General features: G+C 42.5%; 39 protein-coding genes and 1 long non-coding RNA gene across 66 annotated transcripts; 23 read left to right on the top strand and 17 right to left on the bottom strand.

The window, feature by feature from the left end:
* Positions 1–3,234: 3,234 nt before the first annotated feature.
* On the top strand, positions 3,235–7,054 carry LOC125770724 (protein lethal(2)essential for life-like). Of its 5 annotated transcripts, none has more exons than XM_049440679.1 (5): positions 3,237–3,369; positions 3,517–3,691; positions 4,545–4,956; positions 5,731–5,830; positions 6,265–7,054. In XM_049440679.1, exons 3-5 carry the CDS (start codon positions 4,581–4,583, stop codon positions 6,293–6,295), a joined length of 507 nt encoding a protein of 168 aa, XP_049296636.1. In that variant the 5' UTR covers positions 3,237–3,369; positions 3,517–3,691; positions 4,545–4,580; the 3' UTR covers positions 6,296–7,054. The 5 variants fall into 5 exon arrangements, with proteins under 5 accessions (XP_049296634.1, XP_049296636.1, XP_049296632.1 ...); XM_049440675.1 differs by having other exon boundaries at positions 3,238–3,369; positions 5,731–5,878; XM_049440676.1 differs by having other exon boundaries at positions 3,239–3,373; positions 5,731–5,878.
* Positions 7,055–9,928: 2,874 nt separating this feature from the next.
* On the bottom strand, positions 9,929–10,709 carry LOC125770718 (protein lethal(2)essential for life-like). The gene has a single exon (XM_049440668.1). It carries the CDS (start codon positions 10,555–10,557, stop codon positions 9,943–9,945), a length of 615 nt encoding a protein of 204 aa, XP_049296625.1. The 5' UTR covers positions 10,558–10,709; the 3' UTR covers positions 9,929–9,942.
* A 495-nt stretch (positions 10,710–11,204) lies between these two features.
* Positions 11,205–11,830, top strand: LOC125770744 (40S ribosomal protein S27). The gene has a single exon (XM_049440700.1). It carries the CDS (start codon positions 11,346–11,348, stop codon positions 11,598–11,600), a length of 255 nt encoding a protein of 84 aa, XP_049296657.1. The 5' UTR covers positions 11,205–11,345; the 3' UTR covers positions 11,601–11,830.
* A 1,660-nt stretch (positions 11,831–13,490) lies between these two features.
* On the top strand, positions 13,491–14,069 carry LOC125770742 (RNA-binding protein 24-like). Its single transcript, XM_049440698.1, has 2 exons — positions 13,491–13,589; positions 13,660–14,069. Exons 1-2 carry the CDS (start codon positions 13,578–13,580, stop codon positions 13,954–13,956), a joined length of 309 nt encoding a protein of 102 aa, XP_049296655.1. The 5' UTR covers positions 13,491–13,577; the 3' UTR covers positions 13,957–14,069.
* An 8,036-nt stretch (positions 14,070–22,105) lies between these two features.
* Positions 22,106–22,710, bottom strand: LOC125770740 (cuticle protein 67-like). Its single transcript, XM_049440696.1, has 2 exons — positions 22,600–22,710; positions 22,106–22,521 (listed from the first exon to the last, which is right to left on the bottom strand). Exons 1-2 carry the CDS (start codon positions 22,612–22,614, stop codon positions 22,192–22,194), a joined length of 345 nt encoding a protein of 114 aa, XP_049296653.1. The 5' UTR covers positions 22,615–22,710; the 3' UTR covers positions 22,106–22,191.
* A 1,737-nt stretch (positions 22,711–24,447) lies between these two features.
* On the top strand, positions 24,448–30,744 carry LOC125772254 (calphotin-like). The gene is made up of 5 exons (XM_049443754.1): positions 24,448–24,555; positions 24,625–25,076; positions 27,633–27,865; positions 30,071–30,165; positions 30,242–30,744. The coding sequence occupies exons 1-5, from the start codon at positions 24,541–24,543 to the stop codon at positions 30,563–30,565; spliced, it is 1,119 nt and encodes a 372-aa protein (XP_049299711.1). The 5' UTR covers positions 24,448–24,540; the 3' UTR covers positions 30,566–30,744.
* Positions 26,243–26,755, top strand: LOC125770743 (uncharacterized). Its single transcript, XM_049440699.1, has 2 exons — positions 26,243–26,321; positions 26,393–26,755. Exons 1-2 carry the CDS (start codon positions 26,307–26,309, stop codon positions 26,630–26,632), a joined length of 255 nt encoding a protein of 84 aa, XP_049296656.1. The 5' UTR covers positions 26,243–26,306; the 3' UTR covers positions 26,633–26,755.
* LOC125770731 (calphotin-like) lies at positions 27,138–28,188 on the top strand. Its single transcript, XM_049440686.1, has 2 exons — positions 27,138–27,404; positions 27,482–28,188. Exons 1-2 carry the CDS (start codon positions 27,390–27,392, stop codon positions 27,917–27,919), a joined length of 453 nt encoding a protein of 150 aa, XP_049296643.1. The 5' UTR covers positions 27,138–27,389; the 3' UTR covers positions 27,920–28,188.
* LOC125770747 (uncharacterized) lies at positions 29,043–29,536 on the bottom strand. The gene is made up of 2 exons (XM_049440705.1): positions 29,462–29,536; positions 29,043–29,358 (listed from the first exon to the last, which is right to left on the bottom strand). Exons 1-2 carry the CDS (start codon positions 29,474–29,476, stop codon positions 29,131–29,133), a joined length of 243 nt encoding a protein of 80 aa, XP_049296662.1. The 5' UTR covers positions 29,477–29,536; the 3' UTR covers positions 29,043–29,130.
* A 14,062-nt stretch (positions 30,745–44,806) lies between the features above and the next one.
* Positions 44,807–45,987, top strand: LOC125770735 (cuticle protein 10.6-like). The gene is made up of 3 exons (XM_049440691.1): positions 44,807–44,924; positions 45,023–45,265; positions 45,399–45,987. The coding sequence occupies exons 1-3, from the start codon at positions 44,913–44,915 to the stop codon at positions 45,540–45,542; spliced, it is 399 nt and encodes a 132-aa protein (XP_049296648.1). The 5' UTR covers positions 44,807–44,912; the 3' UTR covers positions 45,543–45,987.
* An 11,097-nt stretch (positions 45,988–57,084) lies between these two features.
* On the top strand, positions 57,085–57,981 carry LOC125770737 (cuticle protein-like). Its single transcript, XM_049440693.1, has 2 exons — positions 57,085–57,203; positions 57,297–57,981. Exons 1-2 carry the CDS (start codon positions 57,192–57,194, stop codon positions 57,669–57,671), a joined length of 387 nt encoding a protein of 128 aa, XP_049296650.1. The 5' UTR covers positions 57,085–57,191; the 3' UTR covers positions 57,672–57,981.
* Positions 57,982–58,829: 848 nt separating this feature from the next.
* On the top strand, positions 58,830–61,099 carry LOC125770694 (uncharacterized). 3 transcript variants are annotated; one of them, XM_049440621.1, is made up of 3 exons: positions 58,830–59,024; positions 59,605–59,858; positions 59,969–61,099. In XM_049440621.1, the coding sequence occupies exons 2-3, from the start codon at positions 59,838–59,840 to the stop codon at positions 60,968–60,970; spliced, it is 1,023 nt and encodes a 340-aa protein (XP_049296578.1). In that variant the 5' UTR covers positions 58,830–59,024; positions 59,605–59,837; the 3' UTR covers positions 60,971–61,099. The 3 variants fall into 3 exon arrangements, with proteins under 3 accessions (XP_049296578.1, XP_049296577.1, XP_049296579.1); XM_049440620.1 differs by having other exon boundaries at positions 58,830–59,251; XM_049440622.1 differs by lacking the exon at positions 58,830–59,024 and adding an exon at positions 59,268–59,366.
* Positions 61,100–64,738: 3,639 nt separating this feature from the next.
* On the bottom strand, positions 64,739–65,722 carry LOC125770719 (cuticle protein-like). Its single transcript, XM_049440669.1, has 2 exons — positions 65,615–65,722; positions 64,739–65,477 (listed from the first exon to the last, which is right to left on the bottom strand). Exons 1-2 carry the CDS (start codon positions 65,624–65,626, stop codon positions 64,881–64,883), a joined length of 609 nt encoding a protein of 202 aa, XP_049296626.1. The 5' UTR covers positions 65,627–65,722; the 3' UTR covers positions 64,739–64,880.
* Positions 65,723–67,842: 2,120 nt separating this feature from the next.
* Positions 67,843–68,690, top strand: LOC125770721 (cuticle protein-like). Its single transcript, XM_049440671.1, has one exon. The coding sequence runs from the start codon at positions 67,955–67,957 to the stop codon at positions 68,558–68,560; it is 606 nt and encodes a 201-aa protein (XP_049296628.1). The 5' UTR covers positions 67,843–67,954; the 3' UTR covers positions 68,561–68,690.
* A 1,818-nt stretch (positions 68,691–70,508) lies between these two features.
* On the bottom strand, positions 70,509–73,477 carry LOC125770703 (hatching enzyme 1.2-like). The gene is made up of 3 exons (XM_049440636.1): positions 71,892–73,477; positions 71,296–71,732; positions 70,509–71,127 (listed from the first exon to the last, which is right to left on the bottom strand). Exons 1-3 carry the CDS (start codon positions 72,235–72,237, stop codon positions 71,041–71,043), a joined length of 870 nt encoding a protein of 289 aa, XP_049296593.1. The 5' UTR covers positions 72,238–73,477; the 3' UTR covers positions 70,509–71,040.
* Positions 73,478–78,162: 4,685 nt separating this feature from the next.
* LOC125772253 (uncharacterized) lies at positions 78,163–79,658 on the top strand. Its single transcript, XM_049443751.1, has 4 exons — positions 78,163–79,033; positions 79,135–79,202; positions 79,269–79,364; positions 79,441–79,658. Exons 1-4 carry the CDS (start codon positions 78,163–78,165, stop codon positions 79,507–79,509), a joined length of 1,104 nt encoding a protein of 367 aa, XP_049299708.1. The 3' UTR covers positions 79,510–79,658.
* Positions 79,659–79,729: 71 nt separating this feature from the next.
* Positions 79,730–108,418, bottom strand: LOC125770667 (lactosylceramide 1,3-N-acetyl-beta-D-glucosaminyltransferase). Its single transcript, XM_049440573.1, has 3 exons — positions 108,228–108,418; positions 105,320–106,214; positions 79,730–83,805 (listed from the first exon to the last, which is right to left on the bottom strand). The coding sequence occupies exon 3, from the start codon at positions 83,753–83,755 to the stop codon at positions 82,280–82,282; it is 1,476 nt and encodes a 491-aa protein (XP_049296530.1). The 5' UTR covers positions 83,756–83,805; positions 105,320–106,214; positions 108,228–108,418; the 3' UTR covers positions 79,730–82,279.
* A 698-nt stretch (positions 108,419–109,116) lies between these two features.
* Positions 109,117–116,487, top strand: LOC125770702 (F-actin-capping protein subunit alpha). 2 transcript variants are annotated; one of them, XM_049440635.1, is made up of 3 exons: positions 109,117–109,400; positions 109,916–110,230; positions 114,859–116,487. In XM_049440635.1, exons 2-3 carry the CDS (start codon positions 109,984–109,986, stop codon positions 115,479–115,481), a joined length of 870 nt encoding a protein of 289 aa, XP_049296592.1. In that variant the 5' UTR covers positions 109,117–109,400; positions 109,916–109,983; the 3' UTR covers positions 115,482–116,487. The 2 variants fall into 2 exon arrangements, with proteins under 2 accessions (XP_049296592.1, XP_049296591.1); XM_049440634.1 differs by having other exon boundaries at positions 109,118–109,301.
* Positions 116,488–117,666: 1,179 nt separating this feature from the next.
* Positions 117,667–118,673, bottom strand: LOC125770734 (uncharacterized). The gene is made up of 2 exons (XM_049440690.1): positions 118,268–118,673; positions 117,667–118,194 (listed from the first exon to the last, which is right to left on the bottom strand). Exons 1-2 carry the CDS (start codon positions 118,416–118,418, stop codon positions 117,944–117,946), a joined length of 402 nt encoding a protein of 133 aa, XP_049296647.1. The 5' UTR covers positions 118,419–118,673; the 3' UTR covers positions 117,667–117,943.
* A 174-nt stretch (positions 118,674–118,847) lies between these two features.
* LOC125770654 (vacuolar protein sorting-associated protein 26B-like) lies at positions 118,848–124,404 on the bottom strand. Its single transcript, XM_049440556.1, has 7 exons — positions 123,397–124,404; positions 123,094–123,304; positions 122,250–122,415; positions 122,003–122,167; positions 121,827–121,933; positions 121,169–121,726; positions 118,848–121,090 (listed from the first exon to the last, which is right to left on the bottom strand). Exons 1-7 carry the CDS (start codon positions 123,397–123,399, stop codon positions 120,465–120,467), a joined length of 1,836 nt encoding a protein of 611 aa, XP_049296513.1. The 5' UTR covers positions 123,400–124,404; the 3' UTR covers positions 118,848–120,464.
* Positions 124,405–124,515: 111 nt separating this feature from the next.
* LOC125770650 (ATP-dependent RNA helicase DHX33) lies at positions 124,516–126,931 on the bottom strand. The gene is made up of 3 exons (XM_049440550.1): positions 126,700–126,931; positions 125,941–126,628; positions 124,516–125,871 (listed from the first exon to the last, which is right to left on the bottom strand). Exons 1-3 carry the CDS (start codon positions 126,816–126,818, stop codon positions 124,660–124,662), a joined length of 2,019 nt encoding a protein of 672 aa, XP_049296507.1. The 5' UTR covers positions 126,819–126,931; the 3' UTR covers positions 124,516–124,659.
* Positions 126,932–127,059: 128 nt separating this feature from the next.
* On the bottom strand, positions 127,060–127,468 carry LOC125770755 (uncharacterized). Its single transcript, XR_007419237.1, has 2 exons — positions 127,378–127,468; positions 127,060–127,306 (listed from the first exon to the last, which is right to left on the bottom strand). It is a non-coding gene; the product is annotated as an uncharacterized LOC125770755 (long non-coding RNA).
* Positions 127,183–133,198, top strand: LOC125770689 (monocyte to macrophage differentiation factor). Of its 4 annotated transcripts, none has more exons than XM_049440612.1 (4): positions 127,183–127,297; positions 130,023–130,506; positions 130,851–131,210; positions 131,289–133,198. In XM_049440612.1, exons 2-4 carry the CDS (start codon positions 130,099–130,101, stop codon positions 131,592–131,594), a joined length of 1,074 nt encoding a protein of 357 aa, XP_049296569.1. In that variant the 5' UTR covers positions 127,183–127,297; positions 130,023–130,098; the 3' UTR covers positions 131,595–133,198. The 4 variants fall into 4 exon arrangements, with proteins under 4 accessions (XP_049296569.1, XP_049296567.1, XP_049296571.1 ...); XM_049440610.1 differs by lacking the exon at positions 127,183–127,297 and adding an exon at positions 127,416–127,946; XM_049440614.1 differs by lacking the exon at positions 127,183–127,297 and adding an exon at positions 128,919–129,015.
* Positions 133,199–133,288: 90 nt separating this feature from the next.
* LOC125770736 (uncharacterized) lies at positions 133,289–134,406 on the bottom strand. Its single transcript, XM_049440692.1, has 3 exons — positions 133,778–134,406; positions 133,591–133,713; positions 133,289–133,524 (listed from the first exon to the last, which is right to left on the bottom strand). The coding sequence occupies exons 1-3, from the start codon at positions 133,912–133,914 to the stop codon at positions 133,389–133,391; spliced, it is 396 nt and encodes a 131-aa protein (XP_049296649.1). The 5' UTR covers positions 133,915–134,406; the 3' UTR covers positions 133,289–133,388.
* Positions 134,407–134,602: 196 nt separating this feature from the next.
* On the top strand, positions 134,603–135,845 carry LOC125770713 (cilia- and flagella-associated protein 20-like). Its single transcript, XM_049440657.1, has 2 exons — positions 134,603–134,972; positions 135,043–135,845. The coding sequence occupies exons 1-2, from the start codon at positions 134,697–134,699 to the stop codon at positions 135,493–135,495; spliced, it is 729 nt and encodes a 242-aa protein (XP_049296614.1). The 5' UTR covers positions 134,603–134,696; the 3' UTR covers positions 135,496–135,845.
* Positions 135,846–135,870: 25 nt separating this feature from the next.
* Positions 135,871–156,415, top strand: LOC125770620 (nucleosome-remodeling factor subunit NURF301). 8 transcript variants are annotated; one of them, XM_049440452.1, is made up of 16 exons: positions 135,871–135,993; positions 137,522–138,087; positions 138,647–143,131; positions 143,221–143,613; positions 143,695–143,967; positions 144,040–144,281; positions 144,363–145,716; positions 145,924–146,099; positions 152,069–152,477; positions 152,559–153,178; positions 153,597–153,991; positions 154,065–154,286; positions 154,364–154,531; positions 154,617–154,812; positions 154,895–154,979; positions 155,057–156,415. In XM_049440452.1, the coding sequence occupies exons 2-16, from the start codon at positions 137,760–137,762 to the stop codon at positions 155,344–155,346; spliced, it is 9,636 nt and encodes a 3,211-aa protein (XP_049296409.1). In that variant the 5' UTR covers positions 135,871–135,993; positions 137,522–137,759; the 3' UTR covers positions 155,347–156,415. The 8 variants fall into 8 exon arrangements, with proteins under 8 accessions (XP_049296409.1, XP_049296413.1, XP_049296412.1 ...); XM_049440456.1 differs by having other exon boundaries at positions 135,985–136,035; XM_049440455.1 differs by lacking the exon at positions 135,871–135,993 and adding an exon at positions 135,996–136,093.
* Positions 156,416–156,474: 59 nt separating this feature from the next.
* LOC125770671 (acyl-coenzyme A diphosphatase FITM2) lies at positions 156,475–162,934 on the bottom strand. 5 transcript variants are annotated; one of them, XM_049440581.1, is made up of 3 exons: positions 162,526–162,829; positions 160,870–162,186; positions 156,475–156,661 (listed from the first exon to the last, which is right to left on the bottom strand). In XM_049440581.1, exons 2-3 carry the CDS (start codon positions 162,145–162,147, stop codon positions 156,602–156,604), a joined length of 1,338 nt encoding a protein of 445 aa, XP_049296538.1. In that variant the 5' UTR covers positions 162,148–162,186; positions 162,526–162,829; the 3' UTR covers positions 156,475–156,601. The 5 variants fall into 5 exon arrangements, with proteins under 5 accessions (XP_049296538.1, XP_049296539.1, XP_049296536.1 ...); XM_049440582.1 differs by lacking the exon at positions 156,475–156,661 and adding an exon at positions 159,838–160,360 and having other exon boundaries at positions 162,526–162,826; XM_049440579.1 differs by lacking the exon at positions 156,475–156,661 and having other exon boundaries at positions 159,838–162,186; positions 162,432–162,934.
* On the top strand, positions 157,166–159,845 carry LOC125770697 (ganglioside-induced differentiation-associated protein 1). The gene is made up of 3 exons (XM_049440628.1): positions 157,166–157,696; positions 158,409–158,601; positions 158,671–159,845. The coding sequence occupies exons 1-3, from the start codon at positions 157,607–157,609 to the stop codon at positions 159,330–159,332; spliced, it is 945 nt and encodes a 314-aa protein (XP_049296585.1). The 5' UTR covers positions 157,166–157,606; the 3' UTR covers positions 159,333–159,845.
* A 65-nt stretch (positions 162,935–162,999) lies between the features above and the next one.
* On the top strand, positions 163,000–165,102 carry LOC125770661 (eukaryotic translation initiation factor 3 subunit L). The gene is made up of 2 exons (XM_049440563.1): positions 163,000–163,146; positions 163,262–165,102. The coding sequence occupies exons 1-2, from the start codon at positions 163,117–163,119 to the stop codon at positions 164,849–164,851; spliced, it is 1,620 nt and encodes a 539-aa protein (XP_049296520.1). The 5' UTR covers positions 163,000–163,116; the 3' UTR covers positions 164,852–165,102.
* Positions 165,103–182,167: 17,065 nt separating this feature from the next.
* Positions 182,168–184,612, top strand: LOC125770656 (zinc finger and BTB domain-containing protein 41-like). The gene is made up of 6 exons (XM_049440557.1): positions 182,168–182,642; positions 182,704–183,287; positions 183,351–183,858; positions 183,917–184,086; positions 184,151–184,292; positions 184,360–184,612. The coding sequence occupies exons 1-6, from the start codon at positions 182,487–182,489 to the stop codon at positions 184,531–184,533; spliced, it is 1,734 nt and encodes a 577-aa protein (XP_049296514.1). The 5' UTR covers positions 182,168–182,486; the 3' UTR covers positions 184,534–184,612.
* Positions 184,613–184,693: 81 nt separating this feature from the next.
* On the bottom strand, positions 184,694–190,393 carry LOC125770625 (uncharacterized). The gene is made up of 5 exons (XM_049440476.1): positions 190,206–190,393; positions 187,501–190,138; positions 187,220–187,416; positions 187,008–187,145; positions 184,694–186,840 (listed from the first exon to the last, which is right to left on the bottom strand). The coding sequence occupies exons 1-5, from the start codon at positions 190,206–190,208 to the stop codon at positions 184,804–184,806; spliced, it is 5,013 nt and encodes a 1,670-aa protein (XP_049296433.1). The 5' UTR covers positions 190,209–190,393; the 3' UTR covers positions 184,694–184,803.
* A 304-nt stretch (positions 190,394–190,697) lies between these two features.
* On the bottom strand, positions 190,698–195,772 carry LOC125770688 (opsin, ultraviolet-sensitive). Its single transcript, XM_049440609.1, has 6 exons — positions 195,645–195,772; positions 195,179–195,506; positions 194,939–195,105; positions 194,832–194,874; positions 194,633–194,769; positions 190,698–191,460 (listed from the first exon to the last, which is right to left on the bottom strand). Exons 2-6 carry the CDS (start codon positions 195,421–195,423, stop codon positions 190,913–190,915), a joined length of 1,140 nt encoding a protein of 379 aa, XP_049296566.1. The 5' UTR covers positions 195,424–195,506; positions 195,645–195,772; the 3' UTR covers positions 190,698–190,912.
* On the top strand, positions 191,615–194,561 carry LOC125770700 (E3 ubiquitin-protein ligase sina). Its single transcript, XM_049440632.1, has one exon. The coding sequence runs from the start codon at positions 191,915–191,917 to the stop codon at positions 192,833–192,835; it is 921 nt and encodes a 306-aa protein (XP_049296589.1). The 5' UTR covers positions 191,615–191,914; the 3' UTR covers positions 192,836–194,561.
* A 1,018-nt stretch (positions 195,773–196,790) lies between the features above and the next one.
* LOC125770722 (density-regulated protein homolog) lies at positions 196,791–197,830 on the bottom strand. The gene is made up of 2 exons (XM_049440673.1): positions 197,700–197,830; positions 196,791–197,617 (listed from the first exon to the last, which is right to left on the bottom strand). Exon 2 carries the CDS (start codon positions 197,583–197,585, stop codon positions 196,986–196,988), a length of 600 nt encoding a protein of 199 aa, XP_049296630.1. The 5' UTR covers positions 197,586–197,617; positions 197,700–197,830; the 3' UTR covers positions 196,791–196,985.
* A 165-nt stretch (positions 197,831–197,995) lies between these two features.
* On the bottom strand, positions 197,996–200,025 carry LOC125770750 (tRNA (guanine(37)-N1)-methyltransferase). Its single transcript, XM_049440707.1, has 3 exons — positions 198,572–200,025; positions 198,300–198,421; positions 197,996–198,229 (listed from the first exon to the last, which is right to left on the bottom strand). The coding sequence occupies exons 1-3, from the start codon at positions 199,935–199,937 to the stop codon at positions 198,059–198,061; spliced, it is 1,659 nt and encodes a 552-aa protein (XP_049296664.1). The 5' UTR covers positions 199,938–200,025; the 3' UTR covers positions 197,996–198,058.
* A 259-nt stretch (positions 200,026–200,284) lies between these two features.
* Positions 200,285–203,496, bottom strand: LOC125770643 (protocadherin gamma-A4-like). The gene is made up of 4 exons (XM_049440541.1): positions 202,938–203,496; positions 200,976–202,866; positions 200,579–200,913; positions 200,285–200,514 (listed from the first exon to the last, which is right to left on the bottom strand). Exons 1-4 carry the CDS (start codon positions 202,990–202,992, stop codon positions 200,348–200,350), a joined length of 2,448 nt encoding a protein of 815 aa, XP_049296498.1. The 5' UTR covers positions 202,993–203,496; the 3' UTR covers positions 200,285–200,347.
* Positions 203,497–204,447: 951 nt separating this feature from the next.
* Positions 204,448–213,635, top strand: LOC125770665 (uncharacterized). Of its 6 annotated transcripts, XM_049440568.1 has the most exons (6): positions 204,450–204,581; positions 206,758–206,896; positions 209,593–209,934; positions 210,583–210,709; positions 210,781–211,110; positions 212,790–213,635. In XM_049440568.1, exons 3-6 carry the CDS (start codon positions 209,636–209,638, stop codon positions 213,513–213,515), a joined length of 1,482 nt encoding a protein of 493 aa, XP_049296525.1. In that variant the 5' UTR covers positions 204,450–204,581; positions 206,758–206,896; positions 209,593–209,635; the 3' UTR covers positions 213,516–213,635. The 6 variants fall into 6 exon arrangements, with proteins under 6 accessions (XP_049296527.1, XP_049296525.1, XP_049296526.1 ...); XM_049440570.1 differs by lacking the exon at positions 206,758–206,896 and having other exon boundaries at positions 204,448–204,581; XM_049440569.1 differs by lacking the exon at positions 204,450–204,581 and having other exon boundaries at positions 206,670–207,061.
* Positions 213,636–214,196: 561 nt separating this feature from the next.
* Positions 214,197–254,356, top strand: LOC125770641 (uncharacterized). The gene is made up of 6 exons (XM_049440534.1): positions 214,197–214,834; positions 225,326–225,792; positions 251,268–251,737; positions 251,842–252,828; positions 252,897–253,365; positions 253,440–254,356. The coding sequence occupies exons 2-6, from the start codon at positions 225,712–225,714 to the stop codon at positions 254,094–254,096; spliced, it is 2,664 nt and encodes an 887-aa protein (XP_049296491.1). The 5' UTR covers positions 214,197–214,834; positions 225,326–225,711; the 3' UTR covers positions 254,097–254,356.
* A 255-nt stretch (positions 254,357–254,611) lies between these two features.
* LOC125770679 (protein odr-4 homolog) lies at positions 254,612–256,343 on the top strand. The gene is made up of 2 exons (XM_049440592.1): positions 254,612–255,684; positions 255,753–256,343. The coding sequence occupies exons 1-2, from the start codon at positions 254,929–254,931 to the stop codon at positions 256,311–256,313; spliced, it is 1,317 nt and encodes a 438-aa protein (XP_049296549.1). The 5' UTR covers positions 254,612–254,928; the 3' UTR covers positions 256,314–256,343.
* Positions 256,344–256,565: 222 nt separating this feature from the next.
* On the top strand, positions 256,566–257,822 carry LOC125770691 (uncharacterized). Its single transcript, XM_049440616.1, has 2 exons — positions 256,566–257,337; positions 257,408–257,822. Exons 1-2 carry the CDS (start codon positions 256,632–256,634, stop codon positions 257,752–257,754), a joined length of 1,053 nt encoding a protein of 350 aa, XP_049296573.1. The 5' UTR covers positions 256,566–256,631; the 3' UTR covers positions 257,755–257,822.
* The last annotated feature ends 21,110 nt before the right edge of the window (positions 257,823–278,932 follow it).

Here is a 278,932-nt window from a genome sequence, read left to right as displayed (position 1 = left end):
TTTACATGAAAAAAAAATAAAATATAACAAAAAAATTAAAAAAAAAATTCCACTCGAAAATTTCACAAGGGGTACCCCTTGCAAAATTTGAGAAATTTTGGGAAATTAAATTTGTTTCTTTTTTAATGCGAAATTGTTGCAATAAGTTTCTTTTCACTCAAATAATGCTTTAAATTAAAAAAAGAGTAGAAAATAATAAAAAAATTAAAATTTTCTATAAATTTGCCACTCTCGTAAGGCTCATGTATGCACCAAGTTTTGCCTATAACTTGGTCGATATCCAATGAATCGCCAATTTTCAACTTGTGGTTGATAGATGACACCAATGGCTACATTTTCTTCTTGGACGGCCATTCCCTCAGATGTCTGTGTCGTAAGTTATTCGAGGAACCAAGTTCCATACCCTGTTTGTGAAAATGTAAAATTTTCCACATTTTTGCACCAAGTTTTGCCTATAACTCGGTCGGTATCCAACGGATCGCCAATCTTTGCCTGTGGTCGATAGATGGCATCAATGGCTACATTTTCTTCTTGGACGGCCATGCCCTCAGATGTCTGTGCCAGAAGTTATGCGAGGAACCAAGTTCCTTACCCTGTTTGAGAAAATGTAAAATTTTCCTCATTTTTGCACCAAGTTTTGCCTATAACTCGGTCGGTATCCAACGGATCGCCAATCTTCAACTTGTGGTCAATAGATGTCACCAATGGCTACATTTTCTTCTTGGACGGCCATGCCCTCAGATGTCTGTGCCAGAAGTTATACGAGAAACCAAGTTCCTTACCCTGTTTGAGAAAATGTAAAATGTTCCTCATTTTTCTGCAATTCAGCAAAATTTTTAAATGTGATATATTTGATTGGGAGTTTGTTGCAATAAGTTTCTTTTCACTCAAATAATGCTTTAAATTAAAAAAAGAATAAAAAATCAGAAAAAAATTTCAAAACAAATTTCCACTCGAAAATTTCGTAAGGGGTACCCCTTGCCATTTTTTGAGAAATTTAGCAAAATTTAAAAATTTGTTTTATTTTAATGCGAAATTGTTGCAATTAGTTCCTTTTCACTCAAACAATGCTTTAAATTAAAAAAAGGTAAAAAATATTGAAAAAAATTGAAAAAATCTATAAATTTGTCAATCCACTAAGGCTCATTTTCGCACCAAGTTTTGCCTATAACTCGGTCGGTATCCAACGGATCGCCAATCTTTGCCTGTGGTCGATAGATGGCATCAATGGCTACATTTTCTTCTTGGACGGCCATGCCCTCAGATGTCTGTATGTCTGTGTAGATGTCTTAGATGTTGCTATAAATATACCAATCTCGTAAGGCTATAGCCTTTTTTTTAAGTAATTTCGCAAAATTTAAAAAATTGATATATTTTAACGAAAATTTGTTGCAATAAGTTTCTCTTTACCTTAATAACGCTTTAAATTAAAAAAAGAATAAAATATATTAAAAAAATTTCAAAAAAATTTTCCACTCGAAAATTTCATAAGGGGTACCCCTTGCCATTTTTTTTTGAGAAATTTTGCAAAATTAAAAAAATTGTTTTATTTTAATGCGAAATTGTTGCAATTAGTTCCTTTTTACTCAAATAATGCTTTAAATTAAAAAAGAATAAAAAACAAACAAAGAAAATGAAAGAAATAGTTTCTTTTCACTTAAATAATTGCTGCATTGATAGTGAATTTATTACTGGTATGTTGAACTTGCTTCAATAATGTCGGTTCAAACAAACGCGACAATTGCTAAGCATGTAGTGACGGCGTAACGTAATAGTTTAATCATTGCTTAGCTAATAACAAATCAAAACACTTTATTTGTGGTTTCAAGTAACGTATTTGTAATATAAGTAGCTTGCCTTACGCTATAACTAGCAGTACGAATAACATCAATAAAATTCTACCCACACAGCTTCCTCTCGTAACCTTTTTTGTCTGCCTTTGTTGCCCTCACAAACCCGCACGGCCAAATACCGTTCCAGATTAAACCTAATCTGGCACCAAATCGAACAATTCACCAACTGTTTATTGAAGTCACATCGCCGATCGCAAAACGCACCACACCCCAACCAGAATAACCAGCTGACCACTAGACGCAGCCGATGCTCCCTTGTATGGTAATTATTACGCTACGCAGCATTCCCGTCCGACGCAGCCAACCCTCCAAGTTTGCTCCACATAATAGAAACCACGTGTCCGCAAGCTAATCAACTGACCGGCCCGGCCAAACCGAACGCATCCAACGCCCACACAGCCAGCGCCATTTGGTTGCACGCGCGAAATAACAATACCATACAAAGCGTTACCGCGGGGAACCAGCTTACCGATTGCGGAAGTGCGACACACAATTTGCGAAACTGTGGAGAGACCCTGGTGTTCCCGCGGTGCTCCCGGTGCTGCCCTTTATTGCGCCCTTTTTTTTGGTGTGCTCGCAACGCTCAGCCCCGGGTGCGTCGATGATCGTGTGATCGCGACCGGCCCTTCCAATCAGTGCGGATAACCTTGGCGTGGTACTCAATGTTTGGCAGTATCGGAAGTGTGTTTGTGTGTACAAATGTCAACTTCACGCTTGATTGAATTCTTCGGGGATAGAGGATGAACCATTGTTTCCGGTGTTTCGGTGTAACGCTTCGAGTGGGAACATTCCAATGCTTCCACCGCGGTGGTGGAAATAGTTGTAAAGTTTTCAATAAAATTAAGATTATCCTAAATATTTTCTAATTACTAAAAGATGGCACAATTATGAAGAATCTAGCACAATTACTTTCCAACAAATGGCGATGATTAATTCCTAATCAATTTCTAACAAACTCTCGTTTGTGAAAACTTCCAAATCGATCAATACCGATCAAATGGTCGTTCTAATTCTAACCCAGAACTCACCATATTGTGTACAACCGTACCATTTGCTTGTGGTGGTGGTGTTTTTTTTTATTTATACCTCCACCCTGGACACACCACCCAATGCGCGTCGCGAACCGCTGTAACGAAACGCTGCGAATCGCGAAAAAACCAGCGCCAAAGCTAAAAGTCGACCCGTTGCGACGATGAACATCAACAACAATCCATCCCATTTCCCTCTCCCCCCCCCCCCCCCCCCTCCCGGTTTTTCCCGCCATGTGACAACCATAAAGGGTGCGCACCCCTACACCCTTGGTAGCACGCGAGCACGTTACGGGTGGGAAATGGGAGGGCCGCGGTGGGTGCGCAAAATCAAAACAAAATTCAAATCCATCCGCCACGAGCCATAGTCTCGCAGACGCGTTCGTTGGAAGCGGTTCAACTTTTTCCGTTTGCCCGACAGTACTCAGCTTTTCTAGTCGTTGCACTTCGTCGCGGGTGGAAAAAAAACACTCATCATCCCTTTACAAGTTAGTAGGTACCGACAAGTCAAAGACCCGCCGGAAGGATTCACTTTCCTCATCATCATCATCACCATCATCACCATCAGCAGTCGTTCGTTCGATCGTGAGCATTCGTTTCCTCACTCACTTTCGATTTGTTTCACTGCCAAAAAGGCATCCACTAGAGTCTGGCCCCGAAGGTCGTGCTTTTGACGGAGGCGTGAAAGTGATTAGACGCAGAACTTTGCAGTCAGTGTCGATAGATACGCCTCACTGTAAAGGTGCTTCGCGCAGTGGTGTACACAAACCGAGCCGATCCAGCATTATCTTCCTTCCTTCACCGTTAAGGGTAAGGGTAGTGCGCATTAGACGTATTATTGGCGAAATCAAGGACGGTTTTGGAATTATTCCAAATAAAATTGACGCAGTATGTACAAACACGTGCATCTTCGTTGCGGTGAACGAATAACAGATGGTTGGAACGAAATCAAATAAAAGCCTTCGGTTATAGTTTTCCTCTACTTGTGAGGGAAATTTTGGGACGAGTAATAAAAAATCATTCCAAAAAGTGTCAAGAAATTAAAATACCAGTGAATTTTTCAAAGTTAAGGCAACATTGACACTTGCTCTTCATCGCTCTGGAAGAAGGTCAGATGGACCAGTCCGATCCGATATCAATGTCTTGTTATTTTTTCGCCCCCCCAAGAAAACCCTTAAGCCCCAACATTCAATCTAGCCAAGTCCAAGTCCAAGTGCGAGTTCGCGAATTTTCTCGCGCCTCCTGGTCCTGGACTGTCCTTCATCTAGTTATATTTTTATTAACCTCCAAAAATGTGACGCTTCTACGCGAATGTGCGAATCGAAGGGCGGCGGCGGCTGTCGTAAATAAAACCGAGGCAACAAGAACAACAGTGGAGCAAAAGTACAACAAAAAAAAACCGGAACGACTCGGTGGGACCTTTAGCTTCGAAGCTATGGAAGTGCTTCACATTTTTGCCGCTATTTATAATCGGCCTAATCCACCGTGACAGTGTTAAATCGATAAATTGCACTATCAGCTCTGGGCCATGAATAGTTTATTCGCTTGTTCTGTGCAAAAATGTGGCCATTCCATGACCTCATCCCCTGGCTATGTCTCTGTGTTATCTTGGTCCGCCTCAAAGTTTCTTTTATCATTTCTCTGTTTCTTGTGATTTCTGAAGGAACATTCTTAAGACTTCTAACCTCGACCTTAAACGATGTCGCTCGTTCCGGTGCAGTACCGTACGTGGTGGGACGATTGGGACCTACCGCTGTACACGCGCGTCCTCGAGAAGTCGATCACGCAGGAGGTGCTCGGCTCGGATGACTTCTGGCGCGTGCCACCGCTCGCTCCACTGCGCTGGTCCAGCCTGTACCGACCGTGGCGCTACTTCAGCCTGCGGGACGTCGGTGCCAAGGTGGACACGGATCGGGATCGCTTCCAGATCGAGCTCGATGTACATCAGTTTCTGCCGCACGAGGTCACGGTACGCCGCACGGACAAGTACGTCACCATCGAGGGCAAACACGAGGAAAAGCGGGACGAGCAGGGTTACGTGGCACGCCAGTTCTCGCGCCGTTACCTGGTACCGAGTAAGTTTCTTACCCATCGTTCCTTTTCCTTTTTCATTCCTGGCACCGATGTCCACTACTATTCTCATCCTCGCTCAGACTCGTTGCACCGCACATCATCATAACCCGCATCCCGAATTGGATCACCTGAGATGAAGATATTTCTGGCAACCGGGGAGTCAACTGCCATGAATCACTCTCAACCTGTCTGGCGTCTGTGTGTACAAACGATTCACCTTTGATTGCACAATCCCTTATGTGTCCCCAATGAGATGCACGATCCCTGTATTAGTCACACGCGAGCTTTATTGTCGTACCGAACCTGACAGCGTGTTGTGTGGTTAATTTCGGGACGGGGACATTGGTTTGAGTGTTTCGCTTTTCGTTCAGCACGTCACTAGGTAAATAGTTTTCATGCACGATTATTTGGTAAGTCATTGATTACGCTAACAAAAAGCAGGTTAGAATAGAACCGTGTCTCCTTGAAGCTATTATTAATCCTAGAACAAAGCTTTCTACCATTCTTCAACAACAAACAACATAAAAGGATTATTAATACACTTGAGTTAAGTCACACGATGGGAGCTTTTTTTGGATAACCTTTCCGATTTAAAACAACTCGAATTATAATAAACGCCTAGATGTATGCAATTAGCACAACATAACGCGCTTTATCACTGCTCAGTAAATGATATCAACTATTCCTACGATTTAATAAAACACTTTTTAAGTATTTTTCCGGCCAGGAATCTAGTCTAATTACCCCTTCTTCCTATGCTCTTCTGCTCCTTCCAGTTGGCTATGATGCAGGCTTGATCGTTTCTTCGCTCTCGTCCGACGGTGTACTGACCGTGACTGCCCCAAGGATCGGCCTGCCGGCGCCGAAAGTCGAAAAGTATGTCCCCATCTGGCACACCGGTAAACCGGCCATCGAGGACAAGAAGTAATTGCACCCTACGCGCACGCACACGCACACAAACAGACACATACGCGTACGAATCGGTCATTCGGGCGGATGGAATGAACGCTGCCGGAAGCACCTAGCACTCTTGCTCTTTCCACTATCTCCTCTATCTGTTTCGGTGTGGTAAACCAACTGCCCTTACTGCCAGCGTCAACGCTTCGTTCCACTGCCCGTTCTAGCACCGATCGCGAAACCATTTACGAAAACCACGAATGTTGATCGCTTTTCTGTTTCTGTTTCTGTTTCGTTCCATTTCTTTTCTCAACTGCTTCCGGGTGGTTTTTCTTTCTTTCTTTCTTTCTTTCTTTTTGTTTTCTTTTGTTTCTATTTTCTTTTCCATGTTGTTTTGTTTTTTTCCCTCCCAGTTCGCGGCGCTGTTTGACGTACTACAAGTAAATGACACGATCACATTTATTAAGCGAACAATCTCGCCTCTCCCTTCTTGCTCCGAATCGATGTGGCTTTAAAGCGATGCACGGAACTTCCAACAAAAAAAAAAACAAACACCTGCGAAAGTGTGCTGCACGTGGTATTTCAGTTTTCGAGTGAAGCAATCTCTGTTTGGAAAATATGTTAAAAGTGCCTGATTGATATCGTAATCAAACGAATTGTGTGACGTAGCTTGCCTACTTTTAGGCGCAAAAAGTGAATGCAGGATCACACGTGCTTTGGCACCATTTTAGCGGCCATTTTCACAGGGAAAGCTTCCAGTTCTGCACACACGCACACACACAAACATATCCATTGTTCAATGTTCGGAAAATGCATCACTAACCGATTAATTGTAAGCCCACGACGCATACCAACTAAAAATGTGATTCATTAGCGAAAGTGTTACGCGTTTGTTGTTCGTTAAGGCGAGAACCTTAATGGAGTAGTTTAATCTAAAATATTAAAAAAACATAAAACGACAACAAATACCCTTTTACTTAATAACGTACCTAATCGTGTGCGTAACATTATTTGAATTTGTTTCGATTGTGTAACCACGACACGATTTATAGGTGGAAGCGATCGATGTGTCCCCTTTTTCGCTCCAGTCTAGTCTAGATTTCTTGCAAAAACTATTTGCAAAATAACAACGTCCACATAATAAACTAATTCCAATAAACAAAAAATCGAACCGAATTGAATCTAATTTTGAACGCACTATAAGTTTGTTTATTATTCATTCCGTTTCCGTCCGAAATTGATGCTCATTGACGATCCGATCGATCTGTAGCAAATAGGGTGGACCGGGTTAGGGAAAGGGCCCGATTGACAGATTAATGTGAAACAGGTGCGGCACCATCGCGTGCTGTACGATGAAGTCAAGGGCTTTCCATGCAAATCGTACTCCGGCTGACTACCTTTGCAATGATGGATCGCCACGAGACGATATACCTAGTTTGGTTCGCTTCTATTTTAAACAATATTTTGGTAGCTTTAAGAGAGATAAAAGACATAAAATGAACATCAGTTTGTCAGCTAGCGTAACAGCGTTCAACGAATTACCTGACACAATTTCATATGCTTCCAATGTAAGCCAGCCGCAGCACAAAAGCTCCAGAAAAGCGTTTACTGCAACGCGTAAATCCTTAGCACTGTCGGCCACGACAGCTCATCAGCTGACAGGCTGGTCGAAGGTGAATCGTTGCAATAGCGTACGGGTGTCTTCCCCCAGGCCAACCAGCTTCAGTTTATTGCCGAGGTTATTGCCATGTCTAGTTGCCAAGTTGGACGACTGACGACTGTTTATTCAGCACCCTTGCTACACTTCCTGCTACGTACGGACGGACGTACGAACGTTCGTATCAAACAAACAAACTTTCTCCGCGAGCGAGCGAACTTTCCCGTGCAAGCATCAAACTATTTCTTTTGCATCCCTGAAGCCACAGTACGGCCAAAGCAAAAAAAAGAAAACCCTCTCCGCTAGACAGCTCACTCGGCGTCCTTGGGAAATCAATCAAAAAGACTGTTGCAGGCAACGTTCTCGTGCCGTTCGTCTCCGGTTGGTGCGGCAACTTTCTTCGGCGGTAGGACGCAAAGGGAAAACTTTTCTTCCCAAGTCACCGGTACAGGTCGGCCTACATCGAAAATAATACAGCTTGTGTCCGGATGTGTCATAAAAATGGAGCAAACGTGTTGTTGGAGGTGTTTTTGGTCTGGCAGGATAAAGTTACTTTCTCACTTCCGGATCGTTATTAGATTCCTGCGGGATTACCAATCATGGCAAAATTGTAATGTCACTCATGATGGACAAATTGATCGATTATTGATTGCAATCACAATTATGGGAAAATGTGTTTTTTTTCTCGTGTGAGAAAGTGTATTATTAAGGCCAAACAATTGCTTCTTTTGTGTGGCCGGTGTGGGTAATAATATTCATAATTTGTTTTAAAATGTTCGATTAAGTCTCATTCAACATTCCATAAAGGGTCTAAAAATATACGATTGCCCATGATCAACAACTTTGATTCATTCGCTCGTATTGTGGGCGGAAAACGCAACAAATCAGCTTCTGCGTGCGTTTGCCTTTCGTAGCGATGAGATGAATCATAATGAGCTCACTCGGCCGTTACGCTAGTGAGAAGGTTCTAGTATTTTCTGGCACTTCGTGTTCCTGAATATTCTATGAGAATCATGCAAAATAATTGATTCATCTTTATTTAAAATACAATACATGCTTAATTGTGAAAGCATTCAATTGAAATTGTAAACAACCCCGAAAGTATCGAAATTCTTCACACGGTGAGCTCTCTGAAACGGTTACTCACTTCTCGCGCGAGCTCACTCGACCCTTCGAGAATGCTCTCACTCGTTCACGTTTCGCGCGCTTTAATGTATATAAACGACCATGCTGCTTTTTCTCTGTGGAAACGATCTATAACGAACTTTTTGTGTAAATTTACAATAAATTTCATGGATATTGCTAACTAATTTCAGTGAAATAAATTTCGGAATCTATTTAAGTTACATATTGAAAAACTTGGGAGCTTTTTTTTACAAAATCATGAAAATTTTATTTTATTAAGCTTAAATCAAACATGAAGTGTATTACCCAGATAGCCAAAAACCGATATCCGACCGTTCGAAGACCTATATAAGACGGTCTGATATCGGTCTTAAAGCATCACTTACAGCAGTAATATTAAGACTTCGTGGATGACATAAAACGGGCCATAATTATATCAAATGTACCATAATAATGAAATATTTCGTTTGTGGTAGGAAAGCTTTTCTTTCGTCATTTTGAACTTTTTTATGAAATATTTCGAAACTAAAGCTTTTTATATTCATTGTCATTTCTTTATTTCATTCGTTCAATTTTTACAAAAATACACACACACGGGTAAATACACACACAATTGCTTTGAAGACGACGCGGACTTGGTTCCATGACGCTGTCACTATCCGGAACATTGATGGTCATATCTGCACGAAATGAGTTGATTCTGTAGTATGGAAAGATCAGATTATATGGATAAAAGGTTTTTAACCGATTGATTATAATAAAAATACCAACCATCACTACTGCGGCAAACGATGACGGCGTTGTCAAAGGACGCTGCGTTTTCTGAATGAAATATCCATCGCCTGGTAGTGTTGTTTAACAGTATTTCACTTTTTTCATGCACTATGAGTACTTTTCTTTGTAACATTTACATTTAAAGTACAAAAACTACCCTTTAACATTACACAAAATCAAAAATAAAACACACTGTAGCGCACCGCATCAAGCAGATGAATAAGAATGGAGTACATTAAAACGAAGCAAAGAAGACGCCTTCGATGTATTGCATTGACAGATGAACGAATATTGAAAATTTCAAACGATCATGAAACCCGATGAAAAGTTTCCTGAAACATTTCAAATTTTATGCTCCTCTTCCTGGCCTTACCCCAAGAGCACCCACAACTTTTTGGTATAAAATAGCGTGATTTCGAACCAATCCTCTATTAAGACCACAAAGTCGTAGTGTAGAGCAAATAAAAATGTTGCGACCCATATCAGACTTTGTGGTCGTAGTGTGGTTATCTGGGTTACTTATCGGTGGCATAGATTATGACTCCATGGTATCCCCTTCCTTCTTGCTCTGGCCATTTTGTTGGGCAGCATTTTCGGTGACTTGCTTCATGGGCTGTCCCGTGTGTGTGATGGGAATGCTGCGCTCTGTTGTTTTCTGCTCGATTTCCTTTTTGGGACAGGTGATGGTAAGGATACCGTCTGACGAGAGAGACGAAACGATGTCCGCTTCACTGTGGCCTTTGGGAAGCATGTAGCGACGCACGAAATGTCTCGAGATATAGCCTTGTTCGTCCTGTTTCTCCTCATGTTTGCCCTCCACCACGACCGAATTGTCCACGTACTTCACCGAGATCTCCTCCGGGGTGAACTGTTGCACATCCAGGTTGATCTGGAATTTATCCTTAGTGACGTCCACCGTTGATGCGCTGTCTCGCTTGCTGGCCACACAGGAGCTATGCCGACTGTAACGACACGGCTGTTGTTGGGCTTGTGGCTGAAGACGACGGTCGGTCACCGCTACCAGAGCGTTGAGAAGATCGTCTGCGGTCACACCACTGCCGAAATGCTGGTCCATCAAACGAGAACTCCACACCGGACGATCCCACTCGCTGTCCCACCAGTTACGGAAGAAAATCGGGATGATCGACATTTTCACTGTTTACTGAGAAAGTACGATTCTGATTCACTGTTCACTGTATTTCACACTGAATATATCCTTTAGGACGAGATTTGTTTGCGTTACTTCGCTTTCACCGTTTGATATCGCACTTTGTTGGATTCAACTGATGAGCTCACAGCGTTCTCACCCTGGCTTATATACATGAAAGCGCGAGCAACGCGAACAAGTGAGATTGTTCTCGAAAGGGTGAGTGAGCTCGATGGAACATTCGTGAGCATTCTCGAATATGTCACAGGGTAGATGTGATTTATTTTCAATTTAGTTAATATTCGTATGAATATTACCAGTTTTAGAAACGGTTTTATAATTTTCGTTTTTGTTTGATGTAAATTACAAATTTTGTTATTTATTTTGCTATTAAATATCAGTCGTCTTTTTGCTTTGATGCTACATTGTACGTTTCCGTTGGAAAGATACGTTATTGTAGAAATGTAAATAAAATCATAAAAAATTAAAAGATTCATTAAAATTGAGAATAAACGTAAATAAAAGTATATCAGTACCTATTTCAGAAAATAAATTGGATGATTTTTAAAGTTCCAAACGTCAACAGAGCGATGGAGCGGATAGAAACATCTCTCGGTTCGGAACCATCTGGAGTTATAGTACATGCGCCCATCACCATTCCTTCCTTCTTTTCGGTTTTGACGTCGTGCGAAGCTGCCGTGTTTTCCGTACATCTGAAGTGAAATTATTTCACTTTTACCCGCGAATAACACGTGTTTTACAGTAAAACTGAGCCAAATAAGCAAGTAACAATGCCGCTCGCGAAGGACTTCTTGCATCCGCTGCCCGCTGAGGAGAAGAGGAAGCACAAACTGAAGCGTTTGGTGCCCCATCCCAACTCGTACTTCATGGACGTGAAGTGCCCCGGCTGCTACAAGATCACCACCGTTTTCAGCCATGCCCAGAGCGTCGTGGTGTGTGCCGGTTGTTCGACGATCCTGTGCCAGCCGACCGGTGGCAAGGCCCGTCTGACCGAGGGCTGCTCGTTCCGCAGGAAGCCCTACTAAGAGAAATACCAGCTAGGAGTATCCCACTAAACCCGTGACGATCGAAAGGTGCCTTGCGTTGGACGGATGATACCGAGGTGGATTCATCGAAGAGTTGGCCGGTCAATATACAAACAGCACGTATGGAATTTGGGAGGGGAATTTCCACAGTGAAATCCCCAAACTATAAGTGAACATTGTATTCGTACCGAAAGGAGTGTAATAAAGGCATCATTTCGATCGTCTAATTATGTAGCAAGTGTGTGCGTTTCGTTTAGTGAGGTTAAGTTTCGTATCGGTGCTCCATTGCCTGCGTGTTTCATGATGTATGCGTGGTTGTGTGTGTTTGTGTGAATGCGACATTTGACAGCTTCGTGTTGTTGATTTTGTTCGGCGTATTGTTGTGCCTGTCCCTACGCCGTGGTTGCAAACTCTGGTGTAATTGCGAATTTTCCAGCTCTGCATGTGCACTACCTATACTCCATTTCACAACATTACGACAACATCTTGGAGCCGTAGTTGTATGTACACAAATGAGTCATGGAACAAAACAAGCAACTCATGCGCAAATTGATTGTTTTGATTCACGCGGCGAGTGCATAAGGAATGTAAAATATTTAACGCCTAGTTAGCTGTTTTATTCGAAAAGTTGTAAAACAAAATATTGTACAAGTTTCTTATGAAGTAGTCAATTGTGGTTCTATTGTTTTCCCACGTTTTTAATTGCTTCGTTTTGATCGTTCGTTCGTTCGTTCGTAGTAGTTACTTCCCTGTTATTCAATTATGTATTACACAAATCATTTCTTTAAATCTGCGGTCTATAGATCATTTGTCCTCCATCAACCCTCGAAACAATGTTTGTTAATTATGAAAGCCTCCTGGAAAATCCAACAACCAAAGTTAACTCTTATCTGAAAGAACATTGAAGGGTTTCGCGCTTCTTATATTTACGTTAAATTGCGCCTTTATACTGATTGTCGTTGTTTTACTCGCTTTTGATGCATAATTCGATTCATTTATTATGATCTCCATGAAAAAGTATATGGTAATTACTTTTGATTCGTTTTAGGAAACATTGATTACCCTCACAAGAGTTGCGAACTGGATATACACAACTGCTCCACTCATACAAGGAATGAAGAATAACTACACAAACTGCTAATAGAATACTTCGTGGCTGAAACATTCTTTTATAAAATGTATTGTATTTTTAGTTAAGAAAACATCTGTAAATATGATTTCCAAACAACTGTGTGATGTCATAAGATGCAAATTATTCAAAAAAAATTTCCATACCCGCCAACAGATGGCGCTATTCGTTCATTTTCTCTAAAATCATGTTTTATAGCTCATATCGAATGAAAATAGTTTGCTATAATTATGTAGCAGTTAAACAAATCGTGTATTCAATAACTATACTTTTTGGCGGTTTTTATGATTTACTTTTCATATTCCGATGGTATTCTAACTGTGTTTCCGTTAAGATAAATAAATTATTTCGATATTTTTACAAGAAATCAACTGTGGTACGTTAATACATATCTCCTCCGTTTCACAAATGTTTGGTTTAATTCCATTCAAATTATTACAATTCCCATTGTACGCTTGCTCGAAATTACCATATACTGTTGAAAGCACGCACTTAGGGCACCATTTTATTAGTATGCAGTATATGTGTCGTCAGCTGGTCTGCCAATGTCGCGCTTACAATATCGGCCTTTATTTCACCGCTTTGATCGAATTGGATACAGAAGGTGGTAGGGTTTGGCAAATGTCTTATGAGTCCACGCCACAGAAAGTCCTCCAAAAAAAGCACGTATTTTGTCTCATTATCTTACGGCCTAGTCTGCAACCAAAGAGTCCAAGGATTCTTACGTATGAATAGTTCAGTATATAAAGCTCATCGAAATCTTGGTAATTCATCAGTTCACTTGCTAACGCATCCTCAACAGCATTCGCTAACAATTCAACCAAAACAACCCAACAACATTATCCAAAATGTTCAAGATTGTAAGTATTGCTAAATGGCTCATTGTTCTTTACCATTCTAATTCTGATGAACTTTCTTTTCCGGAACTAGGTGTGCCTGTTCGCCATCATTGCCGTCGCTTCCGTTTCGGCCAAGGCTGATCCGAAACCGGGAGTACTTGCCTATGCTGCTGCTCCAGCTGCCGTTGTCGCTGCACCGGCCGCTTATGTTGCGGAGGGTGCCGCTGTGTACGAGCGCACTTTCCACGGAAATACTGCCCCGCTGGCCTACACCACCTACCCATATGCTGCCCCTTACGTTGCCGCCGCTCCTTATGTGGCTGGCGCTCCGCTCGCCTACTCGTCACCCTACGTTGCCGCTGCCCCTGCCCAGGTGCTGCTGAAGTAAATGGGTATCGATGCAAGAAATAAGGAAAATGATATTTGTTACCGCATGCAATAGTGAAGCTGTAAATACTCTCTTGTTGACTGAATAAATCTATTCATTTGCTGTATATAAAAGCGATTGTTTCTTTAGTGATCTTTGAACTATTTCCCCCTTCGCTACATGCTTAGCAATTGTCGTTTATTTATAATAGCATTTATTTTTTAATTTTTATTCTTTTCTTCTTTAAAAGCATTATTTGAGTGAAAAGAATCTTGTTGCAACAATTTCGCATTAAAATATATCAAATTTTTAAATTTTGCTAAATTGCTCAAAAAAATCGTAAGGGGTAAGCCTTATGAAATTTTCGAGTAGAAAATTTTTTTGAAATTTTTTTGTTATTTTTTATTCTTTCTTTATTTTAAAGCATTATTTGAGCGAAAAGAAACTTATTGTAACAAATTTGCAGTAAAATACATCAACTTATAAAAGAGGAAAAAAAATGAGAAAAATTTAACATTTTCTCAAACAGGGTATGGAACTTGCATCCTCGAATAACTTCTGACACAGACATCTGAGGGCATGGCCGTCCAAGAAGAAAATGTGGCCATTAATGCCATCTATCGACCACAAGTTAAAGATTGGCAATCCGTTGGATACCGACCGAGTTATAGGCAAAACTTGGTGCAAAAATGAGCCTTATGAAATTTTTAAATTTTTAGAATTTTTTTAATTTTCTTAAATTTTTTATTCTTTTTTTTATTTAAAACATTATTTGAGTGAAAAGAAACTTATTTCAACCGATTGGCATTAAAATAAATCAATTTTATTTTTTTTTGCAAAATTGCTCAAAAAATCGTAAGGGGTAAGCCTTATGAAATTTTCGAGTTGAAATTTTTTTTGAAATTTTTTTGTTAGTTTTTATTCTTTCTTTATTTTAAAGCATTATTTGAGCGAAAAGAAACTTATTGTAACAAATTTGCAGTAAAATACATCAACTTATAAATGAGGAAAAAAATGAGGAAAATTTAACATTTTCTTAAACAGGGTATGGAACTTACATCCTCGAATAACTTCCGACACAGACATCTGAGGGCATGGCCGTCCAAGAAGAAAATGTAGCCATTGATGTCATCTATCGACACGCAGTTAAAGATTGGCGATCCGTTGGATACCGACCAAGTTATAGGCAAAACTTGGTGTAAAAATGAGCCTTATGAAATTTTTAAATTTTTAGAATTTTTTTAATTTTCTTAAATTTTTTATTCTTTTTTTTATTTAAAACATTATTTGAGTGAGAAGGAACTTATTTCAACCGATTGGCATTAAAATAAATCAATTTAAATTTTTTTGCAAAATTTCCCAAAAAAATCATAAGGGGTAAGCCTTATGAAATTTTCGAGTTGAAATTTTTTTTGAAATTTTTTTGTTAGTTTTTATTCTTTCTTTATTTTAAAGCATTATTTGAGCGAAAAGAAACTTATTGTAACAAATTTGCAGTAAAATACATCAACTTATAAATGAGGAAAAAAATGAGGAAAATTTAACATTTTCTTAAACAGGGTATGGAACTTGCATCCTCGAATAACTTCTGACACAGACATCTGAGGGCATGGCCGTCCAAGAAGAAAATGTAGCCATTGATGTCATCTATCGACCACAAGTTAAAGATTGGCGATCCGTTGGATACCGACCGAGTTATAGACAAAACTTGGTGCAAAAATGAGGAAAATTTTATATTTTCACAAACAGGGTATGGAACTTGCATCCTCGAATAACTTCCGACACAGACATCTGAGGGCATGGCCGTCCAAGAAGAAAATGTAGCCATTGATGTCATCTATCGACCACAAGTTAAAGATTGGCGATCCGTTGGATACCGACCAAGTTATAGGCAAAACTTGGTGTAAAAATGAGCCTTATGAAATTTTTAAATTTTTAGAATTTTTTTAATTTTCTTAAATTTTTTATTCTTTTTTTTTATTTAAAACATTATTTGAGTGAAAAGGAACTTATTTGAACAGATTGGCATTAAAATAAATCAATTTAAATTTTTTTGCAAAATTTCCCAAAAAAATCATAAGGGGTAAGCCTTATGAAATTTTCGAGTTGAAATTTTTTTTGAAATTTTTTTGTTAATTTTTATTCTTTCTTTATTTTAAAGCATTATTTGAGCGAAAAGAAACTTATTGTAACAAATTTGCAGTAAAATACATCAACTTATAAATGAGGAAAAAAATGAGGAAAATTTAACATTTTCTTAAACAGGGTATGGAACTTGCATCCTCGAATAACTTCTGACACAGACATCTGAGGGCATGGCCGTCCAAGAAGAAAATGTAGCCATTGATGTCATCTATCGACCACAAGTTAAAGATTGGCGATCCGTTGGATACCGACCAAGTTATAGGCAAAACTTGGTGCAAAAATGAGCCTTATGAAATTTTTAAATTTTTAGAATTTTTTTAATTTTCTTAAATTTTTTATTCTTTTTTTTTATTTAAAACATTATTTGAATGAAAAGGAACTTATTTGAACAGATTGGCATTAAAATAAATCAATTTAAATTTTTTTGCAAAATTTCCCAAAAAAATCATAAGGGGTAAGCCTTATGAAATTTTCGAGTTGAAATTTTTTTTGAAATTTTTTTGTTAGTTTTTATTCTTTCTTTAATTTAAAGTATTATTTGAGTGAAAAGAAACTTATTGCAACAAATTTGCAGTAAAATACATCAACATATAAATGAGGAAAAAAATGAGGAAAATTTTACATTTTCTCAAACAGGGTATGGAACTTGCATCCTCGAATAACTTCCGACACAGACATCTGAGGGCATGGCCGTCCAAGAAAAAAATGTAGCCATTAATGCTGTCTATCGACCACAAGTTAAAGATTGGCAATCCGTTGGATACCGACCGAGTTATAGACAAAACTTGGTGCAAAAATGAGAAAAATTTTATATTTTCTCAAACAGGGTATGGAACTTGCATCCTCGAATAACTTCCGACACAGACATCTTAGGGCATGGCCGTCCAAGAAGAAAATGTAGCCATTGATGTCATCTATCGACCACAAGTTAAAGATTGGCGATCCGTTGGATACCGACCAAGTTATAGGCAAAACTTGGTGCAAAAATGAGCCTTATGAAATTTTTAAATTTTTAGAATTTTTTTAATTTTTTTAAATTTTTTATTCTTTTTTTTTATTTAAAACATTATTTGAGTGAAAAGGAACTTATTTGAACCGATTGGCATTAAAATAAATCAATTTAAATTTTTTTGCAAAATTTCCCAAAAAAATCATAAGGGGTAAGCCTTATGAAATTTTCGAGTTGAAATTTTTTTTGAAATTTTTTTGTTAGTTTTTATTCTTTCTTTATTTTAAAGCATTATTTGAGCGAAAAGAAACTTATTGTAACAAATTTGCAGTAAAATACATCAACTTATAAATGAGGAAAAAAATGAGGAAAATTTAACATTTTCTTAAACAGGGTATGGAACTTGCATCCTCGAATAACTTCTGACACAGACATCTGAGGGCATGGCCGTCCAAGAAGAAAATGTAGCCATTGATGTCATCTATCGACCACAAGTTAAAGATTGGCGATCCGTTAGATACTGACCGAGTTATAGGCAAAACTTGGTGCAAAAATGAGGAAAATTTTAAATTTTCTCAAACAGGGTAAGGAACTTGGTTTCTCGAATAACATCCGACACATACATCTGAGGGCATGGCTGTCCAAGAAGAAAATGTAGCCATTAATGCTGTCTATCGACCACAAGTTAAAGATTGGCGATCCGTTGGATACCGACCGAGTTATAGACAAAACTTGGTGCAAAAATGAGGGAAATTTTATATTTTCACAAACAGGGTATGGAACTTGCATCCTCGAATAACTTCCGACACAGACATCTGAGGGCATGGCCGTCCAAGAAGAAAATGTAGCCATTGATGTCATCTATCGACACGCAGTTAAAGATTGGCGATCCGTTGGATACCGACCAAGTTATAGGCAAAACTTGGTGTAAAAATGAGCCTTATGAAATTTTTAAATTTTTAGAATTTTTTTAATTTTCTTAAATTTTTTATTCTTTTTTTTTATTTAAAACATTATTTGAGTGAGAAGGAACTTATTTCAACCGATTGGCATTAAAATAAATCAATTTAAATTTTTTTGCAAAATTTCCCAAAAAAATCATAAGGGGTAAGCCTTATGAAATTTTCGAGTTGAAATTTTTTTTGAAATTTTTTTGTTAGTTTTTATTCTTTCTTTATTTTAAAGCATTATTTGAGCGAAAAGAATCTTATTGTAACAAATTTGCAGTAAAATACATCAACTTATAAATGAGGAAAAAAATGAGGAAAATTTAACATTTTCTTAAACAGGGTATGGAACTTGCATCCTCGAATAACTTCTGACACAGACATCTGAGGGCATGGCCGTCCAAGAAGAAAATGTAGCCATTGATGTCATCTATCGACCACAAGTTAAAGATTGGCGATCCGTTAGATACTGACCGAGTTATAGGCAAAACTTGGTGCAAAAATGAGGAAAATTTTATATTTTCACAAACAGGGTATGGAACTTGCATCCTCGAATAACTTCCGACACAGACATCTGAGGGCATGGCCGTCCAAGAAGAAAATGTAGCCATTGATGTCATCTATCGACCACAAGTTAAAGATTGGCGATTCGTTGGATACCGACCAAGTTATAGACAAAACTTGGTGCAAAAATGAGCCTTAGGAGATTAGCAAATTTATTAAAAAAATATATTTTTTTTATATTTTTCAGTCTTTTTTGATTTAAAGCATTATTTGAATGAAAAGAAACTTATTTGAACCAATCGGCATTAAAAAAAATCATTTTAATTTTTTTTGCAAAATTTCTCAAAAAAATCGTAAGGGGTAAGCCTTATGAAATTTTCGAGTTGTAAATTTTTTAAAAATTTTTTTCTGATTTTTTATCCTTTTCTTAATTTAAAGCATTATTTGAGTGAAAAGAAACTTATTGCAACAAATTCGCATTTAAATATATCACATTTATAGATTTTGCTAAATTGTTCAAAAATAAGGAAAATTTTACATTTTCTCAAACAGGGTAAGGAACTTGGTTCCTCGAATAACTTCCGACACAGACATCTCAGAGCATGGCCGTCCAAGAAGAAAATGTAGCCATTGGTGTCATCTATCGACCACAAGTTAAAGATTGGCGATCCGTTGGATAACGACCGAGTTATAGGCAAAACTTGGTGCAAAAATGAGGAAAATTTTACATTTTCTCAAACAGGGTAAGGAACTTGGTTCCTCGAATAACTTCCGACACAGACATCTGAGGGCATGGCCGTCCAAGAAGAAAATGTAGCCATTGGTGCCATCTATCGACCACAAGTTAAAGATTGGCGATCCGTTGGATACCGACCGAGTTATAGCCAAAACTTCGTGCAAAAATGAGGAAAATTTTACATTTTCTCAAACAGGGTAAGGAACTTGGTTCCTCGAATAACTTCCGACACAGACATCTCAGAGCATGGCCGTCCAAGAAGAAAATGTAGCCATTGGTGTCATCTATCGACCACAAGTTAAAGATTGGCGATCCGTTGAATAACGACCGAGTTATAGCCAAAACTTCGTGCAAAAATGAGGAAAATTTTACATTTTCTCAAACAGGGTATGGAACTTGGTTCCTCGAATAACTTCCGACACAGACATCTCAGAGCATGGCCGCCCAAGAAGAAAATGTAGCCATTGGTGCCATCTATCGACCACAAGTTAAAGATTGGCGATCCGTTGGATACCGACCGAGTTATAGCCAAAACTTCGTGCAAAAATGAGGAAAATTTTACATTTTCTCAAACAGGGTATGGAACTTGGTTCCTCGAATAACTTTCGACACAGACATCTCAGAGCATGGCCGCCCAAGAAGAAAATGTAGCCATTGGTGCCATCTATCGACCACAAGTTAAAGATTGGCGATCCGTTGGATACCGACCGAGTTATAGCCAAAACTTCGTGCAAAAATGAGGAAAATTTAACATTTTCTTAAACAGGGTATGGAACTTGCATCCTCGAATAACTTCCGACACAGACATCTGAGGGCATGGCCGTCCAAGAAGAAAATGTAGCAATTGATGTCATCTATCGACCTCAAGTTAAAGATTGGCGATCTGTTGGATACCGACCAAGTTATAGGCAAAACTTGGTGCAAAAATGAGCCTTATGAAATTTTTAAATTTTTAGAATTTTTTTAATTTTCTTAAATTTTTTATTCTTTTTTTTATTTAAAACATTATTTGAGTGAGAAGGAACTTATTTCAACCGATTGGCATTAAAATAAATCAGTTTAATTTTTTTGCAAAATTTCCCAAAAAAATCATAAGGGGTAAGCCTTATGAAATTTTCGAGTTGAAATTTTTTTTGAATTTTTTTTGTTATATTTTATTCTTTTTCTAATTTAAAGCGACATTTGAGTGAAGAGAAACATATTGCAACAAATTTGCATTAAAATAAATCATTTTTTTTAATATTTTAAATTGCTCAAAAAAAGCTAAGGCAATAGCCTTAAGAAGTTTTCCTTTTTTTTATTTTTTATTCTTTTTTATTTAAAGCATTATTTGAGTGAAAAGAAACCTTTTTCAACAATCCAAGGTCTTGGAGTTCCTGGCCAATCATTTCTGGCTTTCTCAGACTTTGTTTTCTCACAACTGGTTGGTCAGCCCGGAACAGTCAGGAAGAACAAAGCAACAGTCTGAATGAGATTTGATATTAGTTCCGTCTGTTGAGAAACCACCCGTAAGGACATTTTAGTTTCAATAAATAAAAAATAGTAAAACATTGAGTTATGGAAAAAGCGTAGTTTGTCTGAAAAACATTAAATATCCCCAGAAGGCTAAATTAAAAATTACCTCACAAAACAACCAGACAAAAGATAGTTCTTTGAAAAACACAAACAACTCCCGAGAAGAACCACAAATTAAAACCCACATACATTAAAACCACTATACGATGTATCGCCCAGAAGAGCTTATAATATTTCTAATTAGATTTTGATTTCTTTGCCTGTTTCTTCGTAGCTGTCAATCATCCACGACTCCCTCATCTTCCATCATCTGTATATGATTAGGATTATATATCATTCCCTCAAAGAAACTTGTTTTATTGTTGCCTGATCTTCTTCGAATCTTGAAACAAATTCTTCACATATTCTCCAATTCCTGGTAGTAGCTTCTCGATCGACAAGAACTCAGTATAAAAGGACCAACATTAAAGGTGTCTTCATCATACCACAATCGACAGGCATTGTTTTAACATACTCGGGAACACATTCTGTACAAACTAAGCAACAAAATGTTTGCCAAACTGGTAAGATATAGTGCTCTCAGTACGTTCGTCCAAGATGTCTAACGATCAGTACAATTTCTTTATTCCTCAAGTTCATTGTCGCCCTCGCTATTGTCTGTGCTTCGGCTTATCCTCCGTCGACGTATACGCAGCCGGTCGTATATCCGTTGGCCAAAAGTGCGGGAGTTGTGCCCACGTACAGCTACAACGCACCGGTGGCAGCGTACTCTATCTTCTCCGGAACTCCAGTTACCTACTCGACATACTCCAGCTGACCGTCCGTCTACAGCTATAGCGGTTCGCCAGCAGTGCGAACTTATTCCTATTACTAAGGACGTATCTCTGTTGTCTAGATCGTTCATGTCGAAATGGTAAAGATACTTGCCTATGCATCTGTTTATTTCTTTTAACAAACAATCAAACTGTACAATAAAGTAACTGCACATTCATTCAAACGCTTTCAAGCTCACAGTTCCTTTTTTTTTGTTTTTTCCAAAATGACGTTCCAAAGCGGAAGGTGCTCATTAAAGCTAAAAGACGTAATTTAAGTTGGCGCATTGAAAATTAAAAACCAAAAACAAAAGCCCTCATCCGTATGGCAATTGTTGGTGGACAACACGTTTGCAGTAGCGATGTCCGTCATGCGATTATGCGACCATGTTTAGCATAACCCTAGCGTTTCAATGCCAGCTCGCGATTATGTCACAATGGAGGTTTCGATTGGTTCGATCGGGTAGTGTTAGGATCGTGCCTGGATATGGGGCTGGCGTGGAATAGATTTGTTTTTGGTGCGTTTGTCGGCGAACAGGGTAAAATCGTGCCAACACGTGGGTTTTGGGGCGGTTCGACTTCCTCCAGTGCAAAAGCGTAGTTTGTCTTTATTCGTCTGACATATTATAACGCAAGTTGAGATCCTATCTACAGAACGTATTTAGCGGCAAGAGGTGCACTGTAGGCGAATGGAGAAGCCAGAGCAGGAGCGGCGGCATAAGCGGACACGTAAGGAGCGGCCGAATAGGCGGCATAGGCCGGATTGATAACCTGCGAGTTGTGCGATGTGACAACGGCCGAATCTCCCACATTAGCGTATCCGGCAGTGTAGGCGACGGCCGGAACAGCTGCTGGAGCGACGCCCAACGGTGCAGAGTAGGCGAGAGGAGCGGCAGTGTAGGCGAATGGAGCTGCTGGTAGAAGACCACCTGGCTTGGCACTTACGCTGGCAACCACAGCTAACAGGGCGACGATCATCTAAGCAAATGTAGAAAGAAACGGTTCCAGATAAGAAGGATGCTAGCAGGACATAGTAGAGATCGGAAAGAATATTACCACTTTGGAGAACATTTTTGGTTGTTTGGTTTGTTGTTTGTTTGGCTATAAAGCTTCGATGTATTCGATAAGATAGGAGATGTACTGACTGATGTCCACCTTCCAGCTGACATGTCTTTTATATACCTCCATCAAAGGCTCTACCCCTATCAGCTCTTTAAGAAAGAAATCCATTTGCCACCTCTGCCTCATGAAATATCCTCCATAAATCCTTCCTTTTTGTGTGGACTTTAGCATTTTTCTCTCTTCACTTTCCGAATGTTCAACGCCACCATCAACTCCATTGCTGCATTTCAACGAGATGCAAATCCACAGTTCACTTGTCCTTGCAATGTCGCGTACGAGCTTACCCCTCTGGAACTGTTTCCTTTTCACACTTTAAACCAGCGGCATTTGAAAACACCGAAGAAAGTATCGCAAAGCAACCAAGCTGCTGTTACCAAGGGTACCATCGGCTGTTGGAATACTAATCGTTTGAGCTACGTGGAAATGCTTCGATCAATTGCTGTAACTTGGTACAGATATGGATTATGGAGTGATTGCCATCAATGCATTTATTGATTAATTCTGATGCAGTTCCTTGATAGCTTAATTAAAACCCTATCTTTTGGCGGTATATTGCGCTTGAATAGGAGTACCCTAATGGTATATTTTTATTCAGAAAAAAGCGCATAAAGTGAAAGAAATAAGCGACACTGTTGATAAAGAAATGGTGTCATATTGTTGCTTGTTAAGCGTTGGCTATTCCCAAAATATTGAAACATAATGTGGGATTAAATGAAGAGAAAAGTCTACAAACCCCGTCATTTTCCTTTCGAAACAACCTTCCAGATACGACAAAGTTTCATCGTTTCGGACACCAAGAGAACATACAATAGAAAGAGGATACACTAATCGCTAGCTGCTATTCGTCATTCTAGTGTTTAATATAGCTGTCCCGTTTTGGCACATTATCCTTGTTTCTGATTGGAGATTTTCTATCACTACCACTTACTGGCACGATCGACCATACTCCTCTATTTGAAGCTCACGATCGGTACTAATATGAGTAAAAGGGACAACTATATGAATTACTAGAATGCCTAAATGGTCTAACGAGAATAAGCCTCCTCCATAGTATGTTCTATTGGTGTCAAAAATCGCAAAACTGCTCATATTTTCGACGATTTGTCGCAACCACCGATGGAGATTTGAACGAGTGAAAAGAGAGGTAACCAAAATTATAATTAAAAACAGTTTTGAAATATATGAACTTTGGGGTTTGTGAGTCAGCTCACTAACGTGAAAAAATGTGCTCGTTTTGCTCAACCCCCCGAGTGAGCCGCTTCCAAACAACACTAATCACAGCAATATAACGCCCTTGAACCAGTGCACTAAATAACGCCACCGATCGATGACACATTAAATCGTGCATATGCCCGGTGCAAACCCTCCGGGACCATAATTTACCGCTTGAGCGAACCAAAATCTATTTTGCACCTTACGCCACCCTCCCGACGAAATCAACCTTGCCAGAGTGCCGCCACCATCGTCGACCGTAATCCGATTTCTTGTACGGTGCTTGGTACGTGATCTGCATATTAACTACGCGCCAAAGTGCATCCATAAAGTGGCGCGCGTAATCAGCTGGTAGCGAGTGAACTAGTTACTATTTGGGTATTTTATTGCTCGCTCGGCAGGTGACAAAATGACTGATGAAGAAGAGCACCGAAGGGGACACGATGCGCTGTGCACTAGTTTCCGACGGGCGGGCAGGTCCTAGTAATATCCATCCTGCCATTAACTGCCGTAGTAGGAGGTGTCGCGATCGGTAAGCGATTTCAATCGAATATAAAAGATGAACCGATCGTTACAAGGATCATACAGCAAACAAGCTTCGATCAGTTAGCAACTCCAGTTCTTAAGCTCAGCTCAACAACATCTCCACCAACCAAACCGAAAATGTTCACCAAACTGGTACGTAAGCGTTTCCTTCAAGGATTAGTGAGGATACTGACATCTTTATCTTTCAATATCCCGCTTTAGATCTGCATCGCCGCTCTGGCCATCTCGTGCACTTCGGCCGAGCCAGGACTTTTGGCTCCAGTTGCTGCCCCGGTTGCTTATGCCGCAGGACCTGCCGTTGTCACTGCCCAGAGTTCGCAGGTTGTCGCTCGTAACTACAATGGAATTGCCCCGCTCGCCTACACCGCTCCGGCCGTAGCCTATGCTGCACCAGCCGTCGCTAAGGTTGCTGCTCCGGTGGCTTATGCTGCTCCGGCACCACTTGCTGCCACTTATGCTGCTGCTCCGCTGGCTGCACCATTTGCCGCTCCTTATGCCGCTCCTTATGCTGCTCCTTATGCTGCTCCTTATGCTGCTGGTTTTGCGACTCCCTACGCAGCACCGTTTGCTGCTGGATATGCTGCCCCCTATGCTGCACCGTATGCTAAGGCGTTCGCTAGTCCGCTGCTTGCCCGATCTCCTTACCAGCTGTGGTGAAGAGAAGGACATAGCCCCCGTTGTCGTTACAGCCACATCAACAGTTCCTTAAGAATGTCAGTCTGGTGAACGTTTTTATTTTGTTGTTGAGCAATAAAATATATTAGAATGTTTGAAACAATGTAACAAACGATCAGTGTATTGGACTTTATTCCTTTTCGTTCTCCACATTCAAGAAAGACAAGCAAAAACATTTTCAAAAACTAGGAAAATAACTTCAACTAAATTGTGACGATGTTCAACTGTCCCAAATCTCCTGCAATCCACTGTACCTTGAGATATTCGAAACATTATTATTCTCGTGCTTGTTGACTTCCCACCTTCAAATTGATGTCCGTGATTGATTTAAGAATATTCTTGAAATTTGATCAAACTCGTTCAAACTTCCAGTTACATAACGCCAGAAAACGAAAGCAAGTGATCGATTAAACTGGTTTTGCCATCTATGTGCATGACAATACGGTTTGTTTCTTCTTTTCTTATATACCTACCACTAACCGCTTCTAATACTGGTACTTGAGCTGGTTTCGTTTTCGCAAAACAACAACCAACACAAGCCTAATTAGAAGAACGAAAAGAAGGAAACAGAACCAACAATAGCAAATGTCAACAACAATCTAAAAATGGAACCAAATAATCCGCACAATTCGTGCTTCTTGCCTTGAAGTGTGTTTGTAAGTAAAAACGATTAATATTACTTCATTTTGTAGTTCAGTTTTGATGGGCTATTATTTTGTAACGCTGTAAAAAAATATTAAAAACATGAAATATCCACAGAAGGCTAAATTTAAAAATTACCTCACAAAACAACCAGACAAAAGATAGTTTTTTCAAAAACACAAACAACTCCCGAGAAGAACCACAAATTAAAACCCACATACATTAAAACCACTGTACGATGTATCGCCCAGAAGAGCTTATAATATTTCTAATTAGATTTTGATTTCTTTGCCTGTTACTTCGTAGCTGTCAATCATCCACGACTCCCTCATCTTCCATCATCTGTATGTATATGATTAGGATTATATATCATTCCCTCAAAGGAACTTGTTTTATTGTTGCCTGATCTTCTTCGAATCTTGAAACAAATTCTTCACATATTCTCCAATATTCTCCAAGAACTCAGTATAAAAGGACCAACATTAAAGGTGTCTTCATCATACCACAATTGACAGGCATCGTTTTAACATACTCGGGAACTCATTCTCTACAAACTAAGCAACAAAATGTTTGCCAAACTGGTAAGATATAGTGCTCTCAGTACTTTCGTCCAAGAATTCTAACGATCAGTACAATTTCTTTATTCCTCAAGTTCATTGTCGCCCTCGCTATTGTCTGTGCTTCGGCTTTTCCTGTGACGCCCTATACGCAGCCGGCCGTCTATCCGTTGGCCTACAGTGCGGGAGTTGTGCCCACCTACAGCTACAACGCCCCGGTGGCAGCGTACTCTACCTTCTCCGGAACTCCAGTTACCTACTCGACATACTCCAGCTTACCGTCCGTCTACAGCTATAGCGGTTCGCCAGCAGTGCGAACTTATTCCTATTACTAAGGACGTATCTCGGTAGTCTAGATCGTTCATGTCGAAATGGTAAAGATACTTGCCTATGCATCTGTTTATTTCTTTTAACAAACAATCAAACTGTACAATAAAGTAATTGCACATTCATTCAAACTCTTTGAAGCTCACAGTTCCATTTTTTCGAAAATGATGTTCCAAAGCGGAAGGTGCTCATTAAAACTAAAAGACGTAATTTAAGTTGGCGCATTGAAAATTAAAAACCAAAAACAAAAGCCCTCATCCGTATGGCAATTGTTGGTGGACAACACGTTTGCAGTAGCGATGTCCGTCATGCGATTATGCGACCATGTTTAGCATAACCCTAGCGTTTCAATGCCAGCTCGCGATTATGTCACAATGGAGGTTTCGATTGGTTCGATCGGGTAGTGTTAGGATCGTGCCTGGATATGGGGCCCGCGTGGAATAGATTTGTTTTTGGTGTGTTTGTCGGCGAACAGGGTAAAATCGTGCCAACACGTGGGTTTTGGGGCGGTTCGACTTCCTCCAGTGAGAATTCGAAGGGGAACTCGGGTTATCGGGGTTTTTTTTGGCAGATGGGTAACAGCTGATAGTTGTTACCGAGGTGGAACGCTTTTGGGGACGTTTCTGGTGGGAACGATCGCGCTGCCATATAAATACTCGATATGCGGGTATTATTGGCTCATTACACACTAATTGACCGTCCATCAAGCAGCAGTTGCCTCGAGGTAGTCCGACCAGTAGAAATAAAAGATTCACGCGCAAAACCATGTTTACTAAGGTGGTAAGTAAATCGTTAGCAGTGACTTCCGGAAGTAGTTCAAATCCGTAACAGATTCTGTTTGATATCGATCGTTACAGTCCATCGTTGCAGTCTGCAGCATGCTCGCTGTAGCTTCCGCCGAGCCACATGTCTTCACGCCCGTCGGTCCTGCCGTTGTTACTGCCCAAAGTTCCCAGGTGTTCGCCCGGACGTATAACGGTTTCGTGCCCTTCGCTGTGCCTGCTCCAGTACCCGCTCCAGTGCCCGCTCCGGCCTACCACTTCCATACACCTGCCTTCGTTCTACCTGCGCCTCCAGCTCCTGTCTTCTATCCGCAGCCCGTCGTCTACAACCCACCGACGGCAGTGCCAGTTCCGGTCCCGGTTCCGGCTGCTCCGGCTGCCATATTGCCGACGGTGGTGGCCGCTGCTCCCGCTGCGAAGCTGGTGACCGCTGCACCGGTGGCGAAGGTTGCAAAGCTCGTACGACCCGCTCCCTTCCATGCCACCTTCCGCTATCGGTCCGTCGTTGCCTAATCGGCCTAATGTGTGGATGTGCAAGCGATGCGTGTGGTGGTGGCCCCAGAGGCAAACATGTGATTAAGTAGTGCTTAAGCTGATCAGTGACATAGACTGCAATCGAATGGCACAACTTCCTTTGCCGGAGCGGCACGGCAAAGTGGTACGCTATTGCTGTAATAAATGTACAGTTCCATCTGTAACTGTCGAAACATATATGAGGTGTTTGTTTAATTATTTTAGTTTCAGCGTTGTATTACTGTCCATTACACATGCTCTTTATGAGTTGAGAGAACTCAAGAGGCGAAGATTAATTTCTGCTGCGTCTGACCTATAGTCACGCTACTATTCTCATGTGCTTGATAAGAATTTAAACAATTCTAAAATGGACGATGGTGATTTCGAAGAAATGAAAAAAGATGAAGAAATAAAGGAAGATGAAGGAACACCATCGATCATTCTCTTGGAAATTAGTTATAACAATAAAGAGCTGAATAATTAGCAACAATATAACAGTTGTTTTAACTGACATTCTACCCTCATCGAATGCATCCTAATGTATTGCGATTGTCTAAGTTGTATATGATTCTTTATGAAGAAATTCCTAAAACATAGAATAAAGAGCAACATAAACAGGCTGATACGAAGCATATCTTGACCATTTCGAACGTAATTGTATGATGATCCTAATGAAGTCATTGCCACTATGATAAATCGACTAAGATCAGAACCTTCTTAAAAATTGAAAAAAATTACCTAGAATTACAGATAGCAGATAAGTAATTTACAGTGAATTACTTTGCAACCATATCTCTATCTCTCTCTTCTCTCTCTTCTTGGCCTACTCTACTAGTGTTGAGCACGTCTTAAAGACATGGCCAAGTCTCCAATCCGTTTTCCAGGAAACTCGGGCTAGGGCTGTAGTCCTCCATCCACGAATGCATCCGATTTCCGACAAGTTTAACTCCACGTGATCCCGTGAACGGGCTTGAAGAGCTCCTCTATGTTTCGAGCCGTCTTTGCAACCTTATGTTTATGAATAAGTTCCTCACAAATATTTTTACCCTATGTCACCCTATAAAGGATTTCCTCCTTTTCCTGTATAGTATGCAATTTTTAGTACAGAGAATATCAACTATAATTTGTACTTGCAATAGTGATTTTATTTTCAAAACATAACCAAAATCAACCGATCACTCGGTGGTGTGTTCCCGGCAGAAAGATTCATTTTACAACAGCAACGACCCGTAGGTACCGTAAGGATACGCACTGTATGCGTATGGCGAAGCTGTGTAAGCCGCAGCATAGGGAGCAGCAGTGTAGGCAGCCGTGGCGAATGGAGTGGCCAGTGGAGAAGCAACCGCTACGGAGGGAGCGGCAACGAGAGGAGCCGAGTAGGCCAGCGGAAAGACGGGTTTGCTGTAGGCAGTAGCAACCAGCAGGCCGAAGAAGAAGATCTGCGAAAAACGAATTATTAGTCAAAGCCGTAGAAGATCCTGAGCTAAAGGACCAAAAACAGGTTCAATTCCTTCAAGATCCTTAATGGTTTTGTTCACTCACGATTTTGGCAAACATTGTTGAATGGATTTGGATTGTTTTCGGTTGGCAGAACAACTGTACCGACTGTCGAAGAATGGCCACCGTATTTATACTCTTCTAGGTCTGTCAGATTGGGTAGGAGTGTATCCAACAAAATCCTTGTCAACTGCTCCCAATTGCAAATATTTTAAAATGCTACCAACGATTACATCGAGAGCAGTCGGTAGCCTTCAAACATTCCACCCTTGTCAACCGCGCACCAACACGCATCGGAAGGACTCGTGTCGTCAAGGTCAGATTGCGGCTCTTCTTGAGCGGTTGCGTAACTTGTACGATCGCGCATGACACCGTTAGCATGATCACGTCCGAATCGTCGCGATTGGTCAACACACTATGGCGGAGTACCGTTTATTATGCGTTTTTGATACCGATGATGTTACCAATCGATGGCAACTTCCAACATTAATATTCCCATCGTATGACCAGGTGGATTTGCTGGAGTGGTGGACGATTCGCACTGTTCCCCGGGTGAAATTCAACAGTACTTGCGCATGCAAATGGAGTTTTGGGGACACACTGGTAGTCGTCGCCAGTATAAAAAGCATCCTCAACTGCAACAATGGCATCAGTAACCGCACTGCAATCTAACAAGCAAGCTTTCGCCTTTTGAACAGTTCAGTTCTCCTCAAACCCACCCAATAAGCATCATGTCTGCCAAAATTGTGGTAAGTGTGCTTCCTGGGGTTTGCAAGTGTTCTGAAATTCCCACTTAATTCTTGAGCGTATCTTCAACTTCCTCAGATCTGTCTGGCTGTGTGCGTGTTCGGTGCTGCTTCCGCCGGTGTTGTTCCTGTTGCGGCGCCACTAGCAGCGGCCGGAGTTGTTGCACCCTACGCCACCTCGTACAACGCACACACCGTGAATCATGCTGTGGCGGCTCCGGTCGTTGCTGCTGCTCCGGCCGTCGTTGCTGCTCCGGCTGCACGCTTCGTAGCTCCAGCGGCTCCAGCTCTGGCGTACACCGCTGCCGGACTGCCCGCTTACAGTGCATATACTGCCGGTGGTCTGCCGGCCCTCAGCCCATACACGGCTTACACCGGACTTCCAACACCGTACGTTTTCTAAGCTGACCTCTCAAGCTGCTAGAAAAACAGTCACAGTTTGGCTAGACTGAATGGGTTCTGACGAGATAAAGAGATTGTTCACACTATCATCTTCTTTCTGTTGAATTCTTTTGTACATACTTTGTTTCCTTCGTAACTCAATTTTTTATCAAAACAAAATACAACACTTCGTAGAAGAAACATTCTAAAATGGACATCCTTCCTTTCGATAATAATTCGCTAATATCCGAACACCATTTTTTGCAACTCGTAACATACTATTATCACATTTGTACCTTCCAATTCACCTCATTTAGAGTGCTCTAGCAAGTCCTCTCGATAGCATCTAAAGTAAACGATAATTGCTCAATCAAATTTCCACTAATCCTAATCGATGTAGAACATTGCAGCCTTCTAATCGATCACTTTAATGATCACTATTAAAATAATTAGCCTTACTTAAGTTCGCTCAACACTACCCAAGGCAGATCGATAAGAACCGAAACTTTAAAAAAATATGTACCGAATGTCACGTAAGTCCCTTTTTCTATACGTTAGCTACACGTGTCCGACCGTGTCCTATGACCCTGGTGGAAATTGAAAACTAATTCGAACGCAATCTCCAACTGTCATCTGAAGGTTGTCCAATAGTGACAACTCATCGTGTAACAATTAAACGATGCAAGAGATTACGTGACCACACAGCACACATGACACGCCGACGTTGTTACACCTTAAAGGGCTTTTCGAAAGCTTCTCATTTTAGGTTGATCGTTACAACGTGTTTAATTCCACAAAGATGCTTAATCAGTTCAGCAGATGATGAACGATGATCGTGATTGAAGATCATGTTCTACAGTTTTGCTCGCTGATACCTTTTCTGCTTAAGGATGGATCTGAAAGGTTTTTGGTACAATAAATTCATCACACACCAACACCATGGCCGCGTGGCGAAGGCAATAGGGCACGAAGTCATTTCTTCGCCGTACGGGTCAAGCCCTTACTGCGTTGACCGTGAGATATGTTGAAGAGGTCTACACACTGGCCAGCAATTGAACCGCGTACAAGAACACGTGCAACCGTACCAAGATGATCAATATTGTGCTACACATTTTGCCTCTCAACCTTTGTCGCTTTTCCGCCGTAACACCCTTGAGGAGTTTGCCCTTTCGAAGCACAATGTAGCCTCGATTCGGGTGATATGCGAACCAGCGGCGCTCGTAAACCTTTTGTAGGTCACCGAAATACACCCCCGATGTTTGTTCGATCTTGCAGCAGGACGGCATGAAATTGAGTTTTTCAATTTTCTCCAACACCGTCGCTTCCATTCGATTTCTGGCCAAACTCTGCTGGTGGCGATCCCTTTAGGGCCGGACGTTTGAACAAACCTTTGTCCTATCCGCACCAGCGCTAGCGTAACGATCTCCGGCAGCGACCGGTGTAACCTTCAGTCTCAAACTTAATTTCCTTCTCAAGTCACCTTCTCTCCCACGATGTGTGTGTGTGTTTTATGACGGGAATGGCGGAAGGGCGGATCATAAATGTAACAGAACGTGATCGTGCGTGGTGACGAGCTGGTGGAGATATTAATTATCGATAATTTGTTGAAACGACCGTAAGACACCGGACTTACTACCGGCTGACAGTCATTGATTCATTTTTTTAATATCCTGCTTCGATGAGTCACGGTCACTGCACGAATAGAACAGTTCCCGGTGCAGCGAAAATGGAACTGGAATTTATTAATTTCGCCTACCATAAATGATGTCAGTTCATGTCCTTTAACTTGTTCATTGTCGCGGAAAGTAAGGTCTACATTCTCTGTTGTGTAATATATTCCTTCACGTGGCTCGAACTGTTGGAATTCATCATCTCTGAGAGACTTCCAGACACCCTTTCAAAAGTACCTAAAGCCAGTGGCGGATCAAGCTTCTCAGAGGCCCTGAGCGGAATGGTAATTGGGGCCCCAAAATTAGAGAGAGTAGCACTGTCTTCTTCTTATTCTTATGCGGAATGTCTGTGACCTCCTATGTTCAGTGAAACAACTGTTTCCCTGTCCATGCCTATACTCCTATGTCTGCACCTTCTGTAGATTTCCTTCCATCAGTAAAAAATATTGGGTTTGTTTTAATATTTTGTTTGTTAAGCATTATTTGAGTGAAAAGAAGGATGTTTCTACAAATTCGCATGAACATACATCAATTTATAAATTTTACTAAATTACTCAAAAAAAGGATAACCCCTTATGAAATTTTTAAGTTGAATTTTTTTTAAATTTTTTTTATTATTTTTTATTCCTTTTTAATTAAAAGCATTATTTGAGTGAAGAGAAACTTATTATAACAATTTCGCATTAAAAAAAGAAAATTTTTAAATTTTGCAAAATTTCTCAAAAAATCGTAAGGGGTAAGCCTTATGAAATTTTCGAGTTGAAAAATGTTTTTGTTATTTTTTATCCTTTTCTCAATTTAAAGCATTATTTGAGTGAAGAGAAACTTATTGCACAAATTCCCATTAAAATTTATCGAGTTTAAAATTTTTGCTAAATTTCCCCAAAAAAATCGTAAGGGGTAAGCCTTATAAAATTTTCGAGTTGAAATTTTTTTTGAAATTTTTTGTTATTTTTTATCCTTTTCTCAATTTAAAGCATTATTTGAGTGAAGAGAAACTTATTGCACGAATTCCCATTAAAATTTATCGAGTTTAAAATTTTTGCTAAATTTCCCCAAAAAAATCGTAAGGGGTAAGCCTTATGAAATTTTCGAGTTGAAATTTTTTTTGAAACTTTTTTGGTATATTTTATTCTTTTTTTAATTTAAAGCGTTATTTGAGTGAAGAGAAACTTATTGCAACAAATTTGCATTAAAATATATCATTTTTTTAAATTTTGCGAAATTACTCAAAAAAGGCTAAGGCAGAAGCCTTAGAAGATTGGCAAATTTATAGATTAAAAAAAAATTATTATTTTTTATCCTCACAATGCAATCCCGGGGCCCCACAACCGACGCAAGAAAATAACTGAAGTGTTGCAATATTGTAAGACATGCATATTGAACTCTAAAAGCCCCAAAAATTTCGGGACCCCTTTAGCCTCGGAACTCGACTATATTGACAATGTACATAAATATATTGAGCACTCGACTTTGGTTTGGAAATTGTTAGACCTTATAGTTGTTACATGTGACAAAATGTGTATCACTTATATTCACAGATGACAGTTTAATTCTTAATCCTGTCCTTCGTTGGTAACAAGAAACGCTAAATGGCTTTCGTCGACCTCTGAAGTAAGACTCCAAGAACACGACGGCGCTCCAAGAGTGTACGGTTGAAAGGTGTTCATAAATTTTGCTCCTCTGATCGCCCCTGAACGCACGATCAGTTAGCTGCCCCGAGCAGTTCAAAGGGTCGTATAAATCGCCAGCGAGTACTAGCGCAACTCAACGTCCCTTCGAAGGTCTGCAAAGAACTGTCAATAACCTATTGGGAAGCATTATAAAAGTAGCTCCATTTTTATACCATTTTAAACGGCAAACGCCACAGTGAAAGAGAACCCAAACAGAAGGGTGGTGAACGCAATTGCATAGTCGTATCATGTATCGGTCCATGATAATGCAAATCGAGTGTAGCACGCGTTAGAAATTCCACGCGAATATTCAACATCCAATTGCCGTACCATGTTCCTCTCCTTGGCTTATGCCGAGGCAGGACGAATAGCCCGGGGGACTATTAATCAATTTTATAGCATTTCTCATAAATGTTATGAAACGTGGCGTCGTGGCGGCTGGTCGATTGTGATCTCACCGTCCGGTCTAGTCGGTGGACCAGTTTTCGGTACAGAATCGAACCACACATTGCCCGTAGCCGTCAGCACATTTGCAGAAAACTCACCTCACTCACCTAACCCACCATACACTCTTCACACTGCTGTTCCGCATCAAAAGAACGCCCGAGATCTAAGCTGAGAATATGATTTATCGAGTTCCACGTCCCACTTCCAGAATCTCGTTCCTTTTCCCAACCATTGCGTTTGCGTAATCGAACCGGACGGAGCGATTACTGTGTTCTCTGCGTCGCGCTTGTGCTTTGTTTCTAAAACCCATTCCATCTGTCACAATTTCCACGCGTCACGGCAAACCCCAGAATGGGACGACCTCAATGTGTGAGCGTTTTTAACGCTTGACTAGCTAGAACACTAACACCGCGATAAGCATCATGGCTATCGGGCCCTGTTTGATTTGACATTCCGCAGAGCAATTATTGAACGTCGCAAGAATTAGGAACAATTTATCATCCCTTTAATGGTAAATCCTTACTAGGGCGTGATATCGCACTTACCTCAGCGGGTGGTGCACTAGCTCAAAGTCATTGTCACCATCGAATGTTCATGAGGCTGGGCCACCACCATACGCGGCATGCCTATTTGTGGCAATCTGAGATGGGAGTTAATTGATAGTGACGTTCTACTTTGTCCCCTTGCTTCAATCACCATTGGTGGAGCATGATTCAACAAAATTGGAAGAACTTTAAGCTTTCTTCCTTAGGTGAAAAGCTGAACTTTTTGCTTCAACATTATTCTGTCCATATTCTAACTCTGAAAAGAACCTCCTCGAAGTGACATTCCAGATATTCATTTCTTCCCAAAAGACAGCCACTCTTCGATGGAAGAGAATGTCTCCATTCCCAGCAAACTTAGCAGCCGCGCCACATGAATTGCGTTGTTATAGCAAGCGATAATGTCACCGTAAAACAACATCAAGCGAGCAGGTTTATCTTTGACATGACACGGGTTTGCGGGTCGCTGTACTCTTTTGCTGTACAGACCGCCGAAGAGACCCTTGCGTACATTGAACTGACATCAAAGAACGAGAGCGAGATAGAAAAGAAGTACATAGCGCTCCACACCAGGATGGAAGTATGGCGCAAGGGAAGGTCGAACGAGCTGTCCACCATGGGTTACGCTCGATCGGTTCCAATGTTTGTCTCTCTGCGCTAGATGTAAAAGTACGCAGCGCTGGTACGACGCGGTCTGCATACGCGTTAGGAGACGTTTCGCTTTCAGGTGACCAGGCCCGGGACCAGCGTAACGCAGAAAAAGGGATCCGGTCAATTCAGTGCAATGTTGCAATTTACAGTGATTAAATTTATAATAAAGTCTGCCCGATCGGGCTACTCGCGCCATCGACGTCGGGGTCAGTTTGAGTGCCTTTCCGTGGGCTGCAGCACGGTGTGACAGTGTAGGGAACGTCGTACAACTGAAACAAAACGTTACCATTAGGATTTAATTTATCAACCAATCGGTACGTCCATTGAGCGGTGCTACAAATCTGTGTACGTACATGATTGGTGGGCAATCTGCAGAAATGTGACACTTTGGCAATTTGCATTCAGCTGTCACCCCGTCACTAAACGCTTAACAATTGTCGCGTGTGTGAAGGTGATTCAAAAAATTTTTTGTAAATTTTTTTTATAAATTTTGCTAAATTGCTCAAAAACAATCTAAGACTATAGCCTTAAGAAATTTTTAAATTTTTAGAATTTTTTATATTTTTTATTCTATTTTCAATTTAAAGTAATATTTGAGTGAAAAGAAACTTATTGCAACAATTTCGCATTAAAAAAAGAAAATTTTTAAATTTTGCAAAATTTCTCAAAAAAATCGTAAGGGGTAAGCCTTATGAAATTTTCGAGTTGAAAATTTTTTTTAAATTTTTTTGTTATTTTTTATCCTTTTCTGAATTTAAAGCATTATTTAAGTGAAGAGAAACTTATTGCACGAATTCGCATTAAAATTTATCGAGTTTAAAATTTTTGCTAAATTTCCTCAAAAAAATGGCAAGGGGTAAGCCTTATGAAATTTTCGAGTTGAAAAATGTTTTTAAATTTTTTTTGTTATTTTTTATTCTTTTTTAATTTAAAGCATTGTTTGAGTGAAAAGAAACTTATTACAACAAATTTGCATTAAAAAATATCAATTTATAAAATTTTACAAAATTACTCAAAAAAAAAGCTAACGCTATAGCTGTAATGGCGGGCAGGATAGCTCGATTTTGCTGTCAATAACAAGGTTCGCGTTCGCAAATGCGACAATTGCTAAGCATGTAGTGACGGGGTCACACTGGCAGCAACAGTTGGCCAAATGTGACCTTCGTTTATAATTAGTTACCATCGATCGTGACGTGTTTTTGGGGAGAGCTTTTTTTTGGTCTCTGTGTAAGGATAAAGGACGAGCGAAAAACGTGTATTAGGTTTTGTGAAATATTGGAATATTGGTAGTTAACTTTAAATATCATTCCTGTAGCTTATTTTGGACAATTCTCCACACACAAAAAAATCGTGTTGAAAGCATTAAAAAAACCTCATTCTACACCTTCCAAACACCTGATATTTATGCACACAATCGCTACGATTAATAAGGCACACACATACACATTTATCGAACAGCAAACGAGTGAACGCAAGCTTTCACGAATTTATTAGGTGCGTAAACGCGCAGACGCGACGCACTCGATCAGATTTATTTGCTGCAAAAAGGTGACATTCACTACGCACGCATCGTGCGGACAGGAAGTGGTAATAATTTGTGACCACTTGAGCTTGTGTGTCGTAATAAAGCTTTTTCTCACCTTACGCGACCCATAAAGCAGCTTTGGAATACTTTGTAACGATCGTTTTTTTTTTGTGTGAAGTGTAAAATATATATATTTCTGATAAGCTGCAAGCAGGTTGCCCCAGTGCAACGGGTTTCGTTGGGCACTAGATCATGATAGAGTCATGTGGCTGCACCATTCGGGCGAGATGCAATTAACCGGTACAGCCCCATGTATGAATCACCGAACGGCCGGGCAAAGATCGATCGGTCACGCGAAAGAACTTGCCACCCGACGGTTTGCCCTTTTCGATGGGTTAGGTTAAGCAGGACAGGTCCCACAACACAGGCCCGCGTTGCTGTGGGGCTTCTTGTTATTGCATGTGACGAGGTGTAAATAGTAAAGACCACAGGAAACACGACACCGATGTCGAGCGGTAGCATGGTTCCAATCCTGGCTCAGTTCCCGAACCCATAGCCAACCTTCTAAGCACCTTCTAGCAAAGCTAAACCACAGTAACGCTTCGCTGGAACGTGTAATTACTGAATCAGCATCAAAATAGGAAAATTGTCGATAATTGCTATACTGCCTGCTGGCAACGGATGGCAATGGTGGAGGTGTTCGTGCCTCCAACTTCTGGGTACCGAAAAAAACTAAATTCCATCGGAATGTCTAACGCGAAGAGAATGGAATACGTCTTCATATCTCTTCAGTTCGATAGCAATTTACGCACGTGCCTCTTTACGACAATCGTCCCAAAACGTTTGAGCGCAATTCAAACCATGCTCCCGCCTTCGTGGAATGGAATGAAAATAAAACTGTCTCAAGGCCAAACTCACATCGTGCAAGTGATTACCGAGGCGAGACGACACTTGACGCGCTCATGTCTTGAACGAAGTCGCATAAAATGGACGAAGGTTCCGGTGACGATGATTTCCATCCAACGGCAACGGTTTCTATTTTAAACTTTTGCAGATCCCTTTATGAAACAAACCAGCTCAGTTACTGTTAACCTTTTTTTTCTTGCTCTATAAGATGCGTTTTCGTAATCTTCGTCTCATTGTCGCCTTCGGACAATTGGATTTGAAGTTTGCAGGAGGCAAAGTTTGAGGTGAGGCTTGCCACTTGCCACACCGTTTTATCTGCTGCTGTGTGTTGCATTTGCAAAACTAGCTGCATTCGGTTAAGGTTCGGCTTATATCCTCAGCCATGGAAACGATAAAGGGAGGTGGAAAAATCGTTATTCATAAAATAGAGTACTAGTCGTGGCGTGAAAACTGTTTTAACCGCGCTGTCAACCGGCTTTCGGGGCTTCTCCCGAGCCGTACCATCCGTTGCATCAGGTCACGATTGTTTCAACCTGCCCTAGTACCTGTGTCGCTGCAGGGATGAAGTCATACTGCTTAGCCGAAAAGGGGGGTCCGCACAATGTGTCATTATTTTAAGTGAACTTATAGATGTGTTTATTACGTGCAATCTTGCAGGGTCGAAACATTCGATTGACTCGTGTAACGATGGTTCATTGTCGAAAAAACTAAGCGACGAAAATGTTGACACACGACGAAAAGGTTTGGAGTCGGGTCTGTCTAAAACCGGAGGACACTGTTTACTCCTTCTGCATGAATTGCCTTGAATTGTGCAACAGAAAGCAACTCTCTTATTGTTGCGTGCATCGAACAGGCTACTCTCTTTCCCTAACAATGTCTTCATTGATCGTGAAGTGTTATTTTGTTCCTTTACACAAAGGCCAGAATCATATACTCACTCACCACTCATCTGACATTTGATTGTGGCAATTTTTCATTTCTCGTTCACCAAAACCAAAATTGCATATTCCCGAGCATCCGTTACGGAACATTCATTACACCTCAGTGCAAGTGCCATTTACAACAAAAGCATTTCATTTCACATTAATATACACCTACATTTTATCAGATTAACAATTGCTGACATGCGCCGGCAAGGTTAGCGAGTGGAATCAAGGCACAGGACAAGAAAAAAGTGTCTCAAACCTGAAAGCAATCATTTCACCAGTTCAAAGATCACCTTATGTACCGTAGTAGAAAGAAGTAAAAAACATGTTCCTTTTGCTGACATTTTTCACTGTAAAGTACAAGGTTTTTGGTCATTTTTAATCCCTGTTCCGATTGTTCTACACAAAACCCGGCTTAAATCGTATACGTTTTTGCTCTATAAAAACTCCTTCAGATCGTTTACCATTCTCTGAGCGAGCGTAGAATAAAGTTCAGCATAATATATCCAGGTGCTTTGATTCGTCCGTTTTCGCATGCTGATTTATCGCTGTCGAATTGCTCCAGATTCGAATGTTTTGACATTTTGTGTACTACGTTTCAATGCGTTTTCGTCGCCTTATCGCTCGTTGAAGTCTTTCGTTGTAGTCGCTAGCGCTGAAGGAAAAAGGTTGCCGCAAAACAACGGACAAAATCACACTCGCTACCAGATCGACCTATTGCATCGGGTATCGGGCAACCTGATGGTAGCGTAAATCAACTTGACCCATATAGACACCACACAAATAATCCACTGCCACTCGTGTTCCCCCACCGTCCGCACACATGGCCACATCTCATCTGTATCAATTAAAGCCTGACTTATTTATCGCATTGTCAGCCCGGTAGGCCAACATTGTCCCCGTATAATTGCTTCCAGCTCACCTGGTTCACCTGAGAGCCACCGTCTGTCTAATGTATGTTGTTGCTACCATCACCCGCACCCCGCCTCCCATTCGTCAACCATTACGTAACAGGTCTCGGTGTTCATTCTAGTGCACGATCGGCCCGAAAGGGTTGGGTTGAAGCAAATGCATAGAAATGCCAACGTTTGCTTGCACCATTACCAGTGGTACCAGTCCAATGCTTGCAGCAACTCCAGCTGCTCTAGTTGATATTCTGCGTGAGAGTTCGTGATCCCCTGGGTCTGGTCAACCGCTTGCCAACTGTCTTCGTGGCATAGGCGTCTCCGATAACACATCATGTTCAAACACGCATTACGGGTGCACGATAAATAAGCCGCGAAAAGCGTTGGAGAAAAGTCAACCGCGTCGCGTACGCATTGACTCCCAAACACCTAGACCCAGATAAGCGGTGACTCTCTTGCTGATGGATTGATTTAACTCCACACAGACCACAGGCCGGCGTATTCGTTTCGAGCAGTTCACCGACTGCTCGACTGTGAATCAACTTTTCTTTCAACTCTGCAGGGACTGTCCCACTGACCGACAGAGACCTAACCAATCACACCAACCTGTCGCCTGCAAACGAATGTAGAGCCCTTTTGCTTTCATCGCATCGGACTCGTTTGCAAACCCGTCCCCCAACGTTCGGGATTGCATTACGATCCGGCTGCAGGGCTTCAGCCGACCACAACCAATCCAAAACTGTTGCTGCACTGCGTTGCTTTAAATTGTGGCATGACAACGAATTGATTAGTCATTGATGATGGTGGGAGATGCAAGAATCGTGGTGAATAGTTTTCACTTTATCACATTAATTATCGTTCACCATTTGTATGGGCAGCACAGGGAGGAATTGGTACGAGGTTTGCCCTTTTTTGGGGCAACAACTAGAGGCGAAACCAAACACCAACAGATGAGAGGAAAGTGCCGGCACTATGGCAGACAACCCTTCATTATCCAATCGTTTGACCATTGGTGTGATTACTTGGGCCGAGTTATTTCGATAATGCAACTGTTAGCCTTAATGATCGTGCTGCGGGTGCTCAGTTTATCGGGACGCATTGTGCCGTTGTATCATTCAAACTCTACCTCAAAGAGATCACACCAGAGTACACAGTTCTAGAAACCTTTATAGCAATCGGGCTAGAATTTCGCTCTGTTTCACGTGAGATCTTTGATGATCTTGAGACATTCCATCATCTTGAGCGCGAAAGTAAATAAAGGTGACGGTGTAATGCAACAATTTTTAAAAAAAGATTGTGACGCCATTCGCCATTTCCAGGCACGCGTGGCGATCGTTCGATCGAATATCGACAATTGAAGCGAGTAGAACAAGTCCCTGATCTGCCACTCTTTATCTCTTTTCCTATCTCTTCTCGTCTAGCGCAAACCGTCGATCATAATCACTCCAAAGTAGTGACTTGACTTTGATTCGACATGTTGTCATTTGATCAGTCATTTACAGCGATGGTGAATGGATGTAATTAATTCATTCGCTAAATAGCCCGCGATCGCACTGAAAGCGCACTGACAATGCGTTCTAGTTCGTAATGCTTGGTTCACACGCAGCTGCAACAAGTTTTATCTGATCATATGGTAGGGTTCGAAGGTTCTTGTCCCATAGCTGGAGAGAATTGTGTGGTTATTTAGTTTTAGTCTTTCAATTCTGTAGTTACAAATTTGAAGATACTAAATCCTCTCAGTAATTCCAACAATTAAGGAAATATATTTTCCAATTAAATGTACCAAACCAGAAATGTTCATATTCTACATCTAACCACCAAAAACTGGAAACAATGTACTCCCCTTGTAAAACTTCGATGTGGTAATAAAATTCTCAGCTTCAAAGACAACATACAGCATGAAGTTGTGTTACTGCATACGTCCGATCCAACCTGACAAGCTTATTACGCGAGACCGCAGCTTTCCATTCGAGGCGATTGGTAAATTTTTACGACCCTATAACAAGCACCCGCAGCACAGACGGCGATAATCAGGAACTAACATCTTACTCCGGCCAGCCAGTCATCCGGGTCTTGGTCCCGGACCTGCTGCTACTGCACAACACCTCTCTAGTGCTTCCAAGAATCGAAACTCCCAACCTCGCGGGAGATCTATTCCGCACATTGTGTACCATCCAACGACCGACTCGGACGACCTTCGCTGACATTGAAATCATAAATCAGAGCGCACGCGGTATAGACGAACCGTGAGCTTTATGGTTGTCCGGGTTGTACAGTCCCATTTGTTCACCCCGAAAGTCCAAGGATGACCGAACGAGCTAAACTTCATTGTCCGCGATCTGATTCCGTTTTTCAGGTGGAGATCGGCCGCATGCACCAGGTGCATAATTGTCGATGCAAATTGCAAACTCGCTCGCTCAATCGCACCACAACGGACAATCGGTCGCTTTCCGAGCGATTTGCTGTTCGCGTCGACAAACAACTTCGAGGTTAGGCCGCCGGGGAGGTCCCGGCTAGTGATCGGCTAAAGCTTAGAATACAACTGTTGCTTCCTTCAGCCGCGCGGTAGAAATCAATTCACACAGCACAGTTCGCTCGTCGGACGCAGCTCGCAAAGGGAGACACTTTCGGTTTCGATGGAGGAATTAATTACAGCCGCAACAATCATTCCTTCGTCCGCCTGGGTACCCCGAGCACCCGAGCAGATCGTACGGATAGGTTCAATCGTGCTTGATCTTCGTGTGAAAAATGCACTATTGACACACTGCGAAAGGCAGCCAGCGGGCTGCCACACTGCTCCTTGAACGCTCTTGCTTCAACCAAAAAGGCGAGCGCTTTGTGGCCGGAGGCCGTCCAACGGGTACGAGCCGAGACCGTCAGCTGCTACCATTTGCCCTTACCGTACCGCTGCAGGACAACAGCAAAATTACACAATCTCCGCTCGGGTCCATCTCCGAGCTCGATCGGGCAAGAATCATTCCACGAATTTTTCACCAACCTTTTAGCCGCGTACAAGGGAACAGCAACTGTTGCCCCGGATACTGTGCAGCCGGATTGAGCTGGGTGGTTCACAACATGCATCAGATGACGATTCGATACTGTGTGCGGTTTTTTATTTTATTTTGTTTCCCTTAAGTGAGTACTTAGAAAAAAAGACACTCACTCATAAGAGCAAAACCGAATCCGTCCCAACAGTTTATGGAATGTTTATTTCTTCGCATGGTGACCGAAGCATCCGTTTAAAGACATCCGTCTGCCGGTGCTGTGGGATGGCGCAATTTGCCCCAGCATTGGTTTGGCGCCCGGTCGATTAAACATTGCACATTTACGAGTGCGTGTACATTCTTCGGATGCATCTCGAGGCGATCAATCAAGTGCGCGAGTATGCCTGAGTGTATCATGAGTGCGGCGAAGTGTTATAGATTTATTTTAAACGTTTCTCTCTTAAGAATGCTAAAGTTGTGTAATAATATGCAATTTTTATGGATGTAGTGAGTAGTGAGAAACTGCTACTGAGAAAAGTCCGGATGGGATTTGGTATCCGGTCCTATCGTGAGCTCGTTTTATCTCCTTTAAAATATTTAATATAAAAGTCTTTTCCATGATAAAATTATGTAATTATTCCTAATTAATTGTCTCAGTTTTATATGATGTATGTCTAACCCTCTGTTAAGTGCAGAACCTTCCCTCCTGCAACGATTATTCCTTGTTAGCTCATACTCAATCTGTGCAACGAATCAAAACATCATTCGCTTCTCTCGTGCACCTTGCATATAAAACGAACCCAATATGAACAGCTTTATTGGAATCTAATGATGGTTAATATAGACGGTTAGCGCTCAACTTAATGCTAGCTGGAATGATCCATTCGCCCTGCCCAGCCTTGATTGCACTAACCGGCCCCTCTACCGTGGGAATCGAGTGCAAAAATGTCAACTTCATCACGACTTCCGCAAAAGCCATTACGAGCGAGAGCAGCTTCAGCAGCTACGTTTTACACATTTTTCTAAGCCACATACTACGTCCACCATGAACCAAAGTGACAAAGCATACGAATCCCTGCCGAGCATATTCATAAACTGTTCTTTAGGCACATTTTTTGTAAACAATTCTAAACTCGTTTGAAGCATTTCTACTGGATCGAACTAGCTTTACAAAACATACAACAGCCCCCAAAGACGCCCCGAAAGCACATGAATGATTCCACATTATGTCGTTACCGTCAATGAATGGATCGACTGCATAGGACTGCCCGTGTAGAACAGACGGCACCTCATCGATCGTACCGTAGCGAACCTTCCACGCCACTAACCGGGCGACACTAAGAGGTTAAATCAATGGCAATCTGCACAACGTCGGCCGTATCCTCTGCGTCGATCGGCGCACAGACAGCGTGTGAGAGAGGGGATCGACTTCTACCGGGCCACCGGGTTTCGTCGGTTTTCCATCGTGTCGTGCATGTTTACCGCTTTACATCGACTTTGATGATATCGCCCGCTTCTCGGTCCCTCGGACATTGAGGTACACCGCAGGAGAAGTGTGTGTGGGTATGTTTTTTCTTTCCACCTTCCTTCGATTCGGCTTCGACCAGAACTGGCACTGGCTTCGGGTCGGGTCACTATCAAATAATGCCCCTCCATCACTAGAAGCGAGAAGAAAACTAAACACACCAGCTCCAATCTTGGAGACAATCCCTTCAGAAATTCAGCCCGCGATGTATGATCACCTCAGCGGAAGGGAGGTACGCCGTGTGTAAATACAACAATCGAAAACAACCAAGACACACACGAGCGTGTGTGTGCGCACGCGAACGTTCGGAACTACTAATGCACTTAAAACGGTCGGCTGCGAAAGGCAGAGAGTCACCAAATGGGGTAAAAAAGATGGTGAGAACCCTCGGCAGGAGTGAGACGGCCAGTGTCGATGAGATATCAATTCTTGAGCGGCTTCGTATTCTGTAAGCCAATGCCGGCCAGTGCCCGAACGGTAAACGGTGCCAACTATAAATAGTGAGGATCGGCAGCCAGAAAAGCATTCCAGTTCCACGCCTCAAAGTGTAACAAAGCTTCTAAAGCCTTACGAACTTCTTACGTTCTAAACAAAACCAAAACCACCAAACTCAAAATGTTCAAGCTTGTAAGTGTCCTGCGAGTGTTCAGTGTGTGTCCCTTGGAGTGCTAGTGCAAGTGTCCTGCCGATGTGCTAATGTGTCCCATTTTCCTCTGTCACTTCAGCTGGTTCTGCCCCTGTTCTTCGCCGCCGTCTCGGCTGGATACCTCGGCGCCCCGCTGGCCTACTCTGCCCCGGCCTACGCTCATGCTCCGCTGGCCGCTGCCTACCACGCCCCGCTCGCCTACCACGCACCAGTCGTCAAGACCGTCGCTGCCCCAGTTGCCTACGCCGCCCCGGCCTACCATGCTGCCCCGTACGTTAAGGCTGTTGCCCCAGTTGCCACCAGCTACGCCAACACCTACAAGGTAAAGGAACACAGCATCCCAGCCTAAATAAAATCTCATCCGGGAGATTAACGGGGGTTCGTCGCTTGATTGCGAACCGTTGAAGTCTTTTGTATCCAAATGCATTATTCTGCTTTTGCTTTCTTTTGCCCAGGTCTCCGTGAAGGCCCCAGTTGCCTACGCTGCCCCAGCCGTCGTGTCGCACGCCCCGGTCGCTTATGCCGCCCCGGCCTACGCTGCCCCAGCTTACGCTCACCATGCCGCCCCTCTGGCCTACGCTCACGGATACTACCACTAAGCAGCTGGCAGTTCGGGAACGCTCCGGATGGACGCCCCACCCCGGGGAGGGGAATGGACCGTTTAGCAAAAACTGCATCACCGCCAGATCCAGCAGTGATTGAACGGCGGTCGGTGTTTGAGGTGCTAGCGGGCCAATACCTACGGTCCCATTCTCCACTTGCCATTAGGTTGTAAAAAAAACAAAACAAACATTCCGTTCCGGCGACAAACAACATCTATCAAGCGCAATAGCTGCAACAAATTTTGAAGCCAATCTGCAAACAACAAAAAAAACCGTTCGGACGCTGAATGAAACTTGCCACATTTCATCCTCATTCCTGGCAATGCAAAGACAAACCAACCTCCTTCCCCCAGCTAACCAGAACAAACTGAGTCGAACAACTGTGTACATACGATGTAAATTCACTGTATTTATTACGGAATAAAACTCGATAAAACCATAACCTCCTCCTTTTTTGTGTACCTTCATGCTCGTTTCTGGGATCATTCTTATTCTGCGCACCGTAACCAACAATTACGTCACATTTGCGCCTTGTCTTTTTACAATTCTCACACCACGATTCCGTTCTCGTAACCTTTGCAAAATTGCGAACCTTCAAATGTCATATCCCTCCCGGTTTTTTGGAGAAGCAAAATCAACACATCCAGTGCACACCATTACCGCCCTTTTCCGGCCACTGCCGGCCGGGGGGAGCTCAGGGTACACCAAGGGCAAGATATACATTTTAAGAATCCATTATGCAATAAATGCTGCACGGTTAGACGCGACACCAAACACCATAAACCGTTGCACACTCCGTTTTGCGGGGGTTGTGTAAATTTTTGTGACCGATATTTTCACCCCCCCACCACCCCTTTCTAAACCCATCCAAGTCCTAGGGTACCTGGGGTGCCCTTTTTCATGTGCGACCACTTCCCAAAGCCGGTGAGTTGAGAAAAATTCTAAGAAAATCATTGAGCCGCTGACGGTGGTGTGCCAAAGCGGAGGTTGCCTTGTCGGGTTTTCTCCGTACCGAACCGACCCAGCCCTTTTACGTTGAAGGTGGCTCTAATTATCGTCACCGAGTTTTTTTTTCTTCTCTTTTACTTTTGCTAGCAGCAATCGATACGAGAAGGTTTTGTGTCGAGATGCATCCGGCACAACCGGTGCCAATGGTACGCAAACGCAGCACAAAGACACGTCGGATCACCTCTGGCAGTGGCAAGGGGAACGAAAGAGCTCGCCGTACACGATTCGCCATACCGGTGGCTCTAATTTAATTGATTCTCCCCCAAAACCCCAACCCCATCGGTGGGCATGTGGCTATACCATATTTCCTAATACATCGTCATACCGTGCGTTTGACAACTTCTTCGATTTGCAGCTCGATTCTGATGCCGCTTCTAGCAGCAGTGGGTCATAGCTCCATTTGTGTGCACGGCAGGGGGCTAGGGGTCCGCCGTGGGCTTTGGGCGGGGGTAAAGCGAGCTGATTGCAGCTTGCTTGCAACTCCCGTGCTGATCGGTCGATGAGTTTGACATGCGATACTGCCGATCATCGACCGATCGGTGGTTTGATGGAGTGATTATGATCACCGCATGGAGGTGGTGATTCACTCGCTTTCGCACCGTCATGCTGATCAGCACAAGAATGCAGCACTGCAGTTAGTTCAATAAACTGCAACGCTGCAAACCATACGTGGCGTAAAGAGGGACAACAACAACTGTTGTGGACTCAAATTCGAGGTTCATTTAAAAGAAAAACTCCATCACAAAACATCCTCGATCTTGCACAACAATAACTGCAGTAAAAAAAAGCTTTTCTCAATGCTCACAAATCACAAATGCAACTCCTCTTAATATTCACCTCGTTCGGTTCAGAAGATGAATGAAGTGATGAATAAAACGTTAAAATACCAATCAATAAACACACACAAACGGTTAGATGTCGGTTTTTAGGTCATGCAGGAAAAACTCCAAACCTGCTCTGACGCCTTACGCTTACCACACCATTGATTGACATCGTTTTGCGTTATTGAAATGCATTTTTAAAAACGACCCTCACAAACAAAACCCAATCCTCACCCGAAAACTTCTATCGCTTTGCGTGGTTGTCTATCGAATTTTTGCTCATTAAATAGAAACTACCATGCGGCCAGTACCAATCACACCCGACCTGAGTCTGTGAGCCCTTTTCGGAGACCTTTAAATGGTACGCTGGGACCCGTGCACCACCCGTACGCAACATTGTAAACTGCTGTTAATTGAGCAAATCACTTCGATTGAATCGCGCTAGGGTTTGCGCACGTGTGGATTCAATTTTCATAAACCACCCAACCGTATGGCCATAAAAGTGTTTCCCCGCTCGTTATCGACCAGTTTTGCTAGAATTGATCGGTTTAACAAATTTCCTGCATTTTCAGATGTTTGATCTCTACCATTGGTTTTCTTTCCCTCCTTCGGTGTACGGTTTGCGAGATCTCATTATGATTACGAATGCGTGTCTTAAAAGGTTTGTGAGGGAATTTCAATTAGATTTTATTCGTGAGAAAGAAACTCCATAACAAACTTCTGTTCTTGTGGAAACGTGTTTGCTTTCAATCGTCATTTCCTGAAGAATTCTGAAATAATTTCTACTGAATAAGAGTTCGATAAGGACACACACGATCGATCGAATCAATACCGATTGTCTATACAAACCCCAACGAATCGATCTCGTAACTCTTTCCACAGCTCTACCCGAATGCATAAATCAATCCCGCCCGATCATCGGTTAACGAAGTGGAGACATTTTTTTATTCACATCACTGTACCGCGTGCACCACTTTTTTTGGGATATTTGCTGCGTGTGCCTTTATTTTACAAAAACACACCGTGACACGATTATGCCCGGTATTACGCGAACGAAAAACGAAAGTACGTCCACGGCGGTGGAGTTTTGTTTTTCCTGTTCGATTGATTCATCGATTTGTTGTCATCCACTTTTCGCGCTTCGTGTTCGTGAGTAGCCGATCGGTGTGCAGCCTGTGAAGAGAGGATCCTCGGTGCAAGCTAATTCGTCTGTCATTAAAAATGCACTACTTGGGGACGTGTTGTGAATGAGCTGTTTGCGTTGCTTACGTGTGCCGCTAGTGCCAGAGCGAGGGTGTTATAAATATTCAGCTTCCATTCAACACAATCGGTACAGTTTTTCGTGTCTTTGGGCCCCCCCCCCCCTTTTCAGCTCGTTGCTCCTTTGGAAAGATGCAGACAGCGACCACCGCAAGACGGCATCCCTATGCACGATCGGAATATGTGCCACTTGCTATGGCTCTATCAACACCGGCAACTTCATAAAGCTACACTCAACTCTCTTGGTCTCCCCCTGGTGTCGGCTTCAAGAAAACAATGTCGGACTGCCGTGACGCGGCGTCCTTGAAAAGGTGTCCGATTTTCTGGTATGCATACAAGAGAGTCAAAACTCAAATCCGACATTGTTTCCCGTACAAAACGGCGGCTCGCCGTCATCGGCTGCAGGCGCTCAATGCACTTATGCTACCGCATTGCGAAAGGTGATCATAACCGATCGGTATCACTTGCTGTTTGTTAGCCGAATAAAAAACGCACACACATACACCAAACTTCCAGTAGGCGTGTGAAAGTCTTCATGGGAAGTAACGGGAAGCAACAATCAAGTTTGTTGACGAGGCAAACGAAAAACGAAACTATTTGTTGATTAATCACCTCTTAACACTCCTCATTTGCATAGTTTAGGCCACAACGGCTTATCAAACAGCGGTTGATCTTATGTTGCACCCGTCTTTTATATGTTTATGTTTTGGGAGATGAATAATGAGCTAGGAGTTGGGTTAATGACAGCTTATGCTAGCTATTGTGCGTTAATTGTGTATACGGTACATCTTTTATTCATGTATGATTTAGAATTTTGCAGAAGAAAATTAGATAAATAAGTTTTTCTTTACATTATATTTCTTTAATCTCTTGATAATTAAGAAACTTCTATGTTTGATTCAATGTATCAATAAACTAAGCAATTTTCCTCCTCCACAAAACACTCAGGAAAATTGTTCACACGTTTAGAATGCTTCCAATGCGCGACAACAAAATGCCAACAACATTGCAATGTGTTGATTCTCTTGTCCTTCGTCGCGGAATGCAATCAAAACGATCGGCGAGCCACTATGACACAGCATAAAGTTATAATAAAATAACATAATCAACCCCGACCTACACCAACCAGCACCAAGTCGCTACAGCAACACACTGTTGCTTGCTATTCTTGGGCACCTGGCGGGAAAATATCATCATCAGTCTGCGGTTAATGGATTTCCGTTCCGACTTTCCGGTGGTAATTGAATATTCGCGTTGGTTTTCAAGTTTGAATATCAACTCGCACGATGACATTAGAGTGAGTTTAGTTTGAGAACGTCTCAAAGACAGATTTATTAATTACTTCAGGAATGACAATCAAAAAAGGTTTATCTTTCCAATCTTGAGCTTAATTTTGGACACAATCATTTCCTGTTTGACAAGCTTTGTGTCCAAATTATGTTCCCTTAATTATGTAAAAGCTATACACCGTTTGATAATCGAAACAATAAAACAAGTTATTGTACACGCATTGTGGCACCTAAATAGTTGAGAGCTGTCACTTCACGTCGTGATCTCGATTCAACTGTCATGAGCTTGATTATCTTGCCCACTTTAACCGATTATCATGTTACTACATAGTTGTAAGTACACCAATTCCTACCTTAGACCTGGAAATTGTAACCGAAAAACCAAAAAGATGGGATTTGGGTATCAAATGAGTGAATATATCGGGGGTGGTTCGGTGGTGTATACGATAAAGGGATCCGGTTATCTAATGCCATCTGGACCATCCCTCCGGGGAAAGGACTGACTATCCGACTACTTGGTAAAAATAAGTTTCTTAACCCAGAAATTACTGGCATGTGGTCATTAAGCCAATAAGTGAGACATTAATTCAAGAATACTGAGACCGAAAACCAAACGAAAATTAGTCTTTTGTACATTGAGAGAAAATTCAAATGATTTTCCGACAAATAATCCACTTCGGTGCGGTTAGTGTTAACGTTCAAACTACTTCGTGTAGTGTGTTTGCATACATGCAGGCGCCTTGAAAGTTTCTCGTCAGATGGCGCCCTGCACAACGCTGCATTAGCACGAATGCATCAAGCTCGTTGATCAAGAGAGATGATGGAAGAGAGCAACTACACCAGATGAAAACTGGTTCACTCTACCCTGCGATCTATCCAACCCCGGCTGATACAATCCGGTTCGCTACGTGTATGTGCATAATTCAATCAACCGGATCGTTTCCCTCTCGTTGTGACTCAACCGCGACGCAACAAAAGCGAACTACATACGAACCGAGCCCTTGCACACCGCAGATCACAGTATTGAACTTGACCCTGGCATCCTGCACTGTCCTCCAGCATTCAGCACTCTCCTTTTGCAGCACGTTCATTGCCTTCCGCAAGACCGGAGCGATGGCTTACGGATTGGATTGGCGTCGTGACTTTCCGTTTCGTTAGCGTGAGCATTTTATGAGCTTCCATCGGTGATGACGTTGATGGCGCATTTATAGCGCGTGTGTGCGCCATGACGTTAATTGCCCCATGCCCAACCCCAAGCATCAATGAATAGGCGTTATTTTCGGGGCGTAAGATTTTCCGCACCGTACCACCATTAGGCGAGGTGATTGAAACAATTGGATTTTCATTCCACCAGCTCAAAGGTTTTTTTTGCCAGGCGAAAATAAACACAACCCCTCTGACATTGTAGGATAAGAAAAATATTGCTCCCTCTCCCTACGCCTTCAATGTCAGTAAGGCAGGACGAACGATGGCTTTACCACCTTTAAGTTGATTGCGGGTTGGTTCTGTCAGTCGCTCATAAAAGCGTTTTCGCCCCGCCGGTTGGCGGCAATTCTTGGGCCGCGTCTAGATGAAAATGACACGTTACGATAAGGAAATCGGCGCAATGGAACCAACCGTCTGGCTGCAATTTAATCTCGCCTGATTGAATATAAACATCTTAATTTTATGAGCCATGTGTACGTTGCCACAAATGGGTATGTGATTAATAGAAGGCAGTTTTATGGTTGGTTTGATAAATAAGGTAAAAGTAAACGCTCTGTTTATCTAGTTTATCTGCCTTGATATCTTCATTCTTCTTGTAAGTTATACAAAAATTATAAATGTATTTATTTAAAAAAAATCTTACATTCCTTCACAATTTAATGGTTAAACATGATCAATCCTCCGTACTCGATTCCGTGTAATTGGGACAACATTTGAACGGATTACTTTCATGTCGGCGCCATCCATTTTCAACATGACATATTTAATGTGGCTAACAAAAGGCTATCCTTAAACACGCAGTCACTATTCTACGAAGCCCCTTTTTCTATAAGGTCGACATTTATACCCTTCATCGTTGGCTCAGTTACAAACATAATCCACACCAATGTTTTGCCTTCATTCTGTCTACACGACCGGAGCTTTACAACGTTTAATCAAGCGAGTAGTATTTTGATAATTGACCATTACATCACACCGCCGGTATGATATTAATTGGAAAAAACATTACCCAAAACAAACCCCCGGACAAGGAAGAGTGGGCAATGAAAACATGAACGCCCTACAGGGACTCAATAAAAAGTAAATATTTTCCAATTTATCTCCAATTGCGCTTTCTACCAATGAACCATGAAGGCGAAACCGTTTGTAGGAGTAAAACAATAAAATGATCCTTTCTAAAAGTTTCCTAATTCAAACGATTTGCGCCAAATGGGCTGTAGGGCGAGCTCATGTGCGCTCTCAGAACGGGCGGTCCTCGATCATGTGCGGCGATCGTTATGTAACTAATCTTAAGACTGTGTACAACAGCTGTGTGGATCGACGGACCTCATGTTTTCGCGACCTTACTACCTTGCTCCAGGCCTTTGTTTATGGTGCGAAAAGAACTCATAAAACTCGGTCCGCTGCTTGGTTTGCTGCAAATGAGGCTCGCACAAACCATACCCCAACGAGTGGCCGGAAAGTGCCAATAGGTCACCTAACAGCTTCGGGTTTTTTGGGGGACGAATATGTGGTAGCGGTGTGGGAAGCGAAAAAATAATAACAATTTCAACCGACAAGCGTTGAAGGAAGGCTTGTTCGGATGTGAAATTGATTATGATTTATACTGCGGCGTAGGAATGTAATTTCGCTGTCATCTCGGATGGACGTCTTTGATGGTCGGCACCGACCATCGAACCGACGGTGTCCGAGTGTTTTAAGCGAATGCAACCGTTTATTTACTGCTACCGGTAGTTAACCCGATCGCATACGGCTTCATAATCCAAAGCCATATCCACCTCGTTTGACGCTCGATCGATAGAGCGGTCGGGCATGTAAGTGCCATGATCTTGTAATTGCTCTCCACAAATCTTCACCCTTTCCGCTGCAAACACCCGCATGAAGTAGCACCCGGCCAAATGGATCAACAACAACGAAGGCAAAAAAAAAACAACAAGCATGCGGACACATACGTTAAACCTTGCGCACCGTTCTTTTGCAATCCTTCGCCGGTGAAGAAAATAATATAAGAAAAAAGCATCGTACCAGTTTTGCCATCCATATAATCAAACAGCGCGAGAACGTAGGAAGCACTGTGGCCTACCACGGTATGCGTGTATGCGATCCGATGGTAATATAAATTAACTTAATCGTCAAGCTCTTTAGTCGCCCCGATCGATGGACATTAATTATGGTGTGCGGGGATTTTGCTGGCGTCAAATCTGCAGCACCGCAGTACCGCTTAGCACGGTTCTAGCCTTAGAATGGTCAGTGTGCAACGGTTCACCGGGCACGTATCTCATCAGAAGTTTGCTCTATTTGTCTGAAAATATTTATTTTGCACTATTACGACCATTCCGACACAAACCGATTTCGAACAGTTTTGCTTTGGTAGCAGAAGGCGGCAGAAGCAACGGTTTCTGTTGTAGCGATTTCCAAATGTCAACCGGAAGTCCCAGTTCGATCGGTTGTGGTTGGTGTTTTTGATTTGGTTTTCTTTTTTTTTTCTTTCTTTTGAGTACCAAACAGTCAAGGATTTCATGGTACAAATGTAGTAGAAAAGAAGAATTCATTTTCCTTTACGATATCGAATTCTGTTGCGTTCGATGGAGTGAAGTGTTTCATATCCGGGTGTTTCAGGTCGTTTCAGTTTTGTTGTAGCGCACAGGCGCAACAAAGGAAAAGATATTGAAGAACAAGCAATAAGCAGTACGCTTGGATAAATCGTACAAAAATTTATACTTCACTTAAGGGTTTTCGAAAACTGTTCCAAATGATTGAACATACAGAGATGTAAGAAACGGAATAGATAATAATTTGAAAACTAAATACAGCGTAAAGTCTATTATCGGTACTTGTCGAGACTCGTCCCTGAACAGTTCCTCTATTTGCTATCACCAGGATTGCAGTTGATATGTCAATTCGCTTTTGGAAATGTCATTGGAGAGATACACGGGTAATCGGGATAACCCAGACAATCATCGCTCCACAATACCTTCATATTCTCCAGATTTCCGTGGAGTATCACTAAAATGGGTTGTGCAAGAATAAATCACCAATGAGAAGTTAGGCCACCAACAAGGACCATATCACATACACCCCCGACAATAATTGATGTCCACAGCTGAGGCCTTTCACTACACCAAGACTTAACAAAACCCACAATTGCAGAAGGGATTTTGAAAGGTACACTGATCCACTATCACTCGCACCGAAAATACATCAACCCGATCATATTATGTTGTCTTCTGTCACATTTGGTCACCAACGCGCGTGATCCAACGTCGTACAGGGTTTTGCAGAACAAACACTAGACATTGGCATTGCTTTAACGAGATCACTACCTCCGCCATGATCATGATCATCTATCTTCGCCGTGTAGTTAAGCAATCACATTCAGGTTGTCATCGTTGACGGCAAGTGCTTTCGCTCTTTCGGTGTATGAGATCTCTTGAGGTAATTTGTGGACTTCTGGTACGTGGACGTGACATCTGTCATGCGGCGTTACGCTAAGGCAATCGGCCAAATCGGCCTATTTTGTGCGGTTTCGTTATTGTTTCGCACCATCGGAAGAATGGACCATAAAGTATACAGGCACCAGTTAAATCCTGCCCTTCTGCTCAGGGCCATCAGAATCCTCCACCGGCGAGTTTGCGAGTCGATGTCCGGCTATCGCACCCCACAAAACCCGAACTGCAGCAGCGTAACAAATGCGTTTCTTTGTATTGACACCTTCCACAATGTGTGCTTCCGAAATTGGTCACCAGCAGCAAATCGATTGGAAACACATCTTAACCCGCTACGGTTCGAGTGACTAGCGCCGGATGACCTTCGGGCACCAGTCGATGTTTTGTTCTGTGCTTCATTCATTTATGCAATCGCGTGCCGGTGTCTAATCCGCTTCATTCACAACTTAATACCGCGATGCCGGTCGAGAATTGAGCTAGCAAAAAAAAGGGAAGTTGTCCCCGTTGTTAGTTGTTTGCTCTTATTTCATTCGCATGAGTGCAAAAGCACTAATGTACATAAAGATAAGACATTTTAGCACGCGACAGAAAACATTTGCTGTACGAGATTTAGAATTCGATCGAAATTTACGACAAATTCTTAGAATGTTAAGCATAAGCGACACAGCTAGATGTTGTTCTCTGACGAAAATGAAAGTGAAAAAAAACCCAAAGGTCAAGTTCACAAGACACCCTGTGACCAGGAAAGGTGAAATGATAAGTATTTTATAGACGAAATATATTATAACATGACATTTCTACATGTTGATATGTATTTTCTTTGCATTAGCAAGCCGTAAACAAGATTTTAAAAAAATACTTTAAATGAGAATGATCTCCTTAGGAAAGCTGACTAATATTCTTCATTGTGCGAGCTTCGAAAAGTATTTCTTTGTTCTCAGTCTTGAAGCTTGAACCTTCCTGAGGGACGGGTTTTATTTTTTAACAGAATGTAACAAACCTCTCGATCCTGCAGAAGCCGGTTAAACTGGATTTATGTTCTGTTGCCGTGAGAAACGTTGCAGAATTTTTCTTCTGCGTGTACCACACAACAAAAAAATAGAAACCATCCTTTAAACAAGAGCACACACACAACTAGCTCTCTACATGATTGGTTGATCAACCGCAAGTTTCTACTTTTATCGGTGTACGCAGAGTACGCAGCAATCTTCCTGACTGCAGTAGTATCGCGAACAAAATGAAAGCAAAAGCACATAATCTTCTAGAAGCAACGATATAGAAGACGCTCGCTTCACGGAAACCACCAATTGAAACGTTCCGATCAAAAGGAGAGCAGCAAGGGTTAAACAAATCATATAAAAAACCGCCTCGTACCTCGACCGCACAAGAAACGATTACAACTCCTTTTGCAGCATTTGCAAGTTTTTCTTGTTTTGTGCAACACGCAAAATGGAGATAGAGAGAAAGAGAGAGACACACACTCGGATCAACACGGAGCGTCCGGTTACTGTGTATTGTGAAACTAGATAAACATATTCAAAAGCCAGCACCACAATTGTGGCAATGGGGAACCTCTCTCCCCTACTCTGGTGGAGCATAATTATAAACGAAAAATTGACACTAAAAATAAAAAGCCCCAGCAAACTCTCGTTCGCCCGATTGTGCCGGGATCGTGACCGGTTCACCGTGTTTTCGGGTGACGAAAGCTGACTCAGTGCAATGTGGCCCGTGTTGCTCGTGGGCAGCCGTGATGTGAGGGAGATTTTTCGAGCGTTTTTTATTACACTGCTCTTGCAATTGCACTTTTGCGTTGCTTTTGTGTCGTACGAACCGCTGAGTGGGTGTTTGTACGGTGTTTGTCTACAGTCAAACTATTACCGAACAGCTTCCCGTAAGTTGGAGTCGAAAAGATCTCACTCGATTGGCTTCCTGGCCAAATCCGTTGGTCAAGAATAAGCAACCGAATAAGCGTACGAAAATGAACGACATCGAGTTGGGGCAAACAAGGGACACCCTGATGTAAATGAGTTCTATATGTTAACATAGCGAACACATGCGCATATAAGTACACGATCGTGGATAATGTACGCGCGAACATATAGATCGATTGAGATTGCACCCACCGTCCTACGCCTGGTGTGGTGCACCGGGCAAATAATGCACCACTCAGAACTGAGGGAGTTCGTTCGCTTCCCACCACGAGATGGTCATCGGCCGGCCTAGCCAGCCATGATCATGATGGACAGTACTTAGATATACAAATACACAAAAAATGCAGCTCACATACACATTCGCACACAAAAGCATTTACCGGGAAACTTGTCCGCTATGGGTCCGGCTTTATACAGCCGGTTCTCGTCAGAGGGCTCGTCACTTGTTGCCGCATAGAAGTTATGCGTTATTTTCCCTCCTTGCAGCAATATCTCGTTTGTTTGGTAGGTCGTTTTTCCTGGTTGGCTTTTGGTCTGTCCCGGGCTGGCAGAATGCCCGGGCGTACTATAAAAGCTACCGTGAGCGGTTCGGAAAAGCATAGTCAGAATCTAGCCGATCAACAGCACAGACCTTCTTCGACCCTTTTTAGCATCTCACAACAATCTACAAACCATACACATCAAAATGCTGAAGTTGGTAAGTTTGTTACGACGTTATGAAGCGTTATTATTAGGCAAAGCGTTATTAAAAACGGCATACTCACCTTCATTTCGTCATCACTTTCCTCAGGTGGTGCTGTCCGCTGTCCTGGCCGTCGTTGCCGCTCGTCCCGGTGCCCTCACGTACTCCGCCCCGTTTGCGTACGCTCCGGCTACCTACATCGCTAAGCCAGAGATCTACTACCAGAAGAGCATCATCGAGGAACCGACCGTGGCGCACGTTGGCAGCCTGGTTAAGACCATCCCGACCGCTGTGTCGCACCAGAGCTCCACCGTTGTGCACAACTCCGCCAAAATCACCGAACCGATCTATGCACCGGCGGTAAAGCAGACACTTGTGTCGACTCCGATCGCCAAGACGACCTACATTGCTGCACCGGCGGCCTATGCTTATGCTGCCCCCGCGTTGGCCTATCACGATGCTTACGCTTACCATCATCTGTAATCCTGCTGGGCCAGTCACGAAGGAAGCAATGAAGGAGCGTCGAAAAAGGATTTCGTGAACAAGGAGGTCAATAGTGCGTGCGCCAACCGTTTGCGCGAGTGATACACCAGTGAGATTCCTACCGGAAAAGGGCATGGGGAGGAAGCGGCAAAGGACATTTCGTTATTTTTTCGTTTCACTGTGGGTGAGAGGAGACTCGTGGGGAATAGTTTTTCATTGTTCATTTCGATTGTTGGTGAAAGATTGAAAGACACACAAAAGCCCCTCCGACGCTTGCTGTGAAATAAAACAAATGTCTCACAAAATGTAACGCTCAGTTGTGTACTTATTTGTGGTTGTAACACTTAAAGAAATTTTCTAATTGTTATCAGGCTTAACAGCTTATTATCGGTTACCTTAAAGGCCCGTAACTCCGTGGCATGGAGATTTGTCTCAAAACCGGGAGATTTCTTGTGTCGTGCTTAGTCAAAGCTCCCTATATCCCTCAATGTATGCAAAACGCATATTAAAACGCCTACAGTTATACATTTTCCATTACATTTTTTTCCTCTTATGACCTTGTAAAATACTTGTTTAACTCGATCTGCCAACTGCCAACCTTTTAAGAAAGGTTTCGTCAATAAAACGTTGCCTTCTTTAGCATTTCGATAGGGATCTTTCTTTTCTCTTCTGGTCTTATTCCTTGTAATAAAACATAATGGCACTTCAAAGTCATTCATCAATCACTCTTCACGAATGAACAGGTGCATGATAAAGGAAAGATATTTCTACCAGCTGGTAGTGTACCACAAAATTTAAATACAACTCTGTCTGTTTTCAACTTGCCATGCTTCCTCATTCCAACTAGAACTGCTTCATGTATGATGCATATTGGAGTTACCTGTTACACCTTCGATAGCATTAAAAAAACTGGTGCACTCGTTTTCTACATACGCCCCTAAAGCAGGTTTTTATTCTAAAGTAGCGCCATCATTTTGCTTAGCTCGCGCCCCCAGGCTAGCCGGCTTACGCATCTAATCAGTATTATAATTTTAACTCATTCTTCACTGGCAATCCCCGTTGCAACGACATTTTCAACACTTCAAAATGTCAACCAGAATCGACCATCAAACCAGATTTATATACAGCTTGCCCCTTTGAGGCTGATCTTCTACGTTCAGACACACTGGTTCCAAGTTTAGCCGACTTGACGGTGCTGCAGGATGTTTTAGTACGCTTTTGATCGCATTTCTACGACAACTGCCACTCTGGACGGACTCGATTTCGGTGCGGATTGTTTTGTTTGCCGTGATCTTCCGAGAAGTGCTGCGCCAAGGCCGGGTAACGGTGGTTCTTCGGGACCCATCAGCGAAGGTAGTTTCGGTGCTCTTTACGGGAGGGCACTAATTAGTTTTCATATATTTTACATACAACTTCGTGCGGTTTGTGTGTCCAGCTTTGTGACCTCTCCCCCGGGGAGAATTCCGCTCGGGTACTAGTCGTATTCGGTTGTGCACTAGTTGACAAGGGTCTACAAAATGTCGTAGCGATTTCGCGAAACCATGAACTTTAAGCGGTACACTGTTCGTAGTTGAAAACCGGTAAGAAATCGCTCCGTAATAGTAATGTAGGTCGGGTAAGCGCGTTCCTTAACCATAGTTCGGTGTCAAAAAGTAAAGCAACACGAAAACAAACCCCGGCTTGAAATGGTGCGCGGTGAGAGAATTTGCTCCAGCACCAAGGGAATCGACTCGCAGTGCGCTTCCTCGTTAAATGCCATCCCCGTGGTAGAACTACTTTCACACATCACACCCGGGGTATTCTGCGCCAAGGACACGGACACAATCCCCGATACAACGAGGAAGATCACGCGGCGTCCACTTTCCGGCCCGAAAGCTGAAGACCATGAGGTGGATCATGTCAGTGAACCAATTTTTTGTTCTTTTCTTCGCAGCTTGCACGATTCGGAAACGATCTATCCTCACAGATCTTCACTGACAGGAGCGGACGGACCGAGCTGGAGCACCGATCGTCAGTGAGCATCAACCACCGGGACAGTTAAGACCTGTTGTTTTATTTCGCAATCGATATAAAGTCGAGCGATCGTAGGAAGTGCATCGCAGTTCACGCGAACAGTGCCAGAAGAGTCTTGTAATCAAATTCATCAGTGTAACCTGTTCGAGTATAATGTCTCGATTCGTGCAAGTGGTATGTCTCGTTTCAAATGTCAGGAACGGGTTTGTGTGAAGCTCGCTCCAGTTTCCTTAAGTTCTCCATTCGCACTTTTGATCGGTTTCGAATTCTTGTCTGCGTTCTAGCTTGTTCTGGTGGCCTTCGTGTCGAGTGCGTTGGGACAGAGCACCTCCAACGACGCCAGTACGGTATCTCCTCAAGATATCTACGATCTTTCCGACGATGACTTCAAACTGTGGCTTTCCGGACGACAACCAAAGGCTTGGGACGCAGGATCTTCAAACAGTAATCCGTCAACTACCACGACTACTCCACGAACGACATCGTCCGCATCCGTTTTCCGAACAACCACTAGTGCGACGACACCAACTCCTCCCAGCTTCCTGACCACCAGCACTACCATTAGACCAACGGATGGAAAGTCTTGGTTCGAGGAGGAAGAAACAGTCACGTCCCAACCGGCAGCGCTCGGTGAACAGTTTAAACCGGCCGGTGAAGACTTTGCCCAATGGCTCGAACGTCAAATGCACCGCGTGCAGGAGGTAACGTTCGTTCCGCAGACGACCTTGACGGGAGATCAACTGGCGGGAGCGGGACTCGTCACTCGTTTGACAACGATTCGTAACCGAATCCCAGCAACTACCTTCCATCCGGCGCCAGAGTCAGATTTCACTCCAGTTACCACCCCAAATCCGCCGACCGCTGCTCCCGCCTACTTACCGACAGAGCAACCTGTTATTTCTCCCGCTGCTGCTCCAGGAACTGTCGATCTACAGCAATGGCTTCGCGATCAGCTACAAACCTCTCAACGTCTGGCTGATAATCTTCTTGCCCAGTGGGGAGCTAGTGGTTCGATCCTCCGTTCGGATGGCCAACATTACACACCAAATGCTGTATCCTACCAAACGTCTGCCCTTATTCATGGTCTTCAAGGTGTGTCCCACAGTGGTCAGGTTCGGAACGAACCCGTCCCTGTTGCTGTACAGCACGGCGCGTCACCCAGTGTTCCGACGATTCGACGCGTGTTCTATCCAGCCGGTAGTTTCTTCTACTCTCACCCTCAAGTGCCTCACTACGGTCCATTCGTGGGCAACTACAAAACACCACTCGTCATCAAATACCACTAAAGAAACTGTTGTGAATTTGTGGAACATGCACACGAATCTTAAATTACTAAACGATTGGTTATTGGTTTTTAACATGTTTTCTTTAACTTTAATGTAATGTTATACTGGTTTGAAATAAAAATTTGACAAAGTAATTCATCCAAAATAAAACGTACCTTGTTTTGTTTTTACCTTTTTGCGGGCGGCTCGGTGATGTACGCAATAAACGGCGCCAGTTCCACACTAGAGATGTGCAAAGTGAGTAAGAGTGAGATAGTGAGTTGAAGCGTTGTATTTGTAACGAGAAGTTTTAGCGACTCTTTTTTCACTTTTTTTTATTTTTTTATTATTTTTTACTCTTCTTTTTATTTAAAGCATTATTTGAGTAAAGAGAAACTTATTTCAACCGATTGGCATTAAAATAAATCAATTTAAAATTTTTTGCAAAATTTCCCCAAAAAATCGTAAGGGGTAAGCCTTATGAAAATTTCGAGCTTAAAATTTTTTTGAAATTTTTTTGTTATATTTTATTCTTTTCTCAATTTAAAGCATTATTTAAGTGAAGAGAAACTTATTGCACGAATTCGCATTAAAATTTATCGAGTTTAAAATTTTTGCTAAATTTCCCCAAAAAAATCGTAAGGGGTAAGCCTTATGAAATTTTCGAGTTGAAAATTTTTTTGAAATTTTTCTGTTATATTTTATTCTTTTTTTAATTTAAAGCGTTATTTGAGTAAAGAGAAACTTATTGCAACAAATTTTTGTTAAAATGTATCAATTTTTTAAATTTTGCGAAATTACTTTGAAAAAAAGGCTATAGCCTTAGGAGATTGGCATATTTAAAGCAACATCTAAGACATCTACACAGACATACAGACATCTGAGGGCATGGCCGTGTAAGAAGAAAATGTAGCCATTGGTGTCATCTATCGACCACAAGTTAAAGATTGGCGATCCGTTGGATATCGACCGAGTTATAGGCAAAAGTTGGTGCAAAAATGAGAAAATTTTACATTGTCACAAACAGGGTATGGAACTTGGTTCCTCGAATAACTTTCGGCAAAGACATCTGAGGGCATGGCCGTCCAAGAAGAAAATGTAGTCATTGGTGCCAACTATCAACCACAAGTTAAAGATTGGAGATCCGTTGAATACCGACCGAGTTATAGCCAAAACTTGGTGCAAAAATGAGGAAAATTTTACATTTTCACAAACAGGGTATGGAACTTGGTTCCTCGAATAACTTCCGACACGGACATCTGAGGGCATGGCCGTCCAAGTAGAAAATGTAGTCATTGATGCCATCTATCGACCACAAGTTAAAGATTGGCGATCCGTTGGATACCGACCGAGTTATAGGCAAAATTTGGTGCAAAAATGAGCCTTATAAAATTTTTAAATTTTTAGAATTTTTTTAATTTTCTTAAATTTTTTACTCTTTTTTTTATTTAAAACATTATTTGAGTGAAAAGAAACTTATTTCAACCGATTGGCATTAAAATAAATCAATTTAAATTTTTTTGCAAAATTTCCCAAAAAAATCGTAAGGGGTAAGCCTTATGAAATTTTCGACCTGAAATTTTTTTTGAAATTTTTTTTGTTATTTTTTGTTCTTTTTTAATTTAAAGCGTTATTTGAGTAAAGAGAAACTTATTGCACGAATTTGCATTACAATTTATCGAGTTTAAAATTTTTGCTAAATTTCCCCAAAAAAATCGTAAGGGGTAAACCTTATGAAATTTTCGAGTTGAAATTTTTTTTGTTATTTTTTATCCTTTTCTCAATATAAAGCATTATTTGAGTAAAGAGAAACTTATTGCACGAATATGCATTAAAATTTATCGAGTTTAAAATTTTTGCTAAATTTCCCCAAAAAAATCGTAAGGGGTAAGCCTTATAAAATTTTCGAGCTTAAAATTTTTTTGAAATTTTTTTGTTATTTTTTGTTCTTTTTTTAATTTAAAGCGTTATTTGAGTAAAGAGAAACTTATTGCACGAATTTGCATTAAAATTTATCGAGTTTAAAATTTTTGCTAAATTTCCCCAAAAAAATCGTAAGGGGTAAGCCTTATGAAATTTTCAAGCTTAAAATTTTTTTGAAATTTTTTTGTTATTTTTTGTTCTCTTTTTAATTTAAAGCGTTATTTGAGTAAAGAGAAACTTATTGCACGAATTTGCATTAAAATTTATCGAGTTTAAAATTTTTGCTAAATTTCCCCAAAAAAATCGTAAGGGGTAAGCCTTATGAAATTTTCGAGCTGAAAATTTTTTTGAGATTTTTTTGTTATTTTTTGTTCTTTTTTAATTTAAAGCGTTATTGGAGTAAAGAGAAACTTATTGCACGAATTTGCATTACAATTTATCGAGTTTAAAATTTTTGCTAAATTTCCCCAAAAAAATCGTAAGGGGTAAGCCTTATGAAATTTTCGAGTTGAAATTTTTTTTGAAATTTTTTTGTTATATTTTATTCGTTTTTTAATTTAAAGCGTTATTTGAGTAAAGAGAAACTTATTGCAACAAATTTTTATTAAAATATATCAATTTTTTAAATTTTGCGAAATTACTTTGAAAAAAAGGCTAGAACCTTAGGAGATTGGCATATTTAAAGCAACATCCTAGACATCTACACAGACATACAGACATCTGAGGGCATGGCCGTGTAAGAAGAAATTGTAGCCATTGGTGTCATCTATCGACCACAAGTTAAAGATTGGCGATCCGTTGGATATCGACCGAGTTATATCCAAAAGTTGGTGCAAAAATGAGCCTTATGAAATTTTTAAATTTTTAGAATTTTTTTAATTTTCTTAAATTTTTTACTCTTTTTTTTATTTAAAACATTATTTGAGTGAAAAGAAACTTATTTCAACCGATTGGCATTAAAATAAATCAATTTAAATTTTTTTGCTAAATTTCCCAAAAAAATCGTAAGGGGTAAGCCTTATAAAATTTTCGAGTGGAAATTTTTTTTCAAATTTTTTTGTTATATTTTTTTTTTATTTAAAGCATTATTTGAGTGAAAAGAAACTTATTCCAATCAATTCGCATTAAAATAAATCAATTTAGAAAATTTTGGTAAATTACTCAACATTTCAACTCACTCGCACATTTTCATTTCAACTCACGTATTTACTCTTTTTGCAACAACTTTATAAAATGATCGAACCTTAACTTATACGTTTATGCCAGGTTTTTTTTTATGACTCCGAAATGAGTCGTTAAACGAGCTGACTCCTAATAACGACTCATTCAGTCTGAGTTGACTCACTAAAAAGAGTTGTTATTCTCATCTCTATTCCACACGACAAGTAGGGGTATCAAAACCCATCCGAATCGTCCCCAGCAGCAAGGACTGACTATCCAGCTACACTACTTAAGAAGCTTTTTGCTTAAGAATTTTTTTGCTCAATATTCATATCAATTTTTGAGAAAATTAATACCGCAGAGTTTAAAATAAAACAAGGCAAACGTATTACCGCTTAGATAAAGAAGAGATTCAAAATGCAACAAAGCTCAAATTTGGTGTCTGTATAGTAGTAGACCACTCCAAAATGGTAATTTTAGTCTGTGTTGCATTAAAATTCATTGCTTTTAAGAAGGTAAGATATCTCGAGCGTAACGAACCTTAGCAGTATGAGGTTTTTATGATAAAAGACTTGTCGCGCATCATAAATAATTTTTAAATGATTTTGTTCGTTCGTCCATTTCTTCCTTGGTAGTCTAACATTCCAATGTTTAAACTTGATTAACAAATAAAAATTATAAATGAGCAATAAAAACACGGCAAGATTTAAAACATTCGAATCTCAATCATTTATTCTTCTCGCACGTAGCTGCTTCTCTCATCTTTCACCGAAACAATCAAAGGCGAACAAAAGAAAAACAACCGTCACCAAAGACGCTAGGAATCAGGAAGGGACAGTCATGGGGCTTAGTGATACTGGCTAGCATAGACGGCCGGAGCGGAGTACACCGACGGGTAGCTGCTGACGTAGGCAGTCTTGGCCAGAGGAGCAGCATAGGACACTGGGGCGGCCTCGTAAGCGACGGCAGCTGGAGCAGCCTGGACGTAGGTCTGGACAGCTGGTTCAGCATAAGCGTAGGTCTTGGCAACTGGGGCAGCATAAGCGTAAGTCTTCTCCACTGGAGCAGCATAAGCGTAAGTCTGGACCGGAGCGGCATAGACAGCTGGGGCGGCATGGACGACTGGGGTAGCAGCCTGGACGTAGGTCGTCTTCTCAACTGGAGTCGACACAACGGTCTTCTTCACGGTCGGGGCATACACATTCTCGTGGACCTTGGTGTCGTGCACCACAGCCGAGCTGGTGTGAGTCACTCCGGTCGGGACGGTCTTCAGGACGGTTCCAACATGCGCCACACTCGGCTCCTCGATGATGCTCTTCTGGTACGAAATCTCCTTCTGGGCGACGAGGGTCGGTGCAGCAGCAACAACGGTCGAGTAGGCGAGCGGGCTCGTTTGGAACCCTGGAGCAGCAGCGGCAACGGCGAGAAGAGCGGACAACACCACCTTCACGGGAAGGAAAAACAAACAAACAATTACACACCAATTTTCACACCTCCAAACTTCACTAGAAATGGTCCCCAAATGACCCCAAGAAACAAAACGCACAAACCCACCACCCCCCGTTTAGGATCGATATTTACCAATCGGAACATTTTGATTGATTGTTTGAGGATTGTTTTGTGAGAGGTCTGTGTTGATCACTGGAAAGAGCTTCGCGTTGACTGTACTGTTTCGAGCGACGGCAATGGCTTTTATAAGCGGATCGTGCTTAAAGTGTTCCGCTACCGATGCTTCAGCATATGTTGCGCATTCAACGAATCTTGCTCGGACACGCCACCGATCCGCCGACATTCGGATCTTGTTCGGAGGTTCTCGTTGTGGTTGTCATTTTTTGTTGTTGCTGTTGCCGAGGATCTCCTCACCACTCTATTCGGTCAACCCGTGAAGCGTACGCACACAACCGTCACTTACGGAGCGTTTTGAGATCGTTGTTTCCGTATCGTGTGTTTATTACTCTACCGGCTCCACCTTTGCTGCTGGGGGGCACGGCAACCAGCGGTGAACCGAAAGTCCGCAAAACTAACCGTCATTAAGATTATTTTTTGTCTTGCCGCTTCATAGGAGAAACAACGCAAAGTTCTATGCTTTTACTTCAGAGCTCTGACGATATACGCGTTTCATCTGAAACAGAACAAAAGTTCTCCGTGCGTTTCTTCGCGTTCGGCCATTTATCGCACACGCCCTAGAAGGACACACGCGTACATTGCTCTGCTCTACGGCGATCACTTCCCCCTGAAGACACGGTCACCGAATACTCCCGGATACTGGAACCACTGTAACTGTGTTGAGTGACGGCTCACTGTGGCAAGCTTCCTTTTCCAGGGGCTCGTACACGATAAGCGAACACGACCATACGTAAGAAAGGCCAAGAACACATGTATCCGGAACGTACCCCGGGAACGTGTGGGCCGATGTTTCTCCTGGCGTAAGAAATGTCAACGTCTTCTGGTGGCGTTTCGCATTCTGGCGTTCGCCTGCTAGGAATTATCTCATCGTAAATGTCAATCGGGCCCCACAGGAATGGTAGGCACAGGCAAAATTGAGTAGTGTTCCCTGATTTTGGAGGTACCGTCAGGGATAATCGGTTGCCGAAGAGGTTAACTTGCGATGAGTGGGGTTTTTAAAAGAAGAAATCTTAACAACATGTATCTTTTAACAATATCGAAAGAAATTAATTAAAGGTTCAGGTCAAAGCTATAAATTTAGTTTTAATTATGTCTTATAAGAACAAGCAATAAAATATCGAACATTCTTGTCCATAAACATTGCTGTTGTAAAACTGATTTTTGACATTTTCTTGAGGTAAAATCACAAAACTGTAAAAAATAAATCAAAGACCTGTAAAATTACACATGCCAAAGCGCACTAGAACACAACATGACCGTAGAACATGTCAGCTTACTGCAAGAAAACAAAATGATGCAAACCATTCCGTCGTAAAGTATGTCCACGTTACTAAACAGCATGGCTACAAACTCATGACATTTCGGAAAACGTCCCTCAAGTTCGCACAAAAGGTTCGCAGTTATGAATGATTTGTATTCTATAATATATTACCACTATGAAATACTACCAAACCGAGTACGACTTCAATTTCAACCTCATTGCCGTCCGTTGCCTGCTGATGGATAAGGCACCACCCGTCCCAGGTATAATGAGATTCGGAAAGTTAATCACCTTCTTCGTTAATAAGCAAATCACAAAACCACGAAACGCAATCACCCAGAACGGGAATAAAATTCCAGCAACCCGACAGCGTTACAGCTCCCGATTTGGAACTTTGCAATAAAAAAAATCCCTTCATATCGTTGAACCCCGTTGCATATCGTCGAGCTGCAAACAAAGAGATTTCAATTTCCTGCATCTCAAATTCATGCTCCGTTGTGGTGACTCCCTTCACGAAAATCAAGGACATCCGATGGTACATTTTCCCATCGCTCTACCCAAACTGCACCCGAACTGCAGAAGGAAACGCACCAAGAGCACATGTTGATGCAAACCGAGAGCCCGGTGTGGAGAGACCCCGAAAAGGACGCACGGAAGGTCACCTGCGGAGGAGGAACATAAGTCGCATAGATAGTCGCGTAGTCGCGACCGTGCGAAAGCAAAATAAAAAGTGTGAAACCGTAGCAAACATCGGAGACCCGATACGGAGACGCCGGTCGATGCGTTGGGTGGAGCAAGATGGCGAAGGATCCCAGCCAAAGCAGAAAGAGAGGACGCGCGAGTGAGCGGAACCGCCGAGCTTGGGAGGCCGCAACCGAGCGGATGATGTCGTACTTTTCGTGGTCACTATATAAGATTGGAACTGCCGATCCGAAAAGCACAGTCAGCGTTCAATCGTTCAAGCAAAAGCTCCAAAACAACACAGACCTTTCGTGTTTTTCTTAACAAGTAAAACAAAACAAAAACAATCCAATATGTTCCGATTGGTGGTGTTGTCCGTTGTTCTCGCCGTTGCCGCTGCTGCCCCAGGGTTCCAGTCGGCCCCACTCGCCTACTCGACCGTTGTTGCTGCTGCACCGACCCTCGTCGCCCAGAAGGAGATTTCGTACCAGAAGAGCATCGTCGAAGAACCGGCCATTGCGCACGTCGGTACGGTTGAGAAGTCCGTCCCGACTGGCTACTCTCACCAGAGCTTCACCCAGTACCACAACAAGCAGGTCGCTGAGCCAGTCTTTGCCCCGACCGTGAAGAAGACCGTTGTGTCGACGCCAGTTGAGAAGACGACCTACGTCCAGGCTGCTACCCCAGTGGTCCATGCTGCCCCAGCTGTCTATGCCGCTCCGGTCCAGACTTACGCTTATGCTGCTCCAGTGGAGAAGACTTACGCTTATGCTGCCCCAGTTGCCAAGACCTACGCTTATGCTGAACCAGCTGTCAAGACCTACGTCCAGGCTGCTCCAGCTGCCGTCGCTTACGAGGCCGCCCCAGTGTCCTATGTTGCTCCTCTGAAGACGTCGTACGTCAGCAGCTACCCGTCGGTGTACTCCGCCCCGGCTGTCTATGCTAACGAATTTCACTAAAAGAACCTGACTGTGCATTACGATCATTTTGGCGTTCGGCAAGCGAGAACCTTATTTTTCTCTTGTTCAACGTTTCGGATTTGTTTTATTGAAAGATGAGGAAAATAAATTAAATTTTTAAACTGTACAACTATCTTTTTTTTGTTTTCTTTTTTGGAAAGAACCGATCTCGAGTCACACCCGAAACCGAATCAAATCCTCCATTATGTCAAATTTCTTGTCAGCATTTAATAGCCTTGAAATACCAACAGTGACTCCCAAAATATGAAAATTAAATTAAGCAAAAAAATCATCTCACCGTCCCACTTCCGGCAAAACGTGTCTTATAGTTGCGAATAGTTTCGCTTTCATTCAACCGGCCGCCCTGGTTGGGAGGATCGTACAAAGACGACTACATAGAGTCTCCAACACGCATAGGACTCGCAAAGTAACAACAGCGATAGCAATTAATTCCTATGTTAACATTATACACCCCATTTTGAACTACTTCCTCATTCATTCCCGCTCGATCGGGCGTCGTTGGTAGCGGCCGCACAAAAAACGCTAATGTGCCGATTTTTCTGTATCTTTTTGTCTGCGGTTTCGTGATCTTTACGATCTTTAACCAACCCCACAAAATTTTGGGCAGTGTCCCACGGCAATGCCAAAACAGATCACTGCCACAGCATATCTGCGAATACACTTCCTTGCACACATCGCTTCAGGGCACAGACGCTAGTGCGAGTTACCTGTATCATTCCGGCTATTTGCCGCCCATTCGAACACCTACCCGGGGGGGTGGTGGCTAAAGACTCAAGAACCTACCACCCCTACCGCGAGGGGTAACTTTACTTTTGAGGGTGTTTCGGTTTTTTTTCTTTTGCAAGTAATAATAACAAATGGCATCGATCAGTTGTCAAATTGATTTTAGCGCTCAACAACTTCACCGTGGCACTTTTTTCTACGGCAATCGATTAGTTTGATCGAACGGTTTGCCTCCTACTGAGGGAGTGGAACGATCAATCAGTATTGCCAACACGTTTAAGTAGAGGAAATGATGTAAAGTAATAGCTAGCACAGATAGAAAACCCAATCGAAAGAAATCTTTGTTGATTGAGATTTTGTATAAAATTACCCACCTGTCAAACAGGGTTTTACAGGTATGCAAAATTAATGTTCATAAAAATAAATACTTAACGAAATCGGTAACTTTGCGGCCAACCCACCCTCTAACCACAAACGATGATGATGGCAGAAATCGCAGATCACTGCGAAAACACACTTCGTCATGCACTGGTAAACTTGAGCCGGAATTCCTTCTTTCGGCGTTTTAATGCGTTGGTGCCATAACGTACGCATTCTACTTCAGCTAGCCACAACCCAAAACAATTAAAACAAAATCATAAATGCTACCTCCACCGAGAGACAATTTAACAAATCCACGCAACAACGAAACTCCGCAAAAGGGAAACAACGCATACAGATGCAGCCCACCGATATTCGCGCGGACAACTGGTAGAACCTTGCAAATCACATTGGCCGTGTCTTGCGCTTTAAAGTTCAAGTGCAAGTTTACCGTCCCAAAAGTAAAAGTGTATCGCCACAGCAGCCGGTTGCGGTTGCGCCCGGTTTGCTACATTGTGTATTGCGTTGTTTTTTGGTTCACCAAAATAAACCAGAACTGTAGATAAAGCTGCAACCAGGATGTGGCCTTAACGTAACGGCATCGTTTGCACTTCAAGCAGGTTTATTCATGCCATGTCTTGACGATTAGATTGATTTAAGGTTGAAATTGGTCGCACAAAAACCATGACATGACGACTTGTGGAACTGAAAGCATTGCTACCATATGGTGATAAGCATTTCGACAGCTAACTGTGTCTAGTGAACGTATAAAGCCACCCGACGTAATAATTCCTATCAAAATTAAAGCATGCTCGTTGGGCTTTTAAACGTATTACCCCTCCATAGACTATTTTCAATTGTATGTGTCAATAAGCAATTTCTTAGCACTATAAAAGGTAGTAGCAAATCACTTTTGCATTTACAACCACCAATACTGTGTGTTTTCCTTCATGTTCCACTTCGAATCCAACTTCCAGTATAAATACAGCAATCACAAAGCAACTCCGCTGAAAACCCTGTACTCATAACGTAATTTACAATAAACGCCTAAAAGTATGCAAACGCGTGTTTCACGTTCAACGGAGTTTTTCATCGGAAATCGATTTCTTTCGTTGCACGGTTCAATCTGTTCCAGTTTTCGTTTCAGCTTATGTTTTCTTTTCAGTACGGTTCGGTAAAGCTATCACTAACAAAACTAACACTAGCCCACATGTACACGTGCTTCTTAACCATGGCTACGGTGTCAGAAGGCTTCCAGAGACGTAAGCATCTTTTTGGTTCGTTCATTCTTAGGTAAGACCTGGCCCGGTTGCACCAGCTCGTTCGCGCCGGGTTGTGCAATCGGGGCCTGTCGGTGGCTGCGGATCCCCTACCGCTCACCGATGACAGTAGAGCTTATTGATTTTCTGTACATCCTTCACCGAAAAGCCGACGCGCTGTCCAAGCTGCCCGCTGTACTTGATCTGTCGGAGAGAAGGAAAAATGCGTTAGCGCCATTATGTAACGCTCATGAGCTCATCAACACGCCTGGAACGCGCGCGCGCGCGAAGCGGACGGTGAAAAGGGAAAACGGTAAATCAATCAATTGGCTCGGCCTCCGATCGGTCAATTTTTTCCCCCGAAAACCCTACCTTCGGCTCCACCGTCGGTTTGCCGTTTTTGCTGAACGCCGTTCTGGAGTAGTGCATAACGCTGCCATAATCGTACGGCATACCGAGCGTGGTCGTTTGCGATTCACTCTCACGCCCAAAGTTGCTGACCAGATTCGGGCGCACATTTCGGAAGAAGATGTTCACGTACCGATCCCGATCGTGGCGCGTATGCTCGTGCAAAAAACCGAGTGCATGCATCAGCTCATGCACGATCGTACCCTCCATCTGAAGGCATCCGTTGCGCTGCAGGTTCAATACTTGCCGACCGCCCATCCGTCCTACTGCGGACCAGCATCCAGAGCTACGACCCTCGATTACTACGTAGTCACGTTCCTTGCTGCGCGGCACAAACCGGATGCAGGTTTTCTGATGAAACTGCTCAAACGCCGAAAACAGCTTGGCCAGATCGGCGATTGCTGAAAGACACACATACACAAATTCACACAGGCACACACACACACACAAACACACAATCACAATCAGCCACAAGAAAGTACGATATCAGCAAAGCTTGTACGTTAATTGGGCATACAATGAACTCCAATTCTTGCAGAAATTTCCTTGGGACTACTCACAAAACTCGTCACTCAACTCGTATGGCACTACGCCCTTCTTCCATTTGCTGCTGGTGAACTTAAGCGCGTTCCGTTCAATCAGCGGCTGATGGATGTCACCTTCCGCGTAAGTTCCCAGCTCCTCCGGATTGACACTGGTCGTATTGTGCGAGCGGGACCACGCACGGACCAGCTCTCCGATCGCTGCCGTATCATGGCTCCCGTACAACGCTTCGCCCAGATGCGAAAAGTCAAAATCATAGTCCCGATATCGACGACTGCTACCAAGAACTCGAGCATCAGCAAACGCTCCCAGAACCGCGATCACTAATGCCACCGAATGCAACCAACCCGTCAGGCCACCCATTATGCTGCAGGTGGATCTTGTAGAGCACAAAGCACACTCTACCCACCCGGCCGTACCGATCGAGACTGAACCGTTCCGTTACGAAAACGCCGGCTTTTAAGTATCTGGTCGTCTTCCTCGGAGTCTACTCCTACCTTTCCACAACCATACCAGCAGACCCTCATGCATGTTTTGTCGGTGAGATACGACGATAATGGGGTGATAGCATCACGGTAGATAATCAATCCGCTCCCACCCGACACAGGTACTGTTTTTGGGGTTTGGAAATGTTCATACTTCTGCTGCCAGTTTAGTGCAGCACGTGTGCGGGTCTCCGGGAGTAAAGGGGCCTCCGGTTCGAAGGCAAAACTGGGCGAAAGGTATGTTTGATTACGGTAACATCTTCTTCGTCCTCTTCTTGGCGGGAGAAGTAATACAACAGAAGTAACTCACCTCACATACAAGTACGAGCCGACAAAAAAAAATGTACCGAAACACACGCGCACACGTACACAAACTGTGCTTCTCTACTACCCCAGTGCGGCATATGCATCTCATCCACTGGTAAGGGGTAGTCCATGGCGGCTTGCAAGCGCCATCGTAGGGTGGGAAAAAAAAGCCAACCCCCTGGCCAACTGCCCAAACATGGGGCGCTCCTCGATGCGAGCATGCCGATGTAATAAGCCACAGCAGCCACACGGGTTTGGGTTGGCCGGGGCGATACGCCGCGCTTCTAAGCGCGGCCACCGCGCTATTGTGAGCGTTGCAAACCATCCGCACCGGTACTCTCTCTCCCGTGCGGTTGGAAGTTTTTGGCAAATGTGGAGCTGCTCGCACATTGCCAGATCGTAAGAGCGGATGATCATGTAACAGACCACCGGGCGGGTCATTATTTTGGAGCACTTCGACCCTCATTGCCCGCGGGCGGGTTCCTTCGCGCTAAAGGGTCTCTCTATTAGCACACTCATATACACGTTTTTGCTCCCATAATCAAACCTTTTACAAATCGTCAGCACCGACCGCTAGGTATTCCCTTTTGCACTCGTCCACTATCCTCGGACATCAAACAATCGACTATTTCAGACACTCATTAGGCGAATATTGTCGGACCACTTTTCACCCATTAGGAATGGTACATGCGCTGCTATGTCTTTGAGACGGGCGGGGTTTGTAAAACGCATAAAGACAAAGTGTACCTCCATCAAGCAATTGATATCCGTCTCAGCACGATGATGGCTTTACGCTCGCAACAAGCATGACTCCGAAACTAGAGCATGAGGTTTTTCCGTCATCTCCGTAACACACCCGTCCAGCGTCGATATATGCTCCTGGGATAGGTTGATTACGTCAGGGTCATGGAGGAGTGTACCACCTGTTGAATAATTAATTTAGTAAGTGATTAAAAAGTTCTTATCGTATCGCACCGGGAGGATGACACAAGGTTGACACGCGGCCCCTTAGTTACACCCATGGTGGAAAGTATGCAAGTGCTAAACATTTTTCATGCTCTGTTCATCAGCAATGTACGTGTGGTTCGGCAAAAGGGTCATACATTCGGCTACAAAATAGCTCGTGCTCATCTACAGCTACTGTTGCCGCTGGTTGCGGTTTTCACACTACTTTTCTTTACCCATAACACATGGTTAAAACGCGGCAAGCAGTGCATATACTGCCTCGACTGGTTCACCGTCATTGGCCGCATGATGACAACAATGGCCGTCGTGATACTTCTCATCATCGACAACTTCCGACAGCGCCACAAACTACTAACACTTCTGCAAAACATACCCACCGCGGAAAGTATCAAGATTACGCATAGAGGGCGCTATTCCGTCAAAGGCTTGCAGCTATCGATTTTACTACTATGCAACATTTTCTCGGTGATGGAGCTAATTAGTAACATGTACCGAAACCATCAAAACCGATACATGTGGGGCATTTTAAGTGGTGTACTAATTGAGCATTACATTCTACTAAACTCCTTGCTCTGCCAACTGCTTGCAGAAACTATTACCAAAGCGTATGAATCTTTGGAGTACGGGCTTCTCACCCGACCAATTACTACCGTCACAAATGAAATGAAAATCCTGGAACAATGCAAAGATCAACTCTCGAATGTGATTGGCATGAAGCTACTGTTAGTTCTGTTACATCTATTGTTCAATGTATCTTTCTGCACGTACGACATCCTGCAGAAAGTGCTCAATCAAGAACATGTGTACAGCATCATACGTTTGATGATCATCACAGTGCAGGAAACCGTTATGCTGTTTGGGCTATGCTTCTACTACAGCATGTTAGATCTTAAGGTAGGTTACGAATTGCACTAACTCATACATTATCCAACCAAACGAAACATGTTTGTGATAATTACTCAGCACATTTATTATTTAAACGCACTTCCAACATTCAGCATGTGGCCAAACTGGAGGTATCGTAGCGTTACATCAGTCAGTTGTCATCGTAATATCGCGTAACGCTGACCGTTATGAGTCAGTTGCCATCGAATCAAACGTGAGATCACAGCATGGACGAGCTTAAGATCTTAAACTGGTTCAACCATTTCCTCGTGTCACCCATCTATCTGTACCGCGAGATCGAAACTGACCGTTATATCTTCCGCACCAGAAATCTCTACTGGAACGCAGCCATTCTGATGACTTTAGTCATACTGAGCGGCCTATCAGCAGTATCGCTTGTGCTAAAAGACCTTCCAGACCTACTATCCAGTGTCATGGGATTTATCACGCTGGCTCTACACGGTATTCGCCTTTTGGTTTCAGTTCCGCTTGTTATCTGGACACTGGCAAACAACCGTGCATTAGTCGACATTTCCAACCACGCTCTACACATCGAACGTCAACTGTCATCTGATAAATCGAGGAACGCTAGAGGAGGAGTCCGTCTGCTGATACAAACTCAACTTTGTATCGGGTTTTCTGTGTTTTTCTTTATCTTTGGTGTGCAAATGTACTACGTGTACCTATTTCCAATCTATCGCCAATTTCTTCACATTGCGGTTCTGTTCGGGTTCATGGGTATCGAAAACATCATATTTGTACACCAAACATATGTCCAGTTTTGGCCAGCATTTCTTAGCAATCGATATGCCAAACTAATCAATCTTATCGACTATAAGGATCAGAAAACGATCGACACCGTTCTTGCGCTCAGTAGTGTGTTGGAAAACTTCAAACAACAATTTGCAGCCATTTTTGGACTGGTGCAGCTATGTCATTTGATGAACCTTTTTGTAACATGCTCAGTAGAGATGTACATCGTGCTTTTCGCAGTCGGTGAGGGTGAGACAATTTTAGCCGTTGCCATGAATCTCTACACTAGTGTTGCGTACGGATTATCATTTTTAATTTGCACATACGTTTACGACCTGATTAATGTGAAGGTAAGTCTACCAGCAAAACGATCGATTTGCGCTAGATATTAGAATCCTTGGAAATTAGTGGCGTCCTTTTAATGGTACTACCGACAGCTTCGATACGCAATCCATAGCCTTTACTGTAAATTAATTATTAAGAGTCTATTTATTATTAATGTAATCAACTTTGCTTGTTGAATATTTTGCCTTTAAGTATCTCAATGTGGCCGGTTTAGTCACGATCAAGGTGCACACGATAGCGGTATGAAAGAGCTACAGTTCTACAACGTTTTCAATTACTGTTTCGTATCGCCCACTTATCTGTGCTTCGATTCCAAGACCGGGCGTTACATTTTTCGCTCCAGAAATGTCTGTTGGAACGCAATGCTGCTAACCGTGATCACGGCGTGTAGTTGCGTTTCGACACTTTTATTAATTTTGGATCTTCTCCTAAACCAGCTAGTAAGCGTAATGGGTGCAACCACAATTATTCTCTACGCGATGCGACTATTAGTGATTGTACCGCTTATACTCTGGGCATTGTTTTACAATCGCAAGCTGGCGAACGATTGCAACTGTGCTTTGAACATTATTCAAGAAAAGTATAGTAACCTCATTCAAATAAGGAATGGGCGCAACATTTTACAATTGCTCTCAGCTCAGATTTCGATCATCATTATAGTACTTCTCTCTGTACTCGTTGGGCACTGTAACATAATGTGGAAATTCGAGCAGCTAAGAAATCTGCATTACGTTTTCAACGCATGTGCACTAACATTTTTTGAATTTATCACACTAATGCATCTTATGGTTGCACAATACTGGACGCTTTTTATTGGTCAACATATCCAAGAATTAGTGCGGTTCATAAAAGCAGAACAATCACCAACAGTCCTCCGCCAGATGATTACACTCTGGGATGAATTACAGTATTTCAAACAAAGAATTGCATCCACTTTCGGTGTTCTTAACGTTCTTCATACGTTGGATGCATTGGTAACGTGCGCCGTTGAGACCTACACCATATTCTATGTCTATGAATTAGGCTTAGGATTGGAAAGTGCATGCTCAAATATGGGAACATTGATTCTATACACCGGATCGTTTTACGCGTTTGCATACGCCCATGATCTTGTGGAGAATAAGGTAAGTACCCTCAATTAATTCCTTAAATTCGCCCTTTATCCGTCTATTAACGTTGATTAATTAATCTCCTGCTAATATACTATTCTTTGTTTTCATGGACCAACACCATGCTACATTAAATATAGTTTTTAATTTACCATTAAACATTCAAGCATAGTAATCAATCATTTCCTGCTTGTATTATTGAAACATAATTGCTTGTTTACCTCAACGTGATTACTCATGCTTATTAGTATCAGTGTAACATGGATCAGTTAAAGTTCTTAAATTGGTTCAACCACCTATTAATATCGCCCTTCTACCTATGCATCGACTCCCATACAAATCGTCTCAATTTCCTCAATAGAAATCTCTTTGGGAATGCTCTCATACTGGCAATCCCGTTAATAATTTGCACCGCGGCTTCATGCATGCTGCTGTTACGAGACTTGCATCTAATGTTTCAAAGTGTAGCCAGCGCTACCTCAATGATTCTTCACACGATACGCTTATTTGCCATAATGCTACTTCTAGTGTGGGCGTTGGTGCATAACAGTAAGCTAAAAGAGAATTGCAATCATGCTCTGCACATCGTTACCGAAATGTGTGATCGATTTAAATGCCGACTCGAACGTCGTAACAGTTTGTTGGTGTTAAAAGTACAAATCTACATGAACGTTGCCATTCTCGCAGTTGCTTTCTGGTTTCAGACTTTCAAAATGGTAACACAGGATCATCTTTACGAGCTTAATCACATAATCGTTGGGTATGGAGTTTCCTTAACGGAGTTCATTTTGTCAGTACATCGTGTGTACGTTCAGTTTTGGGCCACGTTTCTTCATCTCCAGTACGATGAGTTAGTACTGTGGATAACAACAAACCAATGCAAGCCCAACTTTTACGCAGTAATTGCTCTTGTTGAGGAATTGGAAAGTTTAAAACAATCATTATCGAACAATTTTGGTCCCATTCACATTCTGCACATTGCAAACATTTTCCTTACGTGCTCCATCAAGACATACATATGTTTCTATCTGATTACCAACGGATATGAATTAAAAAACTTTTTCTCCAATTGGTCTACGGTTATCATATATGGAAGTACATTTTTATCCTATGCGCTAGATTTTGATAAAGTTAATCAAAAGGTAAGTCACGGTAATGGGAAATTTAATTAAGGTTTATGTAAACTGAGCTATATATAAATTCGTCTGGTACTGTACATTCATCGTCAACGGTTCCTTTCTATAGAGTCATACATAACTAAAGAAGGATACTGTGTAATATTCATCCAATATTTTGATAGTGACCGTCATCTATTTAAAAAAGCATTACCTTTCGACAAAATTCCATTTGCTAGTAAAAACAGACCATCTCAGACAACTCGCTGCCAGTAGAAATCCAAGGATCGTGTAGAACAAACATTACTTACTGCTTGCCATTGAATGAGTCACCTAAGTGTACTGAACATATTCAACCATTTGTGTGTGTCCCTCATTTTCGTCGAACAATCGCCTAAAGGTGTGACTGTGCGACGCAAAAATGTGTTCCGAAACATATTACTTCTCACTGTTGCAGTGTCGATCGTTTGTTATCTCGGGTTGATGCGAACATTTAACCACTTTCGTGAGATGGTCGGTTCGGTGACGGAAATTGTACATCTACTGAAGTACAGCATCAATGGCCAGATCATTTGCACTATTCTGAGATGGATGTATCAGTACAGCGACACAGTAGTAGAAATATGCAATAAAACCATCGCAATAAACGATGCTGTTCGAAGACTGCACATAGTACGCGAACTTGTCGAGCGACATGCGCTGCTAAAGCTGCTAATCGCCGTCAGTATCCTGGTGCGATGTTCATTCTTAGGGATGCATATATACTTGCAGTTCAGATACGGTCTTTCCTACGAGACGTATTTAGTGCTGCACGGTAGTGTCCTGGTGGAGTTAACGATAGACCTGCAAAAGGTTTTTCTGCTATATTTCGCATGTTACCTAACCAAACGATATGAAATCGTGATGTTTTTATTGGGTAAAAGAGATGTGGTTGACGTGGTTGCTATTTATACCATATATGAGGATATAATCGCTTTAAAAAAGCATCTGTCACAAACGTTTGGAGTACTGCTGCTTGTCCTCATACTACAAACATTTTTAGCATGCTCTATTCATGCGTACCTCATTATCGTACAAACTGTCCATTCTTTTGAAGTATGTGCTAATGTCGCTCAGCTTTTAATAAATCTTCTGTTGTTCTACATGTTGACATATTCCTATGATTGTGTTGCAACGAAGGTGGGTTGTTGTGTCTGTCAGCATTTTTTATTCTGATGATTGGTTAAAGGTAGCTCTTACTTGCTTAAAGACCTCTAACTAATAGCAGTGTTATCTTTTCTTCTTCATTTCAGGAAGCAGAATTGAAAAACGCCTTGAAATCAATGCAATACACAAACATTAAAAAACAAACCAGAGATCAGAAGGTAATATGTCACACAAAAACCACTGCAACATACCGCTTTAAACAACATCCAACCCATTTTACGTAGGATTTCTATGATTTGGTTAACCTCAAGTTGATGATGGAATCACCAAAGATAACCGCTTGTGGACTTTTCGAAATAAATTTGCAAATATTCTACAACGTATGGTGACATAGAAGTACACATACATAAGATGACACTGATTAACTAAATACTTTTTTATCTTATCTCTTTGAAGGTTTTTGCAGCCATTATAACGTACATTGTAATTTTATTCCAGTTTCGTGGATTTGAAAAATCACCGTGAAGAAAACCACTTCTTGTAATTCAACTCACATGTAATAAAATAGTACAAATATTGAACAAAACAGTATCGTTATAGGTGTAATTCATTCCTACAAAATTGATCCAATCTTTGACTTTCGCCAAAACACGATAAGATATAGAATATTGTGATACATCACCCACTCGAGTAGTAGTTGAAGATGAATAATTCATAAAACAAACAAAAAGACGATAACAAAGCATTTACCTTTGCTCACGTGCACTTTTCTTTGTTTGTTTCTTTGCCGGCATACAAACTACATGTTTCGCAGTCGTTTCTTCGCAAGAAATTACAGTTCGAGGATTGCTATCGGTATCAACTTCTTTTGCCCAACATTTCCATTCCGAACCCTAACCTGCAATCACTTTTCCTCTGTTTCGCACAATAAACTTTTTAAAATATATCAATACATTCACATCAGTATCAATCGTCTAATTTTTGTTCATTCAATTTCAATATCATTTCGTTTACTATTCCTTCACTTTCGCCCGTACTTTATGCTACACTAACAAGAAATAGAGGTTTTTATCTAGCTACATTAACGGTTAGGTAAATTTCTTTCTTTATGTATGTTTGATCTTCATTTGAACGACGATTTTTTTTCCTTGCAGTATGACCCTAGTTGTATCGTATTGCTCCCAAAGATTGAATAATATTTTAACATGAGAAGAGATACTCGAACGTCAGGTTTTGCTACAGTATGTCAGAATTAGTACATTGTGCCCTACCAATCTCATTAGTTGATGGAGAAAAAAAATGTACCGAATAAAGTTCTTGATTATTCTCAATAGTCTCAACCGACACGGCAACGCCGGCTAGCCGAGATTTTAATACACGTTTGCGCTAGAATTGGAAATACTACGAAACGTTGGAAGATGTTAATGTTAATTTCTCCTACATTTGCTATCCCGCCCCGCACATTTCTTACAACTTCTTGCAGTTATATACTTTTGAATGACGAGTAAACGCGCTCATTTGTAGAATTTAGATTGTACTCAGTTCTCGCTGGAAAGAAGGAAATGGAATAGAAAACTTGGAAACCTATTCTGCTTATCTACATATATATTTTGTTTTCTTGACCACACTACTGTTTTGCCTCAATAACAAGCTACTGCAACGGTGCGTTTAAGAGCACGATCTATAAAATTACGCGTGAAGGAAAATGGATCTGAAGAACAAGATAATAAATGTTTGCTAACGTTTAGTGCATTTGATACTATTTATGCCTAGTGCGCAGCTGATTAGAGGGACCATTTGTTTAATTGTGTGCCATGAGTTAAAAAAAAATCTTCAACAACCAAAATCCAGCTTATATTGATAAAACTGACGCAACAAATCGGTCTCGGAATCCCATTAAACAAAACGAAAAAAATAGAAAAAATGTTAACTAACTTGCAACAAGCGGTAAACTTAAGCCATGACACAAATAAAATTCTAACTCCTCTTCTTAGTGAGCTTCTAAAACCATTGAACCATATACAGAAAACTCTCAGCATGCCGTTCTACACAATAAACCTAGCACATTTATCACAAAAATCACAAAATTTAACAAAATAGTTGTAAATCGATTCAAAGCTCTTAGGTTTGTTTCATTTATATACAGTACCCGTCCACGTGGACGCCGTGACTCACTGTAACGTTCGTAAATGTCAGTTTTTAATTCCACTTCTGTCCATTTTGTGATGGTCGCTTTATGTTAACGTTCATTTGTCCTTATTTTTCTATCGTATTCCTTTCATTTCCAACAACCTATGCATATTCCGTTCTATCTCTTGAAACATAGTTCTAAATAGTGCACATGATCGGTCGATTGAATCATAGCACAATTCGTTAATGCTACAAGCTAGCTTTTAAAACAGTCGACAAGTTCTTTTAAGTATTAGATTCCTAGTTGTGCACACGGATTTTTTGTTTTCTTCACACAGTCTGTTTTGCGCGCGCACCGATCCTATCCCGATCCTGAGCAGCAGTGCGAGTCCTACGGTTTATAAATATATGGCTTTCATTTATCGTTAACACAATACATACGACGGTTTATTTCACTATCTTTCCTATTAAGATCTTTGAGCGTTGGATTGCATTTTTCTAATTCCAAGACATTATGCCTATGCAAGTTTGTTCATTCTTCTGTTCGCCTTATAGTTAGTTTGTTTTGGTTTAGATGCTGTTTTTACTTTCTAGAATGCACAAGTTATTTATTACTTCCATCCGGGAGCTGCTCTATTGAATGCATACATGGGCAAATGAATGTTTTTGTTGCGTTAGAAAGATACAGTGCGAATATTAAGAAAGAAAACTAAACCCACGCGGGATACGGATCAGCTTTACCTTTGTGTAATAAACAGCCGAAAATGACATAACCATCACATTTGCGATATACATATTTTGGATGAAACACTGAGTGGCTTAAGGAACTTTTCTTCAATCATTTCAAGGACATATTAAAAGGAATTCATATTCAACACTATAAACTTGAATACTTTTCGATAGAAAATGAACATAAAGTGTACGAAAGAAGTAGATAACCTTAGTGGAGTTAAAAAAATAGTAATATAAACCATAAACGCGTGATAAGTAATAGAAAAAACATAACATATATAGCACTTTATCTCAATTCTGAGTGAACCAATCAAAATAACATAAAAAATGTGCATGTGTGAAAATAATTTTGCAAAAAAAACTCAATCCTTTGCCTCACGAGGTACTCTCAAACTCCTTATCACAAAACATTATGTAAGACGGTGTGCGCATGCTATCGACGAGGACGAACCGTTTCCCAGAGCCGTTGAATCTCATCCATCGAAAGGTTTGGGTTGGTAAAAAAGAACACCGTACGGCTAGCATCAACCCGGTTACCGAGAAGGTCGCTCTTCGCTTCGCTATCGAGATACAGACCGTCCATCGGCGTGATGGTAACGTTCACCTGCTGTGCCACCGTCCCAGTGATGTGCACATCGTCGATCCAGAAGAACGGTTGACGCTGCGCTTCGCGGTACAGCTGCCACGCCACGTCCGGTGAGTAAAGGATCGAATAGCCTGGACAGTGCGGTGGATAGTAGCGGGCCGGGTATTCGCGCCAGCTGACGAACCACTTCGACCGGTGCGTCCGCTTAACGCTCAGCTTCGTCACTAGCTGGCACAGCAGCAGGTTACGCTGCGGCACAACCCGCGCCAGCGCGTTGTACAGCACGGGCGTGTTGATGAACACGTCGTCGTCCGTCTTGAGCACGTAGTGCGCACCGGGGCAGTGATAGACGAACCATTTCAGTGCCATCACATGCTTGTACGTCATGTTGCGGTACGCATCGACGAAGCTTCCCTGCACAATATCGTCATGCAGGCGCGATTCACGCTCGATGGCACGCTGGCTAGCGCTGGAATTGACCGCGCCCATGAGAAAGATGAGACGAGCCCGGTCGTCCGGTTCGCCCCAGGTCGCACGGATCGTATTGCGCTTGGCCAGATTGGCGGGCGCCGAGTGGATTAGAACTAACACTAGCGGTGGCGACGCCGTCGCAGGTGACCGCGTGCCCCGTAAGGCATCTGCACGCTTAAGGCTACGTCTTCTGCTGTTTCCAACCGACCCCGTCCCGCAGTAATCATAGTTTATCGTGAACTTAAAGTCCTTCAGATCGATCAGACTAGTGTAGTCATCATTTGGCAACGAATCTATCCACGTACTAGCTACTGTTAACGATGCTGTCGACTGTGTACTACTGCTAATGCTACTGCTACTAGGGCTAGGAGCTTTGTAAGAGACCGGCTGCTCCTCCGCACCGTTGCTCTCCACCTCCTCTCTTCTTCGCACCCGTTCGATACCATTCCATCGGTAGCGGCCGGGTGTAATTGTGCGGATGCCGATAGGTGATGCAGCAACAGCAGCGGCTGCCGCGGCCACCAACCAACCCGGTGACGTTTGATTTATCAGATATGTACCGCTGGTTCCGCCACTGCTAAACTCTCTGCTGCTGTAGCCGAACGGTGGTAACACATCGACGAGCGATTTCCTGCCATCGATGGCATTGCTTTCATCGCTATCGTACGGGAGCTTTTGCTGTTCCACTTGCTTCCCGGAGGATACCGATGCGGTGAGAGGCGAATGACCGGATGGTAGGTATGGAGAGGTCGCCTCCCGGTAGATGGTTACATCGCGCGGTGAGATCTGCCATATCGTCAGCACGAGCGTCAGACAACCCAGCACACCCAGAACCGGCCGGCGCTCGAACATGATCGTGTGATCAACGCTGCTTTGCGACTGATCGCATTTTATTTAATTGCCTAAAACAGAAAAAAGAAAGAAAAAGCATCGAATTAACAACTATTCATTTGAAGTGAAATCTTGAGTTTACTGACTTCAACCTAAACTCTAGTGCGATAACATCGATACAGAATTTGATGTGTCATATATTTGATCGCATAGCTCTAAACATATATACGTGCTCAGCCAATTAGTGTTTACTTTTTAATGAGAGACATTTTTAAAAATAGAACTGATTGACACGGTAAAGTAAGTAATCCATCATCTAGCAGCAGTAGCAGCAGCCGGTAACATCGTCATCATCGGCATCGTCGGTGACACAGTTTGAAGAAAATCAATCATATGCAGCTATCGATTGCTGTGAGTGGGGTTTCCAGTCGCTTTTCACCGTTTCGTTTCGTCCAACACACACAAAAGGGAAAACTTTCAACCCTAGTTCAGTGGGCAAGAGCGTTAAGACAACTGCACTCTGCTGCTGACAGGACAAGGATATCCCGGATAGATGTATGTGTGCGTGTGTGTGTGTTATTACCCTCACAGTTATCCTTGCTGTAGCTGCATTCATTCGCCACAAGAACAATGGAGCAACACACACAAAAAGCATTGAAGATATGGTTGACTGTCGAACCTGTTCCTACCCTTCTTGCAGGCACCGTCTTTTATCAGCCGCAGGTTATGTTCTAGCCTCTTTACGCCCCTGCTACATAATATTCCAATGCTGACTTTTACCGACAGCAGGCCGCTGACACGCAAAAGTAAGGAGTGGAAATAGCCAACACGAGCTGCTGTTGGGGACCCTCTCTCCACAATTACTTAATTGAACCCGCAGCAATTACTCTGAACGCTGTGAGGGTGTACTTGAACAAAAAAGGGAGTGCCTGCAGGATACAGGCCGCCAAACGTGGCTGGCACCGATGGGTTCCCCCTCTTCGTATTGTGCGACACGCGCATACGCGCGCGCCTATGTTAATGAATGGCGGCCACGTATTCGGCTCGTCGACCGCATTTTGCATACGCTGGCAAAAAGTGCATACCAAGTGTGCATTTGGTGATGGCGAACAGGGAACCCATCCCCCCGTACTTATAATAAGCATTCGCTCCTACGGGCAAATCGTTCTATCAAATGGGGTTTTTGTTCTATCTGGTCGCTAGCTTTAGCCCGGTCAGAGAAACAAGTTGCTTTAACCTGGCAATCATTGCGTTTTAATAGAGAATAATTAGTCGACAATTAGTAACATTTGCAAAACCGACAAAACCTGCCAAACTTTGCGAGACTTCAAACAAAAAAGTAGTACTTAATTTTTAATAACACCAAACCGGTACATAACTCAATTTTAAGCACTATATTTTTCTTTTCTTTTTGTACGATCTACACTCCACGGTAGCGCCCTTATAAAGGGCACTTTTTTGTGCCTGTTCGTGTTTTGCATGCATATGTACGTGCCTAAGTAATGTTCCGCACATAATGTTTTGGCACGGCGTGTACATAAATAGGGTGCAAAAATGATTCTGAAACTGAAGAGAAAACACAACCGGTCAATTATGAAGCCCACAATTATAAGTTTTCGAATCCGCAAACGACTTAGTGGGCTGGCGAAGCTCGTCTAAACCGCATCAGCGTGGCTGTGTTTACGGTGACATAGGAAAACCCCACCCCAAAACGCGGGGAGACGCAGGGGGATGATTGGCGGAGAGATCTGTTTTCTCTACTCGACATGTCTCGCCAATGTCTGCCCGTGCCGGTTTCACCGACCACCGATGATGTCGCAACGATGATGACGATATGACGATGGTAGTGAACGGGGTGTGTATCCGGCGCCAATTCCAACCCATCCTATTCAATTGATTCTTCTCTTTTTATCGCTTTTACGGTCGCCGGATACGGTGCACGATAGCTATAATTTGGGCCCACATTCGTTAGCCCTCGGGGGTAACGGGCAGTCCATGAAGGACGACCCCACAAGGACGAAGGGAAACTGCTTAGCCTCCCACCCTCTTTCTGTGGACAAAAAAACACTTTGTATTGTGTGTCTCAGTAAAGTGAACCAGTCTTTTGATGGAAATATGATGCCACTGTCATTAGGGTTTTCCGAACTTTCAGTCAAAGTAAAAAAAACACAAAGAAAGGAAAGTAAAACACTTTAGCAAACAGAACGTCACTGTAATACAGCTACAGAGCGAAATAACTCTTTACCTTTTTTTTATTGAACTTAATGTCATAATGGATAGGAAACATAAATTGTTCAGAATATTTCTCGTTGAAATTTATACAAAATTTATAAAAGCAAATTCTACACACGTCTAGCAAAATGTGGTTGAATTAATAAAACCATCCCGATAATAACACACACACACACCGGAAGTCGATTTGAAAAAATATGAACCAATATACCCGGGACGACCTCCAACAACCACACGACGGACGAGTGGAGTTCTCGCACGATTGGTGGCGCTTCCGGTCGGCTTGGTCTCTCCGGTGCATATTCGCTTCCCCTCCTTGTTTCCCTTGCTCGGCAATCTCCCTTTTTTTATTATTGCTTTCCAACGATGCAACCAAACGAAACGTCAACGACAGCCGTCTGTCAGAAGGAAGAAGGAAAAAAACGAAAGAAGGAAATTGTGCTAAAGGACACAGCAAATAGGGGGAAAAAGGCAAACTAAAACAATAAACACGGCATAGTGCACCACAAAACGGGGAGGAGAAGAAAAAAACCAAACCCCAACAAGCCATATATTTCAAGGATTCGCAGTGATGATTTTTATTTAAAAAAAAATAAACAACTTTCATGAATAAATGCATGGATAATACACGAAAGTGACTAATAAAATGTTTACCATTATAAATCAAATAAAAATCATAAAAAAATATTCTCTGATTCTTATTACTCAGCGACAAAAACATTTATTTAACTTTTTTAACTTATTGTCAATTTAAATTTGTCATTAAATGGATACTCAACAACAAAAATGGACTCCCCGCGATGATTGGCATTGCTTTCTGTGGCGGGCGTTTTTTTCCTCCAAGAAACCGTTTATAAAATATAGAAAAAGGAATGTTGTTCCATTTTTCCCTCAACGTAAACGTTCCACTGCTGCATGAACATTTCAAGTCGCATTCCTTTTTCACAACATGATAGCTAAAAATGCAACTCTCCTAGGGGAGTTGTTTCTTTTCTCTTATTTGCATCCAGTCCAGAGGAACCTCATGTTGCGATATGCGATCCCCTTCCTTAGAAAGCTGAGTTCCACACCAAACCAGGACACAGGGAATGCGCTAATGGACCGCAAACAATGTACAATGTAACAAAAAAAAGAGAGGAAGAAAGCCTCAAGTATGCAACAATCTTGCCCTCGCGTCAGACGAGCGGTGTGTGTCCTGTCCCTGTTCGGACGGAGGCTAAATACATGAAAAACAATGTCGTCGGGGTGAATGTTGACCCCCGGAGGAAACTTTTCCGTATTTTAAACTCTGTCTCATGAATGTAATATGGGTGCTTTTGCTTCTTTTTTTCCTTCCCTCCCCCAACCAAGGATAAGACAAACAAAGCATTAAGCTATTGCTGGGCTTTTGAGAAGGTAATTGTGGTCATAACCTCACAAAGTGTGCTAAGGCTATAAGCTAAAAAAAGCACATTGCAATGTGGATTCGCATGTCGCTGAAACATTGATTAGCTTCGTAAGCAAACTTTTTTTTTATTCTCTCTCTCTCTCTCTCACAACCACTCTTAACCACGTGGTCAACGGCAATGCGAACACGTGATGAAGAGTAATCATCACGGAAGGATGCGTCCGCAAATGGGATGTAAAATTGCATTTCCTTTCAATATTGATTACCAGCCTTCGAAAAGCTTTCGCTATAAATGGGACGGTTTTACTGCAAAGTCAATTAGAGTGGCCCGGCAATCGATTACGATCGAAACCATTCGAATGTTATTCTTTTTATTTCCATTATGCGTAAAATAAATTCCCTTTTTTTTGTTGTCACTCGCCATTTCCATTAACTCGCGAAAAGTGCTCTGTGGGGATTGGATGTGATTTCGATAATTGGATTGCAATTACGGCCTATCGGGTCGTGGCACTGGGGGGCACGATGAGTGTATTGAAGTATGCAAAACAATAAAAATGAAATAAACAACATTTGTGCTATTAAATTGAAATTATATTTCTATATCTTTCATCTCAGATCGGAATACAAATAAATCAATGAGAAAATCTCACAATATGTTGACTGTAAATTTTCGGAGTTTTTCACCGAGACGAGAAATCCGTGATCTACGGTCGCCGTTTCGATTTATTCCTATGTTAAGTGAAGTTCATTATAATTCGTTTATTTAATTGTACGACTTCATTAACTGCAACTAACGTATTTATCCACGATTCTGTGAACTTTGAAAAGAAACCATTCTTGCCAATGGTAATTCTGCATAAAAGTGTTATATTAAGCAGAATTCAACATCGTGTGTTGAAAAAGCCGACACCAACCAAACAATCACTTCACTACGGTAATGCAGTTCCGGAAACTGTGTGCCCACTGTGCACTAACGCATTAATTGTCGGCACATTGCATCGTTCAGTCACGGGAACGTGCGTTTTCAACGAAAGCTACGAACGCGCGGAAAACTCGTACAGAGTAAGCAAAACCCTGTTTTCCGCGAGTAAAAGTATGCAAATGGAGAATGATTTGCAGAAGAAGAAAAAACACATGAAAACACTTCATCTATGAGTTCTAATATTCGCACGCAGCGTAAGCCCGATGATGGATGGATGGGATAGGAAAAATACTTACTACACATTAACGGAGGGCGGAAAACAAATAAAAAAAAGCCTTCTCCAGTGTTGACGATATTATCATGATCTTGAATGGCATAAAATTTGCATTTGATTAGTAGCCTAACGAGGTTGCACCGTGTGCATAAGCGGACAGGCAACATTGTTTACTCGACCAGCTCATCGATGGACACCACGAGAAGGGAAATCCCAACATTCTGCATAGCGAGAACTGCTGATGCAATAAGAAAAGAGCACGGAAAAACAAAGCGAAAGAAAATTCAACCCCCGCCCTATAACCCATACATGTGTTTTTCCGAAGGAACTCCCACATCGTCTCAGTTCTGTAATGCAACGTGTGTTTATTCTCTTCGGCTACGGTTTTGCATGCCATTTTGCTAGCTATGCACAAAAGAGCCCACATGGTGTGTCACCAACGTTGTAATTAGATCTCACGGGGCGCGGTTTTTTTTACTGCACCATCAACTGGCAGTTTCCTTTTTGTATAATTAAACTACAATACTTAGTACAAAATAGACCTCACCACGAGGAGTTTATCTTTGCTCAATTGATATGGAACAAAACAGCGATGAGTTCTGATACAGTTCGTAACATAACGTTAAGGTTACTGTGTTTTCCGTGGATTAAAGAAAAAGTCAAAACGATAGATAAAAGTTTTACAGAATGAAAAACATTTACACTCAGTTGAAAAGATACTTTTTCTGTTATTCTCCACAAAGAAAACAAGTGACCTTATAATTATGTAACGAACTGTAGTTGACAAAGCATATGGCAAGAATATGGAAAGCCTTTTATCGCGTGCATAATGCACCACTTTCGAACGGTGTAGGTGGTTGTAAATTGCATTTTTGCATGATAAATTGATAAATGTACAAACAGCTGCAAATTTAATTTTTCATGACATGTCTGTCATGGCTGTCCTTCCGATAAAGGTCCACCACACCGACCCATACTTATTGACCTATATGCCCGTGAGAAACTATCGAAATCTTTAATCATTTTCCATTAAAAACAATTGTATTGAATCCATCGGATTGATATGCACTTTATCATGTTTATCTGCTTACGTGCGAAACACATTGCACATTATGCGATGCAACTCAACGCCCTTAAACAGCACAAACAATCGCTAACTTTAGCCTCGTCTTTTACGACGTCAAACGATGAACTTTCCACCTTCCGGTTGAATTATGAAACATGCCACGCGGGAAAACTTCGCAACACGAATCACATGTTCATCCCTCTATTGCTCGCCCCTTCTTCCGCCTCCCTCTTTCCCCCTCAGTGGGGCTCTCTTCAAACAACCACCCGCGATATGCGTCGTCCTCTCGTTATCATTTTTTATTTCCTTTAATATCTACGATCCCATTGCATTGAACTTTGCCGGTTTTGTTAGTATTTCTATTACCAAGGTTTTTCCTCATTTTTATTTTACCCATCACACATCGCCGCCCTTTTGCACACCCTGCCTGCATTGAAGTATTGGCGGTTACCACCGTAAATCGATACTGGCGGTGGCGCGCAAATATAACCCACGCGCAACATATGCCATCCGCCCGCCGCCTCATACAAAACGAACGATCCTACCAAGTAGCGCGGGAGCAAAAATATTAATACGTAAAATCGTGAACTTTCATGGAGGCCATGCGAGAAATTTCCATTTATCACTCGTTAAATCTAGCCCTCGTTCGACCTTCGAACCATTTTTGACCTCCCACCTCATTTTTTACCTCCGTATTACGTTTCACTCTTTAACGATTTTTCCTCCAAAAAAAAGTCACGGTGGAAACAGGTGGAAACCTTCGAAGAAGAAGAGCGAGGCTTGCTGTGGTCGGTAGGCACCATCGAGAAAGGCCCGATCGAACACCTAATCGCACCACTGAAAAACCTTCCCCTCGAGGCTCGAACCGAGAGGTCAAGCCTTTATGCTAAGGTCAAAGAGTGAAGGCAAAGAAATTTCCCATCATTCTTTGGTACACACGCGTATATTCGGTTGTGTGCGGTATGGTATAGTTTATTGCCGTTTGAACGGGAAGCGGAAACGGAGCTTGGTACGGTTCTTCTTGGTTAAAAATGGACGCACGGATTTGCTACCCGAGATCGAGCGATATTTTGGCAAACGTCTCGCCAGTCGCAGACATTCTGGCCCCTACCAAGTACACGACCAAGGCCTTTTATCGGCGGTGTTTGGCCCACTTAACTCGGTTGCATGGGGCCACTTTTGCGAATGAAGATGTTGAACCTAGAGCAGCCCAACCAATAAAATTCCGAATAGACCAACAAAAAATAGAAGTAACGTCACGTCTCATTATTGATTAGTACTTCGGGAATGTAACAGAGACAGCAACGAATGTAGCGAATAAGTTTCTTAATAATGTTCAAAATGGGCTTTAAATTGAAAACTACTAACAGAGCTGTCAAATTATTTTACAAGAGATTTAATTGCTGGATTACGAAAATAAATAAACTTCGACGACGAGCTCCAGCAAATGGGCAGACTTCAGATTTAAATCAATCCCCCAAAGGGGGGTGTGGGTTGGAAGGCGTTTTTGTTTTCCAAAATAATAACCTCCTGTGTGGTACCGGAAAATTGGTGCTCACACACACACACACATACCCGCACATAAACATATTCCCACCGGAAACAAACACAACACAGCGTCAGCTGGTCATCAGGTTCGGCATTTGGTGACATTTTCCAATTAAATTCCGACATGCTGCTGCCCCACTGAAGGGACGAGTGATTTTAATTTATGCAAAACCAATCTCCACCAGTCCTGCCGAATGCAGCTGCCCCTCCTACCAGCATTTGCCAATTATGTGCAAAATTTATCAACAACTCGGTTGAGGAACCACACACACGCCCTCACAACAGGTTAGAGTTTCGGGTCACACATATCAGAGACTCCACTCGGGTGGTAGTGTCGCCATCACGCTTAGGCCGAGATTATAATTCACCGACGATGCGGGCAGGTTCATCTGTTTCGATTGCGAGCCGAGAGTTTACGAGTGTTTACGATCAATAGCCGGTCCCGGTGAAGTTAAAAACATCTCAAACAGGCGTGTTCAAATTTTATGCTAATTGTATGCGTAAAACAGAGCTTTCGACCGGTACCCGAGTCCTTTATACACGTCATCCTGTCATGTAGGGCGTATCCAACTAAGGACATTCCAAACATCGGTCAGAGGCTTGTGTTTGATAACGTATGGTAGTCCTCTGTATAACGCAACACACCCTCAAACAATCCAAACTTCCCAGCACCCCAACAAGAAGTTCCGAATATCCGAAGGCCGACCGGAAGCGACTTCGACCTGATCAGTATGCCGTTCACCAAACAATCACCCATTACCGAAATCAGACACCTTCCATTCGCTTTGTTTGTCCATTCCATGTCTGATTTGATAGCTCGCACACGCCTCTCTCTCGTACAACCATTTTGCTCCATTACTAATCATGAGGATTACACGACAACGATGAGCAAACGACAAACGATGGTTTTAGGACAACGATTTCACCGACAGCTTCACCCTACTGCACCGCATACTGCATAATGGTTTTATTTTATTTTTGACCGTGTGATTCCTTTGTATTCACACGTTTGGAGAGCGCACATATGGGCAGAAATATTTAAACATGTTTTTATGACTTATTAGCATTATGCCTTCAGACACGGTGACCCAGCAGCAACCGCAGTGTGAAGCTTCGGGTGTACCGACGCCAATTTCCTTTGAGAAAAAACGCTGCGGACGATGACACTCACGGCCTATCTGAGGTGAATATTGATAAGCAGGCGAAAGGAAATGGATCCCCATATGAGGTGACCGTTTTGGGTGCCACATTTTTCAAGTAGCGTTTTGTTTCTGTATCCGACGTGACTGTACTAGCTATGAAGATTTGGTTTAGCCTGCATCAACATTAATAGCATAATATATAATACTCTAATCCCATCCATGAGTAATTTCAAGGGGTTTGTTTTTCGTCGTCTATCTCGTCGTATTTTGAATTCTAATATGTCTTTAGGCAATAAAACAACATTTTCGTAAACTTCTAATTTAGGCGTCAACATAAAAACTAAAAAATAGATGACATTTTACACCCAGGTTTCATCAATGTCAAATTCTTCACTAGTGTCACACAGATGATATCACAAAAAAAGCTAATTATCTTGCGTGTGACAGTACAATACACAAACCACAATGCACATTAGTCATGATGCATTTTGTTTGCCATGTTCCAAATCTCATCGGAGGTCACACATTTGTTACTTCCCGAGATCACAATCATCCGTTGATTTCCCGAAGCCGACCCATAAAGCACAATGCAATCACGGTACTGCATTATGGATGTGACGGAAATTAGAGCCCAATGCATATTCCCCACCCGGGTAAAGTCTATTAAACGCCGGATGGAACAATTATGCATGACGATATGACATTTTGCTCTCCAAAGGCAATCGAAACCGTCATTAATCAGACACAGCTTTGTGGGCTTCACATGAAAGGGTTCACATTATCACGTGATATTTCGTAGTGTGGCAAAGCGAGCATTCGCGCCTCCATTCCCTGAGGAATCCCTGAGGAATGGACATGGGCAAATGAAATTGGATGAAAATTTCAATTCATCAATTGGAACCTTGTTAAAGATGAATTAGTATGCTACATGCGATGGGATTTCGTTTGAGGTTATGACCTCAGAAATTCCCAAGGAATTCCCAAGTTATTCGCCAACTGTTTTCCTTATCCCCTCATTTAGAGTTAGAAATTAATTCTGACTAATCCCAACAAATCTCGTCGATAACAACAAGTTGTAGTGGTCAGCAAACATACCCAACCAAAGATCCAACCGATGTACGAACCTCGTGACACAAAAAACCTCTAATCCAAAACATCGTCCAACAAGATCTGCTCCAATTACGAGCGTGTAGATTCGAAACACACAGAGGTGTAGAATAAAGCTGCAAAACGTGTGTTATGGCGAAGAACGAAAACATCCGGCAGGCTGTCAAAAGAGCCTTCGATACGGGTAGTCAAGTCCTAAATTTTAGACGATGACGTAAGTGAAACCCCATTTGGCATCCACGAACAAGCGTGAGCGTCGTCCAGGGGATATGATTTGCGACCTGCAGCATCCTTTGCTACACCGAACACGGCCACGGTTGGCATCGTACATCAGCACCACATTCCCATACGAAGGGTTTCCTCCTTTTTCCGGTTCTCGGGATGATGATGGGGAAAAATTCTCAACCCCAACTGAGAACCCAACTACTATCCACCATCAATTTAGAGAATGGTTTGAAGGTATCCCGTAAAGCGACAAAGTTGAAGCTGCTCATCAATATCTAATGTTGCCAACAGCGATAAAAGGCACCATAATCAGCCAACCGATCCTAGCGCACCGTTCTCGTTTGATTTCTGCTCGTGAGATACAATTTAATTACGCCACAGTGCATGTTGATACGCTCGGCAAACAAAGCAAGAGTACTAAAATGTACCGAAGAAGGCAAACGACGCTTGTATAACCCGACTTTTTATTCGATCAATCCTTCATCTGCCAACCAGAAAGCATGTCATTTCAATTCACACCATACGCAAGAGCGTCACAGTGGAGTGAAGTTTTCTGTTTTACCTCCAGAAGACTTTTTGTGGTCTTTTCTTGCGGGTAATTGGAGCAGATTGAAGACCAAATAAAAACCCCAAGCTATTGATTGTGGGTTTCCTTTGTGGTTCGTAACTTTGTAACAAACTTACACAATGTTTGAACGCGGAATGGCAATTGAGATGTATTGCTGTGTATGAGCGGTTAATATACACCAAAATAAACATAGCAAAATACATTGTTAAGTTCGAAAACAGAGGCATATAAGGTCTCTGCTGCATGAAGTTTCTGGTTAGATCAATCCTAGAGGTTGGAAGACATAAATATTCAAGGATGCTCTGTAACATACTAGCGACATTGTCTAAGATTGTTTACAGTTCAAGTAGCACACAGCCCCAACAAGTGCTTGCTTATGGTCCAAACATCCCGAATACGCCACTCCACGCTTGTTAGCGCAGAGATGACGACGTCCGTAATTAACGGCTCGCAAGGAAACCGTAGCATACCGAACCGACCAGCTCACCAAACCAATAAACACACACAATTTGTTTTTTTTTTCTCTTCAAAAACCCATCACAACTGGCCAACGATATGGCGCGATGAGGATGAGGATGAGGTGGAAAAACGGCACACGCAAAAAAAAGGAAAACTTACCAAACGGTGGAAACCATACGTCCGCGAACGAACGGAAACACATTCGGTTCGCTTTCGCACAAGAACAATGTATTTGATTATGTTGACCAGACTAGTAAAAACGCCAATAAAACACATACACAGATTCACTAGGGTCCGGACGAAAATCGTGTGTGGTGTGGGAAAACGTTGTTTGATTTTTCTCTCCACTTGCGCGAAGTAATTTCCCACCCCCGTTTTCCACATCCAAAATCGGGGTGGAGAGAAATTCCGACGGGCTGCAAATAACAACCCCAAAAAGCTTGGTACCAATCGTCGCTGTTGAGTCATTATCGATAGGAGTGGTGCATCCCCACTCACCCACTCCGTTTCTTACCACTTTTTGCCGCTTTTCCGCTTTTCCAGTGAAGGTTTTTCTTTTTTGGCCGTTGGCCGTAAACAACGCCCGGCGGGAATTAGCTACCCGAAATGATGATGTTCCGGGAAAATCTCAAAATAGTTTACCCGAATGCTCTTCTCCAGTGCTCGTTCTGCTGGTGTGAAGCAACCGGGCCCGAAAAATAATGAGCCAAACAAATAACAGACCAATCCCGTTTGGTCTAAGCGATTGGCAAGGTGAAAGCGCGTTGTGTGTGTTTACGGCTACTTTAACCCGTTTTGGCATGCGAATTTTTAAAAATAATCCATCGCGGTGAAGTGGCTGCTAATGCTAATGAAAACCAACGTCTGGATCGATTGTTGCCAAAATATTCCATTAACCAATAAAAGCTGATTTGGAAAGACAAATAAACTTCACTTTGCTGGTGCTTGATGGGAATATTATGAATATGGAATATGGTTTGTGTTCCTGGAACGCGAACGTTTGCTAACAATACAACGATTCGTCATACACATAGGTTCATGATTCTAGCAGACAACGCTGATCATTAATTAGCGTCGGCATCGCTTTATGTCGGTTTAGCGCAGTTTTCCACACGAGCGCATCTCGCACCACGGGTTTTGTGCTGTGTGCCTCTTCGTTTCCTGATCTCGCCATTTCACCAACTGCTGAAAACATGCGAAATACTCCATCTCGTGAGCTCGTGAAAATTCTCCACACCCTATTTTTCTCTCCTCCTCTCCTCCTCGCCCATCCTCTTTCCTCTCCACAAACGATCTTTTTATGCCTGGCCGTCGTGATCGTGAACGATTTTATTTACCACTTGAACCGCCGAAGGGACCACAGCAACGATAGGGCAAAACGGTGCGAGGAGAGTGAATTTTATTTTTAACCTTGAATTCAAATCAAACCATCCGACCGCGAAAAACTACACGCTAGCATCACCACTATCGCAGCGGACGGTAAAGTAGGTGCCAAAAACGGTACATTGCACCGGTCCCATCAACATTTGGTAAGGGTTTTGTGTGATTTTTTTTCTTCTCACAGCACCACCACTAATGCAGAGTACCTCTATCTCTTCTACCGACTTTTTAGTTATGGCTTTAAATTTTCTCTCAATTTCCCTATGACGCCACATCGCTCGGCGTGCTTTTGATTGTAGATTGTGGAAAGATTTATGTTTGCTGTTCCAGAATTTATTGCGCTCGCTGTGAGAGGATTGAGCATGTGCATTATCTTTACGCACTTTCGCTTCATTTCCGAAGCGTTAAAAAATTAATCACATCGAAGAAATGATGCTCGATTCGGTGGTGGAAAAATGTGAACGAGTAAAGCCCATCCCAACAGAAGCAGATCACGATCAAGGTTATCTTTGTCGTTTGCTAATCATTCCTTCACATTGATGTTTCGAGTCCGCGCTCAGAGTGACGCGACATTGCTTCATTTATCGACCATTAACTTTGGAACGTAATGTCTCATGAAATTCTGGATAACGTTAAAGATAAAGGTGACACTCCAAGGACATTTTCAAACAAACATTTTTTCTTTTAAATGCAGAATGTACTACTCCCTTAATTTTGTTAGTCTGCCATCTTGAACAAAACCTTCCAAACAAAGGACATCGCGATGCATCCACCAACTCCGCCCAAATGCATTGTTAGTGCGATGCAGCAAGAAAAAAGCAACGTTAGAACGAACGAAAAACAAACAATCTTCCCTGGCCGGCAGGATGAGTCAAACGATGAGCAAGCAAAACCGGGAAGCAAGAAGCGCATCCCCGACGCGCCACAGGTAAGGGATGCGGACAAGGGCGAAATCTATAATTAGTTGCCGTGGCACGAAAAACTCGTGCCTGCATTGAGTGAACATGCACCAGACCGTTAAGCCCTGCACCATTACGGCAGAACGCATTAGTTGCGATTGCATGCTGCGGTTTTGTGGAGGTAAAAAGTGTCAAACAAAATGGTATCCACTCCGGAGGGGAACTATGGAACCGGGCACATTTGCACTTCATTAGGCGATGATTAGGGCTATGAAGCGATTAAAATCAGAAATGCTGGTCCTCGTACGGGAGAAGGCATTTTTTATGAATGTTTTTAGAATTGTTCGAGACACTGTTAGAATCGCATGTAATTTCTTTATCATATCTTCTACATTAGCATGTGTTATGTGTGTTATTTTAATCAGGATGTTCCAATGTACTTATTGTATCTTCTTTTTTTATATTGATATTAATTTTAATGTACTTAATTATTTTGTTTGTAATTTATTTTATTTATGTTTTTGTATCTTTCACGTCTTTTCAATTTCGAACTTCTTTTTTTATTTCTTTTAATTACTTTCTCTTTCTTTTATGTTTCTTAATCTCTTTTTCTTCGATAACTCTAAAATTTTTTTTCACCAAATTTGTTGGTGCAACTCTCGTAATAAAACCATTCCAGACAATTAGCACAAAACCATTCCAGACGATTTATTCTGCGCGATTTTAACTTCACCATTCTAGATAAAGATTTAGATAATCCTTAACAAAGGAAGGCAAACTTGCTACCATCAGATCACATGAATCAGACATGGCGTGAGCTTAGTGCATAACGTAACCCTTAAATATATCACTGCTCACAATCTTTATACGTGCAATTCTTCTCCACTTCATTTCACTTCGTTCCTTTGTGCATATTTTAACTTCGTGTCTCCATATTTCTATCGCTTGGCTCGAGTACCACTCGTTTGGCATATGTTCCATAACGGCGGGTTCAAACCTCTTGGAACCCCAAAAATAACCAACCAACAGATGTGGATGGATAGGTACCAATTTTGCCATCCAAAAAACGGCATCGAGTATTAGGCGGCATGGTTTTAGCCACGGCACTCTTGTGGAATTTCATTTTTGTAATATTTTTTGCGTCCATGGTGAATCGCATACTTAAGTTTGTACTTGATGTGTTTCGGCATTTAAAACGTTTCATGTCGCACCAGCAACGACGCCGGAACGATATGAGTTAGTTTACATTTTCTTTTATTGCACTTTGTTTTTGCTGTTGTATCGCGTCTTTATTGTTAATGCGACTGGTGCGTGCAGTATGGTTCGAGAGGCGACACTTTTTTGCTATGGGTTGTTAGTGGTCGACCTACGATTACAATCTTAATTCGGCGAAACCGGTATGCACAATAAGTGGGTGAAGGCAGTTCGCATTGCTCGCCAAGAAATGGTGGGTTGGATGTAAGATGGAGATTATAGTTGGGAAAAACCTTTACATCAAGTGACATAAATTTTAATTCCGAAACAAGTGAGTCATGGGTAGTAGAGTAGAGATATTATTCTGTATTGTGCTATAAACTCCAGGAGAATTGCTTAAGGATATTGTTTCTTATCAAGAAGCCAACAAATATACAAAGTTAAATTGCTTTCATTCATTAAACACATCTCTTTGAACTATGCTCGGGAGATTGCCAAGTTCCTAAGTTGATTATAGCTTCTTCTGGCAATGTATCAACCAATTCAACTATCGCCTGACGATTTGTTTGCAATCACGCCATCACGCGGCAGTCACGATCTTTGTGGATGTAAGCAATTGACGTACCTATGCCGGTGACTTTGATTTTTTTTCGCAAAAAAAACAGGCCATACTTGTCTACCAGCATTGGGGTACACTTGAAAGCACACTTCAACCTGTGAAGCGAACACAAAAAGCGGTAACAATATTTCATTCACGGTCAAAAGAATCTCACAGCCGTCGTGTACGATATATCGTCCAAATGTACGATTCCAAGCAATTGGGACCAAGCCAGATATTCGCCAAGATCAAGCAAACCCACTTGTGAGCGAATAAAAATTTCGACTCCAAGCGGACATTAACCCAATCACAGTCTTCCGCTCCTGGATACCTCGGTGCAGAGTAACCAATGTTTAAGGAGAGTGGACAGAAGAAAGGAAGGGAGAGCCAAGCAAACGCCTACCACACCAACTACCAACGACAATCAAGACAGCACACAAGAACCAAGACGCATTGGAATGCGAAACATTAACGAGTACCTCCACGGTGCGACGGAGTCTTCTCCCCACAAGTTGTCCGAAATTGGTTACAACGCTGAGAAATGCACACACGATGCTTCCTCAAAATGTGAACACATCCGGGCAGTTTGCCGTTTCGCTTCTGCTTCCAGGCGAAACTTTAATGCCATAAAATCCACCAAAATGATGGTCACTGCAAGTTGTTCCGATCCCCAGAGCCAGAACAAGTTTGCCAGCCAGCTACCTTACCTGTTCTACCTAACCTGAATCTCCAGTGTTTGGGTTTTCGTTTCTTACCTTTCCCTTAGTGTTATCGTTGTCGCGAGATTAACGAAAATTGACACATTCCACACAGGGAGAATGGTTTTTGGTACTGTCTCTCACGCACTTACCACTGCCAAAGGGGGTTGCTCCACACAACCGTACACTGAGGTGTAGCAGTATGGTCAGTTGCCGGGGAGTTGTTATGGCGGTGCGTGTGAGAGTTAGTTGACGGAATAAATTATATCTTCACTAAAAGCGATGCCTATCGTCACGCTTTGTGCCGCGATCCGTGGTCACAACAACACGGCGTACTCACTTACCGATTGCTCAATGTTCAGGCAACTGTGACCGACATCACCACCAGAAGGCAAAAGTCACTCTCGACATGGTGCAACAACGAGTTCAAGCTTGTCGCTGTCAAGTAATACTAGTCAAACAAATTGATTCCATTGGAACTGTGTCTGATTGTACGACATGAAGTGCTGCAAGTTCCAGAGGTCTTCTTTTATACGTCTAGTTTCGCTTATGCAAAGAGACTAACCAAAAAGTCTTTTTAGGAAACATACTATCAATTCTTCAACTTACTTATTAAACTCTACAATCAACTGGTGACATCTGATGTCAACAGTTTAACGTAAGTCTTGATCATTCTCAAAAACCTTGAAAAATTAGCCAGAAATCCAAAACAGTATGTCCACATTAGCTTAATGCTTGTCATACTAGGTATATCTGAATGAAATAAAGATGATAAAAATGCAGCTACTGCTCCACCATCATCCTTATCAGAATGAGTTGCATTGAAAACCCTCAATAGTTCATTCATTCACGCAATGGCACTTGAAAACAGTCGCTTGGAACTTCAAATACTCCCGCGTGCGCCATCCATCCATCAAACATGCGAAAGCCGACGTGACGTAGATATTGAACCCATCCTTTTGCCAATGTTGCAACAAAGCTCATCAACTCACGTCAAGCGAAGCCACTCAATCGTGTCCACTCTTGCATCATCTGGCACCTATCATGTCAACTGATAACGTCACGTTAGGGACACCGACGACCACAGGTTGATGGTTCCCAGTGGTAGCATTTCCAATTGCAGGTAACACACACCGCCTTGCACCAGACATGCAATGTAGTCATTACGCTGAAAGTTTTTATTCTCACTCCATTCCAACCAACGTCAGCTGCACGGATGGAAGGAAGGATACTATCAATACATCATAGGACGGCGGTACAGAACACCCAATCAAAGGGTTTGCCGGATGGCGCTCTGGGTAGCGTTCGAAACAAAACCAGAAAACCAGTCTCCGGAAGTAGTGCCCTCAGTGTAGTGTCCAGCGAAAGGCCAGACTATAAATAAACACTGCCGTTGTTACACTCCCGGATGTATGGCTGATGATGCAAACAGAGGAAGGATTCTCACACCCGACGCTGCAATCACAGCCGTACCGACGTCCATAGGGCGCTTACACGTGGTGTGTCTAGTGTCGATTTCAATGTTGTTATGCTGTATTATGTACGACATTGTCGGTAGGGAGCGAAAAAGGGGGAGGAAAAATCATCTCTCCTTCCAATGTGGAACGTTGGATTGCAAAGGTCGATAGCGAAAAGGTCAATTCCTGGTATCAGACCTGAGTTGCACGAGCTACCATTAGTTTCCAACACCTTCAACTGCATCATATACCCAACACAGCAGAACTATAACCAGAATTTCAAAAAGAATACTCTCTTTGATGGTACAAAACAAACATATTCACTATATTGGACACATAACGAATGTTCTAACTGATGTGGTAACATCGAGCATTTACGATTCTTCAATGAATGTGAACTTTAATGAAAGAATTCTTTTAAAGATAACGTCTGATGACTATAATTTTCATAGAATGCGCCTTGATAAGTACGTGAATTATCTAATCATACAGAGACAATGGCCGTTCGGTTGGCAATTAACACATTCTTGAAGAGCAGCATGCATTATCTCATAACAATCAGAACTCTGTTGGTTCCGATTGACAACAAAAAGCCCTCTGTACAACCCAACTGACAGCGATAGGGATTGTTGACAAAAACAAACAAATTAACAGATTGTACCAAGTCAATCGAATGAAACCGATTCCATAGCTCACTTATCGCAGCACGCTAGCCGAATTCTTCTGAACCGACATATAATTGGGAGGAGATTGTTTCTACGAAACGCGCATAGAAGGCTTATCTTAATCAAAAACAAAATGCTTTAGCCCGCCCAATTTTGTTCAATCGCGATAAGCATGTCGAAGCGCAACCAATAGGAATTTGTGTTTTTGTCACTCTAGAATTATGATTACAACAATCAAACCCATGCACATTAGCGTTGATAAGAGAGGAGTAGAATGCCAGAACGATTTGATACGAAGTGGTCTAGCGCGGGACGGCATGTTCCACTATAAAGAAGCTAATCAATCATCGGTTTTGTTCCTAATCATGTACTACCTTATTATTGGATCTTGTCGTTCCAAAACACTGTCGATACCAACACTGATAACTCATATTATCGGACAGGAACACTTCGATTGCTCTTGTTGGTACTCCATTGACAACATCCGGCAAGGAATGCTAGAGTCTTGCCTTTACAGCCTGTTTGCGTTAGCTAGCTGCTAGTAACGAGATGTACACAGTGAGACATTTGCTGCTGATAACGATACGTGTGCGGGAATTTTACTCCTTTCTACCTACATTATTTGCACATACTACAAAGCTTCATTGTTGTCTTAGCGGGTCGCGTCTGTCGACGTGCCAGTCCACCAGCCTCGCTTGAAAATGATATTTAAATATGGTTGTTTTTTTTGTTACAAGCCCCGGACTCATTCAGCTATCTGCTAATGATGTCTCTCGTACGCTCATCTGAAGGGCATGATACCCCGCCGCTAGCAAACAGGAAAAGGAAAAAAAGGTAAACAACGCAAATGCACGTTTTTATCCGACAGTAAAATGCTTTTTAATTATCACGTTTTTTTTTAATTGACACGGGTTAGTGCAGTTCGTTTTAATAATTTTACGATAAAACGATACAAACTGTTTCTTTAACCAGAACTTGTTGTTATATTCGTAAAGAACTAAACTTAAACGAGACTTACACTAAAATTCAATTAACTTTGTCTTGAAGATATTTCCTTTTTTGCCAGCAACTATTGATCATGAAAATGGCACAAAATAAAGGCGAATTTTGAATCTCATTTAGGCTTCAAAAAGGCGTATTTTAGTGTTCAAATTCTAAGTTCAACAAAAATATTCCACAAAAGATATCCAACAATTATCCGTCAGTAAACGATAGGAATTTCTTTTACATCACGTTTAATGGTACCCAAAGCAAAATGATGCCGTAGTTTGCGGTTGTCTTAATAAACTATCGATCGGAAAGGGAAAACATTGCCCAACAGCCGAAGACATGACGTCCATCGTACGACCCATTTATGAGGGGTCTAAATTACGTTACTTTATTTTACCCTTCTGGCAAGGTTTCGGCAGTGGGTGAACACGTGTAACAAATTAAGCATTATTTGAGTGAAAAGAAACTTATTTCAACGAGTTCGTATTAAAATACATCAATTTATAAAATTTTGCTAAATTTCCCAAAAAAATGATAAGGGGTAAGCCTTATGAAATTTTCGAGTTGAAATTTTTTTGTTATTTTTTATTCTTTTTTAATTTAAAGCAATATTTGAGTGAAAATAAACTTATTGGGACAAATTTGCATTAAAAAATAGCAATTTTAAAATTTTGCAAAATTTCTCAAAAAAAATGGTAAGGGGTAAGCCTTATGAAATTTTCGAGTTGAAATTTTTTTTGAAATTTTTTTGTTATCTTTTATTCTTTCTTTATTTTAAAGCATTATTTGAGCGAAAAGAAACTTATTGTAACAAATTTGCAGTAAAATACATCAACTTATAAATGAGGAAAAAAATGAGGAAAATTTAACATTTTCTCAAACAGGGTATGGAACTTGCATCCTCGAATAAATTCTGACACAGACATCTGAGGGCATGGCCTTCCAAGAAGAAAATGTAGCCATTGAAGCCATCTATCGACCACAAGTTGAAGATTGGCGATCCGTTGGATACCGACCAAGTTATAGACAAAACTTGGTGCAAAAATGAGCCTTATGAAATTTTCAAATTTTTTGAATTTTTTTAATTTTCTTAAATTTTTTATTCTTTTTTTTTATTTAAAACATTATTTGAGTGAAAAGAAACTTATTTCAACCGATTGGCATTAAAATAAATCAATTTAATTTTTTTTGCAAAATTTCTCAAAAAAATCGTAAGGGGTAAGCCTTATGAAATTTTCGAGTTGAAAATTTTTTTGAATTTTTTTTGTTATTTTTTATTCTTTCTTTATTTTAAAGCATTATTTGAGCGAAAAGAAACTTATTGTAACAAATTTGCAGTAAAATACATCAACTTATAAATGAGGAAAAAAATGAGGAAAATTTAACATTTTCTCAAACAGGGTATGGAAATTGCATCCTCGAATAAATTCTGACACAGACGTCTGAAGGCATGGCCGTCGAAGAAGTAAATGTAGCCATTGGTGTCATCTATCGACCACAAGTTAAAGATTGGTGATCCGTTGGATACCGACCAAGTTATAGGCGCAACTTGGTGCAAAAATGAGCCTTAGGAAATTTTCAAATATTCGGATTTTTTTAAATTTTTTTATTATTTTTTATTCTTTTTTTATTTAAACCATTATTTGAGTGAAGAGAAACTTATTTCAACAAGTTCGCATTAAAATACATCAATTTATAAATTTAATTCATGATTTCGAATTCTTGCAAGTTTAAATAAAAGTTAATAATTACCCAAGGGGAAAGAAATTGATTCATAAAAAGCGTCGGCAAGCTGTGACCTGTGAAGAAAGCTGACACAAGTTGGCTTTCCAACACTCCTTTCGCTTGGCAACGGAAAACCACCACTCGATTCCATTCGATTTCACTTTCACCCCCTTTTTGTAAGCGCATGGGAAGGCGAAAGTGTAGTCGAATCAGGTAAGATACCATTCACCGACATTAAAGTCACCTGACAGAAGAAGATCATCGATGCATCATCATCGATCCAACGGTTTTCGAATCTGGGATACGAACAACACATTTCCTTTGACGACTTCGTTGATTGAACAACTTGTGAATCTTCAAAAACAGAAAATAATATGAGGCGCGATAAAAACAAAACCTAACCGCCTCTTTCGTAGATGTAACGGAATGGAGACATTTTTCTTAACGACACGTGGAACGGTAACCGGTTCTTCGGTCGGTGCGATGTAGCAGAGATCTGGAACAATTTTCTTATACAAACAACCCGACCTCATCGTGAGCCGGCCTTGATGGCGCAATAGAAGAAGCAAAACAGAATCACTGAACCAGACAGAATGGAAGCGACGAGGTGCCGTAAACGGAGATTTAACTTTTGCCAACTAGTTACAGAAGTAACCTGTTGCGCGTTGGAGCAGTGTTACATCTTACCAACACGGCTGGTGATGGTGTCAAATGACGCCGACGTGTTTTCCGGATAAGTTTTGGGTAGTAAAAACCAAGGTAAATATTTAATGTAAGCCTCTTGTAAAATTGTTTTCCCTAACATTTTTCACACAGTTTTTATTTGCTTCAGTAATATTTTGGTTCTAAATTTAGATGTCGTTGTTTTATAGGTAAAATAATGACTAATTTTCCCAAATCAGCTCCCAACAATGATCAATTTTTAAAAACTTCTGAGTGCATATATCCCCTTAATACTAAACCTGCCTGTGCACAATATATTTTTTCTCGCAATTTTTTGAAGAAAACGAAAACAAATTAAATAAAAAAAACTATTGCTGACCACTTACCTAACATGAGAGCTAAAGCCCCGGTTGATGCTTGTCCATTCGCTCGTTCAACTCACTCGGGAGGTGTTGTGCGCGCCTTTATGTGTGTGCGTGCGCGTGTGTGTGAATTTGATTTTCACCCCCCACCCCACCGGCCGTTCTTCAATGCTTTTTCACCGGTGTAATTGCCTCACGCCACACCAATATCGTTGAGGTGTCGACTATGATGATGATGACGCTGTTGATGATGATTACGGTGCCCGCCTGGCAGGGGGCCAGCAACGCAGCCGAGCGATAGACAATTTCCACCCCGGGCCCGAATCGTTCGGTGCCTGTCGATTTGGATGATTTTTGCTTCCTTTTACCGCTGCTGCCCCTGCCTGACCGGTTTATCGGTCACTCGGTCAGTGGGAACAGGCAAATATTCTGAAGCGCGCGTGATGTTGATGATTGACGTGGTTCTTATGCCGTTCGGAAGCTTACTGCGATTGCCACCGTGTCACCGCGACGCTCGTGACCGTTTGTTGCTGGAGCGGACAAAAATTGGTCGAATGCTAGAGGATGCGCAAACTTTGCTTGCGGTAATGGGCACAGTAAGCGGCACAGAAACACATTAACACACAGAACACAGAACGAGTGCTGTGAAGCTGCTTCTTATTTGCAAAACCGCGGCGCACGGGACGGTTATTAAACGAAACGAAAACTAACTAAACAACAAAACTAAATACACGCAACAAAACTTTTCAGCACCGGCAAAGAAGTTTAGCAATCGTTGGGTGCCGGAGGAACACAGGCACAGAGGGTGCGTGCGGTTTTTTGCTGTAAAACACTACATTAAAAATTCAACACTTTCACTGAACTCTTCTGCGGGGACGGTGTCGTGTCGATGGGTGCGACATTTGGAACACGCCTGTGCCTGTGGGAATAGAAGAACGGTTGGTGGTGCCGCGGTTAACGGTGGAATGCGCAGGCCGGGGGAACACTTAGACGAGAGTTGTAACGGCGCCCAACAGCTGTGCCAACATGCCATTTTCCATTTAGCATTCCATCCGGTGGAAGATGCTTCCCTCCCTCCTTAAGGAGTCTTCTTGTTAGATAATCTCTTCGCATATCATTCTCTTTCTCTCGACCATAAAGTTCCTCGTCTCTCGCATTTGCGAACGGGAGCATATTCTAAGCACGTCCAGAAAATGGGCCCTCTATTTTACCACCGCCTTGACCCCGATTCCTTTGCCTAACCTAATCCTTTCCTTGCCATAGACGCGGGTTTGAACCCTGTGGTGTTATTTCTAGCGCCGTCTTATGTTAATTGTCTGCCCCTTCTGCAAACCCCCTTCGGTTCCGCATCAAACATCAGGTGTGGAGCTAGCTAACCGAAGCAAAAAGGACTTAAACCTTTGCCCAAAAGTATCACTTTCTCCAGGACAAGTGGCTCGGGGCATAACTGATGGGGGATGGTATTGAACATCATCAACATTGATTGATGAGCTGGAACATTTACTAGATTGGACACAACACACAATTAGCCTTAAAAGCAATGGCTACCAGTGGCGAGGGTTTCGTCCAGCGCTACCTTCAGCCACCTGTCGTCTAATTGTCATGCGTTACCGTAAAAAGGAAGAAAATTGGTCAAGGTCTTCGTCGACATCAATTTCGCAACTGCACATAACACAGGCGAAGGATCGAAACCTAATCGATTTTCCTTTTTTTCCCTCGGGAAAACTGACCCGCCAGGATGTGATAACTATCCCCCCCGCCGACAAGGCCACCTCCTTTCCTACAGATTTTAGAACCCGTAATGCTAATGGAATGTGATTGCCAAATAGCACGGTCGCACAATTCTTGAACGACAAGAATGGTTCTGATGGACACACCAACAGCATTCGAACGAATCCGAGCCGGTTACTGATAAAATTTATCACATTCCGCAGCAAGCAGCATCATTTGAACGCATTTCCTTCGTTTACTCTTCGTTCGCTTCCATCGCCATCATCATCATCATCATCCCATCGATATTCCCGGCAGCCAGCATCAGGCGGTGTTTCGCTCTGTATGAAAAACCAACCCCATGGAAAATGAGCCCAGTTTTGGGCAAAAGAAGGGTGCGAAAGTAGGAAAGTGGTCGTGTTCGGTTTGCTTTGCTACAGCTTTCTTCCAACATTCACAGAGGTTGTGGTTGCTGCGTTACTCGGTTGCCTTCCTCTACACGCCGCTGTGGTGCTTTTGTGGGCATTTTTCTATATTTTTTCTTGATAATACACATCATGTCTGCACTTGAACATCTTAACAATAAGAGAAAAAAACTACACACTTCAAAACACTGGTACGAGCTCATTTCAGCGTAAAAAGCCGCACCGCAACTTTCCCAGATCGGTACCAATTTCTCTTGCCTTCTCTTGCTCTCCTATCGGCTGCTGCTTGCGAGCGAAAGAGCAAGCTAGAAAGTTGCCAACAATAAGGATCAAAGAAGGCTCCAGGGAGGCTGGGCTCATTCGAGAAGCAATCGTATTTGTCGTCGAATTAACCAACAATCAGCAACTTCAAGCAAAGCAGCATCTCTTAAAGATTGGAAGAACCACAGTGTAGGCAAAGAGGATATTTTTTTCCTATTTTCTTCTAGGCCGGTTGGCTCCGGAGGCTGCAGCTACTGAGCCCGGGGGATCAACATCTTCCTTCGCATTGGCATCTGTCAAAAAATGGTTCGCCAGGACGCGGGGTTTGTGCTGCATTTTCTTTCTCACTACCGCGTCTTTCAGCAAAATCCCATCCGGTAAGAAATATATTTCCACAAACTGGTTTCATGAAACTTTTATGTATCGCGCACTGTTTTATTTCATTCCGAAAAGCATAAATTTGCATTGCAAAAACCAAACACTTTTCTCGACACAACCAATTTTCACTATTGTTAGAGCGAAGCTTCGAGAATTACACTATTTACTGCTGTTTAATTTATGAAAATACACACTTCAAACCGAACAGCACTCGATTTCTAAACAGTTGCCAGCGACAAACGCTTATTTCTTAAAACTTTTGCAGCTTTTGCTATTGCAACGCACGCCACACGCCCTCACACTTCGGCTATACAAAAAGAACTGTTTTTAGCTTGAAAAGTAACGTACGTGTTGTGCTATGCCAGCCAGTGGTCGGCAAACTGATACAACGGACACTCCTAAATTGCATGTGCGTTTTCTGTCGAAAAGCCAAAACAGTTTGCTTACAAAAATGAGTTGAAATGTGTGGAAGTAGTAAAATGCTTTACTTTACGTAGTTCAAAATTCACGAAAGAAATATATTTCTATTTATCTTTGAATATGAATAACAACTTTTATGGTATGGAACTGCCGACCGCTGCCTTGGACATTTCTAGCATTTGACAGATTCAATTCGAAAATAAATGACAGTTGAAGTTCGTCGTAAACATTTGGTGTGATTTTTTTTTAACTTTTCACTCTTGTGTATTGATTATTTATTCAGAACAGTGCTGTTTCATTATTCTACGATGTCCAATTGCTGCCATTTCAATAATTTTATCAATCAAAAACCACATTCCTTATTATTCAGTTTGTACTAAAACCTTTTGTAGATCGAGCTAGAACGTGTATCAATGTTTTCAAATACACAAACGAAGCGAACGTTTGCCAAGAAAAAACTATTTATTTGAATAGTTGTTCAATGTGAACACAAATCTTAAATTTTCAGCACATTCGTTCCACAAATCTTGTTTTTGCACAATTGGATAATGTCCGTGGAATCGTTCCATTGTGATAACAGGGCCATTTTTACACTATCCTACACCCGAACTCTATTTTTGACAGCACATTTCACCTCGTCGTCATCGCAATCGCAGCAAAAGAAAAACTAGAAGAAACCGAACTGGAGTCAAAAAAGCTGCAGAAAAATTACACGCAGTGAGAAAGGAATTCAGCTACAGAGAAATTCGACGTAAGCAGCAAAACTCGGAGGAGTTGTGTGTTCGCCCATCATCTAGCAGAAAGTTGAATAGGTGTGTAAGCAAAGAGTGTTCGAAATAGTGCGAAAAATTGCTATCTGCTGTTGCTTCTTTTGGGTTGAAAGTGCTGCATTCGTCGCATCGCGGCTCAAGGTGTGTTTCGTACTTTGCTTTTCTGCGCGTGCTGTTTTTATTAGCGGAGCACAATTTTCCGTTCGGTGAATATCGCTCGATTCTTGGCAGGGAGAATTGCTTCGCTTTCGTGAAATGTGTTGCTATCAGATAAGAAAGGGCGATAGAAGATTTCGGGAGTGAAAAGTTTGTAGAAGAAATTACTCATCGCCCTCCGTGCGTCCGCTTCGTCCGTTGTCGCCGCGCCCAACCACACCGAAGAGAAGGAGTACTAGATCATCGTGACAGTTGTGAACACAGTGAACAAGTGTCAAAACCGTCGTCATCGTTTCGTTGCAATCTCGCTTAGTTTGTCCTAAAATTATTTGGTGGTGGATATTGTAATTGCGTGCTTAATATTGCGACCCTTCGTTCATATTGTAGCGCAAGTGGTTGCGAAGTTTCGTATCGTCGAGCTTCTTGAAACGTCACTAGCGCCGATTTCCGTCCGCACGGACATACTGATATCTGACCCATTCTCATCTTCTGCATCGCAGCAAGAGGGTTTCCTTGGAGCACCGAAGGTAGTAGCATCCAGACAACAAACCTCACCACAGGCAACACAATGGCGGATGTCGACGATGTGATAAGCGACCAGGACAAGATCCGAATCGCGTCCGACTTCCTGATGCATGCACCGCCCGGCGAGTTCAACGAAGTGTTCAACGATGTGCGCGAGCTGCTGAACGACGATCGGCTACTGAAGGAAGGTGCCAGTGCCGCCTGCGCCCAGTACAACAAGGACCAGCTCACTCCAGTTATTCTCGAGAACTCGGAACTGGCCGTGCTGATCACAGATTTTAACGATCTCGGTAAGTGAGCGCGAACTTGAATCCAACCTCTCGGTTAAGGATTTGCTACGCTGCTTTACATAGTAGTAGCCCCGTCCGCGTGACGTCTTGAAACGGTGGGATCCAACCTAACTGCCAGTGGGCGCCATTAATAGTTTTTGAATGAAAATGCGATCCAACATCCTACTACGCGTACGTAGGCTGTATATTTTTAGAAATCTTTGTCTCTCACTGCTACGTAGCAGTGGTATCAACGGAGATACACTTGCCCCGTCCCCGATACAAGGAAAAAACGGAACCAAATTGAAATTGGGATCAACGTCTCGACGAACACGCCCTGCCGTTGCTATCGTCTTTATCGTCGCTGTGAGAGGGAAGCAGTTTTCAATAGCGTTGACCAAAGTTAACACTAGAGGCATCTGGCAGCACAATGCATTGCGAAATACATGTACAAAAATTACTCCCAAAAACTCTGACTTCCAGCGTAAACTGTAATTTAAAATTCGTTTGGAATTGGGCAAGCTTTCGGTCGACAAAACGGCGATGTGTCACGACCATTATCTGAACGGTCTATCCCGCTCGGCATTTGCTTTGCAAATCAAACACACCCCTGATAAGGAATTGGAAACAGTGTGAAGTTACGATTAGATAATGGCCACAAACGCACGGTGTAGAGATTTATTTCCTATCAATAGGAACGACAAATGGACCCTTTTATTCTTTTTACTGCTATCTAGCAGTAAGTAGTGGCTTAATAAGTTCAAATCATCTGAATTTGTATGATCGGTTACCAGGAGAAGCAAAGGTAAACGATAATTAGTGGACAATTTGTGAGAAACGTTTCTATTTCGAATTTTTCATTAATATTAAACGTGACAAAAAAGACACCTTTAGCGATAGCTATCGAAATGTCTGTGCAAAACGTAAAAATTGTCTTTGGAAACGGTTGGCTGAATCTGCAATCCGTTTCCTTAGAGAAAACGTAACTCAATTTGCGTAAATTTACGAAGCAAAAGATAATATCGTTTACAACAAATCATTATCAATCGTTATCGGATGTGAGAGATGGATTTTTATTTGGCTTTAAAATCATTGTCCGCCGTTGGAGCTAGCCTAATCTTCTTTATCTGCAGTTTATCGGTAACTTGAATCAGCTATAACTGGTTCCTGCGTATGGCAAAACATGGTCCATTTGTAGCAAAATTAACAACAAACATTTAACCGCCATCGAGATACATTTGATATTTTAATAATGCACATATTACAACGTAAACAAATACTGATACACGATCGATCGTTGTGATGACTACATTTTTCAGTTCTCGTCCGCAAGTCACCGCCAGTATGCGTCGAACATGATTCATATTTGTTATATCCCCACCACGATAAACAAACCCCTGTTATGGATTTGCTATGAGCTCATAATATGCCCGACCCGTGGCATAGTTCCTTCTTTCTCTCTGCTCTCGGTTATCTTTACGTTAGGGGATGGTGGGAGTCTACACACACACACTCTCTCTTTCTCTCTCTCTATCTCTGTCTGGAGGGAGACCCATTTCCAATTGCGTGATCTTGGAATGGTGGAAACTCGAAGATTAGGTTGCCCACATGCCACATCCGGTATTCACAATCGGTTTATGGATTATTCGCACCGAAATGCTTCATTTTAGGGTGGATGGAGAGGAATGAATTATTTAATGAACTTGTTCGATTATTTCCTTCCCGTGTTGCCACAACCTAAATACATTACTTGATCTTCTAAATGCTAATTGTTTCCCTTCGATTATTTGTAGTGCTACGCTACCCTGCAAGGGTGTGCTCGCTGTGGTTGATAACAGCCTCGCATGCATAACGAGCGAGCAAGAAGAAAAGAACTCGTCCAGAAACGTGCTGGAATCGAGCCGCTTGTTGGGAGTTTTCGTATTGCTTAAGACACCGCGCGATAAGAAAAAAAGGCCGAGTCGGTGTGGTACTTAGAGTCGGTACTTGGTAGCGTGTCTGCATTCTTTATACAAATGCAACGATAAGAATGGTTACCGTTGTGTGTGGCCTGTTCCGGTAAGCATTCTGTTTTCCCTCAGCATGGTGAACGTTGCTAGTCATTCTCAACAAGCGTCATTTTGTGCTGTATCCGGACAGGATGTGGGCAGTTGATTTGGCACGTTGCCTCAAATATTCACCTTACCTATGCCACTTCCTAACTAATGCCACGAGGGAATGCTTTTCACTTTCACTTTCCTCACAAATATGCACCCGGTCGGGCGGATTATAATAGATTCAATGGGGAGGGGCTGTGCTCGAGCGCTAAACGCCTCGCGGTGGAAAATGCAACACCCGTGGCCAAAAACAATCCTCCCCGAATGTTCAACCGACGTTTTGTGCAGCGAAACGAAGCGAGATGGAAGTATAAAAATATGTGCATTACATGGCGCAAAAGGGAACCGTGGGCATTCCACGTGCGAAAATTAATTTTCATAAGCTGACTTCGGGCCCGATCGCCGAAAGCTGCGTTCCGTTACGATGCTAATCGAATATTATTGTAGGGCGGGGCAGGTTTAATTTCCACGTCAATCTAATCGCGTTGAAGTTAATTAATTTCTTCGTTAGTCAGCTGTAAAAAAGAGCATTATAGACAGAAGGAACTCTTTTTCCTAATAGTTGGTTGTTGGATCTATTTGAAGAGTTTTCCGATAGTATTTACACGATGTTTTTTATCAGCAACCACCCATTGGCAACGACGGTTGATGAATGTGCTGGCTCATATGGCACTTGAACAGCTCACCATGCAGTAAGTTGCAGCAATACCATAAAAGGCAACGTCGTGTCCGTGTATCATCCGTGTTGATCCGCGCTATAGAGGCTGCGTAAGCGAAGATCGCGCAAGGCCACGATGGAATCACTGACCCGTGGCACGCGTTTGGTAATGTTCGTGTGATTAGGATTCCTATTGCCATGTTTTTTTGTGTTGTAAGTTAACGTTTGTTAACGTAGGACTTCTTCAACTATTATGAAAGTAGCTCAACAAAAAGATATGAAAAAGGAATCATTTTATCTGATCGATTTACTGTAAGAACAAAGTTCTAACGTTAGCTGGTGGATGATTTTTTTTGGGCGATTGGAAACAAAGATGTGTATAGAAGATCCGGGATCAGCAAGCGTTTCAAATTCCGCGTTACGAATTCCGCTCGGTTATGCAACGGTACCGTGGTTTGTTGTTTGTATCGGTGATTATGCTTCACTTCGTTGCTGATACACGACGAAGTGCGTGATTTTTCTACCAATTAAAACCCCCCTATCCTATCGTCGAGAAAGATGAGCAAATGAAAAGTAGAAGCGTTGGTGCTGTGGCATTGGTAAAAGCAATCAAAGAAAAGCCTCCAGCGTAAACCGGACTCGGTTGAAAAATGTAACGCAGATAAATCAATCTAACCGATAAAACAACGCACGGCGAAAACCTGTACCGGCAGCGGCGTATTGGAAAACCTTAGAAATAAATTCACTTTTATTGGACGGACCTGTGTTTGTGAGGATATCGCATGTAGTGTAGTGCGGTAGCATCAGTTAGATTCTCGCTTTTTATTAGCCGTCTATCGAAAGCATATCAAATTACCCGATTGTCGATTGTTGGATATGATTGAAGGAAAAAACAGGAATATTGAAACTATACAAATGCTGAACCACCGGATGTGTACAAGCGCCTATAAATGGGTTTTATTTGATTTTCGCTTCCAACTTATTCAATCAATAATGCACAAAATAATCCAATTCCAATTTAAAAAACATGACAAAAATGATGTTTTTATGGAGTCATGTAACATTTTCCACTGGTTAATAATCAGGGAAAGTATTTCAATTAGCTAAGTAAACAAATTTTGCATTTCTAATTTAAGTTGGCGTTTAGTAAAACATCAGTAAAAGAACAAAACTAAGCACATAGTAAGGAAAAACATGCTTTGCCTTCATCACACACAGCTGTACGCTGAATTGTCTAGCCACAATACGGTAATCCGTTTTGTGGCGATTAGTTTAACAGCTTTCCGTGTGACACAGCAGGTCATAGGCCTCCTCTATTAGCGCCACGAATTGTACCATTAACGCAATCGCTCTTTGACACCTTCTTTATGGTGGCAATTTTATTGCGCAGGTTTGTCAGCATTGTCGGTCCATCCATCATGCAACCCTAGCTGTTGTGAATGATTTTATATTTAGCATTGGGCAAAGAAAATGGTAAATACTTTTATCCCATTACAGGGCATGGTCCGACGTTAGTCAATAGGGCGAAATGTGCCTTAAACGATATGTTGGGAGTAGCTTACGTTAAGATATCTCCGTGAAAAACCCGTCTGTAGCATAGTTCAGGGACAGTACAATTGTTATCACAATTGTATAATGGGTTTATCGTTCGTACTAATAGAGGAACCATTAAAGCGCATCTTCGTTGTAAGACGGGTACAGCGAAGCACAATGCCCAAGGTGTATTGTGTTGCTCTGGGAATTTCTGTGGCCTTTGTTTTCGCAAAAGCGTAGACATGACCATTTAACCAAGTGTTAACTAACTCATCACGGTTTTGTATCTTACCACGTTCCACCAACCATTGACACATTAATTAAATGTTGATCTCTATCGTTGATTTCCTTCTGTCCTGTAGGTGGTGGCCGTTTCTTCGATCCACGAACCAAGCAAAGCTTCAAGTTTGATCACCTGCGCAAGGAAGCTACCGATCTGCAGAACCACGATGGTGATCACACGTCGGAACAATGGCGCGCGATGCTGGACATCGAAACGCTCACATACTGCGCCAATCATTATCGCAACGGATCCTGCTCGGTGTACGGCCGAACGGTAAACGGACAAATTACGCTTAACGTCTGCATCGAGGATCACCAGTTCCAGCCGAAGAATTTCTGGAACGGCCGGTGGCGCTCCGTCTGGGTGATCACGTTCCCTGCGACCGGTGGCGGTACGGCCGAGCTGAAGGGATCCCTGAAGCTACAGGTGCACTACTACGAGGACGGTAACGTGCAGCTCGTCTCGGCAAAGGACTGTCGCGAGACGGTACCGATCACGAACGAGGCCAACACGGCAAAAGAGATCATACGACTGATCGAGGAGAGCGAGCACGACTACCAGACGGCAATATCGGAAAACTATCAGACAATGTCCGATACGACGTTCAAGGCGCTCCGGCGGCAACTGCCGGTAACGCGAACGAAAATCGACTGGAGTAAGATAGTATCCTATAGCATCGGTAAGGAACTGAAAACGCAGTAGAACGGTAAGGTGTGGTACAGCCCGGTACGACGACGAGCCCGGTGAGAGTGCACGATCGGATGTGCTGGCAGTCCGAAAGCAAGAAGCAAACATATAGGAGCTAAGGCATGTTAAAGGGCAAAAAAAGAACGCGACACAGCAGAGCGATAATGCAAGATAGAAAAATGGGAGGAAAGCTTTTTTTTTGTTAGTTTCATTCGTACAATATAGCAAAACCATGCTAATGGAGTATCGAGGAGGGAGGGATCAGGAAAAACAGAAACGTGGCGTTGGCGGACAGGTATGTGCATGCAAGCGATCCACACGAAAGGGCCAAAGTTCTTTTGCACCTTCCATCACTAGTATTTAAACGCGCGCCGTAAAATGGTTGGCAGGAACGATGTGGCACATTCGACCTTCCGGTGTTCCTCTCCTGCGTAGAGGATGATCTCTGTTAGTTGCTTGTTTTGCTGCTTTGGATCGTCGTTTATTGGAGCTTTGCTGGGACTGCGCCAGATCGACAGGTGTCTTTTTCACTTTTTTGATTTTTCACTTTATCCATTTTTTTATTTTAACAACTACGCAGTAGTGTAAGTAACACACTTCAGTGCATGAGAAATAGAACAGATTGAGGAAGGAAGGGTAAAGTTTTGAACGCATACTGCAGCAAAAGGATGAAAGCACATACACGAGGAAGATGTAGCGCCTGGTGAATGATGAAGCGAAAGGTTAAGCTAAACAAACATGGGAAATAAATATGTAAAGAAAACAAGAATAAAACTATTTAAATATTTCAACCCTTCCTTCCCATCCTTCACGAAAAGAAAGTGATGAACCAGGTAACTAACGCAAACGACATCGGAACAAACAGAAAAAAAACCTTTGGGTAATCATCCAAAAACCGGAGAATGTCTAAGCACGATCGTGATGGATAATGCATTTTTCTACCCAATGCACTTTGCAGTTACATTTGTTAACGGATGGATGGGAGTGGATTAATAAAGTGCAGGAAAAGATTTGTTTTTTTTTCCTAAACCATTAAAGTTGGTGTAGAAAGTGTTATAGAATGAATAGATGAGATTATGGTAGAAGAATTAAGCCAGAAGTTAGGACATTAAAGAAATGGTCGATTGCGCTGAACAGTTCATTTTATCCATTTACAAGAAGCAGTTTGAAGACTTCCTTCCTAGCAGAACCAAGCAGATAGTATTCATACAGTGTTCAGAGTCCGGTAAGCAGAACGAAGAATGCACACATTATTCACTTTCATATTAAGCCTTTTTCAACCTGTAAAGCGCCCACGTTCGCCGACAAAACACGCACATTTTCACGGTTTCTTGTTGCAGTTCCTAAAACGTTTTAGTTACACATGATTTTTTGTTTTACTTAACGACGTTATTAATTAGTTTCAAACGTTAAAAACAGACTTTCCCAGCAAATGAGGAAACCGATGTATGCAAAGAAGTGAAACCTTCGTAGTGGACACAGCTGTAGGAAGAAACAGTTGTTTGCTTACTTGTTTGGAACTGCATTTACAAACAAAATATCGTCGAAGCGCCGAGCAAGTGCTGAAATGGTCATAGACAAAATAAAATGTGAGCAGGGCATTGTGCGTTGGGAAGAATCGATGCCGCGTAATTTCGATACCACCGTTAGTGTGTTTTCATTTGCCACTTTGCGGAACTGGAACTTATTTGTGTAAAGCTTCCCCAGAAGGATTGCCGTTCTTTATGCGCTACATTATGATTGATTGATTAAGGGAGAGTGAGGAAGCAGTAGCTGTGCGCCAAACGTATGAAAATGGAAAGGCCAAAATGCAAAACGAAAAGCAAAACCCTCGGAGAATGGGAATTCGTGTTAGTAGAATAGCGAAAAGAACAGGTTAACATTGCGAATGATAAAGCACCAATTGTGCTAGTTATTACGATTGAAATAATGAAACGAGCTACAAGAAATAAGCACGAGCCGGCGATGAAAGTATAGTTAATACATAACACAGTGAAATGAAAGAACCGCCGCAAAAGTGAAAGGGCAAACTGCATCATATACGTTAGAAGAATCGAATTTCCTTTTGCGCGCCAACAGCAATGGAAATAGTGCAGTAATGTGCGCTGATGATACATAGGTGCAATTATAGAGTGATACAAAATCAAACAGCAGAAGCGGATTATTAAAAGCCAATAAAACGAAACAAAGCACCATTATGACGCCGCAGCACCACATAGTAAAACGCAAAGGACACACCCATAAACATAGACGCAAGGAGGATCAACGCTGCCTGATTGTTGCACACAGAAAGGGGAGAATAATTGTATATTTAATTACTATTACAAAATATATAAAAATTAAATAAAATTCATACAAAAAAAAACGCGTTTACTTTCCGTGTTGAGAGTTTGGTTTGGGTTTCCATTTTTATTTTCAAAGGAACGACATATTTGCTACTTACAAAACTACATACCACAATAAATAGTGTACGAACACTACTGCTCCGCTTGACTGTCTGCTTTAATAAGCAGACGGCGATCGGGTTCGTTTGCCAGTTCCAACTCGGCCCGTCTAATCACCCACCGATCGTCTTCCATTTCCGCCCAGAAGTAGTATTTGCCCCGGGTCTTTTGGCCCCGCACTGGCACGGCAAAACTGTCTATCTTTCCTCCACCAAACTTTTTGGTTTCTTCTCCAAGATCGAAGCTTAGATCCTTGATAGGTTCGCCCAGTAATTGTACAGCTCCTGGAAAGGGAATAGGCAAAAGGACACATTGTTGTTTTTCATACTTTACACGGAACATTCGCAAAATCATTACCCTGATGTGATCGGAGTAATTTTAACGATTCCTTGTAGTACGGTTGTCGGCGTATTTTATCCTCTAGCTTCACCTTCATAATCAATGCAGCCGTAATTCCACCAACGGCTATGTATGTGGCTGCTTTGGTAAGAGTTTTTAAGGACACCATTCTGTTACGGATGGCGTCAAATTAGGGTTTTATCAAACTTTCTTCACTGATACGAATGCAACACAATCATCGGCCGGCAAATAATGAAATAACCGTAATGTTATTGTTTACAATTGTTTATGTCAAATCCTGTTGCCAAACAATCAATCTGTTCAGAACACACGATCTAGTGCTTCAAGTCGCGTTCAGTAGATACCTCGAGCAAACAAACTTGAATTACCTACCAAAAAGCGCATTTTTGAACGTTTCCTACTGATTTTTATCTCCACCGGATGTAATAGAACCGTACCAATCAGCATCAGTTGTGTAAAAACTGCAGTAGTCTCCAATGTCCCGCTTGTCTTTCAAACTTCATAACATTTTGAAATATTACTTCCAGAGCTGTGCGTAGAAGCCGAGGTACGCAACGGACAATTAACAACAGCACTCTTTTTGATCTCATATACTTATCATGTTTATTTTCAATATATATATACTTTTCATAGTTCTTTTTTTGCTCTTCCTTCTCGCGCACATTCCTAGTGTTGTTTCCATTTATCTTTTTCGCATACAGCTAATTGTTGTCAAACTGGATTCGCTTTTATCCGTAATTCAGTATATAACCACGTGCAAGTGCTTATCATCCCGCTTGTTAATTTAAACGTGTTCGTTTTGTATAGGGCAAACCGCTTTGCAACAAAATGCATACGCGGCAGTCTACCCGTCTGGATAGTCCGGGCACATATAGCTTTACAACTGCTGTGCTGTACGACCATATCAAATTTGTTAATCATATGTTAATAGTGCCTCTCTGCTGTTTGAATTCGAAACACAGTTTACTATCCTCTGTTTTGTTTTTGCTTAAATGTAGTAACAAGTTTTTTTTCCAACAGTCCGTTACAAGGGTTTCGAGTTACGAAACATCGCGCTATTTTGCTTCGTTTGACTTTCCCTCCCTCACGTTGTGTTACTGAAAATGGAAAAAAAAACAAAGTCGAAAACAATACAACAGAAATATTTTGCTATCCCCAATGAAAGGCGGAACCCCCCGGGGAGCATATAGCCTTGCGGACAGGATTGCGAGCTTAAAACCTAGATTAGCAAAGCTTACAAAGTAATTATTAACGTGTTTCACCTTTGCTTATAATGCACAATCATAACTGCAAGTCTAACTTTATCTACGTTTCTTTTTCACAAAATTCTAGTTTTGCCCGTACAGCCAAAAATTGACTAAATAAAAAATCTGCCCCACTGACCCGTTTTCTTCCGACTTGCAACGTTCGAGTCAGTCGTGGAGCAATTGATAAATTTGGTGAATTGTGAGAACCGAAAGTGCGCATCAATAACCGTACCTGGAGCAGAACATTCGCAGCCACTCTCCTAATTATCGATGCAATTCCTATCAAACCACCTCTGGTGGATCTTTCATACAACAACGCACATTGTAACATCATTCGCATCTATAGCTCGAAAGTTATATGTTCATCTAGCTGTTCATCTACAATCTGTTATCGTTTTCCCTTTCTAGCGCTTTTTTTTCGGGACGATATTTTGTAGCCCCTGGAAAGGTTAACCATTCGTAGGCAAAATGTAATTTACCTTTCCGCAATGTTTCTTTGCATCGATTAATTGTATTTCTTCTATTGCCATCTTTTTGTTTTGCAGTCGGAATCGGATGTAATGCAAACTTGCTAGAGTTTTAAGTGTTTCACTGTTGACATAGGATCGTAGGAATCAAAAATTTGTTTTCTATAACAAAAAGAAACATTTTATAATATATGCTAATCCTCATTCGAACCTACCTCCTTAATGCTTCTTATCGTATCGTCCGAACGCTGCTCCAAGGCTACTTTCATGCCTTTAAAATGGTGCTCGAAATGTGTGTGTTTATGGGTTGTTTTCTTCTAACCTGCTTTATCACCTTATCACCCTTTCTGTTTCCTTCCTGTCTCCGCTCATACTAACACCATCCCGAAAAGAAGCCGAGTCTTCAATGAAAACGTACAATTACCGCAAGGTTGGAGAGCGCCAGACCGAGATAAAAGCCTAATCCAGACAGATTTCCCCTTATTCGAGCACGGGCTTCCGAGGTTTTGCCGGCTTTGCCGCCAAAGGGGGCGGTGAGGCTGAGCTCGTTACCACCGACACTACTGCCGGAACTGGGCTCGTCGTAGTGCTGCTTGCATCGTTTTCTTCCGTACTCGTAACTTCTGGCAGAGCATCATTTTCAGCTTCTTGTTCGCCTCTGCTCGCAGCAATCGTTTCATCGCCAGCGAGCTCCTCGGCCAGCATTGGTTTATTTATCGTGCTGCTAACCGTGGGCGAGGATGTTGGATCAGTAACGATCGTTGGCGGTGCAGGAACAACTGCCGCCGCCGTCGCCACCGACGGGTTGCTGCTACTGGCCGCATTAAAACTCAAATCGTTCGCATCGAACAGGGAGGATGTTTCTTCGTCAGTCGTTTGCGATATTGAGGCGGCACCGTCTCCTGCTTCCCGGTGAAGGTGCTGCTGTGCCGCCTGAGGCTGTGGTTGCTGCTGGGGTAGCGAATCTTCCTCCGGTTCGACGTGCAGTGGCATTTCGCCGGGCTTCAAATTGCTATTTACTGAGCGGGAACTATTCTCCTGCAGTACGCCAGCTGTTGCAAGTACATCATCGCTACGTTGTCGTACCGCCGGTTTAGGTCGTAGATCTACAAAAGCAAAATCGAAATGAGTGCTTAAAATTGGTCAAACGATCCAAAAACGAAGTTCCACCGTTGCCATCTTACCAGCTTGTGAATTGTCTTCCGTAAACAGTCCCATAATTGGATTGGAATCATCCGATCGTTTCATGCCGGTACTATCCTCATCGGCACTACCGTCCCCATGCAAAACGGGCCCACCAGCAGCTGCGGTGCTCGATGGTAGTTCCTTCGTACCGAGAGAACTTGTCGTACCCTGCCCAACCAGATGATGAGGTATGTGCGGATTATTGCTGGAACCTGTCACCGCGGCCAACTGCCCGGGCATCAGTCCAACACCGGCAGCTCCACCCTGGGCCGCCGCAATCGCGGCCGCTTGCGATGGTGTTAGCGATTTGCGCGTCTTTTCCGCCTTGCGCCAAAGCGTGATTTCTTGCTGTTTGAAGTACCGCCGGTCTTCGGTGTCAATTAGCACCAGGTTCAGGAAATAACGCACCGAGAACTTTTTGTTAATCTCGCGCATCGTTACGGTGAGATCGTAACCGGCGAGAAACACGCGTATCGGTATGCTTTCACCCTTCACCGGTGAGCCGTCCATGATTTCGTACTTGGCGATAATTTCATTCTCAGTGTACATGTTAGGTCCTACGATGGGGGTACACAGATGTTGGGTAGGAAGAAAAACGTGCAACATCGATTAGCGGGCTGCGATACACGCGCGTAGGCATGGTCAATCAAAACTCACCCGAACCAGTCTGTTCCCGCTTGATAATGGCTATTTCCATGTGTTTTATTTTGATGCGCACCAGTAGAAAATAGATTTTGCCCACAATCACATCCTTTAAGTGGTACCTATTTGAGAAAGACACGAGTCACGAATTAATAGCTGACATTGCTTGAGATCGGCAGGCAGACACTCACTTGCTCTTGTTGTACTCGAACTCAATGTGTAAGCAGTCCTCGATGCCCACTTCCATCTTGATCGGACTGTTCGTGTCCGGATAGCTCGAGAGCGTATGCACGGCTATGTCCACCTCCCGGATGATGTCACTCAGACGTCGGACAATTGTCACCCGCAAGAAATATCTGTTTGTGAAGACGGAAGAAGAAACACTAGCGGGTCAGTATCGAAGCACATGCCGTTGCCCGATCGCGTCAAATCGCGTACCGTAATCGCACGTTCGAACCGACGTACACTTCGTACGGTTTCTCTACATTCGCAAACTCGAACGGATATGACGTGTTCTGGATGAGATCGCCCGGCCGAGCTAGTTCACGGACGAGGCTCAGGAAATCATGGTGATTGCCTCTATCGTAATACAATTCAATTTGACCTGTAACGACCATAACGAAATGATTTAGTGGCAGAAACGAGCGCAACACACGAGCCGTACATAGCGCAATTCTATTTGATATTCTTTATCGATGAATGACCTTCCCATGAATTGGATAACTATTTAGTCGGCTCTTCCGATAGGGGACAACCACCACTTCCCACCCACGGAGTGGGAAACGCTGCGGTAGTTAATTTATGTGTATTAATATCCCACATTCTTGCCTAGTTTGTATGGCTGAAAAGTTTACAAATTGATAAAAGTGCCCGTTTGCTAGTAGTGCGCGTAACGTTCGGTGTTTGTAGTTTGTGATAAGAATTCTTCTCCGAATGAACCTTGCAGGAACAATATATCCGAATTCCTTTACTGCTATTGAACTAATATCAACATGCGAAATTTTACAGAAATTACACACAAGCCTACCACTACTACTACTACTACTAGGGGCAGATTGATTTATATCTTAATCCATGCTACTATCGCACCAAACCAGCATACAAGCAGCTATATCTCGCCTTCGAGCGAAATTGGCATGTACCAATTTACCAATTCACACATGAACACACATCCGCTACACTGTCATTCACCAAACCGGGGCAGTGATATGGCCGCGATTCGCCAAAAAAAAAAACCCACACGCGGAGGAACTTTGCGCATCCATACAAATAGCACACTTACCGATAAGCTCGATTTTGATACCCTGGTGTTCCAACTTGCTGCCCGGTTTTTTCAACGTTATGTTCACCTTTCCGCCCACAGTTTCGCCGTCATAGTACAGTAGGTACTTGTCCTTCTTGCCGTCCTCTGTTTTGATTTCTGCCTGCTGGCGGTTTTCGGCCCCGTCGAACAAAATATCGATGTCGGCCGACTGACCGAAACGGAGAAAATTCTACCAAAGGAAAAGTGAAACGTTTAGCTTCTTGCTGGTGAAGATCGTAGTAGCTTCGATGATCGCTTCGCAACCTGCAACTGATGGCTTACCATGATTGATGAAATAGGATGGTTTCCCTTGTGCCGTAAATGGGATCGTGTTCGTGTCAGTCTATCTGTCCGCCCCAATCACCAGTTAGTTGCTGCTTTATTCTCTTCAACTTCCGTTCGTTTTATCACTGCACCGATATGGGTAGTAACAAACAACGTTACGTTAGTTAACAGCCGGAACACAGTCGCTGCAATCGATTAATATTTGTCCGTCACTATTCACTTTAACTTAATGTTGCTGCTGCTGCTGGAGTTGCAAGCACAACAAACATACGAACATACACGCTTGCATACACACACACGCACACTAACGCAATGCACGCACACAAGCACCAGCATCAATCTGGCTCTGTGAAAGCTGTTCGTGCGGAACACTGCAAGGGCTTTACACTTTTGCTTCAATTAACGATGCACCGATGCGACAGGGGATGCTTCTTGCACACAAAACCAGAAAACAACTTCCGGCCAACTAGGGGTGGTTTGATGCGGCTTCCGTTCTTCCGCGCCCGCAGACAGAGAAAGAGAGACGGTCTGCGGTTTGCTGCCACTTCCGTCCCACAACTGGCTGTAATTCTGAACAGTGCTTATTAATGCAACCAATCGACACCAGTAATAACAATGAGAAACAATTTTCAACCTCTTCTTCACTCGGGAAGCACCGAAATGGAAAATATTGTGGTATGCAGCACCACCTCGCCCCACTAAGAACAGGCTGTGCAGCTCGAGACGACGACAACGACGACGGCGACGTTCTGTTAGTAGGACGGAGATTCGCACGACCAGATTGTATTATATAAGAATGAACTGCACACAGGACGCACAATGCATGGGCAAACGATGTTCCACGCACCGATTGAAAAGAACTTTCCCCGGTTTTGGTTGGTGAGAATATTTCTTTTTCGATACTTTTCCGCGCCGCTGGACCGTCGTTCGTCGTGTCTTTCTTCGTTTCGTTCGTGATTAATTTTTTTACCCAATTAGCCCAAATCGACGACGGCTGTCATTTTCCTCTTTGATATTTGCTGTCAAACTCACCGCAAAAGGGGGTAGGAAAGTTGTGCCTACATTTTCTTTCCATTTTTAACGGCGCCGTGCTTTGGGCAATTTCAACAAACAGAACACGGTTTCATAACGAATCTATTTTACAAAAAAAAAAACTCCAAAAGAGACCTAGTCGAACTAAGTAAAGAAGTTCACAAATGCACGATTCTACCTTGCTGGTAAATTGCTTAGCTAGTCTAAAGAATATTTCCGCAGTATTATTCACTTGTGTCCTTGACACGATCGAAACGTGTGCTCACTTAAATGTTTCGTCTGGCGTAAGTTAACATTTGGCACAACTTCATCGATCCACGCCGGATCGATTTCGGTAACGTTCCGTAGATAGTTTAGGCGCGTTGCTACCAGTTCCGTATAGATGACAACCGGGGGTCGCAGTTTGCCGGAGATAGAACTGGACGGATGTATGCGGGCCTTTAGCCCACTGGCCGAGGTCAGGTAGAGATGGTCCGGTTGCTTGGTGGCGATATTGGCGAACAGTCCGGTCAGCAAACATTTAGCCACCGGTGTCGTATCGTTGCCACACGTGCTGCTGGGAATGTCGAACGCTTTGCATATTTCGCTCAACTGTTCCCGGATTGAAGCCGCATGCGTTAGATTGCGTTCGTGCAGGAAATTGTCAAAGCACCACATTTTAGGCTTCGTTTTCGTCTTGAACTCGTTAAACACTTTCAGCAGTGTGATGTGATCGCCCGATTTGTCGTAAAACTTTGAATGTGCGATCAGCATCTGTTCGCGCTTTTGCGCACTATTGGTAAAGATGTTCTCTCCCGAGAGCATCGCAATGATTGTCAGCATCTCTTCTAGGCAACCGAATTTCGACGCCGAAAGCAACATTTTGGAGTATTTTGGATCGAGCGGAAAGCGAGCCATCCTGCCACCAAGCGCGGTGAGTATAGGATTCTCTACCGACGAGATCGCATTCAATGCCTTCAGCTCTAGCAGTGCTCCAACGATAGCTTCTTCCGGTGGTTTGTCGATAAAGTCAAAGTCCTTATAGTTAACCCCCATCACGAGCAGGTTAAGGATGGTGGCTGAAAGATTGCAGCGCAGAATTTCCGGTGCTGTCATTTTATCCAAATGCTCGTACGCTTCCTTGGAGTACGTTCGGAAGCAGATGCCATCACTGACACGACCCGCTCGTCCGGTGCGTTGGTGGGCCTGTGCTTGTGATATCCAGCATACTTTCAGCATATCCATACCGGTGATGGGATCGTACGAACGCACCTTAGCTCGCCCACAATCGACTACGTATCGGATGCCGTTAATGGTAATCGACGTTTCCGCGATATTGGTTGCAAATATAACCTTCCGAACGTTGGATGGTGCCGGATTGAACACGTCCAATTGTTGCGTTTGTGGCAGAGCTGCGTACATAGGATATACAGCCAGCTTTGGAAGATCCGACGGAAAGCTCTGCAATTTTAAAAATGAAGAGCACGTTAGATGAATTCCTGCAAAGCATCTACTACCCTGGTCAAGTACCTTTGCTAACCGACGCATTTTGTTGACGGTGGCATCGATTTCTTCCTGTCCAGTAAGGAACACCAGCACATCTCCAGCAGGCTGCGTTTGATGAATTTCCACCACCGTCTTCAAACACGCTTCAATGTAATGCATTTTCTCTACCATCTGGTAAACCTTGACCTGGTACGTACGTCCTTGCAGATACACGATCGGACAGTCAGAAAAGTAGTTTGCAAAGTGGTCGCAATCCATCGTGGCCGACATAATGATGACCTTTAGCGGAGGCATACGCTTGGAGGCTCGTATCTGTTGGGCCTTTTTCACCACTCCAAGCAGCACATCCGTTGCAACGGTACGTTCATGTACCTCGTCCAGTATAATCACATTGTAGTTGCGTAGCTGTCGATCGGAAAGTGCTTCACGGCACAGTATACCATCGGTCATGTATTTGATCTGTGTGTTTCCCGACGTCATATCCTCAAAGCGCACTGTATAACCCACCACATCTCCCAGATTGGTGCCCATCTCCATGGCAACCCACTTGGCTACTGTAATAGCGGCCACACGACGGGGTTGTGTTATGGCTATCGTCTTGTCTCCGTTAAGTCCGGCTTCGTAGATGAATTGTGGCATTTGCGTCGTTTTGCCACTTCCGGTTTCGCCGAGTACGATTATGGTAGTTGACTTTCGTACCATTTCCATCAACCTGTAACGACGTGAATCGCAATGAGATTAGACACACAGATTTGATCAAAACCGCGTGGGGGGAAGACTTACGATTTTCGCACCGAGTAGATTGGCAGCGAATGGCGTTGTTGTTTCGCATTTTCCTGCTTCATATACGAACGGTACTGATTGCCCACCGTGCTATTGCGACTCGAAAGTCCGGAATCCATAATTTCTAGTTGTTTTACTATTGCTAGAAGCTTTTCTATTGAACAACAACAAAAAAACTACAAACCGCGACGTAAACATTCAAACCGATTGCAAAACACGCCGCCGAAAATGACAGTTGCACGGTCAGCGTTGGTTTATAGCCCAGTGCAGAGAACTCATTTGAGTTTAGGTCGCATTGATTCATCATCAAAAGAGGTCTGCTTCAGCTAATAAACTAATACACAAATTGAAAACATTAAATAAATCGTTCCAGCACCTTTTATTGTTCAAGTTTATATTGCATCAAATTTAGCCGCCTAATCTACCGCACAAATTTAGCCGCTTTCCCTCGAGACGTCAGAAAACGTTTTAATTTTTTTAGCTACCACCTGTCAAAGGTTTCGCGCATAGACCACGCACTTTGCATTCATTCGTTCGTTGGTTGTTGACTTCTTCTCGTGGCGCACGCTTCGCTCCCGTTTCTGTTTCTACAAACAGTGTATGTGTTCTAAAAACTATTAAACAAAATGTTTATTGCACAGTTTGCAATATAAGCGGTCGTGTTGAATTTCAAAATACAAGATAGAACTGCAGAATGCACCATACGCTTGTGGTTTACTTTCCGATTGAAAAGCACACGAAGGTCTGCTTTCTTCTTTACATGGTGTAGCATGTTTTTGCTGCAAGAAGTCCATCTGTTTGTCCTACTTTTCCCAGCGCGAAGCATAATTCTGCACACATTCGAATGTGCTTATGGACCTTGGCGAAATGTGCATGTGCAGTGCCGTGCTGTGAAGCTGTTCATCGATAACTCAAACTTGTATTGCCAAAGTGTTGCTTAGACCTGATTTCGTAAAAACCCATTGCATGCTGTGCACGCCGAACCGAATGCAGTTTTACTTTCTGCGCTATGTGTGTGTTTTTGTGTACCATTGAATAATGTTGCAAGCAGTGCTCGAGGCAAGGTTGCATTAGCCAGCAGATAATTATCTCCTATCCAGTAGTGTGCCCCGTCCCGAAAGCTAGCCATGCGGAATTTGCACCATTCGTAGTTTCGTGTCGAAACGCTACAGAATCAACTTCTAGCCAATGCATTGGGAACCGAACGAACGAACGAACGAAACGTTCTCCCAATCATGTGGCAATGGGTAATTGAATAATCGGCTCAAGATAGCAAACTACGCTGGTTTCCAGCTTTAACGACACTAACTAATTCACAAAGGAACTGAAACAGGGCATTATGCATCACCACCAGTGCAGCACCAGAGAAGCATTGTTTGCTCATAGGGGTGTTTTCGTCTTTTCTGGATGATTTTCCTTCCTTCCGTGTAAAATGCACGTAGAGATAGAAGGAAACCCATGACCATGCATGAAGATCGATCGAACAAATTATTAATCTTCCGAACCGCTGTAATTGACTGACCATTAGCGCTTCTCACGTGGGCTGTCGTGTCGTTTGATTTTGCGTGTCTAAACGATATAGACAAATCCAGCATAATACATAAAGCCCGATATTACAGCTCTCAACTATTGTCCTCGCAACAAGCAGACTGATCGTCGTTATCTTTCACACCATTTGGTGAAACAAAGCGGAAAATCCTGTTACCACCTGTTAACTGTTGTACACTATCCAACACTAGAACGGGGGGCCGCCGCGCGTGCTGTAATCCAATTCCGCGACCGGTCGTTAAGTTATTTTTATCGTAAAACGGACGACACGGCGTGTTACGGAAGGACACAGTCCATTCATATGTGCTGGATATGGTTTCTTTGTTTCGCGCCTAAAACCCACCGGTTGGCCGAAACCGATTGGACCGCTTAAGGTTGATTGATTAGGTTTGTTCACACGATGGCACGGTGGCTATTTCGCCCATCACACACATGTTGCTGAAATTGAATGGTGTTACAGATTACCATAGTTACAAGTGCCATTGAACCTGGGACAGATGTATGTAAAAGTTAATTCTAAGTCCCAGCTGCAACAATGTAAGCGTATCGTATGCTTTCCGTAACCATGGTTACAACACACCCTGTGAGGTGGATCATTGAAAAGTGAAAAAAGCATGTAACCACTTGCCGGTCTAAGGGATTTGTTTTTTCTAAACCAAAAATAACCGGCCTGCAACATTCCCGGTTGTTTCGTCCCGAACATTGCTGGCCTGCGGTGTGATTGTGAAAGACGGCTTACAGAACAGGTGTTGCAACAAGAGTGTTGAGGTAGGTTTCGCAACATCCCGCAAACCATCCTGCAAACTAGCATACACCAACATTTTCAGTACACCGGTAATTGGCCTAATTGAATTTGAATGTCAAGCTACATGGCGGTGAATCGTGCAGGAATGTGCTTGATGCGATGTTTAAAATAGACGACCTATCATTTTTTTATGTCACCGAAAACAACTCTTTATTACTTTCCAAACGTGCAAAATTACTATCTTCCGTACAGTAAATCAATATCTTCAGATAACCTAATAGCTTCTCCTGGTGTTCCTGTGTAAATCATTCGAAAGATCATTTTCTTTTTTTTTTATTCTCAGTATACCTAGCAGATGGTTAATGGCTTTAAACACATCACGTACCCTTGCGCATGGAGCAACATTAAACGGAGAAGATTTCGTGCGTCATTTGCGGCTAATCAGTCTGAAGGCGCCTGAAAGTACCTCTTGCCGTCGGTTCATCATAGGTCACTTGAGTGGAACTTTTATTTTTTTGCATCTTTCTCTCTCACTTCGCGTTGCCTTTAAGCCATGCCGTTAAAGCATGGTCGATTAGTGTTTGACGCTTTTTGTCTGCAAATTCTCCTCGGACACGTATTCCCGTTCGTATATATGCTGCGAAGCGATCACAGCTACATTAAAATGATACGAAGATGAAGAAGAACGGCGACGATAACGTGCAGGAAATGCATTGAAATATAGCATTTAGCTTCGAACGTAACTCATACCGTCGAAGTGGTGAATGTTGATTGAAAGCGCGTTGTTTTTATTTGTAAACAAAGTTGTTGTTTATCGCACACGAAATTGATACGTACGCGCGTACGGATGGTATGGTTCACATAACACGCGTACCATGTATGTTCGACGAACAAGAATAGAGAGAATGGAAGGTTATCTCGCTTCGAAAGTCTTATCTCGTACCGATCCTCCTAACAGCCACAGGAAATGTATTATATGTTTGCCAAAAAAAAAAGATGTCTAACAATTAATTTTAAAATCTCTTTGCAGCTCGCGCTCTGTGCGAACCAGAGAAACGGTTTTCATTGCCACGACCTGAGTAACTAAATTCCAACGCACATCAAACATGCAAGATGGTCTCATTTCCCGCGCGGGTGCCACTATCTACAACGATGCCTTTTCGGGCAAAGGGCCCACCAACTACGACCCCGTGAACGGCACGGGTCAATACTCGCCAACGAAATCATCCTGCGCCCATCTGTCTCGTCCATCTCCTCCTTCACCCCAACACACACCAAACGGTGACTTCAAACTTTGCGGATACGAAGGCACGATGAACTCCTGCGGTCCGCTAGGTGATGAATGTGTACCAAATACCGCCGGTACAGGTGCCGGCAAAGCAGACATCTTTGGCGTGCTGGAATTTTGGTTAAGATTACGATACGACCTGACGACCGTACCGTGGGAACAGTTGAAAACGGTTCAGCTTAAGAACCCACGTGCTGCGCCCGGCTGTGCATACATTCCGACAAAGGTAAATCGTGCGCTGTTTGCTTTGTGCGATAACAAGCTGCTTTCTTATCGGCAAGTGATGAAGATCACCGACAGATGATTTATGGCGGAGATTCCGAGCTGGAATCTTGGAAGAAGATAATTTTACTTTCAACCCTCTTGATAAGCTGGCTAGCAGCGAAAGGGGAAGTGATTGATGTTTCGATGCCTTTTGAAAGTTTCCCCGATAAGATGCTTACCGGTGATCGTACAATAAATGTGCTCTGAATCATTTAGCGCACTTTGTCCCTTATGCTTATCATCGTCACCAAAAAAGATGCCTCCAGTCAATTAGCGACTAATACCGTTTGTTGCTTGTTTTTTCAGGTTGAACACATTGCGAACATAATCACGCACGGAACCTGGGTGCTACCTTCGATGTATGCTGGATTGCAGCTTTACGATCGAAGCCACACGCCTGCTCAAACGTTGGCGGCTGTTATCTACGGTGCCGCCCTATCGATGCTGTTCTTCGTGTCGACTTGCTTCCACTGTGTCTGCTACTGCAATCACAATCGTCCGCTAAAGGATGCGCTGCACCGATGCGATCGTGCCATGATTTACATCTTCATTGCCGGTTCGTACTATCCGTGGCTTAGCCTAGGTCACACGACCCATCCACAGATTGTGTCGGTGGTAAAGTGGAGCGTTTGGGTTATGGCGGTGCTGGGCATCGTCTATCAGCAGGTAAAGTATTATACGAGACAAAGCGTTCGATTAATGACCATTTTAACGATTCATTGCATTGTATGCTTCTTTCCACAGATGTACCACGAACGGTACAAGTGCTTGGAAACGTTCTTTTACGTTGTGATCGGGCTCGGTCCATCGGTTGTGATTATACTGTGGGGCCACGAATTTACCGGTATGTCCGAGCTAAAGTTTGGTGGCATTCTGTACATTATCGGTATCGTGTTCTTTAAATCGGACGGGCTTTTCCCGTTCGCCCATGCTATCTGGCATCTGTTCGTGGTGTTTGCTGCATCCGTTCATTACTTTGCCATCATGACACACCTGTTCCCGGACTCGAGCGCCATCGTTACGCCTGTGGTTGGATCCGTGGCTGGTTAAACTGGGTACAGAAGCTAGCAAGAAGCTGCAGAGAGGAAGGTGATATTTATATCTTTTTGTTTTCATCCATTCTCATATGCAAATGCGGGTTAGAAATCGATTGATTGAACGTTAACGTTTCTTTTTTTTGTGTTTTGTTCATACAACCTTGTGTTCATTGTTTTTAAATAGAGTTGGTTATTTTTGTATAGTGTAACATATAGGTACTTTGAGGCAGATACAGGAGATAAGCTAAAGAAAAACAATGTATACAAATAATGGCATACCCCACTTAGGAAGAAAGGAAAGTTTCTTAGAAACAAATAATATATTTCTATTGTAACATTTTCGTACCAGTGTGGTGGGTGATGTGGTGAACTAATTGCGGATGGACAAGACGTCCTTTCGGGTGTAGCAGCTAATGGATCGATTTGCCTAACACGTTTCAACCCTGCTCAATTTATTAGTAGATATATTATCTTTCCAATCTATAAGTTTTAGACATTTTTTGTCTATTGGTAATACTCAACAATGATGCTATATATTTTGTACTATTTTTCTCGAAGTCTTTTCTTAAGTTTGTACACCTCTACAAAACAAATTGCTCGAGGCAGATATCCTGCGCAACAGACAGGGATGGGGCTAGCATAGTTTTTTTTTGTCTTATTGTGATATGTAGCATGTTTAAGAAATGGTTTATAGTTAGTTAGAATTTTATTTTTCACCAGTACAAGCTGTGGTTTAAATTATCCATAGGCAAATGCAGTACATTAGCAGAAATGCACATACTTCATCAAACACAAAGAAACTGGATAATTATGGTACCAAAATACGCAAACAAGCATGTAGTGTAAGTGAAACCACCTAGAAAAAACAAATGTCGATAATCAGAAGGGAGCTCTCTATGTGTTGGGGTTTATTAGATGAAGTGTATTGATATTATTATTAAGGGTTTGAAGGGAAAATATAGTAGAGCCTTACCGAGCGGTTAACTCGACATTTGTCTAACCGGTAGTGGTTATACACCGGTTTAAAGTCTGAATATCGTTAGTGCGGGTCTATAAAGTAAACTGAATTCACCGACTACAATGTACCGGATGGGAAGGATGGGTCAACTCGTAGCCAAAACAATACACCGTAATCGCTAGATACTCGACTTTATCACAATCAATCGAATAGCGAAAGTCTCTCTTGAATATTTCACACCAACAAATGCTAAATACTCGAAAGATCACCAACCCACCTTTACAGTAGAATTAAATAGCATTGAAAATAGGTTTGAAAAACAACAAACAGTTTACTAGTTTTGCTCAGCTCGGAAACAGAAAATATACGACAAATATGCGCACTGGTGGTAGCAAAAAAAGAGGTTAACAACTATTAAACAAAAAAATAGTATTCATCAGTAACAAATGTGACCAAAGGAAATGTGTAGACGATTAGAAACCTCTATAAAATTTCAACCATTTGCAAAATATATCTTAAACAAAAGAGAAAAATAGTTAACCACCGCCTAGAGCAGATTCCCATCGATCGTGAGTTGTAATAAACAAAAAGTGTAACATTTCACATCGTAAATACTTCCTCCAAACCAGTTAATACAATTAAAATATTGAAAGTTCAAATAGCATAATTCTAAAAGCGTTTAATTACAGAAAGAAAAGCGTTTTTTTCGGAATGGGAAGAAAGTTTTATTAAAAATATGCTTTGAAATGACTTTTTTTTAACGATTCACCCTTTGATCACAAACTGATTTCAAACTGATTTTAAACACTATTGCAGTGTGCTAACAATTTTTCAGTGCTCAACATTTTATTAATGAACAGGACCTTTCATAATTTCGTGCAAACGACGTGTTTGACGCTCCGGATGACGGAAAAAATTATCCAACACATATTCAATCTCTTTGCGTGTGTGCAACGGTGGCCAAAGTGTAGTAAGGGCGAAATGGCTGCAAAAGAAGCAGAAGGTAAGAATCAATTAAACGGGAACAACTAGCTAGCTGGTCGCTATGTACCGGTGGAACCGCATCGAATCGTAGGCCGAATTTTGCATCAACTCAAGCATTTTCAATTCGTAATTAAACTGTTTCTCATACAGAACGTTGTTTGCGTGATACCGTTGGCGACAGATGGCCGAACTGAAAGTAAACCCGTGCAAACCATCAATGTGTAGGAAAAATACAAACTAACTCTCTATCTTACTATGGTGGCTGTAAATTGGTGTAGCTCGGATGTAGGCTCTCCTCGGATCGGTTCGATTTGGGTTTCTTTTTTTCACCCGACTTTCGTTTAGATTCACGGCGTTTTTTACGTTGCTGCTGGAAGTTACCTCTATCCATTATGACGAAGAATTTGATGTGAAGATTTCTTTGTTAACAAAATAAAACCCAACCAAAGACGGTTCGAAAGGAATTACTTTCCCACCGAAATCACAGTAGAGAAAGACTAAAATAATCCGGGTGCAAAACTGCACATTTTCCGTCGTTATCGTTTCCATAGCAACTGATACGGAATAGGAAAGCAATCGATTTGTTTGGTTAATGTAGGTCAGCGAAAAAGGGGAAAATTCAATCAGGTGGAACAACTTTTGCCCCAAACATTTTCTGATTGACGGAGGAATTTGCTTTCGTTTTCATAATATTTGTATCGGCCGGCTGTATGAGAGCATTTTGATTTTAAACGTTTATCGATTAGTTTTCAAAACCAATGACAGGAAACAAACAGGCCATATTAATTATGCATTGTCTGAAACGGTGACGGTCGTCCTTGAAAGGATCTCGAATTCAGTATTCAATATTAAAAATACACCGTCCGGCGCTTTGTCGTTAACAAATTGGTCGGCGCACATTAAGAATGTTCTATGAAAAGCAACATTTTACAGTATGTTTTAAAATACAACGCAACCCCCCAAAACTGAGACAACAGTCGTTATTATTAGAGCTATTCAGACATGGTTCATCGAAGTCATCGTATTATGTTATCGATTATGTAAAACAAAAATGTGTACTATTGCATCGTAGCAAACTTTGCCTGATAGTCGAATCAGGTTGTAAACGGCGTTATGTAGAGGAGTGTTTCAGTTCCTACCAAGTATTGTTTGATTTTTTTTTGTTCTGTGGCAATGTTCCGCAACGCTTTCCAGCATCGATTCGTTACGGTGTTCACTAGTGGTGGAAGCAAGCCGCTTGCCATCTGGGATGTGCATACGAAGAATGGCCACGCTAGACGTGTGACCGATGAGAATACTCGTTCACTTGCGTTCGAGCTGACCGGTGTAAACGTTGCCACCACCTTTATGGTAGCGCCATGTGCGCCGTGTCCCTCCCTCTCGATTAAACTTCCGTTCATTGTGATGCTGTTGAAAAACATGAAGAAATTCTTTTCTTTCGAAATTCAGGTGAGCTTTGCGATGTTCAACTACGATTCCGTGATCAACAATTCTTATGTCTATTGCGTTTTCTGAACAGATTCTGGACGATAGACAATCGCTGCGTCGTTTACGCTTCTCCAACTATCAAAGCGTAACACGTGTGGATAACTTCAGCGCCTTCATACCAATATCTTTGGCCCCGGGATGGGGTCAGGTACAGATTAACTTGGCGGACTTTACTCGAAAAGCATATGGCACGAACTATGTCGAGACAGTTCGATTGCAAATACATGCAAACGTGCGTATCAAGCGTATTTACTTTTGTGATCAACTTTACACGAACGACGAAACACCGCCCGATTTGAGACTGGTACAACCGATCCGACCAAATCGTATGATGCAGCTAAAGATGCAGCAGAAGCCACCGAAGATCCCACATGAGCCAATTGAAACGGTACGCCCACCGACACCGATAGATAATACTGATGTGACTAATCAGTTGGATAATGAGCTTGCACCAGCACAATGTGCCGTTGGAACAGAACTCTAAATGTTTGCTAAATAGTTAGATATTAGCTAGGACGGTTTATTTTATTACTCCCTGTAATTGTTTTTGATATTTTTTACAAACACGTGTTCATTACAACAAACACGTGTTTCATACAACTTTAGCAACTCCTATCGGCATTTTTAAACCGGCATGCTGACATTACAAAATTGACAGTTTGGCGCAAAATACCAAGCAGCATGCTGCAACACGACAGCCATTTGCAAAGGTCAAGTTCGTACAACACTTGTCAATTGGCACGGCAAAACGTATGTTTATTTTTGTTCCACAATATTCACTGCAAATTCTTAGTGATTCGCAAACAATAAATAATGTATTGTATGAAACCATAATTTACCTTATCCGTTCGTGTTGCAAAAGCTATGAAATGTAATTAATATCAGCTGTGAGCAAAGCCAAAATTACGCGCCTAGCAAAATGCTTTGACAATGCCTGTCAAAGCCGTACGCAACCAACACTATCATCAAAATGTACAAGCAGGTACGATAATTGCACCGAAGTTTTGTGTTTTCTACATTTTGTGTACGGTCACGAATGTAATTTAGTTCATTGCAAGCTAAAATGAATGAATAGGACTGAAGTATGTTTGCAAAAGTAGCATTTAAACACCCCGCAAAGTTGTAGAAATCGTATAATTGACGGAGGCTTTGTCGCTTGGCTGTGGATGTGTTGTGTTGTTGGAAAAGAAGTGAAGAAAATTTATGATAAGTTTTTGAAGCTAGACCGTGTTAAAGAATGTAATGTGCAATAGGAACAGTTAAAAATGTGTACAGTGTTTTCCATAGTTAAAGAACAGCGGACGGATTGGGAAAACTAATGTGAAAAAGACGCATCTTTATTTTAATGACGCTAGCGGAAAAGGGAAGACAGGTTGGGATGCAGAATATTGGATGCGTGGTCTGCGCGTTACCCAGAGATGGCGCTAGTGTAGCAGCCGAGCAATAGAAGCTGTACTGTGATTGGTCGGTTGGTAGCTAGAGTGAAAATTTGTGAAAATGTGATGTTTTGCTTACAATTGTGGACTGAAAAACTATCCATAGAACGGAAAATGCATCCGTGAGGTATTTGAAAACTGTTCCAGGAGGTAAAATTGCATAAGGTGCATGTGAGAGTAAAAATGAATGCATAGCATCGGCGCTTGGTGTTTGTCAAAATGGCGACCCAGCGCATCGACCAATCAGCGTCGAGCTTTGATAGGTGTCGTACATGATCGAAATTTTCAGTACAATCGAGGCCTTCGCGTCATGCTCTGCAGAAGTGCGTCTTCTGTGAGCAAAGTCGGGTCGAAAAGATAGCACAGCAAAGGAAGCAACGATTCGAGCCTCCGTTTGGCTGGGAAAAAGGAAGAAAATTGCCACTATTTTGACATGTGTCACGATAAAAATAAAGTGCAATAATATAGTGACAACAATTTAATAGTTTAGAAAGCGATTTTCGTGATACTGTCGCACGATACATGGGAAGGTAGGTTTTTCGCTCGCCATGGGTAATAATGCCCGTGTGGCATAAAGTGTGTGGTGCTGCTCATTGCTTTACCGTGTGGCGAAAGAGCGATAAGTAAAGCTGGTCGGAAAATGTGTTGTCCTGGTTGGAGTAGTGCGTTTGGAACTGCATCATGCGCTATGTTGGCCAGATGAAAATACATCAACAAATCAGTAATGCAGGTGTAGAAGTGTATGGAAATTACTACCATAGCTTGCAATGTGCAGTGAGAACGATCGGGCTCCGCTCCACGGGCTGTTAGATTAGAAAAAGCGAATTTGGGTTCAATAGTGACAAAGCATTCGAATATTTAAATTATTTTTTGATCACAGTATACCAAACCGTTTTTGCCAAAGGCTTGCAGATAGTAACAATGCTAGGCAACGATGCTCAGCATAACCTCTATTGTGGAAAAATATCTTTCCATCAAGACTTTTGGTTGATGCCAGGTTCTAACTGTTCCGTTCACATTATACATGGAAATTAATGTTTACTTTTTGTTTGTTTGATGCTTTCTTTCTTTCAGGCATACGTTTGAAGAAGTGGATTACAAATACTAGAACATAGAATTGATGTGTTTTTGAGCTTACCGTAACTCCAGTAGAGGCTTGCTTCCGCTATACAACGGGAAAGACGAGAAAGAATAGAACTACTACCGAGTGAGCAAGCCTGACTATGTACGATATACTGAGGCAGTTAACAGATTAATTGAAGGGCATACAGTTTACTTGTAAGATTGCATCTAACATAGTGAAGAACAGACAATGACAGGACGGCAATCCAATGGCCCAGGTGGCAGTGCATCCGTGGGCAAACGGAGGGGCCGCCCGCCAAAAACGGCCACAATGGATCGGCCGAAGAAGTTCCAGTATCATCTGATGAAGAAGCCCAAATATTTGTGCAAGGATACACAAGACGGCAGTACACCGTCGGCGTCACGCGCCTCATCGCCACATGGGAGTGAGGAAAGCCGTCCCTCTACCTCTCGGAGGACACCAGCAACGAAAGGTACGAGAGGCAGAAAATCAACGCCTCGCGGACGTCCAAGCGGTCGAGGTCGTGGAGGACACAATAATTCTTCCGCCCGAAAAGGTATGTTGAATGAAGCATTTTCATGTTCATCAAGAAAAACACATGACACATATATATTCCGGTTTTGCATCATACTCCTCCTTCCAAAACAACATACATACAGTGCGGTTCCTTCTTTACGCGCGACGCTGTTAGGCTGTGTGCGTGCGTGTGTTCATTTTCCCTCCATTTTTTCGCTCCCACGGTTGAACCTTCTTTTTGACAGTTAGTTGTTGGGATGGACGTATAAGGTGCTGCAAGGGGAAGGAAGGACGCACTGTCTCGTGCAGCGGAGGGAAACTTTGTTTTGATGAAATTCCCTTTTAGGTTACTTTTCTTTTTTGACGCCACTTGTCTGTATTTATGTTTTGATGTTGTTGTTTGTTAAAACGAAACAGATGATGTTGTAGAAAGAAACAAAGTTAATGTTTTCTAACAAATGCTATGTTTTATACCGTTGGAAAAGTAATGGTTCGAGAAGGGCCGAAATTAATGAAATTTAATTGAAATAAAATTAGACGTATCAAATATCCACCGATTGGATAGGTGAAACTGATGAAATTTGTTATATTTTTAACAGCTTATTCGTACCATGATTCGGAATATCATTACGGTTCCGACTTTGGAGACGACAGCGACAAAAGCGATCTCGACGATGACTATCTGCGTTCGCCCAGCGATTCGGACGAAAGTCTCGGACATGAATCTGACAGCGATTTCTCGATGACCAGCTCAAGTGGTGGACCCGGCATCAACGGGGCGATTTATCTGAAGGATCCAAGTCCGGATCCCGTTTGGCTGCAGGAGCGTGAAGTGCCGCCGCTCGAACTGCCCGAATCGTCGAAGGATCTGCTAGTGCCTACGGACATTGTGCTCAAGTGCACGTCCATCTATGAAATCATCCGACGCTTCCGTCACCAGGTTAGGCTGTCTCCGTTTCGGTTCGAGGACTTTTGCGCTGCCATCTGGAGCGAAGAGCAGAGCGCTTTGCTAACCGAGTTGCACATCATGCTGCTGAAGGGCATCCTGCGAGAAGAAGATTCGCAGCAAACGCACTTCGGGCCGCTCGATCAGAAGGACAGCGTAAACATTGCGCTGTACTTGATCGACTGCATTACCTGGCCGGAGGTGTTAAGAAGCTACATCGAAAGCGAGCCCAGCTTAGATCAGAGTGTGCTAAAGATACTAGCTACTACCGAGTATCCGTACGTTCCGGCCGAAGATCGTTTGTACGTGCTGCAGTTTCTAACCGATCAATTTTTGGTAACGACACAAGTGCGGGACGATGTGATGCAGGAAGCCATCCGGTACGATGATCACTGTCGTGTTTGCCATCGGGTGGGAGAATTGTTGTGCTGTGAAACCTGTCCAGCTGTTTTCCATCTGGAGTGTGTAGAACCACCACTGATAGACGTACCGAAAGGTGACTGGCAGTGCAATCTATGTAAATCGCACAAAGTATCCGGCGTTATAGACTGCATCTCGACGCAGGAAAAGCAGGGTATGCTATCGCGACAGGAAATGCTCGGATACGATCGACACGGTCGGAAGTATTGGTTCGTGGTGCGACGGATTTTCGTGGAAAATGAAGACTCGTCACAGGTATGGTACTACAGCACGGTGAAGCAGTTCGAGCTGTTGCTCTCGAAGCTCGATCCCGATGAGCTCGAGGCGGAACTTTATCAGGAGCTAGATCAGAAGTATCGCGATGATATCGTGCGGCAAATGACGCTGACTGAAACATTAACAAATCAACACAAGGGAGGAAAGAAATCGTACATCGAGGTTGACAATCAGCGCGTGGAAAAGCTGCTCGGTCCGTCGGAGATGGATGAACAAGGCAAAGAAAGTGCTAGTTCGGCTGATATGGAGGGTGAGGAAGATATCAAGGAGGGGGGCGAGGCAGGAACGGCTACAGAGAACGGTGGTGTCAACCAAGCCAAGGACAAAGAGTCATCATCCGATGAAACAATGGTGAAGGAAGAGGATGGCGCACAACAAGTGAATGGTGGGGGCAGTAAACATGTAACCCGATCGAAAACAGGATCACTAACACCGCGCACTTTTAATTTGGATGAGTTGAAGAAGAAAAATCCAAAGGAAGAGCCGGCAAATGTTGCTAGCGCTTCCAGTGCAAGCACGGCAACGGACGGTATCGATCGATTGACGCGCCAGAAAGTAACCCAACTGTCGAACGGGACGCTCTACTTCAAGCTGGGTATGGAAAATGGACACAAAAATTACGTCAACCAGTACGCCGTGCATCCGATCGCGTTGAACAAACCGCAGCGCAACGAGGAACGTGATAAGAAGAGACACCTTTCGCACAAATTCTCACTCACGCCGGTGTCGGAGTTCAAATGGCTAGGCGGTGGATTGTATGCGACTCAGCAGCAGATCATTACGACCATTCGCCAAACGTTGCTTGCACTAGAGCAAGCGATCGTAACGCCGTTCTTGCATCATAATTGGAACCGCCTTCGGAAGGTGTGGATCAATGCGATCGGTGTGTGCACCACCCCGAATGAGTTTGCACGGGCGATGTGTATGTTCCAGACCTGTCTGCGCGGTGTAGTATTTGCTAGCGTTTGGCACGAGCAGCTAGGGCACACAAAAATGTACCGGATAACGCTGGCCGAACGGGAGGAAAAGAAGAAGCTGGAAAAGCGCGAAAAGCGCGAACGTGACGACGAGGAGGAGCGGAACAGAACGGCGATTAATTTCGTAAAGTATTCGCTCGGCTTGAAGCATCAGGTATGGAAGCAAAAGGGAGAAGAGTACCGTATCCACGGACAGTGGGATTGGATCTGGATGGGAAATGGACGTCGAAGGAAGACAGTCCCCGGGCGAACAACGAACGAGGCGGCTCATGTGGTACTGCCGGTGCTGCTACCTGAAACGGGAGAGCGAAAGGTGCAGAAGCTGGATTGGCGATCTTACGAAGCCTTCGTCAATTGCAACGACAAAACGTCCGGAACTTTTCTGTTCCGGTCGGAACAGACGCCAGCGGCCGTGGATTTTCTCACCGACATAGGTTCGCTGAACGAAAAGTTGCTACAAAAGATTAATCAAATTGAAACGTTCGAGGTTCCGCAACAGTATAGCACCGAAATTGATGTTTCGCGTGCACTTTCCACACCGCAGGGCCGCATACTGTATCCGAAGGTGGGCCGAAAGTGTCCACTGCTGGAAGGGTTGCTACAGCGCCGTATCAACTTGCGCGACGCAGAGGAGCAGCGTATTAAGTTGGCCAAGGAACGCCAGGAAGAGGGTTTGGGTGAAGAGCCTGCTGTGGTTTCGAAGTCGGACACTACACCCAGCAATACGACCGTCATAACGGTGCGTGTGCTTCCACCCAGTGAGTGCATTGAGAAGCAGCTGCAGCGCATTATCAACAGCCATGGAACCGCGGGACAGGTTGGTACGGTTCCGATAAAGCCCCACGTAACCGCTTATCAGCAACATCTTCGCAACCGACACTATCGGGAAAAGTTACAGGCCTTGGTCAGTCAGACGCAAGAGTTGCGTGTGAAGTATCACTACGCGAATCGAATGTCCGCACAAAACAAGTGCTACTCGGTTTCCTGCAGCAGTGCCAGTAGCTCGTCGTGCTACTCTGCTTTGTGTCGCGAGAAGGTAGCTTTAAGGGCGAAACTATTCGCGGTGCTTAAGCAAATGCAGGTGTTGGAAATTCAGCACAACAGCTCCGTTCAAGCTACGGCCACAGCTGGTGGTGCGGCTGCAACAACTCCTGCAAAGTCCATACTGGAGCAGAAGCTGACGGAAGCGAGAAAGGAGAGCTTTGAAAATTTACTCACCAACTTCTCTGTAAATCTGTTCAAATCGCTAAATGATGATTTGGAGCGATCGAAGCGAACGCTGGTGGACTATGACGAAGGGCTGCTGGCCAAACTAACGGCCGACGTTTCACTGAAGCAGGAAATTCCCGACGATCAAGGTGTAGCGGTGAAGGAGGAACCCGATATGGTCACGGCACCATCCGTCATGGATTGTAATGATGTTGTCAAAGAGGAAGTTGTGTGCAGCAGTGAGGACAACGCAAGCGATAGTACCGCTGCAATGCTGGACGTAACAACGACACCGCTGATCGAAGATGTAAAACCGATGGATGTGGATGACGGTGCAGTTGCACCATTGAACGAGAATTCCAATTCCAACTCACTTTCTTCGGATGTTTCCCTCGGAGACGGAACGCGCGTTACACGCGGACGAGGACGATCTTCACGCTTAGCAACGAAGCTTAGCGACGAATCAGCTACCACCGCTAATGTGTCGAAGGAACATCCCAACACGTTTCCCTCCAAGCCAAAGGAAGAAGAAATGCCAGAGAAGAAGCCGGAGTTTATGATTCCGATGCGACCGAATCGTCGTTTTGCGCTTCCTTCGCGAAGTGCGAAAAAAGATGAGGTGGAAGTAAAGGAAGAAGCACCGGATGGCAGTGTGCGCGTGTATTCTGTGGCTAATACGAAGGGGAAAATTTATCTCAAGAAAACACTTCCACCGGTGGTGAAAGCGAACACCGGTTCAGGTGCGGCCGGCGATGGAACCAAACCCAAAACAGACGTCAGAATTCCCATTCTGGGTAACGGGAAACCGCGCTATCCCGTGGTCAATTACTTCCGCACGAAGAAGGCAGGCGTATCTTCGATCATGGTGTTGCCCCGTGGCGAACTGTTGAAGCTAGCCAAACATGGCGGACGTTTGCCGGTGTCGGGTTTTCACCATTTGGCAAAGGCAAACACTTCCGTGTGGCCCTATCCCTGCTCGCGCCCGTTATTTAAAACATGCTGGCTGTATCGTAGCGTAAATCTTTCATCGCTGGCATCGGTAGGATTGCAATTGCGCATTCTTTGGACTTGCCTGCGATGGGATGATATGGCCATGAAGCCGGTAACGGCCGATGGCAAACAACAGGTGACGACGGAGTCGGAAATCATGTCACTGGAATTGCTTCGTCACAGGCACGTAGGGATGTTTAACGAGCGGTTACAGTATCTGCGCCGGAAAGTGGTCATACCATTGGAGTTGCCGAAAACTGTACGAGGTAAGTGTAAGAAGAAGGGGACGAAGGTTTTTTTTTGGTTTGGTTTACCTTTTGAAGTTAATTAATAATATAATTGTTAACCATTATAGCAGAAGTTCAATCCATTCGTTCGGGATTGCGCAAACGGAAACGAGCCGAATCGCCCCAGCAAACCGAACCGCAAGTGTCGGAAGAATGGATCGACGAAGACAAGCTGGAGCTGTGGGAGATAAAGCTGTACGGTGAAAAGCAGGAAAAGCTGGTCGCAGCCTCAGCCCAACCAGTGACGCGAAACAGTACGGGCAAGCTACCGATGGGCAATCGACTAAACGATTCGTCTTCGACCGCTTCGCCTGGTGGTGGTGGTGGTACGATGGCTAACAAATCGTCTTCCTCCGTTACCAATAAAGTATCGCGCGATGAAATCAATGAAAAGATGGAACAACAATTACGTATACAGCGGGCAGCACACAATCAAAAACGAGCTTTGGAACTGAAGCAAGGTAAGTTACGATCGGCTTCGTTCGTATATCGGCTCATGAAACATAATACATTTAAATTGATTGGTTCCCTGTTTTTTGTAGAAGGTGGCACCACACCGAAAGGCACCGGTATAATTCAGCGCAAGATTTTGGTCAAGAATCCGGACGGTACAACAAAAATCATCCAACAGAATGTAGCGACCAACTCCAATGCCAGTCACCAGGCAGCTGGAACCTCGAAACCGGACGGTCCGCAAAAGGTGCAAATCATTCGTGGGCCAGACGGGAAAGTAAGCGTGCGTGGTTTGAACCCAGGCCAACAGTTGATTCAAACGCCGGATGGTAAATTGCACGTGCTAAGCAGTAATCCCAACTGTAAGTATTGTAACACTTGAGAGTTGAGTGGTTTTATGCAACGATTTAACACTTTTCTTCTTCTCCCTGTAGCACCCAAACAAATGATCACAAAGATCGGACAGAAGATTGTAAAGGTTGGTCAATCCGGGACGCCCAATTCCTCTGCGGGTGCCACATCGACAGTTACAAGCAGCGATACCAGTGCTCCAAACACGCCTACACAACACATACTAAACAAGGGAGTATTGATGCGCAGTGTCACATCGACTCCGACTGGCGCGGCATCGCCTCAACCGGTCAAACAGGTCGTACAGCGTCAGCTCTTGCAAAAGGTATGTACATTGTCTGGTAGCATTTACCTCGATGAAGAAGAAGCAAAATTAATTGTTTGTTTTCCCTCTTAAATCCCTAAGGTACAAACCACAAACTCAACAGCAAGTGTACAAAATGTACAGCAAATCGTATCGTCCTCTGCGGCACAGAAAATAGTGATCAACAACCAGGGCACGCTGCAGAAAGTCATTACAAGCAGTGGCCACCAATTGTTGGCAACAACGACACCAGTGCAGAAAGTAGTGACGCAGTCGAACTTGCAACAGCTACTCCAAGGTACACAGCATCAGGGCGGTCAGAAGGTGATCGTCGAACCGACGGCAGCAGCTGCAGCAGCTGCGGCCGCCGCCGCCGCATCGAGCACCGCTCAATCGCCGATGCCGACGCAAAAAGTGTTGCTCGCTACCACACCCGGTCAGCCGACCGTTACCAAACAAATATTGATACAAAACGCAACCAGTGTTGGAGGTACTCCGCAGCAAATCATCATCAACCATGGCGGTCAGAAAATGGTTCAGCAAATAGTGGCGTCTCCCGGCCAGCAGATAATGATCGGTGGTCAGAGAATCATTCTCAACAGTGGACAGAAGCTGGTGAACAACACTCCGCTGCAGATACAAACGCAGCCGACCGTTGTGTCGGTGGCCGGCGGTGCACAGCTAACGACGACCGGGACGATGCAACAAATTCAGAAAGTGCAACAAATCGTGACGGCGGCTCAACCGACTGTTGCTTCCGCTACTATACAACCACAGCAGCAGCAAACTCAGCAAATACAATTCCAGATTCAGCAGCAGCCCGCTACTATGCAGGCGGTGGCTACGACCTCTCAGCAACAGCAACAAACCGTTGCTATCAGTCAGGTGCAAAGCTTGGCCCAACAGCTCTCTAGCGGTAAATTGCAGTTGGCGAATGTTAACGGGCAACAGGTTCTGCTGCGACCAATAAGCAACAATCAGGCACAGGTTGTTGCACACATCAAGGCGCAACCCAACGGCACATCACAAATTATTCCTGTCGCTAACCTAGCCGACCCTGCCCAGGCACAGCAGCAGCAACTACAACAACAACTGCAACAGCAGCAGCAACAACAGCAACAACAACAACAGCAGCAGCAGCAACAGCAATTGTTACAACAGCAGCAGATTTTACAGCCTGCCGTACAACAGGTATTGCAAACAACAACAGACATTAATAATGTCGTGCTCCAGCAACAGCAGCAGCAGCAGCAACAGCAACAGCAAATCAGCAATTCGGTGGAACAGTCACTGTTACAAGGGCAGCCCCCCGGCACGGTTATTAAATGTGTTACGGCACAGGTAGTGCATACCGGTCAAGGACCCAGGATTGTTTTACAAGGACTGCAAGGCAGCGATTTTACACCTCAACAAACCGCACTGGTACAACAGCAAGTCAAACAGCAATTGCTAAGAGGTGAGCGTACGAAAAGAGTTATTTTTTTTTCATTTTTGATCGCCAGAAGCTGGTGTAGATAGGGAATTTGCAAAAGTATAATAATCCTTGGGAGCAAAAAACAATGATGTTTGTTCGGCGTTGCGTTTTGGAATAACTTTCATTTGTTATACTCTTTATCGTTAGCATTAATAAAAATGTTTTCTCTCTGCTTCTTATCTGTCCCAGTTCAAGAATCAAATGGTCGGCAAGGTAGTATGATTGGGCCAACGAAAATCTATCTGGCCATTCAACCAGCCCAGAACTCGGTAGCGACCACCGGTGCCGTTGCCAGCCAGCCTCCACCACTGACGCCGGTGCAAATAAAGCACGAGTCCGGAACACCGATACAGATACACCATCAAGTAAGTCGTTTTTAGGCTTCAAAGGCCCACTTCCTCCCATTTCATGCTCTCTCTAGCCTACCATGAACTATTCATACTTAATATTGGGGCTGGAATTCGTAAAGAAGTGACGATACAATGAGTTTAATCATAACCCCCCGCCCCCAAATCATCACCATGTACATTCCAAGGGAATCGTGTGTTTGTTTAATAGTACGCAAAACATTATTTTTAGGTAAGGTTTTTTCTTGTACGAGGATTTGTTTTTTTCTTTTTTTTTTTTGTTTTGATCTACATTTTACAATCTTGACAAAAGCCACGTTTTCGGTACGAATTTCCCCCCTGCCTGCCAACCCATCACGATGCGCAATCCGTGTTCTGACAAGCGATAAATAAGACCAAAAGCTGCTCGGTTGTTAACAATGGAGGTTTATATGTTTTCACAACGTTTATGTTTTACAGTGCGTTATTGTTTTTTGATGTTGCGCTATTAATAACCATTATAACCTGAGCGAGATTAATATATGATACATTTTGTACACGGCTATAGCTTTCTCTGTCCAGTAAGGACCAAACCTTCTCGAGACTTGAGACAAACTAAGTAAATGAACAAAAAGTAAACGATCAAAATGGAACAGACGATAGGGTATTGCTACAATTTATTATGTTATACATATTATGCTTTTCATATTTCACAAATGGACTTATAAAATTGACATGATTCTTTTCGCATATATAGGACTATTTTGTTTCGTTTAATTTGTATTCAGTGTTCAAAATGGCAAGGGCTAGCTGGCTCTGCATTTGAGAACACACTGAAGTATAGACTACGAACGTTGCGAAGTTTTGCAGCAAAGTGTTAGAAGTGCACAATATTTAATCGAAAACAGAGATTGTTAGTATGTAAAGAAGTATCTGCACTTTTTGGAGGTCAAGCACTTCCGATAGATAACTTGTTAAAAAAGTGTATTGAAAACGATTAGCGTCGCATTCAGCTCACAGCCCAACAGACCGCAATACGGGGATTTAAATTTGATTCGGACTGATGTTCCGTGGGACTGACTACTTGTTTACGTGGTATACATACACAATAAGCCTAGCATGCGATGTAGCCAGTCGTGATCGTAAGCGATCACATTGCGTTTAAAACATTCAGCATAACACTCCATTCCCTGCCTAACTTTGGACACATATTATCGGAGACTGCGTATGCAAAGCATATAGTGAAAAGTAAGAATTCAATTCCAAATGAACGGAGCAGCAGATCATTGTCTGTGTGGCCTGTGTGCAATCGTTACTTTGCTACGGATGTGTAGTCTAATCTGTCTACACGGAAAAAAGCTGAATAAACACAACCGTTAACTCTCATTGAATCACGAACGATCAAGACGAAAGACATAGATATGGTCTGGTAGCAGAGCCTGAGTATCAATGTATCAATAAGAGTACACTTATTGATTTAATTCGTTTCGCGTATTCCAATATTTACTGCAAATTTCGTTCACTGACCTCGATTGCTGTTCGTAGATTTCTATTATTAGTGGTCTACTTGTTGCTGTGCATGTTTTTGCTCCATCAAGCACAGCATGTTGTGGCTTCCATCGGAGGTGGCTCTCTTACAGGTGGCGGTGTTTATGTGATGCATTATTGCAACAACCAAAGTTTCAATTATATAAACAAGCAACGTTCCTTGTGAACCGACAGATCAATATAGCGAGATTCACCCGAATAGCGGGTCGAACTCACGCAACTGATAACCAGACAGAAGGCAGACTAAAAATGACAAACAGGTGTAGAACCTAAAAAGAAGGGCAACTGACCATTAAAAAAGAAGGAAAGATCTTTTGAACATAAAATTGCATTATTGTTGATATATCAAACTTCAGCTTAAGTACATTCCTTTCGGGCATTACACCCGTGACGACTCGTAAAAACTCGCGGGACGGACACCATTTCCTTACGTACATTCTAATACGTTTTTTTTCTGTTAGAACTAGACTGTTTTCCCATGACTTGTTATCACGTGCAAAATACACTCAAAGGGAGATCAGAGCTCAATGAGTTTCTAAATGCAGTTTTAGCAATAAAAGCACCAATAGATTGTGTGTTTATGTTAGTGAGTCCCCAGTAATTGTATGACATGTGAACATAATAATTAGGAACATATTTTCCATGATCCCCACCCGTATCTTTTATGACCTTTAAATAGCAATTATGCGACTGTCTTGCCTCTAGTTAAACCATAATACGAATGTCCGTTAAGATTTATTGCAATAAGTTTTGAAATCTTTTTCCCCTATTTGTTTTGTGTACCGATTCCGTATTAATGCGCTATTGTGGCGTGTAGTTTATTTATCCTTGTGTACTACTTATTCTATCTCATTCTTTATTGGAATGTACTCTACATGTGTAGTGAAGCGCTCTCAATATATTGTGTTTAAACTGCCGGTTGGGGCGGTTCGATGGTGTATGTGATAAACGGCGCCGGTTCCACACCACAGGACCGGGTATCATATCCCATCTGGACCTTCCCCCAGTAGCAAGGACTGTCTATTCAGCTACGTGGTAAAGTCTAGTAAGCCAGAAACGGCCAGAGAGAGAGAGAAACTGCCGGGAAATGAAAGTATTTCTCTCGACTATAGATTCACTAACCATCACGAAGTTGAAATATGTGCAGCATTAAAACCAATAGGCATTTTGTTTTATTATCCAAAAATGGGGTCTCTGTACGATAGACAAAGTATAACAGCCCTAAGCAAACAAACCAGTGTACATAACTACTATTAAGAATGAATGCGCTACTCATACTTTACAGCATGGTAACATTTCTAATACTATATATCAAAGGCGCATCTGTAATTAATCAACTGAAAACTTAAACTTGCAAAGAAAAAGTTGATAAGTTATCTAAAATAACACACCACTACACGCTTTAAGGCGTGCGTGCGTAGAGAAGGATTCATTGGAACGGCCAGTTGACTTCGGAACAGAGAGAACGATAAAAGAGAAAGAGAAACAGAAGAACGTTAAGAGGAATTTACATGACTTTTTTAAAAAAAAGGACTTGCTGTGTAAAAACAAAAGCAACAAAACACAAACATACAACATATTCTTCATGGATGTAAGAATAGTAGTAGGAAATGATTCATGAATTGATTACACGCATATGATATTAGGAGAGAATAATAATGAATTGACAAGCAAACGAGACAAAACAACAATGGTAATCAATAAAGAACAAAAATAAAACCACAATGTATCTGAGCAAGATTAACAGAAAACTGAATTTTACAAAAATAATTTACCCCGGTGTGTGTGTGCGTTTATTGTCTAATCCTAAATCACATGATGAAACTAATATCGTTTCTCTCTCTTATGTTGCGCAATTATTTATCGCTTAGATTGCGTTTGTGCTTCGTTAAACTTTGCAACATTTTTCTTTGTTGTTATGTAGTTGTTTTGTTTTCTTCTTTGATACTTAATCGTTTTTCCACCGCCGCACACCGGTCTCCGAGCCATACCATACTATCGTGTTGTACACAATTGATACCAACAAATAAAAGGACACAAGTTAGCAAACATGTCTTTACTAATAACTCTAAATATATATACGATATATTCACCTACCTACAAGCGGAAAGGGTCGAGAAAGTGAAGAAAGGAAGCCACATGCTGCGACATAATGCGGGAATGCAATTTCTTCTTTATCCTTGTCTCTAAGATTACGGACTTATTTGTACATACATATACTATATATAAACATAGGGATGACGGGATGCTGTTGTTCCTAAGAAGTGTGTGCGTGTGTCGGATGAGTTACAAAGGCTTTAAGTGAGTTAATATTTCAATAGAATTCGAAAATATGAAAACTAAACGTAGGGAAACAGAGCAACACAGATCAAGAGAAGTACAGCTAAAAATGTTGGCGGGCAGGGTTTTGTCGCAGATCTCTTCTGGCACACCGTTCCTGATAGTTTCATTTTCCTTCACTTATGTATGGCTTTGTCTTAAGTAGCGTTAATGCTTTAAATGGCATGAAATATGCAGTTGAAGTTTTTATTTAAAATTAACGAAGCAATAAGAACAACGTAAAACTAAACTAAGGCCATACACTTATCATACAGTTGAAACTAACTACAACCACATTTTCCCAGTTTTTTTTTCTTCCAGTGTTTGTTGATTTTGAACCATGGTGTTTTATACTTTACTACAATAAGTTGATGTTGTTTGAAACAGCTTTTATAATAACGCTTTTGTTTATTTTTCTGTTGTTTTTTTATATGATAATGCATACAGAGCTTTTTTGTTTTAAGTTTTTCTTGTTTCTTTTTGTTTTGTTTAATTTACAAAATGGTTGTTGTTTTTATTGGTTTTGTTTCAATTACCCTCGTAAGAGCTTAAGTTATAACTTTTTATGTTTTGATTTTGTTTCACTTTTGCGTTCTTTTAAATTTTTTACTCAATTTTTAAACATGTTTGAAAAACAAAAAAAACACACACAAGAGCTTCATTTCGTTTTTATAATCTCCTTCTCCACATATATCTTTCCTCTCTCTCTCTCTCCATCCTGTTTGTGTGCGTGTCCGTGTGCTCGCTTTTTTTGATCGCAAATGAGAATCAGTACAAAAAAAAAACGCCGGCAAATCGAATACAGAAAGTGAATTTTTATGATCCGAGGAAGAACCTGCATTCCATCGATCTCCGACCACTGATCATCAGTTTGTTTTGTTACGAAGAGGGATAAAGAATTTTTTTTTTGTTGGCTGGATTACGAACCTATTGAAGGAACAGAGAATTCATCATTGAGACAAAGGACTGGAACAGGATAGTAGCGATAATTGTCAAATTAACATTCTATCAACATGTAGACAAAGTTAAACCAAACTGTTAGCATTTTGTTAGGAGACGTAGTTTTTTTTGTTACAAAATTTCGAATAGCGAAGGAGTATCAAAGCCCCCCCTACCCTAGGGAAAGTGTTTCACATCCTGAATGTTGTATTCCTATTGCACATATATTTTGGGTTTTGTTTATTATTATTATTTTGTTGTTGATAAATTTAGTTTCTTTCTTCCCTAAATGATTTGTTAACACACTTGTTGCTCTCTCATACATGTTAAAAGCAAACAATTGTCCACACTGCACTAAGTCTGTTAAAGTGTTAAAACTTTTATTTACTTTCGTTTTATCTATAAAATAATATGGCTAAACTTATACTTTATTTTAAATGAATCAACGGCAAAGGAACGGAAGAAAAATAATTATGCTTTTTCTCACAGTAGATAGACGTTATTTGAAAGGTTAAAGTACGTAAAATTAAATTAAATGAAGCAGTTAGGGCGTACAGGAAAGCGATAGAGATTGTAAGGAACAGATCTAGGAAAGACATAACTAATTCCAATTGGCAAAGCTGTGGCTACCTTTCCGTAATTTGTACACTTATCAATTTCCGCACTTTGTCCTTTGTTTGGATGAATATCTTCACTCTCTCCTACAATCACGATACATGAATTGAATATGCATCAATCCAAAGGAAGTAAAACGATGGGCCAGATGTGTGTTGGCTAACGGAGAAACACACGTGTTGATCCGTTGTTGCGGCATCTTTGCATTGTTTTGCGTAGTACACTTTCCCCTAAGTATTGGTCGGAGATCGGTGGGCTTAACGGCATTTGAAAGAAAGTTCTTCCACTCTCGATATCAACGGTGAAATGGTGAAAACTCTGGCTTTTCATCGCTGTGTTCAAACGATGGCGCGGTTGTTTTGTTTGCTGGACAGTACCAAGGGTCTGGTTTGTACCTGATTGCAATCATTTGCGATGAAACGAGCGAGAAACGCGGGCACTCAATAGTGTCAAACATGCAGAACGTTTTACTAATATTGTCCATCCCGTGTGTGTGTCGTGGTCGTGTTCTACTTTGCCTCGACACCCGTGGTCGTACAATTGTGTTTGTTCTGTTTTTTTCTTTGGTATCGTTAATTCAAAAACAGGACAATACAACGGAAGCTGTTGCGGATATGGGTACGTCGGAGGATACTGCTAGCAATACTACGATACCTGCCGTTCCGATGATTGCCGGAACAAACAATAGTTCGATCGTTGATGACGGAAAGCCACGCATCCTTTCGAACATCATCATTAATGGTGCCAATAATAATGCGACTGGAATTAATCCGTTGGTGAAGAAGGAGTTGATCCAAAAAGTGAGTAACAATCTGAACAAGCAACAGCAGCAAAAGATGCAGCAACAGAATGTACAGCTAGCAGAGGCTGAGTCGTCCGATGATACGGCAGCGCGGCTCTTGAAGGATGTAGCAAACGATGCAAAGGAGCTGGAAGGAGAGGATGGTGCCGAAGGGAAGAATTCGTTCGTTGTAACACCGGATTATATTCAGCAATGTAAGTAATGACCTACAACCTATTCAGAAGAAGATGCTCATGCGGTTTTAAAAACGGTTTTTTGCTCGCTCTGTTTTGTAGTGATTAACAATGCCCGCAAACAAGGAAATACGCCTGAAATAGAGGAAAAACTGCTAAATTTGCAGCGCTATCATGAAAAGAACACTAAACCCGAGGATCGACCCGATCGTACGATTGCACTGCAGCACAACTACAGCAACATGACGGGGAACCGTAGCGAATCACACAGTAATAGTAGCCGTACCCGTAAACGTGTGAATCCGCGTGTGGACGATGATGATGATGAATGGCAGATGGACACCCCGAAGCGCTCGCGTCCTTCCAAAAGCACCTCATCCGCCACTGCAAGCGGTGGTAATGCATCGTTCAGTCCGGGAACAAGCAGCCGGGAACGAAAACTTTCCAACAACGAAAACCATGGCAGTTCTCCGAGCAAAAGACGAACAGCAGCACCAACAAACCGTCAGGCACACGAATCCCCAACCATGACGGCTGTGGCTGTGTCTGCGGATGGAAAATCCGATCCTCCCTCAGCTGCTCGGAACAGGAATGCGGACAAACGGAAGCAACATGCGGCCGGTGATGGTACTGCTTCGGGTGGCAATGTTGTTGTTAGCTCCTTGGCCACTGGTAACTCGCCGCAGCAACAGAGTCCACAGCAGAGGCAGAACAAATTGCAGGTATGTTGTTGTGCTTGCACGCACCGATCGTAAGAATCTTAATGTTTGCATTTGAAAACATTTCCCTAGAAGCTATTTTATCCTGCTTTTCCGCATATTCCCATATTCATCATTGCACCATTTTTAGCTATAATTTAATGAGATCAGCTCTGCAGCTTTATTGGGTTCTCTCCTTGTAATGTTGCAGACGAAATGTTTCGTTATCCACTTTCTTCTCATTTGTTTCTTCCACAATTAGATGTTGATTGATTTTTCCAACATGTTTTTTTCCTTATATTATTATTATATGTTTTTTTCTTATGATTACTAATTTGCTTCCGTGTTGTGCAAGTTGTCCCAACCTAGCATTCACAACCAACAGCAAAAAAAACCGAAAATAAAATCCTTATTTCTGTGTGTGATTGTTCTTTTGCGCTAGGCACAATTGAATCGTCACAAGGAACAGTTAAAGAAAGACATTCTCAAGAAACGATCTCATCTCGAAAAGGAATTGCAGGTACAGATACAAAAGGAACTCTCCGTCGAGCTGCAGTCGGCTTCTGGCACCACAAACGTCCGGGCGGCACCAGGTGGTGGAGGAGCTGTGGTGGTAGCGTCGGCGGCTGGTACGACAGCATCGTCCCTCCAACAGCAACAGCAGCAGCGGCAGGAGAACAGTTCGCTTCAAACACCACCAACGTTCGAGTCGATCGTGTCCAATGCGGACGCACATGGGGAGAATGAACAGCTGGTGCCGCCCGGTCGTGGTAGCTCGAAGCAAGCGACGGATAAGAGTTCCTCAACATCAACCACAGCCACCACAAGCAGAAGGAGGTTGGTGTTTTTCTTTTCGTTTTGCATTCGTTTCCAATGATATTGATTGTTTTTCTTTTACACTTCATTGTAGAACGACTGCGGGAGCAAATGCGGCAAAAGAACAAGCATCCAACACGCCGGCCGCTGCCGGTAGCAAACGAGGCCAAAAGCATGCCACGCCAGCAAGTTCGAAAGCTGGAAACACTCGATCGTCGGGTGGCCGTGGATCGGGGCAAACGAAACGAGGAGGTGCGAAAAAGAATAATAAAGCCCAAACGCATTGCATCTGTCAGACACCGTATGACGATTCGAAGTAAGTTCTTCAATCACGAATGGGAGTCGTTTTCCATTAAGGTATCTCACCTAATGAATCCTTTTTCTTCCTTTCAGATTCTATGTTGGTTGCGATCTGTGTAATAATTGGTTCCATGGCGATTGTGTTGGTATCAGCGAGGAAGAGTCGAAGAAGATCACAGAATACATCTGCAGCGAATGTAAGCATGCTCGGGACACACAGGAGCTGTACTGTCTCTGCCGACAGCCGTACGATGAATCTCAGTAAGTAACGCGCTCGTAACGCGCTTGTAACGCGCGTAACGCTTGCATCGTTTACTTAACGTGGTTCGTTGTTGTGATGTTCTAGGTTTTACATTTGCTGTGATAAGTGTCAGGATTGGTTCCATGGTCGTTGCGTTGGTATTTTGCAATGCGAGGCTAACAACATCGATGAGTACAGCTGCCCGAACTGTCAGATGAACAATGCAATTAATTTTGCCAACATGAAAACGCTTAGCATGAGGGAGTTTGAAAATCTTAAGAAACTGATCAAACAAATACAGGTAAATGGCGCATATTGTCTGTTTCTAGCTCTTTCACACTCCATGATTAATATTGTTCTGCTTCTTACATTTCTTTACTCAGCAACACAAAAGCGCCTGGCCGTTTATGGAACCGGTCGATCCAAACGAGGCACCGGATTATTATCGTGTAATAAAAGAACCAATGGGTAAGCATCTTTGTTCAGATGCAAAATTCGTATATCCAGGTTGATCTCACTCATTCTTGATTCGTGTTTCTTTACAGATCTGCAAAAGATCGAAACAAAAATCGACAACAAAATCTATCAAACACTGTCCGAGTTCATCGGCGATATGACGAAAATATTCGACAACTGTCGGTACTACAACCCGAAGGAATCGCCATTTTTCCGCTGTGCCGAAAGTCTCGAATCGTTCTTCGTGCAAAAGATCAAATACTTCCGCGAGCATCTCATCGATCGAAACGATGATTTGGTGGGGGTCGGTACTCTCTCCTCTACTACAGCAGCAGCAGCAGCAGCACCAGAGACATCTGCTGTGACCGCTACAGCGTAGTCTTGTAACTCCATTCTGTACAATTATCTACAGAATGGCTAGATGACGGTTAGCGCAGACGGGAGGGATATGTATGTTGTTAACATAATTTAAAACCCATTTTAAATTATTACCCCCGGGGGATTAGAACGTTACACACTGGTTCTTTTGTAACCCCTGATCCCTTGGACGACAAACGAATGAGTCATATTCATATTATGCAGCGTAGAATATATTTAATTTAAACAAGCCCCACGAGATTTTAAAAACAATAATATACGCCTGTTTAATAAGAGGAGAAGAGCAAAACGAGTTGGTGTAATTTGAGGTGCAGGGCATGGGCCGGTTCCCAAATAGTAGAGTCGTCGGTATAAAAGGTCTCCCCAACCTCCACCCTCCCAACCACAGCAAATTTCAATTGGTTCAAGCATACATCGTTTTACATGTGTATAGTTTTCCACCGATTTATCATTTTCACTGTATATATTTTTAAATAACGTACCTACGATGGCGATTTCGTGAGATAAGAAGAAAAAAAAGATCATGAGAAGGTTTGGCGTGTGTGTGTGTACAGGAAATACATTTTAAGAATTTTAAAGTAAGCGCACAGTTTACATAGGTATGGTGGTTCCATTCGATATTGATTAAATACAGTCAGCTACTACAAACTCATTAGTAGACGTTTACCTATATTTACTTTAGATTTACCTTTCCATATATGTTTAATCAATTGTAATCATAGAGAGAAATAGAGGGAAGTGAAGGATGTCCATTGCAAAGGAACACACATTTTTATTGTAGATATATCAACACACAAGCATCCCAAACACCCACACACTTGTTTATTGCTACTAATTGTGTGGGAAAACAAAAACTCGTGCACAAGTTAAATCTGTAAAGAACGGCGTTATAGTTACATAGTATTATTGCTTTCGTCACATTGTATCATTTACTGAAGAAACCGTGAGTTTTTTTTGTTGCATTAGGAATGGCAAATATAACGCCAAGATTAACCGGGTCGTGAAAAGAGGCCCCTTATTATACTGAACTTGCAATAAATGTAAGAATCTGGACAGAATTTTTAAAACAATACGATGCAATCGATTTGCTTTTCTCATTTGGTATAGAATTTTGCAGAAAGAAACGGTATGTACTATTCGAGAAATTTATTTAAAGAAGTTTTTTTTTATTAGAGAGTCACAAAAATATAATCATAGCTCTTTTTATTTTCTCCCAGCGTAGCAAACATCATTCACCGGATCATGGTAAAGCACTGTCAGCCAGAGGGATGGTGTCTGTTGTCCAGCATTTTCCGGCGCTTCGAAGCGGCGGTACCCTGTGGAAAAAAGCGTGATACGAATGGAAAGAAGGATGTTGGAAGGATCGCATTCGTGGAAATGATCGTTCATGCAGACATTCAAGCGGTAGTAATGGGTTCGATGATAAGTTAACCTATTTGTCCTTTTCAAGAGATAAAATCAGGTAAATTTCCCAATACGAATTCCTAAAGTTCAGTTTGATATGCTGAAGAGAACGTTCATAGATTCGTTCACTCACATACGATTGAGAGAATAGTACTTTTATTAGCTGTGTGTTAGTTTATCATAAACACATTATCGCTTCAGTGTACGTTGAATACTTCATTATGGCCAACGATAATGAAGCGAGAAATAAGATATCTAGCGTGGAATTGACCAAGCTGAGCAGAATGACATCCAATATTAAAATTATAAACTCACGCAAATCTTCCAAACGTAAAGAACATTTTTAAAACATCACCCTAGAGGGCCTTTAAAGCTCTGTCTAGTTTTATCCACATTCTAGATGCGGTGAAGCGTATGAGCAAATAAAAAAAATACTTTACGCATCGCGCATCATCGTGACGATCTAATGTGGTAGTGAAACGATGGCCACATCAGCTGGTCAGTAGGTGGTAAAAGCGCACAGTAATCAGATGGTAGTTAGCGCAAGCCCATACTCGCGCCACAGTTACTTATCGCGCTTGAAACGTGCCTGTGTATTCATCCGTTTATAGCCTCCTTCCCGACGAAGTCACTTCCCAATGTACGCGCGGAACGCATGACGATCAAGTGCGATCGACGGCGATAAAAAAGCATGTGATCTGAGGCAGGAAAAGTGTTCTCTGAGCCCAAGTGCATTTGTTGTGTTGAGTCAGCAGCGGCCACAAATCCTGTACCCTAAGTCCTACCGCTTATGTGAACATCTTCTTGTGCTGGAGTGGACAAAACGATACGGACGATTTTGGACGAGCGTAACAGAAATGTTTGAAAAACGATTTAAACGGCCAAGCGTAGCGAATGGAGACGGTTTAATATTGTACTGCAACCAATATAGTTACTACTGCCACAAGGTATGTTTGATATTTTTTCACAAAATATAAACCAGATATTAAGCCAACAAACTAATAGATCTGCATGAACTTGCCGATCTGTACCGGGCCGTATGATGGCACACTATTTATCTTTCATTTTATCTTCGTTAGACACATCAACTTTACTTCTACTCTATCATTATGTAATGTCTTTTTACACACGCTTTTGCAAACGATCTTGTTCTTCTATGACACGGTGTAGATTGTATAGCTGGAAGTGCAAAAAAAAATCAAGTATTCAATTTGTCACCAAATGGGCATGGGACTTAACCTTGGCGCTTGGCTTTTCATGCGCCCGCCAGCTAATATTTGTACGGGGCTTTTAAAACAGTCATGTGCTCCATATGCGTACACGATGAGCGCAAAGTAACCGGTCATGCATCACCGGATCGTATGGTTGCGTTTGGAATAGAGAGAGAGTATGTTTATCTTACTTCATCTGCCTTCCATAAGTTGATCGTTCCGTTTTTTTTTGTTGTTGTTGTGCAGTTTCCACACGCCTGTGGTATTAGTAAGAGTGCGTTACTCTATTAGCCTCTGCTATTGCCAGCTATCTGGGATTTATACTAAGAAGATAAGGTAATTCCAATTCACTACCGGCAGTCTGTTGTGAATGCGTTAGCGCGTCAAGATCATGTAATCAGAGTGTGAAATAATAATGATATTCACTGTTATAATGCTTTTTACATAGGTTCTGCAGGCACTGCACGAGAAAGGGATCCGGTTCACCAAGTATGATATCGATGTTACCAATGATGAACACTTTTCCGAATGGTTCCTGGAGCTGAATCCGCGTGCCGAGTTGCCGGTGCTGCAGAATGGATTATTAATCGTGCCTGGTTCAAGTCGCATACTGGACTATCTGGAGGAAAATTATCCTAAAAGTAAGTGTTGAAGAAAGTACCTTTCCTGCACAAAAAAACGTTTTACTAATGATCTTCTGGTTATTGCAGACAAAGCCCTCCGGATGCCAATCGGAACGGATAAACTGATTGTTGGCTTTCGGCAGACGATCGAAAGTTTACCGATCGGTGTTATAACGATCGGATCCTTTCTTCATCCCCAGCACGTGGGTAGTCCAAAGTTTCCGTTCGTATTGCCCGTGCGTCAAACGATTCTTGCCCGCGAGGAAACGCTTGCCCAGCGGTTACGGTCGTACGCAACCGAGTATCCTGCTTTTGCGGAGGTTCTGCTAAAGAAGGCTGATTTCCACGAACGCAAACGAAGCATCATTGCGAGCGAAGAATATTTCTGCAAGCTTTTGGTAGCGTTGGACGAATTTCTGACCAGTGTGGAACAATATCTAGCAACGATCGATATCGGCCAGTGTTGGCTAACTGGTGCGGACACGTTCACGATGGTTGATATCAGTCTCGGTACGCTGCTGCACCGATTGTACGTACTCGGGCTGGAGGATCGTTTTTGGGGCGCCGGAAAAAGACCCCACGTGGGGGAATACTTTGCTAAGGTCTGTCAACGGGAATCGTTTCAAAGTGTACTCCCGTCGAAGGTGTCGATTTTGCGCACGGTATGGATAAATACGCCACCGGTTTATAAGGCCGGACTAGCTGCCGTCTCATCCGTGCTAATCAGTTCCACTCTTTTGAAGCGATAATAGTTTCACCAGCGACTCGCTGATGTGGGGAGAGGTGAATTCACAGCCGCTAGCTAACACGATTTTGTGTTTTTGGTTATTCCTTAAAAAATAAGTTAAATCACTGTTACTATTTTTCGTGCATAACTAGTAACATGTATTAATGCCATCTCTTTCCATTCGTTCAAATTCTTGTCCCTTTTCCCGCTTGTTTTGGCTAATCATGATAAGCACTGTTCTACTATCGGCATAACATATGGAAAGAGATGAAAGTTATTTATCTCTTCATCCGACAGAGTAACGTCTCTCGCCAACCAAAAATTTAAATGAGATGTAAGCACGAGTCTTAATCTAGATCTTCGTTAGCTTTTTCAGCGATTTGACGCCTTAATGTTGCAACAAAAATGTTAGCAGAGCAAATGTAAAAAAAAATACAAACAGGCATACACATCAAATACATTCCGAACATAGTTTCACACGATTACTATACTACAGCAAGAGCAAGAAATAAATAGTAGACGTAGAGTTTAGCAAGTTTTTTACTTGTATTTAATCGTTCGACGAGTTTACAAACAAAATACAATGCGAAACAATAATATCAAAACGCAAAACGTAATGTTAACACAACATCAGCGAAGAAACAGAGAGGTGAAGAATCAACATAAATAATAACGTGTAAGTCTGCCTCATAAAGTAGGTTATAACTAAACAACAAACCACCAAAGACGCATTTAAACGAAAGAACACAATAAACCTAAACCTAACTAGGGGTGTCTAGCTTTTCTCGTGGTGGTTTCATTTTTGTCACCCTTACGCGGATATACGTCTGACACGCTTCTTTATAAAAGTAATTTCTTTTGGCAAATCTATCATGCTGTTAGAAGTAGGAAAACAATCATTATTGCTACATTCTGCTACAGGCACTTCTTTACACAGTTTCCCTTTCGAGGTCATTTTGATTTCGAGTTTTTTTTTCTGCTCGAAAGTTACCTACGTAAATGATTGCACTTGTTTTGTCGGTATCGCCATTTGGAACTGGCGAATTATACCTGCAAATAGGAAAGACACACACACAGTCGATTGGTAGAAAGTAAAGTAACAGAAATATTATCATGCTCGTTAATGTTACGCCACACGCAGGCCTATACAGGATAGAAATGCGATTTTTTTAAAAAATGCCTACTGCAATCGAAATATTCCCATCACCTTTACAACAGATTTTTTAAGTCCGCATTGCCTGTTGTCAATCATCAACACACGATGAACGATCGTGCATCTTGCAGCAGAAGCAGATTCCGATTCATAAACAGCAAAAAGTAACCCCAGCCAAAATCGTACGTATTACCTACAATTTACAATCACCTGATACCTTTTAAAAATAATAAACGTAATAGGATGGACACAGAAACAACACACACTACGACTCGAAGCGCTCAAAGCGACTACGGTAGCGAGCATACGAAGGATGGTTAAAGTCCGAGTTGCTATAGTTACTACCGGCGCTACTACTAATGCCACCACTGCTACCTACACGTGAACCATACAGGTGACTACTTACGAATGATCCTTGCACACCACTGCCCGATCCTTCCAGCGGGGATGCGTTTGAACCAACGTTTGCAGCACCCGCCGTCGTGGGGTTAAACGGTTGCCTAGCAGCGTACAGTGGCATTCCCATGAATTTGGGAATTTCTTTACTACCCGGCGTGCTGTTCGCATTTACACCAGCAGTCGTCGATGAAGAACCGCCGTGCTGCAGTAAACTGGCCCTTCGTCGAAGTCCAATTTCCGGCTTGCTGATGGATTGGTAGTTAAACATCCCCTTTCCAACGGGATCGGGCAAAACCGTCGGTATCGGGTACCAGGCACGGTACGTCACGAACCACGTTACCACGGCAATAATTCCACTGAGCACTTTCTCCACCATCCGATGGTGGTAGAGCATCGTACCGACGAGCATCAGATCCCAAAGCAGCTGTAACATAGTCATCCCGATGAAGAACAACCGAATGGTTGGCGTGAAGCGATTGTAGAAGTATTTCAGTGCCTTCAGATCTTCGTCCTTTAAGCTTTTGAGCGGGTTGGACGTTTGTGACGTATCGTTGTTGTTACGATTGTGCTCTTCGTTGCGCAGCAAATCCTTTATACTTTCCCACCCTATGATGGGACGTGCCTCCTCCATCAGCACCAGGCTGGAGTAGATCAGGATAAATGCGTGACCAGAGATGTCGAAACCATTCCACAGGTGGCCCGCCTTTAGACAGCCGGTTTTGGCATCGAATCCACGCACACTGCAACGACCGTAGCTTGATTCGATTATGTTGAACAGCTTCGTCCAAACAAACCAAAACACGGTCGCTATACCGAGTCGGGGCAGATGGTTCCTTAGTAGGCGCTGATTGTCTCCACAGCATATCGTGATCGATGTCATGGCCAGATAGGGAAAAGAGAACAGTAACGTCCATGCCCATCCTAGCTTAACGAAGTATACATTAAACAGATTGTCTGTGCGTGCCAGGTAAGTCTTTGGATATGGCAGAAAGTCGCCTATCAGCGACACGATGAACAATGAACCCAGATACAGCGGGACTTTCAGACTGGTATCGAAGAAAATGATCTTTTTGCACACGTGTAGCACCATCATTGTGAGTACCTCCCGAATCGAGGTCGGTGTGGCGGTTGGTCGGGTGCCCTTAGCTTCGCTTCGTGCGGTTGTATCGTTTAACCCCTGACGAAAGTTCATCTGCGGACGGGCAGCGTTTGGTCCTGCTGCTCCTACGCCACCTCCTGCACCGGTGGCCGATGGTGTGTGGATTGGTTTCCGCTTGTTTGCCATCTGTGCGTACTATTCCTGCGATTGTTCGTCGGTATCGTTCTGATTTTTATTGTGCACCAGGGACACGGAAAGAAGAAAGAATAAAGCCCTTTGTTGATTAGTTGCTTGATGACGATGATGGGAAATTTGTAACAGAAAAAAAAGAAAGTGCAAACATCATTGCCTCAGATACCGAATCTAGCGGTGCGCCATGCAAATTGGTTCGAACTTAAAAATAAACACAGCCACTTCATACGCACAGCAGTGCAGGTAGGGAAGGAAAAATGGGCAAAGGAAAGGCTCACCCGTCCAGTTTTCATACAGCCCCCTTTGCATTCCAAAAATAAAAAAGCCCACTCAATCAAACGACGTTTCCGCATGATGCGGGACGACACTTACATCACTTGTTTGTACCACGGCATTAACAGGAAACAAAATCGAATGGAGTTAATAAGCTTCTTGATGGCAGGAGGAGAAAATGAATTTGGCCAACAGCAGGAAACGTGTGTGTTTATCGTTGAATGATTTACGCACTTTTGAAACACTTCACGCAAAAACAGACGATCTGCGTGTAATTAACAACATCTGCAATTCAAATGACACTTGCACCTTCAGCTGATGTTTCAAAACGTATCGACGCAACAGCAAGACTGCGCGTAGTCCTGGCTTGTTGAATATTTTGGCAAACATATGGCCTCTTTTGTGGGAATCATGTTGTATAAATTCGAAATATTGCTTCTCCGCTTGCTTGATTTATACAAATTTATTGAAAAAGTTTCATTTTCTACATGTTGTTTTTCTGTTTGATTCAAGGTATATAGAGGTTCGTTTTGCTGTCATTGGGAGACCAATTGACAGCTGCCAGCGTATATATGTTTTCTACTTCTTCCTCTTCCCTCGAAGGAATCAAATCGGTTCGGTGTGTGAGCTGGTGTTTTGTGGAGAAAATCTTCAATTTCGCGTCGAAAACAATCGCCAACAGCATTAACTATGTATTCGAACGAAGAACCATGGGATGGCGTAAGTAAATCGCCGCAATGATTGCTGAAACATAAGCCATATTGCTTTTGCCAGTGCAAGCAAAAGCACTGTTGGCTAGACAATTTTCCTAACCTAACTTTGTTGTCTACCGTAGGGCTACGATGAGTACGGCTACGAGATGGGAATGCCGGATGATGGCATGTACGACCGAGGGTACTTTCCGATGCACGAGGATGTGAAAAAGTTTCTGGTGTACTTCTGTACGGTTATCAAGGACGGTGTAGTGTATGAGATTCAGAACTTGTACGAAAACACCTTCCCGAAGCTGAGCGAGCAGCACTTCGAGAAGAAAGCTTGGCCAAGCGAGGAAGAAGTGGCCCATCTGGTGGACAATGACAATTTGTTCCTGATCCTGTACAAGGAACTGTATTACCGTCACTTGCACGCACGCATCCAGGGTGGACCTTCGTTGGAGCAGCGACTGAACTCGTTCTACAATTACTGCAACTTTTTCAACTACATCCTTCCGTCGAAGGAACCGGTCCAGCTGGAGCTGCCCGACATCTGGTTGTGGGAGTTGATCGACGAGTTCGTGTATCAGTTCCAGAACTTTGCGCAGTATCGCGCCCGGCTTACGGACAAGACGGACGAAGAGATGGACATGCTGCTGAACAACAACAGCAAGGTGTGGAACATCCTATGCATCCTGAACGTGCTGCACTCGCTTGTATCGATGTCCAAGATTAAGGATCAGCTGGAGGCGGCAGCTGCTGGAAAGGATCCGGAAGCGGTGGCCGGTGAGTTCGGGCGTCATTCGTTCTACAAGATGCTGGGATACTTTAGCTTGGTGGGACTGCTGCGTGTGCACTCGCTGCTCGGCGATTATCATCAGGCAATCAAGGTGCTGGAACCGATCGAAATCCACAAGAAGAGCCAGTATTCGCACATTCCGTCGTGCCAGATCAGCACGTCGTACTATGTTGGTTTTGCGTACATGATGATGCGCCGCTACTCGGATGCGATCCGTACGTTCTCGTCGATCCTGCTGTACATCCAGCGCACCAAGCAGCTGTACAGCGCCCGTTCGTACCAGAACGACCAGATCAACAAGCAGACGGACCAGATGTACCATCTGCTCGCCATCTGCTTGGTGCTGCATCCGCAGTGCATCGACGAATCCATCCAGCAGGTGCTGCGCGAGAAGAACTATCACGACAACATGTACAAGATGCAGTGCGGAGATTTGGATGTGTTCCGAAATTTCTTCGTGTTCGCCTGTCCGAAGTTCGTGTCGCCCGTTCCACCACCGCCGGATGCGACGAACGATGACTACGTGAAGGAAGCGCTCGAGCATCAGATTAGCGTGTTCATGGACGAAGTAAAGCAGCAGCAGGAGCTGCCGACTATTCGCTCGTATCTGAAGCTTTACACGACTCTTCCGATCATGAAGCTGGCATCGTTCATGGATCGTCTGCCCCGGGATGATGTGGATAAGCAGAAGCTGGAGAATCTGTTGACCCGACTGTTGTGCTTCAAGCACAAGATGAAGAACATCGTGTGGACGAAGGGCGCCAGCGGTTTGGAAGGAAAGTTCCAGTCTGGCTCGGAGTTGGACTTTTACATTGACAAGGACATGATTCACATTGCCGATACCAAGGTGTCGCATCGTTATGGTGACTTTTTTATTCGTAAGGTAATGAAATTCGAGGATCTTAACCGCCGTCTTCACGCCATCAAGGGATAAACAGCAGTGGAACAGGTGAACACGTTATTCGTTTTTCCTACTATAGCTGGGGCTGGCATTAATCCAAACATACAATAGCCGAGTTCGTGTGGAGGGTGCAGTATACAGGACCGCAAACCGTATTCTCGCGTGAAGAGAGAAGGAATCGTAACATAAACATAGAGAAATAGGGAACCGTTGGTAGTAAATTATAGTGGTATAATAAACCATGCTGCCATCATTGAAGGTTCTCGCCAAAAAAATCGAGTGAGTAACTGTTTTGCTATGGTTGAGAAATTATGATTCGTGTAGATATTTATTATTTTGCTAGCTACCATCTACTGGTCGTCATTTGAAACATTTCGCTGTACTGCTTGTAGCGCCATCTATAGTCAGGTATTAATGATTATTGCGCAGTTCGTTTCGCTCCGAAAAGGTTATGCAATTCGCATTGCAGACAGTTTACGTTCTATCAGCCGATAGGTATGCAAACGGATGCGCACCAGGATTAGTGTTACCTCTTTAGTAGTATGTACTCTTAGTATCAAAATTCTAAAAAGCGTCCGTTTTCGCGATGATCGTTTGCGAGAATCGACGTGAAGGAATTAAATGAAATTTGGAGAAAGTTGGCATTATAAATTGATTTACTTTAACGGCAATTGGTTGCAATAAGTTTCTCTTCACTAAAATAACGCTTTAAATTAAAAAAAGAATAAAAAATTTAAGAAAAATAAAAAAATTCAAAACATTTGAAAATTTCATAAGGCTCATTTTTGCCCCAAGTTTCGCCTATAACTTGGTCGGTATCCAACGGATCGCCAATCTTTAACTTGTGGTCGATAGATGGCTTCAATGGCTACATTTTCTTCTTGGACGGCCGTGCCGTCAGATGTCTGTGTCGGAAGTTATTCGCGGATGCAAGTTCCATACCCTGTTTGAGAAAATGTTAAATTTTCCGCATTTTTGCACCAAGTTTCGCCTATAACTTGGTCGGTATCCAACGGATCGCCAATCTTTAACTTGTGGTCGATAGATGGCTTCAATGGCTACATTTTCTTCTTGGACGGCCATGCCCTAAGATGTCTGTGTCGGAAGTTATTCGCGGATGCAAGTTCCATACCCTGTTTGAGAAAATGTTAACTTTTCCTCATTTTTTCCTCATTTATAAGTTGATGTATTTTACTGCAAATTTGTTACAATAAGTTTCTTTTCACTCAAATAACGCTTTAAAATAAAGAAAGAATAAAAAATAACAAAAAAAATTCAAAACAATTTTCAACTCGAAAATTTCATAAGGCTTACCCCTTATGATTTTTTTGGGAAATTTTGCAAAAAAATTTAAATTGATTTATTTTAATGCCAATCGGTTGAAATAAGTTTCTTTTCACTCAAATAATGTTTTAAATAAAAAAAGAATAAAAAATTTAAGAAAATTAAAAAAATTCTAAAAATTTGAAAATTTCATAAGGTTCATTTTTGCACCAAGTTTTGGCTGTAACTCGGTCGGTATCCAACGGATCGCCAATCTTTAACTTGTGGTCGATAGATGGCACCAATGGCTACATTTTCTTCTCGGACGGCCATGCCCTCAGATGTCTGTGTCGGAAGTTATTCGAGGATGCAAGTTCCATACCCTGTTTGAGAAAATGTTAAATTTTCCTCATTTTTGTACCAACTTCTGCCTATAACTTGGTCGGTATCCAACGGATCGCCAATCTTTAACTTGTGGTCGATAGATGGCTTCAATGGCTACATTTTCTTCTTGGACGGCCATGCCCTCAGATGTCTGTGTCGGAAGTTATTCGCGGATGCAAGTTCCATACCCTGTTTGAGAAAAAATTAAATTTTCCTCATTTTTTTCCTCATTTATAAGTTGATGTATTATACTGCAAATTTGTTACAATAAGTTTCTTTTCACTCAAATAATGCTTTAAAATAAAGAAAGAATCAAAAATAACAAGAAAATTTCAAAAAAATTTTCAACTCGAAAATTTCATAAGGCTTACCCCTTATGATTTTTTTGGGAAATTTTGCAAAAAAATTTAAATTGATTTATTTTAATGCCAATCGGTTGAAATAAGTTTCTTTTCACTCAAATAATGTTTTAAATAAAAAAAGAATGAAAAATTTAAGAAAATTAAAAAAATTCTAAAAATTTGAAAATTTCATAAGGCTCATTTTTGCCCCAAGTTTCGCCTATAACTTGGTCGGTATCCAACGGATCGCCAATCTTTAACTTGTGGTCGATAGATGGCATCAATGGCTACATTTTCTTCTTGGACGGCCATGCCGTCAGATGTCTGTGTCGGAAGTTATTCGCGGATGCAAGTTCCATACCCTGTTTGAGAAAATGTTAAATTTTCCGCATTTTTGCACCAAGTTTCGCCTATAACTTGGTCGGTATCCAACGGATCGCCAATCTTTAACTTGTGGTCGATAGATGGCACCAATGGCTACATTTTCTTCTTGGACGGCCATGCCCTAAAATGTCTGTGTCGGAAGTTATTCGCGGATGCAAGTTCCATACCCTGTTTGAGAAAATGTTAACTTTTCCTCATTTTTTCCTCATTTATAAGTTGATGTATTTTACTGCAAATTTGTTACAATAAGTTTCTTTTCACTCAAATAACGCTTTAAAATAAAGAAAGAATAAAAAATAACAAAAAAAATTCAAAACAATTTTCAACTCGAAAATTTCATAAGGCTTACCCCTTATGATTTTTTTGGGAAATTTTGCAAAAAAATTTAAATTGATTTATTTTAATGCCAATCGGTTGAAATAAGTTTCTTTTCACTCAAATAATGTTTTAAATAAAAAAAGAATAAAAAATTTAAGAAAATTAAAAAAATTCTAAAAATTTGAAAATTTCATAAGGTTCATTTTTGCACCAAGTTTTGGCTGTAACTCGGTCGGTATCCAACGGATCGCCAATCTTTAACTTGTGGTCGATAGATGGCATCAATGGCTACATTTTCTTCTTGGACGGCCATGCCCTCAGATGTCTGTGTCGGAAGTTATTCGAGGATGCAAGTTCCATACCCTGTTTGAGAAAATGTTAAATTTTCCTCATTTTTGCACCAAGTTTCGCCTATAACTTGGTCGGTATCCAACGGATCGCCAATCTTTAACTTGTGGTCGATAGATGGCTTCAATGGCTACATTTTCTTCTTGGACGGCCATGCCCTAAGATGTCTGTGTCGGAAGTTATTCGCGGATGCAAGTTCCATACCCTGTTTGAGAAAATGTTAAATTTTCCTCATTTTTTTTCCTCATTTATAAGTTGATGTATTTTACTGCAAATTTGTTACAATAAGTTTCTTTTCACTCAAATAATGCTTTAAAATAAAGAAAGAATAAAAAATAACAAAAAAATTTCAAAACAATTTTCAACTCGAAAATTTCATAAGGCTTACCCCTTATGATTTTTTTGGGAAATTTTGCAAAAAAATTGAAATTGATTTATTTTAATGCCAATCGGTTGAAATAAGTTTCTTTTCACTCAAATAATGTTTTAAATAAAAAAAGAATAAAAAATTTAAGAAAATTAAAAAAATTCTAAAAATTTGAAAATTTCATAAGGCTCATTTTTGCACCAAGTTTTGGCTGTAACTCGGTCGGTATCAAACGGATCGCCAATCTTTAACTTGTGGTCGATAGATGGCATCAATGGCTACATTTTCTTTTTGGACGGCCATGCCCTCAGATGTCTGTGTCGGAAGTTATTCGAGGATGCAAGTTCCATACCCTGTTTGAGAAAATGTTAAATTTTCCTCATTTTTGCACCAAGTTTCGCCTATAACTTGATCGGTATCCAACGGATCGCCAATCTTTAACTTGTGGTCGATAGATGGCATCAATGGCTACATTCTCTTCTTGGACGGCCATGCCCTAAGATGTCTGTGTCGGAAGTTATTCGCGGATGCAAGTTCCATACCCTGTTTGAGAAAATGTTAAATTTTTCTCATTTTTGCACCAACTTTTGCCTATAACTCGGTCGGTATCCAACGGATCGCCAATCTTTAACCTGTGGTCGATAGATGGCTTCAATGGCTACATTTTCTTCTTGGACGGCCATGCCCTAAGATGTCTGTGTCGGAAGTTATTCGAGGATGCAAGTTCCATACCCTGTTTGAGAAAATGTTAAATTTTCCTCATTTTTGCACCAAGTTTCGCCTATAACTTGGTCGGTATCCAACGGATCGCCAATCTTTAACTTGTGGTCGATAGATGGCATCAATGGCTACATTTTCTTTTTGGACGGCCATGCCCTCAGATGTCTGTGTCGGAAGTTATTCGCGGATGCAAGTTCCATACCCTGTTTGAGAAAATGTTAAATTTTTCTCATTTTTGCACCAACTTTTGCCTATAACTCGGTCGGTATCCAACGGATCGCCAATCTTTAACCTGTGGTCGATAGATGGCTTCAATGGCTACATTTTCTTCTTGGACGGCCATGCCCTAAGATGTCTGTGTCGGAAGTTATTCGAGGATGCAAGTTCCATACCCTGTTTGAGAAAATGTTAAATTTTCCTCATTTTTGCACCAAGTTTCGCCTATAACTTGGTCGGTATCCAACGGATCGCCAATCTTTAACTTGTGGTCGATAGATGGCATCAATGGCTACATTTTCTTTTTGGACGGCCATGCCCTCAGATGTCTGTGTCGGAAGTTATTCGAGGATGCAAGTTCCATACCCTGTTTGAGAAAATGTTAAATTTTCCGCATTTTTGCACCAAGTTTCGCCTATAACTTGGTCGGTATCCAACGGATCGCCAATCTTTAACTTGTGGTCGATAGATGGCATCAATGGCTACATTTTCTTCTTGGACAGCCATGCCCTCAGATGTCTGTGCCAGAAGTTATTCGAGGAACCAAGTTCCTTACCCTATTTGAGAAAATGTTAAATTTTCCTCATTTTTGCACCAAGTTTTGCCTATAACTCGGTCGGTATCCAACGGATCGCCAATCTTTAACTTGTGGTCGATAGATGGCACCAATGGCTACATTTTCTTCTTGGACGGCCATGCCCTCAGATGTCTGTGTCGGAAGTTATTCGCGGATGCAAGTTCCATACCCTGTTTGAGAAAATGTTAAATTTTCCTCATTTTTTCCTCATTTATAAGTTGATGTATTATACTGCAAATTTGTTACAATAAGTTTCTTTTCACTCAAATAATACTTTAAATTAAAGAAAGAATAAAAACTAACAAAAAAATTTCAAAAAAATTTTCAACTCGAAAATTTCATAAGGCTTACCCCTTATGATTTTTTTGGGAAATTTTGCAAAAAAATTTAAATTGATTTATTTTAATGCCAATCGGTTGAAATAAGTTTCTTTTCACTCAAATAATGTTTTAAATAAAAAAAGAATAAAAAATTTAAGAAAATTAAAAAAATTCAAAAAATTTGAAAATTTCATAAGGCTCATTTTTGCACCAAGTTTCGCCTATAACTTGGTCGGTATCCAAGGGATCGCCAATCTTTAATTTGTGGTCGATAGATGGCATCAATGGCTACATTTTCTTCTTGAACGGCCATGCCCTAAGATGTCTGTGTCGGAAGTTATTCGAGGATGCAAGTTCCATACCCTGTTTGAGAAAATGTTAAATTTTCCTCATTTTTGCACCAAGTTTTGGCTATAACTCGGTCGGTCTCCAACGGATCGCCAATCTTTAACTTGTGGTCGATAGATGGCATCAATGGCTACATTTTCTTCTTGGACGGCCATGCCCTCAGATGTCTGTGTCGGAAGTTATTCGCGGATGCAAGTTCCATACCCTGTTTGAGAAAATGTTAAATTTTCCTCATTTTTGCACCAAGTTTCGCCTATAACTTGGTCGGTATCCAACGGATCGCCAATCTTTAACTTGTGGTCGATAGATGGCATCAATGGCTACATTTTCTTCTTGGACGGCCATGCCCTCAGATGTCTGTGTCGGAAGTTATTCGAGGATGCAAGTTCCATACCCTGTTTGAGAAAATGTTAAATTTTCCTCATTTTTTTCCTCATTTATAAGTTGATGTATTATACTGCAAATTTGTTACAATAAGTTTCTTTTCACTCAAATAATACTTTAAATTAAAGAAAGAATAAAAACTAACAAAAAAATTTCAAAAAAATTTTCAACTCGAAAATTTCATAAGGCTTACCCCTTATGATTTTTTTGGGAAATTTTGCAAAAAAATTTAAATTGATTTATTTTAATGCCAATCGGTTGAAATAAGTTTCTTTTCACTCAAATAATGTTTTAAATAAAAAAAGAATAAAAAATTTAAGAAAATTAAAAAAATTCAAAAAATTTGAAAATTTCATAAGGCTCATTTTTGCACCAAGTTTCGCCTATAACTTGGTCGGTCTCCAACGGATCGCCAATCTTTAATTTGTGGTCGATAGATGGCATCAATGGCTACATTTTCTTCTTGAACGGCCATGCCCTAAGATGTCTGTGTCGGAAGTTATTCGAGGATGCAAGTTCCATACCCTGTTTGAGAAAATGTTAAATTTTCCTCATTTTTGCACCAAGTTTTGGCTATAACTCGGTCGGTCTCCAACGGATCGCCAATCTTTAACTTGTGGTCGATATATGGCTTCAATGGCTACATTTTCTTCTTGGACGGCCATGTCCTCAGATGTCTGTGTCGGAAGTTATTCGAGGATGCAAGTTCCATACCCTGTTTAAGAAAATGTTAAATTTTCCTCATTTTTGCACCAAGTATCGCCTATAACTTGGTCGGTATCCAACGGATCGCCAATCTTTAACTTGTGGTCGATAGATGGCATCAATGGCTACATTTTCTTCTTGGACGGCCATGCCCTCAGATGTCTGTGTCGGAAGTTATTCGCGGATGCAAGTTCCATACCCTGTTTGAGAAAATGTTAAATTTTCCTCATTTTTTCCTCATTTATAAGTTGATGTATTTTACTGCAAATTTGTTACAATAAGTTTCTTTTCACTCAAATAATGCTTTAAAATAAAGAAAGAATAAAAAATAACAAAAAAATTTCAAAACAATTTTCAACTCGAAAATTTCATAAGGCTTACCCCTTACGATTTTTTTGTGAAATTTTGCAAAAAAATTGAAATTGATTTATTTTAATGCCAATCGGTTGAAATAAGTTTCTTTTCACTCAAATATTGTTTTAAATAAAAAAAAGAATAAAAAATTTAAGAAAATTAAAAAAAATTCTAAAAATTTGAAAATTTCATAAGGCTCATTTTTGCACCAAGTTTCGCCTATAACTTGGTCGGTATCCAAGGGATCGCCAATCTTTAATTTGTGTTCAATAGATGGCATCAATGGCTACATTTTCTTCTTGAACGGCCATGCCCTCAGATGTCTGTGTCGGAAGTTATTCGAGGATGCAAGTTCCATACCCTGTTTGAGAAAATATTAAATTTTCCTCATTTTTGCACCAAGTTTCGCCTATAACTTGGTCGGTATCCAACGGATCGCCAATCTTTAACTTGTGGTCGATAGATGGCTTCAATGGCTACATTTTCTTCTTGGACGGCCATGCCCTAAGATGTCTGTGTCGGAAGTTATTCGAGGATGCAAGTTCCATACCCTGTTTGAGAAAATGTTAAATTTTCCTCATTTTTGCACCAAGTTTCGCCTATAACTTGGTCGGTATCCAACGGATCGCCAATCTTTAACTTGTGGTCGATAGATGGCTTCAATGGCTACATTTTCTTCTTGGACGGCCATGCCCTCAGATGTCTGTGTCGGAAGTTATTCGCGGATGTAAGTTCCATACCCTGTTTGGGAAAATGTTAAATTTTCCTCATTTTTTTCCTCATTTATAAGTTGATGTATTTTACTGCAAATTTGTTACAATAAGTTTCATTTCACTCAAATAATGCTTTAAAATAAAGAAAAAGTAAAAAATAACAAAAAAATTTCAAAAAAAATTTCAACTCGAAAATTTCATAAGGCTTACCCCTTATGATTTTTTTGGGAAATTTTGCAAAAAAAATTAAATTGATTTATTTTAATGCCAATCGGTTGAAATAAGTTTCTTTTCACTCAAATAATGTTTTAAATAAAAAAAAAGAATAAAAAATTTAAGAAAATTAAAAAAAAATTAAAAATAAAAAATTTCATAAGGCTCATTTTTGCACCAAGTTTCGTCTATAACTTGGTCGGTATCCAACGGATCGCCAATCTTTAACTTGTGGTCGATAGATGGCTTCAATGGCTACATTTTCTTCTTGGACGGCCATGCCCTCAGATGTCTGTACCAGAAGTTATTCGAGGAACCAAGTTCCATACCCTGTTTGAGAAAATGTAAAATTTTCCACATTTTTGCACCAAGTTTTTCCTATAACTCGGTCGGTATCCAACGGATCGCCAATCTTTAACTTGTGGTCGATAGATGGCACCAATGGCTACATTTTCTTCTTGGACTCCCATGCTCTCAGATGTCTGTGTCAGAAGTTATTCGAGGAACCATGTTCCATACCCTGTTTGAGAAAATGTTAAATTTTCCACATTTTTGCACCAAGTTTCGCCTATAACTTGGTCGGTATCCAAGGGATCGCCAATCTTTAATTTGTGGTCGATAGATGGCATCAATGGCTACATTTTCTTCTTGGACGGCCATGCCCTCAGATGTCTGTGTCGGAAGTTATTCGCGGATGCAAATTCCATACCCTGTTTGAGAAAATGTTAAATTTTCCTCATTTTTTCCTCATTTATAAGTTGATGTATTTTACTGCAAATTTGTTACAATAAGTTTCATTTCACTCAAATAATGCTTTAAAATAAAGAAAGAATAAAAAATAACAAAAAAATTTCAAAACAATTTTCAACTCGAAAATTTCATAAGGCTTACCCCTTATGATTTTTTTGGGAAATTTTGCAAAAAAATTTAAATTGATTTATTTTAATGCCAATCGGTTGAAATAAGTTTCTTTTCACTCAAATAATGTTTTAAATAAAAAAAGAATAAAAAATTTAAGAAAATTAAAAAAATTCAAAAAATTTGAAAATTTCATAAGGCTCATTTTTGCCCCAAGTTTCGCCTATAACTTGGTCGGTATCCAACGGATCGCCAATCTTTAACTTGTGGTCGATAGATGGCTTCAATGGCTACATTTTCTTCTTGGACGGCCATGCCCTAAGATGTCTGTGTCGGAAGTTATTCGAGGATGCAAGTTCCATACCCTGTTTGAGAAAATGTTAAATTTTCCTCATTTTTGCACCAAGTTTCGCCTATAACTCGGTCGGTATCCAACGGATCGCCAATCTTTAACTTGTGGTCAATAGATGGCTTCAATGGCTACATTTTCTTCTTGGACGGCCATGCCCTCAGATGTCTGTGTCGGAAGTTATTCGAGGATGCAAGTTCCATACCCTGTTTGAGAAAATGTTAAATTTTCCTCATTTTTGCACCAAGTTTCGCCTATAACTTGGTCGGTATCCAACGGATCGCCAATCTTTAACTTGTGGTCGATAGATGGCTTCAATGGCTACATTTTCTTCTTGGACGGCCATGCCCTCAGATGTCTGTGTCGGAAGTTATTCGAGGATGCAAGTTCCATACCCTGTTTGTGAAAATGTTAAATTTTCCTCATTTTTGCACCAAGTTTCGCCTATAACTTGGTCGGTATCCAACGGATCGCCAATCTTTAACTTGTGGTCGATAGATGGCTTCAATGGCTACATTTTCTTCTTGGACGGCCATGCCCTCAGATGTCTGTGTCGGAAGTTATTCGCGGATGCAAGTTCCATACCCTGTTTGAGAAAATGTTAAATTTTCCTCATTTTTTTCCTCATTTATAAGTTGATGTATTTTACTGCAAATTTGTTACAATAAGTTTCTTTTCACTCAAATAATGCTTTAAATTAAAGAAAGAATAAAAACTAACAAAAAAATTTCAAAAAAATTTTCAACTCGAAAATTTCATAAGGCTTACCCCTTATGATTTTTTTGGGAAATTTTGCAAAAAAATTTAAATTGATTTATTTTAATGCCAATCGGTTGAAATAAGTTTCTTTTCACTCAAATAATGTTTTAAATAAAAAAAGAATAAAAAATTTAAGAAAATTAAAAAAATTCAAAAAATTTGAAAATTTCATAAGGCTCATTTTTGCACCAAGTTTCGCCTATAACTTGGTCGGTATCCAAGGGATCGCCAATCTTTAATTTGTGGTCGATAGATGGCATCAATGGCTACATTTTCTTCTTGAACGGCCATGCCCTAAGATGTCTGTGTCGGAAGTTATTCGAGGATGCAAGTTCCATACCCTGTTTGAGAAAATGTTAAATTTTCCTCATTTTTGCACCAAGTTTTGGCTATAACTCGGTCGGTCTCCAACGGATCGCCAATCTTTAACTTGTGGTCGATATATGGCTTCAATGGCTACATTTTCTTCTTGGACGGCCATGTCCTCAGATGTCTGTGTCGGAAGTTATTCGAGGATGCAAGTTCCATACCCTGTTTAAGAAAATGTTAAATTTTCCTCATTTTTGCACCAAGTATCGCCTATAACTTGGTCGGTATCCAACGGATCGCCAATCTTTAACTTGTGGTCGATAGATGGCATCAATGGCTACATTTTCTTCTTGGACGGCCATGCCCTCAGATGTCTGTGTCGGAAGTTATTCGCGGATGCAAGTTCCATACCCTGTTTGAGAAAATGTTAAATTTTCCTCATTTTTTCCTCATTTATAAGTTGATGTATTTTACTGCAAATTTGTTACAATAAGTTTCTTTTCACTCAAATAATGCTTTAAAATAAAGAAAGAATAAAAAATAACAAAAAAATTTCAAAACAATTTTCAACTCGAAAATTTCATAAGGCTTACCCCTTACGATTTTTTTGTGAAATTTTGCAAAAAAATTGAAATTGATTTATTTTAATGCCAATCGGTTGAAATAAGTTTCTTTTCACTCAAATATTGTTTTAAATAAAAAAAAGAATAAAAAATTTAAAAAAATTAAAAAAAATTCTAAAAATTTGAAAATTTCATAAGGCTCATTTTTGCACCAAGTTTCGCCTATAACTTGGTCGGTATCCAAGGGATCGCCAATCTTTAATTTGTGTTCAATAGATGGCATCAATGGCTACATTTTCTTCTTGAACGGCCATGCCCTCAGATGTCTGTGTCGGAAGTTATTCGAGGATGCAAGTTCCATACCCTGTTTGAGAAAATATTAAATTTTCCTCATTTTTGCACCAAGTTTCGCCTATAACTTGGTCGGTATCCAACGGATCGCCAATCTTTAACTTGTGGTCGATAGATGGCTTCAATGGCTACATTTTCTTCTTGGACGGCCATGCCCTAAGATGTCTGTGTCGGAAGTTATTCGAGGATGCAAGTTCCATACCCTGTTTGAGAAAATGTTAAATTTTCCTCATTTTTGCACCAAGTTTCGCCTATAACTTGGTCGGTATCCAACGGATCGCCAATCTTTAACTTGTGGTCGATAGATGGCTTTAATGGTTACATTTTCTTCTTGGACGGCCATGCCCTAAGATGTCTGTGTCGGAAGTTATTCGAGGATGCAAGTTCCATACCCTGTTTGAGAAAATGTTAAATTTTCCTCATTTTTGCACCAAGTTTCGCCTATAACTTGGTCGGTATCCAACGGATCGCCAATCTTTAACTTGTGGTCGATAGATGGCTTCAATGGCTACATTTTCTTCTTGGACGGCCATGCCCTCAGATGTCTGTGTCGGAAGTTATTCGCGGATGTAAGTTCCATACCCTGTTTGGGAAAATGTTAAATTTTCCTCATTTTTTTCCTCATTTATAAGTTGATGTATTTTACTGCAAATTTGTTACAATAAGTTTCATTTCACTCAAATAATGCTTTAAAATAAAGAAAGAGTAAAAAATAACAAAAAAATTTCAAAAAAAATTTCAACTCGAAAATTTCATAAGGCTTACCCCTTATGATTTTTTTGGGAAATTTTGCAAAAAAAATTAAATTGATTTATTTTAATGCCAATCGGTTGAAATAAGTTTCTTTTCACTCAAATAATGTTTTAAATAAAAAAAAAGAATAAAAAATTTAAGAAAATTAAAAAAAAATTAAAAATAAAAAATTTCATAAGGCTCATTTTTGCACCAAGTTTCGTCTATAACTTGGTCGGTATCCAACGGATCGCCAATCTTTAACTTGTGGTCGATAGATGGCTTCAATGGCTACATTTTCTTCTTGGACGGCCATGCCCTCAGATGTCTGTACCAGAAGTTATTCGAGGAACCAAGTTCCATACCCTGTTTGAGAAAATGTAAAATTTTCCACATTTTTGCACCAAGTTTTTCCTATAACTCGGTCGGTATCCAACGGATCGCCAATCTTTAACTTGTGGTCGATAGATGGCACCAATGGCTACATTTTCTTCTTGGACTCCCATGCTCTCAGATGTCTGTGTCAGAAGTTATTCGAGGAACCATGTTCCATACCCTGTTTGAGAAAATGTTAAATTTTCCACATTTTTGCACCAAGTTTCGCCTATAACTTGGTCGGTATCCAACGGATCGCCAATCTTTAATTTGTGGTCGATAGATGGCATCAATGGCTACATTTTCTTCTTGAACGGCCATGCCCTAAGATGTCTGTGTCGGAAGTTATTCGAGGATGCAAGTTCCATACCCTGTTTGAGAAAATGTTAAATTTTCCTCATTTTTGCACCAAGTTTTGGCTATAACTCGGTCGGTCTCCAACGGATCGCCAATCTTTAACTTGTGGTCGATATATGGCTTCAATGGCTACATTTTCTTCTTGGACGGCCATGTCCTCAGATGTCTGTGTCGGAAGTTATTCGAGGATGCAAGTTCCATACCCTGTTTAAGAAAATGTTAAATTTTCCTCATTTTTGCACCAAGTATCGCCTATAACTTGGTCGGTATCCAACGGATCGCCAATCTTTAACTTGTGGTCGATAGATGGCATCAATGGCTACATTTTCTTCTTGGACGGCCATGCCCTCAGATGTCTGTGTCGGAAGTTATTCGCGGATGCAAGTTCCATACCCTGTTTGAGAAAATGTTAAATTTTCCTCATTTTTTCCTCATTTATAAGTTGATGTATTTTACTGCAAATTTGTTACAATAAGTTTCATTTCACTCAAATAATGCTTTAAAATAAAGAAAGAATAAAAAATAACAAAAAAATTTCAAAACAATTTTCAACTCGAAAATTTCATAAGGCTTACCCCTTATGATTTTTTTGGGAAATTTTGCAAAAAAATTTAAATTGATTTATTTTAATGCCAATCGGTTGAAATAAGTTTCTTTTCACTCAAATAATGTTTTAAATAAAAAAAGAATAAAAAATTTAAGAAAATTAAAAAAATTCAAAAAATTTGAAAATTTCATAAGGCTCATTTTTGCCCCAAGTTTCGCCTATAACTTGGTCGGTATCCAACGGATCGCCAATCTTTAACTTGTGGTCGATAGATGGCTTCAATGGCTACATTTTCTTCTTGGACGGCCATGCCCTAAGATGTCTGTGTCGGAAGTTATTCGAGGATGCAAGTTCCATACCCTGTTTGAGAAAATGTTAAATTTTCCTCATTTTTGCACCAAGTTTCGCCTATAACTCGGTCGGTATCCAACGGATCGCCAATCTTTAACTTGTGGTCAATAGATGGCTTCAATGGCTACATTTTCTTCTTGGACGGCCATGCCCTCAGATGTCTGTGTCGGAAGTTATTCGAGGATGCAAGTTCCATACCCTGTTTGAGAAAATGTTAAATTTTCCTCATTTTTGCACCAAGTTTCGCCTATAACTTGGTCGGTATCCAACGGATCGCCAATCTTTAACTTGTGGTCGATAGATGGCTTCAATGGCTACATTTTCTTCTTGGACGGCCATGCCCTCAGATGTCTGTGTCGGAAGTTATTCGAGGATGCAAGTTCCATACCCTGTTTGTGAAAATGTTAAATTTTCCTCATTTTTGCACCAAGTTTCGCCTATAACTTGGTCGGTATCCAACGGATCGCCAATCTTTAACTTGTGGTCGATAGATGGCTTCAATGGCTACATTTTCTTCTTGGACGGCCATGCCCTCAGATGTCTGTGTCGGAAGTTATTCGCGGATGCAAGTTCCATACCCTGTTTGAGAAAATGTTAAATTTTCCTCATTTTTTTCCTCATTTATAAGTTGATGTATTTTACTGCAAATTTGTTACAATAAGTTTCTTTTCACTCAAATAATACTTTAAATTAAAGAAAGAATAAAAACTAACAAAAAAATTTCAAAAAAATTTTCAACTCGAAAATTTCATAAGGCTTACCCCTTATGATTTTTTTGGGAAATTTTGCAAAAAAATTTAAATTGATTTATTTTAATGCCAATCGGTTGAAATAAGTTTCTTTTCACTCAAATAATGTTTTAAATAAAAAAAGAATAAAAAATTTAAGAAAATTAAAAAAATTCAAAAAATTTGAAAATTTCATAAGGCTCATTTTTGCCCCAAGTTTCGCCTATAACTTGGTCGGTATCCAACGGATCGCCAATCTTTAACTTGTGGTCGATATATGGCTTCAATGGCTACATTTTCTTCTTGGACGGCCATGCCCTAAGATGTCTGTGTCGGAAGTTATTCGAGGATGCAAGTTCCATACCCTGTTTGAGAAAATGTTAAATTTTCCTCATTTTTGCACCAAGTTTCGCCTATAACTTGGTCGGTATCCAACGGATCGCCAATCTTTAACTTGTGGTCGATAGATGGCTTCAATGGCTACATTTTCTTCTTGGACGGCCATGCCCTCAGATGTCTGTGTCGGAAGTTATTCGAGGATGCAAGTTCCATACCCTGTTTGAGAAAATGTTAAATTTTCCTCATTTTTGCACCAAGTTTCGCCTATAACTTGGTCGGTATCCAACGGATCGCCAATCTTTAACTTGTGGTCGATAGATGGCTTCAATGGCTACATTTTCTTCTTGGACGGCCATGCCCTCAGATGTCTGTGTCGGAAGTTATTCGAGGATGCAAGTTCCATACCCTGTTTGAGAAAATGTTAAATTTTCCTCATTTTTGCACCAAGTTTCGCCTATAACTTGGTCGGTATCCAACGGATCGCCAATCTTTAACTTGTGGTCGATAGATGGCATCAATGGCTACATTTTCTTCTTGGACGGCCATGCCCTCAGATGTCTGTGTCGGAAGTTATTCGAGGATGCAAGTTCCATACCCTGTTTGAGAAAATGTTAAATTTTCCTCATTTTTGCACCAAGTTTCGCCTATAACTTGGTCGGTATCCAAGGGATCGCCAATCTTTAATTTGTGTTCAATAGATGGCATCAATGGCTACATTTTCTTCTTGAACGGCCATGCCCTCAGATGTCTGTGTCGGAAGTTATTCGAGGATGCAAGTTCCATACCCTGTTTGAGAAAATATTAAATTTTCCTCATTTTTGCACCAAGTTTCGCCTATAACTTGGTCGGTATCCAACGGATCGCCAATCTTTAACTTGTGGTCGATAGAAGGCTTCAATGGCTACATTTTCTTCTTGGACGGCCATGCCCTAAGATGTCTGTGTCGGAAGTTATTCGAGGATGCAAGTTCCATACCCTGTTTGAGAAAATGTTAAATTTTCCTCATTTTTGCACCAAGTTTCGCCTATAACTTGGTCGGTATCCAACGGATCGCCAATCTTTAACTTGTGGTCGATAGATGGCTTTAATGGTTACATTTTCTTCTTGGACGGCCATGCCCTAAGATGTCTGTGTCGGAAGTTATTCGAGGATGCAAGTTCCATACCCTGTTTGAGAAAATGTTAAATTTTCCTCATTTTTGCACCAAGTTTCGCCTATAACTTGGTCGGTATCCAACGGATCGCCAATCTTTAACTTGTGGTCGATAGATGGCTTCAATGGCTACATTTTCTTCTTGGACGGCCATGCCCTCAGATGTCTGTGTCGGAAGTTATTCGCGGATGTAAGTTCCATACCCTGTTTGGGAAAATGTTAAATTTTCCTCATTTTTTTCCTCATTTATAAGTTGATGTATTTTACTGCAAATTTGTTACAATAAGTTTCATTTCACTCAAATAATGCTTTAAAATAAAGAAAGAGTAAAAAATAACAAAAAAATTTCAAAAAAAATTTCAACTCGAAAATTTCATAAGGCTTACCCCTTATGATTTTTTTGGGAAATTTTGCAAAAAAAATTAAATTGATTTATTTTAATGCCAATCGGTTGAAATAAGTTTCTTTTCACTCAAATAATGTTTTAAATAAAAAAAAAGAATAAAAAATTTAAGAAAATTAAAAAAAAATTAAAAATAGAAAATTTCATAAGGCTCATTTTTGCACCAAGTTTCGTCTATAACTTGGTCGGTATCCAACGGATCGCCAATCTTTAACTTGTGGTCGATAGATGGCTTCAATGGCTACATTTTCTTCTTGGACGGCCATGCCCTCAGATGTCTGTACCAGAAGTTATTCGAGGAACCAAGTTCCATACCCTGTTTGAGAAAATGTAAAATTTTCCACATTTTTGCACCAAGTTTTTCCTATAACTCGGTCGGTATCCAACGGATCGCCAATCTTTAACTTGTGGTCGATAGATGGCACCAATGGCTACATTTTCTTCTTGGACTCCCATGCTCTCAGATGTCTGTGTCAGAAGTTATTCGAGGAACCATGTTCCATACCCTGTTTGAGAAAATGTTAAATTTTCCACATTTTTGCGGCAAGTTTTGGCTATAACTCGGTCGGTATCCAACGGATCGCCAATCTTTAACTTGTGGTCGATAGATGGCTTCAATGGCTACATTTTCTTCTTGGACGGCCATGCTCTCAGATGTCTGTGTCGGAAGTTATTTCAGGATGCAAGTTCCATACCCTGTTTGAGAAAATGTTAAATTTTCTCATTTTTGTACCAACTTCTGCCTATAACTCGGTCGATATCCAACGGATCGCCAATCTTTAACTTGTGGTCGATAGATGGCACCAATGGCTACATTTTCTTCTTAGATGGCCATGCCCTCAGATGTCTGTGTCGGAAGTTATTCGAGGAACCAAGTTCCATACCCTGTTGGAGAAAATGTTAAATTTTCCTCATTTTTTTCCTCATTTATAAGTTGATGTATTTTACTGCAAATTTGTTACAATAAGTTTCTTTTCACTCAAATAATGCTTTAAAATAAAGAAAGAATAAAAAATTACAAAAAAATTTCAAAAAAAATTTCAACTCGAAAATTTCATAAGGCTTACCCCTTATGATTTTTTTGGGAAATTTTGCAAAAAAATTTAAATTGATTTATTTTAATGCCAATCGGTTGAAATAAGTTTCTTTTCACTCAAATAATGTTTTAAATAAAAAAAAATAAAAAATTCCAAAAATTTTAAAATTTCCTAAGGCTGTAGCATTAGCTTTTTTTTTAATTTTACAATATTTAATGACACTCAACCGATTTCATTTTTTAATTTGTATCTGTTTACCTTTTTATTGTTATGTTTACCTTGTTATGGTGTCAAGTCGCGCTTCAAATAGCGATTTTTCGCAAAAATACACGTATAGCGACTTTTCGCATTTTTTCGCAAACGCGACAATTGCTAAGCGTTTAGCGACGGGGTAAGCGTGTAGTGACGGAGTAAACAGTAGCAACGGAGTGCCAAACATTAAATTGTAGAAACAAATCGTGCAACATTGTGCCGTGTTTAGCGGCAATCGATCCTCTTCCGGAATGGCTGGTTTTAGATTAGAACGCTTTCCAAAAGTGTGTCACATATGTTTACAGTATCAAGCGGAGGTTCCCTTCATTTCTTTGAATACAATTGATCGCATCCATGGAGTGCGACTGATGAATGTTTTATACGACTTGATGTTTCCGATTTCACCGGTGAGTACCAAACCATTTTGCTTACCAAAAACGCAAATAAATGAGTTAATTTTTACTTCAGGAACTGCAACATCGTGCACCGTGTGGTATTTGTGAATCGTGCTACAAAGAACTGAACGAATTTCTTGCCTACCGTAAACGGTTGAAACTTATCGGGAAGTTTGTATTCAGCCTGGCGCTATTGCAAAATGGTCAAGCAAACCATCTGGAAGAGCTGTTGCGCGACCATCAGACGGAACTGTTGACGGTACTGCGTGAGCTTAAAATTACTGACAAACACGAGCTTATCGTTCAAGATGTATTGGATGAATTTAATCAATATTACATTGATAGCAATGTGGAACAAGAGTCAAAGCATGATGATACTTACATAGCGGAAGATAGCGAGAAATTCGTGGATGGAGAGTTTTTTGCCTGCAAAACGGATGAAACTATGGAAGAGTTGGAAGAAACTGGATATGAGGTTGAATCTAATTTCGAAGAGATTGATATGACTTCCGTGGAACAGAATGGCCGGAAAAAAGCTGCAATGAAATCGGCGTTACGCTGCAGTCGACAGAAGCGAACAATATGCCAGTGTCAACAATGCCCATTTACAACGTCCTGTTCTAAAACATTCGTGCAGCACAAGAAAACCCATCAGAAGTAATAGCAGCATGAACAAATATCGAATGGCATCTTACATTCTATTTACTGTATTAATTTAAGGGAGCAACGTAATGGTCACATCTGTAAGCGATGCAATGATAAGTTCGACACAAAACGCGATCTGATGCAGCACAAACGAGCCACACATCGGGACCACATGTGCGATACCTGTGGGTTGGCATTCGATACAAAGTTCGTACTGGAAAACCATCGCAAGCGGCATGAACCGGTGCGCCAGCACAAGTGTGACTATTGTCCGCTGGAGTATTATACGAAGGCGGAAAAGCTTCTGCACGTTCGACGGCTGCACCTGAACGCGTTCGAGGTAAGCTGCCCGGAATGTGCACTAATGTTCCGGACAAAACAGACGCTGGCCCAGCACATGAAGACGCACACGAATCAACGCACCCATACCTGCAACACCTGTGGCTTTAGCTTTAAGTCCCACACGCATTTGAATCGGCACACCAAGGAACTGCATCAGGGTGTGCAGTTTCCGTGCGAACATTGTGATACGACGTACCGGCGTAAGGATAAGCTTCGTATGCATGTGGAGAAGATGCATAATGTGAGTAAACTGTTTCATATCTATAGTGCCATTTATTTTATAGCCATTATTCCTACAGATTCAAACGTACTTTGTCTGTGATATATGTTTGCAATCGTACGATACGAATGAAAAATTGCATGAACACGGAGCACGCCATCAAAATCCAAACGAGCTACAGTGTGGAGTGTGTCTAGGGGCGTACGTAACGAGAGAGGAATTTAACAACCATCTATGCATTACCTATCGGTTAGTATCTGACTCCAGTTCGGCCGGTTTTGGCGAATAATTTATTATTGCACTCCAATTGCAGAGAAAACTACATTTGCTGTAATCGTGACTTCAAGTATCACTACTTTTACAACAAACACATGTTTCTGGTACATGGTGAGCAGACAAATGTGCGTGTGAAACCGGTCGATGGCGTACTGCTGGGCCAGTATCGGGCGAAGCGGGTAAATTTAACTATTTGGAGTGTTTTATAGTCACCATCTTCCTTACCTTCTTTATTTTGTGTTTTAGAAACAAGCGGAACGATGTCCAAAATGTGAACAACAGTTTGCAACACGCCAACAGAAAAAGAATCACATGAAAACGTGTGGTCTGGTGCAGTACAATGACACTCCGACGAATCATGTTACAGAACATGCAGAAGAGCTGTTTCTTACGATTAATGCAGATAGTAGTGTGTTGTGAATTCCCTTGTACCCCCAGGTCAACGAAATGAGCGTAGCCTTTATGCCGAAAGTATGCCGGCAAGAAGTATGAAAACCTTTTGTCCCTCAGTCCCTTTCTTTACAGCCGAAATAACCATTTGTCATCAAGCTTTACTAAAATAAGCATCCTGCACTGTTCGTACGCTTAATGTAAATTTCCATGAGTGGTTGTATTTTGAACACTGCCCACGGAACGGATGCACTTTAGCTTCGCGAAACTAGCCAATCCACGAAAGCTGTACACCACTTCTCACCGCAACATGTCCTGCAGTCTTTGCAGCTGATTCAACTCCTGGTTGCGCAATGCATTAGCTCTATCGGCCAGCCGCGACACGTTGGACGTGCTTGGTTGCCCATGGTCCAGTGCTTCCGTCTTTCTGTACCAGTGATAACGTTCCCTGCTCGATGGAGACTCGTCACGATTCCATTCGCGATGGGTCCATTGCGAGTTGGCCATATTTTCCGTACCCTGAGTTTGTTGAATGTGGCGCGTCGAGTTGTCGACTTGATTGGGACGGTTCGTATCAATCGACCGATGGTTTGTGGCTCTTCTTAAGAAATTAGCATATGCTTTTTCTTCGGGTGAGGGCTTCTCCGGCACCTGTTTAGCTGCCTTCTCCTTCACTTTAGCTTTCCGTTTTTCCTTAGCTAGCTGTTTGTGCAGTTCATCTTGCAGTGTTTTCGGTCTCTTTATTATCGTGGGTATTCCTAAATCGTCGAATGTGAGCTTCTTCAGCTTGTTAGCCTGTTTCAGTTCATCGTACTCTTTCACAAACTGACCATAATGCTTATGATCGTATGCGGAGAAGATGTACCGAATGGCATGATCTATAATGGTTCGCCGATGCTGCGATAGTTCACTCTTCCATGGATTCGCTTTCATGCACAGTTCTAGCTGGTTGCGCAGCACGTTCAGATGCTTTCGGCCATCGCGCAATCCATACACACCAAACAGCTGTACGTTTAGCTTGCGACGATGTCTTTCCTTTGCTTCATCGCTTTTTGCATTTCTAAACTTCTTCAACAGCTCTTCCACACTATCTGCCTCACTTGCCAGCCCTTGCAGAAACATTGCAATGTAACGCGTCATTTTGTTCGAGAGCTTGGGTCCACACGCCAGGAAGTATTTCGCGTTCCTAGCGTGGTCCTCCGATTCTGTTAGGTAGCGTACCAACTCTTCGTGAAATTGTTCCTGCGCTTCCGGCGTGCCGGTAATAAGCAGCACATTACCGACCGCTTCGAACGTAATGCTTAGATGTAGGTTGTACTTCTTGCCGGACTCCTGAAGAAATTCAGTACCTTTCGCAGACAACAACATCGTGGCACGTTCCTTGGTGAGCAACACTTTCGCAATGTCACTCAATTGGCCTTCACTTTGGGGTTTCACTACAGAATCAGCAGCGCTACTTATGGCGGGGACCGTCATTGGTGCTTCTGGGGAAGGTGCTACTGGGGCAGATAGTGCCGGTGGTATTTGTGGCTCTGGCAATGGTAGCGTTAGCGGGGTCTTTACCGTATCATTAGTGAAAGGAATAAAATCAGAGAGCGTCACTTGTTCACTATTGTTTTCTGTCGGAACAAAGCTGTCCGATGTTGATGGTGGGTCCATGTTCACCATTACATCGTCCAGCTGCATTTCCTCGGTATGAAATTCGGAAAAACTATAGTTAGAGTTTTCCTCTACCACAGGTACTTCACTTGGTGCATTCATACTTATGGGTACTTCCTTGCACGGTTCGGTGGCACAAATCATTTCTTCCGCTATTTCCGGTTCTGGCTGTATGATTTCTTCTGCTTGCGAAACAGAAGGTGGACGTTCCGAAGGTGTAGATTCTATTGCCGGTGCTTCCGCGACCAACGGTTGCACGAGCACTTCTGGCTGTTCCACTACATTTTCCTCTACATCGTTGCTAGACTGCCGCTCATACTTTTCCCACAAGCCAGATGCTTTGAGAAAATTGAAATAGAACCCATTCTCGTTGCTGGCCAGCTCGTGCAAGTTGAACTCACAATCATTGGCATCGGTGCTGAATAAATTGTACCGCGCCGACGGATCCGTCGCAAGCCGTTTCTCTTGCTCGTCATTACGATGCTTACTGCATCGATTGTATTCCCTCCGATAGGCTGGCATGTACGAGCTCACGCGCATGTTTGGTATTGCGTGGCCAAAGATTCGTCGAGCATCGTTGCACATGTATGCCTGGTGGCCGGGTTTGCTACAGATGGAGCACCACCGGGCGTTTGGATTTATCTCGCATTCCGTCCGCAATGGTACATTATCCTCAATCTGCACATAAAACACACGATTTCGTACCGAATGTTACACATTGTCGTACGAGAACCGAGATGTAGAAAACCGAAAACATTTACATTGATAACACAACCAAAAACAGTTGTACTAAAATCATCCTTTTTTTGTCAATAAAACTAACTAACGAAACACGACATACTTACCGTACTGTGATATCGGCGCCACAGATCTGGACAGCTGCGCTGAGTATGGCCACGTAACCCGCAGGAGAAACATGTGATGTCAGCATCGCGTGCACACGATTTACATCCACGCACAAAACTACGCGTTTTGGCACCACACTTGAAAGCAATAAGAAAAGAAATTAAATACATGCTAAATACTGTCCACGGTTACGATGGAATCAGGATCTTACGTTTAAGCAGATGGTTTTTGGACAGCGTGGTTCCTTGTGTCCCTTTCCACCACACATAAAGCAAACCGGTTCTTTCGGTGTGTTGCGGCACTTGAATTTCATATGACCGCGATCACCGCAGTTGCAACAAATGAGCTCCTTCCTGGGTGGATCAGGAAAACGATCTTTGTGTACGATGGGCCAATGTCTGCTATCGTCTAAAATGGGACAAGAAGAAAGAGAAATTAAAGGGAACATCGTGCCACATTCACATTCTATCTAGGAAAGCTATTCCCACTTACACGGCATTCTTCTCAAAACCAAATCCATATTAAAGTCTTCGTCTGCCCACGAATTGTTGTAGAACTGTTTCATTTCCTCGTTCCACGCACAGTCAGGGCCAATCGGTTGAGTTTTTTGAGCGCTCTCACCGGTTGTACCTGTGACAACATGTAATTGAATGTTTTCAACTATTTCTACGTCCTCGTCGGTAGAATCCGAGATGATTTGCGGAAGTGGCTGTGGTGGTACAGTTGCTTCAGTAGTTGAAATTTCTGCACTCTTTATAACCTGAGTTTGTTCAACGGTATCAATAGGAGAGTGCGCTTTCTCTGACGGATCTGTTAGAATTTCTGGGGTGCTACCACTAGTACCCACAAGTGGCCTTACGCTTGGTTTAGGATCTTTCAATTTTTTCTTCTTCTTCACAACATGTTCGGGTTGTTGTTGTTGCTGCTGCTGCTGCGAGTCTCTGTTGTCGTTGACTGATTGCTGTTCCATTGGATCAACTGTACTGTCAGCAGGCGGAAATGCATCCTTAACTTTTCTTTTTTTCTTCGGATTACGATCCTGCTTAGAGGATGGTGTTGACGGTTCATTGACGCCATTTTCAATGTTCACCGGGTTTGCAGTTGAAGCTGCTCGCGCATTAGATTCCTTATTTACATTATCAGCAAGATCGTCGTCCTCTTCCTCTGTGTCTGATATCGCCCGTATAATATCCGTCAGCAGACAGGCAAAGTCTTCATCGGAGTAGGTTTCCGAATTGTATTGCTTCCGTTTGCGACCGATCCGTTTTTTCCGTTCCTTCTCTACCGTTGGCTTTTCTGTTGTTTTTTTCGGCTGCAAAAAGCTTTCATCGTAATCACTTTCGGACGATACGTCACCTATCTGGTCGAAGAAAGAGGCCGCCGATCGTCTCGATGATTTTTCCAACCCCTGAGGTGAACTGCTGTTGTTGATCGCGGGGAAAATATCGATATCGCTTTCCGAGGATACATTGTCATCGATGACTGGGATCTTCTTTGTCTTGGGTTTTGTTGCAGCAGTGCCATTTTTAATGCGTTCGGTTGATTTATCTGATGTAGTACCAGGGGCAACGGTCGCTTGCGTGATTGATTTCTGTATAGATCTGGTTTCTTTTGAAGAATCTGCATCCTTTTTAGCTTTCGCTTTTTTACCAGAAACCTCACGAGACTGTTGTGTTTCGAACTGCTTGCGAACTATTTCCATCGCTAGGGTTTCAGGAGACTTCGATCTAGCTTTCGATATACCCGGTGTCTTGGATATGTTCGAAGTGTCGTTCGACATCGTTCCCGTACTAGTTTTGTTGCCTGTACTGCGCTTCGAATTGCTTGGAGACATTACTTTGACATTGGGAGAGAATGTAGCCATTTTCGATAGCTTCTGCTTCGAAGGAGTCTTTTTAGTGGCAGCATTCTCCTTTTTACTTTTTGCACCCGGCGTACTACCGGAACTATTCACCTGTAGATGTGATTTGGATTTGTTGATTGCTTTCCCAGTCTTTTCGGATTGTTTTTCCTGATCGGTAGTATCGCCACTGGTACATACCGTATCTTCCGATGAGACAGAGGGAACCCTATCAGTTGCATCCTTCAACGTTTTACCGGACAATCCTTCTATCGCACGTTCCAGCTCATCGTCGCTCGGTATGCTTTCGGTAAAGCTATCATTCAAACGCAACCGATCGTGCTGACCGATAAAATCATCTGACATAATCGAACTGTTCGATGGACTGCCGCCGCGCGAGGAGTTGACGATAGCAAGCCTCCCCTTTGTCTTGCTTTTCGATTTCGATTTCGGTAACGCGAATTGTGTGCTTTGGGTGTCCTCTTCGTCACTGCAGTCAATACAAATTTTTGGCGGCGGTGGCGTTGGTACGATAATTACTTCATCTCCTTCTCCATCTGATAACGAAACGGCGGTGGATTCATATTTTTTTGCCGGCTGTGAATCTTCGTCCGATGAATTGAGGATTATTTCAGCCACTACGACTTGAGACTGTTTGCGTTGCCGCACTTTGCTTGCTTTTGCTTTCTTCGAATCGATCGTTTGCTTGGCATTTTGCTTCCTATCCCTGTGAATTAGCTTCAATAAGCTTTCCAATTTTTTTTCTACATAATGCGCATTCTGTTTGGTTTGCTTCTTCTTTTTCAGCTGCAATGTTGGTACATTCGGAGTGTCCTTTGGCACCGATGCGCGGTCTGGTACAGTGCTTCTTTCGCTGGTCACCTCTAGCATCGACGGTTCGTTTTCACTAACATTTCTGTCCATATTTCCAAGCAATGATTGATACGGTGCCAAAAACATTCTTTTTGGCTCGTTGCTTCCTCCATTTTTACTGCTTTCCGAACTATTAGTCTCGGGTACGGTAAGTTTCGGATCTGTACCGGCTGGTGTAGTTTTAGGGTACGGTGCGCGTTCTCCAGCGCTGGAAAACGAAGAATCAACCCAATACCGTTTCATGTTAGCTGGTAGTGTCCCCTGGCCATTGTTGATAACCGACGTGCGTGAAACAATGCGCAACGCCGGTGAGGGTACTGGTGCTACATCTGGAATCTTTGGCGCATCTTCGTACGAATGATGGATCGAAGAGTATAAGCGTTCCTCTAGCACTGCCAGTTCCCGATCTTCTAAATCCTGAAGTGCAATGCCTGACGTTAAGTATGCTTCAAAAGTAGCGATGTAAATTGATCTACGAACTTACCATGATGAAACACAACAACGAACCTAACACGATTAATGCAAAAATTATAACAAAAGACCGAAATATCAGCTAATAATAACCTAAATTATAATTTTACGTGTTCACCACATTTTATGTTTTTCTACACATGCGGAAAATGAATGGCCAAATAACTGTCACAGTGACATCTTGACAATAACAATCACCAAGGTATCTACAACTAAGCTGGCTGATGTGAAACTTACGCACCATGTACACGTCAATAACTTCAAATGCTCCTCCGTAGCACGGAGTACTATCACCAAAATGGTATGATTTCGATCTTTTGTGCGATTTTGACCTGGAATTTAAGCATCAATTGGATTACAATTGCAACACAACCAATTCCGTTAGATAAGCTTGTTTTTTAAAGAAATGAACGGAAAAGACAACCCTAGCGGTTGTGAACCAGGACCGTAATTTCAGATAAATTGCCATGCCACCGAAAAACAAATAAAGTTGTACCTCATCAAATTTGTAGATTGCATTTAAAATTCTTTATTGAAAGTTTTGGTATGATTTCGACAAATAATGATTTTAAACAATTAGAAATCACTTCAAACAGAAGTTTCCGTGCTCGGGTCCATTAGACGTGGCTTATGTTAGTATCGTATTTATCATGGACAGTGCCTGCTAGTATCTACCCAGAGCGATGCGCTTTATGCTTGTTATGGTGGTTGCACCCGGCCTTATGACTGTGCTGCAACGGTTGTTTCCTGTTGCTCCGTGCATGTCGAGGCGGCCTCTGCGGGCAACGTTTCGGTAATAGCCAACCAAGGCAGACGCTTCTGAAGCTCCATACGGTATCTCGGGTGGCTAATAGCGTACACGTAGGGGTCTAAACAGGCTACAAACTTGCAAGCGCATGCCGGAAACATTGTTACGCCCGGTGTCAGTAGGCTTTTGTCGCCGAACGCGCCAATCAGTGCCAGCACAGCGTACGGTGTCCACGAGGCAACGAACAGGAAGCAAACGGTGATAGCTGCCTTAGCAATCCGGATCTCGACGGATGCATCGTTTTTGTTTTGATTCGATCGCAGCGATTCCACGTTCATCTTCTTGGCCTGTTCGCGGAGCGACTTTTCGTGGTTGACGACATGGCTCACGATCTGGCTGTAGTAGTAAATGATAAGACTCATCGGTAGTACATAACTGAAGGTGAAAATTGTTCCCACAAACAGCCGAGTGTCGAACGAGTTGGACAGATAATCGAAGCTGCAGGACGTGAGGAATCCCTCTGAAATGAAACCGAAAAGAGTGTTCGTAAATGGAGGGAATGTTTTCATCGTAGGTAAAATTGTGAAAATTGCAAGCGTTTTGTGCAACCTGTTTCGCAGCACATGCATGACTGGTGCTATACACCTTGTGCATCGTCGCAAACGTCAAACGAATGGAATCGCTGGGAATAGCAAATGATAATCGATTGACAATTTGTGCACGGATCTTTGTGCTCGGAAGAGTGTTGTTTATAATTACGTGGTACGTAAATAAAAATTTATCCAGATTGCGAAGTGGTTGAACGTGCGTAGGTGTGGCCCAAAGATCGGGGAAGTGTATCCATCAATGTACGCCTGACCAACCAATCCACCAACCAACAAACGTAGCAGAAAATCCGATCCCATCGTTCGACTGTTTGTGAAGGAGTTGGCTTGATTCAGAGGCACCACAGTGAATACTCTGGGCCGCAGTGCATGCTGACGGTGACGACCACTCCAACGCATCCGCCTCACACGGAAAACGCAGACGAAGCACACATCATGTCGAACAAACTGAACAATCCGAAGCGTCGTGAGGTTACGGGTTCGTCATCGTCGAACTCCTCCATATCGTCGGTCGGTGCTGGGGACAATGGCATATCAGCCGACCTGGCCTCACTGTTCGAGTGTCCCGTGTGCTTCGATTATGTGCTGCCCCCGATACTGCAGTGCCAGAGCGGCCATCTCGTATGCACCAGCTGCCGTTCGAAGCTGACGTGCTGTCCCACCTGTCGCGGTTCGCTCGGTAACATTCGCAACCTGGCGATGGAGAAAGTGGCCTCGAATGTGAAATTTCCCTGCAAACACTCCAACCACGGCTGTACCATTTCGCTCGTGTACACCGAGAAGGCGGAACACGAGGAAGCGTGCGAGTTTCGACCGTATCTGTGTCCCTGTCCCGGTGCATCCTGCAAGTGGCAGGGTTCGCTTGACTACGTAATGCCCCACCTGATGATGTCGCACAAGAGCATCACCACACTGCAGGGAGAGGACATCGTGTTTCTGGCCACCGATATCAACCTACCGGGCGCAGTCGATTGGGTGATGATGCAGTCCTGCTTCGGTCACCACTTTATGTTGGTGCTGGAGAAGCAAGAAAAGTACGATGGCCACCAGCAGTTCTACGCCATCGTACAGCTGATCGGTTCGCGGAAAGAGGCTGAGAACTTTGCCTACCGGTTGGAGCTGAACGGCAATCGGCGTCGCCTGACGTGGGAAGCTATGCCACGGTCCATCCACGAAGGAGTTGCCAGCGCGATTCTCAACTCCGACTGTCTAGTGTTCGACACGTCGATCGCTCAGCTGTTTGCCGACAATGGTAATCTGGGTATCAATGTTACTATTTCCGTTGTTTAAACAATATACACCGTAAGCGACTGAGGGAAGGGGACCAGACTACGATAGACAGCCCCGTGTCTAGACAATTCTTACCTAATTTTATGGTAGTGTACGTTTGTAATTTACTTTAATTAGTTTCCTTCTTGTTTTGGGCTTTCTTTTCGTATGCCGTTTCTGGGGGGATCACTGTTCGTCACTAAGGGCGTAACGGCACGGTTTGCTTTTGCTAATGTGATGCGGGGTTTATGTTTAAAAAGACCCCGCGACAGCGAACAAAGTAGATCGTTAAAATATACCTGACGTTTACTGAACTAAAGGGATCGCGTATATAAGCTCGATCGATCGTTGATTATCCAGCGGTGGTAATGATAAGGAAAGTCTCAGCTTTTATTAATGCTTTTAATAATTAATTCATCCACCTAACTTCATATAATTAAAGAAGAAAGGCATGGCTCAAACCGAGATCTACTACGGTATGATAAATTCGAATTGTTTTGTAAGATCAACTCTCGATTAACAAACGATTCGTTGAGCCTAGTGTCGTGGTATGATAATAGCCGATAACAAATGCCTGTGTATGTTTGTATGTTACAAAAAACACCGATTTGTATGTACGACAAAAGGACGAATGAATGGATGAATGTGATATTAATAAATGGTATGAATTATAGCGACTGTGACCGCGTGAATGCTGTGTGTTTGCGTGCGTTTTACGTGTGGGAATTTGCTGTTAAGGGAATTCAGATGAATTACTATCGAACAAACAAAAAAAAAAAAACGATCAGATAGTTTGTAAATTAAACCACAAAACGTAATGTAATATCGAATGGGCAGGCGCACAAAAGGGGGTGTGGTGCGACCTTGCTGCGAGGCGGCATCTTGCCACTCTTTGACACTCACCAATTCACACTCCTTTAAATTTAGCGTATGTTAAACACGTTTCTACATATAATAAAATAATAGCGAAATATGAGGTAGATGAGGCTGTACGTGAGGATCGATCCGGGAGGATCAGACCCAGCAGGCAAACTTTACATGCGGATGAATGAATGAAAGTAGCAGAGTTTTAAAACAGCTAACACTCAAAGAAAGTTTAGGTGCGGATTACGGAGGGCTCGAGTGGATTGGATTGTTTGCAGGATGGCCACAGGAGATAGAATTACGAACCGGTACAGCTACGATGTATCCACACAGTTGCCGCTAAATGCAAGAGCTTTCGTACACCGAAGCGTACACGCGTGTTCATAGTTCGAGAATCGATTTGCTGTTTAGCTTTAAACATCTGCATCATCGAGTACCAGTTTTAAGGCAATTAGGATTGCTCAGGATTCGCGAGCGAAAAGAATGAAACGAAACTACAAACTGCCAGAATAACCAGAAGATGTATGCGGGCGATTCATTTTGCGATGGTAAACCTTTCAATGATCGATAAGTTGTACAGTGGAGCATTAGATCTGATCACCGTTTGTGGGGCACTCAGGTGTTAAGCGAACATGTGGCATGATCAATCTCTCAACGAGGAGGGTTTGTCTTATTTCGGGTGAAATTAATTCGTGTTATAATGCTGTTTGTTTCGTAGTCTTACAATTCCGGCACCAGACGAAAAATTGCGATCACGGAATCAAATTTCCCGTCGAAAAGCAGGATACAGTGAGAGGACAGATAATTAACTATAGACTACATCCAGTTGGACGAACACACGTGTGCTGCAAATAAAGTACTCTGATTTCTATTAATCAAATAACCGATGTTGTACCAGTTGCTTCCCAGGGAAATAGTGCGAACGTGGTGCGAACTGCAAAAAAAAACACTTACCGGGTACGAAACGTCCCCAGATTTCCAACAACGGAAGTACTCCCCACGGAATGGTGTAGGCCCAAATGAGAACGATGAAGATGAGTGCTTTCGTTTGGGTAAGTCTTCCCTCAAAAGGACGGGTAATGGTATTGTAGCTGAAAGAGTTTTCAAAGGAAATTTATTAAAAAAAAACTCCGACCCTTTCGTATTAACATACCGATCGTATGCAATGAGCGCATTAGTAGCACCAGCCCCAATTCCTGCAACAAAACATTGAAAGCTCAACAAACATTCTTCGTACTCACTGATATTCAGTGATCTTACCGGAAAGAGATCCTATGAATGCGAAAATTTGACATCCTAAGTTCCCTAGTGTGAATCCCTTTGTGAAGGAGTTGTAGATGAAGATCGGTGTCTTGGCCATCATGAAGAAATCACAGATGGCAAGATTGATCACGAATACGTTCGAGGGTGTCCGTAAGGATTTAGCGCTACCAAAGGTGACGGAGAAACAATCGATTGGATGCAGTCCGATTTTAGGACTTTCGAGGGCCGTATACTTACGCCATGAAAATCCAAATGACCAACCCATTGCCAATGAGTGCGAAGATAGTGAAAGCGATGTATAGCAGTCCAAGCAGGTAGTGCAGGGATGCTTCCGGTTCGGGATATTGAAACCAGTGCTCGGGAATGTGCACCAGATCCTCCGGTGGTACGTTCCAGCCGAGATACCGTAGGCCCGACTGGTCCGCACCAATCAGTGCTTCCGGTCGGTAGGCGGTCTGATTGTCAAGCTGGACAAGACCCATGACGATGACGGTGGTGGCGCTGCTTTACTGCGTTACGATGGTTTAGAAACGGTTGAATTTAAATTCCACCACTGGTTATTCACCTTTAGGACGTGGAAAAGCAAACAGACACTGATTATTCTGGGGTTCCGATTCCAATATATGGATGGTCACTTTTTGATTTAAACTAAACTGAGCACACTCACAAACACACACGGTACGTGGCTAACGGATAGGTTTACCTTTTGTCTTCAATCGGGAACTGGGTTGACCGATTTTCAGATCCTAAATCTGGCACACCGCCCTAGACACGTTCGCTGTGCCTACTGACGGGGTTCACGACCGTGGGCAAAGATTTTATAGCCCTGTCTGTTGGACTGGAGGCCGGACCAGGACAAGAAAAAATCCGGTGGTATATTTGTGGCCATTACCACCTGCCTGGCAAATTCTTACCAACAGCAGTAGCAAATAATTTAATCAACGATGGATCAAAACCAGCCCCCGAAACCGTCAGCGAGACGACGAGTGACGGGGCGCCTCTGGGCCCTTGGAGGATTACCGGACCGATTATTGACTGCTAGGGACGATTAAGTCGGGAAATAAGTATTTGATTAAGTGGCGTACTGGCCCGGGCCGGAGAAACTTTTGTGTTTGCGTGTCTTTTTAATTTAATTACAAGCCCCCAAAAACATCCCTTGGCTATTATTGGGGGCAGCAATCGCTTTTGATAACACTTTTATACCCATTGGATGTGGTGTGTACGTAGTATGTGAGGTCTTATTTTTAAACAAACTGCAAATAAGTCTGTATCTGAGGGGCTCCAATATTAGCTATTTGCTTGGCGAATAGTTCCGGTAAGACCGTTGCAAGGTGTTGCAGTTAAGCATGTACACGATGGGGGGATTTGTGTTAGTTTTCGCTTAGTTTCGAGCGGAACCGCATCGTGCCGCAGCCATAGAAGTGAAATTCGCGTGATTTTAAATCCGATAGTGTTGCAATTGTAGTCTCAATTAATGGCAAGTATCGGATTTCGGATCGGAACAATAGACGATAACACTATGCAATGAATTGTCTGTGTTTTGGTGTTCTTGATGGTGTTTCCCTTTTCCGTTCGATCATTTAGTTGTAACTACTTGCAGAAAGCACATGTGCTGATTTGTTTAATCGGCCCGAAGGTCGAACATTGTGTCGTAACATCCTTGCTCTGTTAGTGATAGAAGATGAAGGACTTACACAATTCGTTGCGTGTCAAGAACTTGCAGCTAGCCAATCCCAGGGGAAAGCGTAGGGCTACGTTCGTTACCTGATTATCATATCGTTATGGACAGACGTGGACTACCGCCATTTCGGAATTGTCCTTTTAAATTTCTACTGTTAAACGCTAAACGTATGCATTGTAAAAGCACACGATAATGCTTTGTTTATTTTACAATCCTGTTGTTATATATTAACGCCCTTTCTTCTCCTTCGGTTCTGCCACGCGTGATTTAAAGCAGCTCAAAGATTCAACCTTTATCACCATCCTCAACAGCCATGTTTGTTGCGCGAACTGTACCAGAAGGTTATTTACTAAGTAGCCTGTTTTAACGCTTCTGATCGCCGAGATCGTCGATGAAATCCTCATCGATTTCGGGCCACTTTTCCGGGATGATATCAAACAGTTCATCCTTAACGTCACCCTGAATCACAATCTCGTCATCGCCGGTGACGGATGAACCGCACGCAAACTTCGTACCGAAGAACTTGGCCGCGAGCTTTAGATCGATATCGAACGTCGCCAAACCGGTGACCACGGTGACGGACTTTCGTTTACCTCTCGCCGATCGCGATAGGCACACCTTCTTCGGTACGTCATCCTTTGCCTTTTTGGTCTTCATAATACCTTTACCGCCCCGTTTCTGTGGTTTCTTCCCTTCATCAGCATCTGCCGATTCGCTTGCGGGTTTGGAAGCGGATCCACTTCCGGCGCTGCCTCCATCTCCGCTACCAGCCATACCCATCTTCATGCGTTCGAACTCGTCCGGCAGATTCTTTTCGAGCCACTGTTTGCATTTTTCATAGTCCGGATAGTATTCGCAATACTCGAGTGGCATGGAGCAGTTGCCGCAGTAAGCCACCGTTAGCGGATAGGTTACACCTTCCTTCGGGCCAATAATTAGCCGCTCTGGAACTTCCGTTGTCATGACTGTTGGTGTTCGGCTTAGGATAAAGGAACCTAAAATCGTCATTTTCAAGAATACTCATTAATTCCACATTTCTTTGTTAAAATAAAGGAAAAGAAGAACTATTCACACTACCTTCTGCTTGTTTAAACCACGAATACGCGAAACGAGGAGCAATACGTATTGTTTACTGTGAACTGTCACAGCTGTCACGCAATCGTGCAAATTACAGTAGAGTACAGTAGACAGCTTTGGAAATCGACCAAAAAAATTTGAACAAAACGTTATATCAAAAAGTAAATTAAAAATTTATCAAAATTACCTTTTTTCTCCATAAAAATAACAAAAATATTCTCCAGTGTTCGGTTAGTTGATCTTTTAGTAACCTACAATTTGTCGTTTGGTTTGGGAAATCAAGAGTCTGGAAACTGTTGTAAATTCACCCGGTTCTTACATTTATTATTTGGGGTTTATACGCTACAGCTGGTGTATTTTTACATCTGCATTTCGTTAAGATCTACTTCAATCTTTTTTGTGTCTGCTTTGCCTTTATTCTTCGCCGGTAGTGGCTTAGGAGCTGGTTTGGGAGCCTTCTTTGCAACTATTTGTGCGTGCAGGTCTTGAAATTTCTGGTCCACCTTTTCGCGTTTGTCCTGTACCTTGATCTAAAACATAAGCACAAAAACAGTACAGTTCGACAATATGTTAATCATTCATCCCACTTCCAATTCCTACATTTTTCAGGCTGCTTGAAACTTCCTTCGTTTTTTTCATGTTTTTCTTTTTGCCTTGCGATACTGTGAATACAGTTTTTGCCTTCTTCGCCAACTGCTTTCGCTGATCTTTCATCTTGTTTGCTTTCTTGGCCATAGGGAAGCTTGTTCGATAGATTGTTTGCCTTCGGATGTGATCGATATGAAACGAAAAGAGAAAATATAAATTCATGAAATTAGAGATTTCGCAAAGCGATATTCAGCTGCTCGTTTTATTGTTGTCATTTAAATTACAGGGTCGTTTGGATTCATCCGATAGCGTTTGGTCTTCGTCTAGCTGGCGCTTTTTATTAATGGTACGACCAAGCAGTACATCTTCCGTTAGATAGAAACTAACACGCATCATATCCTTGTTAGGTGCCACGTTGCGTACGAAAGCTATTTCTTTTAGCATGCCCCGTACATCCATACCAAGCCATTGTTCGACCAAATCTCGAGCAATCTGCTTCTTATCATCAACGCCTTTCGCAAAACAGTATACGTGCACCAACGGCTTTTTGTGCAAGACAAAATCCGCACCTTTCAATAAACCGGGAAAATGTACCAAATGTTCCACTGCCATCGCTGGTAAGTTCATGGTGATGTGAATTTCGCCATCAAAGCTCTTGTCGGCACATTTTTCAAGTAAAGCTTGCTTCAATTCTTCCCTAATAAAATCCACCGCATCCTTGTTGTGGCATGTTACGTTTTTCGACACCTTGTTCAATGTACAATTGGCCACCAATGCTTGGTACGAGTCGGGGTTGAGATCGTTCGCCTGAACCGCACAACCTTTGCGTGCTGCCGGTACAGTGAATGGTCCGACACCGGCGTACAAATCGTACAGCACATCATGCTTCTTGAGCATTTTCACTATTTTCTCATGCTCGGTAGACAGCCGCGGATTCCAGTATACCTTGGAAAAGTCAAACTGAAACAGACATCCATTCTCCTTCACCGATACTTGGTAGTGGGGATCGCCGCAGAGCAACTCCATCTGAAAGTTCCGGTAGGTGTTATCGATTGAAATCGACTTGTTCACCACTGTCCGGCAATCCGCTATTTTGTCGCATATTACTTCTCCAATCAGCTGTTTATATGGCAGCAAGTGGTCTTTCAGATTGAGATGTACTATATGGCCAATTTTACTAAATGATGACAGGGTTTCCTTATCTGCCGGTAGGACGGCCTTGAAAATTTCATCATACTTCCAGTTTTCGTAGTTTAGCTGAATTTCCTGCCAAACTAACGCTTCGCTACCGATGTCTAACTGTTCCAGATTAACCTCTGCTAAATCTTCCCACTTCTGTACGGCCATCGGATGAAGGGTGATTTTGTACTCTTCCGTTATCACCGGTTTGTAACGTTCCATCTTAAGCAGATATTTCTTTATCGATCGACAAACTTCGTTTAAGTTTTTGTCCTTCGGTACAAGAAGATGAGGCACTTTGATCGTTTTGGAGAAAGCGGCACGGTCGAGCTGCTTCATGCCCCGAACCGTCGCCGGTGGGTGTAAATCCGCACAGAGCATATTCTTGAAGTAATGTCTGAGGCGCACAACAAACCGATACGTTCGTGTCAAGTGTGGCAAGTGCGTTAAAGCCTCCGTTGAACAAATCATCCGCACTCGTCAATCAGTGTGTTGTTCACTTATTCCGTATGCTTATAAATCAACTCGTTTTGAACTTTTAATCACGAAAGGTTGAAATAATTACCTTTTGATTTACTTTCGCTCAGCGAGCAGAACACAACCACGCTGCTTTTGTTTACGTTTTTATGCTTTGACGTTTCTGTGACGTTCAAGGCAACATTATTGTGCTTGTTTTACCGAACACTAGGTGGCGGTAATGTGCACAGATATTTGAAAACAGTGATCACGTTTTTTCTAACTTCAGTTGGTAAATGGAAATAAATGTGGCTTTTCTCATACATATAATTTTATCGAACTAATAAATATAAACTTCGGTATGCATTTTACGATAATGATGTTATATTCAAATCAACAATAATATCTAAATTACAGATTACGAATCATCGATCATCGAACACTTCAATTCGCTCAACATTTTCATTAAACTTTATGCTCTTTTTACGTTCCTGTTGGATCGGTGGCGTCGGCTCTGTCTTGTCATCTTCATTTTCCGTATCTTCAGAGATCGCCAATAAATCACTAAGTGAACGCGGATTATCAACAGATTCTGTAAATGGAAAATGTAAATTAAAGTTTAGTTAGGTCTAGCGAAAATGTTGCTCTATGCTGACCTGTTAAGATGACTCCGGATATTTTATGATCTTCCATTGGAGGTGTACTCGATGAAACATTATGATCATTTTCCACGATAATTGCATCAGAAACGTCTGAGGATCGTGATGGGAAAGTTGACGAATCGTCTGATACAATTGAGTGACGGGTTTTGGCTCGATAGTAAAATGCTGCCGCTGCCATGGCGACAGCAAGTGTACCGAAAAATGCAGTTATTATGATATAAGGATAGATCTCGGTTTTATCGGAAATGATAATCGTCAGTGATCCATCGTAGAGCTCGTTCATTTTTGATACCTTAACCGTGTGGTTTGTTTCCAGGAGTTCCAAAACTCTACAATGTAAAAAAGGGTAAATTAGAGCTTTTATGAAATTAAACTCTACTGCTTTTCTTACCCTTTCAATTCATCGTGGGAAAGAAGTCGATCCTCCTTAAAAGCATATGCTACAGCTGTGGTTGTGTATCGCGTTGCTGTTGCTGAACGACTGTAAAGAGTGGATGATTCTCCATCAACAGAAAACACGCTTCTAACAGTTTCCATTTGAATGCCTTCCTTGACGCTAATCTCCTGAAGTGTTCTTCCCAATGTGTCCGGATCCATATCGCTTACAGTCAACGCCACCAGTTGCTCATCTGTTACTTTATGAACGTGAAGCTTCATTGTTGATGTATTTCCATCCTCAGCGCCATCGCGATCGGTAGCAAATATCTCGAGCGTAACACTTTCTTCGTGCACAAACGCCGACTTTAGTGGAATAATAACTCCCGTGTGAGGATCGATATCGAAATGATCATTCATTGCTAACGAATACCGAATTACGGCATTGATTCCCTCGTCAAGATCACTCGCTTCAACTGTGAGCAATCGCTCTGGAAGAAGCTTTCGTGCAAGTTGAGGCGAGGGAAACGCAAACGATGCATTATTTGTTGGGAACGTGAATACCGGACTGTTATCATTTACATCATCGACGATTATGTTGAGATGAGTAAGATCGGTTGAAAATTCGATGTCCTTAATGGGACCTAACCGGTTAGAAACGTTGTACGATTCCGCTACTATCGTTGATCGAATTGGACAAGCTAGCTTAAGAACAATCCAAAATTGAGGAAAATCTAGACCAGAAAACAAATCTGCATCTTCACGATCAAATGCTTTCGCGGATAGGGACGTGTCTTCTATGAAGAAATATTCACCAGGTGTTTGAGATTGTATGCTATACGTGCAGCTGTCTAACACAAGAGGAAAGATGTCGCGATGTGTGGACATTTCCTTCAAATGTAGCACGCTCAAAACTTTCTCCACAGTAGTACTGGGAGGTTCTGGAAGGCTGTCCGGCGGGATATTAAGCAATATTACGCAGGATGTCTTTTGTAGTTGACTGCGTCTTGCCACCACAACTACATTGAGAAAGGTTTTCGCCTCAGGAAGAGTGTGCAGGTTGGTTAGTCTTAAATCAATTCCAGTGTTGTTAGTCCAAACCGTTTGTGTGAAGAATTTGGCATCCATTCCTTCAACACTGTACTCCACATCGTTCGTTTCAGTACCGGGAATCAGTTCCAGCTGTACGAGAAGATCTTCTTCAATAGTTCTGTTTATGAAAGTTTCTTTAAACTCCGGTGGATCGTCATACACGATGGACAGATCAGGTTCGATGATAACACTAGCTTTACTCGACTTGGGAGGTACACCTGCATCGACAGCCGTAACTGTGAGTTCCAGCTTATTCGGCATTTTCAGTACTTGCTCCTTGAGACGAAGAATAGCCTTAAACTGCTTAACATCGTCCTTCACAGCATGACTTTCAATGAGCATGTAATCGTTCGTGGATACGCTGAACGTAACCGTATTGTTTATCAAATCAATATCCCGCGCCATTATTCCATCGCCATTTGCAAGGAACGGTGAAAGATCAAAGTGTTTGGGCAGTGGTAAGGGTACTAGCGCTTCATATGAGTCCTGCAGAAAGCGTGGCGCATGGTTGTTAGCCAACTTCAAAAACTGTCGATAGAGACCTTCCTTCGAGCCTGAGGTACACTGATAGAACACTTCAATGATAATGATTTGTTGTATTTCGCGTTCTTCATACTGCGTGAATGCTTCCGTTGTGAAAAACTGCAGTTCCGTCCCGTTGATCCTGGACCCGATGTAGTTGGGTTGCGATTGAACCGTAGCCGATTGTACGTATTCTACCGAGAAGCTAGCAATCACGGTGTTGGGCAGTGTTGTAAGATCCAACAATTCTGGATTCAAATATGACTTAAAGTCGAACGTTGGTGAGGAACATTCTGTAGTAATAAAGCCATTCTGCGTTAGGTTGCAATCTATGTGTCACTTTTTACCAACAACCAGAACTTACCTTGCGATGCGTATAAACGAAAGCAAATGGCTACCACTGATAGTAACAGTAACATCTTCGTTCAAGTGCTCCGTCCAGAGCCGGAAGGCGAGAATAGTGTGTCAAACCTACATCGGTATTAAACTGACACAGGTGTTGCACCGTACCGTCTCTGAATGCTGTGATCGAAGAACAAAAGCATCCATTCCTTCGCTGTTCGAGTGGCACTATCTTATCGTGAATTATCAAGTGGTTGTTGGTGATTTTTTTAATAAGGTGAAAGCATCATTCGTAGTGGAAGATGACACATTCTGATTTGCTTAACTGGGAAGTAACAGGCAGCAGGTCCTGTTGTTCTTTGATAATTGAATTACCTTGTTAAGTGGGCAAGTTGATTAAAACGATGAGTTAATACTTTCATTCTTCTAGAACTATAGAGTGACTAAATATATAGGTCTTACAAATACTTAAAAATATTCCTACAACATAGACATATACGTTTGTCGTAGAGTTGTAAATTCTTAGACATTTAATTGTTATCTTGGAACTTCTAATCATTCTATTATTATTATTCTTAGCTTAGTGATTTGATCACACGCAACCGTGAGAAGGCACAACAGCTGACTTTATTAGCCATTTATTTCTGACTGGTATGTTATTTTCTTTCCATCTCCTGCTGACCCTTAACTTGCTCGATGCTTGACGTAAGTTTATAAAATTATTGTTGAATTTAAGTAAAACAATAAATGTTTAAAACACCAATAACAAGATCATATTTAAGCTTTGTTTATTCAAATATCTTGCGAAAGAGTAACAAGAAATGAGATAAAACAGAATCAACAAAACACAAGAGAAGCTTTGTTATTCGTGTTTCACGAGGCGTGTAAAAAAATTGGGTAAATTGTAAAAACTTATTTAAAAAAAAACCAACTGTTGAATTGCCATATTCTATACACACACACACACACACACACACACGTATGGTAATTTGGTACGACAGGGTTGTTGGCTAAATATATATCTTTTTCAACCATTTATGTAAAGATTTATTTTTGTTTATGATATATTGTTGAAGAACAAACTGAAGCTTTATTTTCAAGAATATGTTAGTACAACACATTTCGAAATTATTCCACCAATTAAGGTTGAACAGATAAGACAAACACACCAACAGTACCTCTGCACAAATCATACGCCGCCAAACATATCATGCGAACGAAATGGTATGCCTGAGTGTGTGATAATTGATATCGTCCACACAAGCAAATAATACACTATGTAACGACGGTGGCCATATGTTTATATTTATTTGTAAAATGTTAAGCATAAAGTGTTCACAAAAACAAAAAAGCACAAAACTGTCCGATATGTTTGTCCACTTTGTTTGTTGTCAAAGTTGTACTACTTTAACTTCAAGAAAAAATCAAAGATGTACTCATAAATAGTTATAATAGAGCGTCTTATGTTTAGTAGAAATCCTTTTTAAATTTATAAAATTAAATAATATCTTTTAGAAAAATACTATACGACCGTAGCATGTTCCAGAACGCCCCATAGTGAGGGCAGAAGCATCAGCATTTGGCAGCGATTTGTATTTTGTCGTGTGCCGGCTATCAAAACGAGCGGGCCTGTTTTCATCAGTGTAACGTTTCCAGAGTGTGCAAGGTAATCGAAAGTGCTTTTAAGCGATTGATGTGCGTACTATTTGAGTGTCTGAATGTGATTTGAATTTTCACCGTTAAAACAATAATCTCGGGCACAAATGATGTTAACCGGGTATGGGCGAATTTAAAATGGTTGCGTTCGAAAAATATTCCAAAGATGCTGAAATCTTGCAAATGCTCTTTATCACACGATCGATAAACCGATGAGTAAACATCCGGCGTGTTGATTGCTACGAGGGAGAACCGTTTCATCACCGGTGATTGCGACCACAGCCCAAGGTGTGCTACGTGTGTGAAGTTTTACCACGGTTTTACGTTATCAGCCGTAAACGAAAACAGCAGGCGGATGCGCCTGAACGTTGCCTGAGGAGTGATAAAAAAGCGGTACACCCCATGTTAAGCTACAGTGTCCGGGGATTCCAAATGAAGTGCGAGTATGTGTGCGGTCATACTGACATGGTTTTTGGTGGCCATTCGTGCAGTTTACATCTTCCTGTAGCTGGTGTTCCCCTGACCATGTTCCTGAAGGTTGCTCTTAAAAATAGAAGCCTACCGTGTCCATGGGGCCTGACGTTTCGACGAGCATCATGTGGCTTGTCGTGCACTGTCAACAAACCCCGCCACACTGAGCCCGCCTCAAGAACTATCGTAACGGCGTGTGAAATGAAACGATGGAGGCGCATATGGAGACCATTTATTTTTCATCAACCGGCGGCGACATGTCGTATATGTTTGGTGGGGTAATTTACAGACTGTTACTTTGTTGGATCAACGCTGGAAGCAATTTCTGCCGAATGAAGAATTTAAAACTGATAAAAACTTTTGATCGTTACAGTCGCATGTCACGAGAATGAGACGTTAAAGGTTCAGTACGAAATCGAATCGTTAAATATGAATTGTGTATACATGTTTGTAAAATATCAATGCTCTTCATCAAGTTTTATATTCTGTTTGATTTATGACTCAATACGCTGGATGTGTGTCATCCTATTGGACCATCGGTGCCGACGACGTTTATCAAGTGCGTCAATGTTGCATCATTGCAGTTACTGTAGTTGAAGGGCAGTTTCATCTGGATACGAATAACATGAGTTCCTTTCCCCGCTATCACTCTCACTTGTTGTGACCTTAACCCTAACCTGCTGATTGCTCTATCCAAGGAAAGGATTTTAATCCTTCAAACGATCGGCTGAGAGCGGAGTTTGCAAGTAAAGGAAAGGGAGTTGGGCCATCCTAAGGGAGACCCTCTCCCAGCCATGGTTTGATGAACGCAGATGAAAAACGCACTGTACGTCATAACGTTGCTCTATCGATGCCATCGATATGGCAGGCGCCCATAGGCGATAGTTTATTTTTAACATTCCCCATTTGTGCCTCTCCCGAGCAGGAACAGCATCAAACGAATGGAAGAAAGTATTTGCGGATGTTTTATGGCTAGTCGTCCGGTTCAGGATAGCTGATGTGATCAGGAGGGGCCAACACGTCCGCCAATACACAGTACCAAGGATGGTCAACAGACTGTTTATTCGTTTCGAAATATCGATACAAACACTTTCGCTCCTTTGCGAGCAAAATGGTATCGTTCGTCGTGGACTTGTTCAATGAAGTGGGGGTTTTTTGTGGTTGCTGCTGTTGCTTGCTTAAAGCTCTTCTACCAAAGCAAACACATTAGACAATCAGTGGGCAAACTGTTGCAGATGATAAGGAACGATAAGAAACATTCTCCGACGTATTAGCAACGCCCCAGGCGGGAAATCATTGATGGAATACAAGATTGATGATAAGTAAAAGATGGCAACAAACTGCACGCCATGACATCATCGAGAACAGGTTTGATGCTATTTAAGAGGAGATTGAAACTAGCTGGCTAGTTAGACATTAAATAAACAGTATTGTAAGTTTTGTACAATAAACTTAAAATGTTGCTGAAATTTAGAAAATTTCGAAAGTGTCGAAAAAAATCCAGTTAAGAACTTCTATTTAACAAAAGCAAATAAGAATGTCTATTACAAAGGACTTTGGTTGAAATGAGCTACGTTCACACATGAAGGAAAAGTGAAACATCGTCAGGCAAAACAAATAACCCCAACATGGATTCAGTTCTCACGTAACTTCCTCTCCAGATATGGCAGGCGATTCTCTCGCTAATTCACATTCTCTCCGTAACGCTCTTTCAGCACAATTCCCGACCGAAGCGTGACTGACTTCTACTAAACGACGACGCTCAGTATCAGTTAGCTAGTACGCGAAAAGACTGGCGGAGTTCGTCTGCGGTTCACGCACTCCGTCTATACACCTTGCGTGGACACAATCGTGGTGAGTGTTTCGCCCTTCCATCCGTCTAACGCATTTAGCTTAAGGCTGGAACGAGCGAATGTTAATCCTGAGGCCTCTGTCGTCAATTGGATAATGGTTCCAATTCCTACTCGTGAAGTGGATAGGCTGTTGCCATCTTTTTGGATTTGGCAAAGTAGTTTGAAGGTAGAGCAAAAGCGGCGACGCGGTTTGTTTCCTATGCAAAGTGCAACGTTCTGACCATGTTTCCACATTACAACCGACAATTGATCATCACATATTTGAAGGATATGTATGCGGTATTCAGTGGGTGTTATGTGAGTGTGAAAGTCAGCTGTCTTCGCTGAGTGTTACAAATTTAAATATTAAATTTACCACGCCTGGTATGAGGCAAGGTGTGTGCCATGGGTGGTATAACAAAGGCACTGGAAGTATGTGAAATGATAAGCAACGTCGAGTGCACTCCACGGTGGATCCAGCCGGTGCTCAAGGCCAACACCTTTGCTGAAGTATGGTGTGATAGAAAAGTGTACTAAACAGTAATCAACGGCAATTGGAGAGAGCCAAGAAATAGTGGCCCAGTGTCAAAATCGGCGCTGACCTCTTTTATCGTGTGGTATGCAAAAAAATAATAAAAATGGTCTGTGTCTGTGATGCATTTGCGTTTGACGTACTGGTTCGTACCGAGCGTCAATGAATGTGAGCATGTGTGCAAATCGTTTACTCGCATCATTGGTGCTGATAGGTATCTGACGCAGTAAACGTTTCGTTCTTAAATGGAGTCAATTAATTATTCAAACAACGGTTACAACGGGCATCGAAAATGGTTGAACTCATCTTGGTAGGTGCTGCGATCATACAAAACAGGGAAGTGACAAACGAGTTTGAGTGGATCGTGCTTCAAGTTTCTAACGCTTAAGCGTTAGATTACGTCACGCACAAGAATTCAACATTCAGCTACGAACATTTTACAAACAATATAGAAATTACTGAATGTAGAGTTTGTGGCAGAGCAGTGGTTCGATTGAAACGTGATCATTTGCCACCGATTTTTGCATCGTGACTACAGGAGATGGGTTACGATATATCGAGCAGTTTGCTCGCTGACAAAGTGCAACACACTCATCGTGCTCTAAAGCCAGACAAGGCTCAGTTGTACATTTGAATCAGACAATCCTTGAACGACGGGCGCACGATCATTCTCACACGATACACGCTCAGTTGATGAAGAAAAAACTGATGCTAGAATTGCACGGACAAAAGGCGAGGGAAAAAGACAGTGCGAGAAAAGTGTATAAAAAAACGCATCAACACGACTTCCATGCAATGATGATCAATTGTTTTGTGTGCTTGCTAAGTGTACTCGGCTCAATTGAACCGCATCTCCAGGTTTTAGTCTCCGTTGTTCTTTATCTCTAGTGATGATCTTCCTATCATTTAGAACAGAGTTGTCGAAGTGTTCTCCAATGGAATAAGTTGACATTTTTTTTCTACTCCTTTTGCAATTATAATACAATCTCCTTTTAGTATTTAATCTAGTTACAATCTTATTTTATTATAGTGGAAACTTTACCCTTCGAGTAAAATCGATTGGACAACCCTGCCTCGCTTACTCCAGCTACTCAAGCGCTCCGTGAAATGCGATCCGATTTAGCTCAAGTACATCACACTAGTTCACCGTCGTCTAGGTAGATCACCGTGCGGATTGGTAGCTGTCACATGCAAAAATTAGCAACGATCGACTGTTCTCCTGCTTTGATCTGAGCGGGAAGCAAAATAGTAGCGTTACCGCAACATTCTCCGGTCGGATCAACCGGCGCGAGATTCGCAATGCCATGTCAGATTCTCAGTGTGAGATACACAGGGCCCAACCGGTGATACGGTTATTCCACTTATCGGGTGACCGAAAGGCGCACGCATTCGTATGATGAATTGTGTAACATTGCGGAGAAACGCGCCTTAAAGCGGTGTCTCCGTGTTGAGCGAATGATTAGATACCTAACCGTGACGTAGAAAGCGTACCTTCGCCCCCAGACGTAGCAACTTACCGTCGTTATTAGCGGTTTGTTTGTTTTTACGCGCTTGCTCCGTGGTGCTATTATTGATACAGCAGTGTCAATGTGAAAAAGGTTGAAGAAACTTTGTACGGCCAAGATTAGGCTAGCTGCTGATAGTGATCGTTGGTGTTAAACGTAGATTGATGACTCGTACTTTTTGAAGCAAGCGTTACAGGTGAAAGTAAAAGGACGTTATAATGTGAGAAGCGAGCGTGGTTTGGATGTTAAAAAGCAATTTTGGCATTCGCGCCAAATGTGTAAACCCGGCCAAAGTTGGTATGCAAAAAGTTGCTTTGCGTGTAATGTAGCTTAGTGACTGTGATCCTACATACTGCTTAAGGAATGTTACCAAATGACCTCACCTGGTAGTGACACATCTTCGGGCGGGAAGTATAGTGAAGATCGTTTAATGAATTTATAATCAGTGTTCGAACCTTGACTACCGGTTGCAAGGTGTTAGAAAAATATCCATATGAGTCATAGTAGATTTTTTTCCTGAGTACATCAGACATGAGTTCATCAGACGATCGACCTCAGATCCTGGTTAACATTCGCACGTATTGTTTGCGCAACTTCACCTCGCAACGATAGCGATTGTCATATTTATTTCTTTATGCAATATTTGTTAGTTTTCTCATGAATTGTATTGTATCTTTGCAGAATCGATCGTATCGCAACATTGGATATATATGAATGGTGAAAAATGAGCCGGTTAAACAACAATGGGCCGGTTGAGCCGGTTGTCGGATTCAAGCTAATGCTGCATCCCAACAGTTCCAATGGTAATGAAACAACCGATTCCACCACGTCCAATCCGGAGCTTCATGTCCATCTGATCGGGGCGCGTCATTTGCCATCCAACTTTGGGCTGAAAAGCGTCGAAGGTTTCATGGTGAAGGTGAAACTGTTTCCCGGTGCAATCAAATTTGATTCCATTATCCAGAGCAATTCGTGGCCGGAATTCAATGAAACATTCCGATTTCCGCTGGTAACCACACACAAGTAAGTGTATTTCATTTTACTAGGTAGCTTACAGCTGAAACTTTACTTATTTATTGCATCTATCCATTTATGAAAGGAGATTTCAACAATACTTTGGCGGACGCTAATCGATAAAATTTGCTTTAAAGAAAAGATCATAATATTTACCTAATATATTATTGACATTCCACTAATAATTAACAGCAACATTAAAACGAAAAAAAAAATTGTAGATGTTTATTACTGCACGCGAACTACGCCTCTGTTAGTGTTAATAAAAAAAAGATTAAGCCGGGAAACTGGTTTATTTGTACAGCGGTGTTTTTTTTACGGCGGTTGCATCGTCTACTTCAGTAAGGGGTGAGCAATCTATAAAGCTTTTTATCCAATAAAGCTTTCGCAAGCTTTTGCGATTTAGCTTTTCAATTTCTGGAACGAATTGATGATGTAAAAATGATAAAAAAAATGTAGTTTCATGTAGTAAAATTGTGAGAATATTAACATTATTTAAAAAGTAAATGCCAAACAAAACATTAAAAACACACATCTTAACAATCAAACACCAAAGTTTTGTTTTCCATTTATTAACGTTTTTCATGATTTTTTTACCATTAATATTTTTCATTGGTTGTATATTATTTTGTCCTTTTATTATCATCCCCATCGTAGGTCCTCTTTTCGCGTGAAAAAGAACGATAAACAGAAGGACAATTCGACCCAATCACTTCCGGAGAAGATTTTCAACGGGAACTTTGTCGTGTTTACCGTGTTCGCTCTACTGGAGCTTCCGCCCGGTGTAAGTGAGCCCGGACATGCTAACCTGAAGCTAATTTGTTGATAATACGTTCCTTGCCTTGCAATCTACAGTACACGTCGACGCTCAAAAGCAAAACGATGACCTTCATCCGGCAGGGTAGCCAACGGTTGAAGGATAAGCCAGTGATCGGCAAGCTGGTCAAGGATATCGAGCCAGCCACGGAGAAGAATGCAAACTTCGACCAGAAGCAAAACCTCAAACGGCTTACGACGAGCGAAAGCCAGCGCAATATCGGTTCGGTGACGTACTTTCTCGATCCGAAGTGTTTCATTGCAGGCGAAACGGGCAGCCGGAAGCATCCGCTCGTCTTCACCACCGAAGAGCTGTGGCTTCCGATCAAAGACATTACCATCACACCGTCGGCAGAATCGCGTATCACAGTAAGTAGTCAAATTTCGGTATGGTTTTGCGATATAGTTACGCATATCGAACATATTTTACGCTTGTTACAACGCACCAGCGTGTATTAGATTTTATTTAACACCGGCAACTCTCACTCTTCACGCGTAATAGTAAGCGGCATTAGTTAGGCATTTTGTTTAACCCGGCCAAGATTAGTTCCCACTGCTGTGGGGCGAAATACCGAAACCGTTGTGGACGGAAATGGAAAGTGTGTCCAAATTAATGGTTCCATGCGGAACCGTTGGGTTTGGGCAGAGTGACTTGAGCAGTGCAAATCACAATCATCCCATCCAAAGCCCATAGGCTTCAGTAATAAGCCTCGTGTTAAACGCTTGGCATGGAGCAGTGCTTGTATGCTTTTGGGGGATCGATAACAAATCGTTACAGTTTACGTTGTTCACAACAATGCCTGCAAGTCTTAGCAGGAAGCTACCACTTAAGGAAGAAAAAACGATTACTTCACAACTGTTTCCTTTGGAGAGCACATTTTATCACTTTTTTTCTTAAAACCTTCGAAGTATCGAATGCAAATAAGCTCGTTAAAAGCAACAGGCAGCAGGTCAACAAAAAAAAACCCTTTCAACTATACTCGTAATTTTATGTTTTGCTACGTGAGACGCTACTAATAATTAGGTGTGAAGAAATTTTGCATAACCAAGGATCACAATTAAGGGTGCGTTTACCGATCCAACCGAGCGCCCTTTGGCGGGAAAAGTGAAGCTTGGGAAAATTGCCCAAAATGGCAACGAGCTATGAAGGTGTTAAATTGATTCGTTGCTATCGGTGGTAACGAATTTCGCTAATGCCTAAGAGCCAGTAAGCAAGCTTGCGATTTAATCTGTTTTATCTTTGCTTTGAATTTGCAACGTTTCTTTTTGCAACTCGAAACTTTGATCATCGTTAATAAAGATTTAGATTAAAAATTTGTCTAATCTATTTCTACTTATGTATCTTTAGATAAGTTCACAAGTGAGTAGTCGCTGTAATTCCGTTTAATCTTTGAATGAATATCTTTCATTTTCTCGCATTGTGAATGGTGTGCACCAAACAAAAAAAGCGAGAAAAACGTGCTTTTCTCTATTGAAATCTATTATATTTCCAAAACACTTATCCTATTAGGCAGGGACAAGCAAGGGAGGAATCGAAACTCAGTAGAAAGTACGGCATCAATGCGATCAAGCTACATACGATTTTTTTTTGTTATTCAAAATTTTAAAAGCTACACGTGAAACACTAAACGAAGCTGTAATGTGCAAACCTGGTACGAGCGTTCACCAAACTCGATCGTAATTAAATCTTAAACTGGCGCACTTTCAAATCGGTCGCTTTGCGAGGGAAGATTTTTGAAGCTGATTAATTAAATTAACAAAGGGTAAAATATAATGAAGCTTAAACGATGCACGTTTGTGGTATAGGAAGCAAATGATTAAAAAGAAGAAAAAAACACATACAATAATTAAATCGTGCATGGTTAACCTTAATGTTGTGGAGGGGAAAAAAACGAAACGAACCTTATTTTAATATATTACAACAATGCAAAAGTTTAGCCTGTTTAGTGAATGGAACCGTTTTGTTGTGGTTTGTGAGGTTGCTCTAGTAAGTGAAACCAATCTCAGTGCCTCGTTAAAACCCTATTTCTTTCTACTTCCTTCTTCAGATTCAAAGTAGTCCCCGAGGTCAGGTGGAGGTGACATTGCAGCTGTGCGATTACACCGAGGTGCACATCGACACGAAGACTTCATCGCGCGAGGACTGCAGCTTCAACATTGACGGTCCGTACTCGTCACCACCGACTTCGCCGCTGTCCTTCTCTTCCGCCAGCTCGGATGGACCAAAGGTGACACCGTTTGAGACGCGGCGCGGATACTCCAACGGTTCACCGGTTCCCACCACGAACTCGCACAAAAACCGTTTCAGCTTCGATGTGCGAAAGATTGTCCGAAGTGTTAAGAACAAGGACAAAAACCACAAGGGCCTGTGTTTGAAGATCTCGGTTGCGAAGATGCGCTGCGGCATCAAGGTGAAGGAAGAGTTCGAATCCATCGCGGAAAAGGTGTACCTCAAGACGACCGTACTGGAGCATCAGATACTGGCGGCCAGCTGGAAATCGGATCCATTCCGACCGGCCCTATCGAGTCGGTGGAATGTGGACGACTGTACCGTGGTGGTTCCGCTGTGCGGTGAGGCTGGACTGGAGAACCTTTCGATCAAAGTTGCAATTGCCGCCAAAAACAAGGTTGGGAAGAAAACGCGCCTTGGGACGGTATTCTTGGGACCGAAGTCACGTCAGTCCAATCCGGCCATGGAGGACCAGTGGCGGAAAATGATCATGTACAAGGGATCGCCGATCTCTGTTTGGCACAGCTTCGAACAGGACACTTGAACTAGTTATGCCTTGGTTTCCAGGGATGTTGTGTAAATATCGAATTAAATAATGAGTATTTTACATCTGTGACTTATTAATTTGAAATAAATATTTATTACGTGTGTTTAACATAAATAATGCATTTATTTGCAAGAGAAAAAGAAGACAAAATATTTTTTTTAGAGTTAGTGCTATTTAAAACTATTACAAAAAAAACTTTTTGGTTTGTAAATGCGATTTGTTATATCAAAATTTGTATGATTGCAAGATAGTTTCTTGAAAGAAATACAACGGCGTTTCGCATTTATTTAACCTCACAGCATCCCACTGTTCGTAGCTGTTTTCTTCTCACGCATAATTTCTCACTCTCGCTCTCTGGTTATGCAAAGGGCTAAGTAGCCCGAGAGAAAATTCATGTCAATTAACCTTTATGTTTCCATTCTACATGACCCTCATAATTTGCATCAAAATTGGGTATAGTTTAAGTGAATTTATAAAATTTCGTGAAACATATTCCAAAACTTTACAATTGTTGTGATACTTATAGTAAAATATAACTATTTATGAATACGATTCCTCTATAAATTTAGCACTGTACACACAAGGGTTAAAAGCTCGTTCTCACGATCAACGTTTGATTCACATCCCCTCCTGCTCGCGGCACACGGCGCACGGTATCTCGCGATGGTTCGTTTTCGGCTCATCTCATTCCGGCGCTATCATCAACACGAGCAGGTTGTGCGTACGAGCGCCTGTGCGTATACACCTTCAGACGAAATCTGTGGTCCGGAAGTGTCGGTTCGCGATCGTTTAGTAGAAGCATATCTGCAGTGTGCTTCGCGGTACTAAACCAGGAGAAAAATTGATGTGCTCCGTAGGTTGTTTGGTTTAACAGTGTGTTACGAAACGAATCCGCAGAAGAAGCTGAGTGAAGTGTTTCAGAGCTCTACCAGGTTTGGGAACCGGTAGTTTCTGCCGGATTGATAACGGTTGGGAAATTGTGTACTATTGTGAGAAGCGGTTGATTGAATGTGATAGTGTTTTTGATAGTGTCCCAAAACCCCTAATTTGGGATCCCGATCGGCCGGAAGAGAAACAGAGGGCTTGAAGAGTTGACGGCATTTTTCGGTGTGTTATAGCATGCGAACCCGGCACTGATAGAGCGCAGTCTTGCATGATTATCAATGATAAGTGTACTGCAAGCGTTGGATAATCTTACAAAAACCGACTGTTGTGTAAGAGCCCCCATGGTTATGATTTATTACCTTGAGTTCTAAGAATTCACCTGTTACGGCATATCGATTATCGGAAACAGTGTTCTCCATCAAGCAAACTAGGTAAGTATCCACAGGAACTGAATTTAGAGATATAAAAGTCCAAGATATAAGAACCAAGGTAGCGGTAGTATCGCGATGTCCAAAGTGCAAGTTTCTTCGCCCACATTGGTTGCGAGGTTTTTGGGGGACTTTGGCCTCTGCCTGTGACAAATCGTGCGGATGATAGTGAGGATAGCGAGGGAGAGCATAAACGTTACCACAAGTAATTTCTCAACCGAGTAATGAACAGACACACTTGGTAGTTGCGTGAGTGTGCATCGTTCGGGAAGATTTACATCTTCCCAGGTTTGCGAGCGGGAGATGCATGCACTGCTGACAGCGAAAATTGGCACTGCCAATTAGACACCCAAATTAATTTCGGTCAACTGTCGTACAACTTGTCCCGCTGTCTTTCTGCCAAAGTGTAGCCGGTTCGCTTGATGACCAGCAAGGCAAGGCAAGCACTCACAGTGATGGTGTGGAGAGTCCGAGAACATAAGTGATCGCAGCTTGGCTGCAGTCGATTTATGTTCCGCTACAGTTGCAGCTCGTTTCCTGGTTCCTTGCATCTTTCACTCTCGTTGGGTGGACTTTCAAAGATGGTTGAAAGTAAATGCAGAATATGCTTTACTTCTTCGAAAAGAAATGTTTTTCTTCATGAAAATTTAGGTTTTCAGAGAAGGCATTCAGCAAACTCATTCAACTCATATATGGGTTGCACGTTGACGCATCCTTTTGCCAATTTCCCTACGGCTAATTGAGATCTTTGGTTTGCTATAAAAATCTACCAAAAACCAACGCTGAACCCATTAACAACATTTTATTGGTGAAACTGCGCACACTGGTGCGCTGATGGTTTTACGCCCGTGACGTTACCGCGTCTGTGACGCAGGGACGATGCGCAACAGCATATGATCGAAACGATTCCCTTGCCTTTGCTTGGTTTATGCAACCGAATGGCATTCCGGTGGCATTCATTGAAGCGTGCTAGAGTTATTTATTCTCCGAGCATCCGTACGAGCAATCGGCAACATATTGGAAACACATGTACCACACTCCAGAAGTGCAGGAAACAAGACCACGAGATAACCAGCAGAGGCGGGATGATCTGCCGGGAATGCGGGAGTTCGCGAGTTTGAGTGTTTTACGATGGTTTTCCACTTGATGCCTGAACCATGTGATCTGTTCGCACGCCTGCTCGCGCGATCGTCTGCTGTGTGCTGTAGCCCTATTTATTGGGCAAACAAATCAAGCACATGCTAACCAGCAGTATGTTAAACACGGCCCGTAATGGATTCGCAAAATAGCACATCAAATAAAATCAATGCGAAGTCCGGTTTGTAAATGGGAAGGGGAAGAAAGAAAAAATCTGGATCTCTGTTTAACAAATTTGTCCGGGTGACACAACCTCAACGCTGTAGGGGAAGAAATAAACAAAAAAAATGGAGCATCATAAGTGAGCAGCACACAAAAAAAAACAAAATCTCATCTCCATTTCAGTCAGTGGAATAAAATGTTTAAAAAAAACCAACTGTCAACTAGAAATCCGTATGATCGCGATCATTGAACCGCGATTGGCGGTATTCGCGTGGTTGTGGTTAAATTCTATCCAAGTTTGTCGCAAACTGGCAAGCGAGTTGTGTCATCGCATTTGTGCACGTCTGCGTCCCACCATCCATTGTGGTTGACGAAGAATCAGAATTAGACCCTGACGGCTAGACGATACATATTTTGGGGCCTTGCATCGGCCGTATTTACTACCAATGCGGGAGCGACATTTGTTGCTGTCATGCGGATGCTGCCATAAAGATTGCCAGTCGGGTTTAGTGCAGTTCTGTGTATCTCTTTCTGTATCTCCTATCTCCTTTACGTAAATTATGTTATTAGGTGCGGGCAAGATTCGCTTGCACGCACACTGGTAAGTGTAGTAAGGCATGCAACTATAAAATGGAGGTCAATGTCTAATGTTTAAAACAAAACAATAGACGAAAGAATGAACCACCATATTGTGCATTTCTGACGAGAATTATGTCAAAATAAACCAGTCTCCACACTAGCAGTTGGATGTTTCCGAAACAGAAGAGTTGACTGATCATGATCTGCTAGTGGTTCATCAAGACTGTCATATGGATCTTCACTGTTGGCAAATATATCAATATAAATACCATCGAAAGACACACTCTTTCCGTTCCGTTTGCTTACATTACCCGATAAAAGCCGCTCGTCTACTTAGACGTAGAAGTGGAACGGCGTTTGGAAAGTGCAGCAAAACCTTTTAACCATCTCGTAAGGGCTTTCGATTGCTCGACCTCTCGACGTAGTGGTGCGTACGTGTAGTGACCATGGACTTAAATCCATATCCCAACAAACCATTTCCCTTGACACGCTCCTCGCGACTGATAATCGAAAATGGAGAGGTTCTTCTGGAGGTGAAGCAAAAAAAAAGACACACACTTAAAGTGCATCTTTCTCTCCCATTGCAATGGGACTTTCCTGGGTTTGCTGAGGTAAACATGGAATGATCAGAGTCTGGGTAGGAGAGCGGGCACCACCAACACGGCGCGATGGCTAACGAAAATACCAATCAGGGAGAAACGGTAGAAGCCGATGTAGGAATATTGAAGGAAATGCATCATACACGCGAACAAACAGAAGACTTCCAATCGCTTCTTTCGTTGGGGACGCGCTAAAACCGGCACCGAGCCGGGTTCCGAGCCAGTGTGCGCATCTCTTGAATGAAACGAATCGAAATACGTTGATGAATGAATGAATCAACTGCAAGCGTTTGTTGGAGGTTTCCCTTAAGATCTCGGGAAGATTGAAGTCCCTCTGTAGAAGGAGGAACAATACACAACAAAAAAAAAATAGTGGCCAAACCGGAAAAGTGACACCTTCGTATGCGGTGAGTGCGTTTGCTTTTTATGGTCAAACGACAGCGACGATGACGATGACTTGAACGGTGTACAGGGAGGACTACATTTGTGTTACATTGATTCCTGGCTGTCAAACAGTTATTGTAGTTTAGACATCGACGAGTGTTTGTATCTTTAGATGCATCTGGTCATAGCTAATGGAACGAGAACGGTCTGTTTGCTGTGAAGTGGCGACACGGTTATGCATAAACTAAAAACAAACAATTCAAAGTTTTAAGTGCAACTTGGGTGAATAAACAATAAAAATTACTTTAAAAGTATGTCTAGAAATTACGCTAGAAATTCAAAACTACATATTCTGTCTAATACTCAATATTGTTTCCAACAAATGAGTGATTGGTCCAATTTAATCCGCAAACAAACCCACATTTGCTGTGGTTATTAGAAACGTACTAGTTACTTCCTTTACTTGACCTATTTCCATTGCGAAGCGGATTAGTAATTAAGAGCGGAGTAGTGGCCGCGCGCTTCCAAACATTTCTCTTGTTCCATTCATTTACATCTGTTTGATCAGTCAATTAGGAAGCATCTTGTAACGATGCAATGTTGCAATAGTGCATATGACTGTCCGTGTCTCTGCGGCAAAGACTCTCTACCAATAGGTCAAACCTGTGAACCGTGAAGGGGACACATCATCGTCCTGAGGAAGTGCTGACGTACTTACCGCTAGTGTCCATAGAAGACAAAACAGCCAGAGTGCCCTTCGAGCGGCTGGATGGTTGTGGTGCGTGCAAAAGGTGTGTACCGTGTGACACACAGCACCTTCTGGAGACGTTCGTTAAACAACCGTAAATCCGTTTACACCGTACCGAAACCCGAACGAAAGTGATCATTGGGCTGCTGGAAACTGTGTGTAAGTCTGCATAATAATTCCACCACGCTCATTATTACGGACAAATGCAATTATTCTAGCGTCATGTAAACGCAAAGTGTCATGATGTGGGTGTCGAAGTTTGCTGAATCGGTCGGTGCGCGCCCGAACCGCGTGTAGTACGGTCGTTTTGCAAAACGATCGGAGGCTTATTAAACTTTGACAGATCACTTGTTTGACGGGTCGTTTGACAGGTCGTGCAAAACTGCACAATTGCATAAATTAGCCATACGTACGGCGTTTGGTACGGCGAACCCATTTTGCTGTGTGTGTGTGTTGTTTTACACACAGATGAATGGCAGTGACAGTAGGGGAGAAACAAATATTAAATCCCAAACAGTGATGGTGATGAAGATAATCGAACGGTGGATAGATTTCAATCGACTTTAAATTCATTCCCGGTTGCATAATACTTTCAGAGGAACCGTGCGGACAACAGACGGTTTCGTATGCCTACCGTAAGCAGCGTATTGTCGCTTGCTGACGACATAAATGGCCTATTAAAGTAGCAGAGTTGCGTTAGTTCTAAATATACTGGAACAATTTTGCTACTGAGTAGAATACAAACAAATGCTAGAATCACTAGCGATAACCCTTCAACTTCAAGTTAGCAGAAGCAGATGATTAGCATAAAGTGAGTGATAATCAATCGCAAATATTTTGTGCACTTTGCTGCATACGAGTTGAGTTGCAAAATCTCTCTTGCCTTACGAAACCCATTAAAAAAACAAACAACAGAAAATACAAAAGTAGCAAATGAAAACAATTTACAGCACAAAAATCAATCATTTCATCAAATAAGCAGCTAACAAAGCTAATCTTTACAATGAAAAATTGCAAAAATAATCAACCATCAAGAAAAAAAAGGCGCTAAACGTATAAAGAGACGTTTAATAAGGGCTAGTGAATTGATTTCGCGTTACGAGTTCATGGCATGTGTCAAGCGTAATTGCTGATAAGATCATCGAACAAATCGGTTTTACAGTTGCCAGAACAGTGACTTTGTAGAGATTATTTTGTTATTGCTGCTTCCCCGAAATGTGCCGATCGCGGCTCTGTTTGGACATTAATCACTCAAACGCGGATGGATGGAGTGATGATTTATGTATGTCGTCCTTCGTCGGTATCGCAAAGTTAAAACGCTACGATTATGGCAATTTGTTCATGGAACAAATTGAATATCAATCGTACGCCTTTACGCATTTGGCCAGGTGGCTCTAGAAGGAATGGAAGTTATTTTTACAAGTTGTTTCTCACGCTTGTCGATCGCTGCTGTTTGGTTGGAATGCACAAGGCTGAAGTTGAAGTGTATGTAGAAGGAAATGTGACAAACAACTGCCACATGGTATACAAACTACTGCATCCCTTACTTTAGTAAAAGATAAGCCAAAAGGTGATAGTAACGTTAATTAAAAATCAACTCAACACGATAAAATCATAGATTTTTTTCCGACGATATGTAACTTAAATATATTCGATTAACTGATAAAAAAACTAAACGGGACATAATTTATGGGTTAAAAGCTCCCTTTTCAAAGCTCGATCAATTCCTGGCGCGTACTGCCTGCGAGCAAATAAATCAATAAATTGAAATCGAAAGGCAGGTTTGTCGGGGTTGGGTTCGATCGTTTGGAATGCATCGCGCCTTGACTGCAGATCGGCGAAGCTGAGGTGCGTCCATCAGACTTGGAACGGGGAAGATTTATTGATTTCGCCTTCCGGTTTGTAGCACAAAGTGGCACACACATACACGGGGGCAACACGAAATATGGTGCCCTAAGGGCACGTGCCACCCCAGCATGTCCAACTTTTAATGCCGATCAACACTCGATCTCGATCAGGACGTGCCGATGTTCTATCGTATTAAGAGTCAAAGTTGAGATAGGAAAAAAAAATCACTTATCGGTTGCATTCGATGCATTTGCAAGGGATGGAAGTAAAGGGGTGAGAGCTAATGCATTCCAGTTCACTAACCCAAGCTCCCCCCACCCCTCATTTGCTCACAATCGATAGGATCATAATTTCGGAAAATAGATTGAAACGCTCAATCGCGATCGAGGGCAGTAAATTAATCGCTTTAATGATTTAATGGCCCCCGGCCGGTGAACGGTATCTTTACATTTTTGGGCCCGTAGTAGTGCCGTAAGCAAGCCGTATAGCAGAAATCACTCACTCACAAGTGGACTCCAATTCTGAAAGGCACGCGTTTAGGAGTGCAAAACCACCAAGAAAGGTCCACGATTTGGCGTGACAGCAAAAAACAAAAAAAGCTACTAAAGCTCGCATAATGGCGCTACATCGGTTGCACCCTGCGCCAAGAGGCCAATTGGTACCTTCCAAAAATGGTACTCATAATTGATTTTAGCCCATTTTGCAAACTGCTAGTTTGCGGTGATAATACGGCACGCAACTTCACTCTCTATTAGAGTACAAACAGTACGATAATAGTGCTCAACCAAGTCTTTTGTTGGGAGTTCTTGTTTTTTCTTCTTCAAGATCAAATTTCTGATCGTTCATGAAGTTGGGATTGCGTTCTATGAGCGCATAGACGGAATAAAATCCGCCTGTCTCCCGGATCGCCGATGGAGCAAATGGCGTATTGCGCCGTTTTTCCTCGATCGCCTTTATGTCGCAGCTGTTGCGTCATTAGCCTGTTCTTTGGGGGTAATTATATGAATTATTAATACTATCGATGATGACGGGTGACGACCGGCTAAGGACGGGATGGACTGCTGTGGAACTGGAAACGCACAAGCGATGGTGAAACACGCCGACGGAAAAGAATTCCGACGAGAAGTTTCAAGGAAATTGATTGCTTTCGGAATGCTATCTGACGGTTCGGTGTGCCCTTTGGAGTTGAATGTGGAATGGCCCGCAAGGACAACATTTTTTTTTGTTCAATCCTCATGATAGATCATGACGTGTTACAAACACATACCATGTGTGTCATATTTGTTTCAATTAAAACGGTGTGGAAATGAATAAAAATGCAGCCGAGTGGAACATTGGAACGCTTAATTTGGTAATATTCTTTTAAAATAGTAATTGTTATTTTCTTCAATTGTTTTCCTAAATTCATTTAGGAACACATTTATGACATCATTTATTCCTGCTAGCGTAAAAAGCACGTGAATGTGAAAACAATATTTGACAACATCTCGTCAACGCTTTCACTCGCTGGCATTTCGCATAATTGCCGGAGACAGGTTAAATGAGAAACGATTCCACATTTTTGTTTTTCCTTGTTTTTTTTGGTTAATTGAACTACACATTCCTGCTGCTTGCCTGTCCGTTTAATAAGCTTCATCAGCTGTACGGTGATACCATATCAATGTCCATAATCGCAACTGGGCAACGGTAGCTGCTACGGGCGGGCACTTGTAATATGATCATTTGACAGGTTTGCTCCTGATTAAACTCCAAACCTGTCAAACTGCACAACCATCATCAACTCCCTACGGTTTTTTTGCTACTCGGAGCGTGGACTCGACTACCCAACATCGTCTACTCACTCGCTCGAAGTGTTGGTTCAATGGCGGCAAAACATTCCACTCCCAACTACCTACCGTGTGTGATCCAGCCGGGTAGAGATTAAAGGCTTTCTACTAACCGCTGTTTAGCCGACTCATTACAACCAGCAGTTTGTAGCAACATATGCAGGCGGCTGCGTGTCCGGCGACTGCTTCGCGCGACCAGAAGCGAAGAAGTCACCGGACACACGGAGGTGAATAACGCACCATTCGGGGTGCAGGAGTTTATGCGCTTGCTATGTAATTTCACTTTATCGCGCTTTATTTGTCATTTCAATTAATCGCCCGCTTGATTCGCACCCGAGCATACATGGCCGAACCGTTGCGGTCGTTTAAAAGCCAGCCCGGCGAACGTTCAAACCTTCACTCGTAAAACTAAGTACGAGTAGTAAGTGTCGCGAGGAAGGTTGGGATTATTTTCCTCTCACCGGCTTCTTAACCAATTGGCGAATGTACGCGATCAGCTCGAAGAAGGAAGCGAAGAAGATTTGCTTATTAATTTAAATTATCATTGGGCCCGGTACGGTATGGCAGTGAAATATGAGCCAGCCCGCAGGCATTGCCGGCACGATCGAGGAGAGATTCAATTTTACCGACCAGTTAACGAAGAAGCGAGTGAGTGAGATTTGTTTGAAGTCCGAACTCCGCGAGTGGAAATCGAGAACCACACGAACATCACCAATGAGCATTAAATTGACGGTTCGGTTTGGTAGCATAAGTGATCGCTCGACAGGGGGTGGTCTTCTTGTGCCTGTGTTCCGAAGGCGGTTGTACGAGGAAGTACCGTATCAGCCACGGTTCATCTGTACGTGTTTACCCTTACCACCCACGTGGCATGGCGAAATGATTCGATTCGTGTTTCGACTACTATCGAGCAGCATTTCCTAAAAAGAAAACCAAAAACAAAAAAAACAATTCCCAACAGAAGGTTTATTGATTGAGATGCTTTGATAGGAGTTGAAGGTTAACTTTCGTGGGTAGTTTTACCTTCAGTGGGCCATTTTGGGCAATATCTTATTTTCCTGATCGTATCAGTAGCTGCGCGGGTTTGGGAAATATGAAAATATTAAAAACAAATATTTACGAATGTTTAAGGTTGAAGAAGATTGAGGATAAGCACCAGAACAGACAAGCTAACCAGGTGCCAGGTAAGCAAATTTCCCTCAACGCCTCCAAAGTAGGATTCGCTCGAATCAAATCAAACTAATTTACTTGCAAGAGATCCTCTTCGAAGCTAATGTGTGTTATGACGTGATCGGTACGACTCCTACTCCCAGCTCGCCATTCAAGAAACGCGTGGCGTAGATTAAGATATAACGGGTCAGTAGCAGCAAAAGTGCATTAGTGACCGCGTCTGTCAGTTTTTCCAGCTTCAATGCACTCCCGGGAAGATGCATAATTTAGCTATTTTCTTCATCGTGTTCACTTCCTTACCTCGGCGCCATAATGACTCGGTCATTTCAGTGTAGATTATGTAGAACGAACGCGTCTCTATTCGAAGATCAATCCCCCCGTGCCGGAGTGGGGGTAAAATAAATACAATTTATTGAAATGATCTTTCCTTCTCCTCCCTGCTAGAGAGGTTTGTGAAAGTATCACATTAAAATGAATTAGTACGGCACGGGTGGAAATGGAACGATAATTAGCAGCAGCGGTCAGATCATGCCGATAACGCACCGAAATCACCGTTAGGACGGTGGGATGAATGTTTAATGGAAATTATTAGATACTTCAAAAATTGGATAGCATTCTAAATAGTTAAACGTTGCGAGAAATGAACAGCGTGGAATTGAAAATAGTTTTCCACTACTACTGCGCGCTAAGTATCGCGTACTAGTTGCGTTTTATAGCACGCTATAAATTGGAAGGTTATGGTATAAATAAATCATGCAGAGTTTGAAAGAATTCGAATCTGGGCGTATTTCCCTTGCAAGTCGATGAATAGTGGTGAGTGATCTTTATGAAGGTTATAACCATGTTTTATGCTGCTCAATGACACTGCGTAATGGCACCATATGGGCGGACCCGATATCATCCCCAAGTGCGACGCATACCAAAAAGCATCTCGATTCCATGTGCTCCACATAATGTCCTAAATTACATGCGTGGAAAAGCTGCAGTTTACAAACGTGACGATTTATTATTTTAATTTCTTTCCCCCATTTGGAGATTTGCTTGTTGAAGAAGTTGGGATGCATTTGCTTCCGATGCTATAACAGTGACAAAGGATTTATAATTGGTGCAAACACAGCTCGCGGCTGATGTCGTCGGCTGTTTTCCGCGCGGAACCGTATAAAGAGATGTTGCTAAAAATAATATCCAAAGCGCACATGCAACAAGATCGAGCACAAGAGCACTGGGTATTTCCAGTTTTAGCAAACGTCACACTAACTACTCTTCTGGGGTTTTCTCGTTTGAAGATCCCTCTCCAGTGCCACTAAAGTTGGTTCTGTTAAGTTGCGGGTGTAGTCGGGAAAAACACTTACTTGGCTTTTCAAAGGAAACACTATCGCTCCCGGAGAATTCGCATGATGTAAACGATCTTCTGAAGAGAGTAGGAAATAGCTTTAGCTTGTAATGTTTAAAAATAACGAACAAGGGAACGGATACCACCAGTCGGCTGGAAAAATGCACCGCAGGTTTACGAGTTCCCTCGGCGGGTGGTTAATTATGTTACATCAAGTACATTTAACGGCGTTTCTTCCTTTGAGCTATGGAGGACGATTGTTCATTCCTATTTGGAATCGTTCAAGGTGAACTCGATACGTCAATGCGGAAATCAATCGATTAGTGAACTTGGTTGGAAATGTTTGTTTCCGCCTGCGATAGTTAAAGGTACCGTAGGTAGCTTACGGTTTTATCCGTTGGCAGTAGTAAAGCGACACTTACTATAAACACATCAATCATGGACGCACTTTTCCTGGTAAAATCTTATCATTACAATGTTGCGACATTGTAACATCTATAACCCAAGGTGTTTTATGAAGAAACAAAAAAAGGCTTAAAAGCTTCATTCCGATAACGGGAGCTAGCGCCAGATTTCCAAGGATTACTGCTATTAATCCCAAATCGGACAGTATTCGCATTTATTTTATTATCTTATCGATAAGCAACTGGTTGATAAAAACGACAAATGATATAATACGATTTTGTTTCTATATCTTTCCTTTCCTTATAGGCGCTCTGTTAGTCGACCCGGGACTGTGTGGTTAGTGCCAGCCGACAGTTCGTGCGGGGAATTTAAACGAAAAAATCTCTGTGCTGTGCGCGTGTGCTTTTAGTTTTCCTTCCGTTGTGGTGTAAACAAATTACATGCACCCGCTCATCACACCTTCCATTAAGTTCTGGTAAATCATAGAAAAGCAGTCAGCGGGTTGATAACGCGTAAGATATAGTTCCCGTGCCCGTGACAAGCGGTTTCTCAATGTGTAATTGCGCTGCTCACCGATTGCATGGTGTCCTGGCCGTCAGTCTGTGTTGGTGAAACGTTAAAGATTTATGCAATCGTAAGATCGGAAGCTGCGCGTGTGAAGCTGTACGAGTGTACGAGCAGCTGGCTGTAAGATGAGTTATGTGCGCCACACCGCCGTAGTCGCCGTCTGCCTGCCAGTGCTTGTGATCGTTCTAGGGGTGCCAGCATTAGAGGTAAGTTGGTACACACGCCCATCTCATTCTGTACGCATGTTGGTTTTTGGAGTATTTTTTTTTCGGTTGTTGTTGCTTTGTTTTGAGGTTATGCTCCGTTTGCATTCGGTTTTTCGTCGGTTGTTTACACTAGCGGTGGTAAGCGGAGGAGGAGGGCGTCGAGTGAGGGCGAAGAAGTTGCAACGGTGCCAGATAAGAGCATCATCATGTTAAATGGTACACAAGACGGTATCCAGTTTACGATATTGGATCGTGGATTACTGCGATCCACGCTTTCAACACCACGGCAGCCTAGACTGGCAGATAAATGATCTTTAATCCTTTATCCCCTCATTGCTGGAAGAGTGCATCTGAAAACGTACACAAATGTTGTTCTAATGCAAATAGTAGTTGTAGCAGTAGTAGCGACAGCATTACTCCAGGCTTTTCCTGCTGTTGTGTTCTTCTCAACCAGAACTCAACCAGAACGCCATTTTCCACTTCGGTAATGGACTCAGCAGTACACCTTTAAATGGGTCAATAAATTTATGCACCTAATCATGTCCATTTGAGGTGCACGCGAAGCAGCATCCAGGCACGGCCCATGTTCTCACGGCCCCTATATAAATCAGCCATTGGGCCCGGGGATCATTTCGTGTTAAACATGATTGTTTTCGCGAGATTATCTCACCCGGTCGGTTTGCTGTTTCATTTCTCTTTAAATGTTTCGTGACAAGAGGAAATTAATTGTCACACGTTTTTTGTCTTTCTTTGCTTTCCTGTCCGTACAATAAAAAAGGAAACGCAGTTCGTGATGCGAGTTGAAATACAGAATTGCGGACTTGGGCAATGAATCTTGGCACCAACATCGCAGGACTGACGGCTCTGGCTGATGGTTGCCAGATGAACTTTTTTAATTATTCTTCATATCGAGCCGGAAAGCAAAAATGCGGCCAACCAATCGATTGGGGGGTGAAATGCTTTGCAACTGGGGAGAGGAGTTGGACGAATGGATCGCTTGCTTTCAATAAAGCCCACCATTGAAAGCAATGCATTGATGCAGCCGTGTGTAACGTAAATGTATTAGGCGAGCCGTTAGATACAAAAGGTCGGATGCACTCTGAGGTGGAAGTTCGTTGAACTTTACCGGAACACAACAGAACGTTGGTAAAGGTTATGACAACTAAAGCGCACCCCCTGTGTGTATCACTTTAATGTACGCACATGAAAAAGGGCGAAAGACTCATTAAAGACCCTGGCATTTTGTGGTTTTTACGTTTCTCGACTCCGATCCGAAGAAGATCGTTTGCCAAAAAAAAAAATAAAATAAACGGACCGCTCATTACTCAACGCAAAACTTTCTCTCGGTTGCTTTAATTACTGTTTTCAACAAGAAAATAATATAATGAATTGCACCTTTTTGTCCCAGACAGGAGAGATGGCGCACCTAGTGTGAAGGGAAGTACGGCCATAAGTCACGCCCGTGCTCAGACGGAAGCAACCATAAAGCTTGCAGCAACCCAGAGCCGACGTGTCGTCTAGAAACATGATATGCTACATTTAACCTGTCCCCATCAGGGCGCTTTTCCGACCGTCGTTTTCGTTTGATTGCATCAAATAGGTTTCCCATCCCTTTGGGGTGTGCGTTCAAAACGTTTTTTTCTCCCAAAAAGCCAGCTGTGACCACGATCGGTGACATCGGTCTCGTCTGTTGAGGATTCGTGTTAAGCGTAGTTTAGTGTCGCTTTTCCGGGTTTTGTTATTGTTATACTTCGTTGGGTTGTTTTTCCGTTAAGACCTCCGAAACATGCGGGTGTTTGTCATCGGTCTTGAGGAAAATGTGTCTATCTGTCAGCCGCCCGTCACAACAAGATTCAGCTGGAATTAGTGTGAGGTTTTTACATGTTCCCTCTGTTTCTAGCTCGAGTGTATGATCGTTTCCAGACGGTGGCGTTAAACGCCCCATTAAAAAGGGGACTGATTTGTGTTGGAAAAGTTGAACAAATTCTTCCTAAGCCTGTTCTGGTCTGGTGGCATAATGCACCGCTTTAACATGCTGTAACAAACGGGAGTTACAACGGTGATCATTAAGGAAGGGAATCGATCGATCAATCTGACTGGTACATGCAACAAGAAAAAAATCGATCACAATAGCTCCTAAGAGGACTTTTGATATTTTCCACATGAAGTGTTAAGCGGGCAGAAAACTTTATGACAAATGGGGTGACCTTAACCGGAACCGCATTTACCTCTCCGCCCAAAGGTCCACGAGTTCGCTTTTTATGATCCGATCCAATTAACATCACCGTAAGGCAAGATGTTCAGGCTGTTCAAACGATTGCGCGAGTCGATCGGGTTGTTTATATTGGTACGTTGCTTCAAGGAAAGGAACCTACTTTTTATGAAGATGTTGCAATGGCAGAACAATCAACAACCGTACCGCAGCACACGATCTATCTCCAAAGGTGCTTCAGTATCGTGTGGCGGGATTGTGCTTAAATCCTACTCTCGTTGAGGCAGATAAAGTGCCTGAAAGTCCATGAAGGTATATGACGGATTGATGGGCTTTTATGTCCGTGAACGCGTGTGATATTATAAGGGACGAATTACAACGCGGGTTACAAACAAGAACTTATATTTTACTTAAAACGTGGATAAAACTTGCGTACACGACCGATCGCTTGGGCTCCGATTGCGCCATCCCGAATTCTCCCTTCGACGCCGAAGGACCGTTGACCTGCCGAGCCCTCCTTGCACGACTACATCGACACGTTGACAGCTTAGCTGTCAACGGCGAGCAACTGGTATAATAAGGCTCGGCCAGGCTGGATCACAACATCTCCCCCTCTTTAATAAAGCCGATACGCGTCGAACCTACGCGGGAATCTTCTAAGCCTAGAAGATCGGCGTGGTGAATGAATCGGCGGTCGATCACGGATGGTCCGGGATGAGGTTGGCTCCGGACTGACAATGGAGTGAGGCTGCGACGATATCAGCGGTTCTGCCGAAGGCACCTCGTCAGGCGATGCCCGTTGATGATCAGGAGAGGAATTTACGTCGTGTGAACTGCCTACTAGGAAGTCCAACGGTAGATGGTTATCAGCCGAATAGGTATCGAGACGTTGGCCACTAATTAAACGTTTGCGAAGCTGGTTAATGTGCCGTCTATGCATTTGCCCGTTTTCACTCTCGATCTCGTACATAACGTTGCCGATTCTTCTAGCAATCTTACCGGCAATCCACTTCCATCGATTCCGGCAGAACATTTTGGCGAAAACAGGATCACCGCGTGTAAATTTTCTTCCGTAGTATGGCTCTTTCACGTCTGACGATGACGGCGGTCTTAGCAACTCTAAAGTTGTTCTGATGTTTCGACCAAGCAGTATGTCGGCCGGCGTACGCCCGTCAAGGCCAGGATGCGGTGTCGATCGATATGATAGAAGAAAGATTTCCTGTGCTTCGTCAAGAGAAATCGTATCTGTTCTAATTTTCCGTAGGGCACGCTTAAAGGTATCCACGAATCTCTCTGCTTGCCCGTTCGACTGTGGATGAAATGGGGCCGTAGTAACATGCTCTATGCCGCTGTGTATGCAAAATTCACTAAACGCTTCGCTAGTGAATTGCGTCCCATTATCGCTGATTAACTTGTGCGGCATACCGAAACGTGCGAAAATGTTTCTCAGGATCGAAATGGTAGCAGTTGCGGTAGTAGATGACGTCTTCACGATTTCCGGCCACTTAGAGAATGCATCGACAACGATTAGAAAATAGTAACCGTCCAGTGGTCCGGCGTAGTCGATATGTACACGCTCCCATGCTTTTGACGGTTTCGGCCATGGCTGTGACTCGACGAGGGGAGGTGATTTAGCAGCTGCCATACAGGACGAGCAGGTGGCTACGCGGTCTGCTATATCGCTATCCAACGCAGGCCAATATATATAGCTGCGTGCTAACGATTTCATACGCTGGATTCCTGGATGCCCTTGGTGGAGTTGGTTTAGACATCGCAAGCGTAGCTTCTCAGGGATGACCACTCTCTCCCTAAAAAGAATACAGCCTCCTACACTAGACAAAGCTTCTTTTCTGTTGTAGAAACCCGATAGGTCTGTTCCGTATGACTCATTGCGCGGCCAGCCTTCACGAATATATTTTTGTACCTTGCGCAGTAAGGGATCAGTCTGTGTGTGTTGCTCGACATCTCTGAAAGTAAGAGGAAATGAGTAAATAGCATTCACCACAACAGATCTTACATCATTTTCCAATTCGAGGCTGGCTATGACATATTCGGGTTCAGGCTTTGCATGATTCCTGATCAGCCTGGACAGTATGTCAGCATTCCCAAAATCGCCGGTGGGTACATATTCGATGGTGAAATCGTACAACTGCAGCGTCAGCGCGAAGCGTTGCAGCCGATTTGCGGTGTACACTGGAATGCCTTTCTTGGAACCGAAAATTCGTAGCAGCGGTCGGTGATCGGTTTGAAGGCGAAACGGTCGACCGTACAGCATCTTGTGGAACTTCGTTACGGCAAAGATGATGGCTAACCCTTCTCGATCTATCTGACTGTATTTTTCTTCGGCTTTGGTTAGCGCTCGTGAAGCATGCTGTACGACTTTAGTTGTGCCATCCGGAAATCTGTGCGAAATGGTGGCACCCAATCCGATCGATGAAGCGTCGGCTGCTACGATGATATCCGCATTAGGATCATAATGCGTGAGAAGAAGATCCGATGACAAAATTCTCTTAAACGCTTGGAAAGCCTTTGCGCACTGCTGATTCCAATCAAACTTGTTTCCGTCTTTTAACAAGTTATCCAGCGGATATCTTAGTTCTCGCATTTTAGGGACAAACTTGCCATAATAATTTATAGCACCCAAGAAGGATCGCACGCCGCTTATATCGGTGGGAGGAGGAAGATTGGTTATAGCCTCTATTTTAGCAGGGTTTGGCCTAAGACCATTACCATCAATTACGTGTCCGAGGTAATTTATTTCCTTCATCTTTAATGAGCATTTATCAGCTCGGATGGTAAACCCATACTCCTGAAGGCGGCGGAATAGTTTGTCCAAATTGTCATCGTGTTCTTCTTCCGTTTTGCCTCCGACCACGACGTCGTCCATGTAGCCCGAGGTTCCTTGAAGTCCTGAAAGCATCGCGTCCATTATCTGCTGGAACGCGGCTGGGGCTACTTTGATGCCGGGAGGAAGGCGGTTGTAGTAATACAACCCACGATGCGTGTTTATGGTTAACAAAGGTCGATACTGTTCGTCGATCTCGACCTGCAGGAAGGCATCGGAAAGGTCTATTTTGCTAAACCATTTACATTGCGCCAACTTAGCGAAAATGTCATCGGGCAATGGGAGTGGATACTCATGCGATTGGAGCGCGGAATTCAAACCTGTCGAATAATCTCCGCAGATTCGAATTTTTCCATTGGCCTTCCGGACAACCACGATAGGTGCTGCCCATTCCGCATGATCAACAGGGGTGATGACATTCATTTTCTCCAGCCTATCTAGTTCCTCGTTGACCGTACCAATCATTGCATACGCGACTGGTCGTTTATTGCAAAATACCGGACGAACGCCTTCCTTCAGCTGCAGTTTAACTCGTGTCTTGGTGCAGCGCCCGGCACCTTTGAAAACCGCTGGGAATTTTGCTTCAAGATCCTTTACGAAAGGACTGGATCCTAGCATGTTGCAAAAAACATCCATAGGGATAGAACCGAGATCGAAAAGTTCGATCATATCAGCGCCAAAAAGCTTGAGATCGGCTGGTGTCACCCGAACGGTAGCATTCAAGCTTTTCCCTGCAACCATGATTTCTGTTTCAAATTCCCCATCCAGCTGAAGCGCATCACCGGACGCTGTTTTTGCGGAAACACTCGCTGGAGCTAATGAAGGCTGACCTAAAAGTTGCCATAACGGGCGACTTATAACGGTGATATCGGATGCCGTATCTAGCTGCAAACGCACATCCTTTCCGCAAATCCTTATGCCGATGAATTTTCGCCATTGGTTGACCTTGCAAACATTAACCGTCACAAAACGTGTAGCTACCGAAGTGCGCTTTTTAAAATTACCGAACCTTTTTCTGCGTCTTGAGGTATTGCAGTAACCTTCGCGATGCCCACATTTTCCACAATCGTTACATTTGTGAGAGCCGTATGAGCACTCTCTCACCCAGTGTGGTTCACCGCATAACCAACAGGGCCTTGTTGGCTTAGCAGATGACGTTGATTCATTTGGCTTGTATTGCGAAGGTTTGTGTTGGTGCGTAGCGGTTCGGTCAGTTCGAGGCAACGCACTTGGCTTCGTTTTCATGCTACCTTTGTGTACTGCTAGGACCTGTTCGTTTGTTTTCGTACCGATCATCACGCTATCCCCTTTTACATGCTTTAGGCGGCGGCATACGGCTGCCAAATCATCTAGCGTGACGTCATTTCGCTCCTCGACACGTGCGAGCAGTCTTGTTCGGATTTCGGCATCAGCTTCGTCTTTCAACCCACACACCAATATCAGGCATTTAAATTGATGCTCGGTCATCGCTGAAAAATTAAAATCAACACATGAACGGTTCACGCGACAGATGAATGCAAGGATGTCTTCTGAGCGCGTTTTAGTCAATTGCATACAATTGTATCGCTTGCTCACGGTTGATTCCTCGCTGCCGAAAAGTGATTTTAAAATATCTACGGTCTCCTCGAACGGTACATCTCGCGGACAACGAGGCAATATGTAGTTAGAGTATCGTAAATGCTCCACTGTGCCCAGCTTCCGGAGTAACAGCCGAACCTTAGCCGCATCGTCGAGTCGGGAGGCGTCCTGTTTGAATAAATCCTCGTGACGTGCATACCACGTTTCAAACGTTGCGCTGGATTCAACCTCGTACCGAAACTCCGTCAAACTACGCGCCAAGGATTCCATAATAAGCTCGGGCTGTTGCGGGGTAAAAGGCTGCTGTTGATGCGAGGATTCCGGATTACACTGCGTCGGCCGTATTTGCATCATCTGCGACATCATTTGCTGCTGCTGGGACATCTGTTGTTGCATTAACTGCAACATCTGATACAACACTGCACTTTCCGGGTTTTGGGTTAACGATCCCGGCTGCTGAAACGATGACGCTCCGCTATACTGCGATGGCGGCGGTGGGCCTTGCGTCGGAGGAACGAAAAGATGAGATGGACCAAAGGGGCCGGTGCGCGTCAATGATGATCTCCGCGCATCGTCTTCGCTCGCATCAGATGCACCGTTATCGTTGGTGCTCATCTTTCGCTTTTTGGTCGGTGGGCGCGGAATTTTCGTTTAACAAACACGATGGACGTTCACGAGATAAAATATGCACATTAAAATGTTTATCACAAAATAGTTCGGTTTTTTTTTTCTCGTCGCCAGTTTTATGTCCGTGAACGCGTGTGATATTATAAGGGACGAATTACAACGCGGGTTACAAACAAGAACTTATATTTTACTTAAAACGTGGATAAAACTTGCGTACACGACCGATCGCTTGGGCTCCGATTGCGCCATCCCGAATTCTCCCTTCGACGCCGAAGGACCGTTGACCTGCCGAGCCCTCCTTGCACGACTACATCGACACGTTGACAGCTTAGCTGTCAACGGCGAGCAACTGGTATAATAAGGCTCGGCCAGGCTGGATCACAACATGGGCTGTGGCCTATTGCCATCTTTGGTTTGGTAGTGCACCGGCATAAGGCGATGGAAAGTGACCTCGGGGGACAAGAATGATTGAGCTCGGCAACAGAAACTGAGCCGTTCTGAAGATATTCCAATTTGGGAGTGTAGGAGATATATTTCACCCACTATGGATCGGTTTGGAGCAAAAGGCATTGAAGAGAATCAAAAGCTTCTTATATATTTCTGAGGTATTTACACTATATTTTATATTATCCGTAAAGTAGGTACCTTTAGTAATATAAAACGTGCGAGAATTTCTTGATGATCTTTTACGTCAAACCAATGCGGATTCCGTGGTTAATTTTTCTTTAACCTTACCATCATCACTTTTCCACCAAAAACCTGTTTTTGTTCCGTGTGGAACTTTTGAGGTCGTGCTGCGAATGTTTCAGTTTCGGTCCATTAATGAATAACAGTTGCGTATTAGTGATGGGAAAGTTTCCCGTTTGACTTTTCTTACTCTTCGCGAATTGAATTCGTTACCATTTTCCGTAGTGTGAATTGTTTTTCTTTTTTTTTGAAATCATATTCAGGCCAATGTCCTTAACAGCGGAACAGTGGAAAACCATCTGTTAAGAACAACAATTTGACTAATTGTCCACTGGCGAGTTGTATTTCTGCAAACGATCACTCGTTTTGGCCCAGCGTGCATTGCGATGCCATGGGAAAAATGGGAAACATTTTCTGGCTGGGCGCAATTTAAATTGAGCATGATTAACGTACCATGCGCAAATGCGGACGGGAATAATTGTGGTTAGACGCAACACGTCAAAAACAGTTTTAGCCAATCATCATAAATAAAAAGCAAAACAGAAACGTGTTGGAAGATTAATTTCTCGATATTCCTGGGTGCCTATAATATCGTCCTAAAGAGAAATTTATTTACCACTGCAGGTTGTAACATTAGGCGTACTTTCCCTTTTGTGTAAAGTTTAATGAGATGAATGTTAAACATTTTCTAAAACTTTAACGTACGAAAAAAAAATGAACTACAACACGATCGCAGGTGTATTTTGTCTTTCACCACCGTAAGAATAGTTTCCATTTCACCTTGCGCTAAAAACAAATCACACAAAACTTGTCTAAATTATCGAAAGTAGCGTGAAATTCGACACATCACGGGACACCAATTAGGGATTTTGTTGTCTTTCACTCCAGCTCATCTCTGTCTCTCCCGTTGTTTGATTTATCTGCCATACGCAAGCGATCGCCGTGAATTATGGGATCAAAAATCAGAGGCCAACATGATGCCGTTACACCGGGCCAGAGGTTTTAATTTAAAGCCCCCAGCACGTTGTCTAAGAACGATTGGGGGAAGAGATTTATTTAGTTGCGCCAGACAAATACTCCTCCATAATTAAGTTTATTCGAATGTTTAACAACACACGGCCCCCGGATGCATTTTCGGATGTTTATCAGCCGTTTACTAGCCTTGATTGACAGGAGACTTTCCGTTCGGGGCCCATGTCTGTTTATAGGTTTTAGTAGTTCTGTTCGCCTTCCGTAAACTATCTTTAATTATTTTCTTACCACGACACATCGACATGTGCCTTTGGAACAGCAGGGTGTGTTTTAAGAATAAACAAAGAAACATTGTACCTTAATGGCGGCGCTAATTTGTTGTAGGATTTGTTGGGTTTTTGGTAAAATTTCATAAAAACAAGATGCTACTTTTAAAAAAAAAAACATTTATTTACGATGATTTATCTCTACGGTTAAGCGGTATTTAACCTTTTCCAGGTATTGTTGATTTAAGATTTCCCAAAGCAAAGGATAAGCACACAATTTATCACTTTTTAAACGAATGCCCAGCGAATAAATCTGTCTCTGAAGTTCGTTTTAATTATACGATCGTGCAAATTATTGACAGCGTTCGGCAACGTTTCGTTTTCGGCGTGCCATCATTTAGTGGCAAAGATGGAAAAATTGTCCACGCATTAAGCAAAAAGGCCCGGCGCAACTGTGTTTTTCAATAAATTTTAATGCTAACCACAGTGCGGAGAAATGGTTCCATAAAATCGATCGTTTTGCCCGTTGAATGTTGGGGTAGGTTTTGGAAGATATTCGCGCAAGGATGCCATTTTTCATGATCTTCGTGCTGTTGTTTGAGTGTTTTGTCTCGTTTCAATTGCTTTATCTTTATCGTGTGCGTGCTTTTTTGGAATATGTGAGTTTTCAAGAATGTTAAATACCTGCTGACTTATCGTTTTGCGGTGGTGCCGCGTTTTTTTCTCCAATCCATACTCGAGAAAATGATTTATCAAAAGAAGGCGACTGTTTTTCTTCACGTCTGTCTTTTTTTTGCTGCCCGGTACAGAAGGGAAAAAAAGATTTTGTTGAACTCGCGCGCGCAAAAAAAAAAATCTTAATTTATCGTCAATGAATTCCCTTGACGGTTGCTTACACGTAGAACGTGGTGAAAAGTACGTGCGAAAAAAGCACCACAAAGCAATAGGTAATGATGTTGGGCAATAAATACAAATAAATAAATACAGCTCGCAAAATGTACGGAAACGGTTACTTTATGACGTTTTCATTTCGGATTCGTTCCACTCGATGTTGTAATGTGTGATGGGTAAAGTGGAACTCTTGCCGAGCAATACCAATTTGTCTTCCACATTGTGTGGAGTTCTTTTTTTTGTTGGTGCTTTAAGCAGATGATGTTTACAACTCGGTGCGCATTGAAAACGGGCCAATTGAACACTAAATTATGGTTTAAAAAAAAAAGTTAAACTCGTTGTTTGTGTCCAGTACCTTTCCAATCGATTTTTATCATGAATTATCCGCCAAAGGGTTGTAGAATTAAATTGCGAACCCGTTTCGTAACCTACTTTATGTTGTGGACGTACTGGGGAATCTGAGGACAATAGAAAGATAGTGTTTTTGGGGTTGGAAATAACGGTGATAAAATTAAATTAAATACTGTTCTTTCGTTACGGTTTGATAAGCAATCCAGATGCTCACCTACGAAGCAGATTAGACGAAGATGAGGTGCATTTAAAAAAAAAGGTTTAGTATTTAAATTAAACAACCAAATGTTTATATTACCTTACAATCAAAACCCTTCAAATAAGCTTCATAATAATTGCACAGACACGAAACAGGAAAAGATCACTCTCGTCAAGTGACTTGACGTGGAAAATCCCAGACACCCGCCGGCAGATCCCGAGTGTTGGAACCAATTTTAAGCTCGATTTGATTAACAAACCATCCAAGTCACGGGCAAGCTCGTACAGCCGTGTGTTCAACCACTTCGACAAGAGATCTAGCCCGCTCGTTTACATAGAGCACCCTCTCTGATGCGCATTCGAACATGGAGGAGGGTGATTTGAATTTTTGCGCGTCGCATTTCCGCCACTTACCAATCCACTTGCCACTCACAAACAATGAGCGCTTGTTGTTGTTGTAAGCGCCCGCCGGCATGGAAACTGCAAGCAAATGGGTGAAAAACAACGCGTTACACCCTAAAAAAAAGGTTGCAATATTTTAACGATGGTAAGGTACGGGCATACGGGTGCGAACTTCGGGTTTTTGCCATTTTTTCCTGCTCCACTTCCATTTTTTCTCCCCTCCCCCCCCCCTTCTCAGGTATTCCTGATCGGGAGGGTGGATTGCTGTCAACCATTCCCGGGAAAGGTAGTTCCCGAATGGTTCGGTTTCTATTACAATAATCGCAAATCGGCGAGATCCGCACGAACGTCACCCGTGTTGAGGTACGGTGGAACTGAAAGTTCATTATATTCTCCAATACCTTTCCAAAGCCCTGCCAACCGGCAAATGCAGTCTGGCAGTCGTGGAGCACGACGACGGAGGCGAAAACAACCACCCAACATTCCATGGGCCCTTTACCGACTGCCAGTCACGATCGTCGACAAGTCTCGCGCGCCCGACGGAGGCGATTGGTGGTGGTTCCGATCCATGAATCTCTCACATCAGTTCCGTAGGTTCACATTCCGCACGTTTTGCATATTGCATCCACGCGCGTTGAGACACTTTTCACACAAGGCATTTTTACTAAAAGGCGCAGGGGAAAAAAGTGGCCGCATACTAATCGATTTTCACGCGCACGCGGCGGTGGGCACGACGACGACGACGTGCCGGAATTTTTGTAAGATTCCACCCCAATGATTAGTGAATATTTGCCGAGCAGAAGCACACTACAGTGGGAAGAACGTTTACTATGCATGACACAGTGGGTGCCCTGCGCAACGAGAGATGATTTACGCTTCCGATAACGTGACGGACCACCCTTAGAGGTTGATGATTGTGTTAAAATGTCTACAAAAAAAACGTGAATAGTTTACTAAAGAAGCTTTATGCAATAGCTATATACTAAAGAAGCTATACTTCGAACCCGAGAAAATCAAACTCGTAAGCCACATTTCATTTTAATGACCGGAAACTCTTGTCCGCAACTCTTGTCTTGTATCGTTTTATGAGCATCCGGACGTATGCAATTTTTTTTAATCTAAAGAGGATTATAACTACTCTCGTTTTATCACCAACTCCCTCTGGAGACAACAATTTATGACCGTTTTCTGCTCTTGAAAAACTGTCCAAAGGCAAAGTATGTTTAACACATTAAGGCGTGACCATCATGACAACAAATGGCAGAGAATAGAAGTATCTCGATGTGCAGAAACATTCCCACCTACGATGGATGACGTTCACTTCGCAGGGATCTCTCATTTGGGGAAGGGAAAACATGGAAGTACCACGTGCGTAACGAAAGCAATTCCGCATGATTGATCTCCACTTCGTTGCACCAATGTTGCATATTGCACGAGCAAGCAAGAGCAAAAAAAAGGGAAACGGAATTTCCCACCGAAGTTCCAGCATTGGATCTGGAGTTACACCGTACTTTTGTGTACCTAATGCGGTTTTCTTTGACACTTTCTGCGACACGCTTGTTGAATTGTTTATGAACCTTGGCGCCCTGGTTTGTGGCTGGTGCGGACACAGTAGGGCTATGCCAACTTTCGAAGAAAGTGGCTGTGAAATCGATTACGGACCACCCCCGAACAGAAGTGATGTTTGGTTTTGCTGATGAGCTCGTACTCTTCCAAACAGGCACAGAGATGTCTATCTGATGGCGATCGGCAATTGCTCGGTCGCGACTCTTCAAGTCTTGTACATGGCCTTGGAGCGGCGGAAGACTTTGGATACTACAATGCTTGCCTATAAATATCACCACCACCAACACTGTTGTGTGCACGCGTTGCACACGGCTAAAGCGGTATGTTCCAAGAAAATGCGACCGACCGTTCAAGCCCAAGATGATCTTGAAGTAGTTCGGTCTGATGGGTGTGTGTTGGAGAGGACCACACAGCAAGCACAGCGGTCCGGTATCGATCGATCAAAAGTAAGTTCGAGTTCTTCAAAACACGATCATATATCATATTTGTTAAAGGGTGACGGATACAGCGGAAGGGCCACTCTTTCTGCGTAGGGCGGCATTAATATCTTCAGACATTCAGCGCAGTTGTTGATAGCACGGCATTGAGTAGCTACTAGAAGTAAAACCGTGAAACGAAACGAACCAAGTTTGACGATCGCGTTCCCCATTTCTAGTGGAGCCGGTTTTCGTTCACATTCTTGTCCGCCCAGAATTGTCCGCTGTCGTCGAGTTTGCGTCCAAGCGAAGACACGACGATGGTAAGATCTTGTCTGGAGGACATGTGCATCTGCAGCAAAAAGGGATTATCTCCATTCTTTCTCTTCCCGGCACTCACCAGCTCCGGCACTGATCGGAGTCTGGGATAAACATTCTATCATCATCGATGACCTCTAAATCATAGACACTGTGGAGAAGGTTGTGTGTGTTCCTGTTATTCCACCCATGTCCACAGTGTTTCCATTCACATCCCATCATGTACAGCCACATCACATGGCCCCGGGGGGATGAGTTGCCGATAGAAAACGAATATAAACCTATTAGAGTATCATTTGATTTTTAGTTTCCACCATTTTCCACGAAGAAAAAGGGCTACCACGCCATCGCTCGAACGCATCAATTAATCTGCCGCTGGTTGAGGGCGGTGTACACCGATGGCCTCTATGAATTATGATGTCAGTAGGAGGAGAACGAAGAATACGTCGGCTGGGAATTGTTTAGACCAGCAAACATTAAGATATCAATAAATCTGTTCCAATAGGTGCAGGGCAAGATACTCGTAACGGGGTGGAAAACTAGTCAGTTGGAAATTGGTTGAAGAACCCCAAAGCGGACAGATGGAATTGGTGGATAATGGTTCGGGATGGCTCGACTGGTAGCAGTTCTGAGGGTTGGATACCAATTATTTATTCTACTCTGTTAGGTTTTAGGGTTCCGAGGTTCCGATTAGCCGGTGAAGTGGCATAAGAAGTTGTTAGATTTGTTGGATTATCGTTACAAAACGTTTAAGGGTAGACACATGTGAAATGCGTTTTGGACCATGAAGGTACAGAGTGGGTTTCAAATTCGTTTCCCAAAGTGGGTACGGATGTGTGTGTCTCACAGTCTACTTCTTTAGTTTCCAAACATTCCAATGGAGTGATCATAATATTCAATAATTCGGTTTCAATTTTTAATTTCAAAAAATTATAATGCAAAATATCAGAACCAGATTCGTTCTCCGCTTCAAAAGCGTCTACACGATGAAACGATAAACTATTCACAGTAACTTTTCTTGACACATTGACCAATAGCACCGAAAATTAGGTTCCGAAAAATTATCATTTGATTACGGCTATAAGCATAAATTTGCCATAAAAAGTCGCATGTTAATTGTTGTTGCTCTCGTTCTCGCTGGACTTGCACAAAATTTGGAATCCCCGAACTGGTGCACCATAAAACTCTCACCAAGATACAACCTAGTCCGAAATAAAATAACAAAAAAAAATCAAACCTGTTCGCTTAATATGCATCATGTAGCACACTGCCTGGGTTCAGTCATTCCGCACAGAATACAACCGGAAATGTCTCGCTGCCTTTGCCTTGCATCGTGTACCGTAGATCCAAAAACCAAGCAACTCCACCTTTGATCACAGGATATCAAATTTCTTTCAGTGCAAAACAAATTTCGATGCCCTGCTTCAACATTTGCACGTCTGTAAGATCTTTGTCCGGCGATAGGCGATCAAATGTTCGCGTTTCGCCCAGATTGTGCGCAAGATGTCTGGCTGCGACGGTGTCCACTAATGCTGAAATATCTTCCAAGCTAAGCAGTGTGGATGGTCACCGGTTTCATGATCATGATCGGGCGAAGATCTTGATTGGTAGTTGTGCAAATCGAAATGTTAAACTTTAATCTGGTAGATGATGAAGGGTTCGTTGCTTTGGTGGCCGTGTGGAAGGCGGAAAACAAACAAATAAATGGTCCTTCTTCTTCCGCATTTCTTCACATTGCGAGCTCGTGCTGTGATGATCTTTCGATTTTGTATGTGTAGATAAAAAATGAGATTACAAAGCCGAAAGCATAGAAAATGGCAGGAAATGTTGCAAAACTCAAACATCCACCCGTCGGGGATTTGCGTTGTGTTTATGTGCGCATGAAGCTGCATTCTACGACAAGTGGAAAAGAAAAGAAAAACAGACGAGCGTACAGAATAAGCGAGTAAGCATTTTGAAGCGTTTGAGTTCATAAATTTATGTAACACCTACGTACGTTACGTTTTCAGACGCATCCGTTGAACTCATCCCCATAACCTTGCCGTTTTCACGCGAGCGTCTTCCGTTGCCGTACGGATTGGACACTGAACCAAAGCGGTGTGTTTTGTTTGAAATAAATGCAGCTGTCAAATTAATTTATCAGTGACAACGTAAATTTGCGTGTTGCGAACCAAATTTGCCAACAATGACGCGACTCCTGCGTCTGTGCTGGGTCTGGTTAAGTGGTTGCCAGTTGTGTCTGTGGCGCCAACCCAATGCCATTCTTCCTCGTTCGAGCAGAGGCAAACCTCGATAAAAAGGACAGCTGATACAATCGGACACATCCCTACCGGCGGCTACCGGGCAGCTTTGCGGACGACAATCGATCGAGTCTGCTTAAGGGGACCATGCACATTTACATAAATCATTTGGCTTTTCCCCGGCCGATGAGCTACGGATTGATTGAATTCCGTACCTTTTGCTTTGTCTCCCCCCCCTACTCTGGCGTCAGCGGCACTGATTGGATTCGTGCTGATTTATGTTCTATGCGGCGAGCATACAAAAAGGGCACGATGAGCACGTGATCGTCGATCGCGGGAATGTGATCTGGCGAGCAATGATCGATGGATGATGATCGTGAGAGCGCACTCGAGACATAACTTGGCAGCAGAGTGTCGAATGCACAAATGTTCCATACCCCAAAAAAAAACATAAAACCTTGCATGAAGAATGGATGGCGACACGCTGCGCATTGATTAGATTGGGTGGCGATGATCGGAGTTCGAGGCCCGGACAGGTGCGCACGTATCATCGTTAGCAGTAATTGATGGTGGCTGTTGATAAGCGTTTGAAGAACAGCAAAAAAAAAGTCTAAAAGCTGCTGAGAGAACGGTTATTCATTTAAATATCTTGTAGGAAATTAATATTAATGGAAAACTATCTTTACCGTACGATCTCTAACAAATTTTAACTAAATAAAAGGCTTACACAATTTAAATTATATTTTTTTTAGCTAATAGAAAAGATCAGTCTTTTTGAAAATGGAAACAAACGGAATCAGTGGTCTACCGTAGCCACTTATATCGCATTTTATTAAGTGACTTCTGAAGCGTGCAGAATTTATTCCTATCTCATACATTCCAGCATTTCGTATCCTGGTTCGCCGTAAAGCGACCCAGTCGTCTAACTGTGTATTTAGCAGCAGGAGGAAATAGACAAAAACACACACACACATACTCCAACACATAGGCCGTCAGTGGTTGGTGTGATCGTAAAACCAGGGCACATCAAAATTAACACCATTTTCCCATTAAAGCGGATGCGCGCCGTGAGGCAAAAACTGTCTTCGTGCGCCCAATATCTGGTGCGGCTTTGATCTAAATGTGACCTAATGTGGTCTGGCGGATTGCGGATTTCATGGCTGCAAGACAGAACGGTCGTTCCCGCTGCAAGAGCAGCTTCTTTCAGTCATATTTTTGCCAATGGTGCTACAAACCGAGTGGTAGAAGTTGAAGTCGAAGCGCAAACTTTAACCATTAAGACGACTAGCCAGTTGCGAACTGGATGACTACAAATTGGTACACGGTCACCTAGCGTCGAAGTGAGAAATGTTTAAATCGGGTCCGTTAGATAGAAAGAGCAAAAACAAAACAACAACAAAAAAACTACACACAAAGAGATAAAGCTAAAGAACAAGATATTTTAACACATAATTCAACGGTGACTAGAATGCGTAGTTATAGCTGTGGGGATTAACAAGCGTTATGAAGATGTCTCAGCGTGAATTCTCATGCCAGAAGCATAAATTTACATACATTTAGCCGTTGTGTTTGCAGCTAATCTCACAAGCAACACGGTGTATTTATATCCTTTCGCTACTAAGTGTCATACGATATACTACACAAGCTTACAGAGAATTGATTAATATACACACCAGTAGTACTACTGGCACGGTGACGCCAAGGCGAACACAATACTTTTCTGTGTAAGAATTTCTCCTCAGCTAAAAAAACCAAAACAACATTGCAAGCGATCAAAATGTAAATTCCATTCGTCGGCGATTCGTGAGGAATTCGTTTCGGTGCTAATGAATCTCCCGTTGTCTTTCTTATCGCCCATGTCATGTTGCAGTCATGTTCAAGGCTAATTATAAGCGAGCACACGACCATCGTCTGGCGAGCACCTTGTCCGTTCGGCGACGTTTTAACAGCGTCCGAGATGAGATGAACTCTGCTCGTTGAGTGTCTGTCCTCTTCGTCGAATTCTCTTGGACGTTCCTCTTCTTCGACATGTTTCCCTTTTCGTAAAGTGGCGCCTGAAAACACCCCCCGTGTTAAAGGTTTTCATTCTAAAAGAACGCATAAATTTGATTCCCTACTCCCCGTCACTGACTTCTTTCATCGAATCGTTTTTCCACTTTCTCTGAAGCTGAATTTCGCACCTTTTAGGTTTGGTTCGGGGTGTAAACCGTGACCTACCGTTTGGGGGAATGGCATGATCATTTTAAGTCATTTGTAGCAAGTCCTCTAATTCACTATTTCAACGTCCATTATGAACTACACACTTAACGAACGGTTGTTTACTACTGCGTACTGACCTTCGGTGACATTTAGGAACTGTCAAACATTGTTGTGACATTTTGCTTTTTTTTTGCTCTACTGTGCACTAAAAGCGACTTGGGAATGTTTGTACGGCGAAAAGCAAACAGCTGACTGTTCGATCGGTGGACAAATTGGATGGTGGGGTTTCGCCCCCAAAAATTGAATAACTCTTGGACACTTGGAGTTTCGGCAGAAGTCATGATTTATAAGCGATCTTTACATTTTCAAGCTATTTGGTAACTGGGGAGTGTTTCACTTTTCTCCTTAAAACACATTTATCATCCCGAGCTTAGTTGAAGCGTTTAGCAGCGAAAATGGAAAGCGAAATGCTCTTGATCACCGTTGTTCCGTTCCGGAATGTCCAAAACAAAAACGAGTTCTTGCCTTTGTTTGAGAAATTCAGTAAATGATCGCGAATCGTGCGGGACAATGCAAACTGCGACATGGTAGATACGTGGCTGCTGGTGAGCAGGAATCAAACCTGAGACCTAGAGAAAGTTGAGGAAGATAGCAAAAAAAACACAACCAATAAACGGGAAAAAACATGAGTACACAAGGCGATGAAAGTGATAAACGCAAACACAAACCTTGCGGCTCTGGAACTGGATGATTGGATGTGTTTTAAATAGAACAATACTTTCAAAAAAAAAACATGATCAGCCGAGTTATAGTTAATCCCCTTATCTGCACAAGAAACAGTAATTTGTAAAGCTGCAATGCCGTTAGGCACTCGTCCCGATCTAAAGAGCGCTTCAAAACCGATCTCCAACAAGGCACTAATTCAAGACCCACCGTTTCGACGGTAGCTCTTTCGGTTTCTTCGATGAATGAACGTAAAAACCTGCTTTCTTAACTCGACTAACAACTTCCAATTCGCGCCCGCAAAGGGGAAAACACAACGAGTTTTCAGTGATGACTTTAGCTGGCCCGAAGTGTCTGGTGTTACCAGCGCGTCCCATAACTCGCGAGCCGAGCAAATCTTTGTGTCACTGTTCACGTACGACCGCAGTACACTCACGGTGCACTATGCAACCGCGCAGACCAGCTGGAGCCATGATTTATTCGTGCGGGACACATAAATCATTCATCGTGCTGTCACGCCGCACGTTGGTAGTAGTGCGGTTGAAAAACCGGGCAGAATGACGTATGGATTGTGTCGTGGATGGTTTTTTATGTTCGTGTTTATGGGTTAGTAGACAGGAACGGAAACTGCCCTCGGAGACATTGGTTTGCAACAGTTTATGCGTGTTAATGTAAGTGTTCGATAATTTCTATTTATATTAATTTTACGTTAGACGTGTGACGTTAGACGTTAGACGTTACGTTAGACGGTAGAAGTGACTACAAAATGAACGCACTTCAAAAGCTTGTGTTTAACTGCCAACCAGCAACTTGTTTCTGTTTCTGAAGTTTCTTCTATGGCTCGTTTGTACGCATCTTCCTTCACCATTGAGCGGGTATTCAACGGGTACTTTGGAGTGCACTCGAGCTAGCAAACCCGCACCTATGTAGATCGCGTCACATCAAGCATTTGTTAACAATACGTGTACGACCGGTTAAACTATTCCGCCAACAGGCGTAATGGATTCACGCGTCAACATTCGCCCCCGGATCGAACCGATCGGGCACAGGGAGACTGGGGCCGACCAACCTCTGCTTCCAACATTAGTCCACCTTCCAACATTATGGACCATATGGTATCCTCAGTACGCCTTGATACGCTCTAGCGTTGGCTGCGTTCCTCTTGAAACACGCACACCGGCCTCGCCTAGCGCCAAATCGTTCGGAAACGTAAACAGTCTAATGATTGTCAAACGAAGATTTATAATCACTCCACCCGTTGTACCCGGGGACACTTCACGAGCCATGTCCCACTGTATCGATGTTCATCACACAAAAACGCCAGAGAGAGAGAGAGAAAACAAAGTTCAAGTCCCGCGTACAAGATTGTGGGCGAAAAACTCGCGACAATCCGGTTACCCGGTCCTCCCGCGTAACCGCGATCTTGTGGTCGATTTTAGACGATTTTTTTATATACTTTTTGGAATCTCACCCCAGGCAAACACACACCCCCGAAAACTGAAAACAAACAAACTGTGCTGTGTGCACCGAAACAAGCAAAGAAATGAATAAATAAAGCACTCCGGCATCCCGGGGGAGGGAAAGGATTCGGCAACTCCGCTGTGGCCTCAGTATCGTAAGGGCGGGCGGGATTTTATGAATGAATCGTGCTTCTTCGCGCTTTTGGATTGGTGTGTGATCTTTTCGCTTCTCTTCGGTGGTTTTTTTTTTGCTCGCCCGAAGATCGAGTGTCAATGTGTTTGTTAAGTTGTCAGCTGGGCGGTGAGCATCATCTCGTTTCATGCAATGCAGCATCATTACCTTGCTCTTTGCCGTTAGTAAACACGGGTACATGCACCCTGGGGTAGGTATAATTTACGGTGTTAATTTCGGTACATTTTACCAAACGGCCGCAGGCATTATTATTTCGCTCGATCTGTGGGGATATAATGGGGACGCGATCGTCGGGATGGGAAAACGGTGTTGCAATAAATTTCTGACATATGCGATTGCGCTTCGTCCGGTAGAGATAGTTTACATTGTGCCGGTGCAGAAGCTCGGGTTAATTAAATACCCGGTTGGACACACACAGTGCGAGAATGGACCATTTCGCTTCCGGTGGAAAAGCCGCCCGTATATTCGTTGGGAAAAATGGGAACGAATCGAATTAATCAAACACACCGCAGGGAGTCATCCAGCAAATGGCAAAGCTGGATTGGAAGTGTGGTGATGTAAGCAGGAAAGATGTCCAGTACGAAACTTAACCAGCAGTTTCGCCACTCCAGCTGACGGTCGGCTAAGCATGACCTAAGGTGTGCGCGTGGGATGGTCGGTTTTTTGTTTTGTCGGGGACTTTTGGGGACGCTACTCCATCTTTTTGTGTGTGAGCAGCAGTTAGTGACTGTTGGTCTGATTTCTTTACTTAAGAAGCTACACCACCAACGAGCTGCGACGTTTCAACGATTTTGACTCATCTTGTAAACGCAAACACACACACACGCATTCATTCACAATTGACCATTAATGGAAGGGTGTGAAATTCAACTCCAACCACACGCGAATTGGGAAGTCGTCGCGAAATTTATGGAGTGTGCAAAAATGGCCGGTGAGTTTGATACACCGGGCTGACTAGTTCTCTTATCAGCTCGTACCGGTTTAGACACAGTTCACATAACTTTAGGTTTAAATTTAAACAGCGACCAAATGTTCTTGATTCGCTGAATGTTCGTGGTTTTAAATCCGCTGTTTGAGGCGAGAAGGAATGCGCAGAATTAATCTTTTTGTAGAACAACTTAAAGCTTAAGATATGAACTCATTTGCATAAACGGACATAGTGATGTGTTTTTGTGTACGGATCAAAGTCTGTAGAGTAATGAGGTCTCGTAATAGAGGGGTTTTGGCAGCTCTTGGAATAACAATGAAAAATAAAAATGACAGATAGGTGTCCGAAGCTCCTACACGATGTTGTGTAGTTGTATGTGTACGGTTGTTTTGGAGGCTGCTTCAGCTGCTCGTGTAAACATGATTTTGTTTCAAGACATCCTACGGTTAATTGTTTTAGATTTTATTTTAAAACGAAATCTTTTAATAGTGTGATTATCGTGTAATACAATGCGCAATGGAAATTTATGGAATAGTGCATATATTCCCCACATTTTAACGTTGCAACGACTGTCGCCAAAACTACGAGCGCTGAAATTTGCTCAGTAAACAATTCACCAATACATAGCCAAGGACGTCTAACTGTCAAAATGAAAATCCAAGATGGCAATGTCAACAAAGCCTAATCCGCGACCTCATTACTCTACAGACTTTGGTACGGATCGTTTGTCGAACGATTTATATTGTTTGTAAGCTTAACAATATGGAGATAAAACGGCAATTTTGAGAACCTTTTTCGCCGTAACTTGCGATGATTAGTGTACCACTTAGTCGAGATAGAATTCTCGCGAAGGTTTTGCAAAGATGACTTCTGCAGAAGTCGCTTTTATTTCCTTTTGCAATAAATATGCCCTTGAGCGGCACTGCAAACGCTAGCGCTAATTTACATTCAGATTACTCATAATGACATATCTGACCGTTGGAATCCACTTGCAAATGGCGACTCACAGCATCATGATGCAACCCACGGCACACAGAGTGATCAGTTGTGATCAGAATGACATTTCAATATTTACTATTCCTGTCACAAGTGGCTAAATAAATGGGTTTGACACACTGGCGGTTGATAATGATAGCGGAACAAGCTGACATGAAATGACATAGTTCACGGTAGCGAAACACCAGTTTCCCTTGTTCCCAGGAAGCGTGATCTTTCGCAGCGCTAGAATCCGTAGAATCAGTTATCGTTAATTGCGATAATTATCACCTGGATATGGTATTACATACCCGAGTGCCTTAACAAGCAAGGCAATTGGGCTTGTTAGTGAGGTTATTTCCAGAGAAAAATCATCTCATCCGATCGGTAGCCATCGCCCCTCGGGTGTGACCTTTCGTGAAGTCGCTATCCAACCGTCAGCCCATTTCGTTTGGTTACATTTTAATTAGGAAAAATATGATCCTGCACCGTAACCCACCCACCGCTGTCTGGTGTTAAGCGAATGCAATGTTGTGAGTGGTTTTTATTGCAACAAACTGTTACACCGATCGCGACGATCGTCGTGAAGCTGTGCCGCATGACACCTGCTGTGCGCTGCTGCACCATTACGCTCGTTTAATCGCAATCGAACCGCGGGTAGATTCGATGAAAAGCACTAATTTATTATCTAACGTGTTGGCGAAGCGCGAGCTTTACGCATCGTACATTCGGAGTACGGCGAGTCGACGGATTAGTGGACGAGCTGCAAGTGAGCGGCTGCTAGAGTAGTGTTTCCCCATGCCGGCTAGTTGTATGTAAGTGATTGATTCCGCTTGGCTCGTAAATAATGTTTTATCGGAACAACGCTTAAAAGGAATGTTGGAGCTTGGAGCGAACGCTCCGTGCTGGAAGGTTGTTAGTAATTTATCGATAGTGAGCTTCACATTATTACAGTGTACTGAGTTTAACACTTTAGAGAACCGAAACTGAGAGTATAAACAGCAAAGGAACTTCATATACACCCTGTGGCCTAAATAAGCTGTTCTCTCCAACTCCAATCCGATCAAATGGTCGCATTACTGTTGATAATGGTTTCAAACGAACACAACACTATCTGTACGACAACGTTTCTTCTGATGATGCTTCACGATAACGGGCACACGAAATGCAAACGAAAAAAAAAACCATAACCTAGAAATTGAGCCGTACATAAATTATAGCTCAGTTCCCTATTTTGGCACGCTGCGTTGCGAGGATAGCAACGGTCGAATACAGCATTTATGCAAATCCTGCACCCACTTGTGCCGTTTCGTTTTCAAACATTCGTTTTCTGCAGTCACTGGCACCGGTTCTTCGGCACTATCAATGAAGTTCTTCGGCTTCACGCACCGATGTGGGCTGTTCGGATAGGTTTTTGGGGTTGTACGATGATGAATGGATGATTGTTTTCGGACAAAAGCGTATGGAAAATAGAAATTCTTGTTGCTGTAGGTGTTAAAGAACCTATTTTTACACATTTCGAAACATATTACACGTGATCTGTATTCTTTTCAAATCGAGCAGTTACAATACGCAACGACGTTCGGATCGATAATTGAGCTGTAAACAGCCTACCTCTAAGTATCAGTGAACAAAGTCTAATCCTAAAAGATTATTGATTTCTATAGATCGTGTGCCACCAATCGGTTCTCGTCGGTGTACCAATGTGATCTTTCTGAATAAAGCTAAGATGACTTTATTGACTAACCATTCCATTCCGTTTCTTTCGTTGCGATGACGAACGCATTGGATAGCACGAACTGACTTCTCTGACTCGTTACTTTCCATCTTTCCGTGGTCCATATAGAAGGACCACACCCACCCACGTTGTAGACAGGCCGCAGCCTCTGCAGCACACCTGCTTATATACCACCCCACATGCACAAAAGAGGCATACACACATACACCTGCACAATACACAATTACCACTGGGCGAGTGGTGAACGAGCGGCCCACACTTGGGCCGTCCCGCCAACGAGGCTCGCTCGAATCTCTTAAGCGTCCGCGACTTCAACTCCCAAACAAGCGACGAACGCTCGGAACTAGACGCGATCTCTTATTGAGCAATTTGATCGTGCGCGGTCTGCACGTCTACTTTATCGTCACCCGATTGTGACTTAATTGTAGTTTTATGGTACGGAAATTGTCTTCATCACCTCGTTTGCACCACCCTCGTGCTTACCTCGTGCGTGTGTCTCACCAAAGGGCTAACGACTGGGGCATTCCTTAGTTGCACTTGGAACCAAATCCGGGGTTGTCCATACTGCTAGTGAGATGGAGTACGGCTAAGGAGTTTGGTTGAAACTGCGGTAGCTTACAAATACGCAAACAAGCACACATACGCCCGTAAAGAGTGAGATAAGAGCAGCCTTTTCCGGCCCGAAGAAGTGGCGCAAACGCCCATTCACGAACATCCAACGTGGAACACGTTTTTATGCAAGATGACACTCGCGCCTAAAACCCCGAACGTGGTGGAATGCACCCACGAGCTAAACGGCAAATGGTCAAATGGACTGACCCGGCACGATAAAGCGAACGGTCCCCGTGCGGCAGAAGATTGTGCCGTTCGGCAAGACTACCAAATGCCGCAGACTAAACGGTTAATGTTCGATAAACATTGAAAATTTATGCTTTCCGTCGCATTCGGTTCCCGCTTCATCGTTGCAGTGCATTGATTTTGCAGACCGTTTCCATTCCGTTGTGATTTTGTTACAGAAAAAAACGGGGAAACCACATTTCTGTCTTGTTCGTTAGTTGTTTTTTTGTTTTGTTTTATTATGCTTTACAAGCCACTTCGTACGAGCATCACAGCACAGATCTTTGGTCCATTCAATGAGGCTGGACGGTTCGGTAATTTTGAACACCCCACCCGTAGAGGGCGAAGATGGGTCGGTACTATCTCCATTCATGAATCTTGCTAAGCCTTATGCTTCGGTTGCTTTATTGAATGGGATGATGAGTGTGTTGAACAAAAAAAAAATACGGAGACCCATTCACAAACGAAAAGGTAAAGCAAGACAAACGATTGCATTTGTGCGCGACAAGTTCGAAATGAGGGGTGGACTCTGTAAGCAGTTGCCGACGTTGTCAACGACGAGGACGTGACCGGGCCGGGTTAGTCCGAGAGTCTGTGGTTGTGAGTCGTCTATCTACCGACGATCGTTGTTGAATTTTTGGTGGGTTTTAAGATGCCGATTTTTTCTACCTTTAGCGGGTCACCATTACCGGTCAACCTTCAACTTTTTATGAACTTAACGAGGGGATAAATTCTTGGAAAATAAGGACCGGAAAAGAGTCCGGTTTAGTATAAAGTTTATCAAATATGAGTATTTCAAGGCCAACATATAATAATCGAAAACAACTCTTTATTCTCATTCTGCTCCGCCCAGTCTTACAGTATTCCTCAGCAACAGTCCACACAGGTATTCGGTAGCAGTTTGCTGATACGACCAATAGCTACGACCGATCGAGGTAATATCGACGAGAAACATTTCACACCGAGGAAGCTTCCGTCGCCGAAATCACAACTGTTTATACCGGAACAGTCGCCACCGGGGGCAACAACAACGATAGACAACGGATTTGGTGGATCAACCGAACCGGATGGGATCGATCGTAGCTACCGGAAGGTGAAGAAGGTCGTCAAACATCGGCACCATCCGGTGCCGCGCCGAATTAAGCCCGGTTCACCCGGTTGGACCCATCGGAAGCGACGATTCAATCCACATCTCTTCACTCCCTTTACGAAATGGGGACCGTGCGATTACTATTGCCACCAGAAGCGGGAACGGTACTGCATCGCCAAGCGCAAATGTGGCAATCACATCCAAACAGAGGAACGGATATGTCCCAAGAACATGTAGGCAACTTCGTTCCAAAAATTGAAAGAAACGCTCAGTTCCGAAGATTTTAATAGTGAAATAAAATGTTTACTTTTGGTTTCTATTTCTCCCCAAAAAACAGTTGTGTGCCGCTTCACATTCCACCGATTCCTACCGTACATATCGAGGACATAAAGGAGGAGCATCATTCATCCTCACTACCGCTGAATCAGTTCACGATCGTCAACTTCGACGGACATGTGCAGAAGCAGTTGCACCAGCATGGTAAGAAGAAGAAAAAGATCATCATCCAGGAGGACGATGAGCTGGATGATACGGACAGTGATACCGATTACGTTATACTGAAAAGTCCATCCGGTGCTAAGTATCCATCGTTTCATCGCAAGGAGGAGTTCTTGTCCCAGATGATCAAGGGTAAACCACTGTTGATCAATCTGGATGATTTCGACGATAAGCGCATTCTTTCACCAAACGTAGCACTTGCACCACACTACGACAATGGGTACGAAACGGCCGCCCATAAATTCGTTAAGTATCCGAGACAGCAACCACACCAGTATCATCTGCCGCGAAGGCAACCGTCAAAGTTGAGCGACTACTTCGAAGATTACTACGACCATCTGTATCGTGATGGCACGGGGTTCTCTAACCGAAAGGGTGAAGAATATCCCGACACCGGTGAACAGGAAGAATGGCGTCCAATTGTTCCACTGACAGCGAACGTTAGTAAACATCGTGGAGCTTCTGACAGATCGCGGCGGTTAGATAGGAATTATGGCGCCATCTTCCAACACACTACCGAAAAGGTGATGAATGATTCCACCAGCACACAGCGCTACCAGCAGCTGTTGGAATCATTTTCCACCGCGACTACGGACATGGTGGAAGGTCGCCATACGAAGCGGGAAATTGATGACGAATTTACCAGCTCCAGCTCTATCGAGGACGAAGAATCGCAGGGAAAAATGCTCAAATCGGGACCAGTTATGGCACAAAGGAAGGCACGCGAAAAGGCTGTGTTTGAGATGCCGCGAAAGGTGGAAAATCCCTACACGAAGTGGAGCAAATGGTCCAAATGCACGGCCAAGTGCACAACGAGACGGATAAAGTACGCTCTGCTCGCTGGCGTCAGTACAAGAAGGAACGCTTAATTCAATCATTTCTTTATTCTTGCAGGCGATGCCGAATACCGTCCTTCTGTGGGAACGATGCCATTCGTGAGATTGCCTACTGCTACACCGAGGGAAGCTTCTGTGAGGAGTGGATCGGGAATCAGCTGTACCAGAACGGTCGCAATATTATTCTACCATCGGCGAATCCGCCCTTCATTTCAAGCACGACCACTACGACCACTACTACCACCACGACAACGCCGCGACCCAGCAGACCGAGACGACCGCATCCGAATGGATTGGGCCGGAGCGACACGGTGTCGTTTCCATCCACGATCTCTGCCCAGATATTCTCCAACCGGTGTGGTGTGCTGCAACCGGAGTACATGCCACAGCAGCTGACCTGCGGTTTGCCGATGGTGCGTGACAAACCAAAGAAGAACTATCTCTACAACATGCTGCGTATCATTGGCGGTAAAACGAGCCGCCGGGGACAGTGGCCTTGGCAGGTGGCCATTTTGAACCGTTTCAAGGTACCGGCCGAGTATGATGGGCGAATGCGCGACGGAAATCTCACTCACTGTCATTATCTTTTATCACATTTTAGGAAGCTTTCTGTGGTGGAACTTTGGTATCTTCCCGGTGGATTTTAACCGCTGCTCACTGCGTACGAAAGCGTCTGTTTGTGCGACTGGGCAAACACAATCTTCAGCAAACGGAAAGTTCGGAGATGGAGTTCCGTGTTGAGCTAAGCATTAAGCATCCACGGTACGACAAAAAGACGGTTGACAATGATGTGGCACTGTTGAAACTTCCGCGGGAAGTAGAGCGATCAGCGTTTATTGGATACTCGTGCCTTCCCGAACGATATCAGGCTCTTCCGACTGGGCACACGTGTACGATTATCGGTTGGGGAAAGAAGCGTCACAACGACGATGCGGGTACGGACATACTGCACGAGGCGGAGGTACCGATCGTACCGAATGAACGGTGCCGGGCCGTGTACCACGATTACACCATCACGAAAAATATGTTCTGTGCGGGGCACAAGCGTGGCCGGATAGACACGTGTGCCGGAGACTCGGGTGGTCCGTTGTTATGCCGCGATTCCACTAAAACAAACAGTCCCTGGACCATCTACGGCATAACGAGCTTTGGCGATGGCTGTGGGAAGCAGAACAAATTTGGTATCTATAGCAAGGTGCCTAACTATGTCGATTGGATTTGGTCCGTTATCAACTGCGATGGAAACTGTCGAACGTGAGACTAGCATTCGGGTTCGGGAAGGAAATTAAAAAAAATGCTATTTCCTTGATGAATTAATTTATTAGCACCGCAATGGAACGAAATGCGGTGTAATGCGCAGGATTAATGCATATTTGGTACATCAGCCGGAACCGCAGCGACGAACAATGATCTTTGATAATTATTTATTTGCGAATAAGCCAGATTACTGTGTATAGTTTATTTACTGTTTAAAGAAGAAACACAAAAAAATAAAGTGATAATTACAGGTTTACAAAATTATTCTTGTTTTAAACGGTGCACGAATTGCTAAATGAGACAGAATTTATGTAGTTGCTAAATCAACGGTCGTCATACAATTTCAAAAAAACGAAAGAAATTTCTCTCGTCCCTTTGCTGATGCTAGCGCCGTTTTAGATAATAGCGGACAATTGTAGAACTACACAACGCAGCAGCTGTCAACGGTCAGCTCTGCCAAAGATTGTTTACAAATGTAGCTAACTTTGGTAAGTGTTTTGCTAAATCGTTCTAGAAAAAATGTAAATATTTCTGTTGCCCGTAACAGGTGTATCCGTTCGTTATAGAATTATCATGATGCTAGTGCACAGCTAGATATGCATTCGAACTACACGCGTTTGGATTGTATCGAATAGAATTGGATTGTAAACTCACGACACGTCACACGCATGAAACACGACACGTCATTTACCGGGAAATCGATCCAAGTTGGTGACAAAAACGCAGTAACCGAAGCAGATGTTTGATTGGGGAAAGCGCTGTAAATTTGTGTAGAAGTCCTAAATTATCCCTCATTGATCAACGTTGCTGTGCGTGAAGCTTCTATCAGCAAGATGGGCCGTTCGGTGTTATGCGAATCGTTCGTGGAGGATTACTTGCGGCAACTGAGCCGAAAAGCAGGAGTGTGCATGGGATTGCTGATCGGACAACCATCTGCTGGGGGAAAGGATTACATCGTACACGCTAGTCGCATCACGGGCCAAGACGAAGAGGAAAGCGATGAATCCCAGAAGCTAAACGCAACCGTAGCATCGCAGCAAGCGCTGGATGCAACGCGGATGCTTCCGGGCGGAATGTACGTGATGGGTATCTTCGTTATTCATCCGAAAAATGTATTCCAAGAGCCAACGCTGCTGGCATCGGTAAAATTCATACTAATGAGCATGAAGGCTACTTTCGATGCTAATCCGTTACTCATGGGCACGTGCGAAGAGTTTGTGAAAAGTGAGCAGCTGGTGCTGTACTACTCGTCCAGCAGTAAAACGCAAATGTGTAAAACGGTTTCGTTGGCGGCAGAGAATCCCACCGTACTTCCGTGCGAATGGAAGTTTGTGGAGCGTCTTACAACTTGGCACAAGTTGAATGTGTTTTTCGAGACAGACGATGTGTATCCGCTGAAGCAAAAAAGCGACCAAGATCACCAGGACACCGAAGCAAACCTGACGGAGTGTGCGAGAAAGTTGAAAGATCAACTGATGAATGCAAAAATCCTTTTCGACGGAGCCCCAAAACTAGCCAGCGATACCGTCGAAGGTGTGCTAACTATGAAAAATCAGGACAAATTTCTCGCAAACGTGTATCTACCAATGGTAAGTCAACGGTTACACTGCATGATTCTATGGCCATTATTGACACAGTTTTTATCCTCTAATTTCAGTGCACAGAATTGTCCCTCGATGATAGAATAGAACATTTCGAGGGCACGTCAAAATTTGATGGAATCATTAGCTCGCAGATATATATCCACTCGCGGTGCACTTTCAACGAAGCGGAACGTTTCATCGTCGCCGATATCGTACGTTCGCTTATGTCACGCATTCAAATCCACTGTGATTCATTGGTTCAGACTGAAGACACGACGCAAGACAAGATAACGTTAAACGAGCTGCCTCGTCGCATTTATTTTCCCGTGCGCAGCCAGGGCGGATTTCCAGTACAGTTCAGCGATTATCTGTTCCCGGAGGAGAGCGTTGATACGCCGCTAGGACGGATAAAAGAAATTCTAGACATCAGCGTTACTGTGCGGGATCTGAACTCTAAGGTCGAGCTAGTGCCTGTTGTGAAGGAGGACGAACGGCCTACCGAGGAGACAGTATGGCAACGCCCTACAAACAAGGAAGATGATTTTGAAGGGAAGTTAAATCTCCCAGTAGTCGGTGGACTGATAACGGTGATCGTTTTGCTGATTGCATTGTTGGTGTACTATTTAATGAAATAAATTAACGCATTTATATTTTTCACAAAGCAACCATTGCTAGAACTTTCATTGACATAAATAGGTACATGAATCCCGAAATCAGGTTTCGTCATGATGATGGATGTCATTGTCATTGACGACGCTTAACAGGTGTCACAATTGGGTGGGAAATTCCAACACCCATTACGCGGGAATATCGAAGCAGCCTCTGCGTTTCCATAGCAACGGAGGGGAAAGAGCGAAAATTTGCCAGACATCTTGACTATGAACTAGTGGCATTCAGTTTCAGTTCAGCTGAGGTACGCACCGTTCCCGAATTTCAATCAAGCGAAAGTAAGAATGGATTTTTGGTGGAACATCATTCCGAAGGAGGAAATTTATAAGATTCGATTCCCGCTAAAACTGTGGCTAGTTACGAACGATCCGTCGATGACCTATTTGAGATGGAACCAAGACTGTACAATCCTGATTGTCAACAGTACCGAGCTGATGTATATGTTCACCATGGGGACATCGAACATTTTCATGTGCAAGACCATCAAAAACTTTATTTGGCTTTTGCACAAAAACGCCTTCAAAAGATGTCCCCCGGAAGTGCTGGATGAGTCAGAACGCGACAAGATCAAACCCGAATGTATGCTCTTTTGGCATCCACAGTTTTATAGAAACAATCACCCCATGTTTGACGCATGGCTTACTGATTCCGCGATTCGAGTGCATGAACCAAAAGAATCAAAAGGAAGCTGCACATTACCACCGCGTATGGAATTTATAGTACGAGAAGTGAATGAAGAATTCACCCCGAGCAGGACGAATATACTGGTCAAGATGCTGAACTTACGATTCAAGGCCAGCCAATCATTGCGCGAACAGGAAAATGGTTCTTTCACAATCCCTGCGGAAAATGTCGATTACTCAGTGATGGATGTGCCGGACTATTTTAAAACGAAAGAAATCGAAGGCAACTATGGTCCGGTGTCTGTAAGCGAACTGAAGCAATGCCTTGGCAATCTACTACCCATATCGGACAACGATTTAGCTACCGGTAAGATTTCTTTATTTGAATTGTCAAGCATGATATTATCGTACCATAATATTTGTTCTTTTTTTCACAGAAGAACCTGACGAGGTGGAGGAAATGTTAGTACTGGAGACGTCGAGCATTATAGACGATTCGAACATGCTACAAGAAGCTACTGAATCAAATTTAGACATGCAGTACAATGATGTACGTGCGCTGTATGAGAGCGCCGAATCGTGGACAGATGCTGACGGATACTTGTATGAGGAATACGAGATAGGCGAACAATCAGCTCAAGAGAACACAACGGAGAATGTAGACGGAGACGATGATGGCGAATCGATTTTGCTCCTATCAAGCCAGAACCAACCACATGAGAATTTATCCGAGTACCTGACGAACAGCGTACAGGCTTGCCTTCCTGCAATTGATTCCGAATAGAAATTCTTATTTTTAAAATTAGATACAAATATTTCTTAATTTAATACATTGATCTTATTACAATTGAAAATCCATGGCGATCGCTTGTTGTCACATAGGTGGAGGTTATTTTAAAAAAGACTAATTAAAAATTTTAATAAAGAAGGATATTTATAGTTTTAAAATAGAAACAAAGAATGGTTCTCGATTGTAGTTTCAATTTGTCGAACTTAACAATAAGTTTATTATTTGTACAAGCTTGTTGAACTTTAAGGATGGAACTTTGGATAATATAATAACCTAAAACATATTCTTCTTGGAGTTAAATGATCAGAGTCTGACTGACACCAAATTATGAAATCGTTATGCATGAGGAAATTAGCAGCAATGAAGCTGATCTTGACCTTGGATGCATATCTGATTCGAAGCAGTAAAGAGGACGACGGGCGCTGAAGTAGTATCATTGTCATACGCCTAGCCGTCTAATGACCAGCAAACAAGGCTGATTATGATGAACGCGGAAAACCTCCACACACATCACAATTGCAGTTTTATGTTTCGCAAAATGTCGAAGGAAATCGTTAAAGAAGACATTTCAATCCAAACCCAGCAGTGGAATCGTGGTCAAGTTCAAGTTGAAATTAGATTACAGTGTGTGTGGGGGCGCATTAGAGTTCAATCGAACGATCGAGAATTGTATGTTTGATGTAGGTATTCGTGTGTCTCAGTTCGATTCGTTACGTATCGTAAGCTAATTGTACAATGATTCCAAACACGTAGCACAGCCAGAGCCGAAGGAACTCTTAGTTTTGGACACTTGTTTACATTTGCTTCTAAATGGTACGAAACCGACCCTTGAGGACGTTAACCGACGCGTTGAACTATCCGGTGGTCAATGTCAGTATCGCGACATGCAAGTGAAGTGCTCATGCGGCCTTCTCTGTGTCTGCAAAACTTTCGAACGTTTCATCATTGTCTCAGGTGGATTGAGGAAGACCGCGTGTGGACTTTCCCAATATCTACATACGGTTCCTATAGCGTCCACAACAGTCACAGCGCGTGCAAAGATGTGATGCTTCTGTTTACTCTAGGCACTCTCGCACGATGTCCACCCTTTTAGCGCGTCCATCTGTCTCTCGGATGGTGACATACAGTGGTAATCAGCATATTAGCGCACATTTCAAGGTTGCTGAAGAGGTTACATAAAATAATGCGACAACATCGTGCATCAGTGGTATGGTGTAACAAAAGCGATTGTCGTGTAATGTTGACGACCAAATGCCGGACAACAACGTGCAGTGGTTTTGGGGGAAAAATGTGGACAATATGCCAAAGCGATTCTCATAAGATTAGCATCTCAGCTGGGTGCAAATATGTTTCACACTGTAGTGGCGTTCATTTTTACGCCTAACATTAGTTTAATAACTTCATTTAGTTACCAATTCTTTATTGTGCAAAGCTTTATTCACAGCTTCCAAAAAGGGAGTTAATCACAGTAAATTAAAATAAAAAAATACCGCATTAAGCTTGCAAAAACGTGCTATTTTCCGGTCTTTTTCACTTGTTGATGAGTTAATTAGTGGTCCGAATGAGCTGTCCTACCCCCTTTTGCTTGTGTGGCACTTATGGTCGGAAACGGAAATCCGACTGCGGTACTGATCGTATAACAGCTTAACAAACGTTGCAGTGAAAATGGTCCCTATTTAGTTCATTTGCATCGAACTGGCTGACCAACTGTGGCTAATGATTTACATTTTGCACCGCATCTCTTTCCATACAAAACAATTCATATTTGCTTCTTTCGTTTGCTTTTTTGTTCTTTTATTTTTCGCGGTAAACATTCGGAAGAGGTCTCCTTTTAATTTGCTTCCACCAGTTGCTGCACCATCCTTCCATCTTTCATGCAAATTGGACCGTAACCGACAGGCCACTGTTCTGCCTCTTGTTTGCGGTGCGTCGTTTATTAATAATTCCTCGGCTACCCTTCAACCGGGCGCAACTATGGCCGTCTCGAGCGATTCTTCGGGCTCGAAGAAGTACGAGGAAGTGTACCGGGTAGTGTATCGGGTGTTGTTAATTGAAATCGCCACATTTAATCGCCGTCCCGATGCAAATGTGCCCCCGATGCGGTCACTGAATAGGCCGCACTGTCATTCCAACGTCGTGGGTGAGCTGGTGTTGGTGTTTGGTTGCGGTATGGATAAAAATCTACGAGCTCTTCTCCTTCACTAGGTCAGTAGGTAATGTGGCGCTGGTGCTGTACCTTGGACGGGGGATTGGTTTAACGGCTTGGATCGCGGAACGTTAATATCGTTGTGATGTGGCTTGTTTATTAGCCAGATCCGCAAGCGTCTTCCCACTTCCGATGCAGAACCTCTCCCAACACATCATCATCATCGGGCCAAAGGTGTTATAAAGCTAGTCATAATTATAACACGAATTTGACTGAAGGAAAATAGATTGGATTGTGTTTTTTTTATTGCTAAGGTTTATGATTTTAATTTTCCACACTTTTCGCCACCTTGCAAATCTTTGGCCATTGTGTTTGGGTCTTCATTTCCGGCTTTTTTTTCTCTCCATTTCTTCTCGTTAGCGCTCGTTGCTTTGTTTGCGAACAGACCACCCTACTACCCTAGTGGATGACCCTGTCATTGGGCTGAGGATGCAACGCAGCGAAGGTTAAGGGTATGGGAAAATTTATGATCAAATGATACGGTTTTCAATTCAAGTGACGCATTTTACATAACAATTTATAACTTCTTAATTAGGTGTTATGTTGGTATTTTCTTCTGACGTAAGTGTTACCGATAAAAAAAAACACTTCAAACTCAAATGTACCCTCAATCGCCCAAACGTGGAACTTCATTTGTCAACGTCGGGTGAAATTTGCACTTTTGATCCTGATTTCGTGTGCTTTATTTTTTTTTCTTTAGGTTCAATTTCATAGCTTGGAATGTGTTCCAAGTCTAGGTGGGAGGAGAATGATTAACGAGCCTTACGAAACTTATGAAATGTGTCTATGCCAATCTCTTAGGGCCGAACAGTGAAAGGTACGTGATCGTGACCGGAAGATAGGCCGTAAAATGTAAAACTTCAAACGAACGAAGCTGTACCCGTGCCCAAAAACCAGGTGGAAACCCTACGTCTGGTTTTTTTTATCAGCTGAAGTTATCCATCGCTTTAGTTAATTCTGACTAAAGAATTAATAGTACAAAAAGGCAACAACTTTAACTTCATAAAAAGAAGAAATTCTTCTGCTACTGAAATGGTAACAAGTTCCGATAAACCAACCGCGAACAACTCCAGTGACTAAAGCAAATTATGACACCGTAGAAACAATGACCTCACGAGCTCGTGTTTGTCCGGGAGTAGGTTTATAGCCCCGCTGTGTAAGGGCACACCGTACGCCGATCATGTCGGTATAGCGTCACATTTCAAAGACGATCATAAATCGCATATGTGAAGCATATAAATTCGTGCTATGAAAATGATCAAGTGTACAGATTCTGGCCGTAATCGTAAACACTACTCATTAGCCAATTAAAATCCAATCCAAGTGTGGATAGAAGTTGTGGGAAGAATTTTTAGAAGAACTCTAGCTGTGGCACAAGAACCAGCAGGAACAAGGCCGGAACCTAATGGGAATGGGTCTTTGCAAAGAATGGGCACAAGGGTAATTAATCGATCTAAGTCACCACGTTAATGATCTGCTGTCATAAACTGTCTCCAGAACGATGGATGCCGAGTTAGTCAGATAGAAGACAAGTTGTCAACCTCGAATTCAAGCACCCCAAGGCAAAGAAATGAAAAGCCTTAGATTGCATACTGGAATAAAGTCACATGAAACGTTTTCGCTAAACTGAAGCTCTTCACCACGTCTGAAGGCATGGAATGATGATTAACGGTCTGTCATTTCGCCTTCTGCGAACATCGGAATGGACGGAAATGCATGGTGCAAGCCATTCGTAGCATAAAAGAATAACAAAACTGCATGAGATTTCAATTAATCGAATCCAATTGCCGGTGGAAAATTAATCGAAATGAATAATTTTTCCCACAACTTCAATGCGAATACAGCCGTTGCTCGATGGGCTATAGCTCGATCACATCTGTTTTATTCTTTAAGGTCATTTGTGTGCTTCTGTAGAATATAGACACCATGAATTCAAATTCTTGATGCGTTGAAGACATACAAATCTAAGGCACACCAGTTTAAATTTAATGTCTCATCCAATCGCTTGATAAAACACTCATAACAATCAGCTTAACAACTGCAGAACTGTGAATCAACCTTTTTGTCGGCAACCTTCACACGCCTAAACAGCGCCAGTACCTCACGATAGTATAACGATTATCGCTTTGCACTCGGTACGGACATAATAGTTGTTGCAGTACGTGGCAATAAACATTTGCCTATGATGAAGGTGACAAAAATCCAACAAACAAAGGCACACACGTCAGGCCCTCCATTGATGCCATTGAACTGGATGAAGGCATGATGACCGGGGATGCCGGGCTGGCAATAGGAGTAGCATGAAGGCACGATTATTCCAACATTAAACCCACGACAAATGCCGATGACGATGGTTTCTTGTGCTACCGAACAAGTGCGCTGATTGAACGTAATTCTTCGTGCACATTGGCTGCGGTGCTTGGGAAAAGGTTTACAACGCGAAGCAGTTGATATAGAACTTCACGTCATAGCCTTCGGAAGGTGTAAAAGGGACCCAATTCATGAGGTTGTTGGCTCCGGCATTAGGGCCTAATGCGACTTAGCACAACCGATTGATTTACCACTGCCGAGTGCCAGAGGAGCAGATCCCAAAGCGAACTGTAGTAATAAATGTGCATCGAAGCTTAAAACGAGTAGCAATTATGATTAATGTGCATCGTTTTGTGCAATCTGGATTAAGGTTTTTTGTTGTACTCACTTAATCTGCTGACGATCTTCCAATGGCGATTAGATTCCTAAAATGATAAAAAATAATTGCATAAGAATATATTGTTGCAATGGAAATCATAAACAAAAACCCTAAACCAATGTGGATAATACAATCGAATAATAACAAACCTCAGTTAAATGTGATGAAAGAAACACAACTATCGTGACAATGTTGTCACACTGCATTCAATTACATGCCTCGTCCAATAAAGATGATTCACAATCTTCTTCGGTTCCATATAATTCTACCCTTTGGCAGTTTCACATCACTTCCTTCCCATTCATTAGTGGGTCATCCCGTGTGGGTGGTTAGCAGATACATTCAAAGTCACACATCAGATCACGAACTGATTCCCTTCGGTGACGTATGCCCTTGAAATTGGATCCAGCTTTTCCAGCGCTACCGGAGAATGAACGATGGCCCGGGTGCCTGCCCGTCCGTAACATCGCAAAAGTGGCTCTTGTTCGCGATGAACAGGTGTCCTTAAGCTGGCGATTAGGTATCGCTTGACCTAGAACTTCACCGTGCAAAATTGTGATTGCCCATCCACGTCCCTCACAGTGGTGACAGTGGCGACGAAACAATGAGCGACGTCCCTCGACCAACTCTCGAAAGATGCACAGATGCGCGACCAGTCCAGTTTGATGAGGAATGTTCGCTTGCTCACGAATTCCACGCACCACGTTTGCATGCTGGCTTTCCGGTTCCAACCGGCTTCCGAGCTTGTGCCATCATCGCCGCTCGAGGGCGCTAATTAAGTCATTTCAGGCAAATGCTGTTTTTCCCAACCAACCCCACAACCCGCGTGTTGCTGTCGATACAAATTTGTTCACAAAGGCTTCAAAGGCTTAACCGTTTACGATTTGTCCCGGCTGAAGGTGAAATGTGTACACAATGTGACTATTTTTCACTCGCGCGAGTATTTCTTTCTTGCCGTGTTTCATCGGCAGATTGTTTGTTTATCGACTTATAAAGCTGTCAATTGCACAGAGTATAAGTAAACAACACCGTTGACAGCCCGATGAAGATCGGCAGGGAAGAAATTTAAAGAAAGCAAAAAAAGCATTTCTTTCTTTCAGGTATTAATACCTAGGTATACCTAATACCTAGGTATTAGGTGGTGGGCAATTGTATAACCTCAACTAATCGGGTAATGATGATGCGAAAGATTCAGATTTGTTGATTTTGATTAAAAAAATCGACGCTTAAGAAATTGAGTGCATGCTATAAACGGTAAATAATCGATTAAACGCGCCCACTGTGATGATCTCCACTTTTTATTCCCATTAAGTATTTCGCAAATCGCGTTCAGATCACAAAAAGCAAACGCAAACTTTCACTCCGAGCGAACTTTAAATGAATTACTAAATGATTTCCCTCTCGTAACATTCTTGAACCTCTTTGACCCCTTCGTAAACTTAGAATATAAGCATCAGAACACATTAAACCGCGGTTTGTATCGTCAGAGGTTTATAAAAAAAAAACAAACCGAGAAGCGAGTGTTGTTCGCATGATTGAAATCGCAAAATTGCAACCAATCTTAAGCCGTTTAATAGCTAATTAATAGTAGATGCAATCGATCGGCTGCCCGATTATGAATCGATCAACTTCCAAGCAAACCCAGATCGCACCGATATTCTCGAAGATTGCATTACGGTACGGTCGGTACGGTCGGTAGTAAATGGCCGCTTCGCATCGTGTGGTGATGATCGATTTAAGCCGTCCATAAATCACCCGATCCGAGCGGATCGATTCCTGGGTGCGAACCGAATGCCGATCCATTTCGATTCGCGGGCGTAAATGTATCGCCATTTACTCGGCACCACTGCAAATTGACCCCGATCGGGCTTTTTGTTGGTCGTAAAATTGCTGCCTCCTGCAAATGATCGTAATGATCGTGCCGGATTGAGGATGCAGGCAATCGAAATCGGATTCATTTGAAAGTCCGGTCGAGATAAGGGAGTGAGAAGCGTTCACGGGTGTAATTTTCACATGGTCAATTTTAAATGGGGTCAATCTAGGTTTTTTTCTTCGATCAATTGTGTTAACGCAATGTTTTGTTGTAAAAATAAGCTTAAACTAATGGAACGAGAGCAATTTATTTTTTTTAAAAGAAAAACCTTATATTGCAACTGTCCATAAATTCTGCACCACGTATGTTCGTGGAACTTGTGGAAATAGTCCAAATATTTAGTTAGTAGAAGTTAGTAGATGCAGAATTAGTTTAAGCCCTGATTTGACCGTTTTGTTTTTTCAAATATACCAATAAAGATATCTCCATTCTTCTAACCCTGAAGCAATACTAAACCACAACGATATTGATCATCGTTCCACATAAATTTCATGCAAATACACCAGAACCAGAAGAATCGGGATGACATTTTCGCAGTTATTCTAGCATCCGTTCTTAACCACCGTGATGACATACTGGATTTCATTGCCGATTGAACCATCGCGATTAACGCAGCCAGTCTGTCCTGCGGGCTGACCTTTTCCGGCTTTGAACGGCTTTGTAAATCGAATAAATAATCTCCAAGTAAACGTGAGCGCAGATGTATGTTTTTGTGCCATTCTAAAGACCTTTAAGAACGCAGTCCACGATCGAACCGAGATTTTGGGCGTTCCATCACCGGAAGCGGTTAGAACTTGTTCATGCACGGTTTATGCGTGACCTCAATAAAAGTCAAAGGTAATGCCCAGAGGAGGTTCAAACCAATCGATCGGTATGGGTTTTACGTGAGCTATTCAATTAATGGTTTTGTAATTGTAAATTTGCTCCACCAGTACATCTTCCATTCTAGCTACTTATCAATCCATCTTGTACACCCGCGTAATCATAGCGTAAGCCGATGCTCGGCGATTGAAAACGTCATAAATCATTGCAAATCTTTTGCACACCATAACCTTCCCCTTTGATACATCCTTTTGGTCTTTATTCTACAATGACCTATTTTTTATACTTTTCTTGTGAGATTCCCGACACAACTCCCCTCGAGGAGAACTTTGTTCGTTGCCCCGCAGTGCACGGACCGAAAAGCAGCAATTAAAATTGTCCTTTCAATTAAAATTCTACCCTTCCGCGGTCGATGGAACCTGCCAGTCCACTCTCCAGCTTGCGGCCGGCAACGTACCGCCGACGAGGAAGCAATGGTCCGGGACCAGCAGAAGCAAAAGAAGTAGCAGAAGCGCAAATATCGGTGACCGTGGCACACCACACACACGGTCACGCCGTTTGTAACACATCGGCCGGCTGGTGGGGCTGGTGTGTGTGTGGGTCCGGAAGCGTATGCGGCGGATGTTTGGAATCTCGGACCGTGGCAAACCGCCGCTGCAATGGCGTTGACATTGAACTCCAAAGCGTTTGCCAGTGCTGCGATCGGTAATTATGCATGCTCGTAGCGTATATTAGTAACCGCGTGCGCGGTTCTGCTCTTTCTCGTACCCAATCCCATTATTCACCGCGCCGTACGATTTGTACGATCGAATGTAGGAGGCTTCGGTTGTTTTGTGCACGCGTCCGATTAGCACAACGATCGGTGCATGGATTAAGGCGCCGGGTGCGGAAACATTATTAAGACCGACAGAGTCGGTCAGTCAGTCACTTGACGGTGACGGTGACGAAGACGATTAGCACGAGATTAGGCAGACACTTCGCTGTTGTGGTGCATTTTTGCAATCAACCACTGCGAGCGTGATTAAAACTTAATTACAGTTGTGGAGCTTTCCATCTGCGATGAAACTGAGCGTGTCTCTCATCACTCCCGAAGCAAAATAAACAATCAGCAATCAACTCCACAATTAGACACGATGGTCAAAGTTTATTAAAGTGGGTGCAAATCCTACACCTCGGGGACAAACACTACAAGGCGTTAGAGAATCAATGAAGTCACTGGGTGGGAGGTTAGATATGATTGGAAAAAGTAGCACCGGATCGTTGTGGGTTTCCGTTCAATAGCACACATGTACCAAAAACAAACAAAGTTTCAAGAATTAGTTACAACTATCGTCGCATGATCATCGTGGGTGGCCTTTCGCACGAGAGCTGTGTGAGCATAAATCGTGCCCTTTTTGGGGTAGAACATTACATGACTTTAAGATGGAAGAATAAGATGGAGGATGGAAAGGAGTGTATTGAGCGAGTGGAAGAGCGTGGTAGTCAGCATCATCATCTATTTTCGATAAACATTTCAACGTGTCAGCATATTTACATCTATCAATCATCAGGGGATTGTGTGCTAGATCTGGTGCAGTAGAACACGGGAAGGCACTCTTGGTGTTTGTAGGGCAAAAAGGGTTCTCTGTCTAGTCACCTCGCGTCTAAACCCTATCAAGGCCAGCACGATGCTGAATGGTGCATGGAACGTGAGGGAAACGACTTACAAGGCAACTTACATGATGTCGCTGACGTGTGGAACAGATTACATCACATAAATAGTTCGGCTTGAGTAGCAAACATTGTGGGTTTTTTTCTCCAAAAAAAAGGTTTGTACCTTATTGTATTTAATATTTGTTAGCAAATGAATTCTTTGTTAGCTTCATACTGCCAGCAAATGTGAAGCAAAACTCCGATTCCTTCACACGACGATGCATTCTGCATTCTTAAAGCCGAAGTAAAAATACCCGACCCGACTGCCTGCTCATCAGCCATTTATTGATGTCTGCACGAGGGTAGGGATCGAAGCCAGAACCACCCCCGATTGTGCACGATCAACAGTCGACAAAACAATGCAAACGAAGCACACACACACACACACACGCACACCAAACATCCAAAAGGCAATCGAAAACGGCCACTGCTTGGTAGCCCTCCCCGCGGGTGGACACACGTTTTATGGACGAATGATTTCGATGCGACGCATAGCGACGAACCTTGGCGATCGCGCTTCGTCCACCGAAGTAAGAGCCGATGGTGGGAAAAATAAAGGATGAACGAAATTTTCACAGCGAGTGAAAAAGAAAACAGAACCGATGGAGAAAAACCACGGAGACGGCGGACATGGACAGAAGCGTACGTCCAGTCATTTGTTCGTTCGCTAGCCAACAGGCCGTTTGGTGTCTTCCACCGATCGAGCTCGGTTGGAGTTTTTTAGTCATTACGATATTGTTTTCCATTTTTATTTTCTTCCATTTCGGTAAATACTGTTTCTTGTGTAAAAGTTTCGCTTTGATTAAACTGTTTGGAGTAATTTTAAGTAGTTTTTATTGATTTTAAAAATACGACACGGTTGCTTCACCTGAAGAGTTCACCTGCAAAAAGATCATTCATTCGCTGGCCGTACAACCGTGCTCATGATCAATAACAAGCCGCGCAGACGATTACGTGCGTCAAACTAGCCCCCAATGATATGCCCGTGAGTGATTCGGTTTTCGTGAATCGTGAACGCAGTGTATTCGTCCCGATGAAGGCAACGGCTGGTTAGTATGTGAATGATGTGCTCACGTCAATCAATACTCGGGAATCGTGCTTTCTATGTCCCACAATCGATAGAACGAGCGGCACCGAAGGGATAGGGATGGTGGGAGATAGTTAATTAATTGAAATGACTAAACTGATCGAACGCGATCATCGCACACGGAGTGATATACTTCCCTTCCTGGGTCGAGCTTACGTTGCCTCCCGAGCTTAGTGACGTAGATTTGGTTGAAGTGAAGAAAGAAAAAAAAACGTTCAACGCCCACCAATTGCTTGATAAGTGATTTTAAAAGTGTAACCAGCGGTAAGAATTAAATCGGTTAAACCCCTCTTTACCCGAGGTTTAGTTGGAAGCGTTGTAAACAAAAAAGTGTGAAGTGAAGTGATGATCGTGTACACAGCAATTGATTTCAGATTTACGCAAATTGAGCGAATGGTTTTAGACCAGGTGTATATATATTTGTCCTCCCTATTGATCCTTTTAATTCCCGGGTGTTTCATCGTATCTCCCGAAATTGCTACCCCCTAAAATTATTGTAATTCAAAACCCAGTGATTACCAGTGGAATTGAAAATTGATTGCAAGCAGTTACGAAAACAAAAAAAAATACAGCAACACACACACACGAAATGTCGACCAACGTCAGCAACGAAACGATTCCGGAAGAGCCCACACCAGAGACGGAGCCGCCAGTCGATGAGAATGCGGAAGAAAAGGTACGTGAAGGATGTTACTGAGGCATGGACAATAAATACACCGGTGGCGGTGACTGACCACCTGAGCCTTGTAAATATTGTTGGCCGAGTTTTAAGGATTTTATCCATTTTAAAAAGATACGTAAATTACACCTTATGTTGGTTTCACGCTGCTTTTGTATTATAATATAATTGTTGTGTTTGTTTACATTATAAACATATTTTTTTTTATTTTGGTTCATAATATGTGCGGCTTGTCAAAATAGATCGAGGTTCGTCGCTTATTTTTTGGCATTGAAGTCTTTTGTCGTGTTATCTAGAATGTAAACAATTTGAACTTAACGATGGGTTGCAATTTAATCCTGCGCAGCTACCAATACGCGTAGAGTTCATTGCATTCATTGAACTGGACACGGAAAGGTCACACACCTAGTTATAATTCCGATTGTACGATTGCTTTTCGAAAGCTGCGCGATATTTGGCTCAAGGATGCACAACAATGATACTAAAGGTGTTAAAAGAAATGTTTTGCTGCAGATTCTAACAATCACTACTGTTCATTTTTTTGCTATTCCACCCGAAAAGGTCACCTTTTCGCGTATATTCTGTAAATGATTGAAGAAGTTAATGTTTATGGCACTTTAATCGACGCATGCTCGGGCAGTGAATCGCAAAACACGCTATTCGCTTATAAACAGTGCTTTGCTTAGGAGTTTACGGTCATAAAGTATGTCCCAAATGTCCGTTAAGTGTTAATTTATAGACAACATAAAATGGTTGTTTCAATGCACAAGATAGCTTGACTAGAAAATACATTAAATGAAACATGATCATCATTTTGCACATTCTGCAAAAGCTTATAATTATGTGCGATAAAACGCAGGTTTTTCTACCACACACAACAATTCCAACCATCTGTGTTGAGTGAATCCTTTTTTGTTTCTGCCTGTGTGTATAAATTAAATTCCTGCATAAAGTTGTGTTTTATCTGTCAACGAAGAGGCGTCTGTGAGGCCTAGTCGAATGAGGCCTTCGCGGGGTGAAGGTCATCTAGTCCAGCGTTAGGTCAAGTTTGCATGGTCTACTGTCGCGATGCTACTTTATCGCAGAAAATGCAATTATCTCAACCCGTCACTGCGTAGCATTCGTCCACTGCAGCCATGCAACCAGATTAGCATAATTCAATCCGCATCGCTGACAGTTAGGGAATGGGGCGAACGAAATGTATTTAAATGTGTATGGCACGAAACATCTGCAGCATCTCCTCAATAAAGCACAATTATTTTACATGCTAATTGCATTAGATTTGTTTACGCATTAAGGATACATTTTAACACCTTTCGATCGTCCGAATTCGTCACCAATCATCAGCTTTGGTGACAAACAAAAGACAAGCAAAAGAATGATCATTTTCCTTTGCAATCAAACAGAAACAATTTTCTAAATTCACACAAATGTTTAACAAGTTTCTTACGTCCCGTGCACCAGAGTTAACACTTTGCTAATGGTGTCATTTAAGCGAAACTTTCTGCACTTTAGCCACACTTACGCACGCTGAAACAGTCGGTTGAAATGGGTCGAAAAAGAAAAAAAAACAGCAAACGCAGGATAAAAGTGAAGCGAATTATGCATTATATAATCACCACTTTGTGCGTGTAACGTGTTGTGGCTAGCGAATCAGGTAATCAGCGTGGTCATTTATACGCAATCATTAGCAGCGTTAGTCATTTAAGAAATTTCAACAATTCTAGTGCAACAGTTGCGGTTTCCACTCATGGCGAAAAGGTTAGAACAGGTGAAGTTTAAATAGAGACGTAACATGACGAGTATCGAGTGTCTCGTTAGTGACAGTTAGTGTAAATTAAGGAGAGAAAAGTGTTTAAAGCGTTCAGGAATTTATCTCCACCGAAGGTTTTGCTGGGAAAGGTTTGTACTTACCATACGCAGGTGTATTATTTCTGGTTCAAAGTGTAGCTACAACAAAATTGGCATGTGGAAGGCAAAAAAAAGCTCCACCCAAGAACAATTATGAACAAATATAGCGATCAGCGTTAATCGATTTTTCTTCAAGCGATAAAAGGGTTTACTAGACGCAAAAAAACTGGGATAGCCACAGTATGGCACGTGTCCCTTCACCGTACGTAGAAGGATCATGCATTTTTAGCATTTCTGGAAAGCTTCCCGGACACGAACCCAAGCACGTGTAAAATCCTCCCTTCCACTCCATACACACATTCCTCCCACCTCCCCCTTTTCCATAGTGGACACTAATTTTCCCACACCCCAAATACCACCTCCGTTCCGTTGTGGCGGAATCCATCCGCACTCTGCAAAAAAGCGATCTAGATCGTGATCGAGCACCGGCAGCAATCAACCATATCCGTCGCGCTGGTGTGCAAATGCATAGTCATGAGCTGAATGATCGTTTTATAATCGTTCCGCGTGAGCTTTGGAATGGAGAACGCGCACGCAACGCTTTAAAGGGATGTTCATTCATACGGCAGTGAGTATGCAGGATGTTGGCCGGTTGTTAAAGTGCCCTGCCACAGGTGGGCCCAAGTGATCGACAAAACGGTCAAGTGCCAACTGGACTGCAAAGCGGGTGATCGTGTCAGGTGTGGGTGCCTTTGTTTGCGAATGGTAAAATATGCTGAATTTTTTCGCTTTTTTATTTTGAACCCACTAATGTCCCACTAATGTGTGTCTAATAGGTTGGGAATTTGTAAATGAGGAAGTCCCATCACTGTGTTTAACCTCTCTTATTTGTCACTAAGAATAACTCAATAAAACCTACAAAAAATTCTTGAAAATAAACTCTCTCTTGATATGTGATAAATTCTTCCATGGTAACAGATATCTTTATTCTGATATCCTTACGAATCGTATAAAACATGAAAGCCTCTTAAAAAGCCTTGAAAGTTGAGCAGACTCCGATTAGAAGGTCGTAATTCAATCAGCATCTCGGCCATCTAAAACAGTCTTTTTTACGATCCACAAGGAGGAGAGAGGAAAAAAAAGGAAACAAGTTTTACTGCCCTTACCGTCCGGCAGGAATATTTCGGCTAATCTTAATGTGTTAGGGTCTTTAAGTGCTTCTCCAGAGATACAGGAGATGTCTCATTACAATGTGGCGTGGACGCGTTAGAATGTGTATACAACGGAACACATCCCAACGGTGGAATGTGTAGTCGTTAAAAGCTTGCTAAAATCTCATCAGACTTCTCCATCATGCCATCTTTCATTTATTTCTTCTCGCTTTTAATGACCCGGCGTGTGTTAATGTGAGCGTTCTAATTGCAAAGCTACCTACATCCAAAGAAACTGAACGACAAAAAAAACCATTCTTAGAACGTGTTCGAATCACATTCGTTCTTGTTCTAAAGCTAAACCAACCAACCGAACAAAGTCAAACTAATCAACAAGAAGTTTGGATGAGGAGTTGCCAAGCCAAAATGGTGGAAATGAACAAAAAAATAGTCATAGGGAATCGTTTCACTTAGCTTCCTTTCACTTTTAACGAACAATTTGGTGGATTCTAGTAGCACTGTGGCAGTTAGCAACAGGTTGCTGAAACTATTTACCCTCAAAAAAAAAAAATCAGAGCTACAAGTCCCACAGTCGCGGTTTTTATCTCTAATTATGCTTCCCTGGGCGCAAGCATCGCGTGTTAAGCTATCAACTTGTGTTGTGTAATATCCTGACGATGAATATCGCAAGAATAAGACGCTTGGCAGGAAGGAAGATTGATGAACTTGCACGCTTGTGCTGACCTTGAAGATTTCAAGGGCAAGTTTTAGATTTTGTTTTTGCTAAGCAATCGTTAACAAAAAAAACTTCTTTAAGACGCTTATACAACCACTCCTCCTGCGGAGTAATAAATGCATTCCAAATTTGGACTGTCTTGAGAGCATACTGCAGGCTGCAAATTTCAACACCTGGATGTTAATAAATAAGAAACAGTGTTCTATTATGCATTTGTACAGATGCCATTCATGTGGCGTAAGATGTAAAAATGATGAAAATAATGCTACTTCATAATGCGAGAAGCTTTAAAGTATGAGCCGTTTAAATTAAGTAATGATCGACCAGACCTACCAAACGCATAACTTTACGATCGCTAATCGATTTATACCGCGTATGCACTTCACAAGACTGCAATACTAGCCACTAAAACAATGTCTAAACACCCAAAGTTTAAAGGCTTGTTGCTAAAAGCTTTTCGTTTTTCTCCATTATCACGTCTATTAGCATTCATCCGAATGCAACGGAGAATGGATTTCTTTTTTGGAAATAATCCATTTTTTACTAATTTTTAACAAAGAATCACTAAAAATGCACTTGCCGTCAATCGGTGCTCCATCAAACATAATTCCACTGGCAACAGCTGACGTCAGAGCACCAGTCAAGGCATGCCGTTAGATGCTTTGTTTAAATATCTACGCCAACCAAACTTAAGTAAAGTAAAGCTCTTGATGAAGGTAGCTAACAACCGCTTTTGGCAGATTGTACAGCAGATCAATCGTTACAACAAAGACCGCTTCGATTCGGGAATGCTGGTACCCTGTACCAAAAAACTGAGCCGTCCAGTTGACGTCAAAAACCGAAACTTTCTCACCCAACTTACAACCCACCAAAAACTTGGACCTGGTTCTGAAGCAAAACGGGCAGGACTAAAATAAAGCCGATTCCCCCAAAGTTCCGGAGCTCCTTTGGCTGAGACGCCCATATCTGTGGGCACCTTTAGCGCGAAGGGCGTGGATAATGTTTGAAGTTCATCAATTATGTTTCACCGGATCTTTGGCCTGTACGGGCCTGTCAGTCAGGCAACGCTTGAACGGGGGAGTGATTGTGCCGAAAAGCAGAAATCAATTAACCAGTGTCCGTAAGCGTGTGTTCCCATCTTGGCCCCAGCTAAACGGTTCTGTTCCTTGGAAACGATCAGATAGCCTTAGACATTGACCACCATCGTAGTTTTCGTGTTGTGGAGAGCTTGCCGATGTCCGGCTGTAGAAGCGTAAGCGAGAACAGATTGCGATACCGCTTAACGACTTCTCTCGATCGTCCGATAATCGGCCAACGAACAGTTCAAACAAGGTTTGACGTTGACCCTTGTTCTTGATGGTGGATATTTTCACTGAACGGTATCCCTAGTAATTGGGCGATTTTTATGGCACCTTTTAAAAAAACACACCATGACACGGTACTTTGGTTTTGTGTTTCTGTTCTTGTCATTCCATGTGTCAAATGACGCCTAATTTGGAACTAACTAATCTTCAATCGTACCACAACAGCAGTAGATGGCTGCGTAGACAAATTAACGTTACGGTTTGCTCTAATGAGCTGCGATCTCCGATGGCCAATTGTTTCCGATCGATTTCTCGTGCATGAAATCGAGCAGGAAATTGATTGGTCGCGCATAGTTCAAGCACGTGCGTTATTTCGGTGCCGCACACTGTGGACGCAGATACTGTGGAGTCATTGCGCGCAGCACCAGATCATCTTTATTTGATTACAAACGGCACGACACGCGGGCTTGATGCTTAATAATTCATCGAGAAAAACACAACTTCACACTTCACACGGCAGCGCATCAACGCACGCAATTGTCCTCGAAGGACGTCGCTGTGCGTGGCGTTGGGAGCTTCACGTGCTGCGAGTTGTACCTCCCGGTGACAGAAATCGGTTTGGTACGAGATGAGGAGACAACCAAACAGAAAAGAAACAGCATCACAGTATTAATGATTTTATTGGTATGGGACAGTATGGTGTTATGTAAATAACCCATCGTACTGTGACGCATTGCCACAATACTGACGGATCACTGTTCGTCGTCGGAAGATCTCGTAATTCCACGCCATCCGGACACAATAGGCACCTTTGGGTCTGCGGACAAAATTCAACACTAACCTAGCGTAAAATTAAACATCTCTCTCTTTCTCTCGCACGGTACAGAACAGTTCCGGTAGCAAACAACACGGTACACTCAACACCTCGATCATCGATCTTATACACCAAGCGCTGTCAAACAATGCATCATCATCGCATTTCGATCAACCGTCGATCTGCTGCTGCGGAACTACTTACTGTGCTGTGGGGCCTATTATGACAGCTTCATGTATTATGAGTGGACCCTTGTTTGTTTGTTTCTGCTGCTTTCGAACGGAAGCAAATTAGGTTCGCACGTAGACATACGGGGGCCCGGGGTGATAAAAGCGACTGCCCAAATAAATCATTATTTTATGATGAACCTTTAGGATTGCTCAATTTCTATGCTGGTTTTGTTGTATTTTCGGGGCGTTTTGGAGACGTGAGAGCTAGCGTGGGAAATATTTGCTTCTGACACCAGTAAGCTTTATGTGAAAATAATTCTCTAAAGGAATTCTCTTTCAGACGATAACGTTAAAACTTCTGAACAGTATAGGAATGCTCCTAACTGAAAAAAATAAACCGAATTAAATCACCAAATAAGGAACTATTTCTCTAACCAGATGCAATTTACACGATAAAGTAACGATCGTACCCAGCAAAACGAATTCTAACCGAGCTTTAGGGTAGTAATCTCACCGTGATCTTTTCGAGTACGATCATACGATCGTTTAAAAAACAACTAAAACCAAAACCACTTCCCTGTCATTATCGTACAATCGTCAACTGCAAAATGTGTGAGGAAGTGTACCATTACAAATTGAATCCATTTCGAAGCAGCTTAGATCAACATAAACCCCTTGCCCGATACGTTCCTTCACTCCAGAGTGTTTAGTACTAACATTTCAGCATTACATTCAAATAGCTCAGAAGCTGACAGCTGTTTTTTGTTTATTTTCAAATGCGATAAAACAACTACAGCAAAAAAAACGCATCAAACAATTCGTAAATGTTCAAGTGTCAAGCATGATCTTGTGGCTAGGATGGAAGCGTTTATTTGCTTTTGCTCGAATTGACCTTCGCATTCCCCGCGCAGAAAGAAGCAATTTTGCTAAACCGAAAACAAAGACCAAAAAAAAAATGGTTAAATGAATCAAGCACAGAAGCGCCCGAGTACAACTGGTTAATAACAAACGCTCGATACACAGTCGTGCGTAAAATGTCAATATTTGTGCGTTGTTCAGTTTTGCTGTCATTATCCTAGCGATTTGCTGTCAGTAAATATCAATTAGACATCCAACGGTACTCTTTGTTGATGCTGCGATGCTTGCTAGTGTATGATACAGGCTTTATTTACTCTTTTCGCAAAATCTTCTTGCAAATCGTTTCATACATTTGTTTCATCATTTGTAGCAATGCTATGAAATCTTGGTACTGTAGCTCCATCATCATCCTTTGGTTTCATCTAACGTGACATACTTCCAGGTCCGTTTTACCGGCACACGGGGAATAATATCTCCATTATCTTTCGCGCACATATCATCTGGTCGTTTGTGTGTGGGGTTCCCTCCCTACACCAGTCGAATGTCACTTTGAAACCAACCTGTGACATTCATATGGCCCCCACAGGCAAAAACTTCTTCCCAAACAAAAACCGAACGAATGCGCATAAGCAAATCCCTGTTGCATAAAACCCATCTTCGTGCCCATTTGCAAACCAAACGATCGGGAGTGTATGTGTATGAGGCCGCACACGTTACGTCATGGGAGTGTTGCGCCGTTTTTGGGTTGAGGGAAAATCTACTCGCCCAGATGTCGTACGGTGGTGCTAATGCATATCACAGGGCGCACCACCACTACGGCTCCACCATGCTCCAGTTAAACCAACGGCGCTGAGAAAAGTTATATGAACAAAGCACCACCCTTGAACTTGACACGGTAGCGAATTTGGAAATTAAATTACCACCAAAGTCGTGCGCACCAAAAGAACCCGATCGAGTGTGTGTTTTTAAATGCACCTTCGTGTTTTCCATCTGTGTCCCATTCATCAGCGTTTAGGTAACCGGTATGTTTATTTTAAAACTAGCGTTGACTTTGGAAGTAAATCAGGTCAGTTAGCAGTGAGCTAAACGTGGCGGGAAGATGGCTCGATATGACTCAATCTTTTCCGAACTAAGAAACAAATCGAAAAAGGTACTTTATTGGTTTTGTTGCACACGGAAGTAAGCGAAACGTTTCGTCTCAATCAACCTGCCACGTGGAAGTGCATCATTCTCGAATGCATTTCAATTAATGCGCACTCCTTCGCCCACTCGCTCGCTGGGGGCATGCAGCAGCATGTGTGACGGCTACATGCATGCAACTGCACTGCACGTGTTTGTAATCATTGCGATCCTCGAATAAAGCGCACTGATAGGATAAGTTAGCATCGATGCAGTTCGATGAATTCGCGATGAATCGCACGATGCTTTACAAAACCGATCGACCTCGAAGAGACTATTGCGACACAGAGATATACACGCGCTGGCAAGTAATTAGTAGTGAAGCGACAACTTTTTACCTCAAATGTTTTCCGTCAATCATTGCGGAAAATTAAAGATGATTAATTCATAGTACCTTCACACATTTGCGCCACCATTGCTAACACAGTCCATGTGGACGAGGGTGTAAATTTAAAAGAGAATGGAAAATCGACTTCAAATACAGTTAGTTGAGTGGTACAGTTCGTTGAACAGCGCCGTAAGCCTACAACCTGTCGAGGGATGCGATCTAGACGTGTCTAAAAATACGTGGGCTAAGAAAATAAGTCGCATAATTTTGCATAATAAAACAAAAAATTGGATTCCGAACAGGAAGTAGTCCGTGTGTTTGCATCCAATAGATTCAATCTCGATCTAAACCGTTTCATCGAACGATTCTTCTGGTACTACGTCGCGTCAATCGTATTCGTCGATACACCGAAGCCTAGAATTAGGTGGTTTTGTTGAACCTTAAAGCAGCTTCTACACGGTGGATCCGTTATCTCACAACACTTCATCAACAAAAAGGCTAATGATGCTTGAGGTAGTCTTGGCGTGGCGTGTTCATTCTTCTGCCACAGAGATACCGCACTTCGGCAAGATCTCCTGAACCTGCTACCTGACATCAATTCACCGTACAAAGTCTTTAACCTCACTTCAGACGCATCCTCAAGGTTACAATAGGACGGAAGAATAGAAGAGGCTTGATCGATGTACAGCAAACAGGCGAAGGTGAAGCTTGATACTGACTCAACGCGATGTCAATCAGGTGTCGGTTTGCTTTTATTGAATGAAGTGATGACGGCGTGATGAGTTCTGGCAGGAAGCATACCGGTTACACGCAAAACCGGCAAAATACAACCGGAACAACCGAATAGATAAACAAAGAAATCCAATCACACGTCCACAGAAGGACCGGTACGGTAATAAGCCCTTTTATAGTGAGGAGTGGATCCATTGAAACGAACATTGGAACTCCTTTATTTACACCCGTGAAGTGTTTATTTTAATCTAATTTTTTAAATACTGAATTGTTCAAAAGTTGTACTTAAACACGAAAAGAAGAACGATAGCGTTTCGGAACGCGATCGTAATTAAAAGCATGATCTCATTCGTTGCCTGGGGCTTCTCATCACTCATGTTGCATGTTCATCACCATGACTTTGCGCGTGTATGCCCTGGTTATGGGGACTCGTATGTAGATTTCTTCGCCGGATTCTGGGAGGCAAACGAATGGCACGATAACGAGCACTCGACTCCCGGATGCGAAACGACCTCCCCAAAAGGTTCAACGAAACTGTGTCTCGTGATGAAGCAAATGTTGCTCGGCGTAGGAAAAACTGTGGGACTTTACAATGTCTAATCCACCTCTAGTAAAGGTTATACATTAAGCTTCTTTGATAATGATTATTTATTTGAATGAATTTTATAATGATCGATTTTTTTTAATTTTTAATAAAAATCTTCGATATTATTATTTTTCTTTAATTAAATTGAATTAATACTAATATTTTACTTTAAAAAAATTAAATAAATATCAAAACTATTCTCATCCATTCGTATAGTAACATATTACCAACAGGATCCAATATATCATTGATTTGCTACGTGAAAAAATTACAAAACGATTGTTTTGCCAACATTGCTAACAACTGCTCGTGATGTGTGTAATTTTCTGTTGATGTTGCGCTTTTTATTGCTCACTCGTTAAGGCATTTTTTTGCGTTCAACCCACCGTTTGAGATAGGTCATTTTTCCTCACTA

The sequence above is a fragment of the Anopheles funestus genome, chromosome 3RL (genome assembly GCF_943734845.2).
Source record: "Anopheles funestus chromosome 3RL, idAnoFuneDA-416_04, whole genome shotgun sequence".
NCBI lineage: Eukaryota > Metazoa > Arthropoda > Insecta > Diptera > Culicidae > Anopheles > Anopheles funestus.
This window is presented reverse-complemented; position numbering and strand designations above follow the sequence as displayed.

Excerpts from the sequence above, each read along its gene's own strand:
- LOC125770625 (XM_049440476.1), bottom strand. Across the intron at positions 187,146-187,219 it reads CAAAAACCATCTGCTTAAAC|TGTGGTGCCAAAACGCGTAG; the intron begins GTAAGATCCTGA and ends ATTGCTTTCAAG. Across the intron at positions 186,841-187,007 it reads GGCGCCGATATCACAGTACG|ATTGAGGATAATGTACCATT; the intron begins GTAAGTATGTCG and ends TTTTATGTGCAG.
- LOC125770679 (XM_049440592.1), top strand. The coding sequence starts at position 254,929 with ATGGGCCGTTCGGTGTTATGCGAATCGTTCGTGGAGGATTACTTGCGG. Across the intron at positions 255,685-255,752 it reads CAAACGTGTATCTACCAATG|TGCACAGAATTGTCCCTCGA; the intron begins GTAAGTCAACGG and ends CTCTAATTTCAG.
- LOC125770665 (XM_049440570.1), top strand. The coding sequence starts at position 209,636 with ATGAGCCGGTTAAACAACAATGGGCCGGTTGAGCCGGTTGTCGGATTC. Across the intron at positions 209,935-210,582 it reads CCGCTGGTAACCACACACAA|GTCCTCTTTTCGCGTGAAAA; the intron begins GTAAGTGTATTT and ends TCCCCATCGTAG. Across the intron at positions 211,111-212,789 it reads CGGCAGAATCGCGTATCACA|ATTCAAAGTAGTCCCCGAGG; the intron begins GTAAGTAGTCAA and ends TTCCTTCTTCAG.
- LOC125770641 (XM_049440534.1), top strand. The coding sequence starts at position 225,712 with ATGAGTTATGTGCGCCACACCGCCGTAGTCGCCGTCTGCCTGCCAGTG. Across the intron at positions 225,793-251,267 it reads TAGGGGTGCCAGCATTAGAG|TCTTACAGTATTCCTCAGCA; the intron begins GTAAGTTGGTAC and ends TGCTCCGCCCAG. Across the intron at positions 251,738-251,841 it reads CGGATATGTCCCAAGAACAT|TTGTGTGCCGCTTCACATTC; the intron begins GTAGGCAACTTC and ends CCCAAAAAACAG.
- LOC125770750 (XM_049440707.1), bottom strand. The coding sequence starts at position 199,937 with ATGATTTGTTCAACGGAGGCTTTAACGCACTTGCCACACTTGACACGA. Across the intron at positions 198,422-198,571 it reads GGATGAATCCAAACGACCCT|CAAACAAGATGAAAGATCAG; the intron begins GTAATTTAAATG and ends TGGCCAAGAAAG. Across the intron at positions 198,230-198,299 it reads TTTCAAGCAGCCTGAAAAAT|ATCAAGGTACAGGACAAACG; the intron begins GTAGGAATTGGA and ends CTTATGTTTTAG.
- LOC125770688 (XM_049440609.1), bottom strand. The coding sequence starts at position 195,423 with ATGGGTCTTGTCCAGCTTGACAATCAGACCGCCTACCGACCGGAAGCA. Across the intron at positions 194,770-194,831 it reads GCGCTCATTGCATACGATCG|CTACAATACCATTACCCGTC; the intron begins GTATGTTAATAC and ends AAACTCTTTCAG. Across the intron at positions 191,461-194,632 it reads CTGGGGACGTTTCGTACCCG|AGGGATTCCTCACGTCCTGC; the intron begins GTAAGTGTTTTT and ends GTTTCATTTCAG.
- LOC125770656 (XM_049440557.1), top strand. The coding sequence starts at position 182,487 with ATGGCTGGTTTTAGATTAGAACGCTTTCCAAAAGTGTGTCACATATGT. Across the intron at positions 182,643-182,703 it reads TGATGTTTCCGATTTCACCG|GAACTGCAACATCGTGCACC; the intron begins GTGAGTACCAAA and ends TTTTTACTTCAG. Across the intron at positions 184,087-184,150 it reads CATCTATGCATTACCTATCG|AGAAAACTACATTTGCTGTA; the intron begins GTTAGTATCTGA and ends CTCCAATTGCAG.
- LOC125770700 (XM_049440632.1), top strand. The coding sequence starts at position 191,915 with ATGCTGACGGTGACGACCACTCCAACGCATCCGCCTCACACGGAAAAC.
- LOC125770650 (XM_049440550.1), bottom strand. The coding sequence starts at position 126,818 with ATGGATTCCGGACTTTCGAGTCGCAATAGCACGGTGGGCAATCAGTAC. Across the intron at positions 126,629-126,699 it reads ATCTACTCGGTGCGAAAATC|GTTGATGGAAATGGTACGAA; the intron begins GTAAGTCTTCCC and ends ACGTCGTTACAG. Across the intron at positions 125,872-125,940 it reads AAATGCGTCGGTTAGCAAAG|AGCTTTCCGTCGGATCTTCC; the intron begins GTACTTGACCAG and ends TTAAAATTGCAG.
- LOC125770654 (XM_049440556.1), bottom strand. Across the intron at positions 122,168-122,249 it reads GGTTCGAACGTGCGATTACG|ATATTTCTTGCGGGTGACAA; the intron begins GTACGCGATTTG and ends CTTCACAAACAG. Across the intron at positions 121,727-121,826 it reads GCGGGAACAGACTGGTTCGG|GACCTAACATGTACACTGAG; the intron begins GTGAGTTTTGAT and ends CCCCCATCGTAG.
- LOC125770734 (XM_049440690.1), bottom strand. The coding sequence starts at position 118,418 with ATGGTGTCCTTAAAAACTCTTACCAAAGCAGCCACATACATAGCCGTT. Across the intron at positions 118,195-118,267 it reads ATTACTCCGATCACATCAGG|GAGCTGTACAATTACTGGGC; the intron begins GTAATGATTTTG and ends TTCCCTTTCCAG.
- LOC125770736 (XM_049440692.1), bottom strand. The coding sequence starts at position 133,914 with ATGGATAGAGGTAACTTCCAGCAGCAACGTAAAAAACGCCGTGAATCT. Across the intron at positions 133,714-133,777 it reads ACCAATTTACAGCCACCATA|TTCGGCCATCTGTCGCCAAC; the intron begins GTAAGATAGAGA and ends GTTTACTTTCAG. Across the intron at positions 133,525-133,590 it reads GATTCGATGCGGTTCCACCG|CCATTTCGCCCTTACTACAC; the intron begins GTACATAGCGAC and ends CTTCTTTTGCAG.
- LOC125770703 (XM_049440636.1), bottom strand. The coding sequence starts at position 72,237 with ATGGGTGGCCTGACGGGTTGGTTGCATTCGGTGGCATTAGTGATCGCG. Across the intron at positions 71,733-71,891 it reads CGAGTTGAGTGACGAGTTTT|CAATCGCCGATCTGGCCAAG; the intron begins GTGAGTAGTCCC and ends TGTGTCTTTCAG. Across the intron at positions 71,128-71,295 it reads AACCGACGGTGGAGCCGAAG|ATCAAGTACAGCGGGCAGCT; the intron begins GTAGGGTTTTCG and ends TCTCTCCGACAG.
- LOC125770735 (XM_049440691.1), top strand. Across the intron at positions 45,266-45,398 it reads GCTACGCCAACACCTACAAG|GTCTCCGTGAAGGCCCCAGT; the intron begins GTAAAGGAACAC and ends TCTTTTGCCCAG.
- LOC125770689 (XM_049440612.1), top strand. The coding sequence starts at position 130,099 with ATGCAAGATGGTCTCATTTCCCGCGCGGGTGCCACTATCTACAACGAT. Across the intron at positions 130,507-130,850 it reads GTGCATACATTCCGACAAAG|GTTGAACACATTGCGAACAT; the intron begins GTAAATCGTGCG and ends TTGTTTTTTCAG. Across the intron at positions 131,211-131,288 it reads TGGGCATCGTCTATCAGCAG|ATGTACCACGAACGGTACAA; the intron begins GTAAAGTATTAT and ends TTCTTTCCACAG.
- LOC125770661 (XM_049440563.1), top strand. The coding sequence starts at position 163,117 with ATGTATTCGAACGAAGAACCATGGGATGGC. Across the intron at positions 163,147-163,261 it reads ACGAAGAACCATGGGATGGC|GGCTACGATGAGTACGGCTA; the intron begins GTAAGTAAATCG and ends TGTCTACCGTAG.
- LOC125770691 (XM_049440616.1), top strand. The coding sequence starts at position 256,632 with ATGGATTTTTGGTGGAACATCATTCCGAAGGAGGAAATTTATAAGATT. Across the intron at positions 257,338-257,407 it reads GGACAACGATTTAGCTACCG|AAGAACCTGACGAGGTGGAG; the intron begins GTAAGATTTCTT and ends TTTTTTTCACAG.
- LOC125770713 (XM_049440657.1), top strand. The coding sequence starts at position 134,697 with ATGTTCCGCAACGCTTTCCAGCATCGATTCGTTACGGTGTTCACTAGT. Across the intron at positions 134,973-135,042 it reads TCTTTTCTTTCGAAATTCAG|ATTCTGGACGATAGACAATC; the intron begins GTGAGCTTTGCG and ends TTTTCTGAACAG.
- LOC125770722 (XM_049440673.1), bottom strand. The coding sequence starts at position 197,585 with ATGACAACGGAAGTTCCAGAGCGGCTAATTATTGGCCCGAAGGAAGGT.
- LOC125770671 (XM_049440579.1), bottom strand. The coding sequence starts at position 162,147 with ATGGCAAACAAGCGGAAACCAATCCACACACCATCGGCCACCGGTGCA.
- LOC125770667 (XM_049440573.1), bottom strand. The coding sequence starts at position 83,755 with ATGTTCGAGCGCCGGCCGGTTCTGGGTGTGCTGGGTTGTCTGACGCTC.
- LOC125770697 (XM_049440628.1), top strand. The coding sequence starts at position 157,607 with ATGTTTGAAAAACGATTTAAACGGCCAAGCGTAGCGAATGGAGACGGT. Across the intron at positions 157,697-158,408 it reads ATAGTTACTACTGCCACAAG|GTTCTGCAGGCACTGCACGA; the intron begins GTATGTTTGATA and ends CTTTTTACATAG. Across the intron at positions 158,602-158,670 it reads GGAGGAAAATTATCCTAAAA|ACAAAGCCCTCCGGATGCCA; the intron begins GTAAGTGTTGAA and ends TGGTTATTGCAG.
- LOC125772254 (XM_049443754.1), top strand. Across the intron at positions 25,077-27,632 it reads CGATCTCCTTACCAGCTGTG|TACCCGCTCCAGTGCCCGCT; the intron begins GTGAAGAGAAGG and ends TGCCTGCTCCAG. Across the intron at positions 30,166-30,241 it reads TCATGTCTGCCAAAATTGTG|ATCTGTCTGGCTGTGTGCGT; the intron begins GTAAGTGTGCTT and ends CAACTTCCTCAG.
- LOC125770718 (XM_049440668.1), bottom strand. The coding sequence starts at position 10,557 with ATGTCGATCATCCCGATTTTCTTCCGTAACTGGTGGGACAGCGAGTGG.
- LOC125770694 (XM_049440621.1), top strand. The coding sequence starts at position 59,838 with ATGTCTCGATTCGTGCAAGTG. Across the intron at positions 59,859-59,968 it reads TGTCTCGATTCGTGCAAGTG|CTTGTTCTGGTGGCCTTCGT; the intron begins GTATGTCTCGTT and ends TCTGCGTTCTAG.
- LOC125770744 (XM_049440700.1), top strand. The coding sequence starts at position 11,346 with ATGCCGCTCGCGAAGGACTTCTTGCATCCGCTGCCCGCTGAGGAGAAG.
- LOC125770721 (XM_049440671.1), top strand. The coding sequence starts at position 67,955 with ATGTTCCGATTGGTGGTGTTGTCCGTTGTTCTCGCCGTTGCCGCTGCT.
- LOC125770702 (XM_049440635.1), top strand. The coding sequence starts at position 109,984 with ATGGCGGATGTCGACGATGTGATAAGCGACCAGGACAAGATCCGAATC. Across the intron at positions 110,231-114,858 it reads CACAGATTTTAACGATCTCG|GTGGTGGCCGTTTCTTCGAT; the intron begins GTAAGTGAGCGC and ends TCTGTCCTGTAG.
- LOC125770724 (XM_049440677.1), top strand. The coding sequence starts at position 4,581 with ATGTCGCTCGTTCCGGTGCAGTACCGTACGTGGTGGGACGATTGGGAC. Across the intron at positions 4,957-5,730 it reads GCGCCGTTACCTGGTACCGA|TTGGCTATGATGCAGGCTTG; the intron begins GTAAGTTTCTTA and ends TGCTCCTTCCAG. Across the intron at positions 5,879-6,264 it reads CCGGCCATCGAGGACAAGAA|TTCGCGGCGCTGTTTGACGT; the intron begins GTAATTGCACCC and ends TTTCCCTCCCAG.
- LOC125770620 (XM_049440452.1), top strand. The coding sequence starts at position 137,760 with ATGACAGGACGGCAATCCAATGGCCCAGGTGGCAGTGCATCCGTGGGC. Across the intron at positions 143,132-143,220 it reads GTTGCCGAAAACTGTACGAG|CAGAAGTTCAATCCATTCGT; the intron begins GTAAGTGTAAGA and ends TAACCATTATAG. Across the intron at positions 153,992-154,064 it reads GCCACCACAAGCAGAAGGAG|AACGACTGCGGGAGCAAATG; the intron begins GTTGGTGTTTTT and ends ACTTCATTGTAG.
- LOC125770643 (XM_049440541.1), bottom strand. The coding sequence starts at position 202,992 with ATGTTACTGTTACTATCAGTGGTAGCCATTTGCTTTCGTTTATACGCA. Across the intron at positions 202,867-202,937 it reads TCGTTTATACGCATCGCAAG|AATGTTCCTCACCAACGTTC; the intron begins GTAAGTTCTGGT and ends TTATTACTACAG. Across the intron at positions 200,914-200,975 it reads TCCCACGATGAATTGAAAGG|AGTTTTGGAACTCCTGGAAA; the intron begins GTAAGAAAAGCA and ends TTTACATTGTAG.
- LOC125772253 (XM_049443751.1), top strand. The coding sequence starts at position 78,163 with ATGAGTCACCTAAGTGTACTGAACATATTCAACCATTTGTGTGTGTCC. Across the intron at positions 79,034-79,134 it reads GAAGGTGGGTTGTTGTGTCT|CAGAATTGAAAAACGCCTTG; the intron begins GTCAGCATTTTT and ends CATTTCAGGAAG. Across the intron at positions 79,203-79,268 it reads AACAAACCAGAGATCAGAAG|GATTTCTATGATTTGGTTAA; the intron begins GTAATATGTCAC and ends CATTTTACGTAG.